At 37.0% G+C, this 231,223-nt stretch overlaps 16 protein-coding genes and 1 long non-coding RNA gene across 36 annotated transcripts; 8 read left to right on the plus strand and 9 right to left on the minus strand.

Moving 5' to 3' along the window:
- Positions 1-435: 435 nt before the first annotated feature.
- LOC123866294 (transmembrane protein 184C) lies at positions 436-23,602 on the minus strand. 2 transcript variants are annotated; one of them, XR_006796161.1, is made up of 7 exons: positions 23,028-23,602; positions 22,230-22,469; positions 4,246-4,527; positions 2,884-2,992; positions 2,579-2,621; positions 2,157-2,433; positions 1,179-1,264 (listed from the first exon to the last, which is right to left on the minus strand). XR_006796161.1 is itself a non-coding variant. In XM_045907749.1 (6 exons), exons 1-6 carry the CDS (start codon positions 23,288-23,290, stop codon positions 1,002-1,004), a joined length of 1,332 nt encoding a protein of 443 aa, XP_045763705.1. In that variant the 5' UTR covers positions 23,291-23,602; the 3' UTR covers positions 436-1,001. The 2 variants fall into 2 exon arrangements, 1 of the variants encoding a protein (XP_045763705.1); XM_045907749.1 differs by lacking the exon at positions 2,157-2,433 and having other exon boundaries at positions 436-1,264; positions 2,447-2,621.
- Positions 23,603-24,398: 796 nt separating this feature from the next.
- On the plus strand, positions 24,399-37,872 carry LOC123866242 (zinc finger protein ztf-16). Its single transcript, XM_045907691.1, has 8 exons — positions 24,399-24,739; positions 25,007-25,129; positions 29,032-29,210; positions 29,829-30,164; positions 30,462-30,763; positions 30,985-31,112; positions 31,240-31,422; positions 31,732-37,872. The coding sequence occupies exons 2-8, from the start codon at positions 25,055-25,057 to the stop codon at positions 31,969-31,971; spliced, it is 1,443 nt and encodes a 480-aa protein (XP_045763647.1). The 5' UTR covers positions 24,399-24,739; positions 25,007-25,054; the 3' UTR covers positions 31,972-37,872.
- A 604-nt stretch (positions 37,873-38,476) lies between these two features.
- On the plus strand, positions 38,477-121,023 carry LOC123866237 (liprin-beta-1). 8 transcript variants are annotated; one of them, XM_045907683.1, is made up of 14 exons: positions 45,041-45,224; positions 55,208-55,395; positions 94,357-94,615; positions 96,641-96,814; positions 101,682-101,831; positions 104,413-104,569; positions 105,736-105,898; positions 106,062-106,284; positions 106,431-106,641; positions 106,870-107,079; positions 107,282-107,393; positions 107,729-107,825; positions 108,513-108,629; positions 110,090-111,030. In XM_045907683.1, exons 1-14 carry the CDS (start codon positions 45,147-45,149, stop codon positions 110,165-110,167), a joined length of 2,217 nt encoding a protein of 738 aa, XP_045763639.1. In that variant the 5' UTR covers positions 45,041-45,146; the 3' UTR covers positions 110,168-111,030. The 8 variants fall into 8 exon arrangements, 7 of the variants coding, with proteins under 7 accessions (XP_045763640.1, XP_045763639.1, XP_045763635.1 ...); XR_006796160.1 differs by lacking the exons at positions 45,041-45,224; positions 55,208-55,395; positions 94,357-94,615 and adding exons at positions 94,638-95,218; positions 95,534-96,159; positions 121,012-121,023 and having other exon boundaries at positions 110,090-110,726; XM_045907684.1 differs by lacking the exons at positions 45,041-45,224; positions 94,357-94,615 and adding an exon at positions 38,477-38,735.
- LOC123866243 (testis-specific serine/threonine-protein kinase 3-like) lies at positions 114,434-118,479 on the minus strand. 2 transcript variants are annotated; one of them, XM_045907692.1, is made up of 5 exons: positions 117,908-118,479; positions 116,955-117,563; positions 116,544-116,703; positions 116,076-116,207; positions 114,434-115,684 (listed from the first exon to the last, which is right to left on the minus strand). In XM_045907692.1, the coding sequence occupies exons 1-5, from the start codon at positions 118,010-118,012 to the stop codon at positions 115,611-115,613; spliced, it is 1,080 nt and encodes a 359-aa protein (XP_045763648.1). In that variant the 5' UTR covers positions 118,013-118,479; the 3' UTR covers positions 114,434-115,610. The 2 variants fall into 2 exon arrangements, with proteins under 2 accessions (XP_045763648.1, XP_045763649.1); XM_045907693.1 differs by having other exon boundaries at positions 117,904-117,988.
- LOC123866248 (ribosomal protein S6 kinase alpha-4-like) lies at positions 118,064-121,270 on the minus strand. Its single transcript, XM_045907701.1, has 7 exons — positions 121,143-121,270; positions 120,289-121,060; positions 120,082-120,217; positions 119,753-119,852; positions 118,898-119,675; positions 118,511-118,668; positions 118,064-118,165 (listed from the first exon to the last, which is right to left on the minus strand). Exons 1-6 carry the CDS (start codon positions 121,236-121,238, stop codon positions 118,550-118,552), a joined length of 2,001 nt encoding a protein of 666 aa, XP_045763657.1. The 5' UTR covers positions 121,239-121,270; the 3' UTR covers positions 118,064-118,165; positions 118,511-118,549.
- Positions 121,271-121,357: 87 nt separating this feature from the next.
- LOC123866239 (ER degradation-enhancing alpha-mannosidase-like protein 2) lies at positions 121,358-127,142 on the minus strand. Its single transcript, XM_045907686.1, has 8 exons — positions 126,853-127,142; positions 126,471-126,767; positions 125,443-125,686; positions 125,108-125,258; positions 124,476-124,655; positions 123,942-124,198; positions 123,123-123,367; positions 121,358-122,657 (listed from the first exon to the last, which is right to left on the minus strand). The coding sequence occupies exons 1-8, from the start codon at positions 126,954-126,956 to the stop codon at positions 121,952-121,954; spliced, it is 2,184 nt and encodes a 727-aa protein (XP_045763642.1). The 5' UTR covers positions 126,957-127,142; the 3' UTR covers positions 121,358-121,951.
- LOC123866241 (cyclin-A2-like) lies at positions 123,914-136,658 on the plus strand. 2 transcript variants are annotated; one of them, XM_045907690.1, is made up of 9 exons: positions 123,914-123,927; positions 128,223-128,607; positions 128,813-129,096; positions 129,882-130,101; positions 131,529-131,752; positions 132,217-132,421; positions 132,919-133,090; positions 133,817-133,955; positions 134,418-136,658. In XM_045907690.1, the coding sequence occupies exons 2-9, from the start codon at positions 128,461-128,463 to the stop codon at positions 134,521-134,523; spliced, it is 1,497 nt and encodes a 498-aa protein (XP_045763646.1). In that variant the 5' UTR covers positions 123,914-123,927; positions 128,223-128,460; the 3' UTR covers positions 134,524-136,658. The 2 variants fall into 2 exon arrangements, with proteins under 2 accessions (XP_045763646.1, XP_045763644.1); XM_045907688.1 differs by lacking the exon at positions 123,914-123,927 and having other exon boundaries at positions 128,191-128,607.
- Positions 136,659-137,883: 1,225 nt separating this feature from the next.
- Positions 137,884-155,252, minus strand: LOC123866247 (tumor necrosis factor receptor superfamily member wengen). Of its 2 annotated transcripts, none has more exons than XM_045907700.1 (4): positions 154,913-155,252; positions 153,493-153,946; positions 148,700-148,827; positions 137,884-138,055 (listed from the first exon to the last, which is right to left on the minus strand). In XM_045907700.1, exons 1-4 carry the CDS (start codon positions 154,928-154,930, stop codon positions 138,032-138,034), a joined length of 624 nt encoding a protein of 207 aa, XP_045763656.1. In that variant the 5' UTR covers positions 154,931-155,252; the 3' UTR covers positions 137,884-138,031. The 2 variants fall into 2 exon arrangements, with proteins under 2 accessions (XP_045763656.1, XP_045763655.1); XM_045907699.1 differs by having other exon boundaries at positions 148,705-148,827; positions 154,913-155,250.
- A 1,088-nt stretch (positions 155,253-156,340) lies between these two features.
- LOC123866245 (transmembrane protein 41 homolog) lies at positions 156,341-159,484 on the plus strand. Of its 2 annotated transcripts, none has more exons than XM_045907697.1 (5): positions 156,341-156,700; positions 157,086-157,218; positions 157,741-157,869; positions 158,131-158,468; positions 159,132-159,484. In XM_045907697.1, exons 1-5 carry the CDS (start codon positions 156,553-156,555, stop codon positions 159,299-159,301), a joined length of 918 nt encoding a protein of 305 aa, XP_045763653.1. In that variant the 5' UTR covers positions 156,341-156,552; the 3' UTR covers positions 159,302-159,484. The 2 variants fall into 2 exon arrangements, with proteins under 2 accessions (XP_045763653.1, XP_045763654.1); XM_045907698.1 differs by having other exon boundaries at positions 156,341-156,601.
- Positions 159,409-162,791, minus strand: LOC123866244. 3 transcript variants are annotated; one of them, XM_045907696.1, is made up of 6 exons: positions 162,699-162,791; positions 161,372-161,715; positions 160,948-161,096; positions 160,260-160,423; positions 159,768-160,027; positions 159,409-159,549 (listed from the first exon to the last, which is right to left on the minus strand). In XM_045907696.1, the coding sequence occupies exons 2-6, from the start codon at positions 161,712-161,714 to the stop codon at positions 159,461-159,463; spliced, it is 1,005 nt and encodes a 334-aa protein (XP_045763652.1). In that variant the 5' UTR covers position 161,715; positions 162,699-162,791; the 3' UTR covers positions 159,409-159,460. The 3 variants fall into 3 exon arrangements, with proteins under 3 accessions (XP_045763652.1, XP_045763650.1, XP_045763651.1); XM_045907694.1 differs by lacking the exon at positions 162,699-162,791 and adding an exon at positions 162,545-162,666; XM_045907695.1 differs by lacking the exon at positions 162,699-162,791 and adding an exon at positions 161,796-161,850.
- Positions 162,792-162,813: 22 nt separating this feature from the next.
- LOC123866240 lies at positions 162,814-168,809 on the plus strand. The gene is made up of 5 exons (XM_045907687.1): positions 162,814-162,960; positions 164,005-164,128; positions 165,857-166,009; positions 166,650-167,831; positions 168,190-168,809. Exons 1-5 carry the CDS (start codon positions 162,889-162,891, stop codon positions 168,537-168,539), a joined length of 1,881 nt encoding a protein of 626 aa, XP_045763643.1. The 5' UTR covers positions 162,814-162,888; the 3' UTR covers positions 168,540-168,809.
- A 2,561-nt stretch (positions 168,810-171,370) lies between these two features.
- LOC123866539 (putative mediator of RNA polymerase II transcription subunit 26) lies at positions 171,371-178,005 on the plus strand. 3 transcript variants are annotated; one of them, XM_045908186.1, is made up of 3 exons: positions 171,371-171,574; positions 172,285-176,108; positions 176,145-178,005. In XM_045908186.1, the coding sequence occupies exons 1-3, from the start codon at positions 171,524-171,526 to the stop codon at positions 177,805-177,807; spliced, it is 5,538 nt and encodes a 1,845-aa protein (XP_045764142.1). In that variant the 5' UTR covers positions 171,371-171,523; the 3' UTR covers positions 177,808-178,005. The 3 variants fall into 3 exon arrangements, with proteins under 3 accessions (XP_045764142.1, XP_045764143.1, XP_045764140.1); XM_045908187.1 differs by having other exon boundaries at positions 172,285-174,812; positions 174,909-178,005; XM_045908184.1 differs by having other exon boundaries at positions 172,285-178,005.
- A 131-nt stretch (positions 178,006-178,136) lies between these two features.
- On the minus strand, positions 178,137-179,324 carry LOC123866541. The gene is made up of 2 exons (XM_045908189.1): positions 178,964-179,324; positions 178,137-178,880 (listed from the first exon to the last, which is right to left on the minus strand). The coding sequence occupies exons 1-2, from the start codon at positions 178,997-178,999 to the stop codon at positions 178,158-178,160; spliced, it is 759 nt and encodes a 252-aa protein (XP_045764145.1). The 5' UTR covers positions 179,000-179,324; the 3' UTR covers positions 178,137-178,157.
- A 642-nt stretch (positions 179,325-179,966) lies between these two features.
- On the minus strand, positions 179,967-194,089 carry LOC123866540 (protein PTCD3 homolog, mitochondrial). Its single transcript, XM_045908188.1, has 15 exons — positions 193,910-194,089; positions 193,492-193,674; positions 193,042-193,270; positions 192,330-192,553; positions 191,844-191,940; positions 186,081-186,242; positions 185,323-185,497; positions 184,423-184,553; positions 184,088-184,206; positions 183,680-183,764; positions 182,735-182,876; positions 182,398-182,506; positions 181,318-181,516; positions 180,929-181,110; positions 179,967-180,091 (listed from the first exon to the last, which is right to left on the minus strand). Exons 1-15 carry the CDS (start codon positions 193,933-193,935, stop codon positions 180,016-180,018), a joined length of 2,139 nt encoding a protein of 712 aa, XP_045764144.1. The 5' UTR covers positions 193,936-194,089; the 3' UTR covers positions 179,967-180,015.
- A 12,062-nt stretch (positions 194,090-206,151) lies between these two features.
- LOC123866542 lies at positions 206,152-207,528 on the minus strand. 2 transcript variants are annotated; one of them, XM_045908191.1, is made up of 2 exons: positions 207,496-207,528; positions 206,152-206,707 (listed from the first exon to the last, which is right to left on the minus strand). In XM_045908191.1, the coding sequence occupies exons 1-2, from the start codon at positions 207,508-207,510 to the stop codon at positions 206,168-206,170; spliced, it is 555 nt and encodes a 184-aa protein (XP_045764147.1). In that variant the 5' UTR covers positions 207,511-207,528; the 3' UTR covers positions 206,152-206,167. The 2 variants fall into 2 exon arrangements, with proteins under 2 accessions (XP_045764147.1, XP_045764146.1); XM_045908190.1 differs by having other exon boundaries at positions 207,383-207,522.
- A 2,298-nt stretch (positions 207,529-209,826) lies between these two features.
- Positions 209,827-212,175, plus strand: LOC123866013. Of its 3 annotated transcripts, XM_045907307.1 has the most exons (3): positions 209,827-209,922; positions 210,200-210,411; positions 211,988-212,175. In XM_045907307.1, exons 1-3 carry the CDS (start codon positions 209,890-209,892, stop codon positions 212,007-212,009), a joined length of 267 nt encoding a protein of 88 aa, XP_045763263.1. In that variant the 5' UTR covers positions 209,827-209,889; the 3' UTR covers positions 212,010-212,175. The 3 variants fall into 3 exon arrangements, with proteins under 3 accessions (XP_045763263.1, XP_045763260.1, XP_045763261.1); XM_045907304.1 differs by lacking the exon at positions 211,988-212,175 and having other exon boundaries at positions 210,200-211,398; XM_045907305.1 differs by lacking the exon at positions 211,988-212,175 and having other exon boundaries at positions 209,875-209,925; positions 210,203-211,398.
- A 2,250-nt stretch (positions 212,176-214,425) lies between these two features.
- Positions 214,426-214,948, plus strand: LOC123866014. The gene is made up of 2 exons (XR_006796104.1): positions 214,426-214,580; positions 214,670-214,948. It is a non-coding gene; the product is annotated as an uncharacterized LOC123866014 (long non-coding RNA).
- Positions 214,949-231,223: the final 16,275 nt, after the last annotated feature.

Genomic DNA, 231,223 nt, shown 5'->3' on the forward strand with positions numbered 1-231,223 from the left:
ATAGGGAAGACGGAGGAGACTTGGAATTTAATATTAGAACATGTCTTGGGCCATAGCACAAAAAGACAGATAAAAATCATTATAACATAATTGTGTCATTAGAATGATCCAGTAACGGCTCAATGGTCATGGACGCTGATATTATGGTGTCAGCCATGGTTAGGCGCGGATTTGAAATTATTACGTTTGATCGATTATAATTATTATTATTTATCACTATTGCACTAGGAATTAGAATATTTTATTTATATATATTTATACTATATATTTATACTTTAGGATGACTTCTGTCATTGGAATGATCCTGCTTCATCGAAAGTCACTATTGCACGAGACATTAGAAACCGTGCCGCCAAGCGATTTAGCGTTCCGGTACGATGCCGTTTAGAAACAGATAAGGGATATGAGTTTAATAAAACTTCAAAGTTAGCTTGCTTCCATCAGACTGCATCATCACTTACCATCAGCTGAGATCGCAGGCAAGGGCTTGTACTTGTAATGGAATAAAAAAATATTATGTAATATTTACTCATTTACACTAGGGTCACTCCTGTCATCAGAATGATTTTGTTAAATTTCACTAGCACTAGAAACTAGAATATTATTTTATAAATTCACATTTTAAGATCACTTCTTAAGATCATCAGAATAATTATGCTTGATCTAAAATCATTATTGTACTATAAACAAGAATATTTACTCATTCGCTTTAGGATCACTCCTCTTATCAGATTGATCATATTCGATCGGAAATTACTATTGCACTAGAAATTACACTGTTTATTCCATTTACACTTTAGGATCACACCTGTCATCAGAATATATCCAGTAAGGGCTCAGTGTCGGAGGTCAGTGACGCTGTGGTTATAGTGTTTTCTAGGGACCCATATACTGATTGCCGGACCTCCATAGAGGGTGGTTCGGCGGGCTCTATGGCAAGGGCGGACCTGCTGAGCTGAACGAGAGTCACTATTGCACTAGAAATTATAATATTTATCCATTTACACTTTAGGATCACTCCTGTCATCAGAATGATCCAGCAAGGGTTCTGTGTCGGAAGTCAGCGACGCTGTGGTCATGGTGTTCTCTAGGGAGCCGTAGACGGAGGGCCGGACCTCCACGGAGGGCGGTTCAGCGGGCTCTATGGTGAGGTTGGGCGCAGAGCTGGAGGGCGCGGGCTCGGCCACGAGGCGGGTGCTCTCGTCGTAACCTCGCGCCAAGTGATACATCGATTTACCGCGCAATCTTCTGCTGAATGAGCTCCCTGTATTGAACAAGCGAAAAGTTAAAATAAACCACATTTGCAGCACTTTCTGGTAACTTTCTTTAAAATTTACAGACTAGCGCTTGGCTGCAATCAGACCTGCTAGCAACTGATGATACAGCCTAAGATGGAGCGCGCTTGCCTAGAAGTTTTCTATTCACTCTTGACTTGAAGGTACCCATATCAAAGGGGGAAAACTGATGCCGGAAGCGCGTTCCATATCCTAGTGGTTCTGATTAGAATCGAGGACCTGTCACACCCATATAATGCAAAATATGCATCCAAATTTTCAACATCAACATCATCATTATAAACCGACGATAGACGTGCACTGCTGAACTTATTGTCTCAGTTTTTTGATTTGGCTAGATTTTAGGTTTCAGGTTGATATATCAAAATGATACTGGTAAAATATAATATTATGTTATCTTCTTAGATATTTTGATCTGAACTGTGTTGCAGATTGCTGTTCATACTCTAAGATGCTCTAAGTCTGATGACACGTCCCACATGGCCAGGAATGACCCCAGACAAGACGTGGAGTCATCATGTGGCGTCACCAACTGTCAGTATGAGAAGCTGTAGTGATGTGCTATACATACCAACAACTCCAAGATGCTCAGAGATATCCCGCTTGACGTCGGATATGTCCCACATGGCCAGGAATGACCCCAGACAAGACGTGGAGTCATTATGTGACGTCATGAACTGTCGATGTGAGAAGCTGTAGTGATGTCCTATACATACCAACAACTCCAAGATGCTCAGAGATATCTCGCTTGACGTCGGATATGTCCCACATGGCAAGGAATGACCCCAGACAAGACGTGGAGTCATCATGTGACGTCATGAACTGTCGATGTGAGAAGCTGTAGTGATGTCCTATACATACCAACAACTCCAAGATGCTCAGAGATATCTCGCTTGACGTCGGATACGTCCCACATGGCAAGGAATGACCCCAGACAAGACGTGGAGTCATCATGTGACGTTATGAACTGTCGGTATGAGAAGCTGTAGTGATGTGCTATACATACCAACAACTCCAAGATGCTCAGAGATATCTCGCTTGACGTCGGATACGTCCCACATGGCAAGGAATGACCCCAGACAAGACGTGGAGTCATCATGTGACGTTATGAACTGTCGGTATGAGAAGCTGTAGTGATGTGCTATACATACCAACAACTCCAAGATGCTCAGAGATATCTCGCTTGACGTCGGATACGTCCCACATGGCAAGGAATGACCCCAGACAAGATGTGGAGTCATCATGTGACGTTATGAACTGTCGGTATGAGAAGCTGTAGTGATGTGCTATAGCGGCTAAGAACATCTCTATACATATAAGGAAGTCCTGAAAGAAAAATGTATTTTTTTAATTTGTTTCCTAAATATCTTAAAGTTTTTAACACACTGAAAAAAATAATTAAAATGTGTTATTTCTTTTATGATAGTAACTTGTCGTGTGCGAGTCCAACTCGCACTTGACCGATTTTTTGTACATATTTGTCCATTCATGTTAAAAATCTGTCACTTTAAAAAGGTGTTTAATATAAAAGCATTGTGGTAAGATCACAATGATTCAGTATGCATTATAATATTATATTAAATCCTACCTGCAGTTTGGAAGATATGATTTTTATCTTGTCTTTATCAGTCTTATCTATATCGAATATTGTTGATATCACACCACAGAATACCAAAATATTGATTATTACTCCTTGGCTGAAAACAAAACATTTTGATGCACTTTACAAAGAAAACACTGATTAAACTAATATTATATAGAAATATATAAAAAAAATTTGGAACCTGTGTTTCGGTTAGCAGCTGAAACACAGTAGTCAACTTTTTCAACCACCGTTGTTCATAGACATAAGAGAGAAAGATTGGACAGAGAAAAATAAATAATTTCAATTTAAGGTCCAGTTGCATGACAGATGGCTAAAGTTACGTTAAGGTTACCATAAAACTTTGACCATCAATAAAAACAAAGTGGGTTGCACAAATGAAGATTTACACATGAACTATACATGTCATACACCATAAATAACCTTTTTTTGTCGTTGTATTGCGAGATACGAATACACATTTATAGTTATAATGAATAGCACTCACGAAAGTTTAGACTTTAGATGCTAAAAAAGTGACGATTTGTTAACTTTGGACTTAAACTCTTCTTTTAGCTTTAAATTATGGAGGTATTGTTACTAACTTGTGTAAAACTTTGGTACTAAAACTGTAACATAAATTTAAAACCGTATTAAAACCGTAAAAATATGTTGTTGCACTTTGTAAACAAATATAAGACTATGTACTTGGAAAAGTTTTCCTGTACCTGTTAGTCTCATCAAAATCGATTCAGCCGTTTTAAAAATTATCCTATAATAAAGATATAAAATTATATCCTATCCTATGCTAGAGATATAAAATTTTAAAACAAGTTTTGTTAATGTGGCTAATTCTATTGTACCATGATCTTTAAAGTAAATTGACAGATCTATTTCTAGTGGTTCTTTTCCACCAGAGAGCTGGGCATTATGAAAGGGATGGCAATATATTTAGACCTGACATTTTAGTTTAGACATAGTGGCTAATTCTGTTGCACACTTTGAAACTACTGACTACTTTACTCTGCAACTAAACACATAGGCTTCATTAAGTTCAGATTAAAATCATACATACAGACTTTGTATATTTGTATAGATTTGACAACCTCCCGGCGCAGCAGTTAGCACTATGGTCTAATAAGTTGCAGAGTCGTGCCACCAAGTGATCTAGCGTTCCGGTACTATGCCCTGTAGAAACTGATGAGGCATATGGGTGTAATGACACTGCCATACCCCTTCCAAGTTGGCCCGCTTCTATCTTAGATTGCATCATTATACTTACCATCAGGCGAAAGCGCAGGCAGGGGCTAAATTGTATTAGTAAAATTTCAGCCTGGGCCTAACAAGAATAATTCAAAAGTCACTTACAAGAAAGAGAAGAAGACAACAGCTTTAATACATAAAAACTTTCCGATCGGCTTCATTGGTTTCAACTCCTCCTTATTGGCCTGATAGAACAGAACCAGACAGTACATGGCCACAAACTGAGACAGATTGTTGATAGCTATCATGTATGGGAAGGCCACATCGGGACTGAAGTCACTCTCCCCGTAAACCCCACAGAGATCACATATCATTGATATCACGGTGGTCAAAGGCCTAACTAGTGTGTACTGGAGTATACCATGCTTGCAGTTGTGGACAAATTCCCTGAAAAATTTGACAAAAATTTAATTAAGCTAATTCAATGTATAAAAAATTTAATTTTTTATACTAATATAACTAAATACTGACCAACTTAAAAATTAATGTAATCAAGGTGTAAGGCTCCGTGAACTTGGCACCCGACTTCAAAAATTGTAAATTTTTTTTATGCGTATCGATAGCCTTTCGTATGTAGTTGATTGTAGTGAAACGTTTTTCGTTTGTAGTAATTTCAAAAAAAAAATATGACGAAAAAAAAAATGGTCATCCCCCGAAATTTGAAATTCAAGATTTTTCCAATTGATTCTCATTGATAAGCGTTAGTAGTGGATTGTAGTGAAATTCTTTTCTCAAAAAGTTAAATAGAAAAAATTTAAAAAATAAAAAACATTTTTTTGTTTTCTTCTGGGCATAAGTCCCGTTTTAAGGGTTCTACGGTTACTACAAACGAAAGGATAGATAGAGGAAGGTTACTAGAGGTTTGTAGTGAACGAATTTTTGTTTGTAGTTACAAAAAAACCTGTCTTCCAGAGGTTTATTTGCAAAATCTGGTTTTTTCGTTCCCTTCTGGGCATAAGTCCCGTTTTAAGGCTTCTATGGTTACTACAAACCAAAGGATAGATAGAAGAAGGTTGCTAGAGGTTTGTAGTGAAAGAATTTTTGTTTGTAGTTACAAAAAAACCTGCTTTCCAGAGGTTTATTTGCAAAATCTGTTTTTTTCAATCTTTTTTTTCCACAATTCCCGTGTTAAGGCTTCTATGGTTACTACAAACGGAAGGATAGACAGAGCAAGGTTACTAGAGGTTTGTAGTGAACGAATTTTTGTTTGTAGTTACAAAAAAACCTGTCTTCCAGAGGTTTGTTTACAAAATCTGGTTTTTTCGTTCCCTTCTGGTCATAAGTCCTGTTTCGAGGGTTCTATGGTTACTACAAACGAATGGATAGACAGAGCAAGGTTGCTAGAGGTTTGTAGTGAACGAATTTTTGTTTGTAGTTACAAAAAAACCTGTCTTCCATAGGTTTATTTGCAAAATCTGGTTTTTTCGTTCCCTTCTGGGCATAAGTCCCATTAAAAGGCTTCTATGGTTAATACAAACGAAAGGATAGATAGAAGAAGGTTGCTAGAGGTTTGTAGTGAACGAATTTTTGTTTGTAGTTACAAAAAAACCTGTCTTCCATAGGTTTGTTTACAAAATCTGGTTTTTTCGTTCCCTTCTGGGCTTAAGTCCTGTTTCGAGGGTTCTATGGTTACTACAAACGGAAGGATAGACAGAGCAAGGTTACTAGAGGTTTGTAGTGAACGAATTTTTGTTTGTAGTTACAAAAAAACCTGTCTTCCAGAGGTTTGTTTACAAAATCTGGTTTTTTCATTCCCTTCTGGGCATAAGTCCTGTTTCGAGGATTCTATGGTTACTACAAACGAATGGATAGACAGAGCAAGGTTGCTAGAGGATTGTAGTGAACGAATTTTTGTTTGTAGTTACAAAAAAACCTGTCTTCCAGAGGTTTATTTGCAAAATCTGGTTTTTTCGTTCCCTTCTGGGCATAAGTCCCGTTTTAAGGCTTCTATGGTTACTACAAACGAAAGGATAGATAGAAGAAGGTTGCTAGAGGTTTGTAGTGAAAGAATTTTTGTTTGTAGTTACAAAAAAACCTGCTTTCCAGAGGTTTATTTGCAAAATCTGGTTTTTTCAATCTTTTTTGTCCACAAGTCCCTTGTTAAGGCTTCTATGGTTACTACAAACGAATGGATAGACAGAGCAAGGTTGCTAGAGGTTTGTAGTGAACGAATTTTTGTTTGTAGTTACAAAAAAACCTGTCTTCCAGAGGTTTGTTTACAAAATCTGGTTTTTTCATTCCCTTCTGGGCATAAGTCCTGTTTCGAGGATTCTATGGTTACTACAAACGAATGGATAGACAGAGCAAGGTTGCTAGAGGTTTGTAGTGAACGAATTCTTGTTTGTAGTTACAAAAAAACCTGTCTTCCATAGGTTTGTTTGCAAAATCTGGTTTTTTCGTTCCCTTCTGGGCATAAGTCCCGTTTTAAGGCTTCTATGGTTACTACAAACGAAAGGATAGATAGAAGAAGGTTGCTAGAGGTTTGTAGTGAACGAATTTTTGTTTGAAGTTACAAAAAAACCTGTCTTCCAGAGGTTTATTTGCAAAATCTGGTTTTTTTGTTCCCTTCTGGGCATAAGTCCCGTTTTAAGGCTTCTATGGTTACTACAAACGAAAGGATAGATAGAAGAAGGTTGCTAAAGGTTTGTAGTGAACGAATTTTTGTTTGTAGTTACAAAAAAACCTGTCTTCCATAGGTTTGTTTGCAAAATCTGGTTTTTTCGTTCCCTTCTGGGCATAAGTCCCGTTTTAAGGCTTCTATGGTTACTACAAACGAAAGGATAGATAGAAGAAGGTTGCTAGAGGTTTGTAGTGAACGAATTTTTGTTTGAAGTTACAAAAAACCTGTCTTCCAGAGGTTTATTTGCAAAATCTGGTTTTTTCGTTCCCTTCTGGGCATAAGTCCCGTTTTAAGGCTTCTATGGTTACTACAAACGAAAGGATAGATAGAAGAAGGTTGCTAGAGGTTTGTAGTGAAAGAATTTTTGTTTGTAGTTACAAAAAACCTGTCTTCCATAGGCTTATTTCCAAAATCTGGTTTTTTCGTTCCCTTCTGGGCATAAGTCCCGTTTTAAGGCTTCTATGGTTACTACAAACGAATGGATAGACAGAGCAAGGTTGCTAGAGGTTTGTAGTGAACGAAGTTTTGTTTGTAGTTATAAAAAACCCGGTCTTCTAGTGGTTTATTTCCAAAATCTGGTTATTCCGTTTACTTCTGGGCATAAGTCGCGTTTTAAGGCTTCTATGGTTACTACAAATGAAAGGATAGATAGAAAAAGGTTGCTAGAGGTTTGTAGTGAACGAATTTTTGTTTGTAGTTACAAAAAAACCTGTCTTCCAGAGGTTTATTTGCAAAATCTGGTTTTTTCGTTCCCTTCTGGGCATAAGTCCCGTTTTAAGGCTTCTATGGTTACTACAAACGAAAGGATAGATAGAAGAAGGTTGCTAGAGGTTTGTAGTGAAAGAATTTTTGTTTGTAGTTACAAAAAAACCTGCTTTCCAGAGGTTTATTTGCAAAATCTGGTTTTTTCAATCTTTTTTGTCCACAAGTCCCGTGTTTACGCTTCTATGGTTACTACAAACGGAAGGATAGACAGAGCAAGGTTACTAGAGGTTTGTAGTGAACGAATTTTTGTTTGTAGTTACAAGTAAACCTGTCTTTCAGAGGTTTGTTTACAAAATCTGGTTTTTTCATTCCCTTCTGGGCATAAGTCCTGTTTCGAGGATTCTATGGTTACTACAAACGAATGGATAGACAGAGCAAGGTTGCTAGAGGTTTGTAGTGAACGAATTCTTGTTTGTAGTTACAAAAAAACCTGTCTTCCATAGGATTGTTTGCAAAATCTGGTATTTTCGTTCCCTTCTGGGCATAAGTCCCGTTTTAAGGCTTCAATGGTTACTACAAACGAAAGGATAGATAGAAGAAGGTTGCTAGAGGTTTGTAGTGAACGAATTTTGTTTGAAGTTACAAAAAAACCTGTCTTCCAGAGGTTTATTTGCAAAATCTGGTTTTTTTGTTCCCTTCTGGGCATAAAGCCCGTTTTAAGGCTTCTATGGTTACTACAAACGAAAGGATAGATAGAAGAAGGTTGCTAGAGGTTTGTAGTGAACGAATTTTTGTTTGTAGTTACAAAAAAACCTGTCTTCCATAGGTTTGTTTGCAAAATCTGGTTTTTTCATTCCCTTCTGGGCATAAGTCCCGTTTTAAGGCTTCTATGGTTACTACAAACGAAAGGATAGATAGAAGAAGGTTGCTAGAGGTTTGTAGTGAACGAATTTTTGTTTGAAGTTACAAAAAACCTGTCTTCCAGAGGTTTATTTGCAAAATCTGGTTTTTTCGTTCCCTTCTGGGCATAAGTCCCGCTTTAAGGCTTCTATGGTTACTACAAACGAAAGGATAGATAGAAGAAGGTTGCAAGAGGTTTGTAGTGAAAGAATTTTTGTTTGTAGTTACAAAAAACCTGTCTTCCATAGGCTTATTTCCAAAATCTGGTTTTTTCGTTCCCTTCTGGGCATAAGTCCCGTTTTAAGGCTTCTATGGTTACTACAAACGAATGGATAGACAGAGCAAGGTTGCTAGAGGTTTGTAGTGAACGAAGTTTTGTTTGTAGTTATAAAAAAACCCGGTCTTCTAGTGCTTTATTTCCAAAATCTGGTTATTCCGTTTACTTCTGGGCATAAGTCGCGTTTTAAGGCTTCTATGGTTACTACAAACGGAAGGATAGACAGAGCAAGGTTGCTAGAGGTTTGTAGTGAACGAATTTTTGTTTGTAGTTACAAAAAAACCTGTCTTCCAGTGGTTTATTTGCAAAATCTGGTATTTTCGTTCCCTTCTGGGCATAAGTCCCGTTTTAAGGCTTCTACGGTTACTACAAACGAAAGGATAAATAGAAGAAGGTTGCTAGAGGTTTGTAGTGAAAGAATTTTTGTTTGTAGTTACAAAAAAACCTGCTTTCCAGAGGTTTATTAGCAAAATCTGGTTTTTTCAATCTTTTTTGTCCACAAGTCCCGTGTTAAGGCTTCTATGGTTACAACAAACGGAAGGATAGACGATTGCTTTTGCGACCCATGAAGATATCGACGACAAACAGAGTCATTGTTTTGCAGCACAGAACCGAGTTGTAGAGCGCTTAAAATCGTTCAGTCTTCCCGATCCCGATAACAATATTGACAACCTCAAATATGATTATGGCGAAAAAGAAAGTTTATTGGTACGATTTAGTGACATTGATGGAGAGACCGAATTAGCTTCGAGTGCTGCAATCGAAGCTATTTTGAAAAAAATCGAGTTAGACAGCAGAAGCAACCTGAATGTACAGGTAAAACCTCTGTTTTAGAATGTACAGGTAAAACCCTTTCATATGATACGCCACTTGGTATAGTACTCTTAATTTGAAAATTTATTTAAGTAAAAATTTAAATACCCCCGACACAAAAACCTCTAAAAAGTAACACTAGAAGACCGGTTTTTTTGTAACTACAAACAAAAGTTTGTTCACTACAAACCTCTAGCAACCTTCTTCTATGTATCCTTTCGTTTGTAGTAACCATAGAAGCCTTTAAACGGGACTTGTGGACAAAAAGATTGAAAAAACCAGATTTTGCAAATTAACCCTGTGGAAGACAGGTATTTTTTGTAACTACAAACAAAAATTCGTTCAGTACAAACCTCTAGCAACCTTTTTCTGTCTGTCCTTCCGTTTGTAGTAACCATAAAAGCCTTTAAACGGGACTTGTGGACAAAATGATTGAAAAAACCAGATTTTGCAAATTAACCCTGCGGAAGACAGGTTTTTTGTAACTACAAACAAAAATTCGTTCACTACAAACCTCTAGTAACCTTGCTCTGTCTATCCTTCCGTTTGTAGTAACCATAGAAGCCTTAACACGGGACTTGTGGACAAAAAAGATTGAAAAAACCAGATTTTGCAAATAAACCTCTGGAAAGCAGGTTTTTTTGTAACTACAAAAAAAAATTCTTTCACTACAAACCTCTAGCAACCTTCTTCTATCTATCCTTTGGTTTGTAGTAACCATAGAAGCCTTAAAACGGGACTTATGCCCAGAAGGGAACGAAAAAACCAGATTTTGCAAATAAACCTATGGAAGACAGGTTTTTTTGTAACTACAAACAAAAATTCGTTCACTACAAACCTCTAGCAACCTTGCTCTGTCTATCCATTCGTTTGTAGTAACCATAGAACCCTCGAAACAGGACTTATGCCCAGAAGGGAACGAAAAAACCAGATTTTGTAAACAAACCTCTGGAAGACAGGTTTTTTTGTAACTACAAACAAAAATTCGTTCACTACAAACCTCTAGTAACCTTGCTCTGTCTATCCTTCCGTTTGTAGTAACCATAGAAGCCTTAACACGGGACTTGTGGACAAAAAAGATTGAAAAAACCAGATTTTGCTAATAAACCTCTGGAAAGCAGGTTTTTTTGTAAATACAAACAAAAATTCTTTCACTACAAACCTCTAGCAACCTTCTTCTATCTATCCTTTCGTTTGTAGTAACCGTAGAAGCCTTAAAATGGGACTTATGCCCAGAAGGGAACGAAAATACCAGATTTTGCAAATAAACCTATGGAAGACAGGTTTTTTTGTAACTACAAACAAAAATTCGTTCACTACAAACCTCTAGCAACCTTGCTCTGTCTATCCATTCGTTTGTAGTAACCATAGAACCCTCGAAACAGGACTTATGCCCAGAAGGGAACGAAAAAACCAGATTTTGTAAACAAACCTCTGGAAGACAGGTTTTTTTGTAACTACAAACAAAAATTCGTTCACTACTAACCTCTAGCAACCTTGCTCTGTCTATCCATTCGTTTGTAGTAACCATAGAACCCTCGAAACAGGACTTATGCCCAGAAGGGAACGAAAAAACCAGATTTTGTAAACAAACCTCTGGAAGACAGGTTTTTTTGTAACTACAAACAAAAATTCGTTAACTACAAACCTCTAGTAACCTTGCTCTGTCTATCCTTCCGTTTGTAGTAACCATAGAAGCCTTAACACGGGACTTGTGGACAAAAAAGATTGAAAAAACCAGATTTAGCTAATAAACCTCTGGAAAGCAGGTTTTTTTGTAACTACAAACAAAAATTCTTTCACTACAAACCTCTAGCAACCTTCTTCTATCTATCCTTTGGTTTGTAGTAACCATAGAAGCCTTAAAACGGGACTTTTGCCCAGAAGGGAACGAAAAAACCAGATTTTGCAAATAAACCTATGGAAGACAGGTTTTTTTGTAACTACAAACAAAAATTCGTTCACTACAAACCTCTAGCAACCTTGCTCTGTCTATCCAGTCGTTTGTAGTAACCATAGAACCCTCGAAACAGGACTTATGCCCAGAAGGGAACGAAAAAACCAGATTTTGTAAACAAACCTCTGGAAGACAGGTTTTTTTGTAACTACAAACAAAAATTCGTTCACTACAAACCTCTAGTAACCTTGCTCTGTCTATCCTTCCGTTTGTAGTAACCATAGAAGCCTTAACACGGGACTTGTGGACAAAAAAGATTGAAAAAACCAGATTTAGCTAATAAACCTCTGGAAAGCAGGTTTTTTTGTAACTACAAACAAAAATTCTTTCACTAAAAACCTCTAGCAACCTTCTTCTATCTATCCTTTCGTTTGTAGTAACCATAGAAGCCTTAACACGGGACTTGTGGACAAAAAAAATTGAAAAAACCAGATTTTGCAAATAAACCTCTGGAAAGCAGGTTTTTTTGTAACTACAAAAAAAATTCGTTCACTACAAACCTCTAGTAACCTTGCTCTGTCTATCCTTCCGTTTGTAGTAACCATAGAAGCCTTAACACGGGACTTGTGGACAAAAAAGATTGAAAAAACCAGATTTTGCTAATAAACCTCTGGAAAGCAGGTTTTTTTGTAACTACAAACAAAAATTCTTTCACTACAAACCTCTAGCAACCTTCTTCTATCTATCCTTTGGTTTGTAGTAACCATAGAAGCCTTAAAACGGGACTAATGCCCAGAAGGGAACGAAAAAACCAGATTTTGCAAATAAACCTATGGAAGACAGGTTTTTTTGTAACTACAAACAAAAATTCGTTCACTACAAACCTCTAGCAACCTTGCTCTGTCTATCCAGTCGTTTGTAGTAACCAAAGAACCCTCGAAACAGGACTTATGCCCAGAAGGGAACGAAAAAACCAGATTTTGTAAACAAACCTCTGGAAGACAGGTTTTTTTGTAACTACAAACAAAAATTCGTTCACTACAAACCTCTAGTAACCTTGCTCTGTCTATCCTTCCGTTTGTAGTAACCATAGAAGCCTTAACACGGGACTTGTGGACAAAAAAGATTGAAAAAACCAGATTTAGCTAATAAACCTCTGGAAAGCAGGTTTTTTTGTAACTACAAACAAAAATTCTTTCACTAAAAACCTCTAGCAACCTTCTTCTATCTATCCTTTCGTTTGTAGTAACCATAGAAGCCTTTAAACGGGACTTATGCCCAGAAGGGAACGAAAAAACGAGATTTTGCAAATAAACCTTTGGAAGACAGGTTTTTTTGTAACTACAAACAAAAATTCGTTCACTACAAACCTCTAGCAACCTTCTTCTATCTATCTTTTCGTTTGTAGTAACCATAGAAGCCTTAAAACGGGACTTATGCCCAGAAGGGAACGAAAAAACCAGATTTTGCAAATAAACCTCTGGAAGACAGGTTTTTTTGTAACTACAAACAAAAATTCGTTCACTACAAACCTCTAGTAACCTTGCTCTGTCTATCCATTCGTTTGTAGTAACCATAGAACCCTCGAAACAAGACTTATGCCCAGAAGGGAACGAAAAAACCAGATTTTGTAAACAAACCTCTGGAAGACAGGTTTTTTTGTAACTACAAACAAAAATTCGTTCACTACAAACCTCTAGTAACCTTGCTCTGTCTATCCTTCCGTTTGTAGTAACCATAGAAGCCTTAACACGGGACTTGTGGACAAAAAAGATTGAAAAAACCAGATTTTGCTAATAAACCTCTGGAAAGCAGGTTTTTTTGTAACTACAAACAAAAATTCTTTCACTACAAACCTCTAGCAACCTTCTTCTATCTATCCTTTCGTTTGTTGTAACCATAGAAGCCTTAAAACGGGACTTATGCCCAGAAGGGAACGAAAAAACCAGATTTTGTAAACAAACCTCTGGAAGACAGGTTTTTTTGTAACTACAAACAAAAATTCGTTCACTACAAACCTCTAGTAACCTTGCTCTGTCTATCCTTCCGTTTGTAGTAACCATAGAAGCCTTAACACGGGACTTGTGGACAAAAAAGATTGAAAAAACCAGATTTTGCTAATAAACCTCTGGAAAGCAGGTTTTTTTGTAACTACAAACAAAAATTCTTTCACTACAAACCTCTAGCAACCTTCTTCTATCTATCCTTTCGTTTGTTGTAACCATAGAAGCCTTAAAACGGGACTTATGCCCAGAAGGGAACGAAAAAACCAGATTTTGTAAACAAACCTCTGGAAGACAGGTTTTTTTGTAACTACAAACAAAAATTCGTTCACTACAAACCTTTAGTAACCTTGCTCTGTCTATCCTTCCGTTTGTAGTAACCATAGAAGCCTTAACACGGGAATTGTGGACAAAAAAGATTGAAAAAACCAGATTTTGCAAATAAACCTCTTGAAAGCAGGTTTTTTTGTAACTACAAACAAAAATTCTTTCACTACAAACCTCTAGCAAACTTCTTCTATCTATGCTTTCATTTGTTGTAACCATAGAAGCCTTAAAACGGGACTTATGCCCAGAAGGGAACGAAAAAACCAGATTTTGCAAATAAACCTCTGGAAGACAGGTTTTTTTGTAACTACAAACAAAAATTCGTTCACTACAAACCTCTAGCAACCTTCTTCTATCTATCTTTTCGTTTGTAGTAACCATAGAAGCCTTAAAACGGGACTTATGCCCAGAAGGGAACGAAAAAACCAGATTTTGCAAATAAACCTATGGAAGACAGGTTTTTTTGTAACTACAAACAAAAATTCGTTCACTACAAACCTCTAGCAACCTTGCTCTGTCTATCCATTCGTTTGTAGTAACCATAGAAGCCTTAAAACGCGACTTATGCCCAGAAGGGAACGAAAAAACCAGATTTTGTAAACAAACCTCTGGAAGACAGGTTTTTTTGTAACTACAAACAAAAATTCGTTCACTACAAACCTCTAGTAACCTTGCTCTGTCTATCCTTCCGTTTGTAGTAACCATAGAAGCCTTAACACGGGACTTGTGGACAAAAAAGATTGAAAAAACCAGATTTTGCTAATAAACCTCTGGAAAGCAGGTTTTTTTGTAACTACAAACAAAAATTCTTTCACTACAAACCTCTAGAAACCTTCTTCTATCTATCCTTTCGTTTGTAGTAACAATAGAAGCCTTAAAACGGGACTTATGCCCAGAAGGGAACGAAAAAACCAGATTTTGCAAATAAACCTATGGAAGACAGGTTTTTTTGTAACTACAAACAAAAATTCGTTCACTACAAACCTCTAGCAACCTTGCTCTGTCTATCCATTCGTTTGTAATAACCATAGAACCCTCGAAACAGGACTTATGCCCAGAAGGGAACGAAAAAACCAGATTTTGTAAACAAACCTCTGGAAGACAGGTTTTTTTGTAACTACAAACAAAAATTCGTTCACTACAAACCTCTAGTAACCTTGCTCTGTCTATCCTTCCGTTTGTAGTAACCATAGAAGCCTTAACACGGGACTTGTGGACAAAAAAGATTGAAAAAACCAGATTTTGCAAATAAACCTCTGGAAAGCAGGTTTTTTTGTAACTACAAACAAAAAATCTTTCACTACAAACCTCTAGCAACCTTCTTCTATCTATCCTTTGGTTTGTAGTAACCATAGAAGCCTTAAAACGGGACTTATGCCCAGAAGGGAACGAAAAAACCAGATTTTGCAAATAAACCTATGGAAGACAGGTTTTTTTGTAACTACAAACAAAAATTCGTTCACTACAAACCTCTAGCAACCTTCTTCTATCTATCTTTTCGTTTGTAGTAACCATAGAAGCCTTAAAACGGGACTTATGCCCAGAAGGGAACGAAAAAACCAGATTTTGCAAATAAACCTCTGGAAGACAGGTTTTTTTGTAACTACAAACAAAAATTCGTTCACTACAAACCTCTAGCAACCTTGCTCTGTCTATCCATTCGTTTGTAGTAACCATAGAACCCTCGAAACAAGACTTATGCCCAGAAGGGAACGAAAAAACCAGATTTTGTAAACAAACCTCTGGAAGACAGGTTTTTTTGTAACTACAAATAAAAATTCGTTCACTACAAACCTCTAGTAACCTTGCTCTGTCTATCCTTCCGTTTGTAGTAACCATAGAAGCCTTAACACGGGACTTGTGGACAAAAAAGATTGAAAAAACCAGATTTTGCTAATAAACCTCTGGAAAGCAGGTTTTTTTGTAACTACAAACAAAAATTCTTTCACTACAAACCTCTAGCAACCTTCTTCTATCTATCCTTTCGTTTGTTGTAACCATAGAAGCCTTAAAACGGGACTTATGCCCAGAAGGGAACGAAAAAACCAGATTTTGCAAATAAACCTATGGAAGACAGGTTTTTTTGTAACTACAAACAAAAATTCGTTCACTACAAACTTCTAGCAACCTTGCTCTGTCTATCCATTCGTTTGTAGTAACCATAGAAGCCTTAACACGGGACTTGTTGACAAAAAAGATTGAAAAAACCAGATTTTGCTAATAAACCTCTGGAAAGCAGGTTTTTTTGTAACTACAAACAAAAATTCTTTCACTACAAACCTCTAGTAACCTTCTTCTATCTATCCTTTGGTTTGTAGTAACCATAGAAGCCTTAAAACGGGACTTATGCCCAGAAGGGAACGAAAAAACCAGATTTTGCAAACAAACCTCTGGAAGACAGGTTTTTTTGTAACTACAAACAAAAATTCGTTCACTACAAACCTCTAGTAACCTTGCTCTGTCTATCCTTCCGTTTGTAGTAACCATAGAAGCCTTAACACGGGACTTGTTGACAAAAAAGATTGAAAAAACCAGATTTTGCTAATAAACCTCTGAAAAGCAGGTTTTTTTGTAACTACAAACAAAAATTCTTTCACTACAAACCTCTAGCAACCTTCTTCTATCTATCCTTTCCTTTGTAGTAACCGTAGAAGCCTTAAAACGGGACTTATGCCCAGAAGGGAACGAAAATACCAGATTTTGCAAATAAACCTATGGAAGACAGGTTTTTTTGTAACTACAAACAAAAATTCGTTCACTACAAACCTCTAGCAACCTTGCTCTGTCTATCCATTCGTTTGTAGTAACCATAGAACCCTCGAAACAGGACTTATGCCCAGAAGGGAACGAAAAAACCAGATTTTGTAAACAAACCTCTGGAAGACAGGTTTTTTTGTAACTACAAACAAAAATTCGTTCACTACAAACCTCTAGCAACCTTGCTCTGTCTATCCATTTGTTTGTAGTAACCATAGAACCCTCGAAACAGGACTTATGCCCAGAAGGGAACGAAAAAACCAGATTATGTAAACAAACCTTTGGAAGACAGGTTTTTTTGTAACTACAAACAAAAATTCGTTCACTACAAACCTCTAGTAACCTTGCTCTGTCTATCCTTCCGTTTGTAGTAACCATAGAAGCCTTAACACGGGACTTGTGGACAAAAAATATTAAAAAAACCAGATTTTGCAAATAAACCTCTGGAAAGCAGGTTTTTTTGTAACTACAAACAAAAATTCTTTCACTACAAACCTCTAGTAACCTTCTTCTATCTATCCTTTGGTTTGTAGTAACCATAGAAGCCTTAAAACGGGACTTATGCCCAGAAGGGAACGAAAAAACCAGATTTTGCAAATAAACCTATGGAAGACAGGTTTTTTTGTAACTACAAACAAAAATTCGTTCACTACAAACCTCTAGCAACCTTGCTCTGTCTATCCATTCGTTTGTAGTAACCATAGAAGCCTTAAAACGCGACTTATGCCCAGAAGGGAACGAAAAAACCAGATTTTGTAAACAAACCTCTGGAAGACAGGTTTTTTTGTAACTACAAACAAAAATTCGTTCACTACAAACCTCTAGTAACCTTGCTCTGTCTATCCTTCCGTTTGTAGTAACCATAGAAGCCTTAACACGGGACTTGTGGACAAAAAAGATTGAAAAAACCAGATTTTGCAAATAAACCTCTGGAAAGCAGGTTTTTTTGTAACTACAAACAAAAATTCTTTCACTATAACTCTCTAGAAACCTTCTTCTATCTATCCTTTCGTTTGTAGTAACCATAGAAGCCTTAAAACGGGACTTATGCCCAGAAGGGAACGAAAAAACCAGATTTTGCAAATAAACCTATGGAAGACAGGTTTTTTTGTAACTACAAACAAAAATTCGTTCACTACAAACCTCTAGCAACCTTGCTCTGTCTATCCATTCGTTTGTAATAACCATAGAACCCTCGAAACAGGACTTATGCCCAGAAGGGAACGAAAAAACCAGATTTTGTAAACATACCTCTGGAAGACAGGTTTTTTTGTAACTACAAACAAAAATTCGTTCACTACAAACCTCTAGTAACCTTGCTCTGTCTATCCTTCCGTTTGTAGTAACCATAGAAGCCTTAACACGGGACTTGTGGACAAAAAAGATTGAAAAAACCAGATTTTGCAAATAAACCTCTGGAAAGCAGGTTTTTTTGTAACTACAAACAAAAATTCTTTCACTACAAACCTCTAGCAACCTTCTTCTATCTATCCTTTGGTTTGTAGTAACCATAGAAGCCTTAAAACGGGACTTTTGCCCAGAAGGGAACGAAAAAACCAGATTTTGCAAATAAACCTATGGAAGACAGGTTTTTTTGTAACTACAAACAAAAATTCGTTCACTACAAACCTCTAGCAACCTTGCTCTGTCTATACATTCGTTTGTAGTAAACATAGAACCCTCGAAACAGGACTTATGCCCAGAAGGGAACGAAAAAACCAGATTTTGTAAACAAACCTCTGGAAGACAGGTTTTTTTGTAACTACAAACAAAAATTCGTTCACTACAAACCTCTAGTAACCTTGCTCTGTCTATCCTTCCGTTTGTAGTAACCATAGAAGCCTTAACACGGGACTTGGTGACAAAAAAGATTGAAAAAACCAGATTTTGCTAATAAACCTCTGGAAAGCAGGTTTTTTTGTAACTACAAACAAAAATTCTTTCACTACAAACCTCTAGCAACCTTCTTCTATCTATCCTTTCGTTTGTAGTAACCATAGAAGCCTTAAAACGGGACTTATGCCCAGAAGGGAACGAAAAAACCAGATTTTGCAAATAAACCTCTGGAAGACAGGTTTTTTTGTAACTACAAACAAAAATTCGTTCACTACAAACCTCTAGCAACCTTCTTCTATCTATCCTTTCGTTTGTAGTAACCATAGAAGCCTTAAAACGGGACTTATGCCCAGAAGGGAACGAAAAAACCAGATTTTGCAAATAAACCTCTGGAAGACAGGTTTTTTTGTAACTACAAACAAAAATTCGTTCACTACAAACCTCTAGCAACCTTGCTCTGTCTATCCATTCGTTTGTAGTAACCATAGAACCCTCGAAACAGGACTTATGCCCAGAAGAGAACGAAAAAACCAGATTTCGTAAACAAACCTCTGGAAGACAGGTTTTTTTGTAACTACAATCAAAAATTCGTTCACTACAAACCTTTAGTAACCTTGCTCTGTCTATCCTTCCGTTTGTAGTAACCATAGAAGCCTTAACACGGGAATTGTGGACAAAAAAGATTGAAAAAACCAGATTTTGCAAATAAACCTCTTGAAAGCAGGTTTTTTTGTAACTACAAACAAAAATTCTTTCACTACAAACCTCTAGCAAACTTCTTCTATCTATGCTTTCATTTGTAGTAACCATAGAAGCCTTAAAACGGGACTTATGCCCAGAAGGGAACGAAAAAACCAGATTTTGCAAATAAACCTCTGGAAGACAGGTTTTTTTGTAACTACAAACAAAAATTCGTTCACTACAAACCTCTAGCAACCTTCTTCTATCTATCCTTTGGTTTGTAGTAACCATAGAAGCCTTAAAACGGGACTTATGCCCAGAAGGGAACGAAAAAACCAGATTTTGCAAATAAACCTATGGAAGACAGGTTTTTTTGTAACTACAAACAAAAATTCGTTCACTACAAACCTCTAGCAACCTTGCTCTGTCTATCCATTCGTTTGTAGTAACCATAGAAGCCTTAAAACGCGACTTATGCCCAGAAGGGAACGAAAAAACCAGATTTTGTAAACAAACCTCTGGAAGACAGGTTTTTTTGTAACTACAAACAAAAATTCGTTCACTACAAACCTCTAGTAACCTTGCTCTGTCTATCCTTCCGTTTGTAGTAACCATAGAAGCCTTAACACGGGACTTGTGGACAAAAAAGATTGAAAAAACCAGATTTTGCTAATAAACCTCTGGAAAGCAGGTTTTTTTGTAACTACAAACAAAAATTCTTTCACTACAAACCTCTAGAAACCTTCTTCTATCTATCCTTTCGTTTGTAGTAACCATAGAAGCCTTAAAACGGGACTTATGCCCAGAAGGGAACGAAAAAACCAGATTTTGCAAATAAACCTATGGAAGACAGGTTTTTTTGTAACTACAAACAAAAATTCGTTCACTACAAACCTCTAGCAACCTTGCTCTGTCTATCCATTCGTTTGTAATAACCATAGAACCCTCGAAACAGGACTTATGCCCAGAAGGGAACGAAAAAACCAGATTTTGTAAACAAACCTCTGTAAGACAGGTTTTTTTGTAACTACAAACAAAAATTCGTTCACTACAAACCTCTAGTAACCTTGCTCTGTCTATCCTTCCGTTTGTAGTAACCATAGAAGCCTTAACACGGGACTTGTGGACAAAAAAGATTGAAAAAACCAGATTTTGCAAATAAACCTCTGGAAAGCAGGTTTTTTTGTAACTACAAAAAAAAATTCTTTCACTACAAACCTCTAGCAACCTTCTTCTATCTATCCTTTGGTTTGTAGTAACCATAGAAGCCTTAAAACGGGACTTATGCCCAGAAGGGAACGAAAAAACCAGATTTTGCAAATAAACCTATGGAAGACAGGTTTTTTTGTAACTACAAACAAAAATTCGTTCACTACAAACCTCTAGCAACCTTGCTCTGTCTATCCATTCGTTTGTAGTAACCATAGAACCCTCGAAACAGGACTTATGCCCAGAAGGGAACGAAAAAACCAGATTTTGTAAACAAACCTCTGGAAGACAGGTTTTTTTGTAACTACAAACAAAAATTCGTTCACTACAAACCTCTAGTAACCTTGCTCTGCCTTATCTTCCGTTTGTAGTAACCATAGAAGCCTTAACACGGGACTTGTGGACAAAAAAGATTGAAAAAAACAGATTTTGCTAATAAACCTCTGGAAAGCAGGTTTTTTTGTAACTACAAACAAAAATTCTTTCACTACAAACCTCTAGCAACCTTCTTCTATCTATCCTTTCGTTTGTAGTAACCATAGAAGCCTTAAAACGGGACTTATGCCCAGAAGGGAACGAAAAAACCAGATTTTGCAAATAAACCTCTGGAAGACAGGTTTTTTTGTAACTACAAACAAAAATTCGTTCACTACAAACCTCTAGCAACCTTCTTCTATCTATCCTTTCGTTTGTAGTAACCATAGAAGCCTTAAAACGGGACTTATGCCCAGAAGGGAACGAAAAAACCAGATTTTGCATATAAACCTCTGGAAGACAGGTTTTTTTGTAACTACAAACAAAAATTCGTTCACTACAAACCTCTAGCAACCTTGCTCTGTCTATCCATTCGTTTGTAGTAACCATAGAACCCTCGAAACAGGACTTATGCCCAGAAGAGAACGAAAAAACCAGATTTTGTAAACAAACCTCTGGAAGACAGTTTTTTTTGTAACTACAAACAAAAATTCGTTCACTACAAACCTTTAGTAACCTTGCTCTGTCTATCCTTCCGTTTGTAGTAACCATAGAAGCCTTAACACGGGAATTGTGGACAAAAAAGATTGAAAAAACCAGATTTTGCAAATAAACCTCTTGAAAGCAGGTTTTTTTGTACCTACAAACAAAAATTCTTTCACTACAAACCTCTAGCAAACTTCTTCTATCTATTCTTTCGTTTGTAGTAACCATAGAAGCCTTAAAACGGGACTTATGCCCAGAAGGGAACGAAAAAACCAGATTTTGCAAATAAACCTCTGGAAGACAGGTTTTTTGTAACTACAAACAAAAATTCGTTCACTACAAACCTCTAGCAACCTTCCTCTATCTATCCTTTCGTTTGTAGTAACCGTAGAACCCTTAAAACGGGACTTATGCCCAGAAGAAAACAAAAAAATGTTTTTTATTTTGAAAATTTTTCCTATTTAACTTTTTGAGAAAAGAATTTCACTACAATCCACTACTAACGCTTATCTATGAGAATCAATTGGAAAAATCTTGAATTTCAAATTTCGGGGGATGACCATTTTTTTTTTCGTCATAATTTTTTTTTGAAATTACTACAAACGTAAAACGTTTCACTACAATCAACTACATACGAAAGGCTATCGATACGCATAAAAAATTTTTACAATTTTTGAAGTCGGGTGCCAAGTTCACGGAGCCAAGGTGTAAGGCTTCATACAAGTAACGTTAAGTATACATTATTATGTAAGTACATATTATGTACATTATGTTACACTCAAAGACCGAAACCATCCATCGTATAAAATTCCTGTGAAAAGGACCCTGGATGGGTTAGAAACTAGTCGGGCTTACATAAACTAGATATGTAAGTATAGGCGGAGTCATCTATTATATTCATAATGAACAGCTTTATTTAAACACATTAAACTGAATTTCCTGGTGGTTGCTTAAAAGGAAAAACTACTGTTACACTTTTCTTACTGTTAACATAATTTGTTTATTATTTATATAAAAGAAAAGATAAAGCTAATTGATGCTAGTTCTCATTAGTAATTACCCAAAAACTCTTCTAACCAATTTGGACTATATTTAGTTACATACCGTCCCATTTCCCATGGTGCCATACAGCAGAGTGGAAACAAATGTTTCACTTGAGGCTTAGTCTCCAGCACTGCCTCCAAGTCCTGGTCCTCATTGAGATAGTTCAGCAGGTACTTCATGAAGTTATATATTACATAGGCTTCATAGCATTCTCTCAGAGAATCCATGTAAATTGATTGTTCAGGGAATTCTAAGCCAATCCATGCATTTAGGGCATAAATAGGCACCATCCATAATATCCTGAAAGTTAATGAAAAATAAAATCTTTATACAAAAAACTGACTGATCAACTGCTGTTGTCATCTACAACAACTATGACAGAGTTCTAGATAGATATATAGAAGTTGTCTTGGCAATATAGAACTACAACAATGACCAATGAGAATGACAACAAATAACAATGAGAATCGTCTAAATGTATCAGCAGTGGTGAGGGGTGGAAATCTGAAAAAGCGAAGCAGGAGCAAAAAAATTCTCACCTAACAGAATATCAGCTTTACGCAAACCTCACCAATTCACCATATATTATGGTATTTTCGAAACCTTTGTGGCTTTGAAAAAAGCCTTTTTATGTTACTCTGAGACACATCCATACTTGTTTGTTTTATTAAATACAGACTTAGCTCATATCAAATTAAAAACTACTTATACTTAACCATTTTAGTCTTCAGTTTCAGTCACATTAAAAAAAAAGCAAAGAAGTTGAGAAGTTAGGAATGAATGGTATGCAATAAAGCAGTAACATTTAAGTATGCTACTTATACTAAATAATAATCAAACAAATACTTAGTTACTCACCTAATTATGTGTTTTTGTAATGATGGCTTAGTGTAATGTACTATGTGTTGGGTAATTTGCCATACAGATATAGGTACAGCCATCAGGACAAATGCTCCTCCAATAAGGGTACCGCGATCAGACTGGGTGAAACCATTTTGAAGTGAATGAACTATCAGCAGTGGCACTAACACTATCACAAGTAAAACATAACTGGTAATAAATACAGGACGAATCCAAAGCCTCCACTGGCTAAAAAATGATGTGACCGCCCTTGAACACATTGTATTCTCACAAATATCGTTTACTTTCCTTGCGCATCTATCTAACAGTTGTTCCCAATACAAGGGAAATGGTTTTAAGCACTGAACACTTCGAGTTATAAGCGATTTATATAAAGCGGATAATCTGACACGACTATTCGTTTGATAATGTCCATAAAACAGAATAATTGAGTATACTATGAATGACACTAAAACTAGTTTCAAGTTTGCGAAATGCAAAATCGAATCAAATTAAATTGTTTATCCCTAGGATAATAGTGATCTGTGGTTTGTCCCAACCCAATATTATTGAAAAGAGTCAAAAATCGACTAATCGACTATTCGACTACTGTCAACCTGGTCTGTGGTAACCTGGTAACAGCAGTCAGTGATAGAATAAATCTCATGATACACATTTTTTTTTCTCTTGTCTGGCTTTACAAAGATTAGCCAATGTCAAGGTTGTAGTTATTTACAAGTTAGGGGAACTATATAAGTATGGACTTCGTCTGTGCCGGCGCTCGCCGACATACGCGCGGCGCCCCTTTAGAACGCTTCCCAGTCAGTTCCAGCATGGTTCCAGCACCAAAAAACACCAATGAAACACAAAAACCGGCCACTTTTAACAAAAAAAAAAAAAAAACACTCTAAAAAGGCACAACACGCGCGCCAGCAAACGCTAACACAGACGAAGTCCCTGCTGTAGCTTTGTAGCTGAATTGCTACATTTATTTTACTCTTTGGTGTCATTTGACATGACCAAAGAGTATGTAATAACTACGTTATAGACGTACGACAGTTGACCCATAGAGTTGAAAAGGAGCGTGAGAATCTAGTGAGAACTCATAGGTAGGTACTCATTTTGTACGGACCATAGGTGTATTAATGTGTGCTCGACGTCAAAGATGTGTGAAAAAATAGATCTGCCTAAAATCGATTTTAAGATTTTAATCGATTCTATATTAACTAGTTTTGACTTCTAATACTTAGGGATTTAGTCAAACGGCAGATTTTAATCTGCTTAATTTTTTTTTACATGACTATCTTTGTAAAACTTTTCAGTCTTTTTGCTCAAATAATTCGATGTGTTTTGGAAAATTCATCATTGGCTATGAGTGTTGCTAGAATTAAAAATAAGTAAAAAAAACCCGAATCGAATCAACCCATCGTTGATGAATGAGAGTCGAGTAGTGAAACAGAATGGGCAAATCCAAATGGGTATTAGTTTGATAAAAATGTTAGTGATTTCATTTTAGAATCCAGGATCATATTAGGTTAAAAAAGTGTTAAACAATATTAAATGTCTAATTAACATAAATTAATGGTGGGAACCCACTTATTTGTGCATTTACAGTTATTCGTGTAACACGTATTTTGTGCATAGAGTTCAAGCATTGAATTAGGCCACATAGCGATCTCTCCCTAAAATACCGCTGTTCTGGCTGTCGACGTATCAAGACGGGCAATCAAGTAAGTGCGAAGATTTACCTTTTAAAATTAAAGAATTATGTTTGTGTTCATTTAACAACTCCGGGATGCGCAGAGGATACAATAGATAAAGTTTATAAATAGTCTATCGTTAGTCGATAATTTGTATGTTTTCGTAAATGGGTCACCTCGCCATTCTTTTCAGAATAACTTGTAATGTTGATTTCTAGTTTACGAAACTTTATTCAGTTAGTGATAAAAGTTTGTGTTTGATGAAATTGTCATGTTTCGTGTGTGTTTACGTTTTAGAGGTGTGAGGTGGGAGAGTGATGATCAGGAAGGCCGCGATCTAATGTGATGTCATCAAAAGGGGAAACAGAGGCCGATTCTGGCACCGTGTCGCCAAACTTGTCAGCTGTTAAAAATGAACCAGTGAGTATCCCAAATAATATCCATGGTATAGATTTTACTAAGTCTAGTACCTACTATTATAGACTATTTGCAGTTTTTTTTTTCAAAAGTTTATCCAAAAAGTTGGTATAAAACATACTGACCAATAGTTGAAAACTTGAAATCTTGAGTCTCCTAATAAAATTTCAATAATAAACATAAAAAGTCCTATAATATGTAGCATCTCCTTGATTTAAAATGTACCTACCTAACTATGTACATCACCTGAGTCTTATAACAAGGTATCTTTTCAAGACATATTTTATTATTATTGCAGTCCCCATCTGACATCTGTTTGTATGTATTAAGAAAACAGATACTACTAAAATATAAATAAAATAATGTAGGTTACCTCCACCATTTTACTCACATCATACTTAGTGGTTTTGGTAAATATGGCAATAAATTGTAAAAATACTCTTAATAAATTATACTCTCACACCCATCATAACTTAGTTTAAAATTCCATTTAATTTATCTTGCATAGTAATTGTTACTTAGAATAACTATTCTACAAGGAAAACTTAAACTTATTCTTTAGGTCTACTTAAATAATATAGGTAACATATTTTTAAATTTATGTTATTTTGTTATGTAAATTAATGAAGATTAAATTTTTGACGTAGGAACAAATGAACTTATTATTTTAGTAAAATTACTTGAATGTTAGTTATTCCTCTAAAATAAAATCTATATGTGACAATTTGAGAAACTTAAAATTCAAAAAGGTTTTTTTAATTACTAGTTTTAAAGCAAATGTACTTAATGTAAGCCAGTTTTTACAAAGCATCCCATTAAGTATTATGTCACAAATTATAAAGCTTATAATTAAGTATTATTAAATTACTTAACTATTATTGATTCATTAACCAAATACTGAGCTACCAAGCTACTATGATGATTCACTTACATACTGGAACTTTAAATTAGCTTCCTAACAGGCTACTTGCTAATTGGCTTGTACACCAATTTTGAAACTAAATGAATCTGGTCATCAATTTTAATTAGATCTATCAAATAATCCTAGGCGTATTGATAGAAAAACTAATTTTTAATATGTTTAAAAATGACAAAACATTGAAAATCTTTGCTTAAAATAAAGCAATTAAATAGCACAGGAAAAATTGTGATAATACCTGAATGCCTGAGAGAACCCATAATGTTCTTAAAGATGTGTGAAGTGTGTCTATCTGGTTGTCTATGGCCTAAACCCTTCTTTCAATCAGATAACTGAGAGGAGATCCTCTAACTGAGATGCTCAATAGTAGGCCAATGTGTTGAGACAATGATGATGTCTGAAGATCAAAATGCACTCAGGCCTGAAATTTTTAACAGTTATGAGTGACCAAGTGATGTTACAACTACAGAGTGGCAGAGTGGAGTGGTTATACTATTTAAAAAGAAAACATAATAACATTGAACTAAATAAGATATAAGTTAGAGGCATAGAGGTTGTTGTTTAATTAACTTTATAAATTAGGTACCATTAAAGACAATGAATTATAAGAAAGTGTATGCGCAATGGTGCTGATAACCATTGCTGTGACCTCACAAGGTCAGTTCAAAATTTCACAAGTGTAAGAACTTCAGTAATTTATGTAATGCTGCAGATCTAAGCCTTCATTTGAACACAGTGTTCTCCATTGGCTCCATATTTTTTTGAATCCAGTTTCAACAAACAGTAACAACTTTTAAGAACTGCCCATTGAACTAAGAAACTTCAAAAACAAAGAAGAAGTTTGTTGGTAGATAATTTTTTCTACTTAACCAAATTCACACCAATGTTACAAATAGGTATTATTTAAGTTTCAAGTTAATGTATAACATATAAATAATCATAACTTAGGCAAAGTTTACAAATTGTTCCTGTATTTTTCAAATAAAATTAAGTATTAAGTAAAATTAAGTAATAGGTATACAATATACATTTTATAAATGTAGCAAAAATATCTACAATTTCTACTTTAAATATGCATATAACTTGTGTTATGAGTTGATAAGATAGTATTATCGTAAATCATAATTCATGATGTTTTTAGAAAGGTGATAGAAACTTAAAAAGGCAAACTTAGTAATAACTTAAACCCACATCCTGGTTTTCCGTTAATTACATTAAGCTTCTGTAACTAAACTAAGCTTTTAATATCATAAAGTTTTCCATGCAATCAAATAAATGTATTAATTACTAGCTGTGCCCGCGACTTCGCTCGCGTGGAATAGCTCTCAGCGCGCTTAATATAGCCACGGACGCTCAGGCACTAGGCGTGTAGTACGTACTCTGTAAGTTAAAAATGTTCGCAGTGATTCTTTAAATTGACATAACTTTTTTATTTATGAACCGATTGACATGAAATAAACACTAAATGTTAAGTGAAGCTTACTACAATATATTAGTGAAAACCATATCTAAATCGAATAAGCCGTTTCTGATATTAGCGTGCACAAACACACAGACAAACAGACAAAAAAAAAATTTAATTACAATTTCGGGTTCGGCATCAATATAATAACAACCCCTGCTGCTTTTTTTTTTATATATTTCCATTGTACAGACACCACTTTTCTACAATTTTATTATATGTAATAGATAACATTGACAGGTGATGGTTTAAGTATTCATATTATGCAACAGTCACATCAAGTTAATGGTGATCCATCTTCAGAGATATATTAATAAAGGACATACACCTGACTGAGTTAGTTGTGGGCTTCTTCTCAGACCCTTTGGAACTTTAAGTTTACCTAATAAATTAAATAACACCATTACATCAATTCAAATAAATGTGTGAAGTGGTACTTATTTTGCATAAATGACTTTGAATTTGAGATGGCTGAGTGAAAAAATAGATAATAATTATGCCAGATAAATATGACTATAAAGAATTAAGTCTAAAGAACTAATTTATTACTTTATACCATAATAAACTAAAAATACGTCTAATTTTTAAATATTTGTATCCTTGAGATCCATCCTCAAACAAGGAACTTGAAATCTATTCATAATTTTGCACTAAAATAATCCAATTTCATACTGAAATTCACTACATAGTTGCCTTGTATTTGTTTTATACGCGAAATTAAATACTATTTTAATAGCTTTGTTTCTTAGAATTTAATCGTTTTTCACCAACTGCCTAGCATGAAGTTATTTCAGCGTACTAAATTGCTGATATTGGCTAAATTAAATCTTTCACCTTGTCCTTTCGATAGTCATCCTTTCGACATTCATTTATGAAACATTCACAATCATTTAAGAGTGTTAACCAATTGGGATAGGTTCAGAGGATAATAACATCTAAAATCTAAATGAAAGATGAAGCAAATAATAAACCCAGATATTAGTCATGCAAACACTCATCTCATTGGAGGGTATAGTTTGTCAGTCAGTCATGGCAATGACTATACCAAAACAGATAAAACCTATCTGTTTTGATTGAATGAAAAAATGACTTGAATTCAACCAATCACAGCTGTAATGATCACAACTTCCGTGATAGCTCCCTTGTATGCCAAACAACAAAGTTTGATAGCTCAGATCATGATAAGATCGTCATCCTCGTTGATTGGCTATCATTCTCTCACTCTTGCCATACACACTTCACACTAATATTATAAAGGCGAAAGTTTGTGTGTATGTTTGTTACTTCTTCACGCAAAAACTACCTGATGGATTTGGCTGAAGTTTAGAATGAAAATAGGTTATACCCTGGATTAGCACATATGCTACTTGAAATTTAAAGAGTTCCTACGGAATTCTTAAAAAACCTCTATCCACGCGAACGAAGTCGCAGGCATCAGCTAGTAAATAATAAAATTAATAACAAGTTGTGTCCACCACTATTTTAGGGTCTCTGAACTAAGTTTCTCAATATTATTGTTTGCAGGGAGCCACAGTAAGCAAAGAAACCCCAAAACGGGGTAGCGGCGGCACACTGCTGAAATGCACCACATGCAACAGCTTCAGCACGCTGAGCAGCCGCGCGCTCACCACACACATGGCGCAGTGTTCCCCCGACAACAACAATGTGGCGGCCACACAGAACGCGGACGCGCGGCCGCACAGGTACTACGCACACACAACACGTGTGTCGGCAACACAAGTCTAATACTCACGCTTCTATTACTTTGAGCAAATGCGCGTAGGCGAAGCGCTGGGGTAACTCATACTCAATTAAGTATTGTATTGTATGGCACAATGATGTTAGTAGAACCATACTTACTTTCTTTTCTATCTGCTGTGTCTGCCATTTTAATATTGTACATATAATATGTTACAGATAAATCTTTTCTGATATTTTACTTGATGGTGAAAATGTATTTAGAATTTTAGGACTTTTAATCAGATTTAATAACTGCTCTAATATTGTTGTTTAACAATATCAACTGCTCAAACTGTTCTACTTCATCTTAATATAGGTCAATATATTCTTACTTGGGCAAAAACACTTGAGGTGTTGCGGAGCGCCTAGCAAAAACAAAGATTCTTACAATTATTATTATTATTCTCAATACTCTGTTTAGTCACTCTCACAGACACACTGCTTATACTGGATTACAGAGTTACAGACCACACACAATATGCGTTGTCCTCCCAATGAGATACGTTCCATCCACATATTCATTGTTTGCTAGTTAAGTTCCCATCTGAGTTCAAAAATGACTATGGTTATTATTTTGACAGAAAACTGTTCGAATGCGACGTATGCAATATGAAGTTTTCGAACGGCGCGAACATGCGGCGCCACAAGATGCGGCACACGGGGGTCAAACCGTACGAGTGCCGCGTCTGCCAGAAGCGGTTCTTCCGCAAGGACCACTTGGCGGAACACTTCACCACTCACACTAAAAGCTTGCCGTACCATTGCCCCATCTGCAATCGAGGGTTCCAGCGACAGATCGCGATGCGCGCGCACTTCCAGAACGAGCACGTGGGGCAACACGACCTGGTCAAGACTTGCCCGCTGTGCAGCTACCGCGCGCCCACCATGAAGAGCCTCAGAGTTCACTTCTTTAATAGGTAGTCAATATTTATTTATAATATTTATACATTATAATATTATATCAATCAAAAATCAATATTATTAAATAGTCCATAAAATTATAATAATACCTAAAATTAATATAAAAGGTAATCTTGGTATTCTATTATCTTGGTATTAATCTAAGGTGTGCATATATACAGAAATATGAACGTTAGCTGTGCTTAGTCTGTTTGCTAAGGACCTGCATGAACTTGACATTCTAATTGGTCCATATAGGAACCATCGTCTTTGATCAATCTCTATTCCTCCACTCTGATAGTTTTCTATTACAGACACGGCATCGATCTGGACAACCCAGGCCCCGGCAACAACTCTGTTTCCCTGCTCGCCGCCGGGATCGCGAACGCGGCGTACGCGGACGGTACGATGGACCCGAGCGCCATCAGCGCCCTGGGCGCGCTGGGCTCGGGGCTGTCCGTGTCCGTGGCCGCGGCCTACTCCGACAGCGGCGACAGCAACGGCGCGCGCTCGGCCGACAACGCCACGCCGCCCATGCACTACCTGACGCCGCACGTCGAGATCTCCATGGCCGACAACAACGAGACCTTCTCACCGCAACTGAATAACCACCAAGGTGCAAATCTTCATGCCTCATTTAGTTACATTTTTTGTTCATCACCAGCGTCCCAGCTGTTTGAGAACCCGGGCTTAGCGTAGGTAGGCTTAGCGCTCGTTTTCCTGCTCCTTCATCAAAAATTTACGATTTTGAACATACTTTTTTATTACTATTGTGAAAAGAACCGCATTTCAGGGGCGCGAAAATTTCAGTGAAAATACTCTACGCATTTCTTGCAGAATCACGCATGAACGGCGAAGGACCCAGCTCGCCGCAGTCGGGCGACAGCGCCGTGGCCAGCAGCTCACTGTCGGCCGGCCTGCCCACCAACATCACGCCGTCCATCACACTCATACCCATCAAACAGGTAAGCTAGCCAACAAACTGGTGAAAGGAGAGGGGATTAAGTCATCATATCTGCTGTTAGTAATAATGTGTGAAATACTATGACTTGACTTAAACATTGAGTTGGAAATGTGTTTTCGTGTTTGTAGGAGCCCCACACGCAAGAGGAGTCGGGGCGCGAGGGTGACAACGAGCCGGAGAGCAACGGCAAGGACAAGCGCGACGTGTCGTCGAGCCTGTCCTCGCTCATTAAGGTGTCGCCACTTAAGAGCCTGCTGCGCGAGGACCTGCGGCGTCGCATCTCTGCGCGAGGACGCTCGCGCGCCAACAATGTACGTAGGTTTAGATAGAGCCACGAGGGTGACAATGAGCCTGAGAGCAAGGGCACAGACAAACGCGATGTGTCGTCGAGCCTGAACGAAGTCCAAACAGAACAGCTGTTTTGAGGCTACCATCATTTGTAGAAGTTTTTAAAGTACCAAGTACTATATAATATGGTTTCAAAGGTTAAAAGCTCTATTTTTGACACGAAACGTCCTTTCGTTTGTTATGCTCTCGGATATCGGGAAGGGTTCTGCATAAAGGTTACACACACCGGTTTTTTGCTCCCGAAACTTGAACGGGCATCTTGATTGTTCCAGGCCTCCCGGGCGTCGCCGTCCGAGGGCGGCGTGATCACATCAACGCACGGCGAGGCAGCCCTGACGCCCGCCTCGCTCGTATGTACCTTCTGCTCCATCACCTTCCCTGACTCCACGTTGTACTTCCTGCACAAGGGCTGCCACTGCGACTCTAACCCCTGGAAGTGCAACATTTGCGGCGAGCAATGCTGCAACGTGTACGAGTTCAACTCGCACCTGCTGAGCAAGAGCCACCAATGACTGTTTGCGGGGGGGCCGTTCCGACGCTGACCTGACTCTTGAGGCCAGTAGCTCTGTTCCTTATCTCAGTGCCTATGTCGTTTGACACACTATGGCGCGTGCTAATAAAACGATTCGAAAAGCGCTGCATTAGTCATTCTGTCTCACTTACACAATATATCTGTCAGTGTGTGAGTGAGACGGAATGATTAGCGCTGCTTCGTTCCGATTAGTGTCTCTATAGGCACGCGTTATACGAAAACTGTCGAACTCCTAATTTAGTTACTAGCTAGCTTTGGTAACCAACCAAGATGACTGACTCTCGGTGATAGGGTGCCTGCCCTCCCACTCAAATGGAGCGAAGCGGATTGTAGACAAGCACCATAAAGACACGTTTTTGTTGGACACTTTTCGTAATGTCCAGCTAAATTACATGGCACTGAAATACGGAATAGGAATGCTGGACGGACCCAAGGCGCGATGGTAGCAACACGGTAGAACTCTTACAATTTGTAATAATAAAGAACTGTATGAAACGCGTTACAATACGAAGTCAAAGGTTCAAACAGTTCCTTGCATTATAACTTCTAAGAGCTGTATTGGATACGTTGCAGTCACGCGTTGTGTCTGCCCAAGCCTTTATACAGTACGACCACTAATATAAGTTGTAGGTTGCAAAACGGGCGTAACGCACAACCCTTGTTCAGTTTGAGGCCTTAAATGGTGGGCGTTATATTTCTTTGATGCCTATTGCCTATATTAGTTCTTTGACGCGAACAACGAATTTAAATTAAAGAGTGCGTTTCCACTGAAGCGGAGCGACGTGTTTTCGACCAATTAAGTTATTGAAGATGACGTGATAAAATATTACGTCACCTAAAAATAATCTGATTGGTCAAAACACGTCTCCGTTCCACTCTGTTTTGACGTTAGTCGGACATTTGCCTTTTTCCGTGCATGAAAATTTATGCGCTGTATTTGAATTTAGTGTAGGCAAGCCCGAATTGGAGCCTAGATTTTAATGCCCAGAAAGAGAGAAACTAAAGCAAACTAAACAAGGACTTATGGAATATAGAAGATACTAAATTAAGTTGAAGTCCAAAAATACAAGGGGTTGTTTGAAGCAATACCGACAATTGGAAGACACCACCATGTGAGTGTACGCAGTCTACGCCTGTACATTGTAACTTATAAAAGTGGTGGTACTGTACTGCACTCTATACGTGTGCATACTGTAAGCACTTCCCACTAACCCCACTTCACCTTTACACTTTGTCTCACATGATTTCCGTTTCCCTGGCCTGTAATTTTCTATCGAGCCTCTTCCCGGAAGTGCTTCGACTATGCTATACGCTGAACGTCCCCCCGAAGTTGTAAAAACTTAAAAAGTGCAAATTATTTTTGAGGGTTATTTAGTGGTAATTGTAGGTAAATGAGCGACGATATTTGTATGGATATTTTAGTGTTAAAATTGTGTTGATAGGATAAATTCGGAATTCGGGTGCGATTCGACCCTTTCGAAGCCCGTTCCACAGCGGACAAGCTTCGTCCACAAATCCACATTCCAAATTGTAATCTATGCATTCCATTATTATTCGAGATTGAGAAACTTAAACGTAGACTTTGGTGGGGAATGAAGTGATACTTGAATTTTTATTGTCTTGAAAGATTTTTATTTATTATTTAATTAATTTCTCTGTACTTAACTGTACATGGGCGTTAATCGAAACAATATTTATAGAGTATTTTTGGTGCGATAGTGAATTTTACAAATGTTTATTAAGACCTATGGTAAAGAGTGTACAAATTAATATATTTTTACATTTCGCTGTTGACACGATGTTTGTATAGAAAGGCAAAGCCTTATTTTTCCATGATTATTTAATTTTTTGTGATCGCTATATCAGACCGGAATTATGAATTCTACATTCCGTTAATTTATATTTCTTTTTATCTCATAATATGCATGTGATGCAAGTCCACGACTAATACTTAATGTACAAGTTGTTTTTATTATTTATTTTCTAAATTGATTATAGTGATGTAGCAATACATTCGCATGTACTTAAAATTTATCAATTTGTAGCAAATAGGTTATAAAGTGAAACGAAACTGACCATTATAAGAAAAACGCACTTGCTCAATAACATGATAATGGCTCAACAAAATATATAAAAAGTGCTTCATATTTCGTTGCGTCGTTCCTCGCACAAAAAGATTGATTTCTCACACACACTTAAATATATTGCGTGCTTATAATGGTGTCTAATTGTAATTATTACTTAATTTTTTTATTCTACTTAATTGGTAATTATTCCGTCACATAATGAGATTGTCTGTGGTATGGAAATCGATTTTAGCAAATAATCTTTTAAATAATTTCTGTATTTTTTTTTGTAAGAAAGTAAGGCAAGGTGTTGCTCAAGATTCGCTCGCATCGAGTTGCGAAACCCTGTTTTTAGTTTGCGATTTTATTGGAGATACAAGAATAGCAAAGGCTTCTTAAACATTAGCTTTTAAGTTGAGTGTCCAATAGCAATAAAACCTGCAGGAATCAGCTCTGGCAAGTCACTTGCAATATAGATAAACACTTGCAGCAGGATCAACTTCTGCAAGTTTTTATATTAAAACTTGAATTAGCTTAACTGATTTCAAGTTTTATTGCTAGTGGACACTTGGCATTAGAATTAATCACTTCAGTACTTAAAAAAATATGATTTGAGCATTTAGCAACTTTTAAACGAAAGTAATCTAATCCAAAAATTTAAATTTTTGTCTAAACTTCTACATTTTTACTACCTATCGCTCCTATCTTGTGTAACTATACTATTTAGCCAAAGTGAATTGGTAATGTTATTTTTTCCATATTTTTAGTGAAAATTATTAAAAAAAATAACTCTTAATATTCTAAAGGCGAAAGTTTGTGTGTATGTTTGTTACTCTTTCACGTAAAAAGTACTGGACGGATTTGGCTGACATTTGAAATAGAGATAGATTATGCCCTGGATTAACACATAGGCTACTTTTTATCCCAGAAAATCAACGAGTTCCCACGCGAACGAAGTTGCGGGCATCAGCTAGTCCAATTATATGTTCTGAAATTTCATATACACAGTTATATGTAAGTAGATAAATTACTTTAATTTAACTTTTCTGTTTGGATTGGGTCATTTTCGTTTTTGTAAGGTGTGCTCGGTTCTTATAATGATTGTATAATGCTAGTGCAATATCATTCCGGTATAATAACGTAGGTGTTTCTAACATTCCACGAGCATCTACAATCAGTAGGGCTAGCTATCAAAGTTGTGATAATCACAGCTATTGGCTGAATTTGTGCTATACTTGCCAAAATGGTGCATTTTATCCATTAGTTGAGTGAGAAGTTGTATAGTAACTGTAAAATTGTCGTGCTACAGCCTCAGATGAAAATGAGCTTGAATAAGAACCGGGCAAAATTATACATGGTGACTTTTTAGTCGCCTTACAAAAGCAAACCAGACAATGTACTTAATGTAGCCAGTAGTAATAAAATAAAAATATTTTACATTCCAAAAAAAAAAGATTGAATAAATTACGTACCATACGTCGAATTTTGCTTGAGACTAAAAAACATGAACGTCACCTGAGCACCGCTTTAATTTTGCTCTAGAAGACCTAAACTTTATAAAGAACGAAATTGACATATTTTTAATTGAAATGATTCTTTTTTTACTCCTAAAGCATAGTAGACACTCTGTACATTAACTGGTTTGTTTTGTAAGAGGACTGAAGTCATCGTGTATTGGTGGGTCCATTTACGTTGCGTATATCACCCCTAAAACTGAGATTGACATTCCTGTAGCTAATAAGTACTTAATATCGGTTGTGGTCTTGCCTGTTAAGTTTAACGAAGTCGACTTAGGTGGAACTGAAATTATGTTTACCAACGAAGTTATATTATTGTTTTGTTATTGACTTTGCTGTAGAGTAAGGGAGTCGGTTCGCGGCATGGACCTAGTGAGTTACCTGAACGAGCAACACATATTTATTTATAGATATTCTTATATTCTATTGTCATTGTTGGTTTTTTATTATTATTGTGTAGTCTTGGATAATTTTTTTGGTCCCGACCGCCGCGCCGCGAGCTAGCACTAAGCGTAGTTTAAACTTAAGAGCTATTAATATTATTAATCGGTAACCCCATTTGGGCGCCTTTAATTAATCCGTCCATATCTAACGATAGATATTGCCTTTAATATTTAATAGAGATAATATATTTATAGATTATATTAGCGTAACCTTAAGAAGAGATCTTAATTATAAAACGTTTACAGAAATGCAGAGGTTTACAGATATAGTTAAATTTATATTTATGTGTATTACCCACTTGTCGTGCAGAGGATCTGTAAAGAAGTATCGACTACCCACTGTTGAGTACTTTAGAGTAAAAGCCCCTGTACACGTGTAACAGTGTCGTAAGGTATGTAATATAATCATCGAAGTATTGATCAGTAGCTTGTACGTTGATACTTTTTGTGGTTCCCCAATCGGACGAACGATTTCACACGATTGATCGAGCGTAAGTTTTGGAAACTTCGACTTGGTTATTTTGAATGCAGACGTCTAATTGTTGCAATTTAATGTTCTATTTTTGTGTGGTTTTAGATAATTTATAGAAACAGATAAACTTATTTGTTTTTAAAGCAATCCATGCAAAATGACGTCAATTGTATAGTTAATTTTTAGCTGTATTTCAAATTATGTATAGAAGAGGTTTGACGACGTGTTTAACTCCTATGATGATCATCGATGATTTGGTTTCAAGTCAACTGTCATTTTGAATTAAGAGACGTGCAGTTGTATTTATACAAACCATAGGTTTCTAAGGATAGATATATTTCTCTATTGGACTGTAAGTCTAAAAAAGGATTTTAATATTACCAATAAATGACACTTTTTATCTTTTCGCTTTCCCATGATACTGAGTTATGTAAATATTTCATCAAAATGGGTTCTTCAATTTCATATTGTAGCCTTTATAATATTGTTGTACATAATAATATTATATCACTTCATAATCATCTGTTGTCTCAATTTTGTGTAAGCAAATCGATTTCTACCTTATCTTTGGGAACCTGTGGTATAAATCAACAATTATGATTTTAAATCAGCAAATCAGAATTTCTAGTAAATTGTTTCTTGGTTTGTAAAAGTAAATTGATATTAATAGTTCAAATAGCCTTCTTTTCGCTAAATATACTTTATCAAACAGAAATGCTGTAGCATAGCAGTCCTCACCTTAATACCAAAACACAGCTTACCAACATTTTAATTTGTTTTAAGTTGTTATATGTGTGTAATACATAGTGTAAGTAAATTGTTTTAAAAGCAATTAGTTGTAAACGGTAGACGAGTTGAGATCATCGTTGATATTTGCTGTTACATTTATTATGTTATCATTATTAAAGAGTAATAATAACATATTTTACTAATATTTAATGAAGAAAAAACTATTTATGATCTACCAGTTTTAAACGAGTGATAGTAAACGATATCAAATTTTAGCAGATTGTGCCTTAGATCAGTAATTTAAATAAATGAGAATAATATTATATATCATGTTTTCGAAAATTATTTAGATGTGTGACGTTTTATCTTTTAACTAAGTATATTGTGTCACATTAAAAATATATATTTACACTGAAGTATTAAAATAAATGGAATGTTATTTATTTATGTATAGTGAAATATATTTGCAATATGGCTGTTTTGCTTGTTTTTATAATGGAAAATTTTATTTGCAGTTGAATATATTTGTCGTCTTGTTATGATGATCTAGAAATATAAAGGAATGGTACTTACCAAGTATGTAGTTCTATTTATTTACTTATAATAATTTGGTAAAGGGTCTAATGAAACATTAATAAACTATGAGATAAATTATATTTGTTTTTTTTTCTCTGCCAAGAACAAATAACAACCAGGTGATTTCAGTTATCCAGTCACAAAATAGTATAGACTACAGGATTTCATACAAAAAGGCGCATACAGAGAAGCCTTCAAGGGATGATCAAACAGTCTCTATCCGAAATAACCAAAGTACTCTGGACGGTGGTGGAGTACAGCTTTGTCGATGCACGTATTTCTAGCAGACTTAAAAATTAAAAATGAGGAGGACGATACATGTTTTTATTCTATACGACGTCCTTTGCTTTAAGACTGTATACGGATTTTGTACTGCCTGTGATTGCCGACTTGCTTTTGAAGCAACTTGATTCTGGCGCTAATAGCAGCAGGTGGAGCTGGAAGTTAGGGAGCGTACGTATCCGGCTTGTGGTACTCTGAACTTGTTAGTGATTTATTAATGTTTATAATATCATTATTTCCATCGTCTGCGTCTGCGTCGACTTGTACAATATTATATTTGACAGTTTCTAAAGTTACCCCTGTGACTACAGCAGTTCTTAGACAAACTTTGAATATCAATTCAATGGTCTTTTACTCCATGGTCCTGCCTGCTACTAGCCACCTACTAGCTACTGTCACTTTTCAAGTTTGGCTGTCAAAAAAGTTTTCGAGTTTTGTTGACCTAAACTTTTTTGATTTTGTAGTTCTTTAACTTTTACACGGTTTAATATTTACTTAGCGCTTATTTTTCTGTAGGAATTAGTTCATTCAAGACCGTATTTGTGTAATTGTAATGGGAAAATCGACGCAGGTTGATGGCGACAACAATCCAACATCGGAATCGGATCCCGCGAAGTTGTTGGAAGCTGCTTTGCTCCAGATGGACGGGATTATAGCCGGTATGTGGCAAATTTAATTATATAATTATTGTTACAAACGTTAACAACGTTGAGATAATGAGTAATAACATTCTCTTAAATGATTTCTTACGCCTGATTGAACATCGAGGTCTTCATTTCCTGATTGTTCAATAATTGCATAGAGATATATTTTTTAAACCGTTTTTATTATCTTTCTTGATATTTAGACTTTATACTTTACAATCATGAAATTAATTACTTCAGCAAAAGCTGAGTGTTACATTAAACTTCACTAATCCCTACTATTTAGTCTCCCTACCCTCTAATTAAATGATGGAGAATTAAATGAATGCGCACACTTAATGTTTACATAGAAAAGATAACAGATATACAGTAACACACGATATACAATTACTATGAAGCTTGCAACACATTTGAAACAGGGTCCACCTTAACTCGATGGTGTATGGCCAAGGTAAGTAATAAAGTAAGGTAGAGGTTTTATTCTGTACAGTGAAAAATCCCCTAAATCATTATATAACAAATAAGTAATAAGTAACTTTAATTCTTTGATATTGAGTAAACCCCTCTATTACTTAACATGTCATGCAACAATGCTGACTATGGATATATCTGTACCTGGTTTCTATGTTAGATGCCAACTATGGATGTGTGTATGGGGTTTATATGTGTGTTATAATGAAATATATGTATACAGAAGCTGGCCACTTGAGAGGGCCAGCATCTCAAATGAAATATTAATGAAAGAGTTTAGCTAGTGTGAAAAGACAGCATAACATAATTTGTTATTAACATACTGCTACTTGCTCTGTCAGTATATTTTACTGACTGAGCAAAATTTACTCCAATGAAATCAGCTTTATTGCCATTGTCACCCTCGAGATTCTATACACATAATTCCAGTAAAAGCAAAAAAAAAATAAGAAACTGAAACCAAACTACAATCATTTTAATAAATGCTGAAATATTAAAGTTGTTTTTCTTTTGCTTGGTATACTTTAATGTAGTTGTACATTTATACTCATGACTCAGAATTTTCTCCTCTTTTATTTGACATTCCACTTGATGCAATAGCAAAAAAAAATTTTTAGAGACCCTCACTTTTTTGATGTAACATCCGTTACGTTATTTTTTTCGTATAAAACCTATGTCTACATTTTTATGTATAAAGCCTATGTCACCCGGAGCTTTACAACACATCAATTGACACATCAAAATCGGCCCAGTAGTGTAGGCGCTACAGTGGAACACCCAGAATCTGGATACAAACATACATACACTGCTAAAATCATAACACTTCCTTTTGGCTTTGCCGCAGTCGGGTAAAAATAAGTAGTAATTAGTCACCTAATTTTAAGAAATCACGCTTTTTAGCAGAATGGTTTAAGTACCTAATTGGAAACCATTGGAAACTGAGAACCTTTCGTAGAACAAAATGTAAACCCAAAATATCCTGTCTGTTCATGACATAACCAGAAGGATGCTGGCTATCTCTGTACCAAATTTCATTCAAGTCTTTTGAGTACTTGAGGCATACAGAAGTACTCAATAGACAAACAGCAACCAGCAATTTGAGTATAATTTTGAAGCGATTAAATATCACTTGCTTTAACGGCGAAGAAAATATTGTGAGGAAAACTGCATGCTTGAGAGTTCTTCATAAATAATGTTCTCAAGGGTCTGTGAAGTCTACCAATTGACATTGGGCTAGCGTGGCGTGGCTAATGGCTCAAACCTTTCTCATTTTGAAAGAGGACCCGAGCTCAGTAGTGGGCTGGCGATAGGCTGATCATGTTGATGAATAACAATTGATATTCAATGGTACTGATTCAGTGAGGTCGTAGTTTGTAAAGCCCGCAAAACACCAGCAGAATAATAATTATGGTGTGCCGATAATACATTCATATTGATACTTATAGGGGTGTGTAGTATAGGAGGGTGCTAACTGTTGAACGAGGGGTGGCTTGGCGCCAGTCGGCCGCAGTTCGCGACCCCTGCGGACGTATCGCTGCCGACACCGGCGAAATTCGCGAACGCGAACAACCCGCGCGTCAGAAGCGCCGCGTACCAGTGATATGGAGTACATTCCATGATGTGACCGTTGTCCGTGGTTTCTGTATTAGGAAAACAATTTTTTTTTTCTTAAAATACAAAAACTGTTTCTACCTATATCCATTATAGACTAGAAACCATCCAACCGATGTGCCCCAAACTGGTTTTTTAGAAAGGCAATAATGCGAAAATGTTTTTTTTTTTGTGTAGTAGCACACACCAGGTATCCGCTAGTTAAAAAATATTGGCACTTATATATTGCTTTCAAAATAAATATCAATAATAATTATGTAGGTAGGTAATAATTTCGCGACTTTCCCTGTGACAGGAGAAGTCCTCTTGACATGATTTTCGAAAACGAGATTAACTAGTTACAAGATTCTAATAACTTTTTTTAACTACAAATGTTAGGTTGTTACTTGTTATGAATGAAACAATTTTTTAATCATTATTCCTGACTGATTAACATCGTGCCTCTTCTAGTGGGTATGTGGGGACAATAATATTATCTATAGGTATTATTTCTAAATGTGAATAAAATGATTCTCAAAAAAAAAAACGGCCAAATGCGAGTCAGACTCGTGCACCGAAGGTTCCGTAGGTACTACATTTTGCACGATATAAATCAAAAACTATTATACATAAAAATAAAGAAAAGTCTATTTTACTTTGAAAGTTGAAAATAGATACTAATTATTTGTTCATGAACACATTTTTTTTTGTGATGTACCTAATCACAAATTTACGGTTTTCGGATATTTCCCCTTACATGTGCTATAAGACCTACCTACCTGCCAATTTTCATGATTCTAGTCTTGGTCAGCGGGAAGTACCCTATAGATTTCTTGACAGACACGACAGACAGATAGACAGACAACAAAGTGATCCTATAAGGGTTCCGTTTTTCCTTTTGAGGTACGGAACCCTAAAAATAGCGCATCACAATCGTGATACTATTTCTGCATGGTGACAGGCTCCTATCTCTGATCCGCCTACCTCGAATCCTTGCTACGTCGTGCCAGAATCACCCGCAGAGCAACTTTATCTAGATGACGTGTTTCGGTTGTGTACCTACTCGTATTTAGGAGATAGTTTTCCTGTATGGTGAAGATATGTTGTTAGCAGCGAATTATACCATACCATATTGTATCTTTGGTTGTTAGGGAGCCTTTATCAACTGATTTAAATAAGGTCGCAACATGGCATTGTTCCTGATCATTCATACCGTCATCACTGTCATATTGAACCTGAGGCATATAGACCAATGTTTCTTACTAGTTAGTAGGTAAAAGTTACTGAAAGGTAAAAGGTTTACGATTCAGGATAATATTCAGTCGTGTATCTCTGTATAATCATTATTATATTTTATTCTCATTACATTATATTGATATGTTATCAACTTACTATCTGTGTTCGGAAGTTGAAATCTAAAAACGTTTCTGCAGAAAATAAGTAAATGTACCGTCTCTTGAGTCTAGAACTCTAGACTCAGTTAATCATGAAATGAGAGTCGATTGCCATCTAGGTACAAGGTTAAGATTTTAAAACGTTTTTATTTGTCATCGCGATCTCTTTATCCCCAAAAATCTGTTCAGCTGCAATAATATACGTTAGACTAGTGTAATAGGATAAACTTACGCTCTCCAGCGCTTTCGTCATATTAGTACTAAGTGTCTACTTTCATTGAGTTAAATTGGTTAATGTTCAAATGAGAAGAACGCTACGCGGTTAGAATTTTGTACTGAAGTATCATAGTATCCTGCGAAAGCCTTTCAGGTCTTTAATTTCAAAATATAACGTACGAGTATTTTACCAAAGAAAATTTAAAATAAGTACAATATATTTCGATGTACCATTTTGTTGGATTATAATCAGTCTTCTCAATTCCCCTTTTCTTCCCTCAACGCATGGCTGGCTGGCTTTGCCGTAGTTATGCGAATACGGTCTGTTTATTAAACGATGGGATGTCAAGCGATACTAATATTGTAGCCGCAAACGAGATTTTCCGGTACCATATCATTTCATTATTGGATAAACCTAATAACAGCAATCGATATCATAATAACGTAACATACATAGCTGCAGTATAGTGTGGTATGCTACACAGAAGTCATTATGTCCAACCTATATTTTTGTATGACCCAAAAACAGCCTTTTAGTTTCGTTTCGTTACTGCATAATGTTCCACATACATTGTGAGGATTGGCACGTTTAGACTTTAGCTGTTGTAAACAAAACCATTACCGCAGCCAATTTTTAATAAACGTCCAGAATTGAGCAATCCAGACTCGAATACCTAAGTATAGATTAATTACCATAACTAATATAACTTTAAAACATGAAAAGCCGATTTTGGATTTGCAGCCACATTACTTAAATGGCATTGGACAGGTCTTGTAACCCATCTACCGTATGCAAATCTCAAATGTGGGCGAAATCTTGTTTTTTTTTTAATTTCCAAAAATCATTTAGCTCTGACGTGGTATTCCAAAACGACGATGGTCTCATGAGTTTGTTATACACGTATCTAAATGAAGCTTACTCAATGTTATTTGTTACTCCTTCATGCTACAATACCATGAATTAACACAGGTTACTTTTTTCCAGGGAAATCAAAGAGTTTGCAACGGATGTTTAAATATCTATAACAATCAATGCAGACGAAAACACGGGCATCATCTAGTATTATAATATATCAAACCAAAATGAGCACAAAATAGATATTAGGGAACAGTTTGGAAGGAGGCTTTGGCCGAATCGCTATACCCTAACGTATAATTTACGCTAGCTTAGATGTAGCATCATTTCATCACATTGTAATTGTTAATTGTTATGTAACAACAAAAGCTGCCAGCTATCAATAAAATCAGTTTCATCTCGAAACTGCATTTTTTTTCTTTATTTTAAAAATGTCCTGCAATCAATTTGGTACCTTACGAAAATTGGGTTTCTGCATTCAAGTACTTATATTTTTCTTTAATTAACGGGTTTCCTACTCATCGCAAAAGAGTTTCGCCGAACATTTTACGAAAAGTTACTCTTAAATTTTATACAGAGTAGGTACAGTTGTACCTTAAAATCTGCACAATTTTATTTCAAAGTGGACTGTATAAATCGTATAAATCAAGCTTACTTGGAAGGGTTTTCTTTGAATTTAATATTCTATAATGAGAAAAAACTTTATTTCATAAAGTTGATTCGATTTTCACTTTAATTACGTCATGTTCATTCCAGTATTTATATTTAACCTAATATCTTGATACTTACTAGGTATGCTAAAATATATTAAAGAGATAGTTGATGTCCGCTATCGTTCGCGTTGATTTAGGTTTTTAATAATCTCAGGAGAATTCTTCGATTTTCTGCAACGGGATGCAAGCTATCCCTGTGCCAACATTCCTCAAAATCGGTTTAGCGGATTTACATTACAAACATGCATTTAGACACCTTTTGCATTTATAATATTAGCACCAATGTATATAACTATCTTCTAAAGATGATAGTAGGTAGGTAGACGTAACAGGCATCGAAGTATTAAACGTAGGTACTTGTTTATGTATTATACTTTTAATACGCAATAGCTACGAGAATTTACTTTGTGCACTTCCCATCCTTTGTGCGAGCTAAAAGTGCCTGAATTATATCCGTAAGCTACATAATATATTATTTTTCCGGTACACAACGCAAAAGGTTTTCTTGTTTTGATACGAAGCTCTTGCTCTAACACCTTTCTGTCTAGATATACCTATCTTATGTTCAGTTTCTAATACAACATAATATTATATATAACAAATATTTAGGTATTTTTCACCTAATAATTCCTTGACAACTTAATATGTACCTACCCCCTTAACCCATTCTCCTCAACCACTCCTCAACCTGGTTGCCTAGTTGAGATCGCTTCAAAGCGTTAAAGTCGCTAATTGTACTTCTATTTTGTGTTACTGTTGTGTATTTCTTGTTTATAATGGTGTACAATTTAGAATATTTCATTCATTCAACATACGAGTAAAAATAAAAACGAGTTGACATACAACCTTTAAATTATACTTAAGGTTATTTTTTGCTTTAGCGTTACACCTACAAGATCATTCGCTGTAAAATCCGTATTCAAAATCAAATTCGTACATAACTAGACGTTGTTCTCTACTATAAATGTAGAGATAGAAGCTCCAGTATTTTCAGCAACGACATGTCTTAAATAGGTCCATTAATATTAACGTTATGTGCAAGAAAAATCGAATAGATTGATGTCAGATTGGACACCTAAGTAACTGATAGAAAGACAAACAGTGAGCTGTGACCTGTGTGTGTGTGTGTGTGATGATAACTTCATTGTGAGTGTCGCCATGCCCGGATGTTGGCAGTGGCCGGAACATGTCGCCCGCTGGTGGCTCTTCGACGTGTGCAGTCGCCGCATCTTCACCGATGACGCCGAGTCTCAGATACCACAACGTATGTAAAGCTTCCTCTGAGCCGTTACTATTAATTTACGCGGAATTTGGGTAGAAGTAGCGGAATCTAAAAAAATCCATACCACCGACATGCCACACAAGGATGAAGGAACAACCTTAATTTCGGAAACAACTTGTTCCTTGAATTGTAGGCAAGCTTGTAGGTAATTCTCGTATGGGGACTCTGATTTACCACGTACATACAGATACAAAAACCTCTAAGGTTGGCGGGAAAACTGGACCTTACTTATAATATAACTAGTTATGTTATAACAAATTAAGATTAGATATTCGTAGTGCACGTAGTCACAGTTAAGACACTTTAAACTGTCCTCCAGTAGTGTAATTGTATTCCGTAGAGTAGAATATTTAATGTAACCGTAGACTAACACCCAACGTTCACGACCCAAATTAATGCTGGAATTTATTAACATGTCCCACGTTGAAATGGGTAGAAAGCGGAAGCGGAAAGCTCCTGTGACGTTGCGTACATTACGTGACAACGATCATGATAATGTGCTATTGTATTCTTGTACTTGTAGACTACAGTGATTTTGTCTCCGTAAATTATTTTTGATCTCATAATATAGACCAGTGAAAGTTGAACTTAGTTAAAAACCGAATTTTATCTTACGTAGAATAGTGATGGACATACTTTTTATCCGACTGCGGCAAAGCCCAAAGGGTTATGTGCTTGAACTATATCTGTGTATGTCCGTTCCGAAGTCCGCTTCGCTTGTAACTACACAACCGCTCAACCGATTTTGATGAATCATACGTCATTAGATTCGTCTTGATGGCGCGAGTGTCATGGGGTACATAGAATTCTAAAAAAAATCATAATGTGTGGTCTGAAAAAGATGCAGTGTAAATTGCAATGTCATCACATCATCATTCTTTTAGCTGTTTCTAATCAACATGACAGACATGCAAATGTGCCAGATTTCGTCCCAGTCCTTGTTCAGGCGAGTTCAATGAACCATCATTTGACGCGTGCAGAAAAACAATCTGATGCAGTCTGTAAGCATCGGAGGCTTTTCTCTCTCAGACCCTTTATAGTAGGATCTCATTGTGCAGATATACCTACACCGGCGGGTAAAGCAGGCGCTCGCACAGGTTGTTTAAAACCACTAGTCTGTAAACAGTCTGTCTAGTTCTACGGCTGCCGGTATCTACTTGCAATAAGGCGTCTACATTTCAGATAATGTACAATTACATGATCAAACTTCTACTTAAAGTGTTTCATCCAATTTAAATCTACATCTAAACAGGCAACAATAACTATGTGGCATACGGGTATTTTCAGTGAGATCAATAAAACAACCTAGTTCTTCGGAATGTGGATTGTTTGCCGGTAAACTGATTAATTGAGAGAAATTACAAACAATAAAGTTGATCCTACTGAACTCACTCATACTACTTCACACAAGATCAATAGGCAGCTATAGCCGCTCTCGAAGTTCACTCAACCGATTTAAGGCGCGATTAGTCTATAAACGTATATTGTTTTAATACATACAGCTCCATTATATGAAAGGAAAAACTGATGGTGGAGTTTCATGCCCGCAGCTACAGCGTCATTGTTCCTAGACGGATGCAATTCAGTTTTTCTCCGCATAATTTGCGCGAGTGGAGTTATTTCGAAAAGATTTCAATGCCCTGCATAATGAATAGGTTTTTCTTTTATTCAGTTGTCTGCTGGTATACTGTCCCATAACCCCGTTACTCTAGTTTCGAACGATACTACACAACAGACACGATACATATCGGCAATATCATTTGTAGTGTTGCTTCTAGCTTTCTATTATTAAGTAACTATGTACCATAGCTCTAACATCCAATTACAAGGATGCGTGAGGATGAGTCCAACTCACTTGTGGAACGGCAACGGACAAACTGTTTTTAATCATGTTAATCATATATTAACTATGCGAAACTGTTGAACTGTGAACACGTCGCAACTCTGACGTAACAGACGAGCTACAAGTGGACTACCTACAGAGGTCCAACAAGTCCACTAATGACATCCTTGTTTATTTTATAAGGATTAAGATCACGAGTAGTTACTAAGTAGGTCCTATCTATTAACATCACAAATCCTAAATCTGCGACACATTATGTACACAATTTGCTGAGTTGTCCTATATTTTTAGGTTTATTCTAGCATAAATTAATGAGACAGACAAATATACTCTATAAGTACTTTATATTACAACTAGCTGATGCCCGCAACTTCGTCCGCGATGATTTGATTTTCCAGGATAAACCGTAGTCTATGTCACTTTCCAGGTCTTTAGCTATATCCGTGCAAAAAATCACGCCGATCCGTTGCTGCGCTGCGGCGTGATTGAAGAACAAACAAACAAACCAAAAAACAAACACACTTTCGCATTTATAATATGAGTAGTGATAACGCACCACCCAAAGGTGACGGCACATAACGCGTGTTGAAGCAACTTGGTGTCAGGTGGTTATCGTGCGATCCTGGCTTTCAAATTCCGGTCATAAAAAGAAATATCACCTGGAAGATACTTTCAAGTATTCTGTTCTAATACACCCGATGTATGGCATTGGTTCGAGTAGCGTATCAGTAAGTTTTGGACCTTATCAATAATAATGGCTAAATACGGAAACGCCTCGTATACCTATGACTTTTCATAGCTATGAAAATAATAAAGGTACTTGTGCTTCCAATTCCTTTGCTCAAAGTATACTAAATCTTAGCTAAAAGTAGCTGCTTTTTGCCATTTGTTATATTGACAAAAATCACAGCAATATGCTAATAACTTTCTAGTATTCTTGTTTAGGGTTTAAATAGACTACCACTTAATTATTACGTAGTTTCATACACGAATTATTTCGTAGACAAAGTAGGTATACGGCCTGTTATAATGAACACCCCATGAACTTTTATGGATCTAGCTTCTATGGATTAAGCTATTTGGGAATAAGTAGGTTAATTCACTGCCGCTATCGGAAGCTGTAGAGAACGAACTACAATAAAATGTTCGTTATTTATTGTACGCTCCGTTGTACTTACATAAAACATGACTAGCGAGCTTAGGGCATAATCACACCAGACGTTTAATGTGAGGCTGTACGCGCGCCGCCCTCGACCGGTTACGAGCCCTTCACGCGTGCATCTATCGGTGCCGATGTCTGAAACAGATTCAGCGATAGTATAAAATTGCTTAATAAATAAGTCTGTATGTTATGCTACTACTTTTTATACTAATCCTCACCTATACAAGAAATTGACTGACTGACATATCTCTCATTTATTAATTATTCACACATTACCTTATTTTTAAGAAATGTTTACAAACATAAAATAACAGAAATAACAAAAAAAAATTGTTATTTTCTTTTCTGATATTTTATTGTTTGTTATTTCAACAAAGAACAAGAAAGACACACAACAAGAAAACAAGAATAACAAACAAAAAAGAAACAAAAGAGAAATAAAATGTCAGAAACAACAGAAAACTAAAGTAACGGAAGAAAAAACATCAATTATAAATATGGTAAAATGGGTCCCACTAGCAGCGGGGTGGGTTGCATCCAAGCAGTCTTATATTAATGACTGACATTATTATTACATACTTAATATTATACTTAGACACTCTTTTTTTTAATAGAGACTATTTATTTTAATAAACATTAAATTATTTCTCAACACACATTAAGAATAATTAAATTAAATTAAAAACTAAAATCTAAATTACTAAAACAAAGAACTTAAAACTAATAACCTTAAAAAATACAATATAATAACTAAAATAAATTATTAAAAGAAGTCCCTTTAGGCAAGGTTCCGAAGATACTGGCAGCGTTCCCCCTTTATTTTATTTAGACACTCTTTATTTATACGCCACAACACATAGCGAAGAATATAGACAAAGAAAATAAGAAAAAGAAGGAAGTAAAAGTAGTAACTAGATAAATATGGAAAATAACGAAAAACCCTTATTAATCACGGGTCTATCCTTAAGTAGAATCTTTAAAAAAACTTAAGCTAGATTCGTAGAGATTAACCACGGAAACTTGATTAGCCACGTTTCTATCCCTATCTCTTACAAAAGGGAGGTTACTTACCTACAGTAAACGTGATAAGTATGTTTCTAAATTTGTAAGACTGAAACCTAAAAGGTTTACGATATAAAGCAAAATATATTGGTGCTAGTTCTGTTGACCACAATCTCTAAACTAAAATAATATAACAAGTGTAAATTAAAAATTTATAACACCCCCGACGATCCAAAGTATTTGAGTTTTCCAAAACATCATTTTCAAATAAATAATTATGTATTTAGGCAACGTCCATCTTGACAGCTTGACATTTGTCTATTGACATAATATTATTAAGAACCTAACGGTTATCTAACCTTCTTTTCTACAAGAAAACTAGAAAAGAGCTGATAACTCTTAAACGGCTGAACCAATTTTTTTAGATTATAGCTAAGAACACTCTCGATCAAGCCACCTTTCAAACAAAAAAAACTAAATTAAAATCGGTTCATTCGTTTAGGCGCTACGATGCCACAGACAGATACACAGATACACAGATACACAGATACACAGACACACAGATACACAGATACACACGTCAAACTTATAACACCCCTCTTTTCTGGTCGGGGGTTAATGACCTAAATGTATCGCTACCCCTTTCACAATGCTCCTTACAAGAAAAAGGATTGACTAGGTTTTAGATCTGTCAATTTATTTCAGTGTGAATTAGCACCAATAACGGTTATTTACTCGTATATTTTTATATATTTTAATTTTATTACGAATCTTTATCTTAATTATTGTTACTTAATTAAAATTAAGCTCCCCGCGTTCTGTATACAAATGTAGTTTGGTTAATATTTGAATTTCAATGTAATTTTGTAGACACGTTCTAGAAACAAATATCTGTGTCTGTGATTTGCCAGATTTCCGGAATTGTATACTTTCCGAATTATAAGGGCTCAAAAATCTTTGATAAATCTTTGAGGCTGTGTAACTATTCTAGAACGTGTCTAACAAAACATAGAATGTGTTTGTCTAATATTCAAATGAGAACCACACTACGTTTGCTTGGAGCGCATTACGAATATACTTCTCTTCCTCTACTCTTCCTATTGTCGGCGTAATTGTCGAACGCGTCGCAAGTCTTGAACATGAAAATGACGTCATCAATTTTCTCGCACGAGCCGACAGCACCGAAAAAATGCGGATAAAAGATGCGGATTTGTCAATACTAAAAAATACCTTGGTTGTAATTCATCACTCGTCCCGTAGTGTGCGACAGACTTAGATACCGGAACCTAATAACATTTTTTGCTGTAAAAAGAAAAACGGATCTTTTCTTGGCTTATATAAGCCTGTAGGATTCGATGCGCCATGCCATCTGAGCACAATTTAATTCGCCAATACCGATTGTCACTATATGTTACAGCTGTAGCGAGTTAGTCCAATATCTTTATTTCCTTTGTCAGAAAATAGACCGAGCTGTTGTTTCGAAATAGCCCGCTAACTTTTGAAACATCTTAGGTTACTTTTCCACAAGGAATATGTAAGGATTCTGTGGATCAACAAATTCCTGAAAGGCCGGCAACGCATTGGCGGTTCCTCTGGTGCTGCAAATTTTCATAGGCGGCGGTAATCACTTGACATCTAGTGACCCGCCTGCTCGTTTGCTCGCTATTTTTATTCAAAAATAATATAAAAAATATTTACAACATTCGACGTATTCAGTTATTTTCCTATCGATGATGGTGACTAGTGATTCCCTAGTTCCTACACAGGATTCTAGTCCCAACGAGAGATAATATGAGTAAGAAATCCTCGAGTTTCACTCCCACACCTCGCCTAGCATGTTTATTCATACAGCCGATGGTAAGACAGCTTAAGTATCGATATTGCATTAACTGGGCTTGTGCTTAATAAAGAGCCAATAAAATTGATTGCAGTTGGCAACTTAGAGACGATGAAGTAAATACAGTATGTACCTACCTGTTTTTGATATGCTTATACCTACTTAATATGTAGTTATTATTTTTAAGCTTATAATACTTTTTGTTTAATTGATATCTAACTTAATTGTTTAGCAAAACAATAATAATTAATCAATCAAATAATTCAATTTTTGGCAATTATAAATACTTAAAATTGTTTCAGGCAGCTTGTTGTACAGAATGCAAGTTATTACAAATACAATACGTACAAGACAAACGTACAATAGGAAGATGCTCTGGGTCCAACCGGTCAAACCGTTGTATCTTGGAACTTGAATATATTTGCTTATAATTTTCTGAGGTTAATATTTCGCTAGCGCGATTCAGGTTTCACAGTAAGTGATCAAAAATGCCGGTGGCGCCATCTAGTTCGTTGTAAGTTACGATAAGTACTACTGTCTCAGGCTTTCCGCGATTTCATAATTTTGCAATCTGTTGCAATTGTTACCATTCATTGAAAAAAACCAATTCATACCAATTATTATGATAACGTGTAAATATGTGCATACTTAGTAGTATAATTAGTTAGATACTATTACCATTATTCATCGCTACATATCGTTATGTGTAAAATATAACAATAAACATATTTATGTACTCACACGCCGTGACTTTAGCTACTTTATCCAGTATATATATTACAACCGGGTTAATCAACGAATAACTAAATTGAACCATATAAAAATATAATATAAAATAAGTACTTAGTAATCTTGTGCTCTCTAAAGATATTGCTTATTGACAAGGATCGGTATTTTCATAACAGAGAAGAACTAGACGGTACAGGCTATGCCTAGATATCATAAAGGAATCTTTGATGCAGACCGCAAGGCGGGCTCTGGAACGTCGGGATCGTTTCACTAATCTCTATAGCTGCATACAGTCGACGATCGATGCTTAGTAAGTGGTGATAACTCAGTATAATCTAAGTCCTAGGTCCTAGGTAATACGTTATTTATGATCTGTTTACATTATATAAAACTCTTAAATAATAACTGGTCAAGTGCGTATAAAAAGTTAAAACACGCATAAGCTCGGTTTCCGTAGCTACTCGTAGTTGCTAAAGACTGACATTATTTCGTAAACGGATTTAAAAAAAAAACTGTCTAAGTTTCATAATGATTTTAAAATACCTATTCAACGACGTTTTCACTTGAGGGATATATTTCATGTCCAGGGGAAATATCCTGAAAATGTATTTTTTTTTTTAATTAAAATTAATATGGCTCTGTATAGTGGTACCAGGTTTTTATAGCTGTGCCCAAGCACAATTTTACAGCTCTTTTATAAATATATTTTTCATGAATTATTTGCAGCATATTAAGGAAAATGGGTTTAATAAAAAACTGCCATATCCCTTCCATTCCAAGTTGTAATGCAAAAGCTCAACAGCTAGCTACGTTACAGCTACAGTTATTACTTTTGAATGATGCACAATCAAACAAACTTAGTGTTCTTGCTTATTATAATATATAAGGATCATTACAGAAATAAGCTGTGATAGCCTAGTGGTTAGAACGTCCGCCTCCTAATCGGAGGTCAGGGGTTCGATCCCGGGCACGCACTACTAACTTTTCAGTTATGTGCGTTTTAAGCAATTAAATATCACTTGCTTTAACGGTGAAGGAAAACATCGTGAGGAAACCTGCATGCCTGAGAGTTCTCCATGTTCTCAAGGGTTTGTGAAGTCTGCCAATCCGCATTGGGCCAGCGTGGCAGACTATGGCCTAAAACCTTCTCATTCTGAGAGGAGACCCGTACTCAGTAGTGGGGCGGAAATGGGTTGACATGTATGTGTATGTATTACAGAAATAACCTCTACTTGTATAGAAGGATATCGTGGCTCAAAAATTTTCATTAGTGCAAGAAAATGACAAGATTTTTACTCATAGCAGGGGCCAAAAAAAATTGAAATCGCCTTAATGATTATCCAACCGTAGTAAGGACATGACATATTAACAGGAAGAAGACTTATAGGTATATATGAAGGTACCTGAACCGTAAAATTTCGTAAGCCAACAATACTCGTAGTTTAATTAACTACTCGTATTGTTGGCCGAACGCTGAAAGGCAGTATTATAGTTTTCTCATTAATTTAATGTTTCGGCTAAAGCATTATTTTCAATCTATTGTTGTGTTTGTTTAAAATATAGAGGACGTTGATTTTTACTGATGCAAGCCACTTAGTGTGAAACCTAGATATAGGACCTTCTACTAAGTAATACATTGTTTCACCTGTGGTTTCATAGCTGGCTGACATGCTTCCATTAAGAGAATAATTAAAGACATTGCGTCCTAGTGTTATTACAAGCACATGAAAGACATCATCTCAAGCATGATGATCTCAAGTTATAATGCAAGTTAGAATCACAGACATATACATATCGCTGCGCTGGTTAGAGTAATAAGTAGTGTCTACCTAGGTCTTCAATAATGCCTTTGCATTAGCTATATCTATACTTCAAATATGTACCCTACTCCTAGCAGACACTGAATCTGTTAGTTTTTCGTGCAGTGGTATACAACAAGTGTCCTCATTCAATTTTATTCATTCGCTATCCTAACTTTTGTCCTCAATATTTGAATTAATTTAGGTTCCGTTTGAAGTAATGGAAAACTAAAAAAATTAACAATGGATACGTAAGGATAGTAACATAATTTGACAAAGTGCTTACAGTGCCACAATTTTTCTATGGCGACGAGAGAACTAAGTATAATAGGAAAATACTTCCATTTACAACTGGTTTGCGGCCTGATAAAAACTATTTAAAATAGCTGAAAGACCCAGTCTTCTTCTTCTGTAGTTTCACTTTCCTGTTACTTCGGTTTTCTCCAATAAACCTGAAATGACGTTAAAACACCCTTAGTTCACAGTAAAATATAATATTTGCTAAGCAGAAAGTACGTATCTAATTGGGAACTACCTACTTAATTTTTTAAGTTTACTAAATTCATACACATGTACAGCTAATTAACAATTAATTAATGAGATTTTAAGATATTAATTATAAAATGTTGACCATCAGCTAAGTCTTTGCCACTATTTGAAGCCCAAGTAGTTTAAAAATATTAACGCAAAAAACAAAAATGCAATTTACTCTCACAAATCCCAATCATAAAATTGAACGAAATCCTGATTTAAGGACTTACTACCGCGCAGGCTTCAAGTTTAGAGTGGCACTCTAAATTAATGAAGTTAGCCAAGTGTGGCATATGTGTGAAAATCAAGCCTACGGGAGCGGAAAACGGGAACACAGCAAGTAATGATTCACTCACTCAAATCATTTGCTGAGTAAGATTTATTCTGAAGTAGGTTGTCAACTACAGTGATCGCACACACCATTTTGTCATGCCGCAAATGCGAATGGAGTCTTCAATAGGTACTCCTGCACGAGGTGCAGAACCACTATAAAATGTATTATCTATGCGCAGAGCTGCTTGTTCTGTCAAAGTCATCCGCTCGTGATGCCATTTGCATTTTCAGTAACTAACTTTACCTACCATTTCTACCTACCAAAAAAAGAAGGGTTCATCGTTGAAATAACCAGTCGTCATGGCTAAAAAATAAACTGATTATGAATTCTGATAAGAAAATTCCGGACCGCATTTACCGCGATAAATGAAAGAAGATTGTGGAGCAGGCCAGGACCCACAAAGGGTGGCAGTGCCGCAGGATGATGATGATCAGATCCTGATTTCCTGGTCCTCAAATAAGTTGTCCTAAAACTTTATTTAAATAGCTAGAAAACGAGTAAGGTGGTTCACCTGATTAGGTGATTTCTGCCGCCCACTATCCGTCAATGGGTCGCTACCTTGTAGCTATGTTTGTTCGGACCTTAAAAAGCCATTGAGGGAACATAGTACTCCACTGGTTTCATAGTTTGCACGTATGTAGTAGTGAAGTCCTGTAAAATATAGGGAGGTGGAAGAAAACTATCATATTTTGAATAAATAGTGTCTAATACGTAGATGTTTGTTTTAGAGGCAGGAGGCGCGGGCCCCGGCGGAACGACAGGGCCAGGGCGGGCTGCCCGGGCGCGGGCCCTGGAACTCGCACAACAGCTCGCCTCGTCTCTGCAGCACGCCATCCCTCCGCCTCCACGGCCCGACTTCACCACCGCCAGCGCTATTCTACGATGGCTGCAGCAGAACAACAACTCCGTGGCACTCGTAAGTTCTTACTTCTTACCTGATTGATTCTTACTAGTTGGTACTAGCCGTTGCATTGTAGTTTGCGATGCAGTGTCACCAAAAATTCTTGTCTACTGCCATCCGTGATCCAAATCAGCCGCCACTGTGGCGCACGACTGCATGGCGGAATATATCCTAACCCATGGTGGAAACTCAAAAGCCCGACATGACGTCTAGCGTCGGAAGTCGGGGTGTTTTCTCTTAAATTTTGGAATTGATACTGGACGTGACAAGAAGCTTATATTTGAAAATGCTTTACTTCGAGTTGATATGGTATGCGGCGGCCCTTAATGTCCTAGAATAATATTCCTTTTACTTAATTCGTGATGGTATTTTATAGTCGATTTTTGAGTGGTAAAACCCGTGATTTTGATGTATTTCCATGTAATTCCCGATGCTTTTCTTTTAGATATTTGAATGTATAGGGTTCAAATAAAACAGCTTTCGCATTGTTCCTTCATATCAATCTTTTTTATAAACAACAATAATTGATAGAAATACTCGGCAATATAATCTATAGGATTTCCGTTAGATGGTATTATAAGGATAAAATGCTAACTCCCGCAGTAGGCTGTCTCAGAAATATGAAACGATTATAAATCTCTGCATGCACAACGACTTAGTGTAGCTGTTTGAACAAGACGGCGGATCCGGCTTAACTTGGCTGGAAAAAAGGAATAATACAAAATATGAGACGTCTCGTACTCGTAGGAGTACAAGTGCGCCGTGCATTTAACAAGGCTCGCTGTGAAATTGTTCCTCATTTCTCTTCGCCTACTATGTGACTGATGAACGGCTAATTGCCTTTAAAATCTGTGGGAGTAGCTTTAAAATCTATGAGAGCAAAACATATTGTACGTCGAAATATTTTATCAAATGAAATAATCGTGTTATTGCGTATAGTTATAACTACTCGTATGATTGTATTTTGGCTGCGGTCGATTAAACAATACAAATTGCTGTTGCGTTTTGAAAAACGACGTTGCATTTTTGTTTATAGACTTCTCAGTGTCGTCCTGTTTAAACAAAGGGTTTCTATTCAACATCCCACAGAAAAAAAGCTACACACATTAAGAAAACAAGTGCTCCATGCATTAACAAGGGCCGTTGTGAAAATTGCTCCCCATTTTTCCTCGCCTACGCGTTGACTGATGGACGAGTAATTGTATTGAAAATCTATAGGAGCATTAGGATTGTAAGCACGACTGTATCCATGTGGAAACATTTTACTCGTTCCAATAGTTACATTTGTGTGTATAATGTATATATTTGTAATAATTTTGTAAAATGGGCTGTGGTTTACTGATCTGCATGCAATCATATTGATGATAACTTTAATATATAATAATAATAATAATAACTTCCTTCCTTGAGGCATGCATGGGGCAATGGAGCACGATCCTGTGTCTCCATGGTGAGCGGTTGGCGGCTGCCGATGACCGGATAAGGATAGGACGGGGTATCTTCCAGGGTGATTGTCTGAGCCCGCTATGGTTTTGCCTGTCTCTGAACCCACTTAGCACCCTGCTGGAGGGCTCGGGGACAGGCTTTCAGTTTCGGAGAGGAGGTATAAAAGTACCTCACCTTCTGTACATGGATGACCTCAAACTGCTGGCACCCAATGCCACCCGCCTGAGGGAGCTGCTGAACATCACCACTGAGTTCAGCAATTCCATCAGGATGGAGCTTGGACTGGACAAGTGTGCGGTCATACATGTGGAGAGGGGACAGGTTACTCATTCGGCCGAGATTAGTCTCGAGCCATCCAACATTAAGACCCTCTCCGAAGCTGAGTCATACCGGTATCTGGGCATGTCACAATCTCTGGGTGTAAAAGAGGCGGACATGAAACAGTCTGTTTGCGAGGCCTTTTTTGGCCGTCTGACAAAAATCTGTAAAAGTTATTTGTCAGGCGCCAATAAGGTCCGAGCTTATAACGGCTGGGTTATGCCCGTCCTCATGTACACCTTTGGCGTGCTCAGTTGGACTCAGACCGAACTTGACGCCCTGGACAGAAAAGTCCGCACGACTATGACTCTCTATCGCATGCACCATCCAAAATCGTCTGTGATGAGATTGTATATCCCCCGGAAGTGTGGAGGTCGAGGCGTATTAAGCGTCAAGACCATGCATAACCGGGAGATATCCAATCTCAGAACCTACTTTGAGACGATGAGGGGGTCCCCCATGCATAGAGAGGTCATAGAATGTGATAAAGGACTCACTCCACTATCCTTAGCCAAAACCGAGTGGCAGAAACCGGTGGTACTTAGCACCTCTGACCGGGAGACCGTATGGAAGGAGAAGGAGTTGCACGGACGCTTTTTTAAAGCTCTTAATGAGCCACACGTAGATAAAAAAGCGTCCGTGCAATGGCTGCGCTTTGGTGACCTCTTCGGGGAAACCGAGGGGTTTGTCTGTGCGATACAAGATCAGGTGGTTAAGACGCGGAACTACCGAAGGTACATTCTGAAGGATGGCACTCACGACATCTGTCGAGCTTGTCGCCATCCCGGCGAGTCACTCAGACATGTGCTTTCGGGATGTTCGGCGCTTGCCAACACTGAGTATCTGCACAGACACAACCAAGCAGCCAAAATCCTTCACCAAGAGCTTGCTCTGAAGTACGGTCTCCTGGATGAGAGGTTGCCGTATTACAGGTACACACCGGTGCCGGTACTCGAGCGCGACGGAGTCCGGCTCTATTGGGACCGGTCCATCATCACAGACAGGACTATTCTAGCGAATAAGCCTGACATTGTGGTGGTGGACCGGGCACAGTCGAGGGTGTTTTTGGTGGACATCACCATTCCATATGACGAGAACCTCGTGAGAGCTGAGACGGAGAAAAAACGCAAGTATCTTGATCTGGCTCACGAGGTTTCCGACATGTGGCATGTGGAGTCCACCGAAATCATCCCAATCGTCATATCTGCAAACGGGTTGATCCCAGTCAGCCTCGCTCACCATCTGAGGCGACTGGGGTTCCGTGGCAGTTCGCTCGCAGCCAGAATGCAAAAAGCGGTCTTGCTAGACTCGGCTAGGATAGTCCGCCGCTTTCTCAACCTGTCGCCCTGACCCCCGGCCGTTTGGTCTCCCCTGCCGGGGCGTAATCCTCCGCCCGGTACAAATATGTATTTATGTAAATGTGTATGTAGGTTTATTTATTTTTATATATGTAAGTATATTATATTATCTTTGGCTTTTATATATATCTATTTTGTAACCGGGCGTGAGAGTAAGTTATATCTATAATAATAATAATAATAATAATCGCCGTGTGGCACCGGCAGAGGAGAATGTTGCCACCCCTTCTCATCCCGCGGGTGTCGTAAGAGGCGACTAAGGGATTCGGGGAACTGATATTGTCATCCAAGTTCCCCGAAATTTGGCACGCTGGCCATAGAAACAGCCTCCTCGGGGACATGAGTGGACCCCGAGTGATGTAACTACCACTCACCCCCCCCCCCCCCCCCCCCCCCCTTTTTATGATGATGGAACACAACATAAGGAATGCGCGAATAGGGCCGCTACCTGGGGGTCGCCAGGGCGCGCCTGGAGCTGGCGCTGGGCGTAGCAGCATACGGGCCGCCAGTACCACCAGTCGACCGGCACTACCACCTAGCCGGTCGACACATCCATCATCCCCACCAGATGGCTTGGCTCCGACAGGGCCCACCAGGGCCCAATCTTCGGCGCCCGCCGCTGGTGGTGTACGCCGCATGCGCTGGACTTCTCTCATGAACGAGAATGTCATGCGTGCGTACTACAGGGCGACAGGAGGGGAAACCGGACGGACTGGCTACCGAGCGGCAATGTACCGCGAGTTCCTGCTGCTCGAGCCGAATCTAACTGTCACGGAACAAAACCTGGCAGATCGAGCTCGGTATATTCAGCGTTCTAACATCTTCAACGCTGCCGAGCTCGAACGATTGCGACGTGAGGCTGTTCCAGAAGTGTCAGCACCTACCACAGTGCAAATCGTCTCCCAGGCGGAGCCTGTCCGCGAGGAGGCAACTACCACCTTACAAGATTTGCCTGTGGAGGAAGACACTGGGGAAACAGTCTCCCTGGATATAGAGCGGATGAGAAGGATTCTAGAAGAGGCGATCTCTGAAATCCGAAACGCTCCTCTAAAGAATCGTCCGCGGCTCTCCCGACTTACGCTCAATGTAGCGACGCGGGATGTCATTGAGGCTATTAACAAAATGCTGCCACAACATCTAGAGAGCAGCACTGGCCTGGGTGATACGGCTTCTATTATCTTCGGTGCGGCGCTAGCCGTGCACCGATTCATCGGTGCCAAGACTCCGGGACCGGGGCGTGCTGCTGCCACAAGGCGCAGCGCGGAACCGGCCTGGAAGAAGAGAATAGAACACCGTATCACTCTTGCCAGAGTCCTCATTGGCAGACTGCAAAGCTTCAGGTCAGGCAACACTAGGCCAAGGATTGTGCGCTCTGTTAGAGTTGCGCTGAACGGGTGTGGGGTCAGGTTGGACCAGCCCGATATTGCGCAAAAGCTAACAGAGCGCATCGACGACCTGAAGCAGAAAATCGCTGCATGGGGGAACCGCATCCGACGATACTCGGCAAGAGTCGAGCGATTTCAGCAAAATCGTCTCTTCTCGAGTGATCAGAAAAGGTTCTACAAAAGACTGGAGTGCCCAGCAGTCTGCTCTGCCTCTCAGCGACCGGACCCGGCCGACCTAGTCGCTTTCTGGCGGGGGGTGTGGTCGAGAGAGGTGGAGCATGAAGAGGGCCCTTGGATTGCGGCGGTAGAGGAAGCATGTGCCAGAATAGAGCCGATGAACCCGGTCGCCATCTCTGCGGAGGATGTAGCTGGTGCAGTAAGGCGGGCTCCGAACTGGAAAAGCCCGGGACCCGACGGACTGCATCACTACTGGCTAAAAGGTTTTTCGGTTTGCCATGCGACCTTGGCTCGACAATTCCAAGAGGCTCTCGAGCAGAGGGCACTCCCGAGCCTTTTCACTACCGGGATCACTCACCTAGCTCCAAAGTCCACCGATGCCACCGACCCGGCTAAGTATCGTCCCATTACGTGTCTTACTACCATCTATAAGACACTGACATCCGTTCTGAGCCTCAAGATCTCCCGTCACATAGACGAGAATAACATCATGTCTGGGGCTCAGAACGGATGTCGGGGCGGTAGTCGTGGTACTAAGGAGCTCCTTCTCATCGACTCCGTGGCGGGCCAACTGGTCAAACGCAACCGTCGGAATTTCTCCGCCGCCTGGATCGACTACAAAAAGGCATTCGACTCGGTGCCCCATTCATGGCTCTTGAGGGTCCTTGAGCTGTACAAAGTTGACAGTGCAGTTCGAGACTTCCTTGAGACATGCATGGGGCAATGGAGCACGATCCTGTGTCTCCATGGTGAGCGGTTGGCGGCTGCCGATGACCGGATAAGGATAGGACGGGGTATCTTCCAGGGTGATTGTCTGAGCCCGCTATGGTTTTGCCTGTCTCTGAACCCACTTAGCACCCTGCTGGAGGGCTCGGGCACAGGCTTTCAGTTCCGGAGAGGAGGGACAAAAGTACCTCACCTTCTGTACATGGATGACCTCAAACTGCTGGCACCCAATGCCACCCGCCTGAAGGAGCTGCTGAGCATCACCACTGAGTTCAGCAACTCTATCAGGATGGAGCTTGGGCTGGACAAGTGTGCGGTCATGCATGTGGAGAGGGGACAGGTTACTCATTCGGCCGAGATTAGTCTCGAGCCGTCCAACATTAAATCCCTCTCTGAAGCTGAGTCATACCGGTATCTGGGCATGTCACAATCCCTAGGGGTAAAAGAGGCGGACATGAAACAGTCTGTTTGCGAGGCCTTTTTTGGCCGTCTGACGAAAATCTGTAATAGTTATTTGTCAGGCGCCAATAAGGTCCGAGCTTATAACGGCTGGGTTATGCCCGTCCTCATGTACACCTTTGGCGTGCTCAGTTGGACTCAGACCGAACTTGACGCCCTGGATAGAAAAGTCCGCGCGACTATGACTCTCTATCGCATGCACCACCCAAAATCGTCTGTGATGAGGTTGTATATCCCCCGGAAATGTGGTGGTCGAGGCGTATTAAGCGCCAAGACCATGCATAACCGGGAGATATCCAACCTCAGAACCTACTTTGAGACGATGAGGGGGTCCCCCATGCATAGAGAAGTCATAGAATGTGATAAAGGCCTCACTCCACTATCCTTAGCCAAAACCGAGTGGCAGAAACCGGTGGTACTTAGCACCTCTGACCGGGAGACCGTATGGAAGGAGAAGGAGTTGCACGGACGCTTTTTTAAAGCTCTTAATGAGCCACACGTAGATAAAAAAGCGTCCGTGCAATGGTTGCGCTTTGGTGACCTCTTCGGGGAAACCGAAGGTTTTGTCTGTGCGATACAAGATCAGGTGGTTAAGACGCGGAACTACCGAAAGTACATTCTGAAGGATGGCACTCACGACATCTGTCGAGCTTGTCGCCATCCCGGTGAGTCACTCAGACATGTGCTTTCGGGATGTTCAGCGCTTGCCAACACTGAGTATCTGCACAGACACAACCAAGCAGCCAAAATCCTTCACCAAGAGCTTGCTCTGAAGTACGGTCTCCTGGATGAGAGGTTGCCGTATTACAAGTACACACCGGTGCCGGTACTCGAGCGCGACGGAGTCCGGCTCTATTGGGACCGGTCCATCATCACGGACAGGACTATTCTAGCGAATAAGCCTGACATCGTGCTGGTGGACCGGGCACAGTCGAGGGTGTTTTTGGTGGACATCACCATTCCATATGACGAGAACCTCGTGAGAGCTGAGACGGAGAAAAAACGCAAGTATCTTGATCTGGCTCACGAGGTTTCCGACATGTGGCATGTGGAGTCCACCGAAATCATCCCAATCGTCATATCTGCAAACGGGTTGATCCCAGTCAGCCTCGCTCACCATCTGAGGCGACTGGGGTTCCGTGGCAGTTCGCTCGCAGCCAGGATGCAAAAAGCGGTCTTGCTAGACTCGGCAAGGATAGTCCGCCGCTTTCTCAGCCTGTCGCCCTGACCCCCGGCCGTTTGGTCTCCCCTGCCGGGGCGTAATCCTCCGCCCGGTACAAATATTTATTTATGTAAATGTGTATGTAGGTTTATTTATTTTTATGTATGTAAGTATATTATATTCCCTTTGGCTTTTATATATATCTATTTTGTAACCGGGCGTGAGAGTAAGTTATATAATAATAATAATACTTTGGCTTTGGTGACCTCTTCGGGGAAACCGAAGGGTTTGTCTGTGCGATACAAGATCAGGTGGTTAAGACGCGGAACTACCGAAAGTACATTCTGAAGGATGGCACTCACGACATCTGTCGAGCTTGTCGCCATCCCGGCGAGTCACTCAGACATGTGCTTTCGGGGTGTTCGGCGCTTGCCAACACTGAGTATCTGCACAGACACAACCAAGCAGCCAAAATCCTTCACCAAGAGCTTGCTCTGAAGTACGGTCTCCTGGATGAGAGGTTGCCGTATTACAAGTACACACCGGTGCCGGTACTCGAGCGCGACGGAGTCCGGCTCTATTGGGACCGGTCCATCATCACAGACAGGACTATTCTAGCGAATAAGCCTGACATTGTGGTGGTGGACCGGGCACAGTCGAGGGTGTTTTTGGTGGACATCACCATTCCATATGACGAGAACCTCGTGAGAGCTGAGACGGAGAAAAAACGCAAGTATCTTGATCTGGCTCACGAGGTTTCCGACATGTGGCATGTGGAGTCCACCGAAATCATCCCAATCGTCATATCTGCAAACGGGTTGATCCCAGTCAGCCTCGCTCACCATCTAAGGCGACTGGGGTTCCGTGGCAGTTCGCTCGCAGCCAGGATGCAAAAAGCGGTCTTGCTAGACTCGGCTAGGATAGTCCGCCGCTTTCTCAACCTGTCGCCCTGATCCCCGGCCGTTTGGTCTCCCCTGCCGGGGCGTAATCCTCCGCCCGGTACAAATATGTATTTATGTAAATGTGTATGTAGGTTTATTTATTTTTATATATGTAAGTATATTATATTATCTTTGGCTTTTATATATATCTATTTTGTAACCGGGCGTGAGAGTAAGTTATATCTATAATAATAATAATAATAAGCCTTTTATTTTTCTCTCTTCATTTCACATTTGATTATTTTACAATATAATTTATACTAGTCGTTATGAACAACATCATATTAAACAATTATAACTAATCTTACAGTTCATTAATATTTTTAGATAAACAAAAAATTACAAAAACTAAATTACATTTTTAAAATAGTATAAAGTAGTATACCTAAAGTTATTATAGATGTTATTATAATTCAATTTATTTTACTAAGTCTTATTAAGTATTCCTATTCAGTAATTACTATTTATAATATGTACATTAAAATTGATTACTAATCTTACAATAATTTACATTCTTTTTATAAACAAAAATTTATGTATGTCAAATTACATAACAACAATTCAATTTATCTAGTTATGTCAAATTACATTACAACAATTCAATTCATCTATGTCAAATTACATTAAACATACAATAGAGTAGTACAATAGAGAGTATAATTATTATTTATTATTGAATTTATTTCAAATGATTTTCAATTTAATTTATTTTACTATTATTCTTATTCTGTAATTTATCGCTCTATTATTCTATCTCTTTCTACTTGATTCTTTTTTTTTTAATTATGTTAACATGTTTATTAATATACATATATATCTGTTAGTGTGAAGATGAGAAACCCTCTTGGGTGTAGGCCTCCTCCAAAACTGACCAGTTTTTCCTATTTTTTGCCAACTCCTTCCAGTCTCTGCCCGCAACGGATATGATATCATCTTCCCATCTAGAGTTAGGTCTTCCACGTCTTCTTTTGCCTTGAGGTCCGATCCACGTAGTGACTTTTTGAGTCCATCTCTCGTCCTGCAGTCTCGCAATATGGCTGGCCCATTTCCACTTTAATGAGAGAGCATGTTTTAGGAAATCTATCATATTTGTTTCTTCTCTTATATCTGATGCCTTAAATTTTTGAATTTTTTTAATATTTAAGAGACTGCGCTCCATAGCTCGTTGACATACTCTTATTTTGTTTCTTATATTTTTGGTAAAAACCCAGGTTTGAGCGCCGTAGGTAAGGCACGGAAGCACGCAAGAGTCCATGGCAATTTTTTTGAGAGTTACTGGCAATCGATTTTTAAAAATTTCTTTCATCGACCAGTACTTATTCCAGGCCATTGTTATTCTTCTTTCCACCTCTTCGGCATTACAATGTGGCTTAAAAGATATTTGCTTTCCTAGGTAGATGTATTTTTCCACATACTCTAGGATGTTTTCGCCCACATAAATGGGAAATTGGTTTGCGTTTGTCATAACTTTTGTTTTCCCTTCGTTCATTTCCAAGCCGAATCTTAGGCTGGCTTCATGTAGAGTCTTTACCATGTATTGCATGTCTCTACTATTTTCGGCGAAAATCACTAGATCATCTGCAAATCTTAAGTGTGTTAGAGAGGAACCTTTGATTTTTATGCCCAAATTTTCCCAATGTAGAGTTTTGAAAATTGATTCTAATACTGCTATAAATATTTTTGGAGAAAGAGGATCTCCTTGTTTGACGCCTCTATTTATTTCAAATGGCGGTCCAATTGTTTCCAACTTTACTCTACTTTTACTCCTTTTATAAATATCCTTTATTATATTTATATAATTACTATTTATTTTGCAGTCTTTGAGGGCATCCCATATGCATGTATGGAAAATTGTATCGAACGCTTTTTTATAGTCAATAAATGCTACATATAGAGATGCTCTTTTTTCTTTGTATTTTTCTAGTATTTGCTCTACCGTATGGATGTGGTCCATTGTGGAAAAACCCTTGCGGAAGCCAGCTTGTTCCTTAGGTTGGTTTAAATCAATCTGGTCGCTTATTTTACTGAGCAGACAAGAAGAAAAAAGCTTATAAAGACAGCACATCAAGCTTATTGGGCGGTAATTTTGTACATCTTTAGGATCTCCTTTTTTGTATAGTAGAGTAATGTGTGATTCTACCCATTGATGAGGGACTGACTCTTGAATTATTATTAATTTAAATAGTTTATATATAGGGGTTATCAAGATGTCCGCAGCGTATTTGATGGCCTCATTTGGTATGTTGTCCGGACCTGTGCTTTTTTCGGTTTTCAGGCGTTTAATTGCATTGAGTATGTCAAGTTCGTTCCACTCCTCTCTTATTGTATTCCCTTCATTCTCTATGTTGTGTATGAAGTGCGTTTTCGAATTCATGCTTGTGTCATAGAGCTTTTTATAGAATTTAGATGCTGTCTCTAGAATAGCTTTTCGGTTGGTAGAGATTTTTTGTTTCTCTTGCAAGCTAGGTATCCATGTTTTGTAAATTGCAAGTTCCCTATTGGCTCGCTTCATACCACGTTTCTCTCGAAGGGATTTTTCTATTACCGAAAATCTATAATTTTTATAATCTTCTTTAATTTTATTATTTACAATTTTATAAATTTTTGTCAGTTCTTTTTTTATCTTAGGAGTCTTTGGGTACGTATTCTGAAGCTCTAGGCGCTTGTTTATAAGATTTTTTGTCTCTACCGATATAATATTTCTACCTATACTTCTTACTTCGTTATTCGAGAATTTTATGCCATTTTTAATGTAGTTTTCTATTTTATTGTAATAACTTTGGACTGTGTCTTCATTTTCAAGAGCAACATCTGTACTATGCTCTACAAGATACTTTCTATATGCCTCTATCTCTTCGTCGTGTCTTAATATTTTTTTGTTATTTGAAAAGAGAGCTCTACTTTTTTTGCCGGAATCGAGAGAGACAGTTGCTCTAACTAGCCTGTGATCCGATGGGTATGGTACTTGGTTCAAGATTTCGATGTTATGAATTATCTTTGGAATATCTGTTAAGACAAAGTCAATTTCGTTCCTTGTTTTCCCATCAGGCGAACACCAAGTCCACCTGGAATCAGATCTCATTTCATAAAAGGAATTCATTACTGAGAGATTATTTTCATATGCATAGTTTATCAGAATTTCTCCCCTCTTGTTTCTTTTTCCTAGTCCATATTTACCCAGTATACGTCGTTCTAATTGGCTTGGTATTCCAATTTTAGAATTAAAGTCTCCCATGATAATACATTTTTTCCCAGCCTCGTTCTGAGCTTTTTTTAGGGTGGTATAGAAAGTATCTACTTCCAGATCATCTGCACCTGTCGTCGGTGCATATACTTGTATTAGTGAAATTAAGTTACTGTTAATTTTTAATTGAAGCATTGCCACTCTATCAGAAAAACCCCGAAAACTGTGTATATTTTGTTTGTGCTTTTTTTGAATCAAAAAACCCACCCCATAATGTCCTTTTCTTTCTCCTGAATAACAAAGTATGTGTTTGTCGTATTCTTCTATGTTGCACCCCTGTCTTCTAGTTTCTGAGAGGCCCAGTATGTCGAATTTTATTTTTTCGGTAGCATTTATTAATTCTAATAATTTCTCAGTGGTTGCTAGAGTTCTAACGTTAAAAGTGCATATGTATAAGTTATTTTTTTGTTTTTTCTGTTTTGGAGGGTTTTGGTCATTTTCTCCCTCGGTGACCAACCGTGGTGGGAGAGTATAAGAGTTTCTCGTTTTTAATTGCTATTCTGTGTGTTTATTTTGGTTTTGTCTTAAGTATTCTTTAAGGGTTACTCTATTCTTTTTGTTTGCTGTCCCGGGACTACGTGTATCATTTTCGTCTTGGTGGGGTGGAGACTGAGAAAGGTTTCTTTTCCTATTTGTGGTAGTTTTTCCTTCTGGGTTGTTAAGTCTTGCTGGACTCAATATAACCAGTTTATCGTATTTAATTATTGCTCTATTACCTTTCTGCTTTTCTTTCTCTACCTCTTTTTGTAAGAGCTTTCTTTTTTCAATCACTTTGTATGGATAATCCTGCTTTAAATAGTATTCCGTTTTTTGTAAATGGTTCTTGTTTTTCATAATTTCGATTTTTTTACCTAGAGTTGTAAAAGTTACAATAACTGGTCTGACCTTTCCTTCGATCCGCTTTCCCTTCCGGAACAAGCTTTCTATTTCATTTTTCTCACATTTAACTTTCATCGTATCATTAACAATTTTTAAAATATTTCCTTCTAGTGCAGCATAATTTTTTTCACTTTCTTGTATTCCAAAAAATACTACATTCCTTTTTCTCATTTCTTTTTCCATCATATCTATTCGTTGTTCTTGCTCTTCTATTTTTTGTTGTGTTTTTGTGTGACTAGCTTCTAATATTTGGAATTTTTGATTTATATTTTCTGCTAATTGTTTTATTTCTTTTTTTTGTTCATCCAAGTCCATTTGAATTTTCATCAACATATTTTTTAATTCATCCATTTTGTTATATTTCAACAAAAAGGTATTAGGTTAAAGTGCTAGGGTATAATATTTTTTGTTTGATGCCAGTCAACAACAGATGGCGTTGTCACGTATTTATTATTTATCTCTTTTACTCTAGCCAGTTTGCTCTGCGTGATTGTGGAATAATTGGGTCTCTAACAATGACCAGCTTATTTTTTCCACTCGACAATAGATGGCGTAGCGAAATCGTAAAACTTATAGTGAAATAATTGGGTCTTTCGTAATGACCGTCAGTTTAAACGCGTAGTTTTGCGTCATTTAAGTAGATGGCGTAGTTTGTATTTACATTTAAGACCGTTTATTTTGATACAAGAATTCCAATAATACTTCACTTTTAATTTCTTGTTTTCGCTATTTTAACCGCACATTTTGTTCGTTTTATGTTTATTTAAGTTCACATAGCAATTCAAGCACTGTCATTAGTAGGGTAACTGTATTTTTCTTGAGTTTGAAGGTAGATTTACTATTTCTTTTATACTTTGTTGGCACTATTTATTATGTTAAGATAACACTATTATTAGGAATTAACCACACATTTTGCTATGTTTTATGTTTATTTAAGTTCACAAAACAATTCTATCACTATAATTAGTAGATAAACTGTATTTTTGTTGAGTTAGAAGATTAATGTCTATGTAGGATTATTATTTGATTTTATACTTTATTTGCACCATATCATGTTGAAATAACACTAATCATAGGAATTTTCACTTTTTTCTATCGCATTATAACATTTTACTCTTTCAACACCACTGTTTTCAATTTTTACTAGTATTTTATATGCGGAGCACTTGTTTACATGACGACACTGATGATAACTTTAATACAATTTTTTTATTTTTTATTAAAGAATATTAGCCATGTTATGACTAATATTCCCCTTTCCTCTCCAACTAAGCGTCAGGCTTGTGCTAGGAGTAGGTACGACAATAGTGCAACGGGCGGGGTTTGAACCGTCGACCTTTCGGTTTTCAGTCCACTCCTTTACCGGTTGAGCTATTGAGGCTCTAAATACAACAATATATTTATGTAATAATTCAAATGATTTGCTTTTCTGTCCAATTATCTCTATTTGGCACGGGCTAGTGCATCTGCAATAGTAATAACTGCACATAAAACAAAGAAAATGTCGAAACAGGGTTTTCTTTTTTCTGTACAAAAAGCTCTAGGTATTTGAAAAAACCAACGCATTACTGATGGTATTAAGAAACTTACTTCATGATATAATGTGTAATCTGCTAGAATACGCTAACTTCCCTGTGAGATCAATAATTTTATGTAGGTATCGGGAGAAACGGAAGCCGTAAGGGCATTTCACATCTAAGTGGTGCTTTTTAGAAATAAGGAAGCAATGTCGCAGCAGTAGTATTTGTGCTGGAGAAATGCAAAAAATGCAAAAATGGGTGCAGCATGAAGTTTAATGGATTGATTGGATGTGGATGGTGGACTATTATAAAAAATGGGTCAATTGGATAAGCTTTAAATGAATTCCGATGCTATGGAATTTGACACAGGTGTTCCCATGCAAGCAATATATTCTGGTATACCTACCGAATGCGATTTAAACCACAAAAACATTGCTAATTAATAGATGTCGCAAAAATACAATAATATACAATGCAGTGTATCACAGTCATAACTAATAATGTAGGCATGCGGGCTTTGGATTAAATACTTAACATGACTCAGTAGGTACTGCCTATATTATATCTAATCGAAATTAGATTTCCTGTCGATATGTACCTACTCGACGGAACAACGGAAGCTGTTTGTACTGCAACAAATGTGATTTCAAGTTACAAAATAGAAACAGATTTTAACTTTTCAGTTTCAAAATCTATTTTTATTCATATTTATTTAAGCATTTCCATAAATCCCACCTATCTTTGTTGTACCTGTTCTTCTTTCATTACTTCTTTCACTGCAACAGTTACTGGAAGAGAAAGAAAAAAGTGTCTTTCCTATGCACTTTTTATATATTTTTTTCTGTTATTGTTACAATTTTATGGTAGGTACGAATAAATTAAATAAATAATTATTATTGAACGAGCTTCAAAATATTTATTAAGTATTGAATTGACGTCATAATTAAGTTGGTATGTAGTAGGTACTAGCTACTACATACTCGTACTTCCAAGATGTTAAGTTGTTTTTTTAAATATTACTACGTATCCTCATTTTCGAAGAACACTAAACCAAAAACTGGTTATTGGGTTATTAAGATTTATCACAAACTAACTTTTTCGGATGATGTAAGCTCATTTTACTTTTCATCTAAAAACTTTGTATCACTCAATACGAGTTCGCTATTTTATGTAAAATGGTTGTTACACGGTACAAACTTTTGATGAGGTTAAGAAAAGTCAATTATTCGATTTTCAATGTATCTGAAGCTTCGTTATCGTTGTTAGTTCAAGTTTTATGAAAGCCGTGGTTCCGGCATCGAGGGGAAAATCGAAAATCAAACTTGCCGCTTTTCGCAATCGGCCTCTAGCGACTAGCGTAACTTATTTAAGTTTCACAGTCTAGTTTTGGCTCGGTGACAATAATCCTCAGTTCCTATTGCGTTACAGCAATGACATGAAAAAACTATTATTTTTTGAAATATCCTTAAAAATATATGTACCTAGTTTCTGAAGGCTTCGATTAGTTGCAATGAATTGTCACTAATAATAATTAAATGGCTGCAAGGGATTGCAATCGGTTCGGCATCCGATCCGAGGTCTGGTTGGGCTTAGGCTGAGGATAAAGGCGAAAAATCGCAAACAGATTTCTGTGTGCGGAAATTCTTTTTTTTTTGGTCGACAAAGATATAGCGCGATACATTTTCATAAGCGAACACCATAGGTCGACAACGATCAGCGTGATGAGTACAGGGGTTACAGAGCTCTGCACAGCCGCCAATCCTGAGAAGAAAAACATTTCCATACGACAAATTCGAGCAGAGTTCTTCTGCTCGCGATTTCCGGTAACTTTATCTTTGGCTTTACATCGATAGCTACAACAAATGAGTTGCAGCCATTATATTGTCAAAATGATGAGTAGGAAGTACACGCCTTACGATATATTAAACACTAAATTCTTTATTATTTGCAAATAGGTTTTTTCGCCAAATGTGATCATTTAGACGCCAGCGAATCCATCTCATATCCATCAAACAAATTTTGATAAAGATGTCTATACTGACATATAGGCATTAAAGGAATTCTTTCTTTTAAATAACCGTGCAAACTTTGTGATAAAGATTCGGTTTATTTTAGCGAAACAACATAAACAACAACTCAAATAACTTACTCAGCATGTTAGGCCTCTATGTACAAAAGTCATGTGTCGTAACGATTTTCTAACGAGCCAACTTGTCTACCTCCGACTGTTTTTGACAAACTATGATAAATGTTTAAAGAGTCTTGCTCCAAATCCGTGACAGTTACAAAGCCAAAGAACGGAATAGGGGCAAAGATCGTCATATACAACGTATCTACTAAAAATTACAGCGGCATAATATCCTGAAAAGGTGAGGGACATGAGGCCTAGATGGGACAACACATATCGATGAATTGCGATTACCTAACAACGTTGACCAAAGTCTGTAACCGAATAGGTGACTGTTTTTGAAGGTCCAGATTTGGTTCTCTTTATATCTTCCGTACCTCGGAGAGTACATTAAGCCGTTGGCCCGGTTATTATCACTAAACATTCAATAAAAACCTAAGGGTCGAATTCTCGTTCCCTATTCAAATTGTATGGGGAAGGATCTGAAAACCCACCATATTATTAGCCTAAGAAAACTCATACAGTTATACTAATAAATGGGAAGGGGTTACACTCCTCAGCAATGAGGAATACGACGCACAGAAAACAATGCGCATCCTTAAAATAATGTCACATGCATAGCAAAAATGTAAGAGAAATGGTACAACAAAATTCAAAGCTTTAATCATAAAACCGCTTTTAAGTTCGAGAGCCCGCACTGGGGTAGCAGGTGACACGTTCGAGATGAAAGGATCTTGTTTACTGACAAGGATTGCGCACGCCTCAATGGAAATCGTATGCACACTTGTCCATTCAGTGGTGCATCCCTGAGAGGACGCAATAAGCCCTTGGGTGAATAACCTCCTAAACTACTAGCCCCTATGTCAATGAGTACCTACTATTGACAGTACGTACTCGTACATACACAGGAGAGAAAGTTTATCAAATGGCCGAGAGTTCGCCTACAGCTGAATTTCAATTCAAGTTTTCAACTCAAGTATATTCAGGACTTAGGCTTTCAGCTCAACAAGGGTACTTTGAAATTACGAATAACCAATATGGGTGGCCCACTCGCGTTTATACGAATTTCAAACGGAAAAACGAGTTTTTGTGACGGCATAACTTACTAGCAGTAACGCTAGATTCCTGCCCCACTTATTGTATATAGGTCCTATGCCTGAAACCTTTCCACAAGTGTCAACAAAAACTGTGGAAAGTTTAAACTCAATCGGATGATTCGAGTTTACTGTTGTTGTTTATTGATAGGAACTTCCCGAAGGGTTTAAAGAAACTTTTGTTATATGGGCGAGTGAGATTGGAGCCTGTTTATTTAAAATGATTTCCATATAATCCACTTCTGATGAAATTATTGTAGCTGTACTAGTTAAGTTGAATTTTTTCCACACCAATACCTCCAGGCTAGTACTTACCTACATCAATCAGCATTTTCAGTATTCATTAACTAGTCGTAGACTACAACCAGAGAAAACATGCGAACTTATGTACCAATTTCGATAAAGATGATTGCGGCTTATAAGGAGTTCCGGACATCGTATTACTTGCTATTAGTTTATTTTACACTTACAAATATTATTGCCCGTTATGCAGTGCAGCTACATTTGTTGACTACGACCGCTACGATGCCAAAACTTTTACAATTAAGTGCCACTTTGTACTCTAACATTACACAAACTGCCAGGTCACCGTCCTATTAACCCTAAAAAGCTTATAAAATTAATTAATCAGGGTAGTTCCCGCCAACTAGTTAAAGGTGAACGAGACTTCCATTAGTGCTAATTAGAATTTCTCCAAGCTTTTGCCTAGCGCAGATACAGGCTTACTTCCTCTTTGAAGCACGCTTTACAGCGTCCTGTGTAATGTCTACAGTAATACATAAAATGGTTAGCGACTAGCTTTTCACTGTGACATAGTATCTACATTTCATGAAGAGGAGTTCATTTGGACTACCCAAGCTATCCCAAGTCCAAAGTAATATAGCTCTTAAATGTTCTTGACTATAGGTCCCATGGCCAGCACAAATCTAAGCTCAGCTAGGGGCTTGGCTCTACTAGAGATCTCATAACTTTTTAACAGTGAAAACATTATGAACTTGTGAGTCTTGGCTACCTTTTTACATGAAAGGTTTTTGGTGGGATAAATCATTTCTAAAGTTTATTCACTGGATTTAACTCTTAAACAACCATACCAGAAATAGCTATTGCTATAGCTAACAGAAGGTAAATACGAGTGTATAATTATACTATTTTTACCCGAACACGGCAAAGCCAAAAAGAAGGGTATATGATTTTAGCAGTCTATGTATGTAGGTATGTAGGTTTGTATTTATGTGTGATCCACCGTAGTGCCTAAACTACTGAGCCGATTTTGATGAATGAGGTGTCAATCGATTCGTTAATATGATCCGAGTGACGTAGGCCATATTTTATAAGAAAAAATCGACTTGACGGATGTTACATCCAGAAAAATGGGGGGTCTCCGAAAAATTTTTTTGCCATTGTATCGAGTTAAAATGCACTGAGCGACAGAAAAACAATTTTACAATATCATCGCTATAGCTATCGGCAGTTCGCGGGTAGTAGTCGGGCACTTTTTAACTTTATCTTGTTCCTGCAGATTCCTTTTAGCAATGATTTAACTCGAAGTTCCTGTATGAACGGCAACAGGCGCTCGAGATAAATAGCATTCTATTTTGAGCAGCATCGACTGGAACAAGGTCTCGTTTCCACCGGATATGTTTGTAAACGAAACACTGACGATGCAGTTTTAATTAAAATTTTAGACGTATCGCATAACTGCTAGTAAGCAAGCCCTGTCGGTAATTATATTTGTTTTAGTTGAGCGTGGAGCGTGTTAGCAACAAGCCGGGAAAATGCTGAAAGCTAAAAGTAAAGAGGTAACAAGAAAACATGATCATCTTTTTTGCTGTTGAAATATAATCACCACTAATAAGAAATTCTTAAAACTTACTTATTTCTGTTATACACATTACTGAAAACTATTGACAAGTCTAAAAGTGCTATCCTTTTCCGCCGGGAGCATTATAAAAGGGATAGTAATACATTTTAGACCCTATCACTTTGAGTTAGTAAACTTAAATTTAGAGATTGTGTACAAAAAAATTGCCGCATTGTCTATTTCTAATAGAATTGATTTTATCGGTGATTGAGTTAAAATCAGCAAATCGATGTATCCATCGAAAAGAACTGACATTTAAGAAGGGATCTTATGTCTAAATCTTACGTGCCTATATCATCACTACACTACTCGCACTTTCTGTATTTTTTCAGTAGGTACCATCTTTTGAAATGAAACATAATATATATTTTATCTTGTGGTATATATTGTACTTCTGTTAACAGCCTCAGACCACAAGCAATCCAACCGGGAGCCGTTGAACGGATACTGTACTTGTTCAGTTAATTAGCTGACTGCGTTTGTAGCTTTTTCATTTTCGTCTTTAGTACTTATAATATTAACTCTAGATTTAGAGTTAATAAATGAAGGTAGAAATCTTTGCGAAAAAGGTAGCTTTACCCAAATGTAACTTGCATCAAATTGTCTTTAGCGGCTTTAGCTATATGTCTATGTGGTTAAGGTTTACATTGCAGTGTGAAGGCGAACTCATCAGTGGTCGTGAAAGTAGGCTTCACGTCCGGTTCCGGCGGGCGCCGTCACCCGCTTCCGCCCAAGAGTTCTCCAAGCTCCCCTTGACTGATTCGTACTTGACCATTTTCACTTTGCTCTCATTTCATTTTCCTCCTACGCAAATTCCGAATAGGTACATTTAAATTAAAACGATCTTACTATGTGCCCTTTTACGGCATTAAAATGCTTTTCGCTTTTTGGTTTTTGAACGACCGTAGAAAGAATGAATTGAATTTTACCCTTTCAATCCAGTCGGTCGGCTTTTTAAATCCGAAAGACTTACTGAAAGTGCACTAAATTGCGACCTTTGATTGTAGAGTACTAAAATTTACCGATAAATTCATCATTTATATGAAAATCACTGAGATTATGCGATGGTGACATTGTTGGTGTCAACTGTGTTGCTATGGGGTCGCCGATCGGATCCACATTAGTGATGATACGAGCATAATTTTATAAGTTTTTTCCTACATACTAAAGGAATATTAAGCTATAGCAGACAGTTCGAACAGCTGGATCTAGAAACTTGAGATTTTGCACGGAGGCTTTCTTTTTCAAACACGAAATTTCACCCGAGCGAAGCCGTGGCGGATTAGCAATTTCTTATATCAGGAAACTTGTAAAGAAAGGTAGGAAGGAGATATAGTTACTTTAAAAATATGTTGTAACATGTTAGACGATGTCAATAGTTTTGGTGAAATGGCTGATATAAAATGTTTATGCTGTTGAACAGCTTTAATACCGCGACATGATATCAGTGTGCGATGTAAGCGGTATTGGCACGCAATACCAATACTGCGCGGCAATATGTTAGTGCGGATATGAATGTGAATTGTTATTGCATACTCCGAATCCGATCCGATGATTCCATCATTTCGTTAGCAGCATTATCTGATCGAAGCCATATTATTGTTTCGACAGGTACGCGTGAAATTTCGGTATAGAGCCGATTTCGAATTCAACAATGCGCACCCCTTTTGAGTGAGAGGTTTTAATTTGTTGCCATTTGGTTGCGGACCATAATTTTGGTCATTATTATCCAAATAGCCACACCCAAATAATAATCTCAAATATGTACTTAATTTTCTTGTATTGTTGATGGTTTAGGCTGTGTGCGATGTAAGCGGTATAGGCCAGCAATGCCAATGTTACGCGGCAATATGTTAGAGCGGATATGAATGTGAATTGTTATTGCCTACTCCAAATCCGACCCGGTGCAGTGATTCCATCTTTCGCACTACATTGCATATTCGTTAGTGGCATTATCAGATCCCATCTATAATAATTGTTTGCACATACGATTTCGAATTAAACAACCGCAACCATTTTGGAAAGGCACTCCATTTGGATCGGGACTATAGTTATATTAACTATACAAATGCTTACTTAATTTTGTTTCTTATATTAGATTTATTTATTTTGTTTCTTGTATTATTGATGGTTTTGGTTGGTGAATACCTCAACTTGATAGCAGTGTGCGATGTAAGCGGTATTGGCAAGCAATGCCAATATTGGTCGGCAATATATTGGTGCGGATATGATTGTAAATTGTTATGGCTTACTCCAAATCCGACTCGATGATTCCATTTTTCCCCCTGCACTGTATGTTTCGTTTGCGGCATCATCTAATCAAATCCATAAAGTTTTTTTGGCAGGTGGGCTTAGACTTCAACTCCTCTCACTCCGAAGTTTTGCATGATTGCAGGATGCGGATTATTTCGGGCATTCAACTCCAAATCTTCAGTTATTAATTTCAACGTAGTTAATTTTCTTTTTGTTTTGTTCTGATTGCATAATTACAACATACTAATTTGCAATATCCAGTTCAATAGCCAGTTTCTTAATGTTTTTACAAAGAAGTTTTAGCATAGAGTTTGTAGTTTTTGTCAATACTGTAGCTGTAACTATACTCCGTAGCGTAGGTATTGTAGTACTCCAAAACTCCGTAGCGTGTTCTACAGAAGAGATGGTGTGAACTGTGGAGCAAGTTTATTAGGAGAGAAAAAACTCGTAGTATGTTATATAAACACGGTGTTTGCCATTTTACATCAAAATAAAATATTTTTCATTAAAATGTAGCATAATATTCGACGTGCTCGCTGTGTCGTGTTGTTTACTGTCTGCTTCAGCAAATTCGCTCGCGCAAAGAGTAATTTTAAATTCAGGGCGTTCAGTAGAGTCAGCCTCGAGCCCCTCATTATTACCCCGGGTGGGGTATCATATCGAAAACTTATATGAATGCTATTGAGAACTTTGTGTTTGTGCAACATGTTGACACTATTGGAGTTATAAATTACTATCATTAAAGTTTTTTTAGAGTTCCATGCCTCAAAAGGAAAAAAAGGAACCCTTAAAGGATCATTTTGTTGTCTGTCGTCTGTCTGTCGCGTCTATCAAAAAAACCTATAGTTTTCCGTACTTCCCGTTGAACTAGAATCGTGAAATTTGGCAGGTAGGTAGGTCTTATAGCACAAGTAAAGGAAAAGATCCGAAAACGGTGAATTTTGTGGTTATATCACAAAACTAAATTAAACTTATTATTACAAATTGTCCACGAAAAAAAATTAGTTTACCAAATCACATATAGATGGCGCTGTCCGTCATTATCTTGCAGTGTTCTATATATAAAAATGTTAGGTATATCTTAGGTATACGATGGAACCTTTCGTGTGCGAGTCAGACTCGTAATTGACCTGTTTTTTTAAAAGCACCTATGGTTTTATACGTACCTAACCTACCTACCTACCTACCTATTACGTATTATTTATCAATTTGGATATAAGTACAAAAAATTCTTTGAGAATTGATTCTTTAAATTTTTTTGTACTATTATAAGGCTGGTTCGGTGTAAATAACCGAACTAGCGTATTCTAGCCATGGTAGATAGGAACAAAAGAGAAAGGTGTCGATAATATTATGTATTGTACAGTGGTAATACATATACTTAGTTACTTAAACATAGCGTGGTTTCATATAAGTCACTCTTCGAATTCAATATGTATTATATGCTGTAAAACATTTTGATCAAAGAGGTTTTCAGGTACTAGATACTGTACTTCATTCAACTCACCACTACAACTTTTGCTTATCACTAGACGTGATGATATTTAGAGTGCCCTACAGCACTTTTGGTACTGGTAATATTTTGTTCACTGGAAATTTTATCTCTAACAAATAAATAAATAATTTTTATAAATAACCAATATACTTTATGCTGGATTCAGTAAACTGCATTTAGTATAGAATTCTATTATCCATCTTGATATCAATGTTTGCTGACCCAATGGTATTGATTTCATATTTCTTTGTCGTTTTATAGCAAAAATGAATATTTTTGTAATCGGGGTAGCCAAAATTCTATTTCATGCTGAAGTCATATTACCTATATCTATACAATATAAATAATATAATTTATAAGTACAATATTATGTATAACTAGCTCATGCCCGCAGCTTCGCCCGCGTGGATTGGTCAGATCCCCTGCAGCATCAGGATTGAGGAGTTGGACTCCAAATTCTTTATGAAACAATGTCGCAAAGTTCCTCTATCGATTAAAAAAGAAATGACGCAAATCGGTTCAAAAATATCGGAAATTTTAAGGTGTACATAGGTGGAAAAACACAACTCCCTTTTTGAAAGTCGGTTAAAAAAGTAGCCTATGTTACACCCTGGTCAATCCTCTACTTGTCTGTGAAAATCCCGTAAAAATCGGTTCAGCCGTTCCAAAGATTAGCCTTTTCAAACAGACAGACAGACAGACAGACAGACAGACAAAAATTTTAAAAACGTGTGATTCAGTGTTGGTATCGTTTAAATAACCATATGAGCTTAATATGAGGTAGTTATTTCGAAATTACAGACAGACACTCCAATTTTATTTATTAGTATAGATAAAAGTTTGACGATTATTTCGAAATGATTTCAAGTGGACATTCTGCATTTTTGTACTACATTTTATAGAATCGCCAGAATTTAATATTTCGACCGTAACTTAGATGGAGCAATTTAATAATAACTCTCGAGTTCTGTCCGTAGATTTCGTTGCAGAAAATGTTTCGAATTCAAGAATTCAGTGACCAAATTGAAGCATTATTTTATAGCTGCGAGGATAACTTCCGATAAATGAATTTTCATTTTTTAACCCGCGACCCAAAAAGAGGGGTGTTAAAAGTTTGACGTGTGTATCTGTGTATCTGTCTGTGACATCGTAGCTCCTAAACTAATGAGCCGATTTTAATTTAGTTTTTTTGTTTGAAAGGTGGCTTGATCGAGAGTGCTCTTAGCTATAATCCAAGAAAAACAGTTCAGCCGTTTGAAAGTTATCAGCTCTTTTCTAGTTACCTATTGTAATCTTCACTTGTCGGGGGTGTTATTAATTTTTAATTTATACTTGTAAATATAATCTAAATTATTAATAACGCTTATAAATTCGGAAGCATTTAATAGATTTCGTAGCTTTTCGATGGATTAACAAGTGTAAATTAAAAATTTATAACACCCCCGACAAGTGAAGGTTACAGTAACTAGAAAAGAGCTGATATCTTTCAAACGGCTGAACCGATTTTCTAGGATTATAGCTAAGAACACTCTCGATCAAGCCACCTTTCAAACAAAAAAAACTAAATTAAAATCGGTTCATTAGTTTAGGCGCTACGGTGCCACAGACAGATACACAGATACACAGACACACAGATACACACGTCAAACTTATAACACCCCTCTTTTTGGGTCGGGGGTTAAAAATAAATGTCAAAAGAGCTTGATGGCTTTCATTCAGTGATGATCACTGACTTTAGCGAATCAGCCCGCTGCTGTTCGGTAGAAAAGGACTTACGTATTATATATTGACAAGGAATGAGAGAGTGCTTCGATGGAAACTACTTGCATTCATTGAAGCATCCCTGAGAACAAGCAATTATTATTAATCTTAAATAATTTTACGATTAAAATGAAAATACAGAGTAGTTTTCATTTTAATGAAATTCTTTTTGATATTCCTTGCATGCAAACGAAAAATTAATAATTTACAGTGTTTTGAACCATTCCGTGTTTGCAGGGTTCTGTACCCGAAGGGTACCAACGGGACCCTAATACTAAGACTCCGCTGTCCGTTCGTTCGTCCGTCTGTTTGTCTGTCAGTAGGCTGCATCTCGTGAACTTTAATAGGTAGAGGTAGGTAGGTAGGTAGGTACCTGAAATTTTCATAGAATATGTATTTCTATTGCCGCTATGACAACAAACACAAGAAATTTCGAAATTGTTATTATTATTCTCAGTTATTTCTTGTACGATGGTACGGAACCCTTCCTGTGCAAGTCCGACTCGCACTTGACCGATTTTTCTATTTGACAATTATTGTATGGACAATTTTTTTTCACACGCTTTTAACTTGCCGAGTTATTACTCGTGTATGGTCAAATCTTGCAACTGAATTTTAGAACAGTTCCCCCAACCGATTGGAACACATAATGTAACTTTGATGACAATGTCATAAAATGGTAAGGCTTACACTTTACAGTTAATTATTTTTAACCCCCGACCCAAAAAGAGGGGTGTTATAAGTTTGACGTGTGTATCTGTGTATCTGTGTGTCTGTGTATCTGTGTATCTGTGTATCTGTCTGTGGCATCGTAGCGCCTAAACGAATGAACCGATTTTAATTTAGTTTTTTTTTGTTTGAAAGGTGGCTTGATCGAGAGTGTTCTTAGCTATAATCTAAAAAAATTGGTTCAGCCATTTAAGAGTTATCAGCTCTTTTCTAGTTTTCTTGTAGAAAAGAAGGTTAGATAACCGTTAGGTTCATAATATTATGTCAATAGACAAATGTCAAGCTGTCAAGATGGACGTTGCCTAAATACATAATTATTTATTTGAAAATGATGTTTTGGAAAACTCAGATACTTTGGATCGTCGGGGGTGTTATAAATTTTTAATTTACACTTGTTATGACCAATAAATTCAAAACTGAAAACAGAAGAGAAAAATGTTGCATCCAAAGTTATTTTTGTAGCAATGATTTAACAAACAGTTTTTGCTATGTATGCGGTCGGAAAAAATTAATGACGCTTTTATTTTAAAGCTACGATTGTAAATAAGCTCCATTTAACTGAAAATTGTTCTGTTGGTTATCAGTAATATCAATGACGCAATTTTAATTAAATTTTTAATCCATATATTGTTACTAAGATATAGATAGGTATAGTATTTATATATATGTATTTAAATAGAACAAGTTCATGAGAGATTGTATCAAAACAATCTTATTTTTATAGTGTTTGCTGGAGTCCATTGCGTTGTATTGAAAGACTGAAGAAATCCCCATTCATAGGCAATAAACTATGTTGCCATAGTACAGCCGAAAACCAATTGCTGGAATGCTAAAATAAATTGATATTTACTTTCCTTGAATTGGTATTTTTTATAAGGTAGTGTCTTAACTATCTGAAAGGCTATTAGAGAACTGTTAGCTGAAATTTTACCGAATTTCTGTAACACCTTGCTACAAGATACATAGGGGTTCCACTTCGGATAAATTGATCATACTCCATTAAAATGTTGCAATATTCGACACACACATACAGACGGGCTTATGTCGTATTGTTTTCAGTCTGCCTCAGCGGATCCTCTCGTACAAAGATTATTTTAAAATTCAAAGCATTCTGTTGCGTCAGCGTCGAGCCTCATATTATGTGCAAAAATCCAGCGAAGTGGGAATTTTCCCGCAGATTTGTCCCTTCTTCGGACAAAGTTTTGCTGTGTTATTAACATTCCAGAGTGAGGATAAACTACGATAAAACACCACGCCAGTAAAAGTAACAATGTCTGAAAGTAATTTGTAGTAAAACTAAAAAAACGTTATGTAGTAAGTTATATAATAATAGATCGGATGTACAATAAGTATATCAGATCCGATTAATATAAGAAACACCTAGCGTTATAAACACCGTTTTAGCGTATCTAGATGTGAAGTGTGAACAGGGCATGTGAATATTACATAACCGAATCATATTTACCTGTTTTCCTGTACGAGATTATAATGTTTCATTGTTGTGAAATTTTCGTTGGAATGATTAAAAAGCGCCTTTGTTTGAAATATAAACCGCAAACAGCACCAGCCGAGTGTATTTGTGTTAATTTTATGGCCTCCTTTCTTACAAAAAGGACGAAGAGGAAGGAGTATTATTTTCAGACCTGGTCTACCTTAAAAATGTAGTTTTAAATAATTGTACGCTCTACGAGACGGGAATATAAATTTACATAAAGTAATTTACAATGTTGCCTTTAGGTAATTTTAAACTTTTCTCATTCTATTTGGGTAAAAGATAAAACTGTTTCACGTAGCCGTTATCGTTTTCGTGACAATTTTAGCAGTTGGCATCAAGATTCCACAGGGTTCATCGTCTTTAGTTTTTATTAGATAAGTGACTCAATAGTGTGTTCTATCAGTTTAATGTTGAAACTTCAACTGCAGTATTTTCAGTAGTTGGCCAGACTTACTCTCCGTCAAAGTGTAGTTAATGGAAAAATAAACCTGCTGCGTTTAGCAAATCCTGCAACCCTCGCTAATCATGGCAGTCTCTCGCTGTCAAGTTCACGCTAAACTTTGTATTGTGTTGGGTTCTTGTTTGGACTCCAAGTTTTCTTCCGAAGCACTTAACTGGGTACACTTTGTAAAGAAACTAACTATTTGCTCTCATATTTTATACTTCGCCAACTGAAAGGTAAGCCGTTTATTTTCTGATTAGTTTTTCTTTTTATTTTTCTGTTTATTGCTTTTACTTTTCGTAGTGTTTTGGTTTTCTTACTTAATCTCCATTAATAAATGTTTCCTTAATTAAATGTTGGATCGTTTCTCTTCATTTACTTACTTTTAAACCTTACGTAGTATTTTAGTGTTTAAACTATCGTGAGAGATTTCCATATGTAGATAGTCGGGCTTACGTCGACTAAACACGTGAGTAAAGCCGGATTATTATATAGGTACTTTCGTAGTATGTTACGATCTTTAGTGCTGTTTACTTTAATTATATTATTCAATCATATCATAAAATCATAATATTTAATCATATTCTTCAATTTCATGCAAAGCCTTTTAAAATAAATTGCAATATATGGTCACTAAAATAATGGAGTAAGGATTAAGAGGGCTCTCTCCGTCACTCGTTTCCACTCGTTTCATACAATCGTAGTTCCAATTTCATTTGAATATTAAGCAACCAAAGTCCATGAAATTTTGCACATATATTCTAGAAACTAATATCTATGTCTGTGGTTTTCCAGATTTCTGTTAAAATATTCGGTTTCAAAGTTACGCGGTCTAAAAATTTTCATACAAATCTTTGAGCCCCTGTAATTTTAAAACTACATATATTTAGAAAAATCTAAAACACCACAGACACAGATATTAGTTTCTAGAATATGTCTGCAAAATTTCATGGACTTTGGTTGCTTAACAGGGCTCTCTCCGTCACTTATTCCATACAATCGTAGTTCCCATTTCATTTGAATATTAAACAACCAAAGTCCATGAAATTTTGCAGACATAGTCTAGAAACTAATATCTGTGTCTGTGGTGTTTTAGATTTTTCTAAAAATATGTAGTTTTAAAATTACAGGGGCTCAAAGATTTGTATTTTTCGTTAAAAAAAGGCCCAACTTTGTGCTCGTTTTTCTAGACAACGAAGCAATTTAATGAAATTTGGAAAAACCACAGACCTAGAAAATTTAATGAATATTATGTAGTAAAAAAATTATCGTTATATATTTTATATTGTTATAATTATGTGGGAACTACGAAAACCAGAAATTACACCCAGAAATCTTGAAAATTTCGTGCTGTCTCGATTTGTGCAAGCGGGGTGGTGAAGTGCGGGGGACGACACGTGAAACTGACAGAAACTGACAGTCTTAACACACGGGCCACATTTAGACTGCACCCGACTCCAAACTTGTCGATAGGTCTAACTAAATACACTGGTACATTTCAACTTGCGTTAGACGTATGCGTTACCTACTCAGAAGTTGCCTGTAGATAAAAATATGTCTCATGTTTGCTGGCAATAGCGCATGCATCAAACCCTGCAAGTTGCAACTCTCTTGCAACCTATTCCTCACGCAATACGCACAGCTTTAATATTATAATTTTTGACAATGTATACTATATGTAATGCCATATCACAGGTCACTCTCTGATTTATTGCTAACAATTTACTTCCAAATCAATTCCAAATGCAAAGAAATCTAAGTGTGTTGAATTCACACTGCCCAATACCAGGACCTTAAATGACATAAATTCATTGATAAATAATCATATGTTGAAAATAAAGGAGAACCCCGTGTTTCTCGGTATAACGTTAGATGCAAAGCTTCTATGGAACGTTTACTTGGTATAGATACCTTCAATATCAATTAATAATCGACACTTTTTAAATCCCATTAGCTTTAGTAGTCAGGTCCCCTGCAACATCAGGATTGAGGAGTTGGAATCCAAATTTTTTATTGAACAATGTCGCAAACTTTCTTTATCGATTAAAAAACTACCTAAAATTACCTAAAAACCATGAAATTTGGCAGGTAACCTAACTAGGTTACCTGCCAAATTTCATGGTTTTGAGTCAACGGGAAGTACCCTAGAGGTTTTCTTGACACACACGACAGACAGACAGATAGACAACAAAGTGATCCTATAAGAGTTCCGTTTTTCATTTTGAGGTACGAAACCCTAGAAAACGTAGGAACGGCATTCCGAACCAGTGGTAAATTTTTCTGACCATCCAAAAACACTTTGAAGTTTATCTAAAAGTTTACAGGAATAAAAATTTATCATTGTATTCCATTCCATTTCATTCTATTCCATTCTGTTCAAAGATAAATAGATAATAAAAATATTTGTCACCGAAACAATAATTTACGATACATCGACCAATATCAATTTTACTGATGACAATCTGACTATTACCAAAGTGAACGACTACTATAATATCTATTATATACGACTAACATAATATGTATTATAAATTGTGTGCCGTTTGCATTCTCACTAGGTTCTCATTAAGTTTGTTTTATTTGGTTAAACTTTCTGGCATTTATATTGTTATGACGTTTAATTGGCAAACAGTCTGTTTATTGGCTGAAACTCAAAAATTCAGCCAATCACAACAAAGAAAATATTATAATAATGATTGATGCAGCTTTCTGTAATTGAAAACAAAATATTTGACATTTACTTGAATGTGACAGTGTTTTCCGAATAGGGTTGCCAGAGGCCCCGTATTTTACTGGTTACCCCGTATTTCAGGATACAGAAACCTGTAATTATGAAAATAAAATACGGGGCAAATAAAATTAAATATTTTTAGGGTTCCGTAACTCAAAAGCAAAAAAGAACTCTTATAGAATCACTTCGTTGTCTGTCAGTCTGTCAGTCTTTCCGTCTGTCCGTCTGTCCATCTGTCCTTCTATCCGTCTGTCATGTGTTCATGAACAAATATTAGTATTTTCAATTTTCAAAGTAAGATAACTACATATATCAAGTGGGTTATCATAAGAAAGGGCTTTACCTGTTCATTCTAAAACAGATTTTTATTTATTTTTATACATATTTTTTTAATGCATAACAGTTTTTGATTTCTTGAGTAAAATGTCGGAAAAAATACCCGAATACGGAACCCTCGGTGCGTGGGTCTGACTCGCACTTGGCCAGTTTTTTACAAATTCAGCAGGAGCTGGCTGTCGAAATCAAACACTGACGTTATTTCCAGTAGAAAGAATATTTTCCTTTTGCGGCAATGCGTAGCCGAAACCCACTCGATATTGATCATGGTCGTAGCCAAGGCGGCGGGACTTGGTTTGAGGATATAAGTCTTTTTTTATACAAGGTAAGTGATGCAGTCTAATTTCTTGCCCGTTAGGGCCATACTAACCATATAACTAGCCATGACCGAAGCCTCCCACCAGACCAGAAATTTAGAAATGGCGACTGCGCCTGGGAAGCCGTCAAAAACCTAAGCCTAAAATAATACTTACACTATATTTCTTGCATTTGCTTACCAATTTTTTTTTGGAAATATATCAAACATTTCGCGCTCACTTCACTCGCGCTTTGAATTTCTATTACTTGGTGTAAACCCCGCAATTTCGTTTGCATGAATTTAGATTTTTAAAAATTCCGTGGGGGATTTTCCGGGCTAAAAAGCCGCCAAAAAAAAAATGTCTGGGATGCAAGTTACCTCTGATAAATGATAAGATGGGCCGTGAAAGGGTAACAAATAGATAGGCAAATAGATATACTGTCGTATTCGTAATATTAGTATGGATAGGAAGCTTTAAAAATAAAATCTTGCTATGGCTAAACTCGTTTCCCTTTCACTTTAATTTTTTCTGTATTGAACCAAAAACACTTACGCTCACTGCGCTCGCGCTTTTTTATTGTTGTATTTTATCTCACTGTCAAATTGAAAGGTGAAATTCCACTAACCAGGTAATTAGCCCATAAAGTTGAGCGAATGTTTTTTTCCTCATGACAGGATTCATTTCCGGCCCTGATAAAACCTCTCCCGCAATCGATTCCTGGCTACGGCCATAGTATTGATACTGTGAAGGTGGAATTACAAATTAAATGTAATTTTAAGTTAAATTGAAAAGATTGTATGCATGAAATGTATAACATTTTGCTTTACAAAACTAAGAATTTTTAACAGCTATTTAAATAAATAAATCTTTTATTTAAAACCACATTGCAAACACAGTTCACCAATCAAGACACGGCAACATACAGAGAAAAAATACAAAACAAACAAATTACAAATAAACTGAAATATCTAAATAGGCTTTCCATGCATTTCAGAGAGAACCACCGCCTATTTCTTCAAATACTTCAAATTTTCAAATATCTTCAAATATAAACCCCGTATTTTTGATGGTGGTAGCCTGTAAATCAAAAAGAGGCAGGTGGCAACCCTACTACTTCCTAGACAGAATGAAAAATTGTTTTCATTACTCAGTATGCCTACTGCCATAGTGTGACAGAAAGTGTGACGGTAGTTGTGACCTCTGATTGGCCGACTCTCTTTCACTATTTGCTAAAATTGATGATTGCAACAACAATTTTTTCTTTTTTGTAATCGAAAACAGAACACGGACGTCAAACAGGTTGACTAATTGCAATCACTTCTGACCGGCTAACATTGTTCCGCTAGTGGCTCAAACTCACTGTCGCAGCAAGAACATGGTAAATTCAGCCAATCACAGCAATTTGAATTGGTTATCACAAATGTACCGATCTAGGAACCGAGAATGCACGAACCAGGGCAGATAGAGATAAGAACAATAATATCATACGTAGGAAATCGACGGGGGATCGTTGACAACGATAGCCTTAACATTCAAATGAAATTGGAACTACGATTGTATGAAACGAGTGGAAACGAGTGACGGAGAGAGCCCTGTTAACGTTTCGACCGAATTTATTTAATGGATTTCATTTCAATTTAAGAGCATTTGAAGCACGCGTATCTCAAGAGAATTTTGTTCGCTTTCTATCCTTGGCAAATAATAAAATACTATTTACAGTATAATTCAATATCGATCTGTAACTGTTGTTCTTATTTTACAAAAGGGCTTTAACGATTACTTATATTAGGGAGTAAATACTTGTAATGTTATTCAACGCAATGTAGCGTAAGAATAAAATATTTGAACAATTTAATTTAAGAGTAAATAAAGGGGAAAAATATAGGTATAGGTAAGTACTGTACGATTTTTATGACGAGTAAAATTAAACATGGTCGGTAAAAGTAAACTTTTAATTTCGAAAAACTTGCTATAGGGCGCCGGATGACACATTCGTATCGATCTATCTGCGACATGGTACTGGTATACATATCTGGTACGTGATGAAAAGATCTTGTTTGCTGACCAGGATAACATGTGCTTCCTTGCAGAAGGTGGTACAACGTTAGGTGTATTTTGTTACTCTACGTCGTGGAGTCTGCGTTAGAGGTAAACTTTGGTATTTGGTATTGGATTCAGTTTCCAGCACTAAAATAATTTACATTACAAAGTTTTTACATAAGAAACCATACCAAGTTCCTCCTTCGCGCCTTTGTAGATAGCGTTGAAGTAAATAGGGATTTTCAACAAGACAATCACTGAAATTTGCTGGACAGTTTCATACGGGTAACGAACGAGGTTCTTAAATGCATACTAACATAAACTAGATGTTTTAGAGGTACACGTGAGATTTATTATTGTCATAGATATGTATTATTGTAAAGCAAAGATTGTTTTTCATTTTTTCTTGAATTCAACTGTTTATTGTTTCCTCGCTAATGTAAGAAAAGTACTATATAAGTCTCGGCCGATAGAGCCAGCCATATTTTTTATCCTAAAATTGCTTTATTTCCGGTTAAATAATAATTTTTAATAATATTGTAAGTTTGAATGGGGCATATATAAAACAGCTTTTAATGTGAATCCATTTCAACTCAACGAATGGAATCCAGCATTCGCTGCATACATCTTTTGTAACTCTGTTCCAAATATCAGAAATAACGTAGATCGTAATCCGTATATTGTGTAAACACTGTTGCTCTTCCTATTTCAACAGGCAATCACTAACTAGAACAGTGTATTATTATCGTTAGCGAGTATTTTTATAGCCGCCTAAGCATCCATTTACCGCCTACTGGGCACGAGGGGTGTCGGCCGAGAAATAATAACGATGTTACCAGCATTGTGCGTATGCCGCCCTAGTATTTTGAGTTCTGTGCCGCCCTACTTACTATTACGTGTTTAAGGCGCATTTTCACTAGGCGACATGTCGCAGATACTTGTCGCTCGACATTCACGTAGTTGTCTCTGTAAAAGTTGTGGGACAATTGTCCCGCGACATATGACTCGTTCTCATTGCCCAGTCGTGATCAGTATGTCGCCCGAGGAAGTAGTGCTGTTCAGTGCAGTGGAACACAAAGCGACACACGTTCTCACCACTCAAAGCCTGTCCGGCGATTGTCGAGGGGCACGAAGGTCGCGCGCGTCGACGCTCGCAGACCATCGACTAGCGACAAGTTGCGCGACACGTAAATGTCCCAAACGACGTCGGACGACGTCGGGCGACATGGCGCGTGACACGTGAATTTCGTGTCGAGCGACAGAGTCGCGCAACAAATGTCCCCTTAATGAAAATGCGGCTTTATTATACGTGTTCCTAAGTTGTTTTTCCTAATTCCTTAGATGCGGAATAAAAGATGCAAACAGTGAACATAAAATGCATTTCGACTCCCCATAATATCTGGGCCCCCCAATATATTTACATATCGGATTTATCGTAGAAATTCTTCTTTTAGGGTTCCGTACCTCAAAAGGAAAAACGGAATCCTTATAGGATCACTTTGTTGTCTGTCTGTCTGTCCGTCCATCCGTCGTGTCTGTCAAGAAACCTATAGGGTAGGTACTTCCCGTTGACCTAGAATCATGAAATTTGGCAGGTAGGTAGGTCTTATAACACAAGTACAAGAATAAATCTGAAAACCGCGAATTTGTGGTCACATCATTTAAAAAAAAATTAAATATGTTTCAATTTTCGAAGTAATATAATCAATGACTTTCTAAAAGTCATTGAATATAATACCAAGTGGGGTATCATATGAAAGGGCTTTACCTGTACATTCTAAAACAGATTTTTATTTATTTTTATGCATAATAGTTTTTGATTTATCGTGCAAAATGTTGGAAGGATTGCGATTGCAGGATAAAGAGGGGTTGAAAAAATTGAAACCACTACAATATTTAAATAGATATTTTATAAAAAATATCAGGCTTCCTTTTTCCTACGCAAAATCGTGGAAACCTTGTCGTATCTATAAAGAAAGAACAGTCGGCTAGGCGGAAAATCTAACAGTTCATCTTTTCTTATATACCTACATACCTATAGCATTACATTAAACTTCTTTGTTACATTTTGCCGGGATGATTAAAAAGCTTTTTTGTGGCGAACAAAAAGATTTTTAACCAAACCTATGCCTCAAAACTCAAGAGTAGTGTGTTTAAATTACAACCTTATTCCTTTTTCATGAATGGAAGGAGTTTGCGTTTAGATAAATCGTGCGTTGAAATAAATTGTAGCTTTATGAATTCCTGCATACATTATCACCATTTTCAAAACGAATTCTGAAATCTACCTCTTTGATAAAGATTTGAGTTTTTCAGAGGCTCAATCTTAATGTACTAATTTATTTTTTCCTGACCTAACCAAGTTTGTTACTTTGTGTACCTACACACTTGTACAGTTTCCTTTATTTAACGAATGACAAGCATGCCCTTATGCTACATATCAGTTGATAAGAAACGCCAGAAATATCACCTAAATGTTTTCTTTCTTCGTCGAATTGTATGCAAAACTATCGTTTAGAGTTTAAACCATCTTCATGGCTTCACAGAAAACATTTGTGGGTCCGGGCTTGCTCCAGTCGATTTCTCCAGCCATCTGTTCTTTGAAAGCAACTATTTATTTAATCTGTGGTCCTGTGCAATTGCTTTTGTGTCTCTGTAAACTATATTATACACAAATGGAAAAGATTCATCCAGATAAAATATTTGCACAAACGTTACGTTCCGGTATTGCACGATTCTGTGATAGGTAAAATTAAATAGTCTCAAGAATCTTGGGTCTTTGCTTCCGAAGGTATACGAGAAAATTAGAAAAATCTGCAACAGAGAAATAAAACTTGCGTCTAGCAAGTTGTGCAGCCGAACAGCCCTCGTTTATCGTGGCAGTCAGTTGCCGTTGCTGCTAAGTTCTGGAGAAACTTTGTATTATTGCGTTATGCACTTTTTCCTCCGTCTGACGTGCCTAACTGCGTGAACTTTGTAAACTGTTCGCTCCTATATTTAGAATTACTATAAACAGTTACGTTTACTTAACCAAGTGTATGTTTCTTTCAGTTAATTTTGCCTTATGCTCCTTCCGGTGGACAATTGTTGTGGAAAAGTATAATTATAAGTTTATCGTTATTTAAATTCTTGATTTTCAAAATACGATCCTAAACCTTACTACAGTTTGTAAGAACTGTACTTTAATTATATCTCTTAATAAACAAACTGCAACTTAAATATCTCGTTTGTCACATAATCTCGCCTACGTAAATTAATACAAATCAGGTACTCTATGTTTACTTTTATCTCTTTTTGTTTTATAATAAAAAGCGACCTCTTTTAAACAAATTACCACCGGCTGCCAGCTGCCATAATAATTAATGTTCTCCTAAGCCCCGCAATGATCAATGAGCTTGTTCAATTTATACTAACAAAGTAAATTTCAATTTGAGAGCCTCCGAGCTTTGAACTCAATTTATACCCTGACAGAGGCTTGTTCGTTTACATGAGAAATACCGAATTTCCTCAAATCCCAGAGGACTTGCCGTTTTCATTAAGTCCGCGCTATCGGTCCTTTATAACGAGCCTTGAACTATTGAAGTAATTATTGTTATCCGTTATCCATTATTTCAAATTTCATTCTCGGCTGTAGCTGACAAGAATAGTGAAGTTATGTAATAGCCTTGTTTCATCGATCTATGTGACCGTTAGATACATTTATATAGAGATCAGACAAATTATCTCATTGTTGTCATTGTTGCGGTATTATTTACTACTAATTCATTGATTGAACGTACAGTTGTTGGTATCGAGAACGATATGCAACGTATATATGCATATGTATACCGTGAGAGACTGCGTACTATACCTACTGTACCCACTGAATGAACAGTGCTTGCTATCCGAATGAGTATCATACCAAAGATCATGAAACCTCATAGATATCTATTAGATGATAGTTGATAGGTTTTCCAACAATTTGATTCTGTTAAACAGAGAACTATGCAGATATTTGCCATGCAAACATCATTCATCCCACTAGGCGGTACAGAAGTAGGTAGTTAGTCACAGCAGACTGTGGCAAAACTGATAACGAAACCTATCGTCTAGAATCTAGATGTATAGTTACCGGCAATTTAATAGTCGCGTCTGAAGTCTGAACTACGATGCGAGTGCGAGCTCGCGCAGGTATTGTTCCACGCGCTCGAGTACTGTGTGAAGATGTATCACTCACACTAATGCAGATGGCGAACGCGAGGTGCGGCGCGGCGCGCTGATTTGTGTGCTCTTCCCCGTACGTTACGCTCCATTGACGCCCAAAAAATGCTATTGCGACGCGTCTTTAGGTTAAGTTCAGGGATGACTTTTTGACTTTGGCGCGGACTATACCTAATGATGAAAAACTAAAGGACATACTAGAAGAGTATAAACTAAATGTGCGACCGTGCGTGCGAGCGAAAGTAAAGTATTGATAATAAGCTGCAATTTGGGTGCCATTTATGGTCATAGCATTTACGTGACATCTCAATTATAACTCCGATGATTGAGGAATTTTAATTACTCTAATAAATTTACTCACAATTACCTACTCATAATAATATAATTTACTCACTAGACACACAGTTTTAGTTACCACGGAAGAGCTTACTAATCCGTAACTTTACACTTTCTTCTACAAATACTTATCTATGGCCGTATAGGACAACAGTGAGAATTGTGGATCTGAAGATTATTAATCCCCGACCCAAAAAGAGGGGTGTTATAAGTTTGACGTGTGTATCTGTCTGTGACATCGTAGCTCCTAAGCTAATGAACCGATTTTAATTTAGTTTTTTTTTTTTTGGTTTGAAAGGTGGCTTGATCGAGAGTGTTCTTAGCTATAATCCAAGAAAATCAGTTCAACCGTTTGAAAGTTATCAACTCTGTTCTAGTTACTGTAACCTTCACTTGTCGGGGGTGCAATAAATTTTTAATTTACACTTGTTTAGAAATTAATTAAATTGACAAATATATTATGAGCGGCATCGCGTGGATTCATATTGCGCAAAAAAGATTTTTTTCGTCTTCAAGTGTAAGTGAACACTTAAAAAACCGGTCAAGTGCTCCGTACCATCGTACAAGAAATAATACTTTTTTTTTTAAATTTTCGTGGCGGTAATTTTGAAATGTTTAGTAATTGTTGTTATAGTGGCAATAGAAATACACATTCTGAGGAAATTTCAGCGCTCTACCTATTATGGTTCACGAGTTACAGCCCGCTGACAAAATAGAAACGCGACAGACGGACGGACAACGGAGTCTTAGTAATAGGGTCCCGTTGGCACCCTTCGGGTACGGAACCCTAAAAACTTAATCCCCGAGGATCACGCAAAAAGCTAGTTTCTTAATATACATACACATGTTATGCTTTGCCGATAATTGTATGAAAGATAATAATATATTACACGATATTGAATAACGTGAAAGCATTCCATGCCGACCCGTTGTCATTGACTTCGAAAGTAAAGACTGGGAACCCGCGCGCGACGACACACTATCGACTTCGTAAGTATAATGAATTATTTATACCTTCACTTCTTAATCAACATTCTTGAAAACTGCGAACGCAATGCCAAATGAAGTTAGAAAACATTGATTTGTATAGTTTTAAATATATTACTACATACAGGTGCATGGATAATGAAAAATATCTACATGATTTGAATATAGGAAGTTTTCCTCGTGCAGCTGTGTTTACATTATTTAAAACAGGACAATTATATAGTTGGAGCTATACTTATCTTACCTTTACTATTCTTTCGTTTAACAAATATGGAGTTTAGAAACAGGGAAATACTAATACCTACAACACGTACACATGACGTACTCGTAAAATGAGGTTTCATTAGGAAAATTGTACTCTATGTATATCGGCGTAACGCTAAGGCAAAGATGCTACACAGGAATTATGCTATAGTAAACGCGCAAGCAATGGCAGAGTTGAAATTACTTCCAGGAAAAATTACCCTATACGCATACCTATTAGATCTCTTAGTCCTATAGGCTTTCAGCTTACTTAATTCTATCTTAGACTGCTTCCTGTTTCAACGCTGTAACAAAAATATCTTAGAAAAAATAAATAAAAGCAAGTAACTTTTCAAAGAACTTATGAAACACGTGCGCGCACCCATTAAGTTAAAAATAAATTCTTGCATTTATAGCTTTTTCTGACGGGACAGCTGCCATTCTATTTCCGAAACGAAGGGGATGTTTTTTCATTCCCGGTTTGAGACTGTTCCCCATTACGTGCACGGCGTGCACCCCCCAATAAACAAGGCTTTGTTATACCGCCCATCATACTATTCCACATTTCCCAATTTTCCGCCCAAATAAAATGCAATGCAAATAAACAAACTTTCAGCCGTTAACCTACTTGCTGATACTAAACACGAAACTAGATTTATTTCGATGCCATTTATAGGAAAACTAGATGATGCCTGCGACCTCGTCCGCGTAGATTTACCGGGACAAAAAGTAGCCTATGCCCATCTTTGGATGGTCTCCGGGATACGAGCTATAACTCTGTACTTGTTCCGTCAAAATCGATCAAGTGGATGGACCGTGAAAAGGTAGCAGACAGACAGACGGGCACACTTTCACATTCATAATATTCGTATGGATGAATCTATTATTTAATTTGTGAATATTACCTATTTACTAATCGTTAATTATACAGATCGATGAAGAACATTATGAATTGCTTGACGCCACGAAGCAGACGTAAACACGTGGAGGAAGCTAGTGCCCCGCCTTATTATCCACCGCAACCGCCTTACAATCCCGAATTCCCCTCTGAGAACATCGAGAGTAAAGCTAGTATAGCGTCCGCATGGGGTGTATGTTATGCCGTGAGATACATAACGTCTTGTGAGGACGAAGATAATGGCAGCGGGCGCGGGCGCCGTTCGTTGTACGAGGGCGTCAACTGGATGCCGGTGAGTGCGCAAGTATCGCTACTTGTGTGCATCGCGCCGCACGCTCCTGCGCTTACGCATTATATCGTGCAATCCTTTGTGTTTTGTGTATAACGGAATGTAATATTCACCTAAACCAGTGATTAATGTATCGCTCCTGTACTTAAATCTAATCAAGAATGCGCTTGTTTATATGATAATGTAACGCTTGTTTTGACTAGTAAAGGAAGGATCAAAGTTTAAAAAGTGTTTGAGATGCATCAAACGCTCGTATCGAGATCTATTTCCGGGCGCGGGCTATTGCTGTTTTAGTATAAGCTCTGCTCATTCTGAAGGAAAACATGCGTGAGCTCGGCCGCGGGGGCTCACTCGTGGCGGCGACCATAGCGGCGCTGCACAGTCGATCGAGTGGCGATGCTAAGCCTCGGCCGTTCAATTCACGGTCGGCCACCGAGGAGAATAGAAATGTCTTGCTGCCCTTGAGAGAAGCTGAAGTGGAAGACTTTTCCTCGCAACGGAAACGCTTTTCGGGAGCCAGCGAGCGTCCCGCGTCAACCGCTTCGGAAGCATCGGAACGCGATTCGGCTTCCGTTCATTCCAGCGAGGCGCCACCCCTGCGAGAGAGTACGTAACTCACTGTTTATGAACGAATCGCTTACGTAGTATAATACTGGAACGTGGCCAAGCTTTAAAATAGCGACATGTTGGTGACTCGTACTAAGAGTTTGTCGCGCAGTGTCGTTTGTTAGGAGCCTCATGTCTGACCAAGAGTTTCTCACGGAACCCCTCGACGAGGAGGAGGAGCGCGCGGTGGCGGGCCTCGAGCCGGCCACCCCGCGCTCCTATACTTATTCGCCAATGGGTAGGTTGAGAAACATTGTCGATTACGAGGCTCCGTGTTACTTACATTTGATTCTTTACAATTTAATATCGTGACAGGCGGTGAGTCGGATAGTCCCGAGGAAGCGACTTTGAAATGTTCGAATTGGACGGATCGCGCCGGCATACCTACGCGAGCTGATTCATCCGACTGTGACACTTCCACTTCCGACGAAGAGTCCGAAGAACATGAATACGATACTGGCCACGTTGCCGATTATCAGACGCTGACTCCTAGCAGACAACTAGATAATTCAGCACGTTGTGACAATGATTTCAAGTGGATGCCGAGCGGAGAAGTGATGGACGATCCAAGTGATCCTAATTTTTTGGCTCGGGTCGAGGAGTTTTCATCGAACGCTAGCTTAGATCGAAGACGGCGTCCGGCGAGTGCTCGCAGTGACCGTGACAGAAAAACAAGGTCGTCACTGTCAACGAAACCGCCTCAACATCCATCAAGCGTCCGCGCGTCACCGCGTTCGCGACACTCGTCAAGAAATGAGGAAACGCCTCCAGATCTACAGCGGCGATGGAATTCTTATGAACATTTCCGTTGGCCTGAAGGCGGATGGTGGCCTCCGCCGATGTGCTGGTGCCACGGCCCACCCGCTCCGCCGCCGTGCTGTATGCACGAGCGTCCATGGCCCTCGCACCCCTCGTTACCGGTACCGCCACGTACATACAAGGTACATACGAGTGTTTAAAGTGTATTTCGATTATTAAATAAAATAATGGATTTGGTCGTTGTTGTGCGCCTTAGTCTGATGTATGCTAACGTGTTTCGATAACAATTATTATTATTGTCCAATAACTGGTCATAACTTTGTTGCTTCTTTTTATGTTAGAAGTTTAACCACGATAATATAAAACTTTCTAAACAGTTTGCGCTGGCGTTTGCATTTTATGAACGACATTTTAAAACTTACGCTATCGTTCCTATGAAATATATTTTTTTCACTTTTGTAACTTTATCACGGACCTATAAAACAAGTAGTTTCCCCATCTCTTAAGAATGTTTGGTTGACTTACGTTAATTTTGCGGATCTGCTACTTTAATGCCGACATGATCAATCGGTCAAGATCCTCTTGAATATTTCCTCTTGAACGATACCTTGAACCCTTAAAAGAAACTTGTACCCATAACTAACAGAGAATGTCATATTACAGAACGATGCAGAGGACCGAGTACGAAGGCTCGAAGCTGACAAGGAGAGCTTGCAGCTACAAGTGCAGGTTCTATCCGAGCAGATCGCCGCGCAGACAGAAAAGATGGCCGACCTGGAGCGATCACTGCACGACACCAGGCAACGGCTTGACGATACGGACCAAAGATTACAGAAGGTAATTTTTTTTAAAATCGATGCAAGTAAGCCCTTGACTGCAATCACACCTGATAATAGGAGTTGTAGTCTAAGATGAAAGTGCACAAACTGAAAGGATTATGGTAGTTTATTAAACCTTTTAATAGGTTTCTGCGCCATATCGTACCGAAAAATCGCTTGGCGATACATTTTTTCTGGAAGGCTAAATAAAACCAATCATAATCACACAGATCAAATGCCCAAAATGAAAAAGGTGGTAGCAAGAAACATAGAAATTATGACCTGACCACCGTGAGAACAACTTCAAAAGTTTGTTATTGAACAAGTCGGCTCTGTCCCAAGAGCTCTATTTTCTTACACTAGCAACATGGGCCACAAAAATCACATATATTTTTACAATAACGAGGTAGATAAATAAATCGTTTAAATAGCAGGCAACCCTTTGGTGTTCCTCTGGTGCTGTATCCATTACTAGCCGATGCCCGCGACTTCGTCCGCGTGGATTTAAGTTTTTCGAACTCTTGATTTTCCGGGATAAAAAGTAGCCTATGTGCTAATCCAGGATATTATCTATCTCCATTCTAAATTTCAGCCAAATCCGTTCAGTAGTTTTTGCGTGAAGGAGTAACAAACACACACACACACACACACACACACACACACACACACGCACGCACGCACGCACGCACGCACGCACGCACGCACGCACGCACGCACGCACGCACGCACGCACGCACGCACGCACGCACGCACGCACGCACGCACGCACGCACGCACGCACGCACGCACGCACGCACGCACGCACGCACGCACGCACGCACGCACGCACGCACGCACGCACGCACGCACGCACGCACGCACGCACGCACGCACGCACGCACGCCCGCACGCACGCACACACACACACACACACACACACACACACATACATACAAACTTTCGCCTTTATAATATTAGTGTGATAATTTTATTTATCGGCAGTATATTCATATCATTATAATTACATCATGGAATGACCTGAAAAAGGTTTTTCTGCGACCCCCAAAGAACGTCAGCGCCTAATTCTGTTATTTTAGTGAACGTGAGAAATGATTAGAACATAAAAATTTATTTGAAGATATTTATTTTACCTATTTTACTAATGAATTACACTAGTTAAAAAGCAAAAATAGACGGCATTTGCACATGAATCTACATTCATCTGAAAATGTAGATATCCTTCCTTTTCTCTCGACCTTTTAAAATGTACGAAATATTCGGCAGGTATCGTCGAAATAACCATTTGAAAAGAATGAAGAAAGGATAAATTATAATATCGAATGTTATGAGAATAAAAGAAGGGAATCGTGGAAATGTGATGAGATATTTGCTTCCTGGATTGCGTATTTGTTGTGAACCGTAATAAACAAAACTTTATTTGATTTCACCCTATCTGCACTCGTTCTTAGTTGTAAAAGAAAGGGAAATAGTTATAGATAACATGAAATATTTCTTAGGATCTAGACTCTAGACAGGCTGCATTTGGATTGCAAGCCGACTGCAAAATTGCAGTTCACACGTCTTCATGCGCTTGAACTGCATGCTAACTGCTCGTGGATTGTACAATCAGTCGGCAGTTGCTATGCAGTTATGCCAACTGCAATAGAACTGGATCCAAACTGCAATTTTCCAGTCTTGAAGTTTTTTTTATTTTTCTTATTGTGAAATAGACTTACGCTTGACGATAATCAAATAAAGATTGTCTGAATAAGACCTATAGAGTAACAGAAATATTACACAACAATAATGAAGGACGGCAGTGTGATTCAAGCTTTTGATTTTGCAGAACATATTTCCAATTTCATCTCTGCAACAGAAGGCGAAAAGCTGTAAACAGTTTCATAAGACGTTAAACTCCTTAGCATTCAAGGGTTAGCACCCGGTGGAATGCTCGTTGAATAAATATGACTGAAGCGTAATTTGTAGCTCACCATATTCCAACATGGATATTTTATTACCCGCTCACTCCAAATCAAAGAACCCAAAACAAAGGACAGTATAATTTTCTAGGACTATACGGTGTAAGTGGATTTAGAACAAGAGCCCACAATCACTCCACCTATCTACCGGCCTTCAAGCATCGACTTCTCTTATTTTTAGCTAGCTAACCCGCCCTATCTTCGCGTGGAAATTTTGAAAAAAATCTTTCTTGTGGTCTACGTTATACAGAAAACCTACATGCATTGAGACAATATTTAAACGTCGCTGCTGGTATCGTTATAAAGTTGAAAACATTTATTTCTCATGTAATATTTTTCTTTACTTAAAAAAACTGAAACCTGAGTCACTCAAGATCATCTGCTATAGTGAGTAGTCACAGACGTAGGTTTCGTACTTTAACGTAAAAAAAACCGCTGTAAAGTATCTAGAGGGTGAGGATATATCTGCGCATAGGTAGGTCTTGTTCTCTCATACTCTCGTGTCTCTAGACTCATCATACTGTCATCACGACCGTATTATATTCTTTCATACTGCATAGGGAACGAATGGTTGACGAATGGTCCCATTACGCATCAACATAGACACCTCTAACATTGCACCTTGGTTCATAAGACCAAATAGATCAACGAATCGCCCACTTCACATGGTATTATTCCGCGAATCGAATTGTAGGGTTGGCAACCGCGGACTCTTGGTTCATCTTATAAGTCACCGAGCTGCTTAGCATTCAAAACGCCTAGCACCCGGTGGATATTGAATAAACATGGCGGAGGCGTAATTTCTAGCTCACCGTGCTCTAACATGGATATCGCTTTATCTTCCAACGCCGAACTCATGGAAGTGGATTATGAGTCTTTGTATGTAGCATCTTAATTTGATTTTACAACACTACTTGGTAGTTATGTCTACATCCATGCAGGTGCATGGACACAGCATACAATTACTTTTCTAGCCGCTTATCTGAATCGAATTCCCGCATATCTTCCTAGAAATAAAAGAAACTTATCAATCAAGACACATATTATGACGTTTTAAAACGTTCTAAACTCTGGTTTCCATCAAGGATTAGATAGGTACCTACGTTTATCGCTACCGGTGTGTTTAGAATAGATCTTACAACTAAAAGTAACGGTGAGTCATGCTGTCTGGAAGATTAATAAAACAGCCTATAGAGAGTATGATATAAATTATCTTTCCTATCTTTCAATACATATAAATATTGTGAATTACTTTTTAACGTTTTCACGGCTCACCCCCTTCACCGATCTAGACGAAATTTTATCCTACAGTCAAACAGATATCAAAATTGAATGGACCCTGTCTAACAAAAATTAAAGGGTCAGTTAAAAAGAGGAGTTAACATTATTGGACTATTTAGCTATTTACACGTAGCTAAGTAGGTTATTTACCAAATTAGCTTTAGTAGCTTTTATAGTTATTCACTCCGACCTATTTTCAAATGTTTATACCTACAAAGTTATGTGCATGAAAACGCAAATTAGGGGAAAAAAAACTAAAACGAACTATCGCTTTGATACGTCTGGCGTATACATTCAGAAAAGGATATAAAAGCTTGAGTTTTTGCGAAATATTTTTGTTCTGTTTAGATGTTCATTTATGTCTAGGTATTACAGCGTAGGAGTAATAATCCTAGATAATCCTACGTATATAATAATGATAATATGTATATACAGATAAAACTGATAAAAAATCCATAGATTTTAAAATATAGAGGGACAAGTTAGGTTGTAGTTTTGGAATTTTAACATTTTAATGTATCTCGCACATACGACGAGGAGCAATTGGTGTCAGGAATGGTGCGATAAAACAAATGGTTCTAATTTCGTATTCTACGTGTGCCGTGCGTATCTACTTCCTAAGTCGGCAAGAGACGTGGAATTTTCCTCTAGGTTTCCTTTAAACTGGCGATTTTGCCTTCGTATATACCAACCCCTAGAAATATTAGTACTTAGGTATATTTTTCGGTTTAATTTCGGTCATAAACGATATATCCAAATCTCTTCACTAAATTGGTATTATGCGTTTCCGAAGGGATAATTGTAAATAAGATAGCACTACTTTTAGAACTGACAATTTATTTTAGTTCCAAGATTTATATAAAACTGAATTGGCACTAATTACAGACATAAGTACTATACAATAATTAACTTTAAGATTAGTACCTACCAAAGGGAGTCTATTTCCTTTTTAGGTAACCCATATAGAGATACCTTTAGCCAGCAGAGTGCACTAGGTATGTCTACAAGTATAACTTTTGTTATAACTTAGGTTCTGTATAAAATGTTTGATTGATAAAGTTTCTTGCCGGGACCGACGCCTGTTCCAGATGCGCTTTGTTAAGTCAGTCTTCCATTACCGTACTCATTATTTAACTCTGAAAGAAAACATAGTTATTTACCTACTTTAGTTTATTACATAAAACTTGGGGACCTAGTTGTCGGATTGAGGAAAATATTAAGTTGAAATAAAACTTTCTTGAGTACCTATTCATATAAATTAATACTATAAAGAGGTTTGTAAGTTTTGGTGTAGATAGTAATAATCTGATTCTGACAATAATTCTTTCACTGATAGATAAGCTACATAATCGCTGAGTGTCGCTATAAATTGTATGATGTATCACGCAGACGATGACGCTGGAAAGTGCTAGTAAAGAAAAAAGAGCTACATAGCTGTGCTCTCGCTCGATTTTGTTCGGTGTAAACTAGACTTGGAATTAATTCGCGATTAAAGATCCCTAACCGATTAGGGAACCGATAAATACCCCAAGAAACATTAGGAATATTATTTAATTTTTAAAATTCGCATCCCTTTTTCTAACCAACTTACAAAATAGTCATCAATTCGGTACGAATTTTTATATCGTTTAAATATTTTGTTTCCAGGAAATGTTACAACGTTCATCACTGGAGACGCAAAAGCTGGAACTGTTGTCGAAGCTGAGCGAAGTGCGGCTGCGAGCTGCGGAGCGCGGCCTCGTGGAGCGCTCGCCGCCGCCCGAGCCCGCGCCCCTAGCGAGACCTGCGCCGCCCAGGGTTCGTATATAACCACTAGCTGGTCAGCCCCGGCTTCTCTCCAGTGAAATTTTTGGTGAAATTTTCAGTAATCTTTAAATAGGTAGGGACTTCCATTAAAAATGTCTTGGGCTGCATCATCACTTCCCAGCATGCCCGATTGCAGCCAAGCGCTAGTCTATAAATAAAAAAAATGGCACAGAGCTTTCTTCCTGGAGACGGTCATTCCGTTTAAAAAAAAACGTGAATCCCCGGGGATAAAGTTACGGGTATCACCTAGTTTTACCATAATTTGGCAAATATAGAGCAGGGCCAAAGGGTTTAAAATCAAACTCTATTACCGACCATTGACACTACTTTGTGAACTAATGTTTTGATAGTTAGTTATAGTAAGTTATAGTTCTAGTCATAAATCATAATGAACATACAAATATGCAGACTGAAGTTTTGCGATACAGGTTGAAGCTTGGGAATGGGATGTCGCCAGGGAGTTAAAGACAAGCGGGACTCATTAGTCGCGATACGTGCCCTAACGACTGGCTGATGATCCATATAGCACTGCAGGCGTAATAGTCGCAAAGACGGTGAAAAGTTTTGACTAGGTACTTGATATAACTCAAAATTTAAAACCCCCGACACCTGTATAAGAAAAGAGCTGATAACTTTCAAACGGCTGAACCGATTTTCTGCGATTACAGGTAAGAACAAAACACTCTCGATCAAGCCACCTTTCAAACAAAAAAAAAAAAACTAAATTAAAATCGGTTCATTCGTTTAGGAGCTACTTTTTAGAAGACTTGTTTTTTATTTTAATTATTAAAACTGAAACATTTCGTCCAATTTTCATTTAGTTATATTTTGAAATAGTCAAAAAAATTTAAAGTCCGCACGAATTTGCTAGCATGTCTAGGTGTCCATTCCATTTTCAGGAAATCTGCGGATACTAAATTACAAAATTTTACTGCCTGAAATGATTTGAAATTAACTAAATTAAAGTAACTAAAGCTTATATTTATCCAAAATAGTCCAAACAATTGCTCTACTACCAGGAGACTGCAATTTCATGCCTTTTTGACTTGTACTGGAGTTTATGAAATAGCTCCTTAATATTTGCCACCAGTTCCTGAACCTTAACAACTAAGTACGTCTTCCATTATCGGAGATAAAGCTTCTAACATGCTACTTGCTACTTAGATAACGGGGCTAAGTGAAAACCGTTGTAATGAACGTTATAAGCAAAAGCGGATTCAATTATTTAAATAGGATCTCTTGGATCTCCTTAGTTTAAAGGAAACTAGGATTAGTAAGATTACATTTTCAAAGAAAACTCAATTACTACGTTAGAAACATTTTGCCAGTCAAGTAAGACTGTGCGAGAAGGGTAAAGACCATGAGAGATGTTGATGGAGAACTTCGTCTGGGCTTATCACAAAAAATTATCAATTCATCAGATATTTTCCGGTAAAATATGTTCACTTAGTTCTACTAACATTTTATAAAATGTTGGTTCATCATTGGTTCAGCAAGTTAAGAAATTTATGTCTAAAATTAGGTAAAACTTATAACTCTTATAAGTTTGCTGTGCTCTTGTCGGGCTTACACCGAAAAACCGAATATTTGTCTAATCGAGACTATTATAAGAGTAATAAATGATAATTAATTTTATGTACTAAATATAATAAATTTTATTTTTGGTAAATAAATGAATTGTGTTGGGTGCCAATTGATAAGTACTACTTGCGAAAGTTTTAATTCTAAAACTTTGGTTTGGCCAAACATGGGGAAATGTTGAAACCACAAAACTCTAAATGAGGTATTTATTCCGAATTCCGTGTCTGTGTAGGTGTGAGTGTGTTATATATATGTAGCTGTCTCACGCATTTTAATATAAACGTAAATAAGGTACCTACATCAATAACAATCGTCAGGCCTATTGTGTGAAAGGAGAGAAGTTTCGTAATAAGACGTCACGATGTGCGTCAAATACAAGCGGGATTCATTAGCTGAGCTTTGAGGCTTGACGAGTGCGTGATGATACAGACTGTCTTGTGAATTCTAATACCTAGCTTGTGAAGTATAAGTGCGTATAACCGTCAGTTTCATACATTTTTTCATTTGTCTGGCTTGTTTTGAAAGCTTTCGTTTCTTAATATTGAACTCCTGAATTAGCACCAATTTTCGACTATTCACTTAACACCTCACAGAATGTGTATCGGCTTTAAGAGTACCCTCCACGGAAATTAAAAGTTTTGCGCGAAAGCGTGCTATATCAATCCGCCTTTACGGACTGGACATACTCTAGTAGAGTGAGATACGCGATATTTTTTGGCACTGATAAATCAATGTTTATAATAAGTTACTATACCAACTAAAGACATCTGAAATAAATATTTAAGTAAAGTAAGTAACGTTGTTAGTTTGCAATTTTGTAAGTTTATCTACGCATGATGTTGCCACAAAATTTGCGAACTACTTAGGGTCAATTAAAAAAATATATATACAATTTTACAATTTTGTTTGCTGTCGCTATAAAAAATAGAATAATCAGCGTTATACGTTTGTATAGAGAAGTGTGCAAGCTCAGTGAGACGTTTTGTTGCAGACGCCGCCCGCGAACTACGGGCGTCAGATCGAGCGCAACACTCACATGTACTCGTCGCTGCCGCGGTCGTCGGTGCTGAGCTCGGAGGCGCGAGTGGCGTTCGGTAAACACAACATGGTGGTGGCGCGCGGCCGCGGACACTCTGTGCCGAACTTAGGTCTCTGGGGACGTGGACCCTATCCCCAGCGGATACGGTCGCTTTTGCTCTAACTAGATACCCCCAGAAGCATGTGCCTTTGATAGTGTTGCCAAATTTTCTGTTGCTAATTTTCAGGGTAGGAAAATAAATTGACTTAATAGGATTTGACTTGATTGGTACCGAAATAACATTGATATAACTTTATTACCCTATGTTTCGTGTTGTTGTACCTAATACGTCCATTTAAGAATATATCCATTTACATAAACGTTATAAAAACGCAATCTACAGAATGATACACACTTTTACTTTTTTGTGAAAGGAGTACTAAGAAAGTGTAACTTATCTGATTTTGACTTCATAATAATTGAAACTAAGAAAAGCTGCTGGAATTTGAATAATGCATATTTTTATTTTTGAAAAGCTTCCATTAAAACAAAACATGACGATCGCAAGCGTTATTTAGTTTTTACGCGAATAATTAATTTTTTATGCTTTCAACGTTATTAATTTTTTATTGAAAAATCAGGACATCCACGGTACAGCCGAAAGTCTGGCAACATGAGCTACACAAAACAAAGTCCTCGTGAACTTTATTAGAAACCGAAGGCTCTATCTCGTTCGTAATAAGACCGCTTTTACATTACCCCTCGCTATTTCCCCTGCTTAGCATTAATTTAAATGAAAATTAACTGTTTCGCCTTGATTACGCTAGCTGCTTATAATATTGTGTATAGTTGCAAACTGTCGTTGTTTAAGGCTCGTAAGCCGCACTGGATCCTGCTTAATATGCTTTTTGTATTGATTCGTTTTAGTATTTGTACGTACTACATCCTATTGTTGGGTTAAATTGATCATGATAGTTTTTAAGAACTTTTTTAACTATCCAACTTTTGTAGATCAATACAGATTGACGTTTTAATTATAATATTATTACATATACTATATTAATATATCTAACTATAATTATTATAGAATTAATACCTTTCATAAATGTTACTTTTAACAAATTCAATCTCAGCTTTTTGCGAGCAAATTTGAAAGCAATAAGTCCTGTTTTTAAAAAAATTGCTCAGACTCTTAAAAAAAATCATACAAAATAAATAGAGACTGGTTGAGCACTCCTTTTTTGGAATTGTTTAAAAACCATACATAACATTTGAGCAACAGTTTTTCCTTGTTAGCTGAGAAAGACGAAGCGATACCGCGAGGTAGCCCGTCTCCTTCGCTCCGAGAAGTGCGTTCTCGCCTGGGTAGTGGCGGTGGCGTGCGGTTAGAAGGGGACGAACTATCACGGTCTTCCTTAAGAGCCTCTGCACCTCGACAGCGGCCGCAAACCATGCCTTGGTGAGTTTTAGCGTTAAATACTACCTGTCGTTTCGTCGTAAATGTTGCTAAGATCATCTCAGTATCTTAAATTAATCCCAGTAATATTATCTTGAGATTCTCAAACAGTACCGACATATTAAACCATTTACGTTTTCAATAAAATAATGTTTTATATCTCCAGGCAAACGACAGACGTTCGACAGTGGGACTGTGAGACGACATGCGGCTGGCTGGAAAGCCTCGGCCTGGAGTCATACGTAGGTCTCGCGCGCACGTGGCTCAACGCTTCTCCTGACGCAAGAGGCCTGCTGGCTTCAGCGTCACACACTACGATAGAGAAGGAGCTGGCTATAAAACATCCTCTACACAAGAAGAAGATAGTTTTAGCTCTTTCAGACTTGTTGGTTAGTAATGCCAAATTGTCTCAGGTTTTGGATTTATGCAAAAAAAATCTGTGATTTCTGCCTCTACTTTTAACGATTTAGTTATTGCGGCGTCAGTCAGTCGATAACAGCTTTAGATCATTACAGTTTATATTTTTGTCCACTAGGGAGGTCATGGCGACCCATTATTGACAGCAGCTGGACGTTTAGACACGGCGTGGACGTTACGATGGTTAGAGGACGTTGGGGTGTGCGGCGCGCGCGCGGCCGCCGCTGACGCAGCGCTCGACGGCCGCGGCCTACATCGTCTGACGCATACCGACCTTCACACGCATTTGCGGGTCGCACATGCGTTACATGCGCTCTCTATAAGACGAGGTGAATTTTACAAGCTTTTAGGAAGTTGGAGGTGCGCCGCTATTAACGGTCGGCAAACCTATTAAAACAAAAATGGATATGGGTCTCATTTTCGACGTTTTCAGGGTGCTGATTACGAATTAAATACAAAATGGCAACCATACATCTTTTAGCTCAAAGTTTCACTTCTTTTCCGTGTAGACTTATCATAGCATCATTAGCATATCTGAGTTATAAAATATATTTCAGGCATACAAGTGCTACGGGACAACAAGTTCAACCCTGAAACGATGATCCGTCGCGCTCCAGAATCCGAAGTAGTAGAAGTTTCAATTGAAGGCGAGCAGGAGACCGCCTGCACGCCCGCCGCGGAACTCGCGCGCTGGTCGTCGCATCGCGTTATGCAGTGGCTTAAAGAAATCGACCTCGCCGAGTACGCGCCCAACCTTAGAGGAGCCGGTGAGTGATGACTGATGACTTTTCTGATTGACTGACATCCTTTCGCTATTGGCCAAAATGCACTGTTGCTGCAAGAATACTATAAGTTCAGCCAATCCAATTGAGCCAATTGAGATTGTACCAAGGCGATTACAACTTTCGCAATTGACCAGCAGATGTGATGTTACGGTTGCAATCAATTCTTTTATTCGACCTCTTTCAGGCGTTCACGGAGGTTTAATGCTATTGGAGCCGCGGTTCACAGCGGAGCTGCTCGCCGCGCTGCTCAACATCCCCGCGAACAAAACCTTACTGCGGCGGCATCTCACACAGCGGTATTGCCCTATTCAAATGCTAACTTCACTTACAACTTCATTGTATTACACACTACACACATTTCGCGAAGTAGTCCAATCTGAAGTTGCGACATAGCGATCTGCCCAGGCCTGCCTAAAGATTAAATACACAAGCCTGGCTGAGATACGTTTTTGTACAATGTTCAATCATACGCCTTGTGTTAAGATTGAACTACTTGTTTTGCGCGCACTTTATTTATGGACGTAAAATACTCTGATTAACTCAACAACATTACATTTATCCCTAAAACTAGCGGGAGGTTTCAAGCTGTGCTTGTTAGCAGTTTAATAGATCTTTTTCATTTATTTTCCAGATTTAATGATTTGCTCGGGCGAGATGTGATACAACAGAAGCGTAACGCCGAACAAACGTTGGGCTATCAGCCTCTTACAGCTACTACCAAATATAAGGTAACTTACGATATTATGCTTAAAAGGCGTCTTTTCCCCTATTTATTTTATACAAATTTGATAGGTATTTACTAGATTATCATTTCAAACGTCAAAATAGTCTTAAATCGGCACCTAAGAAAATTGTAATCCAATGACAAAAATAGGTTCATTCACTAAATGAACCTGTGAATGAACCTATTTTTGTCATTGGATTACAATTTTCTTACTTTCCATCAGGACCAGCGGAACGGCTCCCAAAATATTTGCGACATTACGTATTTGATTAATTCACCTCTTCAGCTGATTTCACATATCAATATTTGAACATGCCGTGATTGTGGTCGCAACGTATTGGAATCGGGTATGTGCTGCTAAATGTAGGAAAGACGGCACTTTTTTGCTTGTAACCCGCATCATCATCATCATCATCATCGCCAATCGATAGACGTCCACTGCTGGGCATAAGTCTCTTATAGGGACTTCCACACGTCACGGTTTTGCGCAGCCTGAATCCAGCGATTCCCTGCGACTCGCTTGATGTCGTCTGTATGGGGCATCTGCCAACCAAGCGTTTACCGGTGCGCCATTCTAGCACCTTGGGACCCCAACGTGAAATGTCTATCGATTTTTCGAACTACAACACTAAAAACAAATTACCTAGAATAATTGTCATGTTTCATCAATTAACGACAAAATTATTTGTAGGTGCCAAAGAAGAGTCAGTTCTCGCTGAAGCGCAAGAAGAGCAAAGACGACCTGGAACTGGGCGAGCTGGTGTGTCCGCTGCACGACGACTGCTCAGGTGACCTAACCGCCTCGCCCGTAAGTCGCACTAACACTACTAATGCACGTACGACTCCCACACAGGTGCGGAGTTGCCGCTAAATTAGTAGCCGACAGAGGTACCCAGTTCAGTTCGGCATTCATGTTTTCATAGTTATTTATTTTGCATTCCAATATACACAAAATTCTTATAAATTTTGCATCACTGATTCACACGCATCCGCAAACATGACTATGAGGTCTCACTTTGGGCTCGAACGCACAGCGTATTCCACTAATCAGATTATTGTGTCACGCCAATTTTCAATACTCTGATTGGTGGAATCCACACTATGTGTTCGAGTGAACTGTGAGACCTCATAGTAATGATTGTGAATAGGGTGATATTGTTAACCTAACTCTGTAAGGTCTTAATTTTTGGACCGGTATATAGCCGGGCATAAATTTTCGCAATGAACATTGTGTAAAAAATAGTGTAGGTATAAGGACCATGAATTTAACAGAGAACCTCAATACAAGTACTAATAAAAATCGGTAAAAAGATTAGTAACATAGTCATTTTAAGCATTTTAAAAATGTGCTAAAAATAACAATCAAATACAACCCTCTTTGATTAGCAATTAGCCATAGAAAAATCACCTGTGTGGGAGAGACTGGTTAATCAAGCGCAAAGGAAAGAAAGAATTTTAGAAACCATTTATTTTAGCTGTTAAATGCTGATTGAGCTCATAGTCAAAATTCAATGTTCGAAAATTCATTCGATCTTTTGCACGTGTGAATTTTATATATTTTTTAAAACCGAATGCATAAAACGTATTAAATAGATGCTTTTGCACCTTGGAAACATTATTATATTGTTTTTTAACCAACTTAACCGGGGAAGGTGTGGATTTATTTTAATGCTATATTCTGTGGTGGCAAATCGGATTTTCTATTTATAATTTGTTTTTAATATCGTATTTATTTTAAAGATTTCTGCATACGGTGCTATGTGTACGTTCTTATGGTTATGTTTATTCAATAACGATGATACTTTGAAATTTTGTCAAAATACAGATTAATCTGTCAAATACCTATTTCACGCTGTTGAAATTGAGGCTAATTCATTGTACACAATCTCTAAACTAAATGATAGGTATAGTATGTATTGCTATCAATGTCAGAAGGCTAGGTGCGGAGAAGTAATGAATTTTTTTGCAAAGCAACTGTTTAAAAATTATGTACAACAGAATTAGTCACTCAAAATACATATTAGTGAAGTGTCTATACGGCCACAAGCGGTTGTTCAATAATAAAAGCTCACTCATGTCATACTCTTATTTACAGCATTCTTGCTGTAAACAAGTGTAAGTCAAATTTAACAATTGCGATTGTAGCAAGTTGTAACAACTCAGTACAAAAAGGCAGGAATTATACAAAAGTAATATACACATAGCGCCGTTTGCACAAATTACCCAATTGAATACGAGAATATTAAAGATAAGGTTTGCAATCAACAGATGATGAAAGTAAAATCAGCAACAGCGGGCGTCGCGTCGGCTGTCTGTCCCCCGCGTGACGACGCGCGAACGCACTAGTGCACCCCGCCCGTTACATACATACTAGTACAGAGCAACAGGGCCTTATACTAGTCTAGACTGTCATCTAGCTCTGTGAGCCTAGAGGCGTTCCTAGCCTAGCCCTGTGCGCGAATAGCAGCTACGGTCCTAGCAGATTTGAGTCGTGTAGGGCTTTGAACGGAATGATATTTCGCACGCAGTTAACTCACTATTACGAACGTGGATCAATAGAGATGTCAACTGCATTTGTTGTTGGCGAACAGAACTGTACTAGTCCACGAAATTTTTACAGGACAGCGAAAACAATAAGCCACGACAGATTGTTTTGATATTTAGGATTGAACTAATCTGGTTTTGTATGAAAACGCCCTTTTTGAGGCTATTTTTATCCCATTTCAAGTCCGTTTTTCATAGAAAATAATAACATGGATCGACATAACTGGATTAAGATACTATAATTAATATATAATTTAGAATTAACGGAAGACTATAATATAGTCCGGTTCTATTCGCCAACTCCTCATTCTAGTAATAAAACTTGCAAAGTTGACTTGCTGCGAGTGTTTACATAGTGCAAGTGACTTGCCAAAGCTTAGGTACTTCTGAATTTTTATTGCGTCAATTGTGCTCGCAGTTTCTTTTTAGTTTTCGATACGCTTTAACTGCGTGTGAAAAAGTCATTGTGTACAAAAGTTCATTCTAACCAAACAAGGCGAATCAATATATTATGTTATCCGCCATCAACGAATGGACCAATATTGCTAAAGTGGATGCGACGGGTCTGCCCGCGAAATTCAAATTTTATTTCGTTTTTCGCAATTTGTAAGCTAATACGACAAAGTAGGCTTATGGCATTCTATTTGCGACAATAACAGTATCATCCCCACCTATTTATATAAAAATCTTCACTTGAAAGGGTCCAGTTTAAGAAATTAGCTCTAGTATCGACTGTAACTCACAAATTAGTAGATAATAGAGCTAATTTCTTAACTGGACCTCATCAAGTAAAGATTTTTATATAAACACGTGGAAATTATACTGCCACTGTCGCAACTAGAATGCCATAAGCCTACTTTGTCGTATTAGTTTACAAATTGCGAAAAACCAAATAAAATTTGAATTTCGCGGGCAGATTCGTGGCTTGCCCCTTAACATGCGCGGACTTTATATACCAAAATAACTTTATGTTCAGGTCATGGCCAGTACTTATTTTGTGCGTCCTAAGTTTTAAAAGAAATCTGCCCAAGTATAGTATCTAAAAATATGTATGCTGAACCTAATTGGTTTGGACGTTGCCTAAAAATACTGAGCCAAGACATAGCAGATTTAGCAAAATGGCCGTGAAAATGTGCGACTATGTACCTTGGACTATAATTATTAGGTCATGTATTTTGTAAAGAACTAAAAAAGTGCTAATTTTGATCTTTATTTTCAATTTTCTATGTAATTGTAGATAGTCACATACTTCGATTGTATAGTAAAAACCATTTGTGACTAACGTTTATAATGATTTTAATGCTGTAAAGCAAAGTGCTTTCATTTTCTCTTGTTTTAGCAAGTTTGATTGGCGTCACAATGTTGGTGCTCCTATGTTAAAAATTCTTACTTGTATTTAAGTTTGATGTTAAAAATTCAAGGGTGTCTATTTGGAACAAACCTTGCGGACGAGTAAATAGTCTTATGCTGAGATCTATAGAGCGTATTTTGACTTTGCTCAGGCTTAAGTTTCAGTTAAAACGAGAAAGATTTATGCCAGCGGTATAACGCTGTCTCGTTTTAATAGACTCTTATGTCTGAGCAAATTCAAAGAGCGCACTATAGATGACTACCTAAGTGCCCATCACCCACGGCGACTTTAGTAGCGATGGATTCGCAAAACGGTTGCGATACAATAGAAGTTAGACTACAGGCCCATGTTTAAAAATGGGTGGGTCATATGAACCACCAGGTGACGTATACAGGACGATATAAGAGCATAAAATAATAAGTTTCAGCACTATGCCGTCACTTGTAAGCTGTCCAACAGAGTGCTGGTGAGAATTGAAAAGTGCAGGTAGAGTGAGTACATTTTGGTCATATATTTTTGTACGGCATTTTTACCATCGATAGATCCATGAAAAATAATAAGAAAGCGCGCAGTGCCGTAAAAAAATGGTGCGCCACAAAGTCAGTAAATGTTTTGATTTTCTGACAATTTCCGGGGTAAATTTGGTCATTTAATTCTGTACGGCACTAGTTTCATACTGTTTCGATACAGCCTCTAATCCATTATTCCGCAACGCCGTACAAAAATCATGCGACAAGGGGAAAAAATTGAGGGTAGCAACCCCCTCTCTTTCCGTGGTCCGGGGGGTGATTTGAAACAACATAAAATTAATTTATTTTGAAAGTGTTTTATGCATAGATAATATTTTTTTACATGCCGTACATTTTCGTTGGTCCAAAGGTTTGTAGGGGATGTGGATATTATATACACACCCGTTCACTTCAGTTAGACGGCATAGTGATTTTATCATATTATCAATTGTTCTCTTCAAAAATATGTTAATGCCGTACAGTATCAGATGGCCATAAAGTACTACCCTTAAAATGGTAGCGTCATTTTCATCAGCCTAAAAGATATGGTCTGCATTAAAATGTACGGCATAATTTTTTCCTAATTTATTTATCTTAATACTATTTAAAACAAGGGAAAAGCGTAGAAAATTGCTATATTTTATTAATCTATGAATATTTAAACTTTTGCAATAATTTGAAAAATTTCAGTTTTTGTATTTATCTATAATTTTTTTTAGAACAGTTTCTTTTGAACGGCAATACTATATAACAATAGTATTTTACACTATCATGTTAAAAAAAAAGTTGCCGTACAGAGTCAAATGATTTTACAGCTTTAAAAATTAAGTATACCATGAAATTAAGATAATTATTGATACACATTCAAATGAACACTAATTTTTTTACGGCATTATTTTTAATAGTACTTTTGAGTGCTAGATAATGTTTTGGAACCAAAGCCGTACTTTCTCAAATCACCCCCCGGACCACGGAAAGAGAGGGGGTTGCTACCCTCAATTTTTTCCCCTTGTCGCATGATTTTTGTACGGCGTTGCGGAATAATGGATTAGAGGCTGTATTGAAACAGTATGAAACTAGTGCCGTACAGAATTAAATGACCAAATTTACCCCGGAAATTGTCAGAAAATCAAAACATTTACTGACTTTGTGGCGCACCATTTTTTTACGGCACTGCGCGCTTTCTTATTATTTTTCATGGATCTATCGATGGTAAAAATGCCGTACAAAAATATATGACCAAAATGTACTCACTCTACCTGCACTTTTCAATTCTCACCAGCACTCTGTTGGACAGCTTACAAGTGACGGCATAGTGCTGAAACTTATTATTTTATGCTCTTATATCGTCCTGTATACGTCACCTGGTGGTTCATATGACCCACCCATTTTTAAACATGGGCCTGTAGTCTAAGTGGTCCGTGTACAAATGCGACTTACAAGATATTTCGATACAGCCTCGCGTTTAAGATTTATATGCGCGGCTATATCGCTCTAAAAGTCGTCGTGGGTAATGCCCCTTACGTCATCGATCAATGATAAATAATCTGATTGATTGATCTGCCGAATACTTCTCCGCTCCGTTTAAGTGGACAGGAACCCTTAGCTGGCTAATATTTCGCTGTGGAGATTTTAGCGATTATTTTATCTTTGCATCACTAAAACTTCCTGCTGATTATATCTTCCCGATTTCTGTTTCTGAACCTATTTTCAAATTCCAATAACTAGTATTTACTTTAGTAAATACAAGGTATTGGACTAAATATGACAAATCTAGTGAGATACTAGATTCCCTCGTTCGTAAAAGAATGGTCAGAGTCTTAACTGCCAAAAATCATGTGAGCATTGAATATTATTAGGTAGGTTAAGAAAGAAATGTATTTAAAAAATATTTAAATTATAAACTAATTTATTGAAAATGAACTTTATGACTTAGGATTTTTTCAGCATATTACATAAAACACCAGTTATAATTTCGCAGTTTTTGAATAAGACATTCCAATGTTATTAGAGGGATTAAACACATCTATAACGTAATGAGAATGTATGGCGACGTATAACACATCCTATATGTATGGCGACGTATATACCCCATCTAGGGTTGTGTTGCAAACCATTACGCAAAACAATTTTAAATATTTATCTGATACTAAAAGATGCCTGAAACCTCGTCCGCGTGTATTTAGAAACCATTTTTGAATTTCCGGGAAAAATTTAGGTATATCAGTTTCCGAAATGCTATCTGCGTGTCAAATTTTGTCAAAATCGGTCAAGCGGATGGGCAATAAGGAGGTAACAGACAGACACTCTCGCATTTATAATATTAGTATGGATTGTTATTATATCGAAGGTTTATCGAACATTCATTAAAAAATACGATCAATCAAATGATTATTAATTAGACTTTTTAAATTCTTTATAGTTTCTTGTTTAATAATCATCACTATGATTATTTAGTGATTTAAAAATGACTGAGAAATGACAATATTAAGCTGGTCTCATTTCTAATTGCTGCTATTTTAAAGTAAATACATACATATATTATTATGTAATAACATTAAGGTTTGTTACTGTAGTTCAGTGTACATCTATAATGTTGCGTTTTCTAAGAGTTTTCATTGTTAGTATAAATATAATATGTTTAAATTAAATGAATCACTTGAAATATGTCATATTATGTACATATTATCATAAATAAATCTGGTTATTTCATACTCAATCCTTATCGCACAATATTTAGTATTTAAAAAAATATATAGCATTTATTTATCAAGTTTCGAGGGTTCTCTGCGCAAGAAAGTTCGACTATAAAATGTATATGTATATAGTTTTTTTTACTTTCTAACGGCAATTAACTAAAAATCGTGTAATATGTTTGCAAATATTAGAAGGTTCATGTTTTTACAGAGAAATTGGTAACAAATTCGCAATTTTATTATTTATCATAAACAATTATTTCGATTAACTTTTAATAACACAATCCTGGTTCCTACCGAACTGTGCCAAATCTTATATGAATGTTGTAACGTTTACGGTTGAACAGTATTTCGAGCTGCATTAACATTGAATCTCTTGCAAAGTGTAGAATTTTTTGTATCTAGTTATTAAACCCGAACTAAGGAAGCTTTAGAACGTGTCTCGAGGTTTGATTTTGAATGCGCTCCAAATACAATTTGACTTTTATAAATGGACCCTTGTCTTCCATAGTTTTGTAACGTTAAGAATAGCAAGTATTAACCGACGGGTGAGTTATCATCGTCAGATATCAATAAAAGTTGGCTCGTTTATACAATAATGTATTAAATAATTTTTACAATAACTTAAATAAATATGAAGTGTAAAAGTTAATAAACACTGGATGAATGAATTAATATTTGTTTTTCTTTTATTCCTTATCTTCGAACAACTGTTGTGATTTAGCAAAGTTTGAGTCTGCGTTTTTCAATATCTTGAGGCCCTCTGAAAATAATAAAACAAAGTGTGTTCAACAAACGCAAAAAAGCGACGATAGCCTAGTGGTTAAGACGTCAGCCGAGGAGGCTGGGGGAGTCCGGGGTTCGATTTCGGGCAAGCACCTCTAGCAATAAGTTACGGAGAAAAACCGGTAAAGTGCGAGTTGGACTCACACACGAAGGGCTCCGTATCATCCTACAAGATATAACATACCTACCTAACCTAACCTAACCTAACCTAACCTATACTTGAGATGTCATCGGTGTAATTCCCGTTTGATTTTGCACCTTCGACTCCGATTTCGATTCCGATAAATAAATAAATAATCGGAAGTTAAATCGGAGGTCACGTCGAGACCCTTCGGATAGTGAACCCTAAAATCGAATGAATTACAAACCTTTCCCTCTTCCTTTGCGTCGTAGTTCTGCGAGTCTTTCCACTTCACTTTCTTCTTCAATACGTTCCCTTTCTTTTCGTTGTGACTCTTCCTGAGCTTGTTTCAGCAATGATTCTTCCAGAAATGTTAATTCTGTAGGAAAATGTAGTATTGAAATTATAAATATTCAGTTGCGGAACAAATTGCGTATGTAGCCACTGAGCTACGAAATTTTGGCTAAACTCTGTCCACGGAGAGAAGTTAGTATAGGGCTCTCTCTGCTACGAATCGAAATTCAATTCGAAAACATAGCAGTTTGTGATTGGCTTGGTCACTCAAAAATATTGTTAACGCCCACTGAGTTTTTGTCTTTTTCTCTTGTATGGGATTACGTAACAGAGAGCCATATACTAACTTCTTTTCGTGGATGAAGTATATTTGGTGGTACCTCTGGTCCCAGAATTCGAATGCAATGGCAAAGTGACTCACTGGTGAGCCTCTGGTCCATGGCTATCCAGGGCCCGTTGAAGACGAGCGCGGCGGTGGGGCGCGCCTTGGCCTCGGGGTCCATGAGCTGCGTCACCTGCTGCTTGCACTCCGTCGACAGCTGGTTCACTACGCTGGTGCGGAACCGCCACTTGCGCATCACCTGTGTAGCGTACAAAAAGATGTCTGCTCAAAATAGTGTTCTACCTCGCAACTCTTATTCTGATACGAGTTTCTGAACGTTGATTAAACACATTTTTCGCTGTTTTCTAAATATTTATCTAATCTATATTTTAAACACACGGAACACTTGACCTAGTAGGTAGAAATATTACTTGACATCTAATATAATTACTTAAAGACAATAATGGAACCTACATATCTAACAAAATGGTAGCACTAGTCACCACTCACTTGTTTCTCGTATAGTTTCTTCACAGACGTCTCGTTGAAAGGCAGCGCTTTGTTGAGCATCGTGTACATAATGATGCCGACGGACCACATGTCGGCCAGCTTGGGCAGGTACGGCACGCCTTTCAGCACCTCGGGCGCGGCGTACGACAGCGAACCGCAGTACGTCTCGCTCAACACATCTCGATCTCTCTGACGGACGTTCCGCGAAAACCCAAAATCTGTTATCTTCACGTTATAATTCGCCGTTATGAGAATATTTTCACATTTCAAATCTCTATGGGCTACGTTCATAGTGTGTATGTAATGGATCCCGGATATAATCTGTCGCATCCATAGCCTACTCTGGTTTTCGGGTATCGCACCGTTTTTGGACAAAAAGTCCAGCAAATCTCCGTTTTCAGCGAAACGAAGGAAAATGAAGTATTTAGCGCGGCGTTGAAATATGTTCGATACGTGCACGATGTGAGGGTGGTTGATGCGAATCAAAATGTCCAATTCTCGCGGCAGGAATTTAGTTAAATAGTCTCGCGGGGCTTGTGCGGTGTCTATCACTTTGCAGGCCATTACTGTGTGTCGAGTCTCGTCGACCATGTGAGTGGCTTTGAATACCTGCGAAGAAAAACTTACAGATAGTGCAGACAAACTACTGTGTTGTTTGGTGCATACGATCAGTCTTTATATTTCATGTGATGACGTGCATACTAAGTCTATTGTAGCGCTTCGATTGGTTTGTTATACACTGTTAGATTATTTAAATAAGAAATCTTTTATTTCTATTTAGTGTAAGTACTCCTCCTTCTCAAAGTAAACTCAACGCCATATTTGGTCAATGAAAGAGGCCTGTGTCTATACTATCTATTGCGTTCGCAAGTTACCAAACCGTAAAAATAAGCTAGATGTTGTGTTCAGAGCGTGTCCTACTCTTGGTTGTCAGTAGGTAGGTACGTACTTACTTTAGCATAAGAACCCTCTCCAATAATTTTATCCAAAGTGAAGCCTCTCTCTTCCAAAACTGCGAAATCCGAGTGTGTGATACTCAGGTCTAATTTTTCGGTCATCGGTGACACAGGCGCTTGTCGCGCATAATTTATTTAATTTTCACTTTCGCCGGTAACATGATGGTAGAAATAATTTATTGGGTATTGAAGACTTATTGCCGAATATTCATATTTCTTGAAATTGTGTACATTTTCAGAAATTGTTTTACATCGCTACAATTTGACAAAATTGATGTTGTTTGACAGATATGGCAGAAAACTTTAAAAAATATTTATAGAATCTAGAATCATAGTTTTTATATATAGGTGGATGCAATCTGGGGTCAACGCAGATCGAGCGAGAATTTTTCTCGATCCTAGAGAAAAATGACGCGACTTGCACTACTGCAGAGGTGATTCTTTATTATTTACAATACAATAAATCCAAAATTATGCGCGGGAAAGTTTTCGAACATGAGGCAGAGCTCACCCGCTCAGTTTCACGGAATCTAAATGCAGAGTGCGAGCAACTAAAATATTTTTCGCATTTTCTAGTGTCATAATATTACTAATTCTTACCAAGAAACGAGGACCCTACTATGCCACATGACGCCCTTACTAGTGTATCTCGTATGTAGACGAGTGTTGGGTAGGTTCCGATATCTCCAATTTACTTTTCAACTGCTTTTTCTCTTCCCGAGCCTTATTAAAGGCTGTTGTTTCTTGTGGAGTCCATTCTAAAATGGTCCGATTTTATAAACAATCTATCTTTACATTAAAAAAATAGTAACAGTTTGCTTGTTCATTTGTTTTGTACTCACTATACTAAATAAACAAATCTTTTCGCAGTTCGAAAGAATCGGAATTAAATAGGTACTGTTTCAATTAAAATTAAAATCGGTCTTATCAAAAACTAGTTGCAAATATTTTTTCCGATGAAATCCCTACTTATTCTAAATGACTAACCTAGTAACCTAGAATCCATTGCGATCCACTCACTGTTAATTATACTTTCTATCTTCAATCTACGTTGAGAATTAGGCTCCAGCATTTGCGCCACGAGTTTTTTGCAGCTCGCGGATAAAGAGTCTATGTACCGGGAACGAAACTTCCAGTTTTTATTCATCTGCGCATGATACAACTGCTTAATGTGTTTGTCCTCAAACGGCATAGCTCTGTTCAACATAACGTACACCACAATACCGAGGGACCAAATGTCCGTGGGCTTCGGAAAGTACGGGGCTCCTTGTAAAATCTCAGGCGCAGTATAGGATAAAGAACCGCAAAAAGTTTCGCTGGGAATGTCTTTCATTGTTTTATCCACGCACATGCGGGCGAAACCAAAGTCCGTCAGCTTAGCGTTTTGATTGGCCGTCAAAAGCACGTTCTCACACTTGATGTCCCTGTGTGCGATCTCCAATTCGTGCATGTATTGTACGGCGAGCGCCACTTGCCGCGTCCAAATCCTCGCCTGGTCCTCTTGGACTGCACCTTTTTGCAAAATATGCTCCAGTAAATCACCACGTTCCATGTACCTCATGAATATAAAATATTTGTATCTCCTCTGAAATATACTATGAGTGTGCACCAAATGCGGATGATTCAACTTTATCAACATATCTATCTCTCTCGGAAGGAATTTCTTCACGAAATCTTTCGGTGCCGTATTCGTGTCTATGACTTTGCAGGCCAGTAGTGATAACTTATCGTTCTTATTGGGATTTCTGTATTCTGCGAGATAAACCTGTGGGAACGTCACGTAGTAGGTATTAATTGGATGGCATTAATTAAATAACTAGACTGAAAAGGAGTAAGATGTACCTTGGCGTAAGATCCTTCGTTCACTTTTTTTATCATTTTATAACCTCGAGTAGCAAGTGTCAATTGTTCAGAGCCAGTTAACTTTAAATCATCTTCAATAGTAAGCTGTATCATTAAAGCATTATAAATTATTACACAAACGTATTAACGAATTTCGATATCGAAGAATACTTTACCTTTCTTTTTGTCTCCATTTAATCTGATCTCCTTTGCTTTGCTGTTATATTTGCCAAAGATTTTATCATTTCACTAACCTGCATACACACATTATTGGTATAGTCGTATCTATAAGTAGCCGAGATTAACACTTTATAAATAAGAAATTAAATATCAGTACCCTACTGTCCTTGCGATTTCGCTCTAAAATGTCGCCCTGTCGTTTCGGTGGACTTTTATGAACGTCAGACAATCTCTGTCGTTCTTCTCTAGCTTTTTGAAGCGCCGCCGCTTCTACTGCGTTTAATGCTACAAGTTGAAATAGTATTATGCTTATGACCGAGGTGACAACATATTTAGTGACAGAGAAGCTAATTTACTTGTGAGGCGGCTGTCCATAGCAATCCAATCCGAGCCGAGAACTTGTGCAGCCGAGTGTCTCAAGCCCGGGTCAGGTTCTAGTAAATGTTTGACCAGCGATTTACACTCTAAAGAGATAACACTCGCTACTTTGGATCTGAATCTGTATTTCTTTTCCATTTGCTGCTGGTAAAGCTTCCGCATTCGCGTGTCATCGAACGGCATAGACTTATTCAACATCACAAACAGCACTACGCCTACGGACCACAGATCCGTCGGTTTGGGCAGATACGGCTTGCCTCGAAGTATCTCTGGAGCGGCGTAAGACATGGAGCCGCAGTATGTTTCGCTCAAGACCGGCTGATCGTCGTCGTCCACGCAAAACCTCGAGAATCCAAAGTCCGATAACTTCACGTTAAAGTTTGCGGTTATCAAAACGTTCTCGCATTTAATATCTCGATGTGTAATTTCAAGTTCGTGAAGATATTGCAAGCCCAGTGCTAACTGACGTAGCCAGACTCTCGATTGGTTTTCGGAAACGCAACCGTTTTTTAGGATGTATCCCAAAAGATCGCCGCTTTCGCCGTATCGCATAAAAATGTAATACTTCGTTTTTCTCTGAAATATACTGTGCACGTGGATCAAGTGGGGGTGGTTGAGTCGGATGAGGACGTCTATTTCGCGTGGTAAAAATTTTATCACAAAATCTTTTGGAGCTTTTGATGTTTCGATAATTTTGCAAGCGAGTGTAACTTTACTGTCATCTCTTCCCGTGAATTCAGTGAGGTACACCTGTAGATCGAAATAATGGATGGGTATTAAGTAAGCTTTAGCTGTTACATTAAAACTAACATTAGTTTATTGAGCGTTTTACCTTAGCATAAGCTCCTTCGCCAACAAATTTGGTTAATTTATATCCTTTAGCAGATAACGTGTTTTCTTCTGATGCAGTAGTTTTCAGTTCGGTCATGATACCATGGATCAAAATGGAAGATGGAACATCCTGCGCCGTAAGTCTCACTCTCCGATACTACTCCGCGGTCGGCAAGTGGGTTCGCGCAAAAAGGTGAGGGCATTTTTATTTCTTTGTGTTTTTATTTTACATCTTTTGAAATTTAGCGTAACATTTTGTCACTTATGACAGTGATTGCTGTCTGGTATTTAGCATTTAATTTAGAATTTAGGTATCTTATCTATGGTAAAGAGTTATTATTGTTATTAAGTACTTGCTGAATGCTGGAGTAACAGCAACTGATTTTTTTTCAATCTTGTCTGAAATCATCAGTCTGAATTAAAAACTCTTAGGAAACATTTGGTTTATCTTAGCAAGTTTCTAAAAACCAAAGAAAATCTATGTCCAAGTTGTTCACTACCGGCTCCTATTGTGCCAATCTAATTCTACATTTTTGTGAAGAGAATAAAAACCACTAGGTACGTGTTTATTAATATTGATATGTTTACATTTTGATAGTGATTAGATTTTATAATTGTTAAAAAAAATGTATAGAAATGGGACTTTCCAAAATAAAATAATTGTATTTTTTAAACAAATTTTCAAAAGCTTTATTCCAAATTAGAATTTTAACAAACAATAGATAAATAAATTAGGAATTGAAGCAACAAATGAAACTCCAGGATCAGCCGGAGATTTTCCAGAACAAAAATAATAAAGTGGAGGAAGGATCATAATTCCAACTGTTTCTTATTTAGGAACTCGCCGGCCAGAGATATTCTCTGCATGAAAGAGGGGGCTGGTGTTAGTAATAAATTATATTTGCCAACGTCTGGATGTTCTGGGTATCTTTTTTCTTTGCGAATCCTTTCTATCATGTGTTGAGGCTCGCACTTCGGTTTCGATTTCCAGTCACTGTTCAGGAAATCTTGTATAACTTTTGGTAGCATTTTCACCGCTTCTTTGGCTTTAGTACTACTCGGTGGTTGCAACTTCTCAGTTTCAAACTTCTGAGGTATAATTATATCGTCTACTTCGACTTTTTCAGTAGCTTTTATCTCGGGCGCTTCGGCGACCGTTTCTCTTTCGTTTTCGTTCAGGCTGGTGTTGTTATAGTAATTACTCATGCTTTCTTTCAATATATCACCCAAACTCTCATTTTTCACCTTTTCCCTTTCAATGCCATCGATGTTAACGTAACCTGTACTCGTTTCAGTCTTAATGGGTACGATTGGCATTTCCTGGGCATTTGAAAGGTCACGTTTACTCAAATCCATAATTTTAGCGGAGTTCATCGGGTCGCCATAGTAAACTGCCTCTTTGTAATAACTGGTGGTGTTTTTGACTGGTATCGTTGCGTCTATCATGCTCATAAAGTGAATATTATCTTCTTCGTCTAATATTTTGTAAATTCTATGCACCTCACTGACGTTTATTCTGTAATGTAAAGTAGCAAAATGACCTTTTTTTATCTTGACTGCGATCATACCAAATAGTAAGTAAGTAATGATGCAGCTTAAAGTGGAATGTGCCTACCTAGAAGGTGCCTATTCACTCATCTTTTACCAATATTAAAGGTAAAAGGTACCAATATTATAGTACCAATATTATACAATATTATAGCGTGGAAAACAGATGCCAGAAGGGTACCTATTCCATATTCTACAAGTGCGAGTTTAAAACGAGGAAGCGAATCGCTTCATACGAGTCCGTGGAATTTTGACTATGTCGTACTAAACGTATTAATAATTGCTAATCAATTCACATTCTGTTATCATAGAAAAAATCTTTTTGATTTTATATTTTGCTGTTGTGAAATCAAATGTCATTATCAAAAATCTCAAGTCATCAACTCTATTCCCCTTTATTAAAGGGATGTTGAAGACAATTCGCAATACTCACCCCTGTCTAGCTTCATGGCAACAATACAGCATCGTCGGGTCTATGGGATGTGCCTCAGTATTGAACACATAGCCGCCCATGTCCACTATACATTCTCCATTAGGGGTGTCTATGACTGTGCCGTGGACGCCCGGGTTGTGGATGAAGTTGTCCGGGTCAAACAACAGGTAGAGGTATTTAGTAGTTTCGGATAGAAAGAAGGATTCCATGCGGTCCTCCTTACGGTGATCGCGGACGTCTTTTATCTGGAAATGATTTCATTTGGAAGATGTAAAAATATTTCCATTAAAGCAGGCGTAATTTGCGGACGTCCATGATATACAAGGGACCACAATCGTTATAATCCACCAACACAGACAAATCTGTGTAATACACCTTGCAGTACGCGATATGCACCGCAATCTCTCCCACTGAAGCAGGAAAGACAAGCAATACACACCATCAACACTACACCACGCAAATCTTCTAGTATTGTAAAGGCAACGGAATTTGAGCATTACATAGCTGTAATGTTGTATTGAAGCAATCCTAATATACCTATTTATTATAGAAACACAGATTTTACGTTTATGGGCAACTGATGCTCACAACTTCATCCGCGTGGATTTAGATTTTCAGAAATCCTGTAGGAACTCTTTGATTTTTCCAGGATAAAAATGTCACTCTCCAGGTCTTCAACAATATCCATATAAAAAATCAGGTCAATCTGCTGCTCCGTTGCGGCGTGATTGAAGGACAAACCAAAAAAACAAGCACACTTTTGCTTTATAATATGGGTAAATGTGGCTAAACTGAACATAAAATAGTAAAAAATAATACCGTAGCAAATCCACAAGGCGTCCTGGCGCTGTGCTGTATACTCCTCAATATATCCTCCCCCATTTGCAACAGTATGGGGTCTCGAGTGTCCCGGTACAAATACATGATAGACTCAATGAGTTCAGGCCTCAAGGGGTAGCTCTCCCTCGCAGACGAAGCTTCGCCTGTGCCAAGGTTGTAAACCTCTGGTGTGAACCCGTACTGTTTCCATACGCTGTGGTAGTTGTGTATTATTCGCATTGCTGTGTCACTTTCACCTACGGGAATTAATCAAGCAATTAAATTCAAACATGTTTATTGTGAAAAGGCCTATGTCCAGCAGTGGCCACATCTAAGAAGGTTATAGGTTATAATTTATGAACATTTTACGAAAATTAAGCTACCGTTATTGTGATTTAAGTCTTAAGATTGAAAAAAATCGTGGCGTGCGCCATGAAAATAGCGTGCGGCGCTGCCGAGGACAATCTGGAATAGTCCCTCCCTTGCGAAACCGGGGTGGGTCGCTAGTTAGCTATTACAATCAAGGTCACTTACCAATCAAACTGAGCAGACCAGGCCAGTAAGACTCGAGCGATTGGAACACAGGCAGTGTGACGTGGCCACGCAACATGGTCGCCCACACGTACCAGTCATCCTTCTTTAAGTACTTGTCTATCACTTGACGAGCTTCATTGAACATGGACATCAGCTCTGGGCGCTCTAGTAGTATAGCTCCTAGACAATAAGAAATTATAGTTCAAAGCCAACTCTTCGACTAAGCCACTTCTGTACAAATCAAAAAAAAAAACAATACAAATCGCGCCTTAATTTGTGCAGGTGCATGTATAAAGCTTGTGGATCCGAAAATTAAACATATTAACTTTTTTCCGATTGAGTTTGCTGTTCGGTTCTACTTCCGCTTTTGGCTACAGCGTCACTAGGTGGGTTGGCAAGCGCGAACCTTCGCCTGGGTGTATTGGGGTGTAACTTGCTTGCTTAAAGATTATATTAACCAAATATGTTTCATCAAAGATAATTTACGGTGAAAATTAATGATCAATATTAATGTTAATAAGTTATTTTGTGTATCATCATAAATTACTTACCTATCTAATTAGTATTTCTTAAGCCTCAATGCAGTATATGTGGCATCAGATGATAAGTGAGTTCCAGCCTTACCTACATACCTTTCACTAAGTATTCAAAGTAGGAGTCCACTCCACCGCCTATACCCGCATCCTGAGCCGTCCACCTTCCAGTCATCACATCTATGTGGTTCCCGACCAAGCCTATCGGCGACTTGTGGTAGTATAAAGCTTTTAAGGCATTATAAGCTACCTGCAATTAAAACCTTATTATTTAGGTTTCCCGTTTCGTTACCAGTACTAAACTATCCAGCAATTTCTATTTTTCGTCCTGTTGAAAATTGCTGGTGTGCAGTCAGAAAAAAGCTGATTGACGTTTTTTTTTTAATTGAAGCAATTTCCGAGCAAGTGGGAGAAAAATAAATTAACTGTCTTACCTCTTCATATAAAGGATCTCCAGTAAGTCTACTCAGTGTACCAAACTCTATAATATAGGTGCCAACACCAGCTGTGCAAGTTATACTGGTCTCTCCCGGTGGAACTCCAGATTTCAAGTTGATAGTGCCATATGGCATGCCAGTTGTTGTGTCAAATGCAGCAATCAGTCTCTGAGCCACATCCTCTGCAAGACGAAGGAGAGGTCCATTGCAAGGCCAGCCCGGTTCTAGTTTCATTCCTGATCTAAAAAGTTTAATAATGTTAGGTGTTAGGTTATTTGTTTTATCATTTGAAATTTTTAAAATCAAGTGAAATAATTAATTGGGCATTGAAACATGAACTGGCATTCCTGGCCAATAAAAAGAAAGGCAAATCAACAAATTGGGTCATTCTCACTGTAGTAAGAATCTGAGGATGTGTCTGTTCTATATTAGAATTATTTAGAAAACATATTTTGACAGAAGACCATTTAGATTCTAGATTAAGAAATTTTTGCAATCATCATCGTCATGATCAACCCATCGGCGGCGCACTACTGAGCACGGGTCTCCAACAGAAAGAGAAGGGGTTTAGCCAAAGTCTACCTTGCTAGCAGACTTCCTTACAATAACATTAAAAATATATTGGCTTAGTCTTGTAATTTGTCCAAATCCTATTCTTAGTTTAGACTCCAAAATAAGAATAGGATGGGCTTTGTGTCATATTGTTATAGTTTTTGCTGAAATATATAATTCAATATATTAATATTACAAATGCAACTGTCCATCTGTCTGTGTGCTAGTTTTGCACTCACCATCTGTTTAACCAATTTGCATCATGGGAACAGATGTAGGCTATTTTTATCCCAGTAAATCAAAGTTTCAATGGGACTTTTATAAACCAAAATCCATGTGGACAGACTAGTTACAGGCATCATCAAGTGCTTTCTATGAAACTCAAACACACAAACATCAGAGCATTGTTCTAACCACTTATAGGCCACTATAATGTTTTTACTGTCTTAGGATAACTAATTACTTAAACTCACTTGTATGACAAAAGGTGTGCACTAAGCAAACCACCAATAATCCTAATGTTAGTTTCAAATACTGACACATTGATGTCCATATCAAAGTTCTGCTTCTCCAGTACAATATCAACCACTCTGTTGAACTCTGTATAGTTCCCCATGATCACGAGCATGTCTAGAGCATCAATTAGAGTTAGAGAGTAACTTCCCCAAGTATCCATACCATCACAGCTTAGTGGACGTAATTCGTCGTAAGGATATGCATATCTTAAATAGCTATCGTATGCATGTTGGAACATTTCCCTTACCTCCTCTCTAAAACAAAAAAAATGCATAAAACCTGGCAGATTTTACATAAGTAATAATTTTTTAGGCGATATAATTGATTACCTACGCTTACCTTAACTTTACTATATCTTCTTTACTGTATTCTCTTATGGATAAGCATATGTTACACTTAAGAGATAAAATTATAACTATACTAATAAATATTTTTTTAAACATAGTGACTATTTGGTATTGGAAACAAATTCAAAATATTATCAGATAGGTAATGCGATAATTTATGAAAGTGTGCAGTGTGCACTATACATTGCACTAATCAGTAATCTATATTTAATCCAATCAAAATATTTTAATCACAGAGCAGTTAATTTAAATTTCTTAAAATCAATAGGATATTGTAGATGAATCGGGGATCTTTTGTTTCTGGTCGGTGATCGGGACCATGGATGCATGGAATTCAGCATAACAATTAACATCATTCATTGAGCAATGAAATGAAATGAAATCAGCAGCTGTGAGCTGTCTTAACGGTTCTGTCAGTTGTCCTTGTCACCAAGCTGTCACAACAAAACAATTCAAAAAATCGGTCAAACCCGAGTCTGATTCGCACAGAAAGGGTTCCGAACCATAGTACAACAAATAACATTTAATTTTATTTTTTCAATTTCCGTGACGGCAATTTGGAATTTTTAGTGTGTTTGTTGCTTAAGTGGCAATAGAAATACTTAGGTATGTGAAAGTTTCAGGTGTACCTCTACCTATAATGATTCACGAGATAAAGCCTACTGACAGATAGATGGCCGGACAGACGGATGAATGGAGGGACGGATGGATGGATGGAGAGACGGACGGACGAACTGATGGATGGACAGACAGACGGACGGACAATGGAGTCTTAGTAATAGGGTCCCGTTGGCAACCTTTGGGTATGGAACCATAGAAACGAACTGAGCAATGGACTATAATATACTTCGTCCAATTAGAGGCGCCACATGCTTGCACAGAGTATATTGAATATACGCATGCTCGCGACGAACAAAGACCTATTAGCACAGGCAAGCTTGTGGGTGGGTTGTTTGCGTATGCTTGGAAGTACTTGTTGTTCGATCCGATGCAAGCCAAACACTGCTAAATAGTAATGCTGTTTGCCAATGTTTGCTGTATGTTGTTTGCCGCAAGCGTCTGATGGCACCCGAAGGGACTATATTCACTACATTTCAATATTTTCCATGGGTAAGCCACGGCGAATGCCATGCAAGCGCTCCTAAGCATTAGTAGCAATCATAAGCAAACAACCAGTTCACAAGTTTGCCAGTGCTTGTTGTTTGCTGTTGGTCGCAAGCATGTGGAGTCGCCATGTTTCCATGATTTGCTATGATCTGCCACGGAGTAGATTTCATTGTGATTTCACCGCCCTAACGCCATTGGCTAGAATTTGAAAACAACGTGCCATAAAGTTTACATGAAATGCAACAGCTGATTTAGTCTGTGAAAAATGCCAAAATGTCCGATGTCCGTTGAGGTTGCATAGTTTTTCGAGGGTGTTTCAATTTAAAACTGCACGTTTTTATAAACTACTCACAATTTTTGCATAAATATGCTTTCCTCGTGATATATTGGAAGTTTTAACACATTCTGCTGACACATTCTCTGCATTTCCGCCCGCATAATCATAGCAAAAGTTTTGTGATTTTGTCGTTACAAAGTTTACGGAAGCGGGACAATGGCATCATTTAGAATTCACGAGGATCAAGAAAATACTGCGTTGGGTTTGAGAAAAGATGCTGATGTATTCTCAGCCGCCACCCAGCGCCGCGCCCTCGGGGACCTCAGCCAGTTCGCCTGCCATCAGAACCGAAATATAAAACATGTAAGTAAATAGAAGGAAGTTTTGCGTATAAAGTCTGCTTTTCATTCGTGAAAAAGGCCCTGTTGATCATAAAGCTATGTTTTAACGTCAATTAGGTTTTATTTATGCTTAGTAGGTACTCTCCTACTATTTTTAGCCACGTTATTAACGGCGGTTACCAAAACGGTTGGGAGTCGTTCTTAAGTTACTTTGGAATAATTTGCAGGCAGGAATGACGAATGGGCCTTGCAAAGTTCAAGATGAGAATAGAACGGTGCGTCAGATCAAAAATGAAAAAAATATTGTACCCCCTGTGGCTCAATTTCGCGCGTTCAGTGTGTACGAAGACAAGCCTACAGAAACCGAGGTTAAAAAACGGGAGCCCACATTTAAGCCTTTTGTAGCCAAAGAGATCAGAAAGGACAACTTCTTTATCAATGCAGCAGAGAATGTTAAGGCATTATGTGCACAGATGGAAAAGAAAAAAGAACCAGAAGCTGTTCCAGTTAGGTATGATATTTGCAACCAATATGACTTCTATACAAAATGATTCATATAGTGTCTTGTGAAGTTACATATTGTACATTGAATACAATATGAAGTGATTTCAACTTTGTTTTATGATATATGAGAATGTGTATCGAATCTGTCTGTTACCTTTTCATTTTTCACAGCATAGATTACAGAGCTTGCATCCTGTAAATGGACATAGTCTACTTTTGATACCAGAAAATACAAGATTCCATGGGATATACAAAAACCTAAATCCATATAGATGAGGTCATGGATATCAGCTAGTTATTGATTAGCCTATGAGGCATATATAAGCATTCAGTTTCATGTGTTAATTTTATGGTTACAGTAATTTTAATCTACAATTTTTTGACTAGTTCTCTGAATTCAGAGGACAAAAACTTTGCTGTAGTGTTCTTTAGTGCCAAAAAAGCAATTGTGGGTCAAAAAAAAAAAAAAAGCAAAAAGCAAAAAAGCAAGTATAGGTATTTCTTTTTAATATTAATCTGTAATTTTGTTTTGCTGATGTACAGCATAGTCTTATTTCTTGCATCAACAATAATTCTGATAGATAATTGAAAGTAGGTTAAGCTTTTTGCTGCAATACAAAATATTGTGTCCAATCATGAAGATGTGTACCTATTCTACAACTTTTTAACTGACATCTGAAACTTAAATCATTGAGGTACTAAGATAATATTGCATGAAATTGCATTTTTTGCAATAACACCATTTTGTTCTCCTGCTCCTCAACTATAGGCACCATTTTTTCATATTCATAGACTTCCATTGCAAGAAAAGACAGATATTGAAAAAGAAAATGTTGTGGAGTCGCCAATGTCTGTTGTTGACTCGAGCATCCTGTCCATGTCAATCTCAAAAAATGAGAGCCAAATCCGAGAAGATGATGAAGACACTACTACAGCGCAGACTGATCGAGAGATGTTCTTCCATGTTATAGAGTACAGAGAGGATATTTACGACCATATGAGGAATATTGAGGTAGGTATTACAATTTTTTAATGGAAATATTTTGTTCATTTTTGTTTTCATAGCCAACTAATCAATGATTAAATCTCTATCATAGTTGTGTATAATGAAATGTACACTTTACTTGTAGATAAATTATAAACACTAGGTACCTAATCACACTCCTGTACTTATTGCGCTCGTCTGGTGCAGCTCCGTGCCATAAAACAAAATTGAATTTTAAAAAAAAAACCAGTCAAGTCAATTATTTGGACTCTCATACAAAGTATTCTATACCATCATAAAAGATATAACATTATTACTTTTATTACTTATTTATTTATTTATTTATTTACTATAGTACCGCCCACAGAGTTACACATTTTAATTATACATTTTGTTCCTTACTTTCTATTGCTCTTATGCAACTCCACTTACGGGCAGTCACAGCGTGCATTAACATAAACATAAGTCGTACAGTAAAATATAAAATATAATATAATAGCTAACCTAAGGACTATGAAAAAATACCTAAGTTATAAATTTTAAAAGAATATAATAAGATGAAAATTAAGTTAAAGTAAATTTAAGTTAAACTAAGCTAAATTATCTAAATCATCTAAAATACAATATACTTACGGCTAGGGATTGACACTAATTATCGTTATCCTATTGAGGAATCAAAGTAATGTAAATTATTACATTACTTTTAATTTTTTTTTCATTTGCATGGCAGCATATAACACAATATAAATACAAATAAATTTTTATTGCAAATCATTATAAATTATATTGAAGTGACCATAAAAATATCTTACTTTTCAGTATCAAATAACTTTTGATTCATAATCACATTAATAATATGTATGTTAACAAATTGTTAAGTAAGTCACAGGCTTGCTTGGATTCATTGAAGACCTTTGTGTAGATCTTTGAAAGAATTTTTGTCTTTGAATCTTGACTTGATGCATCAGCGAAAGGTCATCAAAATAATTTTCGCATATTATTTTATATGTCAATTGTAGGAACCTATTGCCCTCAGTTCTCATAAGTCTCCAAAGTCATCTCATAAATCAGTTATTTTCTACTATCTCTTTTGATTAACAAACACTTCTCAATATTACTGTCACAGTCTCGGTTTATCTGTGTCGCTAACAGTGAAGATTTGTTATATCTACATCTTTCAAACTTTTGGCTTATCTTTCAATTACACTGCAATGGAATTATGCATTGAAGTAATAAAGTATAAAGTGGATAAAGTTAAAGACCTGGAAAGTGATGTGGCTACTTTTTTCCAGATGAATTGTTCTTCAATTCGTGTTGGTAAAAGTAGCCAGGAGATTTTTAAAAATTTTAATCTACACAGACAATTTTGTAGATATCATCTAATATATAGAATAAATACATATAAAAAATTTAGATTGAAGCTGATTTACAATCTCAAAACGTTGAATTTTAAGGTAAAGAACAGAGCCAATCCGCGCTACATGCGCAAGCAGCCAGATATCACACACGTCATGAGGTCCATTCTCGTGGACTGGCTGGTGGAAGTGTGTGACGAGTACGGGCAACAGAGCGAGACCCTGCACCTCGCCGTGTCGTACGTGGACCGCTTCCTGTCTTACATGAGTGTAGTACGCACCAAACTGCAACTTGTGGGCACCGCAGCTACTTACATTGCCTCGTAAGTCTTCACTTGATATTTTGTAATTTTCCAACTTTCTATATTCATATTCCTCATTGCTGAAGGTTGTGACTCCTTTCCATTAATCACGTAATGTAGGAGTTGTCTTGTGATGATAATGTGGTAGGTTTCCAGATCATTCAGGGTACAACTTGACTAAAGAATCGACTCTGATTTTTAATTAACTTAGTTTTTATCAGAAGTTAGAGATAGGAACCACTGGCTACACATGGTGCGATTGCAATCAAGAGCTAGTTTGCAATGGAATAAAAAAACATGAAAAACAATATGGAAAGAAAATATAGCTTTTGTTATTCAATATTACAGAATTTAAAAAAAAGCAATTATAGACTGAATTTCAGTACCTAATAATACTTTCTTCCAAATGTTGTGAAGTTCTTTTTTGTTTGACAAGATTAATTTGTTTGGGAAATAAATTAACATTCCTATTTATATGACCACAGGAAATACGAAGAAGTATATCCACCAGAAGTGTCAGAGTTTGTGTACATCACCGACGACACGTATACCAAAAAAGAAGTGTTGCGCATGGAGCACCTGATCCTCAAGGTGCTGTCGTTCGATCTCACCACGCCCACCGCTCTTGCCTTCCTGTCGCTCTTCTGCATCACCAACAAATACCCCAAGAAGATCTTTTTCCTAGCTGCTGTGAGTGTTTCTTATGTCACTAGGATTGTACAAGTTCGGCCGCAGAAATCTTATTTGTACCCAACTGCAGTGAAATTCAAAATTAGGTTTATGTTATGGGTTTGATGTATGTCTGTTCCTATATCCACTCGTAACTACTCCTCCGCGCAAACGATTTTGATAAAATTGATATGTTCATGAGACATCATAAGATTTGTCTAGTTGAAGCGCACTGGGTACATAAAATTCTTAAAAAAATCAAAATGGCGGGTTTTATACGCTTTAAAAGGCGGGTGCGGGCTGAAAAACATCAATGAAAACCGCAGTAGGGGGTGATTTTTTTTTGAAAATTTTAAATTACTTGCAAAATAATATCAGGTTTTTGTAATTTAGGGCCTGGCATCCCTAACTGTAACACACACATAGAAAGTGAGTTTCTCTGTGTGAGACATCTGATTTTTAATATGGTGGTAAAATTGAAGTGAGGTAAAATTGATGCATGTTTCTCTATTTTGCAGTACATAGCGGAGCTATCGCTGCTAGAGGCCGAGCCGTACCTGCAGTTCAAGCCGTCGGTGATCGCGGCGGCCGCGCTGGCCACGGCGCGGCACTGCCTGCTGTGCCGCCGACACGGCTGCCACGAGCGCGAGCAGGGCGACGACTCCGTGCACGAGGAATGCGCTGCCGTCGGTATGCGCTTTTCCTAATGACATGTGCTGCTTTGTAAACCAAAGGAGCACGGTTTATTTACGAAATATATTTTTTTACTTATCATCCACAATAAACCACATTTGATGGTCCTTTTGGGCAGAAGTGGCGTTAGGACGTTACTTTTTTCCGATAAAAAATTAAGTTACTCAGTACACAAGTTGCCTAAAGAAATTTTATTTCAAAATATGATATTTTAAATTGAATGCCATTTTCATAGTCAGCATCTCAAGAAGTCTGTTATTTGTCACAAAATCTCATAGATTGATAGTAATAAAAATTGCCAATCCTGAGATAGGTACTTGCCCAAACAATACATTTTTAAATCTCAATTTACACCAAAATGCACAGATTTGTTTTGTAACAAATTAGATTTTAAACTCAAGTCACTTTAATCACTTGATTCCTCAGTAGGATATCTCAGACCCTAGTTAGTTATAAATATATTGTATTTTAGATAATATATCCTGTTAATTTAGGCATGCATTAGGTCTATTTATTGTATGACTTTTGTTTTTAACGCAAGATGTAACTGCCCGTAAGTGTAAGTTACTTGAGACTTATAGAACTTGAGGCTTCAGTTCCATTACATATAAATAATATAATAAGCAGAATCCTGTAAATAAGGTTGGATGTGTGTACTTTTGCGATCATTTGGAGTGTTCTTGTACCGTGTGAACATAGCTAAAGCTGCAGTTTTCCCCGCAGCCTGGCCGGCCGAGCTCGTCGAATTAGCGGGCTACTCGCTGCCCGAGCTCGGCGTGTGCGCGCGCGAGCTGAGTCGCACCCACGCGCACGCGCGTCTGCAGCCCTACCAAGCCATCCCCGACAAGTACAAGAGCAACAAGTGAGTATACAGACAGTCAACAACCCTGAGTCATGACTGTGAATGTCCATAATAGTAGAAATTACTTTTAAATCATTTTCATTTGGTGATTTTTTCTCACAGTGATTTCATGTTTTTTTTCAATTTTCGCACTAGTTGCATTAATTGAACTAGATGTTTTTTTTTTCTAACACTTCAATTTTCGGTCACAAATTCTCCACCGAGATAAGTTATCTATCAAGGAATATAATAATGCAAAAGTGTGTCCATCAACACAAGTTTGTGTGTGTAAACACTGCTCTGTATTTCCCTTACTTCTTCTTCGTCTCGTTGGCTTTACATTCTTTACTGTCATAGTCCAAAGGGACTGCAATCTGTCTGTAAAAATTTGACATTAACTCAGTCGAAATTCTTTGTGTACTTAATTAAAAATTCTACTACAGTCCAAAGCCTAGATGTATATATTTTGGTGCTTAATTCTAGATACGACGGAGTTTCGACAATCGAAGCCAAGCCAATGTTCCCCGTGGCGAAGTACCAGGCGCCCGCCGCCGCGCGTGCGCCGCTGCCCGAGCCCAAGGCGGGCTAGCGTGACCACAATACCATCCTAGCCTATACCATGCACGATATAGGGTGCGCCCGCACTGCAGATATTTACTGCGCGATTTTTTCCCTCACAATTGAGGATTTGGTAAACAGAACTGGACTAGTCCCCAAAATGAAATTTCACTGGATAGGAAAAACAGACTACAATTGTATTTTTAAGATCTTTAGTATTGGATTAATCCGGTTTTGTTTGAAAACACACTTTTTGAGGCTATAAATAATATCAGTGATTGACGTAACGTTAGCGTTTGAGTTAAAAAGGACTAGTGCGGTTCTGTTCGCCATCTCATCATCATTCTGTGACACACACATTGAGAATAAAACTGACCCTATCCAAAAACTATTTTTTTTCAATATGACCATTTAAAGATTTACATTTAGCAATTGAGTATACTCGTAACGTGGCACTAGTGTCATCTTAGGTCATAAAATTTATCAAAATTAGGATTTTTAACATGTATGAGTATGTTTTTTCTTGCAAAATTACAGCTAAAAATACAGTTGTAACTTAAAACTGTCAATTTTTGGATAGTGCCATTTTCGTTTTTTATGTGCCAATGAAAATTGTGTGAAGCCGTACACACACTGAAAAAATACACAAATGCTTTTATATTTATTCCATATATCACAAAATTTTTCGGGAAAAACTGTGCGGTGTAATTTCACAGTGTGTGATGACTCTTAGGCGCAGGTAAAAATTAAAAACTCTCAGGCTGAGATCTATAGTGTTTGGTACGCGACAGGTCGAGATGGCAATCGGGGTAAGAAGCGGGGGGACGCCCCGAATACCTGCGCGGCACCTGCGCTATCCCGCACCGGGGTTCCATATCCAGCTCGACCTGTCGCGTACTACATATATACTTTGGATTAGAAGAATATAAAGACGTTATCTTTTTTGAGTATCGTAACACTAACGTTTGAGTAAGATGGACTTATAATAAAAACAAGAGCTTTAGTCCATTTTATTTCCTAATATTACATGGATCTCAAATCAACTAGTTTTACAGCTCTGGGTTCCGAGAGTTTGAAGAAAAATTTAGTCTCACAGACTTATCAAAAAGCTATTAATAAAACATATCTGATCCAAAGAGGCCTATTTTCAAAACCTGTCATACCTAAAACTCTTGACGTGACCACGTCTGTTCGCAGTGGTCCCACCCATGTCTACTTTAGTCTGTGTGCCTACATGATATTTATTTCAATTATGTTTCGTAAATCTAACTTATAAGAAGGAAATCTTTTTACTTTACTAATAATTATTTTCTTCACAAAGTTTGAAGACAATAGTACAGGTATTTAATCTAGTTTACAGTGTTCAATGTTGGCATTTACTAAAGTTAAGACTCTTAAAAATTTTAGATGTAACAATTTTAAATGGAAATATGCGCGTTTTTTTACCGCGCTGATTAAAATTTTTGTAATTTTAGTTGACTGTCTACAGATCGCTATGCCTTTGTAAGCATATTTTATTATTGTGTCCCTCCATTTTTATCAATTGATGTAAACATCAAAAAAGATGATTTGGGCTGGTCGTACGAAACGTCGCAACGTCATCTCAAAAAAAATCAGGTAGGTAGTCAAAAACATTTTTTTGCGGCAATTTTATGTTCAGTTTGTCGATGTTTTGTCTCGTGATAGATAGATCACACTGGTTCTTTGTGACTTTGCGAACTGCTAAGACTTATTCGCTATTAGATAGTTTAAAAAAAATATTGTTGTATTGTGATTAACTTGTGGACCAATTTAATATAACTAGGTAATTGTCATATTAATTACATGACAGTAGTTTTAAAAATAATTGTCTACTTTTAGCATATACAGTAGTAACAAACAGATAATTGATAAACGATACTGCATTTAGCATTAAAAAGTTGAGCTATTTTAGTTTTTGTAGGATTTCGGATTTTAAACGAAGCGAGGTAATGTTTATTTTGAAATACCACTTCTTAGCGCCTATTTTCATGTTTGTTAGTAAATTATTATTATTATTTTGAGATATAAGGTATGTTTTTAATATTGATAAGTAATTTTTAATTTAATTTAATATAAAATCCATATTTTGCTCCACTTTTGCGATTGGAGCTAGGGACCTATAATAATATATAGATTTAAAAATAACCGGCGTTTTCTTTGAACCCTTTTGCCCTCGTGAGGTGTTGACAGTTTGACACAGTGTGCCTTAATGGTCGTCTTCCTTTGGAATGCAGTGAAAGCGCAAGATGGTCCCGGCTATGACGTGAGCAGTTTCCTTTCAAGTTTCTAGCCATTCAATTATGTGTTATAATATGATGTGTGACACAAATTATTATCGGACGTGGCTGATTGCCGCGACTTAAGGTGCATGAGACTGGTCTGCCCACGAAATTCAAATTTAATTTGGTTTTTCGCAATTTGTAAACTAATACAACAAAGCAGGCTTATGGCATTCTAATTGCGTCAATGGCAGTATCACATATACAAATTGCGAAAAACCAAATTTTTGAATTTCGCTTGATGATAAAATGTACACAGAACTGAAACTATATCGGACTGAGTCGACGACGTAACTTTGAGTCCGATAGATATCTCTCAATTTACCGCTTACGGACGCGTCCGATAGCCTTTAGAGTTTAGAGTCATTACGCACAGTCGACTTGTTGCCCGACAACTCTGTCGCCGGCAACTTTCACATAAATTACAGATTCTAACAGTCGCCGTCGACTGAGTTGCCGGGCGACTAGTCGGCCGTGCGTAATGGGTCTGCCAAGATGCATGTCTATTTGGAGATCATGCGCTTCACGGTGAGACCACAAAAACTGCAACCCGGCAATTATCCTGGCTGTCCGGTAAATACGAGACAATCACATCCTTTGAAGAGAAAAGAAAATCGGAGCAAAAACTAAATTTATGTCATTCACAAGATTACCTGATTAAGGGTCATTAAGAGATTAGCTCGTTGAGTACCTAATTAGTTCATTAGGAAATACCTAGTTACTTTTTAGGGTTCCGTAACCTTTTTAGGATGCCAACGGGACCCTATTACTTAACCGTCTGCTGTCTGCCAGCGAGCTGTATCTCGTAAACCATAATAGGTAGAGTTGAAATTTTCACAAAATGTGTATAGTACGCACAGGTTCAGATGGCAATCGCGGTATGATGCGGAAGGACGCCCTGCACACCCGCAGCAGGTAAGCGCGGGGGCTATGCGGGGAGTCCTTACCCGGTGGCCATCTCAGCCTGTCGCGCACTATACCTACAAATTTCAAAATGGCCGCTATGGCAAGGAACTTCGTGTGCGAGTCCGTCGCACTTGATTTTAAAAAGCAAAGCATTCCCCTGGATGGCTATAAATGAAACTACCCAGTCTTGATTTATATATTTTAATTGCAAAAATAATTCAATTCCTTCCTAGGTGATGTGCGAGGTTCCTCATTATTTGTACTTGCGTCGTTTAAGGTGGTTGGTAAATCAATAATTTATTTATCATGACTCATGAGTTGTGTACACGTTGCCTAATCCCTTCCCAGCAGTTGGACCTGGAACAATGAAACAAACATTTCACTTATCTAAAATAACTAACTGATCAATAGCGAGTTAAAACGGGTATAAGGCAAGGTTCCATAGTCATGCTAGTTGCTAAAAATAACGGTCATTATTTTGTAAACGTAGTCCTATTCCAAAAGCTATCTAAGAAACCTCATAATAATTTTAAAATACATAGATAAATGATATCACTAGATTTGTTTAGTGAAATGGTCTAATTGAGTTGTCGTCTTAACATCTCCCGGTTAAAGGTTGCCTGGTAGAGATTGCTCCAAGCAATAAGGCCACCTTTGCACACAACTGTTTTTTCTGTTTTCTTCTTTCTGTGTTGTGATCCTATACGTGTGTTTTTGTGTGCAATAAAGTGTTCTATCTATCTATCTATCTATCTTCTGGGTGTTAGCCATTTCCCTAAGGGATATTATGGCCATTTCGCTCCGACGTATAGGTACAAGAGGTTATGTAATTCTATAATGACATTTTTTGGAGTCGGTGGCAATAAGTAGCCAATGCCATTTCGCTACGACAAATATGTAGGTATATTATGTGTATGATTACTACGATATCGGAATCAACAGGAAGGCGGTTGAACTTGAGGCAACTATACGGCCTACGTACCTGATTATTTACCTTCACTTACTCAATAGGCACTGCCGGAACGTGAGATGCAACTGATCTTGCATAACTTGCCAACCGCAATAAAAAGAAGCCTTTTCAAAACGAGCTTATGCTAATTGTGATTTGTTGCGACCGCATTTGAATTTACGGCGTGCTCGCGCACGCGTGGAATCCTAAACGGCTCGCAGCTGCCGGTCTATTCGCATTTTACGCCGTTGCATTGGTAATGACTAGCTGATGCCCGCGACTTCGTTCGCGTGGATGTAGGTTTACAAAAATCCCGTTAGAACTCTTTGATTTTCCAGGATAAAAAGTAGCCTATGCGTTAATCCTTGGTGTAATCTATCTCCATTCTAAATTTCAGCCAAATCCGTCAGGTTTTACGTGAAAGAGTAACAACTAACACACATACATATACTCGTACTTATACCTACACAAACTTTCGCCTTTATATAATATTAGTGTGATTAGTGTAATGTTTATGGTTCGGCTCCAAATTTTAGCAAATGACTCGTGATATCGTGAATTGTTTGGCCAGCGGCAATCGTATCGTTCCGCACATTCACGCTAGCCACAAGTGTAAATTAAAAATTTATAACACCCCCGACAAGTGAAGGTTACAGTAACAAGAAAAGAGCTGATAATTTTCAAACGGCTGAACCGATTTTCTTGGTTTATAGCTAAGAACACTCTCGATCAAGCCACCTTTCAAACAAAAAAATCTAAATTAAAATCGGTTCATTAGTTTAGGAGCTACGATGCCACAAACAGATACACAGATACACAGAGACACAGATACACACGTCAAACTTATAACACCCCTCTTTTTGGGTCGGGGGTTAAAAATGAGTTCACTCGTTTTCAAAATTTCCGCGGGAATTCTTAGTTTTTTTAGATAAATATATACCTAAGTACTACCAATACCTAACACACCGAGAATGTTGCATCTGCCGTGTGGTTAGTTGATTTGCTGAATGCAAAGTACAGGTGTCATTATCATCATAATATGCCGATTCACAGTGAAGCCATAACGGAAATAAATGTTAGGTACTTATTATATTAAATTACTTATTAAATGTCTTTGGTATTAGGTAGGTACCTAATCCTAATATTTCTAAAATTAAGTAGGTATATGGTCCGATAAATTATCCTAAAGAACCTTGATATGCGGGTTGTTCATTTTTGAAGTTTTTCTGAATATTTATAGGTAAGTTATTATAATATTTGAAACAGATGACAGCAGATATTCGTAGGTATAGTAGGTACGCCACAGGTCCAGATGGCAATCGGGGTATGAGGCGAGGGGACACTCCGCACGTCACGCCGCGCTATGCCGCACCGGGTTAGCGCGGGGGCTGTGCGGGTGTGCGGGGCGTCCCCACAGCGATTGCCATCTCGACCTGACGCGTACCATGCATAAGTTCCTTCCTACAGTAAAAAGAGATTACAGGAATTAATTATTTGAAGTTTCTATTTATATCGGTGCGTTAGTTTATAAAACGGCTGTGTTTATAAACAGATTTGATATTGGCAAGAGTATGGGAACGTGCGAGAACCGCCTATTTCAGTCGTGTTTCCAGGAAGTTTGCTATCTAAACTCCAGTCTCACTGTTTTAATTTGATTTAACCTTCAAACGCTCGCTAAACTTCTACCGTCTGGTGTGCGAGACGAACAATTTAAATCTTAGAAGTAGGTAGGTACCTACCTAACTAACTTTTAATCTGTGGTAAAGGTAGGTACGTAGTTACATAACATATATAATGTTAGGAATTCTTTCCCTAGCTTTTAGAATAGAATAGAATAGATTTTTATTCAAGTAAACTTTTACAAGTGCTTTTCAATCGTCAAAATAATTTACCACTGGTTCGGAATGCCGTTCCTATCTAGAAGAACCAGCAAGAAACTCGGCGGCTGCTCTTTTCAATTGCAGCCCCGCGCATTGCTGGAACGAGTCAACTTACAACGAGTTTACTTACATAATCTTTGATTAATTAATATGCTTTTGCTAGGCGCATACTTTTAATGGATTTTTTAAACTTGTAAACCGTTAAACGACGATACACCTGCCTATAGATAGATACGGCCATACAATGAATGAGTGATTTGCAACGATTGGCGGGTTTATGGATGGCGGGACGAGCTGCACAAACATAATAAATCATTTGCCGTTCAGTCTGAGTGCGACGAGATATTTAAAGCACGATAAGGGCCGTACTCAAGTCTGTACGTCTGCCATTTCTCTTGTTTTGATTGACTCTTAAGGCCCATTCATCACGTCTTCATACTACAGACTGAGGTTTCTCCGCCACTCGCTCCATACAAACGTAGTTTGGTTCTCATATGAATATGTACTAACCAATCAAACTCAATAAAATTTTGAGATACTCTAGAAACCGATACATGTCTGTGATTTTCAAGATTTTCGTTAAAATATTCAGTTTCCAAGTTATAGTCAAAATCTGTTATAACAACATTGAAGGGACCACGACCAATAGGTAGCTTAATCCGCTAGTTGTAATAACAAACGTTAAATCTTTACAAATAGCCGGGATTTATATTTTGGTCATTATAACCAAAATATCATTATAAATGATGTTGTTACAAACGGTTTTGACTATAGGTACTTATAAATCTTTAAACCCATATAACTTTAATACTAGCAATTAGTTTCCAGAACGTACCCATCTACAAAATTCCATCGAGTTTGATTGGTTGATATTCAAATGAAAACCAAACTACGCTTGTATGGCGCGAGTGACGGAGAGACGGTCGTTTAGGTTTGGGTATTAATCTTTAGTACAAGTAATTTTGATTTCAATTATACAGTCTGTTTACACTCAGTGATTGTACCGTCTGCGTCGTCGGTTCGGAAATAAGATTTTACTGAGACGAAATCAACAAAAATACAACTTATTAATAGTAATATTTTTATCTTCTATGCAGAGGTGATGGCTTCCATGCTGCATTTCCTAATAATGATGATTTTCAAATTTATCATTTGAAGAATATTCAATGAGCAGAGTTCTTTTTGGTAAAGTTTGTCAAAATCTGCTGCACGTTGTAAAAGCTTTCCTCTATAAAACGGGTAACAATTTTAATGCGTTTCTTTCACTAGCCGTGCTTTGAACACCTACCCACAGATGAGTGCGATACAATGGTACGTGTCTAGTGAATTAATGAGTTTATATTTTTATGCACACTATACTCGTAGTTTTGTTATAGTGGCTGCACCCAGCGATGTTGTCGTAGACCTCCACGATACAGTCCATTTTATTGCTCTATAATGCATTTTACTACAGCACGTCCGTTGCATGTTATCAAAATAATAATATGTAGGTATCAATATCTTCTTCATATTTCGGTAAAATAAGATAAATTAGGATCACTCGTTTTGACAAATCTCTACATAGTAGTTAGGTACGCATAAAAATCGCTTCCCGTTGCCTTTTAAACTACCCAATGGATTTGAAAATGGACGATTTTCACCAATAGATAGAGTGATTCAAGAGAATGGTTTAAAACGTATAGTTTAGTATTCTTTTGTGTTAATTTGCGATAATCTGCATTGCACCCGTGCGAAACCGCTAATAAGTAATATAAAGACTATTATTGACGGCTGAAATCTAATATTCTACAATTCTTGCGTGTGATAACTACAAACAGAAAAAAATGGCTTGCTATTTTAAGCCTACTTAATTAATAAAATTATATAGGTAGATAGGTACATGGAAATTTTCAATGCGATCGTTAAATATGAATTGAAATAACCGATTTGCCGACTACTCGCCAACCAACGTTTTGCATGTTAAGAAGATGTCCATAACGCATTCGTGTGTCGACTTCCGTGGCCCGGAAAGGAAAGGAAATTCACATAATAAAGGTACAGGTAGGTACGCTTTAGAGATTCTAAACACGGCCCTGATATTGGTCAGGTTTGATTTCTCAGGGATGTGGTACCTGCCTGTGATTATTTTCGTCTTTAAAGTTTAATTATATGCAGAATCACTACTAATATTATAAATGCGAAAATGTGTTTTATTGTTAGGTACTTAGGTACAGTATGTCCTTCAATCATGCCGCAGCAGAGCAATGGATCGACATCCATCGACAGCTAAGCTTTGTACAGAGAAATGAATTTCCACAGGATTTTTAAATACGTGTAACGAAGTTGTGGGTATAATCTAGATTCTAGTGCATTTATTAAAGTGCATAGCAGGTGCAAACTAAGATTGGAAATAGTAAATAGAGTTTATTGCTAGTTCTTCTTGATAGAAAATTTCAAACCTGGGACTTATTTGGGTCGTCTACTTAGAAGAAAAAACTTACCTATCGCTCTAAATAAAACTTCTAAAAAGTTGGACATTCTGATTCCTGTTGGTCCAAAGCGTGAAATGGCGCTCAAAAATCACGGCTTCGTTACAGTATTATAACGAAAATGTTCACAAACAAATCTAGCAAAAACTGCAAAAAATTAGGAATATTCCTTCGCAACAGTAGGTACCTATAGCCGGTGCCTACAAACAGCTATTATCGTAAAGTGGAAGCTTATATTATTATGTGCGTGGCTACTTGTTCCGTACGTAGGTACGTCAGTTTCTGGCGTGTATGATAGATCGTCAATAAACAGTTTAGATTGGTTGAAGTCTATTATTGACTGCACAAACATCTTGAATGGAAGCTTTTGGACCATTTCCTGGCGAGAGAAATGGGGCCGCTCGTGACGCACGGTTTTACCTCTACATCCGTTCATATTTATAAGCTGAAGAATTTTTTACGTATCCTACTAATTAAAGCTGCCGGGAACTCGAATACTTTCTATTTTTACTAACCTATTTCCATAATAATACATGCTGTCAAGACATCTCAACAATACAGCAGCGTTTAACAAAATATCTTTAGACTCTACTTCAAACAGAGTATTTCTGACTCTGCAATTTTTTTTGTTTAGTTTGCTCGTCTTTTTGCATTCGCTTGTGAGCGACTGCACACTTAACTTTGATTCACAGTCGTTGATTTTTGTTGTTTTTTTGCTGATTGATGAATAGTTCTCACTTCTCTGTCTTTGTAACCAAGCAGATTTTTCACAAAAGAAATTAGAATAAAATAAAATGATATTTTAAGTAGTATCTACACAAACGTATCACAGATTTGTGGAATCATTTTATGGATAAAAGCTCCAAAGCAATAGGCAAAAGCTCAGATTAGTCTAAGTCAGTCACATTCTCTTTAAATCCTTGAAATTCTCCACTTCACAAAATCTACATATTTAGGTATCTTGGTTTTTTCTGGCGGTTTTTTGCATCGGATTCGGATGGGTGCACACTTTGATGATAACAGCCTCCCCGCGGCTAAGCAAAAACTTTGGATATTATTTAAACTCTTGACGCTTCAAGAATTTTTAAGATCTTTAGTGGACGCATGTTTACATTTTATGTAGGTAATTTTTATATTTTGATGGTTCCGTGGACCAATGATTACACTATCTCTATGGATGGTTCGCTGGTTGCCAACGTTTGTTACTGTTTGAACTATCAGACAAATAAACATAGCAGGTATACAAGACGTATGAGGCATATAGTAGTTGCATGTCAGGCAAACCATATTCATTTGGAGAGAAAAAGAGAAGTACTGAGTAAATGCCTTAAAACAGAATCTAAGAAGTAAATATAAGTACCTAATAATAAGTACTAAATAATCGTGGGGCACACCGAACAACACAAGCGATGTCTACAAGTAGTCACGATTTAACGTGACGTGACTGAAGTTGTTTTATTTACTATCCTTCAAACACACTTGTTATTCGTAAACATTAAGCAATTGTTTCCACTATGATCATTGACCATATTACATAGTATCCAAAGTTTTCAAAAAATCGAGCTTCTAATAATACCTACCGATTATTATGCTCGTAACACAACACAACACTACAGCCCCATGAAAGGACAACTGGGATGATGCCTATGTCTAAAATAAATTATTTATTAGGAATATTAAATAGAGGGACTTCAAAAATTCGTAAATTCCATGTCCAATGTTAGTTTTAAGTTTGCTAACTATTTTAAATTATCGATTTAACTAAAAAAGTACGTCCAATTATGTCAAAGGATGTCTATAACGTCACATCTGGTAAATTTCATACTTGAAGCTCCTTTACTAAGCGAGCGTTTTGACATTTGATAAAAAGTCACTGATTTGACTAGTAGTCACGTAGTCATCATCCCTATTAGTTAAGTATCATACCTAAATAAAATTAATATATACATATATTATCTATAGTTAAACATCTATCAATTCCAAATTAAGGCTAATACATATCTATGAGGCTAATGGATACGAACCTATTATTTCATTAAATATTTAAAATAGAAAATTACATAACTACAATCAATTATTAATTTATACAAAATATGTATGTCCGCCGCACCACTGCACCATTATATTAGCCGAATTGTGGGCAGAAAATTACTCGGAGGTCAGTCTGATGGTTTATCCCACGACAGAGGCACCACGATGAATAAATAAGGACTTCGGAGTAATGTTGATTGCATTATTTGCATGCATCGCTTTATGTATTAGATAATCTATTCTATACAAATAAGCTGGCCTAGCATTGAAATACAGCGAAAAAAACAAAAATCAGTTTTGGATCCGATGGTCTCATTACCTAGTGTCTGTCAAGAAAACCTATAGGGTAGGTACTACTACCCGTTGATCTAGAATCATGAAATCTGGCAGTTAGGTAGGTCTTACAGCACAAGTAAAGGAAAAAATCCGAAAACTGTGAATTTGTGGTTACATGACAAAAAAAAAGTGTGTTGTTCATGGACAAACAATTACTTAGTAACTATTTTCAATTTTGAAAGTAAGATAACTATACCAAGTGGGGTATCATAATATTATAAAAGGGTCTTTACCTGTACATTCTGAAAAAGATTTTTATTTATTTTTATGCATAGTTAATAGATTTTAATTTATCGTGCAAAATGTCGAAAAAATACCCGAGTACGAAACCCTCGGCACGCGAATCTGACTCGCACGTGGTCGGTTTTTTTCACACTGTTCTAACTTCTAAAGCACCTGGCCAATATTTCTCTTCACAGCTTTTTGATTCTATATGGGTTCATTTTTTCCTTTTGAGGTACGGAACCCTAAAAATCGAAGCAGGAATTGAGAGGTTTATAGCAGCGAAGCGTGGCGGTCGTAGTGTAATCCTAGGTGCAGATTAGGTAGTAGGTACCTAACTGCCTAGGTATTAGTAGTTAGTACCCTTCATAACGTGAAAGCAATGTCTTTGATAGATTTTTTAACAGCCAACTTTTGTGTTGGAGAAACCTCTAAGAAGCCGTCATTTCTCAGAATTAGAGTGCAGGGTTATTGACCCAATAAATTCCCGATCACTGTTTATTTATCGTTAATTATTATTGTCAAAAATCGAAGCAGGAAGTGAGAGGCTTCCCGGCGGCGCGGAGTGAAACCCTCGGGCCGGAAGCAGAGCGGTGCGCTGCGCCCGGCAGACAAGCTTGCATTACAAATGACGACTAAATGAACGCACGTGCGTCGCTTCTCGACTCAATACTGTGCGTTTGATTTCTGTTATTCAGGGCCGGGTCCATATCTACCTACTATAGACTAATAAATAATTAGGCGACAGCCTAAGACAATATAATTTGGAGGCCAGCTTTGCATGGATACCTAGGTAGGTAAGCTAAGTACGCTTTGAATGTATAGAATTTGTTTGTTCTGATTTTGATTGACTGGTATAGACTATTAAACGATCAACTCACGAGCCTTTTATGCGTAGAGTCTACAGTTCACGAGCTCTTCTATTAGCAACACACCAAAATTGAAAAAATATTAAGTAGGTAAGTACCTATAGCTTTTTTCTACATCTTTCGGTCGCTCCGTAATTCAACTACGCCACTATTTAAGTGTAAACCTAAAACGGGCCTACGGTACCATAAGAAAAATCTTTAGTTTTAATCCCAAAAAATACCGATATCACTTCAGCTTCGCAAGTCGCAACCCTCTGAGTTATGTCGGTTACTTTGGTACCTACTCTTACGTATCTTCTCTAGAAAACCCCATACCATTAAGTAATGGAAGAGGTCACAACGAGGAATATGACTCGACTAGTGAGAGCTTATTGCATCACATGTACATAAATAAAAAATGTCTAAAAAGAAGTCAGATACGGTCTATACAGATTTTTTATTGAAACCATACCTTAAGAAAATTAATGCAAGTAGAGTCAGCAGAAAAAAATTCATATTATATTCTCTATCATAATAATGTTACTTACTGAATAAAATTTTGTAAGGTTTTTTTAGGTAGGCAGAGCGAATTTATATTATGAAAATGAAACCGAACAAGCTTTGTTTCAAGTTAGTGTTTTGTTTCGTGGGTAAGTGACCCATTAGATATCGTTAATACGTACTCAATTACTTTATTACATATGCTTAACGAATTGAATTGCTAGATGATGGACGTCGCGTGGTCAGTTCTAATAAATTGGAATAAAATGATCCTTACAACCGAGAGGGTTTCAAGTTTCAACTGCCTTTAATGTGATTTTTGATAGCTTCGATATTTTTATTTAGTGCTAGATAGTTCCGAGAAGTGTGGGGTAAGACCGTGGAGACTTATAACATTTGTTGACATAGATATCCGAGCAAATATGGTTTTTGTGAAACAGTTAAGGTAACACCATGTAGAATTTTTTTTTTCTGGAGTCAATGTGACCCCAGATTAAAAGTAAACCGAATGAACGTGAGCACCCACGCGTCTTTATTTTAGACGTTTAACTGGATTCAATTACTGGCATGCCGCCAGTAATCCTTGCCTTTAACCTGCGCGCAATCCCGCCAGCCCGCGTGCCAGCTAACGAGTTACGAGCTCGGTACGATGCTGTAAACTTCTTTTAAGGCTTTGTACACACATAACATGAAGAAGGAAATACTGACAGGACGTCACACCGAACATACGTGATATGAGTACTTTTGTTCCTAACACAAAGACCTGTTTGAAATATGTCACACGTATAGCGCAAATGTAACAGCTTGGCTTCTACGTTTCTCAGGCTGAGATCTCTATTACTATTAGTATTTTGACTTTGATCAGATATTTCCTCAAAAATGTTACAGTGGTTCCAATTTATGTACTTACCTTCATCCAGGTCGTATGCCAGAAATGGCTGAATGAATGCTGTGTTCACAACCAACAAAATAAATCTAAATCGTAATCATCTTACCTTAATTTTGTCTTGGAACGTTTTTCAGGCAATAAAATCCATTTATAGAACAGGACAGGTTTTTGTCGTTTTAACTCTCTCTATGGATCTCAACCTTAGTGAACCAGTCCCTCACTACTTACATTTATTTACAAATTCCTTCACCTGCGTTGGCACTTTTCCATCGCGCGTTATGTGTGTCAGAGCCTTAAGGTACTTACTCCTTTTTGGGAACTTATTTTCTTCTTCGGTGGACGAACAACGTCATAAGTTTACGCGTCTGCTTATTTTTAGAATTAAAGACTAACTTTGTTACTAAGGTCATTGTTGCGGGCAGCGATGAATATTTATAATTAACTTTGAACTTTAGGTAGGTACGTTAACATCCATTTCAGGGAGAGTAAATAACTTATAAATAAGAAGGTGTTTCTGTTCATCTACTTACATAATATAATTATTAAGGAGCTAATGAGAGGCACAGAAATAATTTGAACATAGTTAAGATTCTGGAGACGAACAATATCTTTTTATTTTATTTTTTATTTATAGACACAAAAAATCCTTAAAAACTATCTCTCGCCATACTGCACCGCATTACCTATTACTTTTATCGCGCATGAATATCTCCTACCTAAAGGCCCCATTTCTCGTGTGGAAGAACTCTAGTTATTTTATAGCATGCACAGTACACGATCGCAAGGCCTTACACATTCAAAAGATAAAAACATAAACATGCGCATGATACAAAAAGCTAATTTTGAAAAAGTAATAAACTAGGTAAAATGTTCATACCTTACCTAATAAAGCATCTTTGCCTACGTGTATGTTGCAGTAGATGTGATGTTCGGTGGGTACCGGCTCAGTCGGCGTTTCTGCTCCCGCTTCCATCAGTTTCAGCTTCGCTGATAAATCTTGTACATCTGCGTGAAACAAGGAAATACCTGTCAAGTCTGAAATATAAAACTATGCAACACAAGCTATATTGATAGTTCAATAGCAAGTCTGCAGGGCGATCGGCTAAAAATGTATCAATCATTAAAGGACAGCATCAATGTCAAAACATGGTATTTAGCCAATGGGATTGGCCAAAAACCATGTTTTGACATTGATGCTGTCCTTTAATGATTGATATATTTTTAGCCGATAGGCTCCCTGCTTTCATTTAGCTAAAAAGTGGTTAAACCCTACAAGTATTTTATGAGTTATCGCCAAAAGCATGGGAATTTAGAAAGACGTAACTCAATCTCTTTTTGGAGTAAGTCGATTTGAGAAAAAGGACGGCAGCAATAACATTCGCTCACACTTGCATCATTCACAAATAAGGTGACCAGATCTAAAATTATTATTTCTTACAAAAATTCTTGATACATTTTATCTATTGTAATAAAAAAATATTTAAGAAGCGTCTCGCGTGCACGCCTATAATCGGTGCGGTGACGAGCGTTACTTGCGAACTGTGATTCGTATTAGCAAATATTTATTTATTTTCAAAAAAATAATAACATTAAATATAACATACTACTTTTTAATAAAGACATAATTTCAATTATATCTTTGTATTTAAAAAAAAATCTGACTTAAAAACTTATATGTATTATATATTTTGCCTGATTCCTTGACAGAGCCCCTAATATTATGGCAGGAAAATTACTGTTATCTGGTAATGCAACTCAGTACTCACGCTTCAATGTCTACAAACGCTTTGGAATTCACTTGTTGAACCTAAATTGATTTTGAACAAGTGTAAATTAAAAATTTATAACACCCATGATAAGTGAAGGTTACAGTAACTAGAAAAGAGCTGATAACTTTCAACAGCTGAACCGATTTTCTTGGACTATAGCTAAGAACACGTTTGATCAAGTCACCTTTCAAACAAAAAAAACTAAGTTAAAATCGGTTCATTAGTTTAGGAGCTACACAGAGAGACAGATACACAGATACACACGTCAAACTTATAACACCCCTCTTTTTGGGTCGGGGGTTAAAAATGTTCTGGAGGATTTCTATTATTGAAAAATGTTCTGAAGGATTTCTATTATTTGGTGAATACTGAATACCTACTGTACCTATACCTTACGTGACTATGTAAAGAAGGGACACCGCGCTGACAAAAAGGTGTCAAGTGAAAGTTTATCGCGTGTATAAGAATGTTTAAATATTCTTATAGCCCCTTTAAACATCAGTGATTATACAGCCTGAATATTAATTTATCCATCGCCTCCTAAGAATAACGCAATTGTTTCCCTCGCAGGTACACTTACGCGGGCAATTGAAATTTTTCAATTCCAGGCAATTTAGGCATTTATGACGTCACGACCACGTGAAGCAATTTACTGCAATACCTACCCAGTATAATCCCTGAAAATTTCAGCACTGCTACGCAAAATAATTGCTCCAGATTGCTCCAGTCCAGTGATTCTATACGTGTTGCCTAGCAACAATTGACTAAAAAGTTGCCCATGTAAGCGCACCATTATTTTGGTGATTAGTAAGTAGATACGGTCAGCAAAAGAATAATTAAGTATATATAACACATAATTTTTGTAAACAATACGAAAACTCAAAACAAGAACTCATTATTTTATTGAATATCAACCATTGAAAGTTGAAACAAAAGCTGAAAACCAAATGGGGCATTGAGGCTGTATAATGCTACTGTACTCTGGTTTTGGTAAGCAACGCAAACAAAAAACACCGTTAGCTATTGTTCCCAAGCCGGCCACGCAGGTCAAAATTAGTACCGCACATGTTCAAACAAACTCGTATTGTTTACGCGGAGTCGCGCCTGTGTTGCTGGGCGTCTCTACTCTACGAAGCCACACCGAAGCTAGATTTACGATGTGATGTGAAAGCACACTCGAACAGCGAACTTTGTGCAGTGATGCCAACTTAGCAACTTTATAGCTAGATCTAGCTATTATTTGGTGACAGACAGCCACAATTTAATGAAACTTGTAGCTAAACTTTTTAGCTACTTTTTCTAGCAACTTCCACTGCCTCATTCAATTCAAATGCAGAGGTAGAGAGTATTCTCTCAAATGAATTTAGTGAAAAATAAGCAAAGAAACCGAATAAGTTTGTTAACTCTGAACTCATTCCTCCGCAGTAGAGACTTCCTCAGGAAAAGTGGTAAATGTTGCTATAACTGTGTTTTGCCTAAAGATGTTCTGCATAAAATGGGTACTCGGAAAAATATTCAAAACCAGCGAAAGACCCGGAACCCCAGCCATCGAAATCTTCCTATTTAATTAATTAGTTTTTAAATTATTTTTATCTTTTATTTTATTAATTTCTTATTATAAATTCTTTTGAGAATAAATTCTTTAACCACATTTTTTTTATTCAATGACGTACACCGATACTTTAGACATTTTTAACTTTTACAATGTTAGAATTAAGGAAAATAAAAATGATTGTTAGAAATTGTCATTTTATTGTCACTTACCATAATACCTACCAAGTTCGTTAACGTAGTGTTTAAATACTCTTTGCCTAAGTTTTAACATTTAGCACTATCTAGCAACTTTTTGGGGTAAAAAAAACTGGCAATCTAGCAACATTTTGAAAAATGTCTAGCAACTGGGAAAGCTAGCAGTTGGCAACAGTGACTTTGTGTGGGCTAGTCTATACGGAGTCGTACTGATTCATGGCACTTTCAGTGGGCGGCTGGGACAAACATACAATAATTCAACAATCTTGAAAACTTGTTTATGGAAACAAGGTGTTTACCGAATTACCGATTTACTTACTGCAAAAAATATTTTTAGAGAATACACTACACTGATACATCAGTTTAGCTTTGCTAGAGATTTTGTTTCTTGTTAACAGATTAATAATTGCTATACTTATACAGAATTTTGTGCCTTCTGGAAAACAATCGAGTATTGGGCCTCCTCCCCAAAATTTTATATGTGATCTCTTAAATGTTTGAAATATTGGGAGTACTTTTTGCAGGTTCGGAAACACATATCACCTTAGAAGTTAGAAGTCTATTTCCTCTTGGCTGTACCCTTGATGGTAGAACTTAGTTACAGCCCTGCTCCTCGCGCTAGTAAGCTGAGACATGAAAATGCGGCCATTTCGCACAAATTTAGAGTTGGCAGAACCTGACCTTTTACCTGACCTGTTAAAAGTAACCTTTACCTAAGTACCTTTAAGTACCTTTTGACCTGTTAAAAGTAGCACAGACACGTTTATTTCTTGGGGCATTAAACTCATTCTGGGATCCTTTTTTTTTGAGGCCATATTTTCGAGGACAGCTAAACTAATAATTATTTATTATTATTTGAATTCATACAAGCGCAGACCGAGCATACTTTTTTCTATGGTAGAAGTATTCATTTCTTCTTAAGGCTTTCTTGCGATCATTTGTATCATCTGTATTGTCTCAATGTAGCAAAATCGCATATTTTACACTCAGATAAAAAATGTCCTTGGCTACGTTAAATAAGGGATTAGAATTTTTATACGATTAGATCCAACGTTGAGGTAGATGTTAATCGTTGTATCTCTTGATATTCAAAAAGCGTCGTCAGTTTCGTTAGAGTTGACTACATGTTAATACATATTATGTTCAAGTATAGTATAGTAGGTAGGTAAGCCTTGTCCGCAGTTAGCATGGAGGTCGCTCGTACATCAGCGTCCTGAATAAATAAACTGTTATTGAAACTAATGCTTGTGCTAATACTGTATCTACATCTTGTTTGAATGGTTTTTGTTTGTACATTTTCGAAAAACAAAAAATCAAGATAGATGGGTAGGTAATGTAAGTTATAATTCTACTGTCTCATATTATGTACGTTATTAATAACCGTTATTCTGTTTGTACTTTATAGCTTAATATGCTTGCTCTTGTAGATATTATTTTGCGATTATACATTGAACAATAATAATTGTAGTCTACATAATGCGCAGTTGATCATTCTTACTGAAAAACATAACGCCTACAGATTTTCTGTGAAAATATTACTTTCAATAAATATCTCTCCATTCCTGAATGTTAGAAAATTTTATTCATCATAAATATTTAATTTATGAAAACTTTGAGCGTATCTAAAAAATAGTATATGATCTCCGAAGAAGACATCATTACTTTCTTTGATATGAGCTTAAGTTTTTTTTAATGAGTTTTTTTCATAAATATGTATAATATTTGTAAAGTGTATTTGACTTGACGACAGCAGCAATATGTTGATATGATTTATCTTCATGTAGGATAGATTATCGTGGACCAAAGCCAACTGTCATCTCTTGTTTATCAGTGCATGTTATAATGATGCCAGTTGAAGGTAGGTACCGAAAGTATATACATACATATTATGTATATTTACTGAGGACTAAAAAATGGAGATGTTTCTATTTTTATAATGTTATTCCATGACTTGATTGTATACATCTTGTACCCTGTTTCACTCACTCATATAGCCAAGTTTCATTTTATCGCTGCGTTGGCTCATTTCACTTAACGATTTAGGTCCTCATTCGCCATCTAAAACGTTCGGTGAGAAGCTTCACTTCATAAATCCGACAATTGCTATTAGACAACATGCTAATTATATTATTGGTAAGACAGACAAGCTTACCTGACTTTAACGCTAATTTCAACGTCCTCCATTGCTTCGCGTGGTATAGCGTCAACGTTAGCACTACCACAAAGAACACTACACACCCACTCACAGCAACAGTCAGTGTCGAGGTCTGTACATCCCATTCGAGTTCATCTTTCACTTCACCACTATAATCCGAGTACTCGTAATACTCGTAATCACTGGCCGGTTCACTGGTATCATTGTCTCTTTCAGTGTTGAAGGGCCAGATGCGGACCTCTCGGAGAGGCTGGCAGATAGTGTCGCGGTGCAGTTCGCAGGGGAACTTGACCACGAAGCGGTGCGGATCGCAGCGAGTGCAGGGCACGCAGGCGCCTCGCTGGCGGTGCCACCAAGTGCGCCCCCGCTCACACGCGCCCTCACCCGCTGCGGGCCCGAGCGCCAGGGTAGCGATCACCAAACACCACTTTGCTACCTCTCCTCGCATTACCTGAACAAATAGAAGGTTTTTAGGCGATTCTGATATATCTACATCAATATTTACATTTCAATGAGTATTTATACATCCATGATTTCAGTAAAATTATGTCTTCAAATGCGTATCAAACGGCTGTTTGAAAGTAGATAGTTCGAAAAGCTGTGTAGGTTCCTACCGTTCAACATGTATTTGGTTAAAAAATCTTCTCTACTAAGTAAAATCTTTTATGAATAAAATTGACCTATTTATAAAATTTCTTCGCATGCCTATTGAATATTATTTATGTAATATGTTAGTAGAAGTCTGCAGAAATGTTGGAAGGTTCGTAGCTACTGGCGCTATGTGCGATTTTTGCATTGTGCGCCATTGAGCTTTGGAGGAATTGAAGATTCTTTATTTATATTATTTACAGCCTAAATATCTTGAATATCGTATTAATAAAATCAATTTTCTTTGCTAACCATACCTATGTTTTTTTTAAATTACAACAGCAGCTACTGACTAAAGATGTTGATTTATCTGGAATTCTTCGAAGTACAAATAAGAAGTAAGAACATGTATTGACCATTAAATTTAAATTCCACTACGTTAGTCTAGGTCTTGGAATTCAGTCCTACATTTGCAGATTCTAAGAATAGCGAGACTTGTTTAAGAAGAACTTCTTGTGAGACGTGAATTTTAATGTAAAATTACAGTTAATTACAAAAAGCATACCTATTAAATAACAAAGTGTACCTATATATTTGTGTATTTGAAAGAAACATAGATTGTATTATTAATTGTATTGTCATATTTTTGCATACTGTGCCTACTTAGCTATGCCCACTACATAAATATATGTAATATAAATTATTATTATTATCATTTTTTACGTAAAACTTTATAAAAAATATTTTTAAGTAATATGCTGACCATACTTCAAATTACTTAAGGGCAAGTTTCAATTAGGTATTTATATTTAAACTTTTATTTACTTACCTTAATGCTGAAAACCATGTAGATCTGCTATTGCTATGGTCCCGTACAGGTCCTCATCTCTTAATTGAAACACAAAATCCGACTTTCACTGGCACGTCACATCTTTCCATTGGCATACGTTTGTGCATAAATATTAATCCAGTTAATTTTATGAAAACTTTACCTCATTAATACTTGTAAGGCATTCTGATATTTACTTTTTACTTATTAAAGACGCAAGGGTCGCCGCGACGCTTCAAACACGATCACTATATATTGCGTCTGTAGATCGACTCACGAGTCACGAATCATGATCACGAACGGCGAACAAGCGCGGCAGCGCGCGCGCACCCAACTGTATGTTTTATATGTGTAGAAGTGGTGTAGAATAATTGCATCTAGTGAGCCTAGTGAGTACAGCTGAGTACGACCGATTTGTAGCCTCAGGCCTTCTGTTGCTACAATCATACAACTTCCAGCAGTGTCTCCATGTACCTACACCATACCTACACAGTAACTAAGATATACCTAGTACAGTAAACTCTCCATAGTAACCGTAGATGCTCTGCTAGGTAAGTATCATTAATCTATCGTCTATCTATTTACCAAAATACACTAACTACCTAGGTACACTGTAATTTTTTGTGGTATATTTTTAGTAAATAGACAGGTACGCCGTAGTTTAATGTAAGACACACCATATTTCGCGTTTAGAGAGTTGTGGATTAGAGAGATGTGGACCCATTGTGGACCCTATAGCCTTCTATTAAAGACACTGTACCTATCGGGCTTCCAAATAGAATAGAGAGAGTCAAGTTTTATACAATGGTGTGCAATTTAAATCACATCATCATCATCAATCAATCTATAGCTCGCCCACTACTGAGAGGATCTCCTCTCTGAATGAGAAGGGTTTTTGGTTTTAGGCCATAGTCCACTCCACTAGCTAAATGTAGATTAGCAGACTTTCATACCTTTGAGAAATTCTAATTGGTGAACTCTCAGGTATGAAGGTTTCCTTAACCGTTCAAGCAAGTGATCATCAAGTTGTAAGTACTACCTACCTTCATCAACTAGTAGAACCTACTAGTTGATGCCCGCGACTTCATTCCAGTGGATATAGGTTTTTAAAAATCTCGTGAGTACATATTGATTTTCTGGGATTTAAGTAGCCTATGTGTTAATCCAACTAAAAAACTTGATGTTCTCTCTAGACTCTACAGAGAACATCAAGTTTTATAGTCTAGAAGAATCTAAATAGTGAATAGGTTATTTTTCAGTAATTTGTTTCTCTATTCGAACCCAAAGCCGTAGATAAAGGCAGTTGGAAAAATAATTCTCTGTTTTTTCCATAGAGTTAAGGGTAGGTTTGTCTATGGTTTATTATGACTTTTGACTATGGTTTTTTCTTCGTTGTTTATTGTGTGTTTTTCTTTTTCTGTTTGTTTGTGTTTCTGTTGTCTATTGCGTGACGTGAAAAGTCATTTTCTTGCAGTCATTTCAAAACATTTTTATAAATTCAAAATTAATTTAATTTTTAGAACTTTTAATTAAAACTTACTGACTGAAAAGTCTGATCGAAGTCTTAACATTATAATATTAATTGAAAGCCAGTGCCAGTTTATTACACTTTTGTCTCTGTAATATTCAGATTGCAAAAAATGAGCACAATAAATCGCAGAAGTGAATCCCGTGCGCCTCAAGTTCAAGGTGATATTCAAGATTGCTCTGTTTCATCCACGTCTAACATAAGACCAAGAAATCGTAACCTCAGAACTGATTGCATTGGACTGTATTATCCCATCCTAAGTACCTACTTCCATTTTTATTCCATTTTCCTTGATTGACTACTTACCTATTTTTTTTAAGTTGTATTGTACCTTTGATTTTTCCTTTGTTATACCTAATTTTTTTTCATTTGTTTATAGTCATGTATTATTTGGCTAGTTCACACAAAATGAAATGCTTTAAGTACCTACAGTGTTTAATTAAATTGCAATTGCACCAATACTTAATTCGTGAAGTTGTGATACACAAAATCTGTGCAGTAAATTATTCACTTAACACTCTATAGTCTGTTATTTAGTGTAAATTAGACCTAACTTTTATGTGCTTTAAAGTGACCTCTTTACACTGCTAGATCTTGAGAGTTTTGTTTGCAACAGAATAATTTTATTTGTAGTTTTATTTTCAGACATTTCAGCTACTACAGATGTCTCAAAAACAGGATTATCAACTTCCAAATCACTTATTCTTGTAGCTATAATTTTTATAACATCATTGATAGCATTGGGACTTTTATACAAACAATTTCCAAAACTAGAAGAGTAAGTTTATTGAGTCATAAGTTTGTTTAATATATTAGCAAAGCAGAATTTTTAGACTGAGCTTATTTTAAATTTTTGACCCGGTGATTTGCATGTAACACTATATTTTGCCCAAGAGTTATATTGCAGGCTGCAACATGTGTGCACACTAGGTTTCTCTTTTATTTACATTATAACTTGTACACATTTCTGTACAGCCATCTTGGACTAGCAGCATAGTTTGCAGTAAAGACCAGACAACTTCATGCACACTGCATTATTAAACTTATCAAGTGCAGTTCCTGCAGTTACTGATGAAAAGTGCACAATCTTACTAGTTGAAAGTAGTATAGGATTTCAGTGCACCCATACTGTTCCATCATGCAGGGATGCACTATTACTGGGATTCAATACACCAGTAAGGTTGCAAATAGCTGGGGTTAAGACCTTCCACTAAGCTAAACATGACCAATTACGACAGGAATCTACTGTAACATAGAAGTTCACAATTACTGATGTATTCTAATCACAGTTCAATTTTAGGCATGAGAAACAACATATAAAACTACCCTGGGATCTGGAGGATGCTAAACAGTTAGGTCTTGTTTTAGATCGCTACAAGGACAAGTATTTCTATGAAGTGTTATTGGGAGTATTTCTAGTTTATATATTGTATCCTTTTTCATTCTGCAGTTTGTGAGTATGTCATTGATTCATAGTTATTATTATGATAGTAAGTATAAAGTGCAGTCAGTTTCACGATTGCCCACAAAATGTATAATTTATAGGACAGCTAGTAAGCTTAACTTTTCCAACATTTTGTTTCATTAATTGAGTTTTTGTTTTTATCATAATAACTTGTCACAACTTCGAACAAGGAAACCTTTACGATATTCTTGTATTATCTCTTATGTTCCTTAACTATTATGTCAGTTTGCAAACATTTGCAATACCCGGATCAATATTCCTGAGTATACTGTCAGGATTTTTGTTCCCATTCTATTTAGCGTTAATTTTAGTTTGCTGTTGTTCCGCTGTTGGTGCAAGTTTATGTTTCTTTTTATCGAATCTACTGGGGAAGAAATTAGTCAGAAGATTCTTCCCTGAGAGAGCCGCACAATGGTCCAAAGCTGTTACCAAACATAAAAACAACTTGCTCAATTATATAATATTTTTGAGAGTGACACCATTTTTGCCAAATTGGTTTATTAATATGTCTGCACCAGTTATTGGAGTGCCATTAATACCATTCGCCTTGGGGACATTCATTGGTGAGTACTGGCTACTGAGTAAATACAAAAGTAGTCACAGATTTAGCTGCTAGATTTAACTAGCTCTTTAGTTATTTTAGGTCCATGTACAGAAGTTGTTTTATAATTTGCAGCTGTATGGTTTACTAAAAGGTTTTTAGTTTGAGTTGCATTGGGTTTATACATTTTTACAGCAAGCTGTGGTACATAAAACAATATGAATCCTTATAATACTATCCTTTATAATTTATTTAAAATAAATATGTAAATTTTAAAGGATAAATAAAAAATACGGCTTATACCATTAGCTATAGCAACTTGAGATTATCAGAGTAGGGTTTCTCTATAATGCCCTCCTCCTAGACCTCCACTAAGAATGGATTTTGATTTTTGACTTGGGATTCAGAGAGACTTGACTTGACAGACTTGAGATTGAGATCAGCTAGTCTCGAATACTGAATTAGTCGAAGTCAAATCATTTGTTCAAAATAGGTACCTACCATTGTACACTTTTTGACTGTTTAATTGTTGGATTGATAAATAAAGATGGATAATGATGATGAATTAAATAGTTTTACACTTGAAAAAATTGGTTAAATAAGTAGTAATTTGTGTTAATTGATAAAAAAGTAGTGGGTTGAGTTATAATCATGTAATATAATTTTCTTTTATTTTTGGTTTCAGGAGTGGCACCACCATCGTTCGTAGCTATTCAGGCTGGTCAAACTCTACATACGCTAACGTCAACCAGTGATGCCTGGTCTTGGACCTCAGTTACCATGCTGACCCTCTTTGCTCTGATCTCACTAGTCCCTGTATTACTTAAACAGAGGCTAAGAGAGAAGTTTGAATGAATTCACTTATTTATTTCTAGTTAATTTATTTTAGAAAATATAATTGGGTATTAATTAGTAAGTAATAATAAAATAAAAGTAATGGTATGTAATAAAAGTTTTGTACATTCCATGAAAGTCTTTTTAATAATTGATTGAATACATTAGAATCTATTTTTTTTAACAATATGAGCCTACATGTGCTATGAAAGTTTCATTTCCTATTGAAGGTTGGACCACAGGCCTCCAGTACCACCAATTATACCACACTGAAAAGAAAAATTGATACTGAATTATGTGGTTAAGTATTAATAATTAATCCCTTAATTACTATTACAATTATTACTAAAAAAATCACAATACTGTGATATTGCTTGGAATGCAAAGATGCTACTTTAATTTAAATTACAGGACTTACCTATTTAAGATTATTATCAATAGTTAAGGATTTATATATTATTTACATCAATGATAATGTAAAACTTACATAAATATGATTGTTTTAATTCCATCCTAAAAGATTTACATTGATGTTTGCATTCTTCAGCTGGTTTTAAATCAATAATTCTTGAACCACTCAGTGCAAGCAGAAAAGAATAATTGCACTCTGTATCTGGTATATGAAATTTGTCATGGTTGGAGTCAATTATTATGAACCTCTCTGTACTTTGACCAAATTTTGGTACAACTTTAGGCCTGGGGATGACTTGCCGTAATATTCTTGCTGCATTATAGTTATTGAATTTCCTGAATAGAAAAATATAATACAATAAGTAATGGTGCAAGCTTGCATCCCAGAAATCAATTTTAAAATCTGTTTTAGACTAAGACTAGGGACAAAGCTAGAAAATCACGCATAATTTATTATCTACAATGCAAAAATATTGCTTAGAAAAAAATGTGCCAATGAAGAAAAGAATTACTTAATTTGTTTACTAAGTTTATATACTGTCTAGGATAATCATAAAATGTGACTTACCACAAGTAAAGATTTTCCTTTAATAAATCAGAACCAAAAACGTCTTGTGGTGTCCAATAATACTGGTTGTTTATTAACATTTTAGGGCTTTCCTTGTCAAACAAGTTCTTATGTCTAAGATATAATTTTTTCAATTTATTCAAGTTTATTTCGTTTTGATCAGTCTGAAAAGAATTAATGTGTAATATAGCAATAGGCTATTTAATTTCAAATTTATTAAGCAACATCTTAATATTATTAAATGTCTTGACTCTTGAGTTAATTACTCCAACTTAAGAGTTCTCTTCAAGGGCCACACATCTGCGTTTAGCAGAGTAATCAGTTTGTTTTTAAATTTATAGACTAGCAGTAGGCTTTAATCAGACTTGCTGGCAAGTGGCGATGCAGCCTAAGATGCATCTTCGTATGCCGGATTTATTGATGGGAAAAAATTATATTGTGATTTATCCATAATAATATGATTGGTCTGTTGGAAGTTGATAGGCACCCTAGGGACAACTTCTGTTGTACACTATCCCTAAATTAAACCCAAATTATAGATCTTCTGTTTGCAGGTACACTGTCTTCCACTTGAGAATTTCACAGCTCCCCTGTCAGTTCACCAAGAAATGTGACCAGCCCACTGCCACTTCAGCATGCTAGTCCGGAGATTGAGTTCTTTGGTGAATCACTTGAGCAGCATGAATACCTTGTAGATAAATGGAGCAGTCTGTTGCTTGTGAACTGGCTGTGGGTTGAACACCTCTCCAACATTGTTTACAGTGCTGCACGGCCAGCAGTCCATGTCAACCACTGTGAAGTATGGGTTTTGTATCAAACATGTTTCTTGGTATAATTCTGAAAATAGTAAAGTGAGTAAGGTACCGATATATCAGTTAAATCAGCCTTGCAATTAAATTGTCAAAAAATTCGTCAAATGCGAGCAGGACTCACATATAAAGGGTTCTGTACCATTGTACAAGAAATAACACTTTTTTTTAATTTTCGTGGTGGTCGTTTTGAAATTTTTCATGTTATAGCAGCAATAAAAATTAACAAATTAATAGAAGAAAATACATTCTGTGAAGTTTTCAGGAGATTCAGGAGGATTACAATTTTAAATAGATACTTACCAGTTAAAGCAGGGAATAATGAAATGAATGGAATTGTAAATTTCCTCAACATCCTCAAGCCAGGATAGATATAATCCTGCATCTTACAGACCATACATCCATATATAGTTTTGAAGTTATAAGTTATTAATATTAGGATACTAAGGCACAAAAGCACTAGCAGTATATTCTTAAAAAACCTGTGGCGATTTTTCGAAACATTATTTGTATTGATTTTTAAATCTTCTAAGCTTTTAAAATACATTTTTTTAAACTCGTCTTCTTTAATTCCTGCACTGATGCTTTCCTTTTTCAGTTTGTTGATAGATTTGGAATATTCTTGTAATATTTCCTGATTCGTCATGCTGTAAATAAGTATTTTAATTTTTACTTTTCTTTACATGAATATGTTAATTGTTATTTTTTAATTCGAACATGTGTTTACATTTTACAATGTCATGTCATCCACTTTATCACCAAAATGTCACCTTGTGCTGTCACCTCTGTCACGTTTGACAATTATTAGACAGAGGTCATAGATTATCTCCCATTTATACCCATCACAGATGAATAACTGGTCATTTTTTTTATAGAATTTTACGATTATGAGAGTTGGTGTTTTTGGACATATTTAATTTTATAGATTAAATACAGATTGAATAATACACTGGATACAAAAAGTTCATTTGCTCAGAAGTCAAAACGCTTGGGTTGCTTGAGTCCCTAGATCCGTTGGTTAAAATTTCTACCGTGGAAACTTAGTTATCAGTGTTCGCACTCGTAATGGGAATATTTTTTCATATCACTGAGGTACTGCTTGATGTAGGTAGGTACAACTAAATCTTTCAACAAAACCCAGGCTATTTCAATGGTAGGGCAGAATTATATGAGACGTAAAATTGGCGAATATTCGTAATATTTCGAATGAATAATTTTATTTAACAAAGCTAGAATACTTAGGTTTCACACTTAGTATTGACGTAATGCTAGTGTACCTAATCAGCAGGCAAATACCGACTTAATATGTAGGTACCTCGGTAGGTATAAAAATATTACATACCTACATACTTAGATACATACCTACCTACGTTAACCGATCATTATCAGAAACACGTCTACCATTCTATAACTTAAATAGGTAAGTAATTTATAACAATCGTAATCGTACGTATAGGTACATAGGCACCTACTTACGTAAGCATTTTGTTTCATTTCCTAGTTTTTCTATTAAATGCTCTAGCTAGGTAGGTACTTAACATAGCCACAAATTAATGACACGATAAGATAAGACGAAGAGTTCGAGTCTTCCGATAACACTGGATGGATGTAAATAATATTATGTACTTACCTAATACATAGAGTCGTCAATACGACGTCATGCACGATCGGAGACGTTTACTTTGATATTACTCGTCGACCATAGTTAAATCGAGTGTTGAAAATGATTGGCCTGCAGTGAAGTGTGTGACTAAGTATTTACGTAGTTAAAAAATATGTTTGTACAGTGTTTGAGAAAATGCTCGGAGGCGGGATACTAAATGGAGGTTGACGAGAGATCGCAAGGTGCGACTTGGCGCTGGCCGGTTCTCGTCTCGGTCATTGTTCTAAACGTACGTATTGTTTTCAGCAACATACCTATATCATTACAAGGAAAACCAAATAATTATCCTACATTGATTATAGTGGAAATTTTTCAATTGCTGTTCGTCCAGAGTCCATAATAAAATAGCACCATTATGCACCATAAAACAAGCAAAAATATTATACTTAATAAGTACCTAGGTAGCGATATAGTTCAAAAGAAGTCTTAATAGCTCAATGATGTCGAATAGGTAGTAAGTTCAAATCCCACCAGCTTTCGTACCTACGCTGTAACTAGGTAGGCACTTTTTTTATTGACGCGATCGGGTTATATGGGGGTTTTACCCATTAAACCGGTCTCGGCACTCACCCTCAGCGCATATTAAGGTGGAAGCTAGTCGATACTAGAGCTAATTTCTTAAACTGGACCTTTTCAAGTAAACATTTTTATATAAACCTGTGAGGATGATACTGCCATTGGCGCCATCAAAATACCATAAGCCTACTTTGTCGTATTAGTTTACTAATTGCGATAAATCAAATGAAATTTGAATTTCGCGGGCAGACCCGTGCCATGCACCTTTAAGACCTTGCGTGTGTGCGCTGCACACCCTGCAGCATACGTAAAACTGCACTGGCTCCGGCAAGAGGGTACTAGTTATTATAGTCACGTTTAACGTCCATAATTTGAAAAAAAAAAACCAGAAGAGTAAGTCGGCACAGGCTTTGTTCAGCCTGAACGAGGTACTTACCTATCTAGTTAAATGAAAGTATTTTTCTAGACAGGCCTAAGCTCCATGCATCGATGAATGAGATAAAAGGATTCACGAAAGATGAACGTGTTGTACATGAGAACTAGCTCCCTATGAAATAAAAATTTGACGCGCGACGAAAGGCACTCTGTTCAAAGAGTAAATGTAATACTCGTATGACTCCTTTTAAAAGAATTTTGGACGCTCGTATGTGCACATCTGATGTGCGCTGAGTGAAAATTTTTCTCATTTCTGACTGAAAACCCGACTGAAACTGAACAAAGGAACCCATCACACACTCTTTGTTAAAATATTTTACAGATTTGCCTGCCAAGTCTCGTGCTGTCGTACGGAGTGCTGTGGGTGTACCTCTCCAACCACGACGTCACCCTGTGGCTCGGGTTCACGACACCATCAATATTCATCTGCACACACGGTCTAACACGTAAGCATTCATTATGTTGAAAATAAACTTTCATCTAGATTTAAAAAATCGGCCAAGTGCGAGTCGGATTCGCACATGAAGGGTTCCGTACCATCGTACAAGAAATAATACGTTTTATTTTTTTAATTTCCATGGTGGCCATTTTGAATTTTATTACTAAGTATTTGTTATAACGGCTATAGAAATACACATTCTGTGAAAATTTCATCTCTACCTATTCAACTTACAGCGCCGCTATCAGACAGACGGACGCCGTACGGACAGTGGAGGCTTAGTAATAGGGTCCCGTTGCTAGTTACGGAACCCTAAAAATTACCTAGTTAATAGTATCTAATGATGATACAGAGGTGAAAATAATAAATGATACTTCTAAAAGAAAGGATTAAGCAAAAGAGACCTACCAATACCGGCTTTGAATAATGATGCGGGTGACGAAATAACTACTTATGTAGTTATTTCGTTTATAGGATAATTATTATCAATAATATCATACGATCAATGATACTCATTGATAAGAGTGCATTTACCTATAGGTTCTTAAGTACCTCGAGTGTACTACAACATAAGATCATTGAGAATACTGTCCCAATAGGTGCATATACATATTATTAGTTTAGCTAAGTATATCAATCAGTCAATGATATTTTTATCGTAAAGATTTGCCTAAGCTTGATCGATGCCTAGGTAGGTATCTACCTACTTACCTACGTACCAATGTTTTGTTTTCATCGTATAGGTGCATATAGATATTTTAATTTATATATTCGACAATTTCTTCCGAATAGTGTAAAAGGATCTTTCATTAGGTAAGTAGTTGTCGTCAGTGAAGTTCAACAGTGGACAAAAATTTTTTTGGCGGGTTTCAACATTCTAACCATTCGATGAAGACAGTTCACCCGCTTTCATTCGACCAATCAGAGTCATAACGTCTTTTATTTCGTCAATTACTTATACATCATATCATCACAAAAATATACATTAAGGATTGCTAACAAATATTTTATGCAGTTTTATTACTCTCCAGTAAAGTAGACGACTTTTTGACTTACGCAATCTAAGAACTTCACTGACGTTGTGTATTTTTCGATAGGTGCCTAGGTAAACTGAATATCGCTGGAAAGTCGAGGTGCGACTTCTAGGCGCAGTTGATATTAGCTCAGGTGGTCCGTAACTAAACTAAATAAACAATGCTAAGTAAATAGGTGCACCGAGCCGCGACTACTCTTGGTCACTTCACGTGTGACCGATAGGTAGGTAGGTATGCCTAAATGCACTTAACTCCATCTCCGGCTTCGCTCGAGTGGAGTTTTTGAAAGGGGATGAAATTCCTAAAAATCCGGAAACACTTATTTATTCATTTATAAACGAAAGCCTTAATAATAGGTACCGACTTTTATCGATATAACGTTATTTATTCAAAATACAGGTCTTAAATAAGCCAAAATAAGCTATTTGCAGCTTTTGGTCGCGACCGTTTCTGGTATCCTTCTATACTTTGCCGGTCATCGTCTTTTCTAAAAATGTTTTCATAGTGAGTTCCTATGTAAATGTCATAAAAATAAACACTGTCAAAATTTTAAATTTCTATCTTTTTTATGTGTTTAAATAGAATAAGTGTATGTTTACTTAATAATTAATAGTAAATCTTAGTGGTTTTTTTGTTGTGTCAAAAGCAGATTTCTTAAACATTTAACATTAGATAATAAAAAAAAACTGTTTTTTTTTCAGAATGTTGGTTTAGAGAAGCAGCAGACTCATGGGGCGGCTCGAATGGTTACAGAGTTATGGCGTCTGTTGGACTTGTGTTAGTAACGACCGGTCTCTTCGTGTGCGCCTTCATACCACTGCATTTCCAGCTGCTTGCTTACGGTGTTTTAGGAGGTATGTGCAGTTTACATTGGTGCAAAATCTTGGCAGGTCGAAAACAAATGCTGTCCTTTATACATATAATTTTCCGCTGCGACAGCATTATTAACCCTCGACCCAAAAAGGGGGCTGTTATAAGTTTGACGTGTGTAGGTATCTGTGTATCTGTCTGTGGCATCGCAACTCCTAAACTAATGAACCGATTTTAATTTAGTTTTTTTTTGTTTGAAAAGTGGCTTGATCGACAGTGTTCTTAGCTGTAATTCAAGAAAATCGGTTCAGCCGTTTGAAAGTTATCAGCTCTTAGTTACTGTAACCTTCACTTGTCGGGGGTGTTATGAATTTTTAATTTACACTTGTTTTTACACCAGTATTAGAAGTAGGTTAGTTTATTGTGTACAAACAAATTAGTATCATTCAATATTAATTAATCATTCATGTTATCTATTTACCTACTATTGAATGAAAATCAGCTCGGCCTATCCGTCTCTATTTTATGTACCAATGTTACCACGCGGCCGTCTTTCAATGTTTTTCTTTAAGGTGGATGCGACGGGTCTGCTTGCGAAATTCAAATTTAATTTGGTTTTTCGCAATTTGTAATCGATATTTTTAGTTATCTTGTTTAATTGACTACAAATGCAATTTTTTTCAGGCCTGGGATCTTCACTAATATCGGCACAAGTTGACGCAGTTATGTTCGAAACATATGATACGCGTCTTGAACTTATTCGGGGCATGTGTTACACCGGCCAGGCAATCGGACAGTCTCTCTTTCCTCATATCTTATTTATCCTCATAGAATATTATGGCTATACTTTTTCTTACATATTGCTAGCTGGCATAATGCTACAAACATTGCCGGTAATACTTCTCCTAAAAGTCGATGATCCTAGAAGATCAGTATACTTTACAAGATACAAAGAGTTGTCACAAGCATTCGTAGTATGCAAAAACGAAATTGACAAATTGAACGAGTTTTATGGCAATGAATTACAGTTGCACAATTTAAGTACGAAATGTTGGAAAAGTCCCTCTGATGATAACTTACATAGACTAGGAGACTCAGATTATGATAATGGTAGAATAGCAGAAACTATTACCCCACCTCCTAGCCCTGAAGAAAAGAGAAGGAATATTTTTGGGGTTGACATTTTACCAGAAATACCCGAAGAGAGCGAAGAGAGTGAAACTGATGAAAGTGACGGCGAAACAAATGTAACTATAAATAAGAAACGCTTTAGTCTGGCTATAAAAAGGTTAAGCGTAATTGGCGATAGTTTCGATGAATGCATAGTAAATCAAGTCCGAAGAGATTCTCAATCGAATGGGGATGTAGTTGAAAATAAGGATTATTCTGAATTGGAAGTGAGGTACGATACAATAGCACCTATCACTGATATTCAAACGGAAAAGCTGCTGAACACATTTAGTTTTCGATGTCAGTCTGCCTATGCAAATATGAAGAGGAAAATGTCGATACCTTCGTACAGAGTTTACAGGATAAGAAGAAGGATGATGTACCTGATGTATAATATTAACGACACGTTTTTCAAGCCTTTGACGAGGTCCCTGTCTTGTGGAAAATTTTATCCAGCCTTACTATTAAGTTTAACGAAACTAAGTTTGATGACAGTGGGAATTGTTCTGATGCCATTGATAGGCCTGCAGATTCGGCCGAAAATAGCAATGTACGAGACCAACTTTTTGATGTCTTTGCACGGATTCACGTGGATATGTTTCTTGTTGTGTACGCCATGGTTGGCCCAAACGCCAAAGAGAAATTTCAAGTACGTCGTTACATTGGGACTCGTTGTATCAACGTGTGCCTGTTTTGGTACGTACTTATTTTAGCACGCTGTTAACTGTAAATGATACTCTATAATTTCCAGACAACACCTATTTATAAGGGATCTGCTGACTCATAAAATTCTGAAACTATATTATTTTTAATCTGTATATACAGTAGGTATACACCGTGACTAATGTGGACACTAAGCTTGACACTATTATACTAGAATTTGGAACTATAGCTACTGTTACTACCTAATAATAGGGAAATATATTAAAATTGCACGTTTTTTCGGCTGTAAAAATTAGCTTTTAAATCAGATTATAAACGGATAATCCAATTTTATTTTTGGTTATCTGTCTATGTAACTTCCTATTGATAACCTTTTACGTATTTTTTTCAGTGCTAGCAGAAGCTAATAATCACGATTCGTTTGCAATCGGCTGCGTTATAGCTGGCTTTGGGTACGGGGCAATTACCTCGTGCTGGGAATCTACAGTCCAAGAGTTTGTTGGTGCCCGAAAATGGCCAAAACTTCACAGCACCATAGAAACCTTATCAGCTACACTCTTGGCCATATTCGTTGTTGGCCTATCGTACGTGGTGGAACAAGATAATGGACTACAATTCATTATGTTTATATTAGGTTTACTAACAGCTGTGGTTTCATTTATATGGATCATAATCGCCGGTGTGTCGATTTACAAAACCAAAGTGCGGACGTTAAGCTTGAGACGAAAATGGACGTTTTGATTTTTAAACTTACGATATTATTCTACTTCTCTCTATTGACTGAATTTATTTTTGGAAACGAATATTTATATCAAGTTGACAATAGAATAACTTTTTATACGCTTGAGCGCGTCATATAAATTTTCAAAGACGTTAAAATGGTTGTGATATTATGTAGAAAATATTATTGCATGCTTATTATAATCTTTAATAATATACCTTTAGTTATATGTGTATAGCTTTACTATAATAATAATTTATGACAAGAATATAAGTTTTATGACAAAATAATGTTTGGTTTCAATTGACAAATCAGTCAAATCAATTAGAGTTATTTGGGTACCTACGTACATTGCCATCCAGAAGACGCAATAAGGATATCGAGAATACCTTACCTGATAGAGAATCCCTTAATCCTCAGAGTTAAAGCAGGTACACTATGCATTTTTTTTAAAAAAAAAAGGTACACTATGCATTCCTTAACTTTGGTTTGGCTGATTAGTTGTGAAAGAGCACATGAAAGAGTAACAAACAAAGTAAGTACTATAATACGTAGTTATAATATTAAGAAGCATGGGCCGAGTCTGCCCGCGAAATTCATTTTTTTTTTTTAAAGAATATTAGCCATGTTAAATCACTAATATTCCCCTTTCCTCTCCAACTAAGCGTCAGGCTTGTGCTAGGAGTAAGTACGACAATAGTGCAACGGGCGGAGTTTGAACCATCGACCTTTCGGTTTTCAGTCCACTCCTTTACCGGTTGAGCTATTGAGGCTCTAATTCAAAAATTTGGTTTTTCACAATTTGTAAACTAATACAACAAAGTAGGCTTATGGCACTTTAATTGCGCCAATGGCAGTATCATCCTCACAGGTTTATATAAAAATCTTTACTTGAAAGGGTCCAGTTTAAGAAATTAGTTATAGGATCGACTAATTGGTGAGTAATTCATGTTAAACTCATTATTTTGACTAATTTCTTAAACTGAACACTTTCAAGTAAAGATTTTTATGTAATCCTGTGAAAATGATACTGCCATTGTCGGAATTAGAATGCCATAAGCCTGCTTTGTCGAATTAATTTACAAATTGCGAAAAACCAAATTAAATTTGAATTTCGCGGGCAGACCCGTCTCATGCACCTTTAGTGTGGATGAGTAAAAACAACAACGTTATTAGATAATGTGTTTTGCATTATTTAACTTAGGTATAACATGTTTTGATCGGATTGCAACATAATCAAATATTTACTCGTACGTACCTACTTAGCTTAATGTATTCGAGCTACTGGGGTAAAACCGCAGGATGTAAATATTTGTCTGGTAATTAGAGTTTATCACTAGATTTAATGAATTATTATTATCTCAGAAGTATTAAAATAGATCAGCGCCATACTAAAAAAATGCCGCTACCTACTAGGGAATTTGCGAAGTAGTTGTACCTACGTTTAATTTTATACTTAGGTATGAATGTGAGCAAGCCTACAATTATTACTAAATTGATATAATCTGTGATGGTCTGGACAATGTGAATTGTGAACAAGGTAAAGATGAAAATCTAGATCCTAAGTAGGTATTTAACTAGGTAATTTAGGTAGGTAGATAAATTATTTGATAGTTTCTAGTTGTCACTAGGAAAAGATAAATAAAGCCTGCAATTGCCTATTGAAATAGGGAAAAATACGTATTTTACTGCTTTACGGCCAAAATTAATGCTCAATCTATCTTTAACTTGTCGATAAGTTACTTGGCAACTTTGTTATTTGTCAAAAACGGCCGTACAATTTTTGACAAATAACAAAGTTGCTAAGTAACTTATCGACAGATTACAGATAGATTGATTTTAATTTTGGCCGTTAATTAATAAAATGTCCGTATCGATGTTACGTTATGTGAGTGTTGATATCTTATAATTAGACAAATAATTGAGACCACTACAATGTTGGAGGTAAGTACCAAGAAACAGTCAACACGACGGGAAATAAGGTGTCACAGGTATTTGCATAGTATCGTGATAATAATCAACATCATCAGCTATCTAGGTGTAGGGTAACCATTAATAAATTAAAAGGAATTAAGCATTAGGACTACCTAAATGGCAAAAGGTGTCGCGGGGCATCCGACAGAGTGAAGCTGTTTTCTATCCCGCTCACTCATATGGACAATAATACGCGCTGCCTAGCCAATGTGGTGCGCGCATTCGTTCATTCAGTTCACTTTTTACCATTTAGGTCATCCCAAGAATGAAGCCGTAAAACAGCAAATTTTAGGAAGTCCTCAGAAACAGCTCCGAGGAAGTTTCTGAGGACTTCCTACGAAAAGGCTTCATTGACTCCACTATTAAAAGCTTCGCTATGAGTGTTTCGAGTTTCGAGCGACTAATAACGATCACTGATTCAATAAAATGTTTGCTAAAAGTATTTATGCTCTGATTCTTCGTTAAGCACAGGAAAAAAGTAGGTATAGCTTCTTGAAGCTATACCTACTACTACTACTACTACTATAGGCTGATCTAATCGTTATTAAGTTCGATTAAGTTATTTAGGTAATATGATAATTGATTAACATTATAGTGCGTATTGAATAAAGGCTTGCAAAGTAGGGTACATTTTTTAATACTGAAAAAAAAACCATGAAAAAAATCCTCCAAAATTATGTTAAAGTTGCCTTCAAACTACGGAAACATAATATAATATATAAACATCTAACAGTGTGAACAGTGATATTTAAAAGTAGGGTGAGCGATATTTATATATACCTAATATTATATTCCGTAGTTTGAAATCAACTTAATGATACTCATTATTATTTTTGTCCTACAAATATATTGCATTTGGCCACTTTGTTTATAATATGTGACAGAGAGTATATGAGCTGTACTAATGCTAACAATGTCTTCAGGGGCCGTTCAAATTGTGTGTGATAAAATGAATCTCTTTACTTTAAATAAAACAATCAGTAAAATAACAAGTGTGTTTCAACTTTAGCCATAATACTGAAATGTGGTCATGGCTTTTAATAAACAAAACGAAATTAAAAAAATCACTATCTTTCTTTTGGTACGTAAGTTTTATAAATTGACATATTTTAATTATTGCATATACGTGCAATAACATATGTTTTGGAGTGGAGACCAGGTATAGTTTATGACCGAGGATCTCAAAAAGGCGAAGGACTGTATTTATTATTGGTGCGATATCGGAATCTATCACATTAGTAGCTGAGTAGTATTTGCATTGGAATTATTTTATACTAGCTGATGCCCGCAGCTTCGCCCGCGTGGATTGGTCAGATCCCCTGCAGCATCAGGATTGAGGAGTTAGAATCCAAATTTTGTATGAAACAATGTCGCAAAGTTCCTCTATCGATTAAAAAAGAAATGACGCAAATCGGTTCAGAAATTTCGGAGATGTCGGTGTACATAGGTAGAAAAACACAACTCCCTTCTTGAAAGTCGTTTAAAAAAGTAGCCTATGTTACACCCTGGTCAATCCTCTACTTGTATGTGAAAATCCCGTTAAAATCGGTTCAGCCGTTCCAAAGATTAGCCTTTTCAAACAGACAGACAGACAGACCGACAGACAAAAATTTTAAAAACGTGTGATTCAGTTATGGCATCGTTCAAATAACCATATGACCTTAATATGTAGTAGTTATTTCGAAATTACAGACAGACACTCCAATTTTATTTATTAAAAAATAAAAAAGTATAGATTAAGCTCATTGTTTGCTGTCTCTGAATTAATTATTTTAATTTATTTTTTTACAGACAACGGCGTTTATCTTGGTTCCTGTGATAGCGACGACAAACGATGACTGTAAAGGTAAAGCTTTCCACTGTGTTAATTCAACGCATTTTAAAATATGCGTTGATTTCGGAGGTGTTTCAAAAACAGTTGACGATTTCCTTATACAATGCCCACCAGGCACAGGGTGCGCAGACAGTAATTATTTTGAATGTGAATATCAAATACCGACCACTTCTGCCCCATTGGCCGTACAGAGTGATGTAACGAACGAACTTTCCGAAACAACTGTATCATCTCCTTGGGAATTTCTTGAAGTTACTACATTACATCCCATAAGTAATAATGAGAGAAGCATAGAACTGTTGGAAAACAGTACCATAGCTTTACCTGAAAAAGTATCTCAAGAAGCCGGCACTGAAGTAGCTACCACAGTTAGTGATACGCCTATAAATGACATTCTAAATGAAGTGATTACAGAAGGCGATAATAAAACGACATTAAGTGATTTAAGTGAAAGTGAAAACAATAATAATGATTCTAAACCTACAGAATCAATATTAAATAACAATATAACTTCACCGACAATACTTGACGTAACAAATGATCTAAGTGGTGATAACTTAAGCGCAAATATTTCATCTGCAGTAGTAACTACAGAAAATTATTCAACTACTGAAAGTGCGATATCGATTGACCTATTAAACACTATTATTACAACATCGTCAAATACTGTAAAAGCCACAGATTTTGCATCAACTAAATTATTTAATTCTGTGGTAACTGATAGTTTGAACTTAAATAATTTATCAGCTGCAGTAACTATTGAAAACTATTCAGGCACTGAAAGTGAAATATCAATAGATTTGTATGAACCTGTTATGACAACGCTACGTAATATGGAAAATGCAGATAATACACTAACTACATTATCTTCTCCTGAAAAGACAAATGATTTCAGCTCTCTCACAGAAGTAACTACAGAAAATAACGCGATTGGTGAAAAGGACTCATCGACATTTTTAAGAGTTATAACGACACCATCGAATATCATAGGAAATGAAGATTTTACCTCAAGTACATTATCTCACTCAGTGAAAAATGATAGTTTGATTTTAAAAAGCTCACTCGCAGCAGTACCCACGGAACATTACTCCGATGCTGAAAGCGAGACATTGGTTACATCCTCGAATAATAAATTAAATGCGCATTTCACGACAGTTACGTTATCTTCTCCTGTGACAACCGCGAGTCTAATAAATACTCAAAATGCCGAAATTAATTTGACTGTTACTTCCGATTCTTATTCACCAAATATTCAACAGGATACAACAGAAAGAGATGATAATTTTCTAACAGAATCCGCAACAAATGCAAATGAATTTTATACAAACGTTGTCAAAAAAACTTTCCATGATAGGGTAGATGACTATCCTATGCATGAAAACAGTACCCATACAAATATGATTTATGAGATTTCGTCGTCGTTACAAAATGTTGATTCAAATCAGATGGGATTCCTTTCTACGACACCAGAAAATTTAGTTTTAAGAAATACTTTAGACACTTCCTCAATAAATGAACAGATTGAGTTATCCTCACCAGCGATGAGCACAAATTCTGTAAATGCTAAAAATATTAGGACATTTTCAGATATAGTTGATTCGACCAATAGCACTAGTTTGAAAGTAGAAAACATACAACAAGATACGACAGAAATAAATTTTGGTCAAACAACAACAGAAGCAAACATGTTGTACACAAATACTCCAAATAATGAAGAAAATATAATTTTAAACAAAGATGATATATTTACTACTAAATTATATGCTACGATAAACGATAGTCATTCAACTGCCGAAGATATTGTAAATTCATCACCAGATGATTTGACGACTAAATCTGATTCTTATGTAGTAGATGCTCAAAAGGATACGGCAGAGAGAGATATAAACTCTCCAACACTAACTACAAGTACCAAAAAAGATGTTTATACAACTCCTGAAGAAAGCATTTCTCAGGTAGATGAAACCACCATCTATGAAAACGGCGCATCAATCTTACCAATTTCCGATTTCCTATCTACTGTTGGATATGATGAATCACATTCGATGACAGCTATAACAGTAGCTTTAAAAAATACAGAGGAGAAAATTTCACCAAAGGAGCAAAGTAATATATCTCTAGAGATAAATACAAGTTATCCATTAAGTGATAAAGTTAACAACGGGTTACTAGAAACTACAACAATACAATCCACATCAGCTATTGATTTTACTACTAACACGGATTCATATGATGAAGTGAATCTATCAATAACTTCTACAGTAAATGAAAACGAATTTCATACGAATGTTACGAAGAATTTTTTAAATAATACAACAGTAGAATTTTTAAGGCATATAAACAGTACACATAAAAATATCATCGATGAAACAACGACATATTTGCCAGAAAATACACATTTTACATTATCTGCTCAGACTGAAAATGTAGAAGTAAGTTTTGAGACAGTTATGAACGTTTCTTTAAATGACACGGTAGAAGAATTGTCAACGAAAGGAACAAGTAATTTACTTTCACCAGTGGCTACTGCGAATGCTTCCGTTACAGATATAATTGTGACAAGTTTATTATCTGATATGTCTAATTTGGTTATTTCAACTGAGTCATATGTAGCCAATACGAATAAGCACACGAACGTGACAAAAGTAGAATTTCCAATATCTTCTAAAATTGATGTAACTACACAGTATCACCCAACTACTCAAAATATAGAAACGGAAACACTAACAAATGAATTTCATTCTACTGTGATGAAAGAGGATTATGGAAGTACGCAGGACTTTGCGATACAACAAAATGGTAACGATAATACACCTTCAATGTTTCCGAGTTTTCCAAAACATAACGATAATTTAATAGAACCGTCTATAAATGTATCGGAACCTGTACATGCGTTTGAAGTATATGAGCAGACTACAAATGCGGATATGGATTTATTAAAAACGCAAGCATCCGGATATAGTTCATTAAGGCCTACAAAAGCTAGCACAGAAACCTTAATAAATAATAGCGTTAAGGAACTATCCAGGAACGAAAGTAATAACAAAATGTATGCATCACCTAATTTTACGACCATATTAACCACACGCACAGCAGATAAAGAGCAAATCACCGATCCCATAAATGGAGTTCTCACAGCTACTTCAGTGACGAAATCGTGGGACACAATGAATGATTCTGTTCAGGTCTTTTTACCTTTAAACGCAACACTCAAAGTCACTGTGGATAGTGAAATTACACCTGGGGAATATCAAAATCAACCAATCACTGCAAATTATGCCTTTGATTACATAATCACTACTCACTCCTTTATAACAGATGGGTTGGAAGAAAGTAGTGATGTCACCAAAGAGAGCAGTGCAAAGGCGACGCTTATAAATGACAATCAATTTTTGAGCACTATAGTGTCTGTTTTAAAATCCAGTCCATTTCCAAACGATAGCGTTAATGTTGATGTGATTAACGATATTTATGGTAGCACTAGTCCTAGTATCGCTGTTACTGAAAACTACAGCTACAAAAATTATCTATCCGAAAATGTTCCAGAGTCATCAGTGTCAGAATCAGACAATTTAGAAATACCCCAGATCATAAATACCACCGCATTTGCAGAAATTAATAAGTCAACCATTTATAACATGGGTATTACAAAAACAGACAAAAGTAGCAATTATAATATCATTGATGAACTGACAGTGAGCACAGAAAATATTTTAACTAGACCGTCGGCTAATGTGGTATATTCATTAAATAGCAGTATAGATAAAGACCGGAACAACATAAGGCCGACATTTGAAACCAATTTGAATCAAATGTCAACACAAACTCTGGTTAAGAATACATTTGGCAGTACTGAAAGAACAACTCCATTTAAATCCATAAATAATTCGTTGAAAGCAATAACTCCTCCGTTAAGTGAAAGCAACTTTTCATTAAACAGCAACAACACGCAACTAGATATTGAAAATAAAAATGTTATAGAAGAAAATGTCACTAAGTTAATTAATGTTACTAAAAGTGATTCTCAAATTACAACTTCAAAAGTAAATGTAACAAATGAAAAACCCGTGCATACGGCAATATATAGAAATGTCAATTCTTCAACTCAGTCACAAAAATATATATTAAAAGTAACTGAATCAGATATAAACAAAATATCTGCGAATGATACTACATCAGATATAGGCCCGCCCATAACTGAAAACAATTTAAGAACAAATATAGGTTATGTGAATAACGCAACCATAAGTAAAAATATTTCAAGACAACACAATTTATCAGCAAATATTAATATGAACAAAGAAGAATCTACAATAAGGGACTCTGTCATGTCTGGTGGATTAAATATAGAAGATAAGGTAGTAAAAAGTGTATCACTTTTAAATCATCTTTTGCAAAATACATTAAATAATATGAATCAATCAACACAATTTCATACAAATAAAAGCATTGAAGATTTTACACAGCAATTTAACAATAGTAGATATATTTCAGTAGAGAATGCAGATGCAAACTCATATCAAAATAATATGAAAAATATTAGTTTTAATATTCCTGAGAAAAAACAGAACCAAACTTTGAAAACCTTTAATAAAAGTATTGTAAATTTCAATAACGTAAGCGTCAATCTTGAAACAATGCATGCCCAAAATAAAAGCGATAAAATAATAGTTACAAATAAAACAAAAAAAGATGATATAAATGCGTTACATAATAACGCTGAGAATAAAAAAGGATTAAGCATATCCATGCAAATAAACGAAGATAAAAGAAAAGAACAACATAATATTACTAGAATAACACCAATTGAATTACATAATAAAAATTTGCCCAATGATTACGAGAGTACGAAATCGACATTCAACTGTCACAGTCGTCATCGCGGCAAATATTCTGATAAACATGACTGTCAAAATTTTTATATATGCATAGGAAGAAGTGCACCAATTTTCGGAAAATGTCCTAACAAAACAGTTTTCAGTGAAATTTCGAAACAGTGCACTAAGAACCTATCACATTGTATTAGGAACAATCAATTTAAGTGTATATCAACAGGAAGGTACATCGACATTTTTTCAGATCAGTTTTATTATATTTGTGCTAAGAAAAAAGAAGGATACATAAGATTTAAATTACAATGTCAGAAAGGATATCACCTAGATAAAACAGAACTCAAATGCATTCTAGATTCAATAAATGTGTCTATGTCTAATGAAGATAGTTCAAAGACTGATAGCGAGAAAAGCACCATCGAAAGTAAATCTAAAGAAGATAAGGATTCAAAAAATCAGACAAAGTATTTTGAATGTGAAAAGGAAGGCAAGTTTGTATATCCAGACGATTGCAGAAAATATTACCAATGTACAAAATGTGGGATATCAGAGTTCCGTCGTAAAATCAAGAAGTGTGACTCTGACGAAGTTTTTAATCATGAAAAAAGAAAATGTGTAGACGATGATAGTTATGAATGTAAAGATTAAAGAATGGATTACGAAAAATTTGTATTATTTGTTTAGTAATATTGTTATTTATTGAATTATTTTTGTAAGATAATTTTCAAAGATCTTAAATATAGATACTTAATCTAAGTTGTAATACATGTTATAAAGCATAGCTTAGATTTATTATTTGTTGTTGATACTAATAAAAAAAATATCTTAATAATTAGTTTCCATTTTTATTCAGTCTTATTTCCAACATAATACATATAAATAAAAATCCTTATATCTATCTTAACATACTACCACATACTATTTATTTTACAAAGATGCTGACCAACACTGACTATCCAGACTTGTGATTTTTTTCCCTTAGTTGCGAAAAACGCAATCTATCGAGGTTTCCGATACGCCGCGCCTGAGTTCTGAATAAATTGATCCTGGTCATCTCTTTCCAAAGTTATGCAGAAATTGTTTGAGAATACCGTGCATCGGACTGTGGACTCTCCTCTAACGGGTCTCGAAGGACAGAAGTATGTCGCCCGCGTAGGGCTGTCGTCTTGCGTGACTGTGAATCTGTAGCTCTTACAATCAATGGGTCTTTGTCCTTGACCATTCGAACTAGGATTATGAGAACCACGGTTGGTATCAGCCCTTCTATTAGCTTGACCGAAATATTGTACTTTTGTCTTAGTCGAATTGCCTAAGGGGCACTTGTACTTTTCAGGCACGGTACATGTTCGTGTATATCCGTTGAAAATCGTGTTTCCAGAGCACTTAAACTTGATACCTTGAAAGCGATTCTTGTTAGGAATGCACAGAATATATCCCTTGCAATCGGGTACGCTCGTGTCGGCTATTCTTTCACTGCGATAGCAACGTAGATCCCTGGTGAGGGACGGATCAATGTAGTTTATAGCGTTTTCACAAACGTCACTCGACTCTTCATTGCAGATGGTGTTGGCCGGGCAAATGAATGCTGGACCGAGAATTTTGTCACCCTCGCAAAGCCTTAATCTTGACGCTCCATCGCAAATAAATCCGTAACTACCACAATCGACATTCTTAGTGGTGAAAATTGAAGACACTAAGCTAATATTAATCACTGTGTTTATCTGAAAAAAAAAAATTACCGCTCTATGAGTTATGTTAGCTTCAAAATTGTTATCAAAATTAAACTAGTAGTTTAGCCACTTACAATGAATATTCCGAACAAAACCTCGTATTTAACCATTTTAGTCAGAGTCAAGGCTAAGAGACGACCGAAGGACAACTAACGGAGACAGTTGCGTTCTTGAAACCATCGCATGTCACGACAAATTATGATTTTTAACACCTTTTGGAGAAATGGGTCCATATGTCATTAGCGCACTGTGTCACCTGTCACCGTTTCTTTTGCAATTCTAGCGAGAGTAAACTAGGTATTTACATATTGTTTGTCATAATGGCAGTATACGATTCTTTCACTTTGAATTCTTTGTGATATGAATAATGTACGGAAGTGTAACTAGATTAAATATTTGTGCTGTTTGAATAAGTCGGTAAAGATTTTCTTTAGGTACGAAAAAGTGGTGTTTAAGATATTTGCCACATCACATATTAATGGATACTCAGCAATATTCCATTTCCTAGCATTCTAATCCTCATCATACTAATAATATAAAGGCGAAAATTTGTATGTGTGTGTGTTTGTTACTCTTTCACGCAAAACCACTGGACGGACTTGGCTGAAATTTGGAATGGAGATAGCTTATGACTGACTGATTTAACACAGGCTACTGTTATCCCGGGAAATCAGAGTTCCCGCGGGATAAAAAGCCTATATCCACGCGAAGTCGCGAGTATCATCCAGTTATGTACTTAATAAAGGATTTAAAATAGCTCTATAATACGTTGAGTAACATTTTGTTGCTCAGGCAAAACACACTAAATACAATGTAAACCATAGGAAAGTATAGAAAAATAATTCATTTTACTAATAAATCTATGGCTTAAACAAACCATAGAAATCAGCAATCGCCTTGGATTAGCTGAGACTCTTAATATTTGCTATCTTAAACTCAGCCAATTGCAACAATTGTAATTGAGAGCCGTAAAAGCCTAGTGGTTAAGACGTCCTACCTGATACCTCTGTTGGGGAGGGCGGAGGTTCCTGTGGTGGTACACCTAAAGAGTTGGTATAATAATAATGCAAAACGTTAATATCTAAATGCAATTTATTAATACTAAGTAATAATACTAACATAAAGACTATTCATCGTCGGACGACGTATCGCTGTCGCTCTCCGAGGATTCGGATTCGTGTGCCGGTGCTCCAGATTTGGCTCTGTTAAAAAGGAGTATTATTTTGACTAATGCAAATAAAAATGCTTTAATACATAAGGAAAACCTGACTCACGGGCATATCTAAGTACAGTTCAATTCAAACCATTTGGTCTAGAAACCTAGTATTTTCCAAGTAGGTTTTCGGTATCGTAGTCCCCCAAAAAGAATTTTCTAAAATTCTACCAGAACGTAGCCGGGGCGAGCCAGCTAGTATCACAATCAACCAGATATAGACTGACTGACATACCAACGTTTAATCGCTGGCTCCAGAAACTGAAGGTTTTACAAGTAGGTAGATTTTCGCTATAGTGTAGTAAAAAACCTCTAGATTTAGAGGATTTTGATGGACAGATACAGTGTGCAACACTTTGTAGAACATTTTGCGTGATACCACATGGGTTTCTATTCGATATTATCGACCGATATCACGATCCAAATTTTGCTATAGCATTGAAAAGTTTGCACCAATATAGAAGAGGTGTTTATATTTTGAAATAAAATTTAATATTTTATTCAGCGATAACCACTTTCAATGCATACACCAACGTCTCTTATCTGAATGATTTTTGATTTTGGCATTGATCTTACTCGAATGTATGTATCATTTTTTTATCAGTAATGCTTTATGATTTATCTTATTACTGATTCCATAACCATGACAGCGACTATGTAGTTATTTGTTAATATTCATGTCACGTGACAAGATAAACGATAAGTTACGTGGTAAACAAGCGGCCGGGAAAGATTTCATAAATGACACATTTTGGATTATTACCAACGTAACGTTTTAATAACTGTGACCAAAGGAAACGAATTTGTGTTCGATAGGATTACTCACATATGATAAGCCTGAGCTACCGCCAAGGCCGAAGGGTGGAGCGATGTGGCAAGGGAAGATTTCTGCTCTTGGAGTAAAGTTTCAATTTCTTCAGCGGGCCGGTTCAGCATCACGCCCAACGTTTGAACACTAGCCGCTGTTGCCTCTTCAAACCCGCATTCCGCTAAGTAGGTTACGGCGAGCTGTAAGGATTAGCTATGTTGACAGAAGTTTACAACTTCTCCCACTCATTGCCAAGGAACACTGGAATCTCTAATACAGATAAGCGCTCCCTGTCCACTTTTTCTTCTTATTGTGGTATTTATTTGCTACCTGTCACCTGCGGTCCTACATTTTAATACAATCCTAATTTATCTGTGGCATCTTAATTTACTATCTAAGTTACTTACAGCAGCCAACTCAGGTTTTCCAACAGTAGCAGCCTTTTGTGCGACGTCAGCCAAAGCCTGCGGTCTCTCGGGTACCCCGGTAGCTTGCTCGTTTCTTAGCTTTTGTATCGCGTCTTCTACTGCGGTCCAATTGGGGTCTAATTTGTCTTGCGTATCGGAGCATAGTTCCACTATGTTTGACAGGGCTGTAGCTGATAGTCTAGAAAATATCGCTTGCAATATTAATGGGAGAAAGAATTGACAAGACTATGAAGTACGACTTTTTAGTAAGAGTTGAATTCCAAAGTGACCTAGTAAAAAATCGGTCAAGTGCGAGTCGGACTTGCATGTGAAGGGATCCGTACAATTTTTGCAAGAAACAACACGTTTAACTTTTTGAAATTTTCATGTCAGCCATTTTGAAATGTTTATTATTTGTTGGGACTTCGTCTGTGTTGGTGTTAGCCGGCGGGCGTGCTCTGTGTGTTTTTTTTTTGTTAAAACTGACTGGAAAGCGCTCTAAGGGAGTGCCGTGCGTGTGTCGGCGAGCGCCGGCACAGACGGGGTCCATACTTATATAGTTTCCCTAACTTGTTACAAATTACTACAAACTTGACATTGGGTAATCTTTGTAAAACCAGACGAGAGAAAAAAAAAATATTTGTTGTTATAGCGGCAATAGAAATACACATTCTGTAAAAATTTCAGCGCTCTGCCTATTATGGTTCGCGAGATACAGCCCGGTGACAGACAGACGGATGGACAGACAGCGAAGTCTTAGTAATAGAATCCCTTTGGTACCCTTTGGGTACGGAACCCTAAAAATGAGGTCTACATCACTGTTACACTTAAGTTTCCTAAAACATAGCAAGTCAGTGTAGAATATAAGTATGTCTTAAGTTTAATCAGTTCAGAAATGCTGAACCCTGCTTGCATCATGTCAAATGTTTAGATATCTTTCATTATTTATGTGCAAATTATTTGTTAAATTACTTTTTGGGGTTCCGTACGTCCGAAAGGAAAAACGAAACGTATGTCGTTTCTTTCCAGTGAGAAATGTTTTTTTTGGTCAATGTCAGAATAATTATTATGTTTTCATACTTTGGTGTAGGTGAGCGGCGATCCTCATTTTCTTCTCGTTCTTCTACGAGTTGTCCATACTTTAATATATCCGCAGCTGCGTTACGGATCTTTGCTTTAACTTCGTCTTCTACAAAAAATTACATTAGCATGAAGTGAATCAATTAGATTAGGCTCATAGGTATTTATTTTGAATGTTAGATGAGATATTTTAAGATGTAGACTTAAAAGAGACGCAAAACTAAGACAAGCTTACAAAAATCCGATCTGCATCAACTTCTGTATGATAAATTCTTTAGGATGCCTTGAACTGATTTGACAAGTCTGAAATAACTACATTACCTAATTAGTCAGTTACCTTGATATGTGTAACAACTGCAGAAAGCCGAGAGTAGTTTTTCCACAAGCTTAGTTCGCTTGGCGTGTCCGTATACCACCAGTTGCGACCACGCTTCTGCCAATCTGTCGCCTGCTCCTGCCACTTCCAGCGTTCTTATAATCTGTTAGAATAATTGAAAAATTTATTTCTCCAACTAGTAAGGAAAAATAGCTAAAATTCACTTGTAAGTGTCTATAAAAATAAATGACTGGCCAGAGCTAACTTCTGCAAGTTTTAGTTATTGCCTAAGCCTAAAACAGAGTTAGAGTGAAATAGAGTGATAGCAATAAATATAATATAGTGATAAATAGCAGACTGGACTAGACTAACTAGCGTAAGTGAGATGTGTCGAAGTAGGGGTTATATGAAATCAAAGATTAATAATATAATAATATTTAAAACGCCGGCGGCCCATGTCACATACCTAGTCATTTCATAGCCAACATTCGACACCAGCCAGTCAAGTTTTTGTCACAAATTTCGTAATTGTGAACTGTTGTACCATAGAATACGTAATAGTATCTTGCAGGTACAGAAGGATCACTCCGCAAAGACGGTTAACTAAATAGCGACTCTTGTAGTGACGCAATAAGGTGCAATTTCACTCACACAGCGGAACAGCCTAAACTTAATAAACGCCTCCCTTTCTATCGCGTAATTCTTGTTTCTCGTATTCTCTTCGCCGTAGACGTATTTCTAAGGCCACATGACCAAATGAAACCGACCTGCTAATACGCTGACTGTTCACGCACGTATCTTATTCGCAACAATAACGGTTACAATAGTATAATTATAATAACTTACAATAGACTTAGATTGAATTTAAAGTATTTTCCTGGTGCAATAGTCTAAATCGATTAAGATCGATTCGACAACTAATATATAATAGGGCATAACCTAGGAAGTAATTACAGCAGCTCTTACCTCCTCCATCACGGTCGGTTCGGGAACGTAAATGTTAGGCACTAATGTGTCTAATAATTCTGTTGTCTTCTCGAATGGGGCATATCTATATTTAAAAGAAAGAAATTGTAAGTATATACACATAGTGTAGCCAATGTTGAATTCAATATTATACTTTTGAATAATAATAAGTTAATAATTTTCTAAGAGAGACTTCCTGTTTTTTACTTGCATTTTTTTATTAATTGGTGTTATAATGTCTTGTGCCATTAAAAAGGTACAAAATGTACAAATTTGGTGGCCGAGAGGGCGAATCAACTATTGTTTAAATCAGAGTACTAAATAAATAAATCTTAACTTTACAAAAACAGTGTTTACACACTTTAGTGTGAGGCCCTGCCTCTTGATGAGTATTGTGAAGCAACTTACTTGCAAGTAACGGTGACGAGGTGCCTATAGTAAATGCTTTCCTTGTACGCATCGCCCACCAACTTGTAATTGTCATCTTTCATTAGCAAGGCGTGTACGCGCTCCGCCAGGTTTACATCCTAGAATAGGGGAATCAATTGCTAAAATGTTTTTCGTCTTATGCATGGTTAATTCCTGTTATATTAGTTAGACAATCAAAGATATTTTTATATTATTAAGAAAGATTGTTTTGAAACTCCAGATAGGCAAAGCTCATATTAGTCAGTCAGTCAGTCAGTCAGGTTCTATTCTTGTCTTGTTCCAAAGTGAACCAAAATAATTATTTTAATAAATACCTGTAAATGATCGCTACAAACTCCCATTGCGGTAATGAAGAAGTTAGTGTCCGTTGCTTGAGTGGCTTTTATTGATTCCCTCTTCTCTAGATCCGCTATAATATCAGTGAGGATGTCGATACGTGGACCCCCTAAAAATGTATAACTCAGTAGTATTTTTCTATTAAGACATTTGAAGTGTATACTGAAGTGTATAGTGTATTTAAATGGTTCAATATGGCCAAGTGTTGGAGTAAAATTCGTAAGGTATACCTTATTAATTTTACTCCAACACTTGGAAATATATACAGGTACAAATCGGTACTAGTTAATTTCAAACACACCTAATAAATTATTCAAAACAAGTCTGTTCCAATAATTAAAATTGTATTCACACTTTTTATCATATGATATCATTATTAATGGTCTCATGATCAGCAATGGCAGCCAACCTCAATTGAGAGCAAACTACTCAGGCAATATATACTTAGTGCACATACACAGTTGCTCTTTCTATTATCTCGCTCTCATAATCCGATGCGACAACATTCCAACACAACTGCACCAAACAACAACTATCCCTAATTAACAGGCCCAAACAATATCTTATGACTATGTACGGGAGCGGTGTATTTGTCGGCTAGACCGTAATAATAAGGGGATCTTCCTCTGAGCGAGAGTAATGCTTGGGGCCCAGCTGGTCCAAACATTGTATATTGAAACTTATCTATATAGGCTTCTGAGGTGAACAATTCGGAAGCGTAATTCAGGCTTTATAGTGAGTATTTGACGATACTTGTGGTGCCATCTAGTAAGATCATTGCAAGTTGCTTTCCGTCTTATGTTCGAATCGCGTGATTGCTGTATGACTCTTTCGTATGAGTGTAAGAAGCGTCATCTAGTACCAACAGAATAACTTACGTTCTTTACAAAACACGCACAGCAGATAGTAGTAAGCGGACAGAGTGGGCTCAATGCCTAGTAGCCTGAACTCAGCCACTACCTGCAGCGCGATGGTCTGCAGAGCCTTGCCGCCGCCCCACGAGGATATCGACCTTAGACACGCGTTCATTGTCTCGGAATTTGGTGATAGACCCTGAAAACAAAATGGATGAGCGCGGCGCAAGCAATGGTACTTACTGATTCTGATCGGAACTAACTTTTAAAGTATTCGCATCTTTTTCTTACCAATGTAATAAGACAGGCACAGACAAACTTAATTTAATTAGAGCTATCCAACCTCGTGACTTTAGATGCCAGTCGTGAGCCTATTGTTTAAATTCACTTAAATTGAAATTGAGAAGCTCTAAAATTCAGTGTTTAATTTAAAATTCATTTTCTTTTTTGGCAATATTAAAAAAAAGATACAGATACTCCAAATTTAGTTTAGAGAAATATCTGAATTGATTTCAATGACGTAATCCACAAGGATCAAACAGCTTTTGCACAATTCTACCGAATCCCACATCCTCATCACCATAATCAACCCATCACTAGCCCACTATTGAGTCTTCTCCCAGAATGAGAAGGGGTTAGGCCTTAGCCTGCCATACTGGCCAAGCACGGATTGCCAGACTTCACACATCTTTGAGAAAACAATATGAAGAACTCTCAAGCATGCAAGTTTCACAATGTTTTCTGCACCAAATCCACTCTCTTAAATATTCATGAAATGTTACCTGTTCATTCATTTCACTCAGTAAACTCTTAAGCGCCTCGACGCGTAGAGAAACTCCTTCCTTCAAGAAACCAACACAGCCTAACAAGGAGTTATATACACTGGTTGACAGCGGTATGCCTTGCTCCCTCGCCTCTTGTGCTAAGGCGTGAGCTCGTTCGGCCTGCAAACACAGAATACTTAATAGTGCCTTACGGCCGTATTCACAATCATTACTATGAGGTCTCACAGTGCGCTCGAACGCATAGTGTTGGTTCCACCAATCAGATCGTCATTGTGAATTGACGTGAAACAGTCATCTGATTGGTGGAACCTACACTGTGCGTTGGAGCGCACAATGAGACCTTATAGTAACGTTTGTGAATACGGGTGTTAGGGTAGATTTATATTAGCAGCGAACCGATGCAAATTTTTGAAAATTTTCTGAGCATATTGCTCCTATCTCCACAATGTAAAGCTCCAATTTTGTGCCAAGAAAAAAAATTCGCACAAATTTGTTTGTTCGCGAACAAGAAATTTGTGTTTTTTTGTGGCGTGGATAGAAGTAAATAATGTTTTGGAAATTCACCATCAATATAAATTGAGCCTTATAGAAACAGAAGGCTCACTCTGCAAAGACGTTTAAATAAATAGCGACTGTTAAATGTTACAACACAATAAAATGCTCGCACAAGACTATAGTCTAAAGTTTAACCAACACCCTTTTTTGTATCGCTTAAACTCATAGCTAGCCATTGCACGATCTATATTATAGCTTAGAAGGCTTTTTCAATCATGAAGACATTTTTGGAAATCAAGGTAAATAAATGTTGATTTTATATTAATATAAAATCATAATTTTCCTAAAGTTTATAAGTAAAGTTTATACTTGTAACGTGGTGAAGCAGTCGATGGTTCGTCGGCTACTCCGCCACGTACATTGATTAGGATTTACCCTATCGAGGTTTCGGGGAACGGGGGTGTCGAGGAATAAAACCCGGATTACTATCTAACGTGCTTATTTATTTACAACCTTAACCTATCTTGATACAGGCTAGTTTTATCTACACTAGTTATCGAACACGCGGGTATATCGGCGCGGCGATCCGAAATGCTACCGTACGGAACCTACCACCCTTCTTGCGGTGCGGAACTCTAACGAGTCGCGGGACTCTAATCAACGGACGACCGAGGGTGGATGTCGCGCGCGCGAGGGGAGAGACGGCGGAGCTGGTTACGGGGCAACGGGTTGCCGCGTACTCCAACACCTCCAGCGTCTATCCTGTGGTTGCGTCTGCCCGAGTTCCCGCGAGCCGACACAGTGTCCACAGAACGACTGACTGCAGTCGGCGGCCGCGGGCGTTATATACCCGCCCGCGGGTGTCGGTCGGCGGGAGGGCAGCGCGGTGTCGTCGACGGATCACGCATTCGCGGCGTGACTGGAATTTTCCATCATATCTCATCGGTGCGGGTACTTCGTGCTTGCTTCGCTACAGGCGGATCATGCATTCGCTGTGTGGCTGGAATTTTCCATCATATCTCGTCGGTGCGGGTACTTCGTGCTTGCTTCGCTACATCCTCCTCCCGGGAATGGAGACTTTTACCTGTAAAAGTCACAGTTATAAAAACAGATATAGGTTACTTTTACTTTCTGCCTAGTTGAGGGTATTCTGAATTTAATTTGTACTATCTCTCTTTTCCCTTTGTACCCTTTGTACTGTTTGAATGTAAAATGTTTTTTTTCTCTTTGGTACGGGTAGTTTCTGATTTACTTCTTGTGGCCAGTGATCTACTTTTCCACTGGACGGGTTGTTTCGGTTATGATCCCTGATTTTTGTTCATTTCGCGTTCACTATTCTTCATATTTTCTGTTTTTCGGTGTGTGGGTGTTTTCTACCCTTTTATAGTGGACGGATCTTAGCGTATGTCCCGGTGTTTTCCCCCTTTCCTTCTGATGTATTCGGTGTCCATTTTGATTATCGGTGTGGTAGTTCCATTGTACTGATTTATTTTGTTGCATATCATGCGTTGAACGGTTTAATATCTTTTATATGAGCGGTCACTGCTTTGCCGGTTTCCTCGTGCTTCAGTAAAAATATTACGGGCGATTTTCGTTCCGTAATTCTATATGGGCCTATGAACTTAGGTGCTAGTTTCGCGCAAAAGTATTTGCTTGCGTTCGAGAGAGGATAGTCCTTCTTTAGAACTCGGTCATTTATGCTCGGTATCCACTCTCGTCTTCTTTTGTCATAATTTATTTTCTGTTGTGTTGAGGCTCCACTTTGGTTGTTCCTCACTATTTGGTAGATTTCCTCTAATTTTTGTTTCTCTCTTAAGGCGGGTGTGGGAAATGGGTTGTTATCGTGTATATTCCGTAATTCTCTTCCGAATAGTAGGAATGCCGGAGTATATTTGGTGGATTCTTGGACCGAAGTATTTAAGGCGAAGTTAAATTCGTGTAAATACTCGTCCCATTTTCTGTGGTTTTTTCCTATGAACGCTGCTATCATTGTTTCGAGTGTTCTGTTCACTCGCTCGGTCGGGTTGCATTGTGGTGTATATGGGGCGGTTAACTTATGTTCGATTCCGTACTTCCTTAAGGTATCTTCGAACTGTTTACTCGTAAAAGTTTTTGCGTTGTCGGTTAATAAGGTTTTTATTCCCCCATATCTTGTTAAAATGCATTCTTTTAGGGCGTTGACTACCCCGCTCGTCGTTGCAGTCCTCAAGGCTTTTACTTCTGACCATTTTGTGAATTTGTCGTGAAAAACGATGATCCACTGGTGTCCCTTTGAGGAGCGTGGTAGTGGGCCGATGAGGTCTGTTGTGACTACCTCCCACGGCTCTTCCGCGTTTTTTATGTACATTAGTCCCGGTTTTTTTGTTTTGTGTAGTTTTGTGTTTCTGACATGTTTCACAACGGTTTACGTATTTCTTTACGTCTCTAAAAATCCCGGGCCAATAATAGTGTTGTGCTATTTTCTTAAAAGTCTTTGACGTTCCTAAGTGTTCGGTATTTGGTTCGTCATGGTTATATTTTAAAATGTTTTCTTTATCGGAATGTTTTATGCATAACTTCCATTCGGTTGATGGATCTAGGTACCCTCCGTATCGTGGGTTTCTTATTCGCCTATATAGCTTGCCGTTACGTATGCAGTAATCGGTTTGTGACTCGGGTGTCTTCGTAACCTTTGCTAGCTTTTTTGTATACCAATCCTTCTCTTCTACTGTCGCTGTGCATACGTGGTTTCGTGACGCTTCGTCGGCTTTTGTGTTTTTTCTTTTTGACCTTGTTCTCTTTGCTTGTTCGAACGACGTCTTCCATCCTATTGTGAGTCCTAGCCTTTTCAGTAGGTCCATGCCCATGATCATGACCGTCGTCGATGGCAAATATACAACCTGATGTGACAAGACTTTTCCGTTTACCTCTAAGTCTATGTTTATGGCTTTGTCTGTCGTTATTTGGGATCCGTCTGCCAACTTTATCGTTGTCTTCTTTTTGACTATTCCCTGGCTGTATTCTTTAATCTGGTCCATAATTTCCTTATTGATGTATGTCTTTGTCGAACCTGTGTCCACGAGAGCTTTAAATAATTTTCCATGTATCTTTACTTCGGTGAATATTCTGTTGTCTTTTTCTGTTTGCGTGTGTGTTGTATATGCTTGAGATTTGGCTTTGCTGGATTTGTCCGCTTTTTCTTTGCATTTTGAGCTTGGCTGGTTATGTCTGCGTTGCGGTGGGCACGTTGGTTTTTCACGATTTTCTCTGTCCCGGTTTGTGTTTATATTTTCATAATCCCCTGCCAGTTGTATGAGCTCTGTGATCGTCTTGAAATCCTTTCTTCTAATGTAATACTTGTAGTTAAACCTCATATTGTCATATATCCGATCTAGTTTTTGCTCTGTGGTCAGTTTTCCATATCTCCTTATAAGAGTTTGTATGTCGGTCAAGTACTGCACGAAACTTTCCTTGGCTTCTTGATGCCTATTAATGATTGTTTCCAGAAGGTTCTTTTCGTAGTTCCTAGGGTAGTAGTATAATTTGAAACATTCTATGAAATCCTGCCACGATTTCCAATCATGTTTATTGTTTCTATACCATAACGATGCTTGGCCTTGGAGGCATCTTGGCATGACGTGTATTATCTTGTCTTTGTTTACTTTCAGAGTATCGGCTAATTCTTCTACCCTTTCTAGGAATTCTACAGGATCTTCTGTCGTGTCGAACGTTATATCCCAGCGGGATATCGCTTTGTCAAACTCCTTTGTTTGATTTTCGCTCGTCATTGTGCAGTCTTGGAATGCGTCTTATTATATTATTTACTACTATTTACTTATATATTATATTTATTTATTTACACGGTATCGGATTATTTATAATATTTATATATTTTATACGGTACGGAGCTTATCTCCTATTTCTCTATTATACCCGGTGTGGAACTTATTTTCTCTTTATTTCTTTTCAACGGTACGGAACTTGATTTATATTTATTTATTACAATTACACGGTACGGGGTTCTTTTATCTCCCGATTTTTGTGTATCTGTGTTTTTGTGTCTGTCTCCCCTTTCTGCGTGTTATCCCTTCGGTAGGATGCTTGTTCTTGATTCTATCTGCCCGAATTGCCACGTGACCGACCGACCAAGAACTTGCATCCGATTCGCGCTAACTTTTGTTAAGATAGTGTCCTATGTTTTCCGGTCGGATATTCACCCTTGTCGTCTGCCCGAATTTCCGCGAGCCGACATTTGCAAGAGTTTGTATCCGTATTTCTTTTCAAATTCCCGGTTGCTATTAATTTCCCCGTGTTAGTAATGTTTCTGTTTCAATTTATTCAAAATTCTGTATATAATTTTCTACGGAACCCGGACGGCTGATATTTTAAATTTTTAAATTTTTATACGGAACCTTGACGCGCGATACTTCGCGACGCGGAACCCGGACGGCCGGGTGGGTTATTTACGTGGGCGCCAAATGTAACGTGGTGAAGCAGTCGATGGTTCGTCGGCTACTCCGCCACGTACATTGATTAGGATTTACCCTATCGAGGTTTCGGGGAACGGGGGTGTCGAGGAATAAAACCCGGATTACTATCTAACGTGCTTATTTATTTACAACCTTAACCTATCTTGATACAGGCTAGTTTTATCTACACTAGTTATCGAACACGCGGGTATATCGGCGCGGCGATCCGAAATGCTACCGTACGGAACCTACCACCCTTCTTGCGGTGCGGAACTCTAACGAGTCGCGGGACTCTAATCAACGGACGACCGAGGGTGGATGTCGCGCGCGCGAGGGGAGAGACGGCGGAGCTGGTTACGGGGCAACGGGTTGCCGCGTACTCCAACACCTCCAGCGTCTATCCTGTGGTTGCGTCTGCCCGAGTTCCCGCGAGCCGACACAGTGTCCACAGAACGACTGACTGCAGTCGGCGGCCGCGGGCGTTATATACCCGCCCGCGGGTGTCGGTCGGCGGGAGGGCAGCGCGGTGTCGTCGACGGATCACGCATTCGCGGCGTGACTGGAATTTTCCATCATATCTCATCGGTGCGGGTACTTCGTGCTTGCTTCGCTACAGGCGGATCATGCATTCGCTGTGTGGCTGGAATTTTCCATCATATCTCGTCGGTGCGGGTACTTCGTGCTTGCTTCGCTACATACTTATACCTATCCTATTATCTATATTGATGTCTGTTGATGCTACAATATAACATTTTTTTAAATTCAGTCTTTGGATATTGATCCTTTTCTAGTTATGATAACCTATTAAGTATCTTACTTGAAAATATTTAGCCATTCCTTGTATGATAGCGCAGTATGCTTCAGAGGTTTTGGGATCCATTGCTGTGAAGATTTTGTCAGCAAGACCACCTAGCCTAAAAAGTAATGAATTTTTCCTTCAACAAATTGTTTGGACATACATCCTAATAATAAAACTTTCACTTAATACCAAATTACATACACATTGATGTCAATTTTTTTTCTAAGTGTGTATATGGCATAACATGATATGAATTTATTTATGTGTGGGTTTATTTAATTAAATATTGATTCTCAGAATTAATACTTAATTATTAATCTAATGCTATCCTATTCCACAGCTAGCATTATGACAGGAATAACAATGTTCCTATTATCTTAGTTGAGAGATTGTGATTAGCCACTTTGTTGGCTTTGTCCCAATATTTTGTATGTCAAAAGAAAGTACGTAGATTTTATCAAATTCAAAACTTGGTGGGTAGATTTTATTGGATTAAAATATTACCTCCAAGTGGCAGCCTGTCTTTCCCTTGTGGCAGCAGAGAACCACCTTTCCTCCACCCATTCCATAGAAACTGGTTCCTTCTCATTATAAAAGCACAACAATTGCAAAAGAGATAGCTTCAATTCATCATTCAAATTGTCTACTCCACCAAGAAGCTCAAACACTTTAATTGCATCTTCTAGAAGTGCATTTTGAATAGTGTATCTTAAATCTTCTTCTGTGACCTAAAATTACACAATTTTTTCATTTTATTAATATGATTTAACTGTATTACATAAGCAAAATTATAGGAACTACAATCACTAAAGAAATAATTTAAAGTTATTATTTGACCAAATGCAAATTATATCTACTATGCATAGCACATATTTTTATCTACAAGCTCTCTAAAACTTTAATATTTTACTTCTGTAACTAAGACTGTGTTTTTTAAATATATATCCTGACTCACTGACTCCTCATTACAAAGCTCAAATGCTTAGACCTAGAAAGCTGAAATTTTGAACAGATGTTCCTTTTGTAATTTAGACAAGAAATAAGACTTTTCGAAATACCTAGTCACTATTACAGGTTACACCACTTTTAGAAGCTTGAGATATTGCATACAAAAGGATTTTGAGAAATTCCAATAGATTATAAAAAACCTAAATCCACATAAAGTTTTATGTGTCAGCTACTGATCTATATTCATGGACAGAAAAAACTGTCATACCTTACTCTCATCATTATAAATAGGTTTAGGAGCAAAAGCCTCAATCTGTGGGTCAGCATTAAAATATGGGGTTTTCATCTTCAGGGGCGGGTCCCATTCTCTCATAGTAAACAGTTCTGCATGCTCATCTTTTATCCACGCTGCTGCTTTCCTTCCAGCTTCGGCTGACAGGGCATATGCTCGCTTACGGTAATTTGATTGGGGTATTAAAAATGGATCATCATGATATCTGGAACACCAACATCATATTGAGAATCTTACATTTATTTTGGTTCAAATATTTAATGTTGTTAAGACTAATGATTAATTAATAAAATACACTTTAAGCTAGATTTTTTCTATTGAAGAAATACATGTATAGAAATCATTCTCCAACTATCCACCTGATCAACGACTGAATGGAGAATGGAGATCAGCTAGTAAAATATATTACAACTAATTCAAGATTACTTGTAATGTGCAGCTGTAGGGTCTGAGCCAACCGTTGCCGCTAAAGCCTGTAAGATATCGGTAGGACCTCTGGGTATGCGCGGCGGCGGCGAAATTCCATCACTTGACTTTCCAGGCTGAGGAAGTGTCTGTCCCTCGATTGTGGACACATAGCGGCAGAAACACGCCACTCGAGACCATTGTCTGTTATCAAAAAGTTTCATTATTTCACATAAAATTATAATAAGTTTAAGTGGATTGTGGTCCGATTGAAACGAATTGTCTGCAGTTACAAACACTAGTACTACTTCAATTTAAATCAAAATTAGTTAAGCAGATCTCGAGATTCGAGATCGACTAGCATTATATATGGATTGGCCAATGATAAGTAACAAATCAAGTTATTTTTCAAGTGGTTAGAAATAAGCAAAGAACTTACCTGGATAGAACGATGTTGGAATACATTTAGAATAACCAAGTACCCTTTATTAATCACTGTTTTCACTTAAATTGTTCTGTTTTAATATACAATTTATTTATAGATTTATATCAAAATTATTATTTAATAATATAATATTATTTTAATTAAACCTAAACCACTAAACAATAAACATAACCTTACTTACAGTATAATATTGTAGTCTTTGCTTACTTATTGCTTTTTTTCTAGCAATTCAGTGTTGCCAAGTGGCAGATAGTCAATTGTAACACGAGACATCTCAAAATGTAACATTTTCACGAGAAAAGTAACATTTCCTTATTTTTCGTGGAAAATAAAAGTAATAAGGTACACAGGTTAATATGGCACTTTATTATACAAAAATTTAAACAGTTTTCTTGTCCCATTAGTTAAGCTTAAAAAGAATCGTAATAATAATTGTTGATTGAATAAATTGACTGCTGATCCTGAAAAAGAAAAACAAATCAATATGTAAAATAATATATACCAACGGATTTAGAAATGTCTTTGAATAGCTATAACTTATTTTGTTAATCAATTTATAATACAAGTGTAAATTAAAAATTTATATCACCCCAACAAGTGAAGGTTACATTAACTAGAAAAGAGCTGATAACTTTCAAACGGCTGAACCGATTTTCTTTGATTATAGCTAAGAACACTCTCCATCAAGCCACCTTTCAAACTGTAGTGAAACACGCATGGCTGATTCAATACTGACTTTATTGAGTACCCACATATTAATATATATTTCATTATACCTACATACACCACATCTCCCTTCTTATATAATAACTAGTGATTCGCTCGGTGCGCGAGCTGCTAAAGCAGCTCGCGTGACGTGGTTATGTTAACTTTATTATATTTAACCAAATTTATTTATTAAGATACACAATTCACCGCAAAACCCACAAAACGACACCCATATCAATTTTTTCTTAAAAACTGCATGTCCGCCATCTTGGATTTCAAAATAAATGTCGTTATCAAAATCAGCACCGTGGAAAACTCTGAAAACGACATCCATATCATTTTTTGTAAAAAACGGGGTAGTTGAGGTTAATAAAGTAGGGTGCGTGGGTGCGCGGACCACTAAAGTGGTCCGCGAGCATGCAGAGTTTGTTCCACCGAGTAGACCTTCGGACCCTGATCATCTTTTGCCAAGAAACCACTCTTCCATCTTTTATAGCCTCCGAGATATACACTGACGAAATTTGTACGGCGGCCATCTTGTTTTTCCAAAATTTTCAACTTTTTCTATTAATCATTTACTACTTTCTTCAAAGATTGCGAGTTTCAACGAAATCGGTTGGAAAACAAAAGAGTTGCAAAAATCACGTCGGTCGCCATCTTGTTTTTCTGAAATTTCATAATTTTCCCCTACTCATATCGTGCATCCGAACATATCTCCCGTACATCAATGTATCGTTTTCCGTCTCTTTCTAGGAGAATGAGACATTCATAATCGCCATACAAAATGTATGGAAAAATAAATTCCGCCATTTTGAATTTTTTTTCTATTCATCGAGTAGCCCTTTAGATCCTGATTCTCTTTTGCCAAGAAACCACACTTCCATGTTTTATGCCCTCCGAGCTGGACACCGGCGAAATTTGTATGGCGGCCATCTTTTCTTCGCCATTTTGAATTTTTTTTCAGCTTTTTGGCAATTGGATGACGTCATGAATGACATTTGCTCGAGCACCCCCCACCTATCTTCAATACCTTAAGCGGGCCCTTCACCCGTTTCCGATATCCTCAATCATCAGCTCTCTCCATAATTTTGGCTTACTAAGTTTTTGTTCTCTATACGACACCATCAGTGAAAAAAAAATTTTTCATACAAAATTTTACAGGAGTTTCTTAGTTGAAATTCTCGAAAATCTCCCCAAAAGTGGCAACACCGGTTGCATATCTCCATACTGCCAGCCGAGATAAACAATCGATTCATACATATTGACTTTCCAAAATGTTGCCAACTGCCTCAAAAACGTGATCAAAAATTCGAAAAATTAAAAAAAATACAAAATGGCCGCCAACTCGTTTCACAGAAAGATTTTACACGGTTTCATAATTTTCCTATTAACTACAGGATATACCGCTCCCGATCACATTTCAATCTTTCCTCTCGCTCGCACCCACGCGAAAGGGGATACCGTGAAAAAGACCGTGTCGAAAATCACTTTTACTTTGATAAATTCCAGTGTTGCCAGTCTCCGGTGACAAAAATACCCAAATGTCATTTGTACGAGCAAAACACGTAATCGCTCATACTCGGATTTTGCTAAAAGTGCGTATTTCGATTTTTTACAATTTCCCGAAAATCTCGAAATTTCCCGAAAAATGGGGTAATTTTTTCCCACCGATCTATACCTCGAGTCTATACGTACAACCGCTTCATAGAAGCCGAATCGCTCCGATGTTGCCAACTTTGAGATATTTAACTTTTAAAATTGCGTTTTTTCGTACCTCGAACAAAACGGCCGCCATGACAGCCGCCATCTTGAAATTTTTAAAACCACTCCCGTTTTGTCAAAATACAGGATAATCGTGGGCGAAACACGAAAAAATAGTTATCCTCGACTACCCCGTCTTGGATCTGTGGCGCCGCGGTTCGGGGTCGAAAAATCAAAATTTTGAAAACGCTACGGCTCGGCCGCCATCTTGTTTTTCCAATTTTTTCTACTTTTTTTATCAATCATTTACTACTTTCTTCAAAGATTGCAAAATTCAACGAAATCGGTTGGAAAACAACGGAGCTGCAAAAATCACATCGACCGCCATCTTGTTTTTCCGAAAAGTCATAATTTTTCCCCAGAGGGTTCCCGAATCCAAACACATCTTCTCTACATCACTATATCATTTTCCTTCTCTTTCTAGGAGAACAATTATGTCAATGAGTCAGTCAGTCAGTGGTAATCGAGCTATATATAGTATAACTAGTTTTTGCTCGGTGCGCGAGCTGCTAAAGCAGCTCACGTGACGTGGTAAGGTTAACTTTTATTATATAAAACCAAATTGATTTATTAAGATAATTCACCCCGAAAAACCCCATAAAATGACAGGCATTTCTATTTTTTGTAGAAAATGTAAGTCCGCAATCTTGGATTTGAAAATAAATGTCATTATCAAAATCAGCACCCTGGAAACCCTGAAAACGATATCCATATTATTTTTTGTATATTAGGATAATAAGTTAGTAGGGTGCGTGGGTGCGCGGACCACTAAAGTGGTCCGCGAGCATGCAGAGTTTGTTCCACCGAGTAGACCTTCGGACCCTGATCATCTTTTGCCAAGAAACCATTCTTCCATCTTTTATAGCCTCCGAGATAGACACCGACGAAATTTGTACGGCGGCCATCTTGTTTTTCCAAAATTTTCCACTTTTTCTGTTAATCGTTTACTACTTTCTTCAAAGATTGCGAGTTTCAACGAAATCGGTTGGAAAACAAAAGAGTTGCAAAAATCATGTCGGTCGCCATCTTGTTTTTCTGAAATGTCATAATTTTTCCCTACTCGCCTCTCCCACCCGAACACATCTCCCCTACAATATCGTATCGTTTTCCGTCTCTTTCTAGGAGAATGAGACATTCAATATTCGCCATACAAAATGTATGGGAAAATAAATTCCGCCATTTTGAATTTTTTTTCTATTCATCGAGTAGACCTTTGGATCTTGATCCTCTTTTGCCACAAAACCGCACCTCCATCTTTTATACCCTCCGAGCTGGACGCCGGCGAAATTTGTATGGCGGCCATCTTTTCTTCGCCATTTTGAATTTTTTTTCAGCTTTTTGGCAATTGGATGACGTCATGAATGACATTTGGTCGAGCACCCCCCGCCTATCTTCAATACCTTGAGCGGACCCTTCACCCGTCTCCGACATCCTCGATCATCAGCTATTTCCAAATTTTTCCTCGATTTTTTTTTTGTTTTCTATACGAAACCATCAGTGAAAAAAAATAATTTCATACAAAATTTTACAGGAGGAGTTTTTGGGGAAAATCTCGAAAATCTCCCCAAATGTGGCAACACTGTTTACATATTTCGATACTGCCGGTTGAGTCACACAATCGATTCATACATGTCGACTTTCCAAAATGTTGCCAACTGCCTCAAAAACGTGATCAAAATTTCGAAAAATTAAAAAAAATACAAAATGGCCGCCAACTCGTTTCACAGAAAGATTTTACACGGTTTCATAATTTTCCTATTAACTACAGGATATACCGCGCCCGATGACGTTTCAATCTTTCCTCTCGCTCGCACCCACGCGAAAGGGGATACCGTGAAAAAGACCGTGTCGAAAATCACTTTTACTTTGATAAATTCCAGTGTTGCCAGTCTCCGGTGACAAAAATACCCAAATGTCATTTGTACGAGCAAAACACGTAATCACTCATACTCGGATTTTGCTAAAAGTGCGTATTTCGATTTTTTACAATTTCCCGAAAATCTTGAAATTTCCCTAAAAATGGGGTAATTTTTTCCCACCGATCTATACCTCGAGCCTATACGTACAACCGCTTCATAGAAGCCGAATCGCTCCGATGTTGCCAACTTTGAGATATTTGACTTTTAAAATTGCGTTTTTTCGTACCTCTAACAAAACGGCCGCCATGACAGCCGCCATCTTGAATTTTTAAAAACCACTCCCGTTCTGTCAAAATACAGGATAATCGTGGGAGAAACCAAGAAAAATAATTATCCTCGATTACCCCGTTTCGGATCTGTGGCGCCGCGGTTCGGGGTCGAAAAATGAAAATTTTGAAAACGCTACGGCTCGGCCGCCATCTTGTTTTTCCAATTTTTTTCACATTTTCTGGTAACCGTTTACTACATTCTTTAATAGTTGCGAGTTTGAACGGAGTCCCTTAAAAAACAAAGGAGCTGCAAAAATGACGACGGCCGCCATCTTGTTTTTCCGAAATGTCATAATTTTTCCTCAGAAGGTTCCCGAAACCGAACACAACTCCCCTACATCATTATATCATTTTCCGTCTCCTTCTAGGAGAACAATTATGTCAATGAGTGAGTCAGTGGTAATTGAGCTATATATAGTATAATAGATGTGCCACTGGCATATAATAAGTCTATGAATTACAGGGTAGGTACATGATAAACAGAATACATAAGATTTTAAAATTACTTCAAACACAATGGGTATAAACTTCTACCTCATTCTAAGATCTATACATATTTATTTTACTTATTCCTACCACACCTTTCCCTTTTTTTTTTTTTTTTTTTTTTATATGACATCTACTTATAATATATTAACACTTATTTATTAATTCCTAATTATAATGACAATTAATATAAAAAATATATTATAAGAAGTGGGTACTTAGTATTAACTTAGTATTAAAGTATAAAATACTTGAACTAGACGTTTTCATTTTGTAATCTTGCCAGGAGGTTCGCCCTTTTTCTGGTCACCACACCTGAGCCAGTAGGCTTTATAGGTGTGGGACCACCAGTTTTGGTATTTTGAGGCGAACCTTCTTTATCATCCGTTGATACCAGATTGGATGCTTGTGTTTTGATATTGTCGCCATCAGTACCCGCATCAGGCTGAGCTGTGCGCGCTACGAGGTGACGACGCGTGCGACGACACACACGGCCGGCGTCGTCTCGCACGAAATAGGAACGCGGCTCCGGTGCGCGTGCTACCACTGAAACTGGCTTGCGCCTTACTCCATCTGCAAGAATCACCCTTTCGCCAGCTGACAAATGCCTGAGCGGAGTCGCATGTTTATCAAAATGTTGTTTTATATCCTTCTGATGTTTTAACACGGCATTGTAGTTAGCGTCATTATCAACTTTTTCTTTCAATAACCTATGATTTATAGGCAACTTTGTGTTAAGACGTCTACCCATGAGAATTTGTGCCGGAGAGTCTATACCATCACGCGGCGTCGTCCTATAATTCAGTAAACTAACATAAAAATCTTGACCGGAGTCGATACATTTTTTGAGCAATTGTTTAATCGTTTTTACTGTGCGTTCGCTTTTCCCATTCGACTGTGGATAGTGGGGCGATGACGTCACGTGACGGACTTCCCATTCGGACATAAATTTCTTAAATTCACGTGAGCTATAGGCAGTCGAGTTGTCCGTTATGAGTTCTAGAGGAATGCCGTGGCGTGCAAATTGCTCTCTCAAAAAATTTACCACCGATGTGCTACTCAAATTTTTAATCATTCCTACTTCTACATAGTTCGAGAAATAATCTATTAGAATAATATAATGTTTCTTCTTGTATTCAAATATGTCTGAACCTAACTTTTGCCACGGTATATTCGGTACGTAATGCTGGTGCAGAGGCGCTCGTCGCGGAGTCGGCGCATGCAGCGCACACGCGTCGCATCCCCGCACGGCGCGCTCGACGTCGCGGGCCATGCCGGGCCAGAACATGACGTCGCGCGCCCGCCGCTTGCAGCGATCTATACCTAAATGTCCCTCGTGTACTCTGTCCAGCATTAACCTGCGTAAGCTTTGAGGTATATACAGTACATCGTCTTTAAAAATCAACCCATGCGCGTATTGCAGTACATTTCTATATTGCCAAAATAATCGAAGATTTTCATTAACATTCTTTTTATGTGTCGGCCAACCATTGAGTATATATGAAATCAGCGATTTGCTTTCAGCATCGCTAGCGATATGCTTTTTAACGAACTCTAATTTTTCGTCACTAAAACGCACGTTTTCAATTAAGAAACACGTTTGCGATTCGATTTGAGCACTTATACGATCGTTCATTAAATCCGGTAACGCGGCTCGCGACAGAGTATCTGCTATGTACATGTATTTTCCGGGCGTGTACACGACTTTCAAATCGTACCCTTGTATACGCATCATCATACGTTGTAACCGGATAGGAACCGACGCTAGAGACTTGCCGCACAGAGCTTCCAGAGGCTTGTGATCCGATTGCACCGTTATATCTCGCCTACCAAATAAATACTGACGAAATCTCTCGACGGCAAACACGATCGCGAGCATTTCCTTTTCTATCTGAGCGTAGCGCGCCTGTGTGTCGGTGAGCGTAAGCGACGCGAACTCAACCGGCCGGCCCGCCCGCAGCAGCACCGCGCCCAGCGCGTGTGCGCTCGCGTCCACCGACACCACCACCGGCAGCTCCGTGGAGTATAACGCTAACACTGGTGCCGACGATAATTTTTTCTTTAAAATATCTACTGCTTCCGAGTGCTTAGAGTACCATGCCCACTCGGAGTCCTTTTTTAATAAACTTCTTAATACCGCAACGGATTCTGAATAATTCGGAATAAATTTTGATAAATAGTTCACCGTCCCAAGGAATCTTTCTAAACCTTTCCTGTCGCTAGGATAAGGCATATCTAATATTGCTCTTACCTTACTGTCGTCGGGTTGCATTCCATTACTATTAAACTTATGACCTAAGAAAACTATCTCTTGCACGCCGAACTTACATTTATCAAAATTATATTTTATACCGATATCCTTTGACCTCTGTAGTAAGCGCTCGAGTCTCGTGTCGTGTTCTTCTTTCGTACGCCCCCATACAATAATATCATCAATGAAGGAATCTGTTCCTTCTAAGTTCTCTAGATGTTGTTTAATTTTAGCGTGAAAGACTTCCGATGCACAATTAATACCGAACGGTAAACGCAAAAATTGATACCTACCGAACGGCGTTCCAAATGTACAAAGGTCAGCGCTCGCATCGTCTAACTCGATCATCCAAAAAGAAGATCTCGCATCTAAAACGCTAAAATATTTTGCGTCACGCAACTTAACGGCCAACTCGGTTACGGTCGGTAAACTATAGTGTGCGCGTCGAATAGCGCGGTTCAAAGGTCGCGGATCCAAGCAAAGACGGATTTCTCCATTCTTTTTAGCAACTACAACAATAGCGTTCACCCAGTCTGTTGGGTGAGACACCTTTCTTATCACACCCAATGTTTCCATTCTACATAGCTCTGAATATAATTTATCACGTAGCCCGAGAGGAATTTTACGCGGAGGAATTATAACTGGTTCAATATTATTATTTATGGAAATTGAGTATTTACCAGGCAATTTGCCTAAGCCACTAAATAAATCTGAGTATTTACTTTGGTATTTAGAAAATTCAACCGCATTCACTCTGCTTATCAGCCCCAATGCTATGCAACCGTTCAATCCAAGTATATTTTGACAATTTAAATCGGCCACTACAAACACTAAGTTGTGATTTTTATTCTCATGCGACAATACCAAATCACCAGCACCCAATATAGGTATCTCATTACCCGTAAAAGATTGTACACGCTTAGTAAACGGTTTAAGTATATCTAATGAAAAACCTAGTCTTAAAAAATCACTTTTAGACATCACATTCAGCATAGACCCTGTATCTAATTTAATCTGAATTCGCTTACCATTACATACAAAGGTTTGAAACCATTCCTTACAAGATTTATCATTTTTAACTTCACTTATCACCATATTCACGTAAAACGTTTCATCATCAGAGCTGTCGACACTCACGTTTAACACTTTTTTGCCCCTACATTTCTTTGATTTAGCAAAATGCCCACGTCCATTACACACAAAACAAGAAGCACTTCGCGCAGGACAGGAATCATCTCCTGCGCAGCGATCATTCGCACAGGAAACACAGACGGGCGGTGTGGCGGCGCGGCGCGCTCCCCAAGAAGCGCGCGGGCCGCCCGCGCCGAGTCGCCCGGCGGCGCGCCGCCGCCCGGCGGCGCCGCCACCTCGCGGCCCTCCGCCGCCTCGACCGGACTCCTTCCATATCGCGTCCACTGACGCCTCAGACGTGGACGCCTCGATGAGTCGACTTTCTTCCTTTGACATCTCGGCAGCTTCACATATCTGTACGGCCTTGGCCAAGGTCAGATCCTCCGTGCGCAGTAGCCGATCGCGTACCGTATTATTGGATATTCCACAGACTATACGATCGCGTATCAAGCTATCTCTGAGCTGTGCGAATTCACAATATTGACTAAGAACCCTCAGCGCGGTCACGTACTGATCGATGGTTTCCGATGAATCCTGGGAACGCGTGAAGAACTTGAATCTCGCTAGGGTTACGTTCGGCTTCGTGCCGAAATGCTCATCAAATTTCTTCAATAGGCACTCGATGTCATCTTCGCTTTCACCTTTGTCATAGGTAAACGTAGTGTATACGTCGTAGCCAGCAGGGCCTATGAGATTGATCAGCAGGCTAGCCTGCACGTCAGCAGGCTCCTTCGCCACTCCGGATGCCTTTAGGAATACATGAAATTGTTTGCGCCACGTACGCCACGCGTCAGCTCGCGAGGCAGGGCCGCCTTCCACAACTAATTCCGCCGGAGGACGCGCGTGTTCCATACCGCGATTCATTAATTTACACTATTAATGACCAATTACGCAGTATTTACTTTAACTAACGAACTTTTTCCATAAAATAACTAAAACCCGCTGCCATCATGTAGTGAAACACGCATGGCTGATTCAATACTGACTTTATTGAGTACCCACATATTAATATATATTTCATTATACCTACATACACCACACAAACAAAAAAACTAAATTAAAATCGGTTCATTAGTTTGAGAGCTACGATGCCATACACAGATACACACGTCAAACTTATAACACCCCTCCTTTTGGATCGGGGGTTAAAAAGATTAAAATCGTCTTATATCGGGCGATCTGGCAACACAGGACTGTTTGAGTTTGAGAGGCTACGCACTAGGTGGACTTTGTCTGTGTAGCGTTTGATGGCGCGCGTGTGGTGCCTTTTTGGAGCGTTTTTTTTTTGTTAAAAGTGGCTGGTTTTTGTGTTTCACTGGCGTTTTTGGTTCTAGAACCATGCTGGAACTAACTGGGAAGCGCTCTAAAGGGGCGCCGTGCGTATGTCGGCGAGCGCCGGCACAGACGATGTCTTTACTTATATAGTTTCCCTAACTTAAAAATATCTACAAACTTGACATTGGCTAATCTTTGTAAAGCCAGACGAGAGAATAAAAAAAACGCACTAGGTAGGTACGCAGTGAAGAAAATTACGCGGGAATTTCAAATTCGTTTTGTTAACTGAACAATACTAGGTAGGTACCTAACTACTTACCTTGGTCTCAGCAAAGAGATCGAAAGATTCGATAGCAAAACTCAAATTTTAGGTTACGCCGGCCGGTATCTACTCAGCTCGCTCTCATTCCTGTAAAGAAAACCGAAGTTACCTACAACAATAACTAAGTAGTAAATAGCTAAATGAACTTCTGGAAACTAATGTGACTTAATAATAAGATGACAGTCAATACAAAAACGAACTGCTTTCAGTTGCAAATACTATGACTTTGTTTTTGCATTACTGATTCCCTAATTAGTTAACTACTTACTTATTTACTTAAAACTACATTGTATACAACATTTACTTACCAAGCAAGTAGTGTTAGCAACACATATACACAGTCGATAAGGATAACGAACAAACCAATCACTTTCGAATTTTGACGAAATAAAGATACAATTTTTTTTTGTACTTAGATACCTAACTACCTACAATATCACTACCCCGCAACGAATAACTTTTTTTTTTTTTCTCTCGACTGGCTTTATACTGATTAGCCAATGTCAAGTTTGTAGTTATTTACAAGTTAGGAAAATTATATGTATAAGAATGGACTTCGTCTGTACCGGCGCCCGCCGACATACACGCGGCGCCCCTTTAGAGTGCTTCCCAGTCAGTTCCTTGGTCAGTTCCACCACCAATAAACACTAGCAGAACACAAAAACCGGCCACTTCTAACAAAAAAACACTCCAAAAAGTCACAACACGCGCGCCAGCAAACGCCACCACAGACGAAGTCCACGAATAACTTTATTAGCCAAAACTTGGCCAAAACAAAGTTGAGTCACAGAGAAAAACAAACAAAACACTTTTTTAATCACAGAGTAATTACAAAACAAAGTGAACTTAGACCAATAACTTAGAGAAAGTGAAATAAACTAACTTGGATGCGTTCCGTTTCACGATTATTTTTGGTTTGCTGGGAAAAATTTGAATATTTTTATGAAGTCCTAAAAGTAACGTAAAGTAACATTTTGAGTCGTGTAACATGGAGGAAACATGAGGGGGTCAAAAGTAACGTAAAATGTTACAAAAGTAACATTCTGGCAACGCTGTAGCAATTGGAACTGTCAACTCAAATCATAAACATGTCATTATTATGCCACTAGATAACTGTATTTTTGCTGCTCACTGTTGGCAAAATAACTAACTATGATGCCACTAGCGGCAGAATAGCAATTACAATTTAATTAACCAACAGTGGTTTTTTAGTGCGGATAAGTAAAGTACCACTAGCGGTAGAATAGTAATTACACAATATTATTTCGCCGACACCGGTTCTTTAGTGTGAATAACTAAAGTACCGCTAGCGGCATACTAGTAACTTCCGTTATTTTAAATTCAAAAATTGACCTCCACGGCTTCTCCGCCGATTGACCAATTACCACGCCCACGTGCTATGGCTTCAGCTCGCTTCAGTCTGGCCCTGGCCAGTTTCTCTCGTTCTCTTTTACAGCCATGATAGTTAGTGGAGCACAGTCATAATATTAATGGAGACTGGAGATTAGGTATGTATTTCGCATTTAGATTTTGCGTGTTATAAACACGTTGATTTGGGTTGAAACTTTCCCCGTACTTAGAGATGAACATTTTAATGTAGGTATTTAGAGGTATATAACGGGTACTGCAGAGTGCAGATACATAAGTAGATACTTTCCTTCCTCCCAGCCTATGTTTTTAAAATTATTTCTAAATTTTTTATCTCTTTAGGTTGTGGCTATACCTTCTTTGAATACCTACGAGTAGATGTCTGGCTTTCGATAAAGTAAAGACAAAGTAAGGATACAAATATACACAACCTAAGTACCTACCTCATCATCATCATCATCATCAGCCTGTGGAAGTCCACAGCTGGACATAGGCCTTCCCTAAAGAGCGCCACCACACCCGGTCCTCAGCCTTCCTCATACAGCCACTTCCCGCCAGCCGCTTAATATCATCGGTCCATCGTGCTGGAGGGCGTCCCACACCACGTTTGCTTAAACGCGGTCTCCACTCAAGGACTTTCCGGCTCCAACCTACCTAGCTATCTACCTAGCTGACCTAAATGACATTCTTCACTTTTGTTCACTGCTGATTTGAGAAAAGGAAGGTTGCGAAAAAAAAAATTTACATGAAGTGAAACAGATTTTATTTCATAACTATCAATAAAGCAAAGAAGACAGTCAATAATGAACCCAGCGTATTTGCGTATGCGCTACTTTTGAGAGAAAAGTTTCCCGAGATGCTGGGGAACTGATCGACTGACACTTCAAGAACTTTCGGAGGTTCATTAATCAAATTACAATTATATAAAGTTTCATTAACGCACATAGATTCCCTGGGGCTGAAAACTTCATTGGATTGACAGGTAATAAGTCTTGCCGTTGTAATAGCTCGTAAATCCTTCACACAAGCTATGTAGGAGGTGCAGTTTTCACTTGATGGGTCTACAAAATTGCCTTCCTGTGTGCAGTTGTAGTCAGATAGGCATTGGTAACTAGTGACATTGGTGCATTGGTTCTCTAAATGACTGTAGATAGAGTTTTCAGGGCAAAGAAGATCGAATTTCGCGTAACCGCCTGCTCCCATCAAGCACATAGTGTATCCTCGGCAGTCCGGAGTCAGATTGTTTGGTAAACGTCCTCGAGTTCGACATACCGTTTCTTCACTCGTTCCTTCATAAAAACTCTGCAAGGTAAATAAAATTTCAAAAATATAATTGGTAATTGTCTACTACTACTAGAGTTTCGCCTGGATCTCAGCTGAAAATCAGCGCTATACCTATGCTCTTGGAGTTGAACAGCCAGAGTAGAGTTAAATAGAAGTTAGAGTTGAATTCGAGTAACTAATAGAGTTAAACCCGTGTTGAACTCAACAAGAAACATAAAAATCTTAAAACTATCATGTTTTATTCAGTCTAACACACACTCAAATACAAAATTCAGGATTGCCTAGTCCAAGACGAATTAGCAAAATAGAGTTTCGGCTTTGGACTAGGAGTTATGGCACTTTCACATTGGCCTGAAAAATTGTTAGGTAAAGTCGAAGTTTTGATCTTGGACTACATACTTATAAAATATCGGTAAGAGCTAATTTACAAGTTATGGATGTGGATAATTAACCGAAGTTGTTTTATAAAAATCAATATTATTACAGTAACTTTACACATTTTTGAACCTGTTATGAATGTTAGACTGGGGTAAATATTATTACAAAAGCAAACAAAGAATAAGAAAAATTAAAAAAACAGGTTAAAAATCCCGAGGCCCCTATGAGTTAATGATAACTAAATGAGTGACCTGAATGGTACTAACCACCTAACGAAAACTTTAAATAATTTCATTCATAATAATTTATACTTACACAAAAGAGAATGATTATACAAAATATATAATTTTTATACATTTTTAAGCAGTAAAAACCTTTAATGTTTTAAATCGGGAACCTTTTTTTTGAATTAAGTATCTATTTATTACCTTAACGTTTCTCATATCACTCGCGAGATAAACAGAAACTGAGAACTATCGTGAAAACGGCGCTGTAAGATGGATAAGGATGTGCCTGAATTTCAAAATATCGATATTAAAATAAGGAACTGAAAATACATATTGTAAAGTCGATAGTTGTAATTTAATTTCATGTTTTTAGAGTAAAACCCTTACCTATTAAATCGCTTTTAAATAAAACGTACCTTTTTAACCCCCGAACCAAAAAGAGAGGTGTTATAAGTTTGACGTGTGTATCTGTCTGTGGCATCGTTGCTCCTAAACGAATGAACCGATTTTAATTTAGTTTTTTTTTGTTTGAAAGGTGGCTTGATCGAGAGTGTTCTGTAGCTATAATCGAAGAAAATCGGTTCAGCCGTTTGAAAGTTATCAGCTCTTTTTTAGTTTTCTTATAGGTTTTTGTGTCGGGGGTTTTTAAATTTTGAGTTATTTATTAATATTTTAATGAATTTATAATATCAGTATCTATAGTAAGTAGGTAAACTTATTTATAAGTGGGACTGAAGAAAAAATACAGAGTGACTGAAAATGACATGATTAGGAAGCGATAGTTACCAATGGTAGATTTTAAAGCTCGGTTCTTTTACTCGGCAGTCATAATAATATGGTGTTAGAAATTTTCTATGTTGCAATCGATGTTGATAAAAGACAACACTACATGGACTTAAGATAAAAGACGATGTTTGAACAGAAATGCCTCATGTTGTACCTACCTATTATATTTGTTATTAAATAGAAGAACATTATGATACATTGATAACGTACCTACTCGTAGCTTAGATTTCAGGATTTCAATTAAAAGATTTTCTTGCTTGGGTGGTACATCACGCAGGTACGTTCCATAGAGGTACTACCTAATCCTGAAATACTAGAAACCATTGCTGTTTGGTTTGAAGCAAGATATTAGGTATAGTTAAAGCCTCAATAGATCAACGGTTATAGGAGTGGACTGAATTCCGAAAGGTCGGCGGTTCAAACCCCAGCTATTGCACTATTGTCGTACCCACTCCTAGCACAAGCTTTACGCTTAGTTGGAGGGAAAAGGGGAATGTTAGTCATGATTAAAATGGCTAATATTCTTTTTAAATATTAAAAAAAAATGAAAAAAAAGTTATCTTTTCTAACTTTACTCTCATTATTAATTTTATTCATTGCTTTCTATATGACTTCCGTGATACCTTATTACAGCCAAGCATGAAGCACAGGATGTTCTTTTCTGTATCTACATTGGTATCTACTATTAAATCGTCAGAGGGAAGTTTAATGAGTAGGTCGATCATTACGAAATTAAATAAACTAGTTTTCCGTGCTGAAAAAGATGAAAACAATTTTAAAAGTAAATACTTTATGTAAATAAGCGAAGCATCACTATTATCTACTCTATAAACTTATCCTTGTAATAATAATCTACAAGTTTTATGATTAATGATAGGTAGGTACGTGTTTCATACCTAAAAAGTAAAAAAAATGTGCTGGAAACCCACAAAATTCATAGAGGATAACAATATATAGAGACAACATTTTCCTCAAATATCTACTTAGTATACTTATAGACTTACCTAATTACTCTATCTGAAATCAGTGGATAAGTAATTAACCTACTTATAATACATACCTACATAACATATACATATAGTTCATTGTCAAGAAATACCATATCATTTTTGATAATATCGACCAAATTACAGATAGGATTGATCATTATCGATTTTGGCCATTAATAAGCCTTTCCTCTATAAGATAGTCCTCTTGCTTGGAGAGTAAGAGATATCCTCTGTAGACCTATTTTTGACGTGCTCATAAAATTATGTGTAGGTCAGTATTTTTTAATCTGGGACCATTTAACCATTGCCGTTGCCACCAGAATGACATCTACTTACTTGGAACATTCACCATTGGATTTACTCATCTACCATAGGGTGAACAATATACTGGTGTTTCCCGATTAAGGGCCGGGCACATATGGCGGAGCGCAGCGCAGAGCATTTTTCACAGTCAAAATATATCGACATTGTCCTCATTGATATCTAAAATCTATTGTGCATCCGTGCGGATACCTACTCGCGCATCCGCGCCCAGTCCCGCGCGTGCTCGCGCATTCTCCGGTACAAATTCACGTACTGTGTCACGCGATTAGAAAAGTTCGCGGGCATGCTCTGCGCTGCGCTCCGCCATATGTGCGCCGGCCCTAAGTTATAAAAAAGAATAAATAATGGATTACTCTGAGAATTCCAGTAAAATCATAATCTTACATAATGCTCATAAGAGTTGTTGAGAAGATAATAATAATTTTAATCATAAAGTTAATCCTATCAGTGTGATATAAAACGGTGTTGATTTCTTAGATTTATTAAGATTACGAAGATGGGTGGAAAATGGAGTATTGCCATTTTTCTAGTAAGTGAAAATTGTTCATTATTTTTAATAAGTTCAAGTAGGCTTTCCTTAATTTAGTTCATAGGGTTTTATATTCTCTAAACTAATATTTCTTATCTTTTTAATTATGATACCATGAGAAAATGCTGCGATTATTTAAATTTGTATTTCCATAAAATCTTTTTGCGTGCTAGGTACTTCCTCTAAGTTTCTCTCACCATAACACATTATCGGGGTTATGGCTGGTTAGTCTAATAGATATTATACCTAGTTAAAATTTTTAATTTTGCTTTTTCAGGTACTGTGCTTCGCATGGCAAGTCAAAGGCGCAGTTACTTGCACAGCTAACGGTCGCTACCCTGATCCAGCAGACTTGACTTGTAAAAACTATACCCTCTGTGTCGCCCTCTCCAATACTAGTTTCATAGGCTACAACTACGTTTGCCCAAATGCGTCGTTGTTTAATCCAGCCATCGCACAGTGTACTTCCAACTACGTCTGTAACGTCAGGTCCGTATGCACAACCGAGGGGTTCTTTGAAGATCCCAATTCGTCAAATTGTTCCACCTTTATATCGTGCGTTAACATTGGTGGCACATTTGTTCAAACCACTCTAAGCTGCCCTCCCAATACCTTTTACAATCCAGTCACCACTTTATGCGAACCAGATTATAATTGTGTATTCATATGTAGAGCTGCTGGAAGATATGCGAACCCAGCGGATAGGAGTTGCAATACTTATTTCTTGTGTGTTAACGCTAATAACGGGACGATTGCCCAGTACCAATATGCATGCCCAACAGTTTCAGTATTCAGTCCCGCAACAAGTGTTTGTACAACCTCATATACTTGTCCAACGTCTTAGCTGCCTTAGTTTATTGATATAGACTAAACAGTAAAAGCCATAAAAATTACTATGACGTCTCAAGGTTTATGATCCGTATCTTATAATTCTAAGTAAGTTGAATTCAATGAAAGTGAAAAACAGCGTGAATTAATTTTTAGAAAGTATTTTATTTTGTTCATTTTATATACTTAAATTGGCGAGTTTGGGTGTACAGTTTGTCTTCACGCACTCGTAGACACAATCGACAGGCACACCGCACACTGGATCTGAAATTGCTATTGATTTCTGAATAACGTTTCTCCTGCGTTGTGTGTAGGTACCTAACTAAATTATGTAAATAAGTAGATATTAAGTTTTTTGTTCGGACGAAAATGTAAAATTTATGGTCGTGATATCTAAATCTCACTTAAAATACTTATCTACCTATAACTCGATTTACTGAGAAATTTCATCATAGGTAGAAAAATCATAGGTAGAATCTTGATTAATTTTAGTGATATTTAGCCTAAGCCTATAAGGTAAGGTTTTTGATGAAATGATGAGTGAAGTTGGTAGTTGGATAAGTACTTATATAGGTTGATCTTATCAGATGTAAATGAGTATAATATAATGATAGCATATATAAATAAATTAGGAACATGTGTAGCGATCTTTTGAGATTAATTTTTATACTTATAGTCATTATTGTTTACAAATTATGATAATTATTATTTAGGTACTTATTCAACTCTTCCGTATCTTTTTTCTATTTTAACCTTTGATTTCATACAGTAATAATAGTTAAATATGTAATGAAATTCCATATCCTTTTGGTTCTCATAACGTTTTATTATATTTAAGTATTTTCCTATCTTTACGATTTTTTAAATAATTATGTCGCACTTTTCGCCTTACGTTTGGATTTTCTGTTTCCTTTCTTACAGCTTCATTTTTTATTTCCATTATTAAACGTGATGCCAATTTTCTAGCAACTTTTAAGTTCTCTTGAAAATGCAAGGGTTTCGATGTTGTAAATAGTAATAAGTCTTCGTCTCGAAATTTTGGTGAATAATTTATGGGAGACGAAATCGTTACTTTGCTCAATATCGAATAATATTTACTGAAATAATTTTCACGGGCTTCCTTTATTATCGATCCGGGTATTTTCGGTTTCAAATACTTTTTCTCACCAACTCGAACTAAGCTAGATGTAGGATAGTAATTATCACTATTGACTGTTACAATTTTGCTTCGTTTTAGGTTTCGTCCGTACGAAAAATAATCGGAATCAGGTAAGCTAGTCACAATGTAGGACGAGTCATTCAATCTGTTTACTTGAAATGTTTTTACTGAACACGAAAATGTTACAAGGTCTGTTAATATCCATTGAATGAATAAAACATGCTTTGTTTTAAGAACAATCATTAAATAAAGTTTTCAAAATATTATTTACAAATCTGGATCATTTTGTCAAACTGATAATATGATATTAACCATAGAGACATTGACATAACACAAGATAACTAAGTCATATTTTGACAAATATAATTTATGGAAGTATTTTAGTACCTATGGCGTTATGTTGACTCCCCTGTCTGTTAGGTGGTCATTGGCACCATATGGGCATGAGAAGACGCAGATTTTGTTTATTTTCATTTCAATCATTCAAGAAAATCAAATGAAAATAAACAAAATCTGCGTCTTCTTATGAGACTTGGACAGACAGGGGAGCCAACATAACGCCATAGGTACTATTCGTTGAAACACACTATAGCTGCACAATCGGCATAACTTTGTGTAGTAGAGTTACAGATCGCTAATAGGCCACTGTGCCTCTAGTTCATCAAATTGAAACAATTTTACCGCAACCAATAAATCTCAGACCGGAACATTTTAATTTATCATCAATCAGTCTTACGACATCAGACGCGTGAGGCGTGAACGGTGCAATTATACAGGTGTAACCAAAACGCTAGCAAAAAAAAAAAAACTCGAAAAAGTAAATTAAAAAATCCTGTATATTTTAAAAGTTCACGATATATTGCAAATAAAACATCTGACTGACGCTAGAGGTCCACGAACGTTGCGTAAGTAGGCCACTTGGAGTAAATGCCGCGTCGTAGGTAGGGGACTAACCTGAATTTATACATTGCGGGTTTCATAAATACTAAATCACTAAAACTACAAAATAAGGCAATTTATTTATTAAGGTTATTGGCATTGGATTGTGTTTATGTAGTATAATAATAACGCTAAGTTTTTGCTGGCATTCTGGTTACACCCTGTATTGATTCTGAAATTGATAGTGATTGAGAAAAAGGAGCTACAGGTAGGTAAGTAAGTATCTACTATCTACTATCTTTTTTTTTTTTTTTGTTGACGCTGGGGAATGCATTTACGCATCCCCCCCGGAAGCTAGCCAGCCAGCCAGCTGAGGGAGGGTATGTGGGACTCGCCGGCCGAGAGGCGACCGGAATACCCACTAAACCCCAGCGGCGCTACTGCGCGTCGCCTGGCGACTGGATCTCGGGAACGGCCGAAGCAAACAACCGCGACCCAGCCAGCGACGTCTGCCGAGGCAGACCCTCCACCGGGGACCTGCTTGGTCCCCAACACCGCACCTCCGTGACGCACCAACGAAGTGCGTCCCCCGACCTTGGGACGCGCACGTCGCCCGCGTCCCATCCGCCGCTTCGTCCACTGTGCCCTCTGCTAGTCAGAGGGACACGCGGAGAAACCTCCCCCCCTGCCAGGTCATTAGCCATAGCCAACAATATCTCCGAAGAGAAATTATTAGCCATGTTACCGGGGCGCACCGGCCCGAACACTGCTCTTCCCCTCGGACGCATCCAAAAGGGACCAGCAGCATCCAGGCACACAGGGAGGTTACCTGGCTGGCGCCCCACTATCTACTATCTGCATGTTAGCAACCCAGAAGAATTGATGGTAGTCAAGGTCTCAAGGAACATGACATCGTATTTATAAAAATTCAATATTTTTTATAGGTACAATCGTTATTTTTAGTCACACATAATGATAAAAAGTTTTATTTAAGTATAGAAATGTTAAAATTTAAAAAAGGTACCAAAATAAGTATTAGGACAACTTTTTTGTAATATTTTATGAAATTGTCAAAGTTACTGAAAAACGTATGAGCAGATTTATCAATTGATGATTTGAAATTTCTATGTAATTTTCTAGTAAAAAGTGAATGAAACTGCACAATAAAGTAAGAATTACTTCCACGGAATCAAGGTCAGATGTGTCTGGCAAATCATCCAAATAGAATCTTCTTGCGCCTTGCGCAGCTATTTCGCCGGATGAGTTACAGAAAACACGCCTTAATGCGGTAAACAATAGAGTTCGTATTGTTGATTAAAGGTATAATTATAAATAAATCGTCGGGGAAGAGTCTGAGAATGCTCCCGATAGTGTCATTGTTTCAATGCCACAGTAGGTACACACTTAATCGTTACTTCCTCAAACGGACAGTAACAACTGTAGAGTCGCTTATCTTATCACAAAGAAAATACAGATTTCAAATATTAATTTCACACATATGACATATAATTATCACATCACACTAATATTATAAAGGAGAAAGTTTGTATGTGTGTGTGTGTGTATGTTTGTTACTCCTTCACGCAAAAACTACTGGAAGGATTGGGCTGAAACTTAGAATGGAGATAGATTATACCCTGGATTAGCACATAGGCTACTTTTTATCCCGGAAAATCAAAGAGTTCCCACGGGAATTCGGAAAACCTACATCCACGCGAACGAAGTCGCGGGCATCAGCTAGTGTATAATAAGAAGAATATATTGTTGTAGATTGTTATAAAGTTTAGACCAAGTGTATGACTAGGTGTAAGATTTTTCACCGGACTGGAGTTAAGATAAATATGTAGTTGGTTGCATCTTCATTGAAATTATTTAAGACAGCAGAATGTGGTGTTTTTGAAAAAAAAAATGCACTAGAAGTACCTCCTAACTTACGTCAGTTAAACAAAGTTTCTGGATAGTCGTATGCTAAAATAATAATAGTAACTGGACGATTTTTGTAAATAAAATATATTTTATCTATGCTCATTTTTCATATCTTAAAATCTTGATTAGTAATTCAAAATTTGTGTCATTTATTGACATATTATTTGATTCAAAAAAATGTACAGAATTTATAGCCGATTTTGTTGACAAATAATAAAAAATAATGCTATGAAATATTTTTTCCTTTAACAGTTTGCTCTTCGTTATAGCTATTTAGAGACAATGGCGGCAAATCTGCGATGCCAATAATTTACTTACATCATTTATTAAAAAATATTAAAAAAGAAATGTTTAATTTTATTGGTACTCCATAGTTTTCTTCGTTAGTTTAATTTGCTGTCGTGTGATATACGCTTTCACTTGCGTGTCTACCTCGCTGATTGATTCCCACTGCTTTAATTCTGATCGAATTCGTCGTTTTGAATGATTTAATATGAACACTAAATATTATCTGTATGTAGGTCTTTTACATATTCATATGGGGATCTGGAAATAATAAGGTCAAAGAATTTAGACACCACGCACACGGCACACCATTAATAAATATATCAATCAGCTGTTTATACAGCCGTTTTAGGGTTTCGTAGTACAACAAGGAACACTTATTGTTTCCTCCAGTCCGTCCGTCCATCTGCGTATGACAGCTTATTTTAAAAATAAACTATGAATAGGTACTGTAAGATGAATGACTGTAAGATTGATAGTCATGTAAGTTAGGTACCAATAGTAACCTACTTATTACAGCTACTACGCAGAGTACGATTTCAATTTCGAAAAAAAAATCAGGAAATTCGTCACGTCACGTCGTAAAAAGCGTCACGAGTCGAAAAAATTTGGTCCTTCTGAATGTTGGCCCCCTCGAATGATAATTTGGTCATAAAAGTTTTGGAAAAACTACCGTATAAGAAAAAAATATTCTAGCAACTAGGATGGCTACGGAATCCTACCTTATATTTTGTAATGTGTTATAATCATGCCTACATGCAGAAATAAGCTTTCTAGGCTATGACGAGGCAATTCTGCAGTTTCGCGAATATTCACCATACTTTCGACAGAAGTCTTACATTCACGGCACATCGCTGGTTACTGGTTTATGTTAATGGAATAATAACAACTTCAGCTCGTGCCAAGTTTCCAAATTAACTGCATTTTCCCCTTTTGGCAATATTGCAAATCTCTGTGTTCTGCAATCGATGAAATAAGACATAGAGCTACCGCACACCGAATAAAAATCGCGCGGTTTTTTTTTCGCAATTCTGTAACACTTGCAATCATATCTAGAGATGACCGCATTTGCGTTTAAATTCGCGCGGGAAAAAAATCTGTCATTAATTGATACAGATTTTCAGATTGACAGAGCGGTGTTAAATTCGCGCGACGAATATTTTGTGTAGTACCTACTACGAGTAGGTACCTACCTATTCTTATCTAGGTCAGGATGTTTCTTGCCAGAAAATCAAAGCTACAAATCGATTTTGTAACGTGGGATCGCATAATTTCAACAAAAGTGAATATATAGCCAAAAGTAAAAGTTTCTTAATGGGACGTGATGGGAATCGCCAGAGTTTGCGAAAGCGGTCTGTTTAGTAAATACAGCCGGGCCGCTCTTCGAAATTTAACAATTTCACTGAATAACTGACCAGCTTCGTGAATACTAACATGTATTACGTATTTTACATATGGGTTATGTGTGTTTATAAACCTATCGATCCTAATTGAAGTATTGGTAGATATTTCTAATATTATGTATTATTGGGTAAGTACTTAAATATATGTAGGTATCTACTTTCGAAAGCTTTTTTGTTACAAATTATGAAATTTTCATTTGATACCTACTACAATTTAAAAATTCACGTACATAAGGCTACACCTAGTAGTAGATATTATGTGAAGCGTTGTCCTTGTCTCGCCAGATTTATGTACAACGCTGTCCTTGTCAATAATAATAGATGATTAAATCTATTCGTTTGTCATGCAATATCGGGGATGCGTTTATACCAAAAGATCTTCCTTGAACTAGAAAATAAACCAAAAAAACTAGAAAGTTCAAAGTCAACATTGGAGTTAAAGTTTGACGAGTTGTGATCTATGATAGAGTAATGAATCAATTCGTGACTTTCAGTGATAGATGACGGACGGGTCATTATAAGATATTCAATCGCATCGGTCAAACCTTTTTAAGAGGTCCTCAGCTCGGCACTCCTCTATGCCCTAAAAATAACAATAACCGATTAGAACGACGACGGAACCATCGATGGACGGAACCTACAATTTCGAAGCCTCAATTATTCACATTTCTAACTGATGCCTGCGACTTCGTTTGCTTGAACATAGCTAGGTTTTCGAAAATTGAACTTAAGGTAAGTTTATTCGGTGAGAATAAAGTACTCGTTTCTCTAATAAAATTCTTCAGGTTTTAATGGCCCATCCGTTTAACCGAAGTCTACGGGAACGGACACTACGGAGATAACTTGCATCCTGCCCGGCTAGCATGGGCAGTAGATAAAAATTATATCCCCGATTATATCCACTGATTTCTATGACATCAGTGGATATAATCGGGGGATATAATTTTTATCCCCGATTATATCCACTGATTTCTATGACATCAGTGGATATAATCGGGGGATATAATTTTTATCTACTGCCCATGCTAGCCGAGCTGAGAGAGGTCATACAAGTTAATTTTGTCCCGGAAAACGAAAAATTTTCATGGGATTTCAAAAACCTAAATTGAAGGGAACAAGATTGCCGACATTGTATGGTTTCCGATTATGTACCTAAAACCTTCCTGTATTTTTTGTAGCATACAACTTTTATGTTCTTTACTTATCCTAAAAAGGGACAACATTAAACAGTAGGTAATAAGGACTCTCAAGTTGTGATTTGGAATGATAAAACTTAAAAGCTCGTAGAAGTTTAACAAAGCCTGTCACCCTTTCATTCCTTCACAATTACGTCATCATTGTACTATATTGTATGAATCGGCTTTTTAACCGCTTTTCAAAAAGGAAGAGATTCTTTATTCGGTGCACGGTTTTCGTATATGACGTTAAATGTATAGGCATTTTTATCTAGAGTAAAAATAAATACGTAAGTAGCCCAATATTTTTTTTAAACTAGCCTTTTCCACCCATCAAAATATGGAAGAAGTTGGTACTTTAGCTCCGGCTCCAAAAAATGAGAGCAATGCTCCATAATAAACTTCTGGTCGAACTTGAGTTTTATAAAGTACTAGAGGATGCCCGCGACTTCGTCTGCGTGGATTTAGTTTTTTTTAATCCTGTGGGAACTTTTTGATTTTCCAGGATAAAAAGTTGCTAATGTCAATTTCCGGAATGCAAGCTACCTCTGTATCAAATTTCACATAAATCGGTCAAACAGATGGGCTTTTAAGAATCCCATAGGAACTCTTTGATTTTCCGGGGTAAAAAAGTAGCCTATGTCCTTCCCCGGGATGTAAGCTAACTCTGTACCAAATTTTGTCAGAATCGGTTGAACTGTTGGGCCGTGAAAAGGTAGCATAAAGATAGACAGACAGATAGACAGACAGACAGACAGACACACTTTCGCATTTATGATATTAAGTATGGATGAACACTGTTCGGTACCGGGCAAAAGCGTTAAATTAAATACATATTAATGAAGTGGCCATAATTAATTTAAATAAATGCTTAATTTCGATTTCATAGTCTTTTACAGTATTGAAGGCAGCGGTATGCATAAATACTAAACCTATCATTTTATACTCACATCGCTGTGGCACAGGTTTGTTTGCATTATTAACACAAATTTCGAACCCCTATTTTACCCACTTAAAAGGATTTCTAAAACTCTGTTCTTAGTTAATGTGTACGTCATATACCTGGTTCCTCCTTCACCTTTCTACCATCGTACTGCCAGGCATCGTCAAGGTCTGCATCCGTACGTAGTCGAAATTCCTCGAATACGTACGAAACGATTTGCTTCCTCTTTCCTAATTCGAACCGCTAGGATATGGAATGCCCTTCCGGCGTCAGTTTTCCCTTCCACCTATAATATGGGTACCTTCAAGTCAAGAGTGAATAGGCAACTTCTAGGCAAGCGCGCTCCATCTTAGGCTGCATCATCACTTGCTAGCAGGTCTGATTGCAGCCAAGCGCTAGTCTATATAATTAAAAAAAAAAAAAAAAAAAAATAGCTACTTATCTGCATGCTAAATTTTAGCCCGATCCGTTTAGTAACTTGACCTGCGCTGATAGATCATTTAGTCAGTCACCTTTTCCTTCTATAAATTTAGATACATTAGTAAGTAGATTTACGTAAACGACGTGCAAGTTTATGATCCGTTGCTTTCCTGAACATTTACGGAACAAAATGTCATTATAAATCATTTATGGTATGTAAGCGTTTAATTAGAATGTTCAGCATTGCTCATAATTTTTCGTGCCATTGCATTATTATTATAATAAAATCGTTGGATTGTAGTGATCGAATTTTCAAAACATATTTTTCATAACAATCTGAGCCAACTAAAATAAGGTACCGATGAAAGATGAAATCCTTTTATCATTTCGATAATAATTTTTGCATACTTTTACAAGTATACATAAATCGAAAAATTAAGCACATTCTTTACAGTAGGTACCTATCTAAAAATCACATGGTCTCCAAACTCTCGTAACTTCAATATTAAAGGACAGATAAGTCTATAAATAATAATAATCAGTTTCATGTTCAAACGGATTTCAATAAAAAACGAACTCTCGACAGGTATTTTAATCTCGTGAGTTACGTAAGGCTTTGCCACGCTTAGTCGAATGATTTAAGGGTTCGTAATTTAAATTTCACAGTATGTAACCCTAAATGGGTCAGCAGGTACAAATGCCTCCCCATCGCGCGCAGTGCCTGCGTTCATTCGCTTTTTGCCCACCTTTCGACGCGCGCGCAACCTCCTATTGTTACGAGCATTTCTCTCACGTGGGAACTTGGTCTTCTTCGTGCTTTATCCGCTTACACCTCCGTGTACATCTCGTATGATAAGACGTTGAAAACTTTTCCAACAATTTACTGGCTGTGAGTGTTTTGGTGCTTATTTTGTTTTGTGATAACGGAAGCATGAACGCAGTCATGTAAAACTTGTGGGTGATTCAAATTGGATTTGTGTAGAAGTTATGTGACGATCAAACAGACTTGGTTCTTTATCTTTTTCTTAAGATAAGCGCAAGGGGAGCGATGGCAGCCCCGCGGGTAAGCTTTTATTTTTAATGTAGTATCTTAAAAGATTAGTGTAGTGGGTTTATTTGATTTATCTTATCTTTAATACTTTCTTATTTCTTCACCTTTTTAAACCTGCCCGTTTAGCATTTTGATATGATCAGTGAAATAATTAAGTGAGTAGGTACATTTCTCTTACTTTATTTCTTTCACAGTTTTATTTAAATAGCTATTTTTAAGGTTTAATCTACATTATCAACTATAGTGTTACCCTGACTGAGTTATTACTTATGATAAACTTAGATTGTTTTTATCATTTGACTTTGAAACTTTTTAGTTTTCTTGAAACTTGAACATTCTGAGACTCTTGAATTTAATAAGCCACATAATTATCTTATTATTTTTGATATTAAACTTAAAGCCAAATAAGGCTTACTTTACAGGCGCTTTAAATGATGGATCAAGATTGTACCTACCACTACACCGGTTGAGATATTATCAGAAGAATGATCACATTTTCTAAGAGTTTAATTTTTGGATAGGTATTAAAACTAAGCAAGTAAAATCTTTTAATATAAAAACTGCATCTCAAATATTACGATCTCAATTTTGAAAAAATGAGGTCTATATAGGTAGATATGTAGAGCTCAAAGATAATATATCGGCGCATCAGTAGGTACCTATCATAACTTAAAAGCAACGAAAGAACACTTTAAATGTTGTCTGATGGTGATATCAAGACGAAAGGTTCTGCTCTTTCTGTGAAACAGTAGAGAGCTTTCATTATCTTAACGATAATACGAGTAGTTTGCTGTGTAAAGTGCGTCAAATGTAACACTTACTTTTGAACTTTAGAGGTTTAAACATTACCTATCTAAGCTTTTGTTAACGACTTAGTTCACGCGGGTTTTAAGTTTGATTTTAAAAATTCCGTAGGATCAAAAGTTAATAAAGTGAGATACAAAAGTAGTTTTGTCTTGGACAAAAGATGTAAAGGTGTGTGAAGATCGGTTGATCTGTGTAACAGAATAACTTCTAACTTTTCAAAATTTTGTGCGTTTCAAACAATTAATTATAGCACTTGCTTTAACGGTGAAGGAAAATATCGTCAAGAAACCTGCATGCCTGGCAGTTTTCCATGTTCTTAAAGAGGTGTGAAGTCTGCCAATCCGCGTTGCCAGTCTGCCAAGACTATGGTCTAAATTCCAATCCCTTCTCATTCTGAGAGGAGACCCGTCCTCAGTAGTGGGCTGTCAATGGGATCATGATGTGTAACAGTATCATTTCATTTTTTTGATTCCTAGTTTCATTCCTTGTACATCGTGGACTTCCCCAAAATACCGCTTGCTTATATATAATATACCATATAGGTACCATAGAATAAGTATAAAAATGCATGTGCTAAGCCGTAAGCCGGGCACTTAGGCTCTCTCGGGTTAATAGAACCTATGTCCGCCCAAAATCGTAGGTTAGTATAGATTAGAACATAAATGTTTATGTGCCTTAAATACTTATGCCACTTAGGTTCTATTGGATAGGTAGTTACTAATAAACCTAAAAATACATTTACCTAAAAATTTCAAATAAAGAAGTTTGATCATTGAAAAAGAATGAGCAATCATCATTAAAAAAGATAACCGTTTTGCAAAAATAAAAATATCATTTAAATACATGCCAAATAAAATTATGTATTCAAAAAGACTTAATGCAAGTAGGTAAGAAATTGTTACCAAAATTACGACGAAACGAAAGTAACGATTACTTACTTAATTACTTTTATTATTATTTAATTGTGAGAAGTTTTTCAAACGAGAGTAAACGTTGAATCTACGAAACATTGCTTGAGAGCTTTTTTGTAAAGAATTTGAACGAAATTGATAAGCAACGGTAAGTAAACAGACGAAGCCACGTTTAAGGAATGTAATGGATCATCTCATTTTTGGGGTTCCCTAACCGATTGATGTAAACCGTAAAAATTAATTTTGGTACTTATTAAGTATAAACAAAATATGAAATAAGTAGATAAGTACCTACACGTTTATCACAGTTTAACCATCATAATCATCATCATGATCAACCCATCGCCGGCTCACTACGGAGGTCTCCTTTCAGAGTGAGAAGGGTTTTGACCATAGTCTACCACGTTGACCACGTGCAGATTGGGCGCGTTATAATCAATATTGTAATACTTTACAATGATTTACATCATAAAGCCCATTTCCACAGTCCCTGATGATTTATTTTGATATTTTATGTTTCCATAGGTAGGAGCACTGAATAGGGAATATAAAAGGGTAGGAGGGTAGGGAATAATTATACCTAAAACCTATTCATAGAGTACCAACCTACCACCCATGCCACCACCATACCTACTACCCATAACAGGGTAGCACCAGGGAAGCAGATTAAAAATAAAAAATTAAAATAAAAGTTAAAAATATTTAAAATCAGGAACAGGGAATCTAATTGTGCAAATATAACTAACTATCTTTTTGTTGAAAAATGTATTCCTACTATTCAGAAGTCCCAAATCGAAGAAATTTCAAATCCTTGGTAGAGAGCAAAAATCTGTTTAATAATATAAACATGGTTTGCTTGTGCTTACGATAAAATTATGAAAGACTCTACTTTTTATGGGAAATTCGAGTAGGTGCGGTACCATAAGCCATTATACCTAGTTGAGACTCCCGCTTAATTTTATGGTATTACGAAAGCATTTTGTCGTGTGGATGATTTGACGAAATCTTGTCATGTTCCGTGATTGTATTTTGACACTTGGAAGAGAAATTTGAGAACGGGCTGTTTACTCTCGAAGAAAAGCGTCTAGTTGTGAAATAAAAATTTAAAAGTTATGCAACAAATAGGGCGATTACGCACTGCATCCGATCCGAATCCGTGAAAATACGTTCCGAAGTAAAACTATACGCTATGTATATAGTATGGGAGATGGGAGCTTACGCACTAGCTCCGACTTCCGTCATCCATGAGGATATCTCGGATGTGTCTCGGATTCAAATCGGACATATTATGACGTAGATATGTCAAAGATGTTCACTGAATAGCTTCTTGGATTTGGATCAGAGATATTAGTGCGTAAGCAATATCCGAGTTCGGTCCGAGTTTTTTTATGTCTTTATTTTCAAGGACTCGGATCGGATGAGTGCGTAACCGCTCTAAGTGAGCTTGGAAATTGAGATACAATAAAATAAACAATATTGGAGCTTACTTATAGCCTAGAAGGTATATTGCAGAGAAATATCCGTAGATCTCATGATAATATTCTACAGTTTTCTTCATGATGGAGCTATTGGATAATAATTATTCGCTGAAGAACTCAGTAGGTAGGTATTCGTCTGCTTAAGACACTAATCTGTAAATGCTAGGTTATTGCGATGCTGTCGATAAGTTGCAAACAGACGTAGAAATATTAAAGAGGGTTAAAGAGGGGACAAATATAATTAAAACTGTAGAAAATAGAAGACCAGATGGTCATCCTTTATAGTAAAATAGTAAGACATGACGAATTTACACTAACATAAATATATAAAATAATATAAATAATATTACTGAAGATAGAGGGTAGAGTTGGAAGAGAAACCATGATAGATTAGGTATATGGAGCATGTCTAGAAAAAACTTAGGGAGGTTAAAGGGAGCGCCAGAGAAACAAAGATTATAATGGTAAATACACCGTGACCTGAAAACTTTTGTAAAACCTATTGTAAAACGTGTATTCGCAGTGAATAAATTATGATTATGATGAAAAAGTCACATACAAAAGAGCAAAACTTTTATTAACCTAGAAGTTCAAAATAGGGTAGATAAATTTAAAAATCAACTATTATAGGACCTACCGTTCAATACTAATGGCAGAGCTAATGAGGAAGATCTTTTAGCAATCTTCCAAGCTTTCCACGTAGCGTACCTACCTGTATCGTAAACTGCATCATCATTCCCTGATCAGGTGAGATGAGATCGCGATCAAGCGCAAAATTGTCATCCATAAAAAGACTGCCTACGTAATTAGAAATGGATAGTGTTATAAAGTTCGTTATATCCGATTATATTTGAACGCTTAGCGGTCGTGCGTGCGCGCACCTTACTTTCATTTTCAAAGTAAATATCCGTAATAGATCACACTCACTTGATATCTGTAGTGTTTACGATTGTTCACACCATATTTAATTAAATTATTTATTAAGTAAGTAATGTAATAGGTACATAATGGTGTAACTCAAAAGCTCGATAATTACCAACTTAAAGTCCATTTCTTAGTTTTTTGTAATAAAGGGGATACTTATGTGATTTTGTTGTATAAAGACCAAAATTAATTCAACAAAGCTGCTGATAAAAGTTACTTACGGTTTAAGTGACCTACTTGGTCATTTCATTTTGAACGTATCGGTTTTAGTACGGTCGGCCTCAGAATTCGAGTAGCAATTCCGCGAAACTATTGCCTCGAGAACCTGTCGCACTTATGACCTTTTTTTCTATAAACACGTGCATAACCGTGCCACGCGAATATGATCACTAAACTATTAACGGCCTTTGACAGTTGGTAAATTTATAAAAAAAAATGTTGGTAAGTATCTTTATTTTGCAAAGACAAAGAGATAGAAATCGATAGCATGTCCGGATCGTGAATCTGCCATTGACAAAATGACAAACGATTGCACGGTCATATCTCACGACGACCATAATAATAGCTGCGGAGGTGGTCGCGAGATCTCCATACAACAAAATATGCACATGAGTTTGTGATTTGGATGCATGGTGACGAATAAGTGGAACTGGTTTCATATAATATACTTTGGACAAAACATCTTTCTCGAGTAAATGAATTAGTTTTATAAACAACAGTCTAAATTACATAGTTCAGGACATAACGTAGGTACAAAAGTAGTGAAAAATACATAATAGTAATAAAAGATCGAACAGGAAAGTAAGTAATATTGAACTAAAAAGACGTTAAATTATTAAAAAAGTAAGAGTTGTCGCATGTTCTTTGATAATAATTTCTAAACATCACGTCATTTCTCGAGTGCCGGCCTGACCCAGTGCGAATACGAAAACATGACGGCGCCGCTTACTTCCGCTTGCTTCTCATCTAAAGGTTGTTTTTTAACACTTCTACTCCATGCTATCATTTTTTTGATAATAATGCTCGTAATGTGACGTCAATAATTCTAACCCGGTCCAAAACAAATCGTCGGTTCTTATTGCCGCTAATTTGCCTAAATCTGAATCCAAATCATTGTGGAAACATCGTGGTGACTCTTACTTCCGTTAAACAAGTCTTTATCCGACTTTGCTTACGATTCATAGGAAATGTCTCCCCCAGTCTCTCAGTCTATACCGCTGAGTGAGTCAGTGCTCTTGAACTAATGATTGTTCCAAGCAATTGTTACGTTGGGAATATGTGCCTGTAAGGCCGTGAAAGCGTATTTTCTCACCTATCATTGCGATAGTGGTGCTTATACCGAATGATCCCACGAGTGTAATTGTATTGTTAGTTCATTGAATGACTCCATCCACTTAACCTTTAGATTTCGAAGATCGCGACATAAGCTGCCTTTTATTATGTCTAATCTCTACTATTGTCGGTACAAGCACAGGTACAAGCGCGGTTTATTGAGAGCTGAGAGCACCCATGATAACTTACGTAGTATTTTCGCGACCTGCCTTTTTATGGACTCCCTATAGCTCCCATTTATTTAAATCATAACTTCATTAGGATATATTTTTTTGGTTTTTTGAATCCAAAATAATTTGAAATAAGATTTCTAATACTACTACTTCTAATATGTATATAGGTACCTACTACGTCTTGAATCTCGGACCCTTGAAACTAGTTCCTCGCTTTAAAGCTCTAACCGATTAAATAGCAGGGCCCCTATCAATCAATCAGCCTGCTTGCGTCCACTGCTGGACATACGCCTTCCCAAGAGCGCGCCACCACACACGGTCCTCCGCTTTCCTCATCCACCCATTTCCCGCTACGTGTTGGTGGTCGCTTGCTGGTACGCGGTCTCCAGTGGTCTGTTCTTTAGTAGAGACATCACTATCATTGGGATCCAATTCTTGGAAATATAAATAACTAGCTGATACCCGCGATTTCGTTCGCGTGGATGTAGGTTTTTTTAAAATTCCCGTGGGAACTCTTTGATTTTCCGGGATAAAAAGTAACCTATGTGCTAATCCAGGGTATAATCTATCTCCATTCTAAATTTCAAACCAATCCGTCCAGCAGTTTTTGCGTGAAGGAGTAACAAACATACACACACACACACACACACACACACACACACACATAAGTACAAACTTTCTCCTTTATAATATTATAGTGTGAAGACGTCTGATATTTTAATTTATGAAAAAAGTTTAAGTACCTATGAACTATTTTCTATCCATAGTAGGTATAGATAGATACACTGCTCCTATTCAATAAAATTACTCAATTATAAAAGATGCATATCTAGGTCTTTATACGTCATATCAAAAGAAACCCGTCTTATTGAACCAAATAATTTCCTTCATTGTTCTATATTATGAAGTTTTATTTATGTTGCCGCAGACAATGTACGGAATTAAAATCAGCACCGTTCAGCACGCACAAATGTATGTACATACATCCACCGCTAATTAGTGACCAATTAACATTACGCCGCATTCAATAACACTTGTAATAAGCAGGTTCGTTGTCATTACAATTTTTCTTTGAACGGTAATTCTAGCGGCTAAAAACTACGTGTTCTAAAATATCTTTTTTCTATTTCTACTATTTTGACTTTCCTGTAGTATGATAGAAGATTCTGCTAGAACAAATAGCTACTTTTGTCAGAAGATCGAAGAGATCAAAATTTAAATATACAGAACATTATGCTTATAATTTTTCTAGGCAAGCGCGCTCCAACTTAGGCTACATCATCATTTGCTAGGTAGGTCTGATTGAAGCCAAGCACTCTAGTCCATAAATTAAAAAGTAGGTATATATCGTAGTATTAAGGACTAGCTGATGCCCGCAGCTTCGCCCGCGTGGATTGGTCAGATACCCTGCAGCATCAGGATTGAGGAGTTGGAATCCAAATTTTTTATGAAACAATGTCGCAAAGTTCCTCGAAAGTTATCGATTAAAAAAGAAATGACGCAAATCGGTTCAGAAATCTCGGAGTTTTCGGTGTACATAGGTACAAAAACACAACTCCCTTCTTGAAAGTCGGTTAAAAAAGTAGCCTATGTTACACCCTGGTCAATCCTCTACTTGTATGTGAAAATCCCGTTAAAATCGGTTCAGCCGTTCCGAAGATTAGCCTTTTCAAACAGACAGACAGACAGACAAAAATTTTAAAAACGTGTGATTCAGTTATGGTATCGTTCAAATAACCATATGACCTTAATATGTGGTAGTTGTTTCGAAATTACAGACAGACACTCCAATTTTATTTATTAGTATAGATACATAAAAATTGAAAGTTCTTTTTGTATATCTCAAATTTTTATCTTTTAATAATAAAAAAATCTTAATTCCTAGTAACAAACTTTATTCCATCTTCTTTGAAACTTTCTTTAACTTAAGCTTTAGTTCTAACGATTAAATTCTTGAAACATACTAATAAACGCCAATCTTTTCTGCTTCGTATCAGATAACCTTGCACTTTTCTTTCCCGCCATTTTTCCCCTGTCTACAAATTGAAAAAGACAATGGTTTCTTCTTCTTGTTGGCAATGTCGCTAATAATAATTAATAAGTAATGTTGTGTTCCGGTTGTTATTCTGTCTGTTAGGTCTGTGGCATTAAACAAAATGATTTTTTAATTATCTGTTACTACTCTGTTCCTACCTATGTTTCCCTAATTCTTTTATCCGCTTACTTTCTTTTTTCTCATTACACAATCCGTGATGAAATATTTAAACTGTCAAATGTGAACCTTTCACCCCGGGGTATGATGATGATTGTCTACAAAATCGTCCAAGCACGCTTCTTAATAGTTTCCCATTAAGTTTTATAACTGCTCCATTTGTACGACTTCATTACCAAACATTAAAGAAGTAAATAAACGATGGGACTAAAAGTTACTAAAGGATTCGTTAGAGCCTTTTTAACATTTATGTAAGTAATTGTATATAGTAAATCATATTATATTTAGTTTTTTTTTCTAGTATTTTGCGGCATATCACAAAAAAAAACAAGATTATTGTTATGTAGGTATAACTTGTAGTTGGCTACAATTATTATAGTATCATATTAAAATTATAACTATGTAGGTACCTAATTTTAATGATAATAAAGGTCGTAGATACAGTAGCAAACTACAAATTGTGTCCTATAAGTAGGTACATTCAAAAAATATATCAGAACCCTGACAGCATGCTAGGCATTACTAAGACGAAGATGAAATATTTAAAAAAGTTATTAAACCGTACTCCAAAATTGATCTCTGAAAATAGATCCATTTTTATAATATTTTGTTATAATCATGTAAAATTTTCGAAACCGTACAGCAAGGTAAATAACGCATGGATGATGGGATGTTATGAATTTATTTTCATAAGACGCTCATCAGTTTTAATGATTTTACGAGTATTTATTCATCCATGGATTTTACGTACGTGTTTGGAATATTTGCATAGACAAGATTAAGAATAATAATTCTATACCAAAGATCAAGCATAAGATCTATGGATAGTAGGTAATTTACTGCATACCATGGGTTTCTATTTAAAAATTAAGGATATAAAACATATTTTCATGTTTGGGTGAAACCTCCTACGTTATTATTATCATCATCAATAATTAATTTACAATTCGGGCTTATAACTGTGTGACTTTTTCAGATATTCTACAAATCATCTTATCTTTAACATTCGCATTTTTAATTAACACATATTTTCTTCGCATTTTTAATTAACACAACCCTTTTGATCGTAGAGTCATGTCAACAGTAGACTAAATCTGTTCAATGTTTCCATGGTTTACAATATTCTCACTGAACTTTTACAAATTATAGGTCCAGCACTGTCGTTTAAGAATGTGAAGGTTCATGACACCATTAAAGCATCATGCTTGTGTGATTAAAGGATAAGAGTCTTAAACGAAAAAGTTAAGAAAAAATGTACACGTAAATTTTATTTAACTAATTACTAGATGATGCCCGCAGCTTCGCCCGCGTGGATTGGTCAGATCCTCTGCAGCATCAGGATTGAGGAGTTGGAATCCAAATTTTTTATGGAACAATGTCACAAAGTTCCTTATCGATACAAAAAAAAAATTACGCAAATCGGTTCAGAAATCTCGGAGATGTCAGTGTACATAGGTAGAAAAACAAAACTCCTCCATTTTTCAAAGTCGGTTAGAAAAGTAGCCTATGTTACTCCTTGGTAAATCCTCTACTTGTCTGTGAAAGGTCAGTCAAAATAGGTTTAGCCATTCCGAATATTAGCGCATTCAAACAGACAGACACTTCAATTTTATTTATTAGTATAGATTAAAGCTAATTTATTCTAAACCCCCTAAATATTCAACTCTGCCTACCACTAATACTTATTCAGTATTCATAGGTCAATACTTATACTATCAATGATACAAAGTAACATTGGAAGGATAAGTAGCATTGCATAAAATATGTCTTAAGTAGGTGCAAACTGAATCAAACGATTGCATGAATGCATAAAAAAATACTAAGTAGGCGGGTCACCTGATGTTAAGTGATTACCGCCGCCCATGAAAATTTGCAGTACAAGAGGAACCGCCAATGCGTTGCCGGCCTTGATAGAGAGACACGAAACCGCATTAATTGAAACATAATAAAATTAGGATACCGTACATAAACTTAAATTGATAAATACAGCTTTTTTTTTTCTCTCTCTCGTCTGGCTTTACAAAGATTAGCCAATGTCAAGTTTGTAGTTATTTGTAACAAGTTAGTTAAACTTAATATACAAGTATGGACCTCGTCTGTGCCGGCACTCGCCGACATACGCACGGCACCCCCTTACAGCGCTTTCCAGTCAATTTTAACAAAAAAAAAAAACACTCCAAAAAGGCAGAGCACGCCCGCCAGCTAACACTAACACAGACGAAGTCCGAATACAGCTTTAACATAATATGTCGTTTACTTTCACTATTCAAATGACCTTTGTCTGAAGACTGTCGTTTTATTTGCACGCTCACAGAGCTTTATTAATATGCATTAGCATGGTTACACTGCAGAGATGAACCCTTATCATGTTAAGTTTTATTTTATATTTGGTACGTATTTTTTTCTCGTTGTCTTATATTTTACTTTTACTGTCCGGCGTTTTTTAGGGTTTCGTACCTCAAAAGGAAAAACGGAACCCTTATACTCGTAGGATCACTTTGTTGTTTGTCTGTCAGTTGTGTCTGTCAAGAAAACCTATAGGGACCCCGTTGACTTAGAATCATGAAATTTGGCAGGTAGGTCAATCTTACAGCACAAGTAAAAGAATAAATCTGAAAACCATGAATTTATGGTTACATCATTAAAAAAAAAAAAATTTTCAAAGTAAGATAACTATACCAAGTGGGGTATCATATGATTTATATTTATTTTTATGCATAATAATTTTTGATTTATTGTCCAAAATGTCGAAAAAAACATATCCGAATACGGAACCCTCAGTGCGCGAGTCCGACTCGCACTTGGCCGGTTTTTTACTCTTTTCATTAAGCTTGTATCAATGAAAATGTTTCCTCTACCTGGAAGGAACCATAAATTTAACTGTTATGTATTTAAAACAAGCACGCAGAAATGTTTGCTACTTACTCGTGATATGCATATTTAAGAACCTTTTATTAGATCATCACGTATATTTTCTTTCAATATACCTATCCTATAAACAAATGGTGTAGGTACAATACGTAAGAGTTTCAAAATTTGTTCTCAATACGAGCACTGAATATTTGATAGGATAGATAGCGATGTTCAGAGGATCGATGCATTTGGTATCTATTATGCATTTTGACTTAGCTACTTGTTTTATCTTAAAGCCACTGGTAGAATAACGACATTTATTGCAAAATGAAAGTTCGTTAGTTAAATTATTAATTAACGTTGCGCTGTGATATCATTACAATATTATCTAAGTAAAATAATATCATAAATTATGGGAGTCGTCAATACTTTCAGATAATTTTGATGTTCCTTTTGCGGATTCCGTGCCCGAAAAGTTCTAACGGGACCCTCTAAGTAAGCCTCCGCTATCCGTCCGTCCGTCTTTCTGTCTGTCTGTCAGC

The sequence above is a fragment of the Maniola jurtina genome, chromosome 6 (assembly GCF_905333055.1).
Source record: "Maniola jurtina chromosome 6, ilManJurt1.1, whole genome shotgun sequence".
In the NCBI taxonomy this organism is placed as follows: Eukaryota; Metazoa; Arthropoda; class Insecta; order Lepidoptera; family Nymphalidae; genus Maniola; species Maniola jurtina.

Excerpts from the sequence above, each read along its gene's own strand:
- LOC123866294 (XM_045907749.1), bottom strand. The coding sequence starts at position 23,290 with ATGTGTTCAAGGGCGGTCACATCATTTTTTAGCCAGTGGAGGCTTTGG. Across the intron at positions 2,622-2,883 it reads TCATATCTTCCAAACTGCAG|GACTTCCTTATATGTATAGA; the intron begins GTAGGATTTAAT and ends TTTTTCTTTCAG. Across the intron at positions 1,265-2,446 it reads TGAGCATCTTGGAGTTGTTG|GGAGCTCATTCAGCAGAAGA; the intron begins GTATGTATAGCA and ends TGTTCAATACAG.
- LOC123866242 (XM_045907691.1), top strand. The coding sequence starts at position 25,055 with ATGTCATCAAAAGGGGAAACAGAGGCCGATTCTGGCACCGTGTCGCCA. Across the intron at positions 25,130-29,031 it reads CAGCTGTTAAAAATGAACCA|GGAGCCACAGTAAGCAAAGA; the intron begins GTGAGTATCCCA and ends TATTGTTTGCAG. Across the intron at positions 30,165-30,461 it reads AGAGTTCACTTCTTTAATAG|ACACGGCATCGATCTGGACA; the intron begins GTAGTCAATATT and ends TTTCTATTACAG.
- LOC123866237 (XM_045907679.1), top strand. The coding sequence starts at position 94,936 with ATGCGTGAGCTCGGCCGCGGGGGCTCACTCGTGGCGGCGACCATAGCG. Across the intron at positions 95,219-95,533 it reads GGCGCCACCCCTGCGAGAGA|GCGGTGAGTCGGATAGTCCC; the intron begins GTACGTAACTCA and ends ATATCGTGACAG. Across the intron at positions 107,080-107,281 it reads GCCCAACCTTAGAGGAGCCG|GCGTTCACGGAGGTTTAATG; the intron begins GTGAGTGATGAC and ends GACCTCTTTCAG.
- LOC123866243 (XM_045907692.1), bottom strand. The coding sequence starts at position 118,012 with ATGACCGAAAAATTAGACCTGAGTATCACACACTCGGATTTCGCAGTT. Across the intron at positions 117,564-117,907 it reads GAGAGGGTTCTTATGCTAAA|GTATTCAAAGCCACTCACAT; the intron begins GTAAGTACGTAC and ends TTTTCTTCGCAG. Across the intron at positions 116,208-116,543 it reads CATGGACCAGAGGCTCACCA|AATTAACATTTCTGGAAGAA; the intron begins GTGAGTCACTTT and ends ATTTTCCTACAG.
- LOC123866248 (XM_045907701.1), bottom strand. The coding sequence starts at position 121,238 with ATGACCGAACTGAAAACTACTGCATCAGAAGAAAACACGTTATCTGCT. Across the intron at positions 119,853-120,081 it reads AAGGACAGTAGGGTACTGAT|TATTGAAGATGATTTAAAGT; the intron begins ATTTAATTTCTT and ends GATACAGCTTAC. Across the intron at positions 119,676-119,752 it reads ACGAAGGATCTTACGCCAAG|GTTTATCTCGCAGAATACAG; the intron begins GTACATCTTACT and ends ACGTTCCCACAG.
- LOC123866239 (XM_045907686.1), bottom strand. The coding sequence starts at position 126,956 with ATGTTTAAAAAAATATTTATTAGTATAGTTATAATTTTATCTCTTAAG. Across the intron at positions 126,768-126,852 it reads GAAGATATAGTAAAGTTAAG|AGAGGAGGTAAGGGAAATGT; the intron begins GTAAGCGTAGGT and ends TTTTTGTTTTAG. Across the intron at positions 123,368-123,941 it reads CGCCTTGTGGATTTGCTACG|ATAAAAGACGTCCGCGATCA; the intron begins GTATTATTTTTT and ends AATCATTTCCAG.
- LOC123866241 (XM_045907690.1), top strand. The coding sequence starts at position 128,461 with ATGGCATCATTTAGAATTCACGAGGATCAAGAAAATACTGCGTTGGGT. Across the intron at positions 129,097-129,881 it reads CCAGAAGCTGTTCCAGTTAG|ACTTCCATTGCAAGAAAAGA; the intron begins GTATGATATTTG and ends TCATATTCATAG. Across the intron at positions 130,102-131,528 it reads ACCATATGAGGAATATTGAG|GTAAAGAACAGAGCCAATCC; the intron begins GTAGGTATTACA and ends TTGAATTTTAAG.
- LOC123866247 (XM_045907699.1), bottom strand. Across the intron at positions 148,828-153,492 it reads GAAATTAGCGTTAAAGTCAG|ATGTACAAGATTTATCAGCG; the intron begins GTAAGCTTGTCT and ends TGTTTCACGCAG. Across the intron at positions 138,056-148,704 it reads AGGCAAAGATGCTTTATTAG|GTCCAACTGCTGGGAAGGGA; the intron begins GTAAGGTATGAA and ends TCATTGTTCCAG.
- LOC123866245 (XM_045907697.1), top strand. The coding sequence starts at position 156,553 with ATGAGCACAATAAATCGCAGAAGTGAATCCCGTGCGCCTCAAGTTCAA. Across the intron at positions 156,701-157,085 it reads ACTGTATTATCCCATCCTAA|ACATTTCAGCTACTACAGAT; the intron begins GTACCTACTTCC and ends TTTTATTTTCAG. Across the intron at positions 157,219-157,740 it reads CAATTTCCAAAACTAGAAGA|GCATGAGAAACAACATATAA; the intron begins GTAAGTTTATTG and ends GTTCAATTTTAG.
- LOC123866244 (XM_045907694.1), bottom strand. Across the intron at positions 161,097-161,371 it reads ATTATTCCCTGCTTTAACTG|AATTATACCAAGAAACATGT; the intron begins GTAAGTATCTAT and ends TACTATTTTCAG. Across the intron at positions 159,550-159,767 it reads ATTAAAACAATCATATTTAT|TGTGGTATAATTGGTGGTAC; the intron begins GTAAGTTTTACA and ends TTTTCTTTTCAG.
- LOC123866240 (XM_045907687.1), top strand. The coding sequence starts at position 162,889 with ATGGAGGTTGACGAGAGATCGCAAGGTGCGACTTGGCGCTGGCCGGTT. Across the intron at positions 162,961-164,004 it reads TCTCGGTCATTGTTCTAAAC|ATTTGCCTGCCAAGTCTCGT; the intron begins GTACGTATTGTT and ends AATATTTTACAG. Across the intron at positions 166,010-166,649 it reads TGCTTACGGTGTTTTAGGAG|GCCTGGGATCTTCACTAATA; the intron begins GTATGTGCAGTT and ends AATTTTTTTCAG.
- LOC123866539 (XM_045908184.1), top strand. The coding sequence starts at position 171,524 with ATGGCTTTTAATAAACAAAACGAAATTAAAAAAATCACTATCTTTCTT. Across the intron at positions 171,575-172,284 it reads AAATCACTATCTTTCTTTTG|ACAACGGCGTTTATCTTGGT; the intron begins GTACGTAAGTTT and ends ATTTTTTTACAG.
- LOC123866541 (XM_045908189.1), bottom strand. The coding sequence starts at position 178,999 with ATGGTTAAATACGAGGTTTTGTTCGGAATATTCATT. Across the intron at positions 178,881-178,963 it reads TTTTGTTCGGAATATTCATT|ATAAACACAGTGATTAATAT; the intron begins GTAAGTGGCTAA and ends TTTTTTTTTCAG.
- LOC123866540 (XM_045908188.1), bottom strand. The coding sequence starts at position 193,935 with ATGTATTCCAACATCGTTCTATCCAG. Across the intron at positions 184,554-185,322 it reads GTGCGTGTTTTGTAAAGAAC|GGGGTCCACGTATCGACATC; the intron begins GTAAGTTATTCT and ends ATACATTTTTAG. Across the intron at positions 182,507-182,734 it reads CAGTTGTTACACATATCAAG|AAGACGAAGTTAAAGCAAAG; the intron begins GTAACTGACTAA and ends AATTTTTTGTAG.
- LOC123866542 (XM_045908190.1), bottom strand. The coding sequence starts at position 207,424 with ATGTATAAAAATTATATATTTTGTATAATCATTCTCTTTTGT. Across the intron at positions 206,708-207,382 it reads GTATAATCATTCTCTTTTGT|AGTTTTTATGAAGGAACGAG; the intron begins GTAAGTATAAAT and ends TTTACCTTGCAG.
- LOC123866013 (XM_045907304.1), top strand. The coding sequence starts at position 209,890 with ATGGGTGGAAAATGGAGTATTGCCATTTTTCTA. Across the intron at positions 209,923-210,199 it reads GGAGTATTGCCATTTTTCTA|GTACTGTGCTTCGCATGGCA; the intron begins GTAAGTGAAAAT and ends TTGCTTTTTCAG.